Raw genomic sequence first — 288,358 nt, forward strand, 5'->3', positions numbered from 1 at the left:
AGACAGCAAAACACATGACTTATTACTATATACGAAGTATATAATTATGAGTATTGTTAACATTTTTACTAAAAATAGTTTCAAAGGAAGATGTGCATGAACAAGGAGAGTGGATGGGACGTTCGGGCTACAAATGGCTCTCACATGACATTCAGAACGAGATCATTGATATATTGGGGAGATCTGTTTTGCGCTCCGTGGTAGCAGATATTACAAGTCGGGAATATTTTGCTATTATGGTTGACGAAATTTGTGACATATCCATCCGTGAACAATTGACATTTTGCATTCGAACTGTAAATGAAAATTTTAATATTTTTTGAGGGATTCATGGGCTTTTACGAGATTCCGAACACTGAGGCCAAAACTTAAAAAAGAGAGGGAGTGAGTCAATCATTAATTTATTTCAGTGATCAGAGCTCCCCCAATAATTTTGACAAGTCGGCGCCCCTGTCTACAGCTGAAATGTGGAAGACGCTGTCTCTTTTGCAGCCGATTAAGAGCGAGAAAACACCTTTCCAATCTCTGAACTGAAGCAGCAAAGCTAAAAGGCACGCAACATCCGAGAAATGAAAGGTAGCTACACCAGAGACATCTACGATTGCCGTGCCGGCGTAGCAGACGACGAGAGTTCATTGCATAGGCCCTTGGGCGTTTGAATCACGAGGTCTACCTTGTACCGGTTTGCGTAAGTCCTCGTGACGTCAGGCTCTACTGGAACTCCACGTAAGCAGCAGTCCGCACCGTTTTTTATCGAGCATATCTCAGTGTCAGGATAGCTTGTGTTCTAAGTGGTCGTGTGTGATATCCAGTGCAACATGGAGGCCGGGATGACATTCGTCAAATACCTTCTCTTCTTCTTCAACTTTATATTCGCGGTAAGTGTAGCGATGCACGTAGCATATGTGTGGTCTTTTGAACAATCTGTGCGTTATTTTTAGCACACCCCTGTGAGAGTTGCACCTGCGCATTATCAAGGAGGCGTTTTTGTGTTTGTTTCGGACAAGCAGGGAAAAAATCCGGAAGACGAAGCGACAGTGACTGAGAAGAAAACGCATTAGTCATTTGGAAAGGTTTCTTTGGTCTAGATTTCACAACCTTATTGAGGGGAAAGTGACGTTTCTGCCTGTTCCGTTCATTGTCTTGTTGACATACTTCCAACAAAAAAAGCAGGCATCTGTTAATAAGTTCTATATCACGCACATATGGTACGATAGGGTAGGCACGTCCTGGTAGATGGCACCATGACGGGTGCGACGGGGTTAATCCCCGACAGTTGATGGAGGCACATTGCACAGTGGTTCGTGCAATGACTTAAACTTGGTCAAACTTTATTTTTGTCAATTTTGCCACCGAAGGTTACGGATTCGAGTTCCGGCTTGGTTACGGATGTGTCATTGCCGTGTGTCCCATCAGTTTACCACCAGACACCCTATTTGTCGCGATTAGCCAAGTGGAATAAAAGTGACGTAAGCCCCGCCAAACTTTCTTGGACAAGCCACTGCTAGTTGCTATAAGTTACGTAAACTTTCTACTCGGTATAGACCTCTACCCAAAACTCCGAAATAATAATCTAATTACGGGTATATTGAACGAAAGATTTGTGCACGGCACGAACCCCTCGCAGAAAAAGACCGCAATAAAGATTTGTATTGTAATTTTGAATGAATTCTAAGAATTCTAATTGTATATATAAAGACAAACATTACCACCAGCAATGTATTATAAATATTTAAATGACAATATTGGACCTCCAGATAACGGTAGGGGTGCGTGGGTTAAAATTATATTTCATACCTGTAATTTTATTTGCACATCTACAGAGTACGGAAAATTACAGCTAAATGCAGTTAAATTTGGTTCGTTTGCAGGAAGCCGCGATTTCAAATTCATCAAATATTTTTGGGGAGCCCCATTTTAGATAATAGAAGAAAATCCTTGCTGGCCCTTTCCTTGAGAACTTGGAGACTGCTTTATTACGATTGTTACTAGTGCTTTCTACGAAGTTTTAAAAACAGAAGGTTCAGACTGGCATAGACAAGCTGTGAAGTAAAATGGCCTCCCAAAAATCCCCAGCGAGAACGCTTTTTCTCGCTATATCCAGAAAGCAGTGAAATGGCATTGTTGAAAGCTGTAATTTGAGTGTAAAAATCAGAAATGTAAGCGTGAACAAAGACCTCACTTCCGTGTAATGCTTATTATGGTGTTAAAAGAAGCATTTCAACGTTTTTCCAACTTTCTAATACATTTCTTGCTGTTTTTGTTGCGAAATAAGAGACTGTTAGGTCTTCTTGACGCAATTAAAAACTTTTTAGTACAGAAACGTTGAAATTGAATTCATCAACAATCGACAAGGTAATGCAAATGCTACAATCGAATTTAAAACTTTTAAGTTTTCAGACCAATGCACGTTGAGGTTTAATTCGTAGATAAGCTGAAAGGTAAAGACTGGAAGGTTTCAAAATATTATTCTCAAATGTTAGCTTCAATGTTCGAATTATGGGTAAGGCATGAACATTTCGTTGCGTTTGTTCATTCCTGCAATTGATCCACTCTCAGTGGCGGAGATACTGACTTTTATAACCCCTGCAGCGATACATAAGATACCCTGAGTTTAATAACTTTTAACTATAGTTTCAAGTGTGCAAGAATTTGCACGCAAAAACTCTTAATCAGAATTTACCCAGAGCAAGAAAAACCGAATAAAAGAAGTGTTTACATGTGACGCACGGTCATGAATGTTATGTGAATAGTAAGATAGAATCTAAAATAGCCTGAATGGAGATCATTTTGCAAAACTTGGTTAGTATTGTTCAAAAATTGGCACTACAATCAAATAGGAACCCCCAGTTACAATATTAATGTTTTATATTGTTTTATTCTTAGTGAAAAGAAACAGTTTTCATGCAGGGAATTGCCGGCCCCCGTGGCGGAGTGGTTAGCACATCGCGCTACGACGCTAGGGATCCCGGGTTTGAATCCCGGCCTGGGCGTGGATGTTTGTGAGTGTCCATTCATCAGTTTCATCACTCATCTCAATCTTCGCAAATTAGCCAAAAGTTGCACAAAAAGCGAAGTAAAATAAGGCAAATCAAAATTTAAAAAAAAATAAAAATCATACAGGGAATTTTGAATGCTCAATTTAAACTTAATCATTTGAAAATCATTTGAAAAAATGCACATCTTTTAAATATTATAAATTTAATAACTGTTGGAACAGAATCCATGCTGTGTTATAAAACCAATTATTCATTGAGCCCCCTCCCCTCCTCACCACTGTACAGTCAACGAATTTCTTAGTACTGCGTGCAGTTTATTCAATGTAATCACTTTAACGTTGTTTTTTTTAAATTAATTAGAACATTTTTCACTTTCGTTGAGAAGAATTACTCACTACACAAACTAATAGATTATTGTAGTTTAAAATAATCGAATAATGTCGGTCAAACTGAGCCTTGGACAAAATTGCTGTATAAAGGCGAATCGCAAAACTCAATTCGTATCAGGATTTAGAAATTAATGTTGGAATTTCCGTGTGACACTTTCGTTACCTAACTTTCCTGTCGGGATCGAGGTACGAAATGAATTCGACATACGAAAGGAGGAAGTTCATAATTTTGTCACAACGCACACTCATAATCTTAACAGCTATGCGTGAAGATTGAAACTATTTTAGGTGACAACATAACAGGATATATACCGTATGTAGAGCTACGCGGCAACTGACGTGGGTTTCGAGCGAACAAACCGGTTGTTCAGATCTGATCCACCGCCTACGTACAATGGTCTGAAACTTCAAATCGTCTGGGCCACATTAAGGCATCTAGGCCCAATAGGGGCGGGGCCCAGGGCATTTTTCACCCTTTCTCAATGCAATTAAGTGGAGGAAGTCTGTTTTTAAGAACCTTTTAAAACTAAAACTAACCAGTACCAAAAAAATAGTTACTTTCTGTAGACGAGGCAGAAAATCCGTGATACGGAGTTGATGAAGGGGAAGACGCAATAAAATATTTATCCAGAATTTTCGACCTGAGACAATGGGGAGGGTGGCGGTAAGGCGCGTTTTCGGGGGCGGGGATGTTGTGTAACGGTAAATTTAGTGCCAAAATGACCATATTATTTGTGAAGAATTTTATGAAGGTGTTGCGGAGAATTTGTCGGGGCTGTATGGATGAATCACTGTTTGATTTTATGTACGTCGCTTTTATGTCACTATTGACATGACTATGAAAGGGCAGTAACACACACGAATAATACAGAACGCAAATCCCACATGTAATTATAATGGCTTCGAGTCTAGACGCCAGAGCCTCGTTAGTCCAGGGTGTACTATGTGGAAGTGTGGTTGACATTTGTGTGCCTACCGGAAGGGTCAACCATTATCAAATGAATCACTGCAATACAACATGTAGAAGCAGATGCCGTAAGTGGCTGCAATGAAAGTTCTCCTACTTAATTTCTAACAGCTGTGGAAATTACAGTGAAATATTTTGATGCCTGCAAAAGTAATCTGACATTAATTCTAGACAGGAGGTGGTTAATGAATTTCTCCTAGTAATATTCCATCTCAACAATTTGCAACACCTTAACAGAAAATGTGATGTGGGAGGAATTTATACACTGAGGGGAAGGAGGCGAAACTTTAAATCAGACTGTCATAATGTGATAGGTCTGCGAATTTCCGTCAATCAGCAAATCTTTGGTTAAATGTATCAAGTAAGGCATTATGTTACGTTGTTAGTTTCATCTATTCCGCAGATTGAAACATTAGCATCAGGGTGTCTACAATTTCGTAAAAACAAAATTCCCTGACTTTTCCAGGTTTTCCAGACTAAAAGCATTAGGAAATTAATTAATTTAAACATGTGTCCAAGAATTTCACTATAATTAGCTAGAAGCCCACTTAATCAAGTTTTGATATCCACTTCACATACAAAAGTGATAATAGCAGGATTGACTTGTGACTAACAAAGAATTGTTTTCTTTTAAAAAATCCTAACAATTATAGCATAAATAAAGAAATAAATCTGTATTAGTTCTGCTATCTACAAATTGCAACCAAAAAGTGGTAAATTCCAATAGTCGCTTACTATAATAGATTTCTACATGAAGATAATTCACAACATGACATTTTCCTGTTCCTCCATTATTTAATATGCAGTTTCTGCGGTAATACCAGTATAGTTTGTCCGCAACAAAAACATTGATTTGTCCAGAAAAACAGTAAATTTCTCTGACATTTCCATAACTTTCCCAGAAAAAGTAAATTCCCAACTTTCAAGGTTTCCAGACTGGTAGGCACCATAAACTCACTTGTAAAAATGTGCCCACTTTCTTCAACTCAGACTTTCCAAGATTAATTGAACAAATGTTTTGATTGTTATTATTCTTAGAGTCGAGGGACTCCGCACAACATCATATAATCCTGTTCTTTGAATATATCTGATGGACTCGACTGTATAAATCCACTTTGCACCTTGAGTATCTGGTGGTCATTATTATATCTATTACTTTCTAATTGCATAAGGTTGAAATCAGATCAGTATTTTACGATGGACATTTTTGCAGAGAAATCATGAATTCTTTCTTAAGTCATGCGAGACAATTTTACGATTGGTATAAGTCAATTGCATAATTCATTCAATAGTAACGTCTATTCTGCAATTCACGTTGTTCCATTTATTAAACATTGAATATGAAAAGCAAACTTGAATATCGAACATTCTTAGTGATGCAGGCAGACCTCACTTCTACCTAGTACACACCGGCTGCAATGTTGAGGTCAACGAGGCTCTGCCGTCTGGTCTTAGTCAGTAAATCCCCTGTAGGACTGTGTTGTCCTGTGTTTCAACCTTATGTGCCGAGTGTTCCTTTACAGCCTCGGCTTTTGACCAGTGTAAGGAGATTTTAGTCCTCAGACACACGTGTTGTACAGTCAACGGCAAATATAATGGTAGGCAAATTGTCCACTGCTATTTTAATTACTTTTTATTCTATGTACATCTTGTGTTGTTTTAAGGAATGAAACTATGTTGGTTCGAAGCAGGCATTGTTCTCTGCTAATTGACGTCATTATTTCAAGTCATTGTCATCACACTGTGTAATACAGACCGAATGAAAATGGTGGTGGACAATTCGCCTACTGTTTCTTTCGCCGTTGGGTGTACCTAGGTAGCTACGGTAAGGGGTTTTGACCCCCCATATGTCATAAGTGCAAGTAGCATAAGTGCTGACGCAACTAAAATTTTCATTTAATCAATGATGCAGGCCGCATAGTATTAAAACAAGGTGAAAAGTTACTTTACATTCCAAAGTTTCAAATAGTTTTTTTCTTTGACATAGGCAAAGTATTTGAGTCGGGGACGAAGTTGAAAGGATCATGGGGGCACAATCTCCCCAAATCCGTTGCGCTTGCTTCTGTGAAAATTGTAATATTTGTACATTACAGATTTATTTGCGTCTCAGGGAAGGAATGATTGATTAATATTAGAATATGAGAGATTACTTTTTTAAGAAGTCTCTGATAGGTTCGGGAAAGCTAGTTAGTGTAAGGCTTCCAGACGTACAGATTTCATAGGGACAACCTTTCTTTTGAACCTCTGCCCCGATTGTTTTCTCACTAGTCGGAAGGTGAAAATGTATATTTTTTGGTTGCAGCACATTCAAACACCTTTTTCGTGAAGATAATCACTGTTAAGTATCATTAATTAGTACTAATGCCTTCAATTAGTTTAGACGTGTCGGGGGGGGGGGGTGTAAATTTATAATTCTTTAAATAAAGTACATGTCCTCTTCAGAAGCGTTCATAAAACACAATTTAAACACACAACTCTGCCCTAATTTTTTCTTAACACTACCTAAATTTCTTCACAAAGACATAGTTTACGGTTATTTTCGACATTAACTTCGCTTTTACAACCTCCCCAGAAGAAAAATGCTGATAATGCCTTACTCCCTAGGATGTGTGTGTAGAAAATAAAATGTTATGTATATAGGCCTACATATGTGTACTTTGTGTAACGTTCCGAAACATCAAAATTCGACGTTCGGAAAATATGGTATCCGTATGATAATTGAAAGCACAGATAAACGTATTATAATATTAAACCACAGATAAGCCTATAATACTTTTATCTGTAGTGAAAGTGCCTGCTTGTGAAGTTACTATGATAAATTTGTCCTCTTTTGTCGTTGAAATTTGCCGTTGCTGTTGCATATTAAAAAGATATTTTGACAGTACACCATAATGTTGACTTGATAAGCCAAAGAATGCTTATGAATATAGTCATACAATATTAATGTTTAAAGTCTTAATAATAGCGATAACGTGCACGGTAACGATGTTGCTGTTCTTTTGTTATTGCTGGCATGCAAACTGTACCTTGAGATTGGTGCTCTATTGAATTCTACTTCCTGCAACCACATTGTTAAAATATACGTGCAAGGGCGAGGTGGTACGGAGATTTTATTTCCACATCCGCATAGTATGAAAAAACCTTTCACCTGAGCTACATTAGTACGCGCATGGATACCGTTCTGCAGTGTTGCCAGCACTGGGAACTCAAAGTTCCTAAATCCTTGCATGAAACCCACTAAGAGTTCGCTAGATCAAATCTGCACGCAAAAGTATAAAAACGTAGTTTTGCTATTATAACAATTAAAACGATTAAGTTAATAATAATTAACATTAGAAATAATTAAATCAAGAATATTTAGATGGGCAGGCCATGTGTTACGAGTGGAAGATGAAAGAAGAGTACAGGATTCTTGTTGGGAAACCTGATTGTAAGAGACCAGTAGCAAGGGCAAGACGAAGATGGAAGGATAACGTTGGGATGGACCTAAAGGAAATCGGTTAGGATGGAAAAGATTAGATTTATCTTGCCCAGGATAGGGACAGATGGAAGGCTTGTGTTGATGCTGTCATAAACATTCGGGTTTAAGAAGGCTAGAGAGTTAGCTATTATAACATCAAGGTAAAATTTAAATATAATTTCAGATTCTCCAGAAATCACAGTAATGGGTTCTATTTGGTTCCAACCAATGAATTAAATTTCAGTACAAGTGTGTTTAAATAGTTTTTTTTTTTTTAAAAAAAACTACTTACTGTAATTGAAACAATACATTTTCCTGCGTAGTTAATTTATTTTCAAAATTTGTTTACATTAAATTAACATAACTTGTCAATGTTTAAGGCTACTTTATGCACAGATAGGCTAATCCGGACTGGACCAACAGTTTAAAGTGGAATCCGAACCACTATGCCGGGTGTCTAACACAGGACCCCTTGATTACAAGGCTGCGACGTTACCTCTACACCATCGGGGAGGCTATCGAATCAATATAGAGAATAGAAAATATTAATCGATAAATATTAATGAATAATATTTCATACGAAGAAAGTTCACGGTAAAATAAATGTCAAATATGTAGGAGTTTTTATTTCAAATTTATCTGGTTGATAGATATCTTAGTTTCCGGTACATTCAAAAATGTTGCACGAATGAACATCCCTTTAGAAGAGTTTATGCTCTGTGATAGCATTAACTTGGGAAGACACACTGTAAAACTTCCCGTAACTTCGATGACGCTGTAAGTTTCTTCTACAGAATTTTCACCAACTTGAAAAACAAATTAGTTAAATTCTAAATTACAAATACCGTACATGACAAATATTGTAAAATGTATTGTAGGAATGCTGTAAAACGTTTTGTTATTTTGAGTGTGCAAAGTTATACTAAAATGTAAAAGAAATTTACGTAGAAGTACATAAGTTGATATGCAAGTAACAACGGTTTTACACTACCGCCACTAGAGGAGAGCGCTGTATGAAAATAAATGAAAGATCGCAGAGGATTTTTTTTACGGCTATACACACAGCCGTAATTTTACGATGACATCAATATAGCCTCAGGCGATTTCAATGTAAATTTATGGTCTATTCTTTAGTGTACTGTAAAAAATTCTGCAAATTAGATTGCAAATGAACGCCGAAAATAGCTGAAAAGCGGCAATTAATAAAAGTAATCTCCAACCGGCATAAAAAATCTGCTTGAGTTGGCAACTGTGCCGTTCTCGAACGAGGAAAACTTTTGCTCTTTAAACGTGCGTTGCGTGCGGAACTGCTACTTGTTTATCTCCATACCTGTCCCTGGTTACCGCAATTTGTGTACTGCTTTCAGACAGAACAAGCATCAGAACCGACCCTAGCGGGGTAGCAAAAGGGGCATTTGCCGTAGGCCACGGGGTCAGAGCAAGTATATAAGGGAAGGCAGGGCAAGACTAATGTTTGAACACCTGTTTGAATTACAAAATGAAATCAGATATGATTTTTATCGCCATAATTACTTTAATTGGTTCTTTGTTAATGTAAAAAAAATGAAAACTGAAAAGACACGCTTAATATTTAGAATATATTGTGATTTTTTTTTTTTTTTTAAAAAAAGCTTTTGCCCCGTCTTGCCCCACTGTTCCTCTACATATTACTTAATTGTAACATTATTAAGTTAGAAAAATAACATATAACATAGTGGTGGATTTAATTGTAGAATTGTGTATTAACATGGGCGTCGGGAAGGAGGGCCGCGGCCCCACCTGGAAAATGATTCAGATTTGAAGCAGTGTTTCTTGAGAGGGCATCACTATTTCGGGGATAATATGCCTCCTTTGCCCCCCTGTAAAAAATTACCTTGCTTGCCCCTCCCTGTAAAAAAAATCCTGCGGAGTTTCACACACACCACATACATGAACAGCGTCTTCGTCTTCGCTTGACACACCTGCATAGGAATTATGTGGGCAGGCCCGTAGCCAGGATTTCTTATCAGCAGCCACCATATAAAGGCGAAAAAGTGGGGGGGGGGGGGGGTTGTAGAGGCTGCAAGATGAATTTCTCAATATATTACAAATTATTGCACGAAATGTTTAATCCTGCTAAGGAAGTAAAATTAATTACCACTATACACTATTTAAATTAGATGTTTGTAAAATTTCCGGGGTGGGCTTCAGTCCCATTAGCCCTCTCCCTGGCTACGTGCCTGTATGTGGGCACGTGAGATGTCGAAGGTTGAGCATAAAGGGTTGAAACTGTTTCTGTTGTGTCAGCATCGGGAGGAAGCTGAATGCTGAAAGTCTGTTGAAGGCAAGAAGTCTGCTTTACTAAACACATTCCTGTCAACTGGGGTAGTACCCCGTTATGCCTCGCCCCATCATGCCCCAACGTCACATTATAATGTTACACGATCATAACACGAGATGCGTGATTAACTACATAACCTGTTTTAATATTCGACAAGCATGCTGGACAGATAATATAAGCATGCGTTCACAATAACCCCATTGTAACTTACAACAGCAAATAGTTTGCCGAATTATTGCAAGAGAGGGTGAAAACTGTACTTACATTCCGTTCTTCCTGGAACACCATCTCGAACTGAGACCAGCGGCTGCCGAGACAAAGAGTACTATATGCTGATGATGTTCCAAAAACATCAGATGAATAGCGCGACTTGTTTGGCAAAAATACCCCATACCCCGTCTTACCCCGCTCCCCGGTTTGCCCCGCCTTCCCCTACAGTCAAAATTTAGCGCATATATTTACTACCCAGCATCTCAACATGATCATTTTTGGAACAATTTAACAGAATTATACACAAACTGAAATTTTAGCTCAAGCAAACACTACACTAAAAACTCCAGATAATAGAAAAACGTAGGGGGAATCGAACCAGGAACCTTCGGCATGTGAAACCTATACGCTACCAGGGGTCTACCGGGACATTTGGAAGTAAGACAATATCTTCGCCTCATGAGACGCACTTGGACAACTTTGAAGCGCTCTTTCTTGGAAATAGCTGGTTAGTACGCGCTAGTAATTTGGCATGCCAATACCTGTAGGGTACCGTACCACTACACGAAGTACCATCCCAAACTCAAGTTTCTCAAGTCGTAAGACAGGCTACAAGGCGGTGTTTTCAGTTTCCTTCGCGTCCTTGAAAATAATTTCTAAAATACCTGGAACCCTAGGTGGGTAATTATGGTGTAGAAACATATCACCACAGATAAGGCAAATGTACCCTTATCTGTAATATTTGTCGGGTCGAGTCCCTTCCCAGGATTCCGGTAAGCGGCGTCCCGGATTTTTACTTATGAAAAATAGCAACCATAATAAAAGTATTTTAATATTCAATGGCCTGGGTGGGGGGACCTGTTTTACATTTTGGATAATTGTTTTCATCGATAAAACGTGTCCCTACTTATGACTGTTCATTATATTTGGTCATATAGGTGTGTTTCACCTACGTCACAAACTGTTGAATTGTGGCTTCGAGCAGCCATGACTTGAGGCCAGTTCTTGTAAGCATTCAAGCGGGCGGGCGGGCGATACAAACACAGACATTCGTGATTTAAAACAAACGTGCAGTTGGTGCAGATGTAACGAACGCAACGTGTTAGATATTTCCTTGCAAACGACAAATAAAATTGACCGCAAACATGGCGGCTGTGCGCACCCTGACGTCACGTAAAACCCACCTATAAGTTAGATATACAACAAAAAGTAGTCTGAAGCTGCACCAAGTGAAGAAGTGAAAATTTGCACATTCGTGGTTTTGGCATTGGTGTGACGATATGTGAAATACATAGAAAGAAAAAGCTGGTCAACGTTCGTGCATAAATTCGTTACATTTACAGGACTACACCTGATTTACTGTACTGCTTTTACGAGACCAGTCCAGCTATCCCTTCCCCTCATACCGTCGAACCAGTCCTCAGAATTTTTCTGCCATATAAAACTTGCACACTGGAGTAAAATCCTTTTTTAGCCTTCGTGTTCATGAAATGGCGTATTTAGTGTCTTATCTCTGGTTTTGTCGCAATGTAAACACAGGTTTAACGTGTGATAGTGTTTTATCATGTTGACCCTCTACACGAGATGTAGTAACATCTATACCATTTTTATCTCTGATTTGGTCCGAAGCATAACGAAGAGTTCATGTAACTGCAGAAAACCAGGGTCATTTAATTTGTTCTTTAGTTATTTATCACGCATCGGATATAATGCAATTAGTAGAAATGAACGTAGTTATAACGACTAATCCTTCACCCAAAGAAGAGTAAAACAACTAGTGACCATCTCAACAGATAGAAATTCAAAGCAAAGCACTACAAAAGATTGTGTTGTATGTACTTCACTAGTAATAAAATGGTGCATGTGTACTATTCATTGCTTTTATACAATGATATCCTGAAATAATTTAATAAAGAACTAGTACGTAGAGCAGGATGCATAAATATTAACAAGCAAATTGACCATCACGACATCACCATGCTTTTCTTTTTGTTTTACCCAACGAGAGCTTCAAGAATTGAAACAAGACTACGAACAAAGCTGCTGATAACTTCTGCACCAGCATAGGTAGAAATCCATTCCTTAAAACAAAGTGCCTTTTTTGGTACTCTATGAATAATTCATGAAAAAATTGACAATTTCTTTGGTAGGACGCTTGTTTGTACAGAAATTTTAGTGATCTGAACTGAGCATAAGCTAGACAATGAATACGATCTGTAATATATCTATCTTATGCCATCTTTTATCTGTGCATGTAATAATATTTTAACATATTGTAGGGCTGAGTCGATACCACTTTGAATTGATATCCTCACAGATTCCCACCGATACAGATACAGTAAAACGTCGTTGATCCGGACCCCGATAAGCCGGACTTCGCTTAATCCGGACAGGCAAAAGGAAAAAAAAGCAGAATGGAAGGTTTTAAATGTGGCTAGAAGTCAACAATCGCATTCGTCGTACATACTGCATTGTATGTACAGTATTGCTTTACATTTAGGCCTATGTCCTTTAAATACACCATAATATGCGTGTTTTGTTGCTATAAACGTAGTTTTAATGCACTTTCTACTGTTCTTTTAGGTTATTTCAGTTAATCCGGACTGTCGTTAAACCGGTCAACTTATTAGTCCGGATTAATGAGGTTTTACTGTACTTTAAAATTGTAATAATTAAAAGTTGTTCAAAACATTGATTAATGTTAGTGTGAAAGTATTCCACTGTAATTATGTACATCAACGTACCAAGACTTTTGTTTTAAAATGTTCAATAATTACATCTGAAATATTAAATTACATCTTATGTTGTTATAAAATTCATTTTTCTCACACAAAACTTGCGTAAAATAAAAATAACTTCGAATTTTGCATAATTCCCAGGATACGTATACTCCGCGAAAGTGTCGCGTGGTACAGTAAAACCTCGTTAATCCGGACTATTGGGGGGATAAGTTGACAGGTTTAACGAAAGTCCGAATTTACTGAAATAACCTTAAAGAACAGTAGAAAGTGCATTAAAACTCAGTTTGTAGCAACGAAACACGTTTATTATGGTGTATTTAAAGGGCATAGGCCTAAATACACTATACAGTACAGTACAAAGTCTGCGGAAAACAGAATTTCATCAGTGGTTTATTGCCGTTTCTTTGTGAAGTTCTCTTGTTGCCTTCTAGCCACATTTAAAACCTTGCATTCTGTTGTTTTTTTTGCCTGTCCAGATAAAGCGAAGTCCGGATTAACGATGTTTTACTGTATTTTTTTTGCAAGTCTGTGAAAGACCAAAATATCGGAAGAGTATTTGCCGGTATCGGTACATAAATTTCAACCGATACTTGCAGATACCGAGGTATCTGCTCAGTCGTAATATATTATTAAAATACACACTAATCTTATTCACCTATTAATTATAAACTTGATTACATTTGAGTCACTTGACTCTGGCCCCACTCGAAATGAGTTCTATATACGTGTCTACTTTCAGGAGACCTGTAGCCCTTACATATAAAACGATATACCAATCTAATTCGAGCATCAGATTAGTATTTATGAGAATATATATAGACTAGTTCTATCATTAGGCGTTTAGCTACCTGGCGATGCGGATATAATATTGCATAAGGATTGAATTGCGTTTCCCAAGTTACTCAACGCGAGAGAAAGTGGGGGGAATGTTGATAAGATTAAGTTCCATGCGACTTCCAAAGGAAAGCTACACCACCCGGTGCTACAGTTCCTTGGAATTGTTTCACGTGTTCACACCATATCGTACCTTTCGATTTTGTCAGTCGTTGAATGACGTTTGTGCTCTTAGTTCTAATCTGCGTCAGGAACTAAATAATGGCCGTCGCCAGAAATTTTCATAATTTATTGACATTATGCTCCCATCTTTTGCTCTGACGGCATGTTTATACATTATAGTTTTTTCTTTAAGCTTCGTCTCTATCTCCTTTGTCTTTACTAGGGATGGCCAAAACCGGATAAAATTTTATCCGGATATCGAATAATTTTCTATCCGGATTTCTATCAGAATTATCCTGATATTGGGATTATCCGGACAGTTTTATCGTTTATCAGTTTTGTGGGTTATCCATATATTCTGTTATTAATCATGTTTGAATTTCACTTTGCGATTTTTAATACAAATCCATCAAATGTGTACTATTCGGATAGTAATTTATATTATTTCTGAGATATTTGGTTCGGACCTCCTCCCCCTGAAATATATTTCTAGATACCGTGTTCTGCAGTTTTCTATGCCTTCGCCAGTATGAAAGTTCGGCTGAAAGAGTCCAATGGGATCATAACCTAATACAAAGTCCCTTATTATGGGATCCCAGATTTAATCTTTTGATCCAGTTTAATCTTTAGCTTTGTGCATTAAATTATTTTGAAGGAAGCTTTGCCAACTTCTTGAAATTCTTCAAATAGATTAATCCTGAATAATGTAACTATAATGTTCAGACATGTTCCCACTCTACCGGAGTTTCGGAAGGCGAAGAATCTCGTTCACCACAGAACAGGGGGATGCGGGCTTGAAATAATCACGATTAAAAATAGGTCAGCACGCCGAAGTGAACAAGTTCATGTAGCATGCAATATCTTCGAACCATCTGGCTTGACATTGATCTTCAGGAGTCGATGATATCGATAGCAGGAACAACTGCCAATCAGCATCGTAGAAGACATATGACGTAGGCTGTACGCAGTTATTCTCAAGGTGAGATTGAGTTCTCTAAACCAAGGTTAGAAGTTGGTCAAAATCTATATGCTGTAGCTATATTATCGTGGTAGAGTAGGGTGTCACTTTTCCTAGCATCCAGTGTCCAATTTGTTACCAAATGGTTTTTAAAATATTACCGAGAGATCCATGGTATTTGAAAGTAAAATGCAGAGTTGAAAAGATAAATTATAGAATTTCCGGAATTAAATAATTTTACAGTAAATTTAGGCTGTACACATGATACACTGTGTCTACCAGTCATGAGTCAGGAAAAAGTAAATAAATTCAACAAGTATAGGTCAAAAAGTATATAAAGAAAGGTAAAGAAATCAACAAGAAATTATACTTTTGGTCAAGAATTTTTGAAATCACAATTATTGATTTACTTCACTTTTCTGCCCCTTTGGCTAATCGCGAAGATGAGGATGAATGGTGATAAGATGGGTGAAGGGACAATCACAATTATATAGGGACGACAACACGAGCCACACATACGATTATACTGCCTGTGAATCCAGACGCCAGAGCCTCGCTAGTGTGACAAATTCAGTCCAGGATGCATTAATAGATAAAGCAAGTCTAATTATTTGTTAAATACAGCTTCATTTCTCATCTTAACTAGCCTTTTGGTGGGGGTTTTCCTTAAATATTTATTTTCTTCATTGCTTCTTTTCAATTTTACCTAAGTAGCGGTCGTATAAATAAAGGTTAAGAAAAACTAAAAACTTCCCAAGAATTTTGGATTAATTTTGGTAGGCATCCTGTGATATAATATTTTATTGCATACATTACTAGTACACTATAGAATAGGAATCTAAAGATAAAAATTGTTTTGTACAGTGGGTTCCATGAATATTACCGTGCAAGTGGTCCATGACTATTTTCATAATTTTTTTCTCTTATATCCTGCGTGTTTTAAGCGATCGATTTTTATGCATGCTGGTGTAGAAGTGGTCAACAGCTTGTTTTGGGTATTCTTTTAATTCTTGAAGCTATTATTGGGTCAAATGAAGTACACGAACATGGTGATGGACAAGTTGCAGGATAATACTCATGGATCCCACTGTACACTTTAATATAAAATTTCTTGCACTTAAAATTTCGTGCGTGCCTTCGTAACTGTAGACAATGTCATACCGGATACAACGTAGCTAATTTGAAGTAATTTCTTCAGCTTTCTACGCTCAAGTACACTTAGCAGCACAACTAAAGTGTAGGAGGAGGACTCAAGGCTTCATTAAACTATCAACTGCTCTACTTTCTCGAAACCAGTTATTAGCGCGTGCCTGAGAATACTTGTGCAAAATGTCACATGCCGCAGTGAAAGTGGAATCAACTTGTCCACCTGTAGAGTGCGCTGGCTTCACAGCATGACCATGGACAGATAAAAAATGCGCCTCATAAATAGTCATTTGTTATTCTTGCGCTACTCAATAAAGAAAGGAGGTTAATGCCATCAGTGAATAAATTGCAGATAGGTTTAAACTGGCTAGTTTCACCATGAAGTAAACCTTGTGGCCTAGGCCAAGGAACTTTTTTCAGTTATAAGCAATACTGGTTGATGAACTACTAGTAGGTACACCCAACGGCAAAGGAAACAGTAGGCGAATTGTCAATCACAATTTTCATTTGGTCTGTATTACACAGTGTGATTATAATGAATTGAAATAAAGACGTCAATAAGTAGAGGGCAATGCCTGTTTCGCACCAACATAATTTCATTCCTTAAAACAACACAGGGTGTAGAATAAAAAGTAATGAAGATAAAGATGGACAATTTGCCTACCATTATCTTTGCCGTTGGCTGTACCAAATTGCTGATACTGTTATAATTTTCTTACGTAACTTTTCAGCTGAAATGGTTTGGCGGTGTAGTTTTGAGTTCACTTATGCACAGATTCATCGAAAGCGTGATTCAATTTGAACGCGCATGACCGGATAAGGGAAGAGTTTTACAGGTCCAAACCCCTCCAATGATTTAATAACCAGTGTGCACTAATTGTATAAACAAATAAGAAAATCTGAAAATTGGTCATAACACCAAGTTAATATCACGCACAAATTAAATTACTAGTTAAAAAGCACAATGCATGTATAATTTTAGGTATATTTGGCAGAAAAATGTGTCAAGAATATAAAAACACGAATTGTGAGGGAAATAACACCGTAAAGTTAAAAAATGATATTGGCAAAAATAAATCGCTCAGAAAAATCGAGATGCCTCTCCATTTAAGTCTTTGTAGGAGTCAGCCTTCATTGCGCCGCGCAACTCTGAACCGCTTTTTGTTGGATAATGTTGAGTGGTTTACACGAGGACTTTGGGACCGCAAGAGTGCTCATTCGGAGGCGCCGCAAAGAAACCTCGAACTTCTGGCATGGAAATTCCCCAAGCCGCTTCCATCTGGCGGACTACAGTGAGCGTTGTGCCTTTCGATTTCATCAAAAACTTGACAACTAAAGCTTGACACCCACTGATACGCGGCAACATAATGCAACAGACCCACTTCCAGCGTCTCATTGGGCGATAAACTTTAAGATAACCTGCAGACTTCTGGCACGGAAATTCCCGCTTCGGTTCCACGTGTTACCCTGAAGGGAGCGTTACACCATTTGATTTCAATAGAAGCAGACAATAGAAGTTCTGTTGCCGTGTTTCTCCGCGTCTCAGTGGGCTTTAAGCTTGAAATCTCTTCTCAGCTGCACGGCGCGCTTTACTAAGCGATGATATAGTGTGTGTAACTGTTATTTTAGATATTGAAACTCGTTACAACAAATTCAAAAATGTTACTTACTTTGTACATACGTTATCAGCAATTCACAGCTAAAGTGGCTTCCTCCACGTTATCCATTGGGCGAAAGCAGCAACCACATCAATCCACATGCTCGGAGATGGATAAAGTATTTGAAACTCTCCTGGCATTCTAAGTGTTTTTAAGGAATGAATGCTTATGCATGCTGATGGACAATTTGCTTGAAAATACTTATGCATCTAACTCTATTAAACCACACACGGCATAAAAGAAACAAGTCTAAATGGGGATTGAACTTGGAATGCCGGTATAGGTAAATTTTCAACAACAATAATAAACTGTGTTTTGCAAGAGTATGCTGAAGAAAACCCTGTAAGGGTGTTGCAGTGTGTTAGGACAAATAACTAATTACATCATCCCAGATAACGCATAAGCGTACGTTAAGTTTACAATAGCTTGCGTATAGCATGTCAAAGTTAGCTTGATACGGCATGTTTGGTGCAACCTTGCACCTGTCATATTCTGCAAAGTGTGGCGCGTGGTAACTAGCAGAATTGTGCTGGTACCACAAAAGTCGCTGGTTCCGCCCACGCTGCGTTGCCAAGTTCGAGCGTCAGACCGACCTCTCTCCGGGGCACTTTCGAGTCCCATTCCATACAGAACTGGTAATTGAAAGTTCGTTACATGCCCCAGAAATGGAGTCCCATATCTACAACTTCGGACTGCTCTTGAACCTCCGAACACACGGGGTTATCCTCCTACGTAACAGCGCGAACTTCTGCCACGAGCCAATTTCATGGTCAATATTACTGGTATCTGCCATAATAATAATAATATTAGCTATTAATAATAGACATATTTATCTTATTAATTATAAACTTCTAATAGCAAATTTGTAATAGTATTGCAGAATAAGTAACTTTAACTCCTGAATTTCCTTTGCAGGTTACTGGCATTGCCATTCTGAGCGTTGGCGCTGTGATCAAGAGCGACTACAGCACCTATGAAGACCTTTTGGACGGAAAGTACTTCTCCACCCCAGGATTCTTAATAGCTGTTGGAGTAATTGTCTTCATCGTAGCCTTCTTTGGGTGCTGGGGAGCGTGGAAAGACAATTACTGCATGGTGGTTACTGTAAGTTATAAATTGATATATTTTGGGTGGTTGAAGACTAGGCCTGGGCAACTAGTCTTAATTGTGAAAGAGCGCTCTTCTATGCACGCGTGCATCAGAGAGCGAGGATAATTTGAGTCGCTCGTGAGTGATTGGCTAAATTACATTTCACATGGCTAAATTAAATTTCACATCAATATTTCGAGAATCAATAGTAAGAATAATCATCCAGAACAAAAGAATAATTCTCTCACATGCAAGTCACTGACGATTACTTACCAATAAAAATAACAAATTCAAATATTCTAATTTGAAAATAAATGTAGTACCCTTATTTATCGATAATGTTAAGTCTGTTTCAACTATGGGTTTCTCAGTAACCACCAGAGCTATAAAGATAAACTTTGGTGGACTGGTTGGTAGCTTTACCAAATGGTAGCTCAATACAACATAACTCAATCAACCTTCCCGACCGTGGTAAATAACAATCTGTGATCTATTAACATTTTTTCATTAAAAACTTTTATTCTCTATATCTTGCCATGCATTTACAAATCTGGGAAGGGAAGAAGACTATGGCTCTGGTAGTTTGGAGTGAATAGCGAAACAGACCACTTAATACGAAAGTTCAGTGCCTCCCCGATGGCTCAGTGGTAACGTCCTCGCCTTGTCATCAAGGGATCACAGGTTCCATACCCGGTGGAGGCACATAGCGGTTCTTAAACTGTAGGCCCAGTCCCGATTAGCGTAGCTGCGCATAAAGTGTACTACAGTCTTGTTAGTGTCCCTTCATTAATTTCATCATATCATCACTCATCCTCATCTTCGCGATTAGCCAGAAATGCGAAGTAAAATAAACTAAATCAATCAATCATTTGGTTTCTTGATTCAAAACGTGACTATTCTCTGTCCGCTATAAGAATGAAGTCAATGTAAACAAATAATTACATGCGACATCCGAGAAAGACCATTGGCTATTCAAATGGCAGCTGGGCGGGAATCTTGCGCGTAGGAATGTAGTTCAGGAGATAAAGCCATATACCACTCAACGTAGCTTCTGTATTTGAGTAGCGGCACCTCATATTCATGGGCAAAGTAACACCGGAACCAACGAACAGGAAAGGAACTCTTTCTCGGAAGTCACATGGTTGTTGGCATTAACTTCGATCTTGCAGTGCATGGAGAGTAGTTTCGGCCGTATTTTTCTTGTGTCCACCCTTTTCTCCAGAGACATTAAGCTGATACGCTTGACAAATTTGGAGCACTGTTACTTCCGCAAATGACAAGGCTTGGAGAGGCAGAAAAAAAGTTGTCTAGAGCAAGGTTAGCATTCAAGGTCGAAGAATACGACAGAATGCAGGTATCGGGAAGTTGACGAACTGCGTCATGTTTCAGAATCGTGACTTTTTCGTTAAAACTTCTCCGTGTAAAAGATAGATACTATGCACGCAATCAAGTTTCGATACCAGTTTGTCCGAACCATGACAAGCAGGAGTCTTAAATTTTCGCTACAAACACCAAAAAACATTACCAGAAGTGATTAAAAGGGTTCATGCAAAACACATTTATAGTTCATAGTAGTCGCAGTTATGTGAATTTCGCAAGCAGGGCTATAGGGGACACTTGGTGAAATTGCAGTGATATTTTATTACAAATAATATTGTTTTTCTGTGATTTACTGGCTGTAAGTTACAGCAATTAACTGCAGTGTTCAACAAAATAAAAATAAAACGCTTCAATGTTGACTGACGTAACTAGGAGTGTGCAGGATGGGAAACTTTTTGGCGAGAATTCTTACAATCCTACGTTCGAGACTGAAAAAAAATTCTCGACTTGGTGGAAATCTCACTGACACTATTTCCCTCTCAAGCAGTGGCGTGTCCAGGATTTGCTAAAGGGAGGGGTTATGTACACTTTTTCTGTTAGCCCTCATTTTGCCATAATTTCCTATCTTTGTGATGTTCTTTTTTTAGGAATACTGGGCCAAAGGGGGGATTATGACCCCCACCAACCCCCCTTGGGCATGCCACTGCTCTAGGAATAAAAACTGAAAATTTCAAGAAGTTTCAGACACTACCTAATAGTGTCTAAAATACCAAGAATTAACAACTTTTAAATTTTGAAATTTCTCAATTGATCAAGATCCAAGAAAGTTCGAAAATAATTTCTTCCCAATTTAAATTATGTTCTAAATACAAATTATAGAAAATTTCTCAGGGGCTGGGGAAATTTTCTTCCCTCAGTTGGAAAAGAATTTACAAAGGTAGAATGAGGAAAATGAACTCCAAATAGAGGGGAGGGGGGTTCCCTAAGAAAGTAATTTGCACTTGTCCTAAGAGTGATATTTTTATGACAAAGGAAAGACATTCTGAGAACATGTGAGAATTGCATGTAAACGACCAAGAACTAATCCGTCATGAAAGGAGCAAAAGGTTCACAAAAAGGAAAGGTTATTTGTGATAAATCCAGTAAATGCCATGACATACTTTCGAAAAGAGTTTTATAAACATTTCATTCTACATGGCCTAGGGTGAAGGTCGTTTGTCCGTTAACCTGTTTGCAGCAATAGCACAAGTTCCTGTGCAGAAGCCCATTATGCTAGTCAGAATTAATAATTGTGTTAACACCCAAATTATTTGTGTTTCTAAAGTTAATTTTTAACATTACTTGTACATGCATTTAAGCATTGCTTACAAATAAAAATTCTATCCCATGTAATCCTACAGGCTGAAATTTAATGTATTCAAATGTTAATCAGTGTTGCTAGCTTGTTGTGGTCCTAGTATTAAATAATGCTGTGGTGAGACCCATATGCAAACACACTTGCTGCTCTGCCCAGATACAAAGGCAGTCATTGTTCTCTGCTACCCAGTGCCACAGGACAGTATATGACTGTAACCTGCCATGTAAAGCAACTGTAAGGATGATTACACTGGAGCTTCTGGTGCTGTGATCAATATTTTGGTGATTTCTTTATCTGCAGGAATGTCATTATCACCTGAAAATGTCTGTAGCATGGGCATGCGCAGACCCTCTGATTAGGTGGAAAAAAGCCTTGATGAAAGTTCAGTCGGGAAAGAGAGAACTAATTTTTTCTCACTGTTTTAGTAACATTGCATTGATGGGTGTATGTATATACTATATATGATCTAATGCAGGAACATGGATGCACCATAATGAATATATAAATTGCATCTGACATGTGCTGCACTACTTTTTCCTCCAAACAATTGTGTTCATGCATTTATGACAAAACACTTTAGCAGCAAGAGTCTGAAGTACTTGCATGGACATCTGCAGGATTTTTTCCATGGAGGGGCAAGGAAGGTATCTTTTCCAGGGGGGACAAACAAGTCCTCCAAAAGAGTGTAGTTCCCTAAAAAAAAAAAACATTGCTTAAATTTGAATTTAAGGTGTTCATGCAATAATTAACACACATTATTGTGGCTAAAATGAAATTATATGTGTGAAATACATAATTTTTGGTTGACTTTCATGCTTAGTATTTATAACTTTTCTCTCTCTGGTAATTTACAATACATTACAGAAAACAATAAAATTGCAAGCGAAGCGAGCAAGAGCATTTTTAGATCCAAATTTTTCAAACTGAAAACAATATTGATTTAATATGGCAGAAAATAATTCATGGACCGCCATGGCATTCTTTTACAGTTTTTTTTCATTTCGGCGCCCAAGGCCAACTCCCGCAGCCCCCTAGCTAGGGCTCTAAACTTGACAAGACTGTAAGAAAAGCAGATATTGCGAGCAAGAAAATTTTACGAAATTTGTTTTTAATTGAACAACATTTGATATCGAGGTGGGCAATTGCCCCTATGTCCTCCCTGCAGGTACTCTTGGCCACCTGGAAGAAATAATGCAAGAAAGATGTGAAAACAAATCTCATCTTGGTATATTTTTTGTCCTGTTACTCTAAGATTCTACTAGTCTTACTCCTTTTACCTCAATGTTTGCCCCCTGGAGATTTCAAGAGATATCCGTCCAATGTTGGGGAGGGGCAGTAATAGTATAATATTGTTTAATAATGGCGATAAGATTCCTGTACACTAAATTTCTAGGTGAAAGTATAATACCATAGGGACATACACACCTGGATGGGGGGAGGCATGGATGGCCACGCCTACCCCTTAGAAATAAAATGTCAACCTAAAAGTATATATTTCACACGTATAATTTGATTTCAGTCATACTAATTTACATTAATGCGATAATTTCAAATTCAAGTGGTGTTTTTTGAGGGGGCAACACTATTATCGCGGTAATATGTCTTCCTTTAAAAAATACCTTGCTTGTCCCTGCATGGAAAAAAATCTGGGGAAGTCCATGATTAGGGGAGCAGCTGCCCCCCCCCCCTGTGTGCACGCCTATAGTCTGTAGTTTTATGATTGAAGGTTACACAAACTGAACATTTTTTTAAAGGGACTATTAGAATAATCAACTATAAATTCTTAATAAAGTTGTTATTTGTAAACAATTTCCCAGATATATTTATAGATATTGGACAACCACATTATGCTCCAATGTCCCAGACAGAAAAACAGGTTATACAGCTCTTACGTGACCTTGAGTTGGACATCTTGCTCACTTACATTTGGAACGGAAATTAAGTTGACACTTCATTTCATTCAAAAACAGCCCACGCTTTATCTTATTTCAGTTAGCATCAGTACACTTCTTATGAACAAAAGCATGTTTTCTGGTCACTCACCAATGATTAAGTCAAAAGGAAAGGGAGGTGCAAAACTCTTTAATCTGCTAATTAGCCACTCACCCTTCCTTTTGTTGCCACTCTTGGCTGATGGGGATGAATGATGATTTGATATGGAGGAAGGGACAGTTGTGTGGTTGAGGCAATTGGCATCATGCCAAATTACATCATTGGCCATTCATAATTTTCTTACTAAGGTCTTAATTGTATTTATGCTCGCTATACAGGGTGTACCAAAAGTCCCATTACCCTCCTTTGAATTGTAGACAAACCTGCAAAATGTTATTTTAACAGCATGTGTATGATGAGAGGATGGTATACGTACCATTAAATCAGAAAAATGACCACCATTTACTACAGAGGATCTGTGTGCACACCTCCAATTTCATGGCACAATATTTTTCGCCTTCAGGTGTGATGTGAAATCCTCCATAACATGGCTGGTGTGAGGGAAGCAAACGCACAGCGAACAGCTACTTGAAGTTCCTCAGTTGTCTGATAACTATTATGGGCGACTTTCTGTTTGATGTGCCACCATAGCGCATTATCACAAGATGTCAGATCTGGACTTCGGAGTGGCCATTTCAGAGGTGCTGGTAAATTTGGCGATCCTCGTCCAATCCATTTGTCTCTGAACACATCATTGAGGTACATTTCGGAATTGGTACGTTTGGGTCTTCTTGGTCGAATCTGATTCCAACAGGATGGGGCCAAAATGCACTTTGCAATACTTGTAACAGAATACATGTGCCATGAAAATGGTGGTGTGCACACAGATCCTCTGGAGTAAGTGGTGGTCATTTGTCTGATTTAATGGTATACCATCCTCTCATCATACACATGCTGTTAAAATAACATTTTGCAGGTTTGTCTAAAATTCGAAGGGGGGGTAATGGGACTTTTGGTACACCCTGTATACTCAGATAGGCTAATCTGTATTGGACCTACAGTTTAAACTGCAATCAAAGTCACTGTGCAGTGCTTGTCTACCAGGGGTTGAATCCTGGACCCCTTGATTATGAAGTGAGAGTAATATCACAGAGGCCTACTTGGTCATCAGGAGGCTCAATGAAAATATACTAAGAAGGTTTGTTTACTAAAATTCTTGCAAGTTGTCGTATCAATTCTTGCAAGTTGTCGTATAGAAATGTTAAAGCTTTAAAAAAGTTCTCAAAGTGGAGGGATATAATCTCACTCACATGTGGGATTGATTGATTGAGTTTATTTTACTTCACTTTTTCTGCCACTCACATCTAATACAATTTATGTAAAACATCCCACATCTGTTTCATTAGCCACTATCTTAAACCACAGGCACATCTTCCTTCCTAACAATTTCCACCTCAAGTGCTGCTTTAAATAATAGTTATAAAAATTATAATTATTGTTATTTGAATCCTGGAACCTGCTCTTGAGGGGCAACTATATAACTGTAATGTTATATATCTTTCTTTTTAGAAAAAAAGAAAACTCTGTATTTGAAAGTAATTCTCATGTTGTGCTAGTATTCCCCCCCCTAATTTGTCACCAACCAACTGAACTGATGCATTGACTTTATGGAGGAGCAACATAATACATTCATGGTCACATCTAAAGTATATATCACTAATTGTAATGTTATTAAAACTAAAAGTTTTACCAATGTTAGAATTTGCAACTGTTATTTGAGATGGGTTACACTCAACTCTTAGAGACTGTACAGAAAGTTACACTTATTTATTTATTTATTTTCAATTTGAATTATTTCCTCTCTAATATGACTAGGAAAATAAATATATTAAATAGATTGAACCTCAGGTCATTAGCAGATAGAAGTAATCTTGAAATAAACTTTTTAGATATTTTGAAAAGCAAAATATCTCGCCCCAATATTCTTATGAAATTTGACCTAAAAAGCCCTGTATATGGTGTTCGAAATTATAGAGCACTAACAGTTGGATAAAAATATGGGAAGTAATCATTTTTACATAAGCTAATAACTTAATATAATATTACAAAGAATAACTGAATATATACACGTTTTGGATTTTCTGTTTTTTTGACATGTCTTTGAGATTGGACCATTTTTTATATTACTATTCAGATTTTTATATTTTTCTTGTCCTTGTCAAACATTTTGTATTTTATTCTTATGTTTATTTTCTCTTTTACTTCGTTTACTTAGTTGTCAAGAAGCTACATTTCTATTGAAATTACCTGCTCCTTTAAACAAATTTGTCCAAACTTCTGGCGAAACTGTGTAACCAATATTATTCAACAGTTATATGCAAAAAAAATAATTTTTATATTGTTTTTGTTTTCAGTATGCTTCATTGTTAATAATCATCTTCATATTTGAACTTGCTGGAGGAATTGCAGGCTATGTGTTGAGAGATGATGTCAAAACATATTTGGAAAATAATTTGAATGCTACTTTAGGCAAAACCAATGAAAATCCAAATATGATGAAATTATGGAATGTTATTCAGTCAGATGTAAGTATTCAGTTTTCATTAATTCACTGTATTAAGTCTTGTTATAATTTTGTCTTTCACAATGAGCTTTTGTTAGTAACATAATTGTAATTGCATAACTCACTTAATTTAATTACAAAGATTAATTTATGTAGCACTGATAATAGCCACAACATTAAGAACAATTTGAATTGGTATATAATGCAAGGTTATTAGATGTGATGCACTTATACGTTGTTAGGGAAGATAGTGGAAGTGTGTGTTCCACAATAAAGCAAAGTATCCAATATAAAAATTAGCAATGTGCAATATCAGAATGGCTACTCTAGAACCACGATGATATTAAAGTATAATTCCCAGTTTTCAAGGTGAATTTTACAAAAATTCAAGAATACAAGCAGATGTTCTATTTCAACGTTACGTATTACCGCTTCTTACCACCCACACATGCATATATAAAGGGTTTATGTGATTCCAAAGTATCCAAAAATTCAAATTATTATGATTACGATTATGATGATGATGATGATTATTATTATTTGCAATGATCTTTCCATCTGTCAGATTGTTAATGTCCTTTGCAGCACAATCTAAGTAAACAAATCGAAAGAATTCTGTTTTGTTTTCCATGGAGCTTTCTCCTTCCTAGACAGAAATAAAAGCTAAACTAGGCAAAACTTGCCTCAGGACATTTTGAAATATACATAAATTCAATGCCCTTTGGATTAATAAAAGTTGCAACTTTCTAACATTGGAAGCGGCCCCGACGCCCACCCATCGTCGAATGACATGGGTACCTGGGGGAAACCCTGGGGGGTAAAGGCAGTTAGGGGTGTGATGCTGATCACATCACCCCCACTCAAGACCGGATCAAGAAAGTATTGGGTGTTACCCCCACACCCCTATATGCCTTCATGGCGTGGTGCTATGCACAGGGGAGCACTTTACCTTTTTTTTTTTTACTTTTCACGTCTGCAGAGAAAATTTCATGCAGAATTCACGTATAATTCCCAGAATTCAAGGAATTCCCGGTGAGTAGCCACCCTGAATATGCATATTTTGGGATGGATTAAAATTTGTGAATGCAAAGAAAAATATTTCTGCAAAACAAATGATTAACCCAAAGGAATTATTACAATGAAATGTTGCTTTAAGAAAAACCCTCGTGATGGAACATCAGACAACATTTTAAACATTTATCTTGAGCTGTATAGGGTGAGATATGTTGTTCTCAATAATGATATACTTCATATTTATTTCCACATTTTGGCCATTTTTTTAAAAAATATATCAAACTCCATGGGTTACATTTTTAAACTTTCATAACTATTGATTGATTTCTTAATTTAGTGTATTTTGTCACTTTTCTGCCATTTTTGGCTAATTGTGACGATGGGGATGAATGGTAACGAGATGAATGCATTCCTTCATGAAGGGACAATCACGAACACAACATGGATGACACAACACGAGCCCCACAGAGGATTATACTGGCTGAGAGTCCAGACGCCAGAGCCTCGCTAGTCTGCAAAATGCAATCCAGGGTGTATTAAGTGGATGTCTTGAAGGGTCACCACTTATAACCCAAACTTAGTAATGAAACTTGCAAGATGTTATGACATTTCTTGGTCTACAATATGACAATAAAATTTCTGAAATATATTGCATTGTTCAGGAGGGATAGAAGAGCAAAGGAGACAAATCGTCACTTTTGTGACCACAATAACTGTCATAAATTTAGAATAATGTGTGTGCAATATACAGTGCATACAGTGACTGCGCCAGCTTAAAATAAGTGGGGGGTTACAAATTTCAGTCAAATTTTCGGGGGGGGGGGGTTAACTAATATCGGCTAAAAGGTAATTACGTAATACTTTACTACGGTATAATTTTACCAGTGACATGCTTTACAGTCAGATCCGAAGATAAATCACCTGAGATGTTGTTGCATTTTGTTCCACAGGCACAAATCTTTTATATCCAATAAAATGTCATAATTGTATTGAATAGATTCTGTTGGGTTATCAACGAGGTGAATTGCGGAAAATATTCCAAGCTTTTGAGAGCTAATATCACTCTCATCTTCAGAGTTGAAGCTGGGGAGGATGCGAGAACTCAGTCCACTTACCAGGCGCCACTCTCAAGGAACAAACATATTTTTACTACAAATTCACCTCCACTAGGAGACAAATACATGGACACAAAAGCAATGAATATAGTTGCAACCAGTGAATATAGTTGCAACCCCTGGTACTGGGCATTTTTATTAGTGAAAATAACTGCTGCAGATTTAAATTAAATTTCAGAATGTATTATGCATAAATCCTGAACAGAATTGTATCAATAGTTTTAGAAGTGCTTCAAAGATTGATTCTTCTGCACAGAATCACGTTTGGCCACTATGGTGGTATTGCAGCAATAATTTCCTAACCTAACAAATTATAATTAATTAACATGTAGGACTAGGACTGCAAACAAGAAAATGGCCTAAGACTGCTGATACTCGCAACGTATTTCAATGATTACTTGATTGGATTTGTATTAAGGTCTATTATGTGCACAGAGGGTAATCGGGACGATAGCTACAGCTTCTAGTGGAATTGAATTTTTTTTTAAGTCCACTATATGCACAGATAGGTTAATCTGGACTAGACCTACAGTTTAAAGTGGGATCCGAATCATTGTGCAATATGCCTCCACTGGGTATCGAACTCGGGACCCCTTGATATCAATGCAGCAATTCCATCTCTAGACTATGGGGCTGGGAGGCCAATTTTAATATTTCCAATGTTAGCATTTATGAATTAGGTAGTTTTTGTACTATTTTATTCTTTAACTTCATATTTCTCCCTCTCGAAGATTTGCAGTGATGAGGATAGGAAGGCTTGTGTTGCTACAGCCATAAACAGAAAGGAAACATATCGCTTCTTTACATTTTGAACGTCGTCCTACTTTTAAAAATTCATTTGTCACACTTGTTAGACCTTTCAGAAATATAGTGATAAGCGTTACAAAGGCTGTCAACAACAATCAAAGAACAATCTCACAGCCACTGAATACGTCCATCTTTCAGGCAGGCAGCAGATTTCATAGCAATTTTGGCGACTCATGATTGGCAAATTACTTGTTAGTATTGAATGATCAGTGGCCCATTGATTTCAGAACAAGAACAGATTGTAATAAAGTAATTGCGATCTACCCCAATTAGAAAATGTACTTGAACATTGTACTTGACCCAATGGAAGTTTCATAATGGAAAACTGAAATTTTACTTGTTTTCGGTTGAAATGTGTCCACTGTACTACAAAAATCTAGGCGTCTACAGGGGGGGGGGGCTGAGGTGTGGTTTGGGGGGCTTCAGCCCCCCTGTAGCGCTGTCCCTGACTCCATCTAGGAGTAGGTATCTTGATCAACTAATACAGTATTGCAATTAAATTAAATTAAATTGAATTGAATTTTCCCTGTCATGGGAAATATGCTGTGCTCTAGAATTTTTAAAAACCTTTTTGAAACTATTTTGCAGTGTAAAGAATTAACAGTAATGTTAGGTTGCATACTACCATAATTTTGCAATAACATTTTGGAAACATAATTTGTAGTTTAGGTCAAGACTCAAATATTTTAACTAGGATTCAGCTGTAAATGAGATCTTTTGAGCTGAATTTTTTGTAAATGTTAGATACTTTGATGTATTAAGCTAATGCTGGATTTTAGCAGAACTAGTCAAAATGTGTGAAGGTGGGAATCAAAAATCAATGGATGATATTCAACTGATGTCATCATGCAGTGTACTCTGGGAAGAATTAGGGCAAACAGATTTCCCTGTGTTAAGGAAAGCATATGAGAAGCCTTCTTGGAGCAAGAGCGTTTGCATTTAACCACTTTTCATAGTTTCTTTGGGGCTTTGGAAAAGGTAAAAAGTACACATTCCTCACATGATCACAATAATCATACCTTGAATCACTTTCCCAGCATGTTCTGAATGCTGTATCTGATCTGTGACTAGCATCCAGTTTCTTAAGCTTGTTGGCATTCCAAATTTTGCTGATGTATTAAAAAGAGTCAAATGAAAACATACAAGTCCAATAAAACTTGTAAAGCAGGCACTGTATACAGCTCAAATTTACATGAGGTATCAACTGCTGTTTATAAAACGACCTTAAGGCTGCAACACTAATCAAGTGAGCTTAAAAACTCCATTTTTGTTACTTTAAAGATGGCGCCCCCTATACACACTTGATACTGGTGAAGAGGAGTGGTTTCTTGCCCTTTGTCAACCTTAAAATTACAGAAATTTCTCTGGAAATGAAAATTCGATATCTCTGTGCATGCTTACCACACCAGCAAGTTTATTAATGGAGGAAAAAGTTCGACAATAGCCTCAGTTTGCAGGCAGGTGGGTGGAAAGGCCTCGCTGTGGCTCATAAGTAGAGCCCGGAAGTTTGGCAAAATGCCTCTTTTTATCTACTGCATATATTGATAAAATTTTTCCGGATATACGTTTGTTGTTTCGAATGTTTTGGAAGCCTTTTCATTTTGCCTATTTTGCCTATTTGGGACCCCACTGCCTATTTTTAATTATAATGCCTTTTTTTGCCTTTTTCAATGAAATTTGACATTTTTTTTAAAGAAATGAAATGTGTATATAAATTATTTTTCTCCCAAAAAACGTTGTTGGCATTTATTTTTCTTCCGTTTATTATGTGAATAATTTTCGCCTTATTTAAGTAATATTGAACTCACGCATGTTTCAACATTGCTGAAGGAGAAAAGTGTGAGAAACAAGTATTTCATGCTGAGTCAGGATATTGCCTTTCGGTTAACATTTCTTGTGCATGATTGACTGCTGAAGTGGACAGGTTGATTTCGAACACAAAGAAAATATTTCTGAAATCTCCCTCTCGAACCCGAAAATTTCAGGAAGTTGCGATTGAGCTTAGTTTACCTCAGCAACCAGTCTTGATGAGGTAGGGAACCTGGATGCTAACAACCTTCAAAGAATCAGTGAGGTGATCGATGCTCTTCCAGAAAATGAAGCGGCTTCAATTCGTGAAGTGAAAAAACTCCTGTGCTATTCAAGTTTACTTTTGCACATTATGGTGCATTGCCAGAGACAATTACAATTATAGCATCCATGAAAATCTTCGAGGAATCTATGCAGCAGATGATGGAAGTGCCAGGAGAAAAGGGGTCAGCTGTTGCGGAAAAGTGCTAACGGGTAGTGAGTGCAAATGAGGACTTGAAACAATTGAAAACAATTTGTGATATTCTAAAAGGTGAAAATGCTGTTACCAAAATGAGTCCAGCTACATTAGCTTGTTATATGTATGTTCCAATAACTTCTGTCGAAGTAGAAAGATCATTTTCTATTATGAAAAACATTCTCTCTGACAGACGACTATCAATGAATGTTGAGAACTTAAAAAGCACCTTGTAGTTATGTGCAATCAAGACGGAGAAAATTGAAATGCTCTTCCCAATTTAGATTTTAACATTTTGCCAGAAATTATAGATAAAAGTAAGACTTCTAAATGTGCCTTTTTTCGGTTTATTTTGCCTTTTTTCATTTTTAGTGCCTATTTACCACATTATAAATGCCTTTTTGCCTGCCTATTTTAACGAAAATAAATGCCTGAACTTCTGGGCTCTACTCATAAGTGACTGATGCATATGGACCCCAAAGACTTATTCTTCTATGGTATACAGGCACTAACTCAAAGTTTTAACATATATGTAGATCAACAATAGGTCTGGGCTAAAATGCAGCAAAATTGTGCAACCCTACATACAGAAATCTACTAGATAAGAAACAAAAACAAATTAAGGTTTTCGTATGCTTCTCCTTGTATGTAAAATCTGGACAACATTTAGAGAGATTGCAAAGACCTCACAGGAATTTTAGCATACCATTCCTTTCACAAACAGTTTTACAATAAACACATTCAAATATTGTTTGTTTGAAGGGAGGCGAGTAACACGTGCCGTGCCCATCACTATGCAATAATGATGAATGATGTCTACCATTAATTCAGTTTTGAGCTGTTCTTATCGTATGCAGATCGGAGAACTGAATTTGTTACTCTACAAAACTTCAAAGCTTATACCGTGCGTCCATTTCGATCTTCAGCCGAGAGATCGGGAGAAGCGTGGCAGGCGGCGCTGACGGAGATGCCGACATTTGCGGCCTGTAATGCCCACTTATTTTTATGGACATATGCAGACATTTATATAAATATTGCAAAACGAGCACTAACCTGTGTTATAAGAGTTGTTCAAACTGATATCCACCAAGTGACAAGTATGTAGACTTTCGGGGAGAATACGTTGAATAGCCTGAAACTTTCGTGCCTGTAGCTAAAGTCCTTCTGGGTCGGGCCGAGAACTTATCAGCCCCCTCGTAACGTGAACCTTGCGGCTGGCATTTCAATCCTCTTACTGACACAACACACATACACACTGCAATAACACAAACAAGTAACGGCAAGTAACCAATAATAACACTCTTGCGCACAGTATGAAATTAACACGCTCTTGGTTTACATCTGCTCGCCATATATTGACAGCTCTGTCGCGAAGGAACAAAAAACTCGAGCTCGGAGATTTCGGATTGCAAGGAAGCTCACGAACACCATTGACTTTTAACAGTTTCGTCTACAGCGTAATCTTCATACAGTGTTGCACATTCGAAACCCTCCAAATAATCCCCATCGACACAAAACTCTTTGAAGGATATAAACTTAAGAAGACGTTACTGGTCAAAACTATGATTAAAATGTTTTATTATCTGTGGCTCTTTACATTGTTTTTTAAAGTGTATTTTTTTGTGTATATAAGGTCAGAACTTGGATGAATTACAGATGATAAATTATAACACAGGTTAGTGCTCGTGCTCGTTTTGCAATATTTATATAAATGTCTGCATATCTCCATAAAAATAAGCGGGCATTACAGGCCGCAAATGTCGGCATCTCCGCCAGCGCCACCCGCCATGCTTCTCCCGATCTCTCGGCTGAAGATCGAAATGGATGCACTGTATATGTGTTCCCATCCTAAAATTTAATTCATACTTATTTTAAAATTTCTTTCCGTAGCTCGAGTGTTGTGGTTTTGAATCTGCAGAGGATTGGTACTACCTTCGTAACGCTACAGCACCTGAAACATGCTGTGAAAACCATGCAATACATTGCAATACAACACTTCTTGTAGCACCTAACCCAGAGATTTACAATAGCTCCTGCCTCAATGCCTTGGAACACTTCTTGGAGGATAAGGCATCTACAATAGGTGGTGTTGGAATTGGAATTGCATTTGTTCAGGTAAGAATTTCCTTGATACTAGGACTTGATTGGTTGAAGTGGCAATGCTCGTACGTGCCTAAAATGAAGATTGCTTGGGGGGGGGGGGGGGGGCGAGTGTCTTCCTTTTGGACAATAAAAAATTCACACTGCCTCAATTTGCCAAAAGTGTTAAAAATATATATTTTTTTAGTTTAGTTTTCATTGTCTGTGCTTTACTTCTTCATTTCATTTTTAATTATATTCTTCTATTTCCTTCTTTCAAAATTTTACTTTACTAGTTTTTCCTACAATTTTTGTAATTTTAGTTTTTCTTAATCTGTTAGCTACTCTAATCCATAGTCATTATCTTAATCAAGGTTTATTTTGTTCTATTTACACCCTCACCTTTCTCTCTTGATTTCAGTCTTTTTTCTCACCTTCACTCTTTATTTCTCTTGCTATCTTCCCCTCCTCTCTCTTGCTCTCTTCCCCTCTTGCTAGTCTAGTAGCTAGCTCTACTTTTGTGTGCACTGAAATGTTTGACTTCACAGGGTTTTAATAGGTGGTCCTAGAAAAAATGGTCACATGACTTGATTTTTGATCACTTAGCCGCCATATTGTATGGTGGAATTTGAATTTTTAAATAGCTTGTTTCTCCGCTATTTCTCAACCAATTTCAATTTTTCGTTTGAGTCCTCTAAATAAGATCTTCAATTTGTGTCCTTATAATTTTTTCGATAAAATCAACAATAATACCAGTAATTTGAAAAACATAAATTACCTACAATATTTACAATAATACAGCTAAATTATGGTTTGACAGAAAATCACCCATACTGCAAAATTATCTAGCTTCTTAGATGAGGTAAATGCTTTCTGTCAAACTTTACGCCAGGGAAAGTTCATTTATGGTGCAGGTTGCCTCGAAAGTAACGTGTTCTCATTCCATACCTTGGGCATTTCGGTGGTAGTCGAATTACTTTCGGAACATCTCCAGTGAACTGCGCGAGTCTGTCTAGCGAGCCTAGTGGGCATGTTGAAACTGAGCAAGGGGCTTAGCAATACGCTCTGGGTTGAGATGATGTCAGCGGCTCGTTTGGTTAATTGGCTGCTTCGAGAGTTGACTCGTTCCGAAGCTTCAAATGCATAACTGCCAAAGATGTTACGGAAATAATCTCCCTCAAACAACGACTGAATCTGCTGCTTTCAGTTTTTACCAAAGGGATTTGTGGGCACAAATGAAAATGTGGGATTAGGACATGTACTGTATACCAGGACCACCCAAAGTAAGACTCGCAGGTCATATCGGGTTCACCATTACCTCTAATATGGCCATCCTTAATACTAAATTTATTTTGCAGCATTAAGTTTAGTGTAAATATATGTAATATTTGCTCAAGTAGCTATTGACCCTGTATGCAAAAAAAAGTTTGCTCATTCCTACTGTAAGGTGCAAGAGATTATGCAAAATTCATTCCCGTGCTTGGAGACCTCACATGTTCTCTTTGAGATGAAAACTGAGAGCTTCATGTAATTTCTGTTGACTTCAGTTTTGACAAGATAAACTACTCACAATGGGCTAGTTTGATTGTTCGCAATTGTTTAAAGCTGGCTGAAAACTACGCTGGGTTATAACAGGAGTTACTATCTGAAGAATTTTTTTGTGACCTCTTCAAGTGGAGCTAGCTCCATGACTTATGTTGTAAGACTATGGATACTTTTGAGACACAAATACCACAAAGCTGTTGGCTCTTGTCACATTAGAATTCATTGATCAAGTAAAAGTTTACTTGATAACAACTCGTTTGAACCAGTTTCCAAATTCAAATACTTAGGAGTAATATTAACAAATGAAAATTATATTAAAGAGGAAATAAAAAGTAGGCTTAATTCAGGAAATGCATGTTACTTCTCTCTTCATAAACTTTTGTCTTCTCGTTTAATATCTAAGAAACTAAAAGTTAAAATATACAAAACAGTAATTTTGCCTGTAGTATTATATGGATGTGAAACTTGGTCCCTTACATTGAAAGAGGAACATAAATTGAGAGTATTTGAAAATAAGATCCTTAGGAAAATCTTTGGACCTAAAAGGGATGAGGAGACAGGTGAGTGGAGAAGGTTACATAATTTAGAACTACATAATTTGTATTCATGTCCAAATATTATTAGAATAATTAAATCAAGAAGACTTAGGTGGGCAGGCCATGTGGCACGAATGGGAGAGGAAAGAGGAGTTTACAGGATTCTTGTTGGGAAACCTGATGGTAAGAGACCTGTAGGAAGACCAAGACTAAGTGTAGTTTTTAAATCAAATTTAGGATTATATTCACAATTTTAAAACCAAAATGTCTTTATATATACAACTTTTGATGTGATTATTCACCGCTATAGCACCGATATTTTATTTTATTTACCGCTTTTGAACCCAAAATTGACTCTGTTTTTATACCGAAATTTTGCTTTTTATTTACCAAAAATATGTGCCTCTAGTGATGACAAATGAAATTGATGAATGGACACTTCCAAAAAAATACCAATGCTGAGACTCGAACCTGGAACTTGGGTGGTAAAATTGAATGCAATCATCATATGTCCACTGATCTGGCCATCTGTGTTGCTGAATTTTTACTGATAATTTTAAAAAAGAAATATAGCCTGTAATTTTATTATTTTAGAATATGTGTATGCATGAAGTTGAAACACTGAAAAGCTTTGCTAATTTGATGAAGGCTTTTATTTGACTGCTAAAACTTCTTCAAAAAGTGAGATTGATTGATTGATTCCATCCTCCAAATCATACATAGTACAATGGTATAATGATATAGGATAGATCAAAATTTACAATTGCAAAAGTTTTGACATTGATTATGGTATACCCTTACATTAATTATACATAGTAGATACACATGAAGTTCCAAATATTACATTTATGGAATGTACAAACTAATTTATCTTAAATTTATCTTTGTGTACTTTTATATGTTAAGGTTGCTTACATCTTATGACAATAACAAAGAAAATAACAAATAAAGAAATGTGGATATATATGAAAAAAAAAAGTCAATACATAAACACAAGTTTCATTTCTAATTTAGCAAAAATTAAACATAATTTGACTCTTGGAGAGATCAGAAGAAAGGGTTGATTATATCATTGCTTATTAAATTCATGGTTCAAGAAGTCCTCAGTTTTGTAAAATAAATGATCCATTAGTATCTGATTTACTATTTTCCTGAAATTGATGATTGTTATTTTTTATTATCTCTGATCAAAGATCCTCGAGGATAAAGTATTAATATATTGAATGAATATTCAATTTTATGGTGCTTCAATTTACTATGTAGAAATTTCAATTAAAACTAAAGGCTTCACAAAGACTCGAACCTGGTTTCTGCCATACCGTACCATTGCTATATCAACTTAGCTACCGAGCCAGCCCTAGTTTCATCTTATTTTACCTTGATGAAATAACTATCTAGCCTTCTTAAACCCGAAGGTTCATGGCTGCAGCAACACAGGCTTTCCATCTGTAACTATCCTGAGCAAGATCTGTATACTCTTTTCCATCCCTACAGATTTCCTTTAGGTCCATCTCAACGTTGTCCCACCATCTTCGTCTTGGCCTTCCTACAGGTCTCTTACCATCAGGTTTCCCAACAAGAATCCTGTAAACTCCTCTTTCCTCTCCCATTCGTGCCACATGGCCTGCCCACCTAAGTCGTCTTGATTTAATTATTCTAATAATATCTGGACATGAATACAAATTATGTAGTTCTAAATTATGTAACCTTCTCCACTCACCTGTCTCCTCATCCCTTTTAGGTCCAAAGATTTTCCTAAGGATCTTATTTTCAAATACTCTCAATTTATGTTCCTCTTTCAATGTAAGGGACCAAGTTTCACATCCATATAATACTACAGGCAAAATTACTGTTTTGTATATTTTAACTTTTAGTTTCTTAGATATTAAACGAGAAGACAAAAGTTTATGAAGAGAGAAGTAACATGCATTTCCTGAATTAAGCCTACTTTTTATTTCCTCTTTAATATAATTTTCACTTGTTAATATTACTCCTAAGTATTTGAATTTGGAAACTGGTTCAAACGAATTGTTATCAATAATTAGATTTTGATTATTACCTAACACTTGGTTTCGGCCTGTAAGCATATATTTAGTTTTCTCTTTGTTAACTTCCAAACCTATCTCTTTAGCAGTTTTGAAAAATATTTTAGCATTATTCTTAATTGTATTCACATCATCCCCCAGTAAGTCTACATCATCTGCATATGCTAACTGAGTCACACCATTTAATTTTAGTCCTTCTTTAGTTTCTTTTACCTTCCTAACAGCATATTCTAAGGCAAAATTAAAGAGTAATGGAGATAATGCACCTCCTTGTTTTAACCCATCATGAATTGTAAATTTATCAGACACAATAATACCCACACGAATTTTACTTTGTTTCACTGGTGCATACTTTTATCATACTAACAAGCTTCTTAGGTATTCCAAACTCTACTACTATATTATATAATTTATCTCTCTTGATCGAATCATATGCTTTTTTGAAATCAATGAATAGCTGATGAACATTTTGATTATATTCCCACTTTTTTTCAAGTGTCTGTCTGATGTGAAAAATTTGATCTGTAGTTGATCTGTTACGTTTAAATCCACATTGATAATCCCCTATAATTTCATTAGCATATGGGGTTAGTCTTGTTAAAAGAATGTTAGATAATAATTTATATGTTGTTGAGAGTAGAGAAATTCCACGGTAATTATTGCAATTCATTTTATCACCTTTTTTCAAACACAGGTACAATTATGGATTGTTTCCACTGTTGAGGGATTTCTTCTTTATTCCATATTAAACAAATTAATTAATGAATTTGACATATTAAAGAATTTCCACCATATTTAATTAACTCAGCTGGTATTAAATCAATGCCAGGTGCTTTGTTATTCTTTAGCCTTTTAATAGCATCTTTAACTTCAGTCAAGTTAGGTTCTGGAACTAAAGGTTCTGCTGTGTGGACTTCATTTACTTCTGATTTATTTCCTACATGGACATTTAAAAGGTCATTAAAGTAGTTCTTCCATCTATTTAGAATATCGCTTGGGTCAGCTAGAAAATCAGTCTTTATATTTTATCAAGTTTACTTTAGGTTGCCACGCCTTTCTAAACTCATTTACACCGTTATATAAATCTGATATTTTTATTCTTGCTGTTTGTTTCAATTTCGTTAATTTTGCTTTTCAAGTAATCTCTTTTTTACTTCTAAACATGCGGTTAACTTCTCGCTTTATTCTATTATAATTGCTTAGATTTGTATCATCAGAGTTATTTAACCACCTAAGTCTGGCCTGATTTCTTATTTCTATTAGATTATGACATTCATTATTAAACCATGGCTTACTTTTTCTTTGTTTATGGTATCCTATACTTTCTTTAGCTGCTGATTCTATTGCATTACATATGTGCTCCCAATTCTTATTTACGTCTGTTTCATTTATATTTTCATCATTTATATCCTGCAAAACATCAGATCTATTGGACAGTTTAATTTGGTAATCTTTCTTAATTCTTTTATAATTCTTTCATCAGCAAATTTTCCTGTATTAAATTTTATAACTTTTAGATTTTGTTGCTTATGATTTATCACTGAGAGTCTTTCTCTTAATTTAGCAATTACTAAATAATGGTCACTGGCACAGTCAGCACCTCTGTGTACGAACGTCAATTATACTAGTATGCCTTCTCTTATCAATGAGAATATGATCCATCTGATTATGAGTTTTACCATCTGGAGAAGACCAGGTATATTTATGGATATCTTTGTTTAAAAATGGTACTTTTCACAATTAAATTCTTTGACGTTGCAAAAGTAATCAATCTTATACCATTATCATTACTTAATTCATGAAGACTTTCTTTACCAATCGTGGGTTTAAATGTCTCTTCTTTGCCAATCTGTGCATTACAGTCACCTAACAGAATTTTCATATCATACTGAGAAAATTTATCAAGGACCTGTTGTAACTGCATAAAAATAATCTTTAGTATTATCATCTTTATCTTCCTTTGGTGCATGTATGTTTATTAAAATAATTCATTAATAAATTCTACTGTTGTAAGAGCCGAAATAATTCTATTATTTATTAAAAAGCCTGTTCGAAAATTATGATTTTCAGTACCACCATAGAAAAAAGTATAATTTTTAATTTTAGAATTCCCTTCTCCTGGCCACCTAACTTCCTGGACAGCTACTACATCTAATTTATACTTAACTGAAATGCCCCAGGCCGGTAAATGCTCAGAACATTCCAGGTGCCTAATTTAATATCCTTATTCCCAATGTAGATCTTATCCTTAGTCCAGGGACCTCCCAAAGTAGTCCCCGCCCTGAGATCCGAATGGGATATTTTACCTTTGGAACATCCATGGCCTCATATTGCTGTTTCATGACATGTATTTTTACAGTGCAGAGTTGTCAGCTCTATGCCTAACCCCCAACATAAATGGAGGACCGCACCTGTCTTTGGTCAGCGGATCCCTCTGATCTAGCTGGGAGGATCACATTGTAGTCCACCAACCATACCCCACTTCTGCCGATTGTGGGACGCTCATAGAGCCATGACAGGACAGCTCTGTAAATCCAAGCAGAGCAAAATGTTGACCATTTCACTCTTTGGTTGACTAACTGCAGTGAACAAGTCACTGGGCAATGAGGTCGTCACATCCCTATGCCTATTATCTCCCAATAAATTTATAAATATATAATGGAAGCAAAATGCTGGAATATTGATATGTTGGCATATTAATAATAATAATACTAATAATAATGGTTATGATCATGATTATTATACAATAACAAATATTATAAACTGAAATGAAATTGTTTGCATAATAGATCACTGTGTCAAACAGTAATGCATTTTACTAACTATATTTTCTCTTTTTAGCTGGTTGGTGTAATATTTGCTGTGTGCCTAGCAAGAGATTTGAAGAGGAAGTTTGAGTATGTGTAACACGTATTTGCAAGAAATTGATGGAAAAAGACTTAGCAGTATTTACATCCCAAGTTTCAATTTTAGTAACATCCTGTTATATTTGCTTGTGTGTAATCTTCTTGCATGCATACCGAAAGAAGTTTTTCAACAACAAAAATTCAGAATTTTCAGTGATATAATTTCATTGTCAGTTTCATAAACTTGTAAACCAAATTATAAATTGTCAAATTATTATTACATTTTTGTAACATCACTGTTCAGTGATGTTACATTTCATACTCTTTAAATAAGTCTAATTTTATCTTATGTTAGTGTTTTGTATATTCTTCCTTTATTTTAAATGTTGTAATGCTTTTGCCAAAATGTTTATCACATGGTATTTGGCTAAAAATATATTGGGAGAAACAGCATTGTAAATCATCATAGCATTTTTCTAATTATGGTTTGTATTATATTATATATTTATATAATTATGTAATTATATTATATACAGGCAAATTTGGGATGTCATAATGAGAAATTAAGAATGAGGGTGGAGGAATAAAGGGATGAAGAAATTTTAAGTATGCTAATTGACACCTGAGCAGCTTAACATGATGAGATGAATTACTTACAAGTCCGCAACCTAAAGATACTTTTTGTATTTTTTTTTTTGGTGGAAATAATTTTAACACTATGTGCCTTACCAGTGTGCACAAATATTTTTGTAACCTATCCATTATGCAGCTCCATTTTTTACAATAAAGAGACAATTGTGAATATTCAGTGAAGTGTTATTTTTGTATATGTAAATAAGATTGGAATAGTCTTAAAATTACTACATGCAATAATTGAAATCTTAGAGATTACTTCTAGTTGTCCACACTTTTTTTTATTATAGTTTATATGCTGCAATTGTGTGAAACTGAATTAAAATGATTACAGTTAAAATTCAATATATATTTTGTGTGGATACATAATTTGACTTTAAATATATTTCAACATGACACCAGTGCATTGTTAGAAGTTAGCATTATTTCAGTTTCTGTAGAATTGCTTTCTTTATTCAATGTTTGTTTTGTGAGTAACATTTGTCAAATTAACATTCTCGAACTTACTGAGTTGTTGATTGTATATATCTATTTTGAATCCTTGAGAAATTATTTCTAAACATTCTGTAAGTGGTTAGTGAATACCAAATTTATGTGGAATTTCTCAAAACTTAAAACAATTGCAATATTTTCTAATTATTCCGGAACACACAATTATTACATATTTTTCACAAAGGAAACTAATCTTATAATTTGAGCATTATTAATATTTCAAATTTCATGTTGATTTGTAACACAACATGGTTTTGTATTACTATAGTCACTACCATGCAATTTTCAGATAAAACTAGATTAACTGTGTTTTTCTTCTATGAATTTCTGTTTCTCATTTACACACTTGAATCATATTGCAATAGTTTTTATATTAAAATTGTGTAAATGTTTACATATGATTGTTACCTATAGTTTTGCATGCATGCATATGGACATGTTTATTTTTAGATGTGTCGTGTGAAAAAGACTAATATGTAAATGAATAGTCACTTCTTGTGAAACAACACTGAAACTTCACAAATTTTCATTATAAAGGAAGTAGAGAAGTGTACGAAAGGGGAAGATGTGTTGTTCCATGCATGTATACTAGTCTAAAGTGTTGTCATTTCAGTATAGATCTTAATGCTATGTTTTTCAAAAACTGTCTCATTCAGAATCTAGACTGATGTTCAAAATGCTGAAAGTTTCAAACTGTTGTGAGTCTCAACTTTTATTTCTGTCAGTGTGCTCTGTAGAGATTATAAGAATTGGCTACACAATTAACATTCTAAATAAAACTTTGCATTCTGATAATACGATTTTTAAAAATTATCCCTTTCTGCTGACAAGATCTAATATATATGTATACGTGTGTGTTTGATCATATACACGAGGGTGAATCAAATATGAACGAGCCTTGTACGGAAAAACAACATTTATTGAAGGAAACCGAGACATTGCCAAATCTTTATTTTCTACATAAGTCTCCGCCCTTAGTGATACATTTTTCCCAACGTTGTGGTAGGTTCTTGATGCCGTTCTCATAGAATGAAGCTGGGCGGGTAGCCAACCAGTTGCACACAAAGGTTTCCACCTGATCGTTGGTCGCAAATTGCTCGCCCCAAGTGCTTCTTTGAGGGGTCCGAACCGGTGAAAATCACATGGTGAAAGGTCTGGGCTGTGGTCTACGGTGGATGCGGAAGTGGTTCCCAATGCATTTCCACCAGTTTCTGCCACTTAACACCTGCTGTATGGGGTCTGGCGTTGTCGTGGAGGAACAAGACCTGGCGGATGGGACAGCCTAGTAGTTTGCGTCGATACTGCACCTTAACTTGATCCAGGAGGCTGCAGTAGTAGGGTGCGTTGATGGTCCGACGTTTGTGTAAGAAATCCACCAGTAGGATCCCCCTCCAGTCCCAAAACACCGTGGCCAACACCTTCCCGCAGACAACCGAACTTTGGACTTCCTCCTCCACTCCATGCTGGCATGCTTGGATGCTGGGGTGTAATGAGGCACCCATATCTCGTCACAGGTAACGATGTGATGCAAAAATACTTCCCCTTCCAAGTCAAAAACGAGTGTGAAGCTGGCGAGCAATGCGAACTCGGTCATCTTTTTGAGCAACATTCAGCAGCTTGGGAACCCACCGACCTGTGATTTTGCGGAAGCCCAAGTGCTTTTTGATGATTGATTGGACACTTCCATAGCTCACACAAAGTTCTGCCGCAATTTGCTTCAGTGACTCGGCGATCCTGTTCAACAAGCTCACGAACAAGCCATGTTGTCATTCGTCCCACTGGTGCGAGGACGACGGGGGTGCACTTCATTTGCAACACATTCACGGCCTTGCTGGAATTCCTTACACCACACCTTCACTCTTGCCCACGAGAGGGTACCATTCCCAAACTGGGCCTGCAGTCTCCGGTAAGTGAGGAACTTGATTATGCATTGCGCAACAGACACTGGCACACTCTGCTCACTCATCGTGAGAGCTACTAAATGAAGCATGCTACACGCCGGCTGTTCTGGTTCCTGACTCACGACAGCCCCACCTACTGGCTGCACATGCCCAATCACGCCCTGATACCCATTCCGACGCTTAGCCAATCAAGGCTCGTTCACATTTGATTCACCCTCGTATATACAGGGTGTTTCCGTTACCTTTATTCAAATTGGCAAGGTGGATGGAGACTGGCCCACGTATCAATATGAGATAAGGAACCCCAGTTCAGAAACTAGTCATAAAAAAGTTCTTAGACAAAACTAGTTGGGGCTGCCTATGGCAGTGGAATAAGACCACTGAAAGAAAAATGCAGCTTGTAGATTTAATATGGAAATTACTGTGTCAGTTCGTTGAAGTAAGAGAATATATTTCTAATTTCTTCATCCAGTTATTTATCAGATTCAGACCACCATGATTTAGTTTCGACAAACTACTACACTGATATATAGCTTAACTCGATGACAAAAAATGAGAAGGCAGAGTAAAAGTTAATTCATTTTACAACTGGGGGGGTTGCTAACTTTTGTGCATTTGTCCCACTGGCATCATCTCTATATTTTTTTTTTACTCAGTGGGCCCCCAGAGAACTGCTCTCCGCCACTGCCTTCCACAAACATAAGTTTCAAGGTACTCGCATAGTTTGGTTTATTGTTTCATCCTGAGGCACATTTTCAACAGTATGGGTTGTTGGCGGCTGCCTGGAGCAAGGCTCATCCTCCAGACTCCCTGCCATTCACAGAACTCTTGTGCCAATCTCACCCTTGCTCTTTATAATGACTGCTCACCATCTGCCTGCTGGATAAAGTTCCAGGTTTCCGTGGCTGTCTTTCCTAACTTCACACAAAACTTTATGCTGCTCGATTTTCACATCCATGCTCTTATCACGAAGAACCCAATACTGCTGCCCAAAGACATCTGTTACTATGACCTGCCCTGCTACCTGGTGGAATCTTGCAGAAGCACTTTCAAGGTCACAGGAATAGCTTCAATCAACCATACCACCTGCTACGAAACTGATTTCTAAATAATTCTAATTCTACTTCCAATTATAGCAGTCTCTATACTTTCCGGATAAAGGTTGTATGTAATTCCTTTCAATAATGCCCTGCATAACAAGACTCATCAGTTCGCAGTTTAAAAATACCTTCAGTTCATTAGGAAACTACCCTTCCTATGAACTTAGTTTCCTTGGGAAATTCCATTCAGTCTCCACCTCCCCTTTTACTCTATTAAGCGAAGTGAAACCCCAGTTAAAGCCTTAACACATTTGTTAAGTACAAAATGTAACTTGCATGCATTCCATGTTTCACGAGTTGATTCTGAAAATCTATACTTTGTTGCAAGCAATTCATTCTCATGAAAAGTAGGTTTCAGAGAGTGTGGAAGTGGAATGGAATAAGACTTGGGTATTGCATTATAAGACTCGCTTGATTTGTTAATAGGAGGATTTACTTTACATAATGGCTGTTCATAAATGTGTACTATTTCATTGATAGTTGCCAAATTAACATTTTTCAATTTATGTTATTCATGGCAGCATAATTTAAACAAAGTTGGTTTTAAACATTCCTACATTGATATTATTATGAATTATAATGTAGCACAGGATTAGTTTTAATTTGAGTGCTTTATGCAAATTTTCTTAAATTGGGGGGGATGCCCCGCAGCATTTTCTCCTTTGAATACTGTTTTAAAGGAAGGTCCCTGCCTCCCTGCACACAAAACTTTGCATTTTCCCAACCTACGTTTTATTTAACTCTTTGTGGATCGCGTGAGAAATGTTACGTCGATGGTCACATAGTACTAGAAAGTGGGTTTTTAAAATATGCTAAAATGCCAAATTTTCAAATATTGCAATTTTTTTCAACTATATAAAACTATAAAAATTGAAATTTTTTGAAATTATAAAAAGGCACTCTTTGTTAGTCAGGCACGGAATGGCAGACCAGATTTTCAGTATAAACTAGATACGCCTATAGTCACGCATGAACTCAGACAGCAAGGGGCTTCATAACGAACCCTACCTAGTGGCTCAAAGATCTTACTGAACTGAAAACAAAATCGTGGTAAAAAAGAGGAACCTTAGAAAGTCAGAGGGTGGGTGTTGACAAAACAATCATTGATAAATAACCATATTAAACCACATACCCAGAACTAGAGACCGTGCACGACCAACATAGGGTTAAGTACGTACGTTGTTTGGAATGGGAGTTAGACCATGAAAGAATTTGAAAAAATGAAAACTGCAGCTTTTCATGTCACCTTAGTGTCGGACCATTAATAAAACTTGAATAGTAGAAATTCTAACATCAATTATTAAGATTGCTATTATACAGTAAAAACTTGCAAACTAATAGAAGTGAATGAATTTTATTACAAATTATTATTATATCCTTTATAAGACTTTTCTACTTGATCCACCAGATAAGTGAATCTAAACGTTTTTAAAATTATTTTTACATTTCACGCAGTTAGTGTACTGAAATGCATCATGTTGTATTTTGCTATTAACTTTTACCATGCACGTGCACTCTGATACAGCAAGGCACACAGCATAACTGTTACAAATTAATTCTTTAACTTTTGGTTTTTCATTATTTCTTCCGGGTTGCCTCAACATAATATCAACCTGCAAACCTTCAAAGTTCGTCCTTTTCCGATATGGGGCATCGACACCCTCTCGCGGCATGTTGACAAAACATCTGTGTAGTATCACCCTGGCCATACTGTAGCCTAATGCCACCAGGAGCTCGAGAAATCCCCCAGCGACCTTCAAGGATCCAATGTGAGGGTAGATTGTGTTGGGGCAAAAAAAAAAAAAGTGTGCCATCGGATCAGTCTACTGATGTCCTCAGTGTTGCAAACTGCATGATTAAGTGTCCAAGTGGACTGTATACTGTCAGCGATGTAGCATATCCACCAAGCTAGTTAAAATTTATATTCATAAATAAACTATAAAGTTTCAAAACACAAAAATATGATAGCTGACATGTGGATGACACGTTCTATGTGGAAATAAACGTTTCCGAGTGTTCGGCCTATTAAGACAGCCAACATGTCCATGGACACATCCGCCAAATAGAGTTGGTAAAACTAGCTGGCCGCGGTCACACTTTTTCCAAGTGCTTTGCAAGGTGAAAAGTTACGGTTTTTTAGGTGGGTGAATTTCTATTTGTTTGCTTCAAAAACTTTAGTGTTGGCATTGTTTATTATTTACTATGGAAAGAACTACATTGTGCCAAAGTGGATTTGTGAATATTGCAATGTGTGAAAATCTCGAAAATTGTTTCAATCATCTGCGATCGTCTGTTGCATTAACTACGTTTGACAACAGACCAACTGAAATTCGAAAAAATGAACAACTGCTCCAGGACATTCATCTTTCCCTTAGAAACCTTATGGAAACAGTACCAGGTAGAGTGCTAATTTTTTCAGTATAACTTACCATGTAGAAGCAATGAAATTTTGGTTTTCTTAATTTTTTGGGATCTGCTTCCCAACGGAAAATGTCACTGAATTTTACACACCTTGTTCAAGCAAGGGCTTTAAAAGTTAGAGGGAAATTTTAGTCACGACGTTTATCTTTGGTGCTCTCTCACATAAACTCTAATTTTCTGAATTTTGAAAACTTTGAACCATTTATTCATTGGATTAAATTGTAAAATATGAAAATATAATCCTCTTCCTGTATTTTACATTTAATTTTTTTGATGAAACCTAAATTTCACTTTGGTTACTTTGTTCAAATACTAACTAAATGAACTTTATTTCTTTTATTCATTTTGTAATTTAAACAATGCCAATTACCAAGAGGGGTTGATGGACCAGTTCAGCACCCCCCACTCCCCTGCATGCTAATCGTTTATTAATTATACGCATTAGAAATTGCAACAAACATTACTATTTAGAATTGATATAACACAACTGTTTATAAGGAGTGTCTCAGAAATATTTTCGTATGCAGTCTTAACGATTGGTAGGATCCTCACTAACAGACTGGCACACACGGTCAACGTTTCTGTTCGATCTTGATGACCTTGGACGTCCCGTGCTTTACTCGTCATAGTGCTTCCAGTGTTTTCAAAACTTTCTCACCCAATATTTAATTAAAGTTACGCTTGTAACATCTCTCATTCCTGCCAGGTTATAATATTGCCGGTACAAATGACGCACAACATAAGAATCATTATTTTTATAAAACGCATGAACACAAAAGCATGTTGCTGCCCCATAAAGTGCTCCATGGCAACTAAGTATTAACAAGGTTGCCAAGCGTTTGCGATCTATCTCATTTCTCCGTAATGTGCGAATTGCCCCAGAGGGCAGATTCAAAAACAAAAATATTTCCGAGACACCCTTTATTTAATATTATGTATTTATATGTGCATTTCTAAATCAAACGATTGGAAAATTGCATTTTAAAAATATTTTCATAGAGTACATCAGATTCATCAGTAATTGTTGGTGGTAGGTTTTTTCTTATTGATAATACAACACATCCACAATCAGCAAAAAGTTTCACAGATAATTGAAAGGGAGTTGCATCATTTTTATGTTGGCTTAGGAACAGTGGTACTTTAAATCTTGCCTTCACAGCAGGTATGGTTCATATGTGATCAACACAGTATGATTTCTTTGTCTCATGTTCAGACACTAATCAAATTTCATCTTTATATTATTCCAATTGTTCTGCACACTAAATATAGAGACAAGAGGACTTATTCCCTTGCTTTTAGGGTTTAAGTCTTTGAAGTCCATTTTTATGCACACATAGTGTAATTAGGACTGGACCTATAGCTTAAGAATGAGATCTGAACCACTATGTACCTCCTCTGGGTACTGAATCCAGGACCCCCTGATTACAAGGCAATCTTGTTTTTAGGTAAGCTTTTCTTGTCATTGGTTCTGATGATCATGTGCCTTGGTAGTCTTGGACCTTGAAGTTAAGAACCGGTTTATAGTTCTTTGTCAGTGTAGAATGACTTGAAGTATTAGTTATCTTCGTTAATTGGAATACTTAAATTGCCATAATTCTATGTATTCTCCAGGATTAAACTGTTCTTCAGAAATGTGGGGCAGTTTCACTTTTCAGAATCTGTAACTGTACATGAATATGTATCCACTTGGAAAGGATGTGTTAAAAGGTATTGTATCAAGTATGCATGTTAATTTGTTCAAACATACAGCATGTTACTGTATTTCATTTTCTTTATACTGTTTTTATGAATCGTCAGTTTGTATACCGTTAAAAACTTTAACAATACTGTCAATAACACTAAAAATTAAATACTTGGAAAAATATTTAGAAGACAGTACTACTTAAATAGAGCAATTTAGTCTTCTTCTGGAGTTGTTTCTACCTGTCTATTAGAGTCTTTAGAATTCTTGTTTAAGTTCAACTTATTCACAGAGGGCAAAGTGGGATTAGAACCATTGTGTGCCTCCACCAAGTATTGAACTCGGAACCCTTGAGTACAAAGCAACGATGTTAGCACTATGCTATCAGGGAGACTCCTGTCTACTCCCTTGATACGTCAACTGTTTTGAATTGTGCTCAATTTGTAAATTGAAATGAATTGTTCTATTGAAAAGTATTTTATTGTTTTCAGTATATTGCTGCATGAAAGCACTGACTAGTCAACAATGAAAATGCTTCGGAGATAAAAGTAACCAATTCTTACTAATTTGAGTGTGTTGATAACGAATATGATATTAGTTTTTGAAGATTGGTTTGAGTTTCGAAGAAATACATTATCGCCGGATGTGCTCCGGCGTGCAAAATAAGGGTTCGTGACAACAGCGGCTGTCTGCATATTTCAATAAACATCCATTGTTTGACGGTTAGCTTTATCACTATCCTTATTGCTAGCACATGATGGCTGACCAAGAATCATCAACCACATCACGCTTCAGTTTGTATTGAAGATTTTGCCAGGGGAAACGTGTTGTTATGTGTTCCTGCGTAGTTCCAATTTGAACTCCGGACATGGTCGTGGCATGTGTATGTTTGTGGTGTATTTTTTTTATTGTTTTATGACTGTATTGACCAGAAACTTGTCGCGTAAGTGTGGTGTTGTGGTGAGATATTGGATGAGTATGTGGTGTTATTTCTTTTTATCGTTATATGACTGTACTGACTAGAAATATGTCGCGTAAATGTATTAACAGTGCAGACAATTTTTGTTATGTTTGCAGCAAAATAACATTTGTTGATCAAAAAAGAAATTTCACGCCAATCATGAAGAAAGCCTACCACTTGTACTTTGGTTGTAAAGTGGGAGATATGGACAAGAATTGGGCACCACACATTTGTTGTAATACGTGTTCGACAAACTTGCAGGACTGGCTACATGGAAAAAGACCATGCATGTCGTTTGCAGTTCCAATGATATGAAGAGAACAGACAGATCATACTTCAAACTGTTATTTTTGCATGGTTCCTCCAATTAAAAGCCTATCGAAAAAAAAAGTGGACTATCACTTATTCCAATATTCCTTCAGCTATTTGTCCTGTGCCACATTCTGAAGAACTACCTGTTCCACAACCTCCTGTATCATACTCCAGTGATTCATCCGATGAAGAGCAAGAGGCGGCCAAACTCGACGCAGGAATGCCAAATCCTGTTGCAGATTCCTCGTCATCCATCGATCCTGACTTCACAGCCAACATATCATCATCTAATCGCCATCTGAGCACTCAACATGAATTAAATGACCTTTGTGAGGGACCTGGGGTTGTCAAAAAGTTGCACAGAACTACTGGCATCCAGACTCAAGCTGTGGGGAGCTCTTGCTGAAGATGTTAAAGTATCTGTGTTTCGGACACGTCAGAAACCCCTGGAAGAGTATTTTTCAGTGGAAGGTGACATAGTGTGTTGTAAAAATGTGACTGGTCTTATGAGTAAACTTAACATAGAACATAATCCCGATGAATGGCGACTGTTCATAGATGCATCAAAACTAAGTCTGAAAGCTGTGTTAGTGAACAATGGAAATGTGTTGCCATCAATCCCAATCGGTTATGCAGTGCACTTGAAGGAGACATATGCCAAAATGGAAAAAAATTGCTGAAAGCCATAAATTATAATGAATACAATTGGAATATTTGTGGCGACTTCAAAGTTCTAGCCATACTTCTTGGCCTGCAGCTCGGCTACACAAAATACTGCTGTTTTTTATGCGAGTGGGATAGCCGTGATAAGGCTTCCCACTATTTAAGGAAAGACTGGCCACTCCGTAAATCTTTGGAGCCAGGAACAAAGAACGTTTAACATGTTCCTTTGATAGCTCCCAGCAGGGTTTTACTTCCTCTTTTACATATTAAACTAGGTTTAATCAAGAACTTCATTAAAGGTATGAACCAAGCCAGTGATGCATTCAAGTATATTCTGCGTAAATTTCCACGAATTAGTGAAACTAAAATCAGGGAGGGAATATTTATTGGCCCTCAGACTCAAGAACTCTTCAATGATCCTGAATTTGACACACTGTTAGAAGATAAGGAGAAGATTGCATGGGACTCTTTCCGAAACATGGTGACAAATTTTTGGGAAACGTGTGGGCTCAGAATTATAAGGAACTAATGGAGAACCTAATATCTTCCTACCAAGGAATGAGATGTCATATGTCACTAAAAATACATACGTTACACTCCCACAAAAACTTCTTCCCAGGAAATTGTGGAGCAGTCAGCGATGAACATGGGGAACATTTCCACCAAGTTATATCTACAATGGAGAAACTATATCAGGGCCACGGAGCAAGTCTATGCTTGCCGATTATTGTTGGACAATCGCCAGAGATGTTCCAGAACCACAATACAAGCGACAGGCAAGGAGGCGCCGTTTGTTATATCCATGTAAGTAATGTTTTTATAACATCCATTTTGTACACGTGTTAATTTCCTATTAACACCACATCACACATATTTCTTTTGATTACACTTAAACTCGAACCAATTCAGCATTTTTATTATTATTTTCGTATTCAACACCCTCAATTCCATAAGGAAATGTACTTTTCATTTCCGAAGCATGAAAAAAGTTAAAATTTGTTGTCCAGCATAATTATCAGCATGGGCGTAACATGGGGCCTAACATTGGGGGGCAGAATGAAATTTTGGACTAAACTTTTTGGGGAGAGAATCAAACATGAGTCTTAACTTGGAGGACAGAATCAAACTTGGGACTCAACTTTGGGTGGGGGGGGGGGGCAAAATCAAACTTGGGACTTTACTTTGGATGGGGGTCTGGACCAAACTTAGGGCTTTACTTCGAAGGGAGAAGAATCAAACTTGGGACTTAATTTTTTGGGGGGTCAGAATCAAACTTGGGACTTAATTTTAGGGGACAGAATCCATAAGGTTCCCATCCCATAAATATGGCAGCAAGGAATATTTTGCTAAATAACTGTTACATTTGCTAAATCATAAGAAAATACTCTTCATTACTTTGCTCCATAGGCGCAGACTCCATGGGGCTTGGGGGTGCTCGAGCTCCCCAATGTTAACGATGTGGGGGCAGAGCCTTCAAATAATTTTGCTGAAGAGGATCTAATGTATTATTTTGCCTCTCTTGTAAAGTTTACTCTGAATTGTGCCATATGAACTTAACTTTAAAAACACATTTGAAATGTTCTAGACCATCAACTTTGGGGTGGGCTATGACCAGATACAGCAAAACACATGACTTATTACTATATATTAAGTATATAATTGTGAGTATTGTTAACATTTTTACTAAAAAGAGTTTCAAAAGAAGATGTGCATGAACTGGGAGAGTGGATGGACGTTCAGGCTATAGTGGAACCACAAGCAAAAAAACCTGCGCAGAAGCACATCGCGTTGGAGGGTGTGGGAAAGGGCAGGGGGAAGGGACATTCATCGCGGCTCACGTCAGCGTTGCCAGGCCTATTTATTTCCCGGGAGAATTCCTTAATAAACTATTGCTATGGAACCTCCAAGGGCCAGCTCAAAAACACGTTTCCTGCTCATCTTACTTGAACATGGAGGGGAGAGGTGGAGTGGAACTCCACTCAGCCGTGAAAAGTGCTGTTTGAACTGTGAAATTATGTCAAACGCTACTCAATTGTGCCAGGACATAATTATTTTATTACTTTTACTACATTACTATTTTAGATGGCTATATTTTATCCCACCTCAAAATCTATTTCTATTTTAGTTATTTTAAGTCACTTTTGTGCCTCTACGGGTAAGTACGACAACACGGATGAATGAAGAAGTGATGACATGGATGAAGTGACACAAACACAGTGAAACGTCCATGCCTTACTGGGTAGAACCTCTGACTTAGTAGCGTGGGCAAATTATTTTATATATATGTGTGTGTGTGTGTGTGTGTGTGTGTGTATTTCTAGTAGATGGGGAGGATAGGTGAACCCTAGCATAAGCGTTGTTATATTCAATTATTGAGGAAGACATGCTGTATAATTCACCAATATATTTCACATACGTAATTCATATACTCATTATGGTGCAGGATGCGTGCCAACCCGTAACGATACCTGTACACCGAACACCAGCAGAAGGCAAATTAATTTGTTATTGTTAGCATTCGACTTGAAAGATTGTGGAAAATCCCGGACAGCGAAGGGCAGCACGTTAGCTTCATTTGTGAACACAACTTTCTACGATTTACTGTCCGAAAATAGAGGCATGGCAGACCCCTTGTGTCGGTGCTGAGAAAGGGCAAACTTGAGGGTGTTTTTCATGCACCCTCTTAGATTTTACCACCGGGAGATGCGGAAGGGATGAAAGACATAGGTCGGGTCCCTCGGACGGTTTACTTTCTTTTGTTTGAAACACGCCCGCTCCTGAAATGGAGATGTTCGGTTTCTTTTCGCCAAACACAGGTTGCTGGGTTTAGCGCCATTGTTACAAAAGTATCTGTGACGTTTACACCTTAAACAACGTGCAACACTGCAGCAGGGGGTGTTTTTTGTATTTGTGTCCCTTTGCTTGGCGACTCTAGGTTATTCACAACCTATCTCGTTCCCTTCCCTTCTGAAAAATGAATGTTGACATAAAAGTAGCTATTATTTCAGTCGATTTCAGTCACAGTAATTTACATCCATTATTAATAATAGGAATGTGGTAATTTCAAACTCAAGTGGTGTTTTCTGATAGGGCAACGCTATTACGGGTTAATATGCTTAGTTTACCCGCCTGATAAAAAAAAATACATTGTTCCCCCTCGCTGGAAAACATCTGCGGAAGTTACCTTGCCCCCTAGTGCGCATGCCTATGCCACCCCCCCCCAAATGTATTTTAACGCTACTATTAGATCATTGGATTTTGTAGCAGATCTGGTGTCCCAAGGAACAATCTCCTGATTTTTTCAAGTCTGACCTGGCAACACTGCCCAGAGGACTGACAACGGCAGGGAAGATGCGCGAACGCTTTTGACGGAAGGTTTTTTTTCTTGTGGTCGAACTATACAAATGGCTCTTACATGACATTCAGAACGAGATCATTGATATATAAGGGAGATCTGTTTTGCGCTCCATGGTAGCAGATATTAAAAGTCGGGTTGACAAAACTTCTGACATATCAATCCGTGAACAATGACATTCTGATTCGAACTGTAAATGAAAATTTTAATATTTTTGAGGAATCCATGGGCTTTTACGAGATTCCGAACACTGAGGCCAAAACTTAAAAAAGGGAGGGAGTCATTCATTAATTTATTTCAGTGATCAGAGCCCCCTCCCAATAATTTTGACAAGTCGGCGCCCCTGCTTTGCTCCTCAGGTCGCAGGAGGTTAACAAACAACTTCTAAATTTATTAACCTGCAAATTTTTGGGGGAGAGTTCCCCCCTCCCCAAGTTATGCCTATGATTATCAGTAATGAAAAAATCTGATCTGTACAACTGAAAATGCAATGGAGAAATAAAAAATAATTAAAATAAATGCCTGTTAAAGCATGTTGAATTTGCTACTTAGGAATACTTTTACACAAGAGAAAATATCAAATATAATGAACACGTTTATAAGTGTGTAGCTTCACTGTGCTAACACATTGTAGAAAACTAAAAGACATACTGATTGTCAAAAATTAACATCATGTTCTTCCTATATTCATGTCAAAACCTCAAGAAATTGGTTAAACAAAGAACGTAATCACAATACTTGAAAAACTGAGAAACAAAACATTGTCTACCCTAGGTTGATAAAATATTTGCTCGTTCCTAAAATTGCATGAAGTAAGTTCATATATGATGTTTTTCAGATGCACTTCTAAATCACTGGAAATGTGATGTCAAGATGTAAACTATCTATGTTTGAATTTATAATAATTCTGATTCATTCCAGACCATCTATTGGTTCTAATTGAACACAATTCATTAATTGGTTCCAATTGAACAGAGATTTTAACAATTCACCAATTGGTTCAATTCACCAATTCACCAATGTGGGGCTTTACCCCCACACCCCCTATACGCCTTCATGGCGTGGTGCTAAGCACAGGGGAGTACTTTACTTTTACTTCACCAATTGGTTCCAATAGAGTGTATAAAAAATGATATTGTCTATTGGAACCAATAGGAAAGATTTCCAGCTGGGACATAATGTAGCAAACATTGTTTTTCCAGTAGACCTACAATTGGGTTTCAGAACATTTCAGTTCACGTAGTAGATAGTTGAAAACGATAGAATTTGTACACTGTAAACAGTAATGAAATTTCCAATTGATTTTACAATTTAAAACAAACGATTGCAATATATACAAAGATACAATTGGAAATTGTCCTGCATTTCCAATTGGTTTCAGTCATAGGCGCCGACTCCATGGGGCTTAGGGGGGCTCGAGCCCCCCCCAATGTTAATTATGTGGGGGCAGAGCCCCCCCCAAATAATTTTGATAAGAGGATCTAATGTATTATTTTTCTTCTCTTGTAAAGTTTATTCTGAATTGTGCCACATGAACTTAACTTTAAATACATATTTGAAATGTTCTAGACCATCAACTTTGGGGGGCTGAGACCGCTAAACCATCAACTTTGGGGGGGCTATGACCGGAGACAGCAATACACATGACTTAATTACTATATACTAAGTATATAATTATTATTTACTATTTTACATATATTAATCAGAGACATAATGAATTTAGCCAACGACTTGTTAAAGACTGTTTGGGAATCCCCTAAAAGAATGCAAATATTTAGGAATATTATTGATGTGAATGAGAAGGCTGGCCATACTGGACTGCGTCCACTTTGCCGTCATCGGTGGACGTTGAGAGCCTCCAGTATGCAACAGATCTTAAGAAACTATGAAAACCTTCTCAAATTTCTTGAGAAATTTTCTGAAGAAGATTCTACTGACGCAGCATCAAAATGTGCTGGATACCTGGAGACAATGCTTCACTTCAAGACATTTTTCTTTCTCTCCCTCTACTGCCATGTGATGGGTCCAATAGAAGAGGTAAACTGTAAGATTCAGTTTCCACGCATTGGTGCTACAGAAGTGGAATCAAAACTAAAATACTTTACTGACATCTTTCAAGAAAAGCGAATGTGTTTTGAGCAGTTCTGGCTGAAATGCACAGAGGGCAAATCAAGCCTCGTTGATGAGCCAGAATTGCCCCGGCAACGTCACGTCCCTAAGAGACTTGAAAATCCTGATGCTGCCAAACATCACAAGTTCTACACTCCAAAATAGCATTATAAATCAATATACACTGACGTGTGTGACACAGCAAAATCATGTGTTAAACAAGGACATGAATGTACAGGACTACAAAAAGTAACAGCCGTAGAGAAAGAATGCATCTCATCTGTGAACAGTTGCACAACAAACTTTCAGCAAACGCGAGAATTCTTTCGGCAAGATTTGGATGCCGATAGGCTCTCCTTACACATGTCCATGCTTGGTGATATCGCCAAACAGAAGAAAGTGGTTCTAACTACCATGCGTGACATATGGAAGTTTCTTTTGGAAGACAGCATCCTCCAGGAGCCAAATTCATGATGGTCCTCCGCACTGTGCCAGTGACGACAGCCACAGCCGAAAGGTCATTCAGTGCTATTAGCCGACTAAAGACATATTTGAGATCTACAATGACGCAGAAGAGACTAAGCAGCTTGGCGGTACTCCACATACATCAAACTGTGCTTGATAATTTGAACCTGAGACCGCTCGTTGATGAGTTCATAAAAAATAACCCACTGCGTAGAGCAACTTTTGCTTTATTTTTAAATCATGTTCATATGTTTTTGTTGTTTATGTCACTTTATATCTTAGTGTACATGCTATTTTTTTTATTATTGCAAAATTAAATTTAAAAAGTAAAATATTGTAGCAAGAACAAACAAGTAAAACTATTTTCCTGCGATTTGTGTTAGCATTTATGTAAATAATTAAATAAAACTGATAAATATTCATTATTTGCAACCCATCACATGTCTGTTGCGGACATTAAAACACACCCATGCCCTCGCCGGGACTCGAACCCGAGACCTCTGGATCAAAGCGAGTTGAGTCGACCACTCAACACGCTCAGCTACCGAGGCCAGCATAAAACTGTTAGGTTGGTCTCTTAATGTAAATACATACTTTTCAATAAAAATGTTAATTGTTATCTAAAAAACAAATGAGCAGACACAAAAGACATAAAGAGACTTTGAAACATTTTCTAAATGTTTTTCCTGTTACATTTCATTTGCATGAGGAATATAATAGCTGCTTAAAAACTGCTATACGAGGACGTAATTTTTATTTTTAAAAAAAGGGAGTGAGTGAGTCATTCATTCATTTATTTCAGTGATCAGAGCCCCCCCAATAATTTTGACAAGTCGGCGGCCCTGGTTTCAGTTGAGATTCTGATTGAACCGAATATAAATAATAATAAAAAAAATAGAAAAAAACAACATAATTTTGGAAGAGATGGATTTCTAGACCTTTATTATTGTCTCATTTGAAATATAATGGATTCAAAATTGCCAGTAATGGATTAACTTTCTTCCGCCCTCTGTGGTGGAATGATTTGCACACCACACTATAGCCACCTGGGCATAGGTGTTCTTTGTGTCCCTTCATCAATTTCATCGCTCATCCTCATCTTCGTTATTAGCCAAAAGTGGCAGAAATGCAAAGTAAGACACAATAATACTATGTATTTCAGTCTAATCCAATTGCAACTAACATATGGCATTATATTCTGGGGAAATGCAATGAACAGCACAAACATGTTTAGTCTTGAGAAAAAGTATTAAGAATTATGATGGGAATGGAATGGAATGAACCATGTAGGGAAATCTTGAGAGGCAAGATGTAATCTATACAAAAAGTTACCAGATCATATAAAACTATTGAACCAATAGCCAAATTAAAGAAGGAACTAACAAATCATCTATTGTACCATTGCTTTTACTCAATGAATGAATTTATGAGCTTCTAATCCATCAACCCACAACTGTCTTGATAAATTGGAGGTTCATGAGTCATCCACAAGAGTGCAATTGAAAATTAAAAATGTAATTAATAGTACCAACATAGACCCACAAGAGGCTGGATGCCATGCCGTCTCACGTCTCATATCTGTTGTGTCATTTGAGTGCAATTCTTACTATCATATTACGAGGGTCACTATTTATATTTTGAGCCTTGGCAACACTGATTGAAGTTAGGGGCGATTTGACGTTCGCACGGAATCGTCTGGCATTATTGACCATAACGTACTTCAAATGTTTTGTCAATAGCTTGATTTGTGTTGTTTATGTTGCCTTGGAGATTGCGCGACAACAATAAAATGGAATTAACTCGTGAACATTTTCGTGCGATGATTTTTTACGATTTTCGACGTGGATTATCAAGACAAGAGTGCATCGATCAACTTACTTCCACATTTGGCGATGAAGCCCCATCCTTTGCCACTGTGAAACGCTGGTATAACGAATTTAATCGTGGCCGCCATTCGCTCACCGACGAGATTCGCGAAGGTCGTCCAAAATCAGTTGTTGTTCAAGAAAACATTGATGCTGTGCAAAACCTAATACTGCAAGAACGTCATGTGACATACTGTGAGATTGAGGCAACCATAGGCATTAGTTCCAATATCATATGTATATAAAATATTACATGATCATTTAGCTGTGAGAAAGGTATGTTCTCGTTGGATCCCACACAATTTGACAAAAACTCAAAAAGACGCTCGCGTCAATTGGTGCAAACAAATGCTCTGCTACGTCCTGCTCGAGAAAAGTGCCTACTACACCTACACGAGCAACCTACAGCTGGATGCAAGTCTACTAACTTGGCCACGACCAATCAGTAGCACCATACGCTCTGCAAAGTTTTACCCATTATGCTAACCTTTTCTCCAGCGGTGGTATGAGACTCTATTTCACTCAGGGTTCGGGAATAAGTACACTTTCCAACGTTAGAGAAAGTTTAATGAATGTAGCTGGATACACTTATGCAACTATAAACGTTGTAAGTTTAGCACACGCCCGTGTAGGATATTATACTCACTTGGCCAATATATTGCCACACAATGGGGGGAGAATGGCTTCTGCAAACTACCGTAAACTGGGAACAGATACACTGCTGCTGCTGCTGCCCTCTGGGGTCGTATCCTTAGCTCCAACAAACTTCAGGAAGTGCAGTCCTTTACTAGCGCCGACTTCTATAGCTGCAGGCTTTTACAGGGAACTGTTGGCTTTCGGGGAACAAAGGGGCATCTATTAGGGTCACCCTCACGATAACCGTAGTATTTCACTGACCTGTAATTTACCTTCTGGGCGGTTGCCTAGAAACCCCACGCCACACTACCCTGGCGGGGTGCCGCAGGTTGATAGGGGGAGGAAGCCTCTCGCAACAAGCGGAGCGGGTCCTCTCACTCTAAAGTGGAGTTTTTCTCTCTCACTCGAAAGTGGAGTGGGTTCTCTTGCCAAAGGCAGAGGTCAACCTCTCTCGCTGGAAGGCGGAGTGCGGCTTTTCTCGGGTGCTTGGCCTCTCGCAAGAGCGGAGTGCTCCTTTCTTCCGGGTCAGTTGGTAAGAGAGATCTTATCGTGAGCCGACCTGAAAGCCAACTGAAGAAAATCTGCTCCGCGGCTGGTTATATAGCCTCGGTTCAGGTAGCGCCTCTAGCGCCGTTCACGCGAACTACGTGGAACCGTGCTAGAGCAGGCAAGGCCATCTCTACGGCAGACGATTGAACTACGTGCTCAAGGCACAAACGATAAATACAAATTATTATATCAAACGTGTGCTAAACGTTAATATACAATTATAAGAAATATTACATATTCTTTGCGACCACGCAGGGCCTTATTAAGAGAATAATAATAAATCACTACTGATAAACACAATTATCAAAGCAGGTATTAACACATGTAACATTGAACAAGTAAATAAAATAACTTTGAACCTAATAACAATGGTTACATATACACCGAGTAAATAAACATTAGCGTTACTAATGAGAATGATCTCTCAGGATCATTACAGCTCAATAAATACAATCGTGGTGCTTCAAAAGACGTATATAAGATTGTAACAGGTGATCATGGATATATGCATATGAGCGGGAACGTAAACAGCAGTCGACTGTATGGGTGTTTCAAAATGAACCCAATCCAACAAAAGTTGTTCGCACTCGAAGCACATCGAAACAAATGGTCGCCTGTTTTTTCGGGAAAACTGGTCATGTGGCAACTGTGCCATTAGAGGAACGTAGAACGGTCAACTCTGAATGGTACACAACAATTTGTTTGCCAGAGGTCTTCGGTCAAATACGGAAAACAAACAAACGCCGTCGGATCATTCTTCATCAAGACAATGCCAGCTGTCACACATCTCGTCTAACAACCGACTTTATGAACATTCAAAAAATCGAATTGATGGGTCATCCGCCGTACAGTCCTGATTTGGCACCCAATGACTTCTTCTTGTTCCCGAATGTCAAGAATAATTTGCGTGGACAACGATTTTCGTCGGCGGAAGACGCCGTTGATGCGTTCAAAAACCATATTATGGAGGTGTCTCAAGAAGATTGGAAAAACTGCTTTGACAAATGGTTCGAACGAATGCAAAAGTGTATTGTACAGTCCTGATTTGGCACCCAATGACTTCTTCTTGTTCCCGAATGTCAAGAATAAATTGCGTGGACAACGATTTTCGTCGGCGGAAGACGCCGTTGATGCGTTCAAAAACCATATTATGGAGCTGTCTCAAGAAGATTGGAAAAACTGCTTTGACAAATGGTATATGCATATCTTGTGTACAGTTTATAGTGGCATCATATTCCTTCACTCGAGAGACTTGCAAGACAGCTCATTACTAGATCTGGTTTGTCCATATGACAATGCTTGCTATCTGTAATGAAATTTTTATGCTGTTTAACATAACAGCTGAGGGGCCAGGGCATTCCACATTTACCTTTGCTAGTGCAATAAATGTCAATGTTTTAAGTTATGCAATAATTTTTGACATTATATTCATGTCCATTCCCCAAGACTAGATTTATATACACAACCAACTCGCTCTTGCAATATATTATCTGATGCGACATTGTGAAAAGTTCTCGCATGTTCGCGAAACAGGAAATACACGTCATAGCTCCCGTGAATCGAACGCAAGGTTACTGGAGGCACGCAAAATACCGTAAGAATTAAATATTCCAAATGCAGGCATCATCATCTATGCACAAAATAGAATAATCGGGCTGAATTTACAGTTCTGACAGCAAGTATCAAAAACCTGTGGTTATTTTATTATATGATAGGAGGTGAGTGAAATAGTTGTTGCAGGTTACCTTTTAAACCCAGTACATGTGTAGGAAAAAACTGCGTATAAGCTGTCTCACTCTCTCTCTCTCTCTCTGTCTGTGTGTCAGGTGGTCGTGTCGATCGCTAGTTGTATGTCACAGCTTAACCCGTACTAGGTAATATTTTTACATGAGGCAAGTTAGCATACTCTTCTAGGGGTATATGTTTTCAAGCCTCTAGCTGTAGAGCATTAGCTTTAGCCTATTTGCAAAGTGTAAGTTTGGTAGCACTACTCGTCGAAAGCAGCTCAAACAGTGTTGCTAGCTGTAGGTTAATTTTCCCCGTTATACAATTGCAAGAGGTGAGTTGCTTATACTCTATCTGGAAGGCGTGTCCATGGCTTGTGTCGTAGGTTAACTTAGTTTGCAATAGATCTTGTGTGTTGACCCTTACAAGTGAAATAGCAGCCTTACTCTGTAAGGCATAGTGTGTGTGTGTGTGTGTGTGTGTGTGTGTGTGTGAGCTGGTGAGGTTAGTTTAGTTCACCTGTCACGCTATGCATCACTTTCTGCCTTTGAGTCACCTCTAAGGCTATATGTGGGTGGGTGAGTGAGTGAGGTTAGTTTAGTTCACAATAGATCACACTTTGGGACAGTAAAATTAATCAAAAAGTAAAATTGTGTGTATCTCATGTCGAACTAGTCAAAAATCAAGCATGCATGCAGATTAATTAAGCCGTAAGTTCAAAATTTGGCTCCCTTCCCCACAAATCGCATTACATACATACATACATGTGGAGGACCCGTGGCCTGCCTCCCAAGAGGTTTGGTTAGCATGCAATAGATCAGTATGCTAGAAAAGACAGAGGGGAGAGCATTAACACTGCACCGCCAGTTAGCGTCATTAATTATTATTCTTCATCTTACTGCATACTTATCATCTTAGAAGGCTACGCTGTCAACTCCTATTTGTAGGTTAGCTTCGCCTCTGAAATATCATATAGCAAAATGTTTAAAAAACAAAAGGTTTGTGAAGCGACTAGTCAGTGTTGCCAACTCCTATTGGTAGGTTAGCTTCGCCTGTAAAATATCATATGGTGAAATTTTCTTGGGGTGGGTTGGCAACACTGAGACCCACTTAAAGGCTTAGAACCCCTTAATTATATCCACTGTCGGCCCTTTCTTGCTTAATAATTTACTTATGGTATTAGTCGCCACAGGTATTGTTTACTTGCTTGAAGTCAGCTGGGTTTTCAATAAAACATCATCCATGAATGTTTTAGCTAGAAAATTAGATGCCTCACTATGCCACAATTGTTTTGAACTCTGGTGTTTTATACCTTTTTTTATATCTTTCTGCATGACGCACGTAATTAAAAACCTACCTGAATCACAAGCGCCTCTGCACAACAGTAGACGTCATTGTTGTGGATGATCCAACTACTGATTGATTTGGTTTATTTTACTTCGCTTTTCTACCACTTTTGGTTAATTGCGAATATGAATATGAGTGATGATATTGATGAAGGGACACTGACTAAGAACACCCGTGCTCACGCCGGGATTCGAACCAGGGACTTCTGTCGTCTTGGCGCATTGTGCAAAGCACAGAGGATGATCCAAATATAATACACTCTACTGACGTAACAGTGCCGATTAGTAATTCAGACCACTGTTTTTACATCTTGAGAATGCTGATAAACATTTTAAAATAATTTTGTCCAGAGACCATTCGATGTTGAGAGTTTTCAAATGAATGCTAAACATTTCCATTGACACAATGTTAAGCAGTTAAATAATAACGAAAAATAATAATAACAATAAAAAAAAATAATAGTTTTGCGGGTTAAGTGGTAGAGCAGCCACAAGCTGAATTTCTACCACGAGGACAACTTATTTGACAAAAACTGTGTTGATCTTTTAGTTTTTAATGCACATCGCTGTTCGTGCGATAAATTATACAATACAGTGGCCGTATATTTGAGATTGGTAAAGTTACGTCAGTCAATATTGCGTATTGTAGCATCACATAGCACGAGTTGCATGAGCGCGAAGAACCGGGTAGGAATTCTGCCGCTGTCGTCTGCTTCAGAAGGCAGGAAGGGTCACATGAACCAATCACGGTAGACCTCTCTGCTCCGTACGCTGGCGTACGAGAGAGCATTTACGCGCGTGCTGTAGAAATCTAAGCTTTCCCTCCAGAAAGGCAGCAAGGAATATAGGGTCCTTTACGCCGAACCTGTTCGGCGTCCGGCCAGGAAAGGCATTGAAAAAGATGCTAGAACGAGTGTTGAGAGTGGAGCGTTGCAAGCGGATCGCGATAATAGCTATTATAATGCCATGAAGATCAAACATATATGAAATTAGTCACGTTTTTCTTTATATTCACAGCATTTAAGCATTTTTGAAATTTCAAATCTGGGAACGCCGGGCGTACGGGCGTACTATAACGCTACGCTACTGTTACTATCAGTGGTGACTCGTGGCTTTCTTGGGGTGTAGGAAGAAATTATGGTAAACCGACGAAGGTTTGAAAAATTGTGTATGATGTCTCAACAAACGAAATGGGTTCAGCAAAAAACTTGAAACGGTTTTAGATAATTCTTTTTTTACCACCAACCTTCTACCGATTTCCTACCTTAAAATTCCCTCACGAACAGAATCAGGCAGGATAAAGAAAAGATAGAGGATGGATCGTGGCATGGTTGTAAAAAGCTTGTCACTGTGTAAGCATACTCCCTTTTATTTGAAACATTTCCGCTGGTGAAGTAAAAATAAGATTTGGACCTAATTTTACTTTTCGTTCCTGAAAACATATTCCTTTGAATTAGATTTCCCTCTCCTAGAGACTCACGTTTGCAGATTATTGAAGATTTTACCATTATGCCAAAAGCAGGGTGCTAGGTGCCAACAAAGATCAAACTGTGCTAAATACCATTTTGCTGGGCTTTGCATCACTGATTGAGGAAACCCTCGATGCCTCCTCGCTGGATGCTTTAAAACAGCAACCTTCCCCCTGCCCCTTTTCCACTTCTCATCCATCTGTTTGTAGTTATTCCAGCGATGTTCCTCAGGCGGGGCAGCAAAGCCTGTGTGTCCAGTCTTTGGGCGTCACCTGGAGCAAGCGACAGCAGTCAACTCTTGACAGTAGATAGCTTAGTCATTTGGACGTACATTGAGCTCAAAATTTTATAACGCGCATTATTATTAAACTCCAAAAAAAGTAGAGAACTGGAAGCAAGTATAAATGAACTGTAGGAAGTTCCTCACTTCCTAATGGAAGAATCGCCCCTGGTTACTGTAATATAATAGACTGTATCACTAAACGAGTACACACCTTCCAGCATTGAACTCAATGAACTGTAATAGGCTAAGGCATCACTTCATTGTATCAACTCACTATATTATGTATATTATTGTATTTCATTGTGTTAGTATATTGTAATATGAACACAAATTGGCATGTCCGACATCACAGCATAGCATGTAAATGAAAACATGTGATTCATGGATGAAGTGTATCTAATCTATTAGGTACGTGCAAAAGTTCTACCCGTTTTTGACAGGTCACCGTTTAGCGGAGTACCGACCTCACAATTGGTGCTGCCAGTGCGTGGTCATGTAACAGGCAGTGAGTGTGGACGAGGGGCTCTTAGTGGTCAGAGTAACGTATGGATGAAATAGAGACGGATAAGGAACACATCAGACACTCTTTACTTTCGTCACGAGATAAACTGTATCCTTTTACATATAAAAGTATATACGTAACTGGTCAGTGTACAAAAGACAGATGTGAACTGTGACGTGTGCTTCCGCGGCCTGATATAATTATATGTAGGAATCGTCACTGGAGGGCAGTGTGATTGGCACCACGGACAGTAATGACAACCAGGTTCCCTAACGGCAGACAATGGAGACATCAATACACAGCGCCAGAACATCAGAGTAAGTGTGACCGGAATCAAAATTAAGGTGTGGACTTGTAATCCTCACATTAGACAGACGCATGTAGTGATTCTTAACAAAATACATATTTTACATATTGCAGTCAACAATCAAGTCCCTATAATTTCATATGCAGCCCCCTCCTTTCCCATCATTTCAACAGTATTTTTACCGTGCAGGTACGATCGGGTATCATACCCTGGACGGCTTGGTCCCCAACCTCCTATTGTTCGGCTTCAATCAAGCGGCCAGGGGGAAAGAGCTAGTCTGTACGGCCACAAGAAGCTGTTAATATCAACCACGGTCTGGACGTTCAGTATGTTTTCCGAAGAGGAACTTGACCAAGCCATAAGAAACAACCCAAAGCCAACCATAGCGGAATTAGCGGACACCTTCCAGGTACATAGGACAACAGTCGAAAGACAGCTCAAAGCGCTGGGTTTCACCACAAAGTTCGATCGTTGGGTTCCACATCAGCTGCGTGCAAATCAACGAGAGGGGCGAGTCACGACCTGTGTTTCCTTGCTTTTCCGGTACAATAAGGCCGGTCTTGTCGCGGGCGATGAGAAGTGGATTGTCGCAGAACTCTGTCTAGCGTTTCTGATCCGCAGCCATCGACGTCCAAACCAGAACTTCATTCTAAGAAGGTGTTGTTCAGTGTGTGGTAAGTTGTCAAGGGAGTATTTCACTGAGAGATCCTACAACCTGATGAAACCATTAAAGGAGTGACCATCCACCAATATAACGCCAGGTCACATGTGCTGTCTCATCACACGTCAAAAGTTAATGGACTTTGGTTGGAAAGTTTTACCACACTCGCACTATTTTCCTGACTTGGCCCCTATAGACTACCAGTTTCGCGCGTTGCAGAACTCCTTCGCTCGGGAAAATCTTTAATGACGTGGAGGCTATATATGTATGTGTGTGTGTGTGTGTGTGTGTGTGTGTAACTATATGCAGGCCCGTAGACAGATTCATTTATGGGGGGGTTCATCCCATCTCAGTAGTCTCCATCTGAAGGCATGGGCGTCCGGAAGGGGGACAAGGGGGGCCGTGCCCCTCCCATGGAAAATGAAAGTCAACCAAAAATGATGTATTTCACACATATAATTTCATTTTAGCCACAATAATATCCGTTAATTATTGCATGAACACCATAAATTCAAATTTAAGCAATGTTTTTTTTAGGGAACAACACTATTTTTGGGAAAAATGTCCATGGTTTTCCCCCCTGAAAAAATCCCGCGGACGTCAATGTCTGAAGGTGGAAAAATGGGGGCGGGGAATTGTTTGTGAATTGAATGTTTGGAACCAATATAAAAAAGAATAAATATGCCCTGCGTATGCTGAATTCCATTTCGGAGGGAGTTCAAAGTGACAGAGGAGGAAGGGAGAAAGTAATAGGGCCAGAAAGAAAGAAAGAAATAGAGAAACTGGCAGATATATGAGAAGGAAAAGATATAGTGAAGAAGAGATGAATTATACACGAACGAATAGGTACTAAAAGTGAGAAAAGGTCGGAAGTTGGAAAAAGATACAAGAATAGAAAAGGACAAAACAATTACAAATAGAAGGATGAGAGGAAGAGAGTCATCAATTTTTCCTTATTCCGAGGGGACGCCCATGAGTTCTTATAATGTCAAGTTGAAGAGGACTGGAACCTTTTTTTATATATATATATAAAACAGCAATGGCTATAAGTATAGCCCTTTGACAAAGTTATAGAAAAAATCAGTGAGAATATAGAGAAGCACTTAATGAAAATAGAGTAGGTTATGTAGAATAATAGAAAGATTTTCAAGAAATTGATCTCATAAAATTGTGACATTTTCAATACATTTAGATATGCACAAAATGAGGGAAGTATGTTGAATTTTGCTCATAATGATGAAATATGAAAAGTCATAATTTATACCTAGGTATAAATTTCATACATAGTAATAATCACACAATTACATATTTTTGTGAGAATTCCAACAAACGTTTAGGCAAGAGGGATCAGGGAAGTGAACTTTTATTTATTAGCAAGATTACAAAAATCTATGGTTTCTTGACCGCTTTTGTCAGTGATCTCAATCGTCTTTGAATAGAAAAGAGAAATCTCATTAGATTTTCTCTTTTCTTGGTAGGTGCTGAGTTTGGACAAAACATAACGACTTTGAGACGTCGGGAAATAATATTAAATGAACTGTAGGAATAGTCGTTTATTTTCCCATTTCACAATAATTGTACAGAAGAATATTCTGATAAACATATCCGTAAATTTGTCAAAATTAGGTAGATCTATGTAACGTTTTTCAGTTTTGAGAATGTTGAACGATTAGATAGATTGATTGATTGATTTAGTTTATTTTAGTTCGCGTTTTGTGCCTCTTGGCTAATTTGCGAAGATGGGGATGAGTGATGAAATGATGAAATTGATGAATGGACATTCACAAACAACCAAGCCCGAGCGGGATTCGAACCCGGGACCCTTGGCGTCGTAGCGCGATTGAACGATTAGACACCTTGATAATAGTTGTTTCCAATATTTTAAAATTTCCTTTGAGTTCCTACCCTTTTAATCGATTAAAAATGAACCTTCTTAATTCTCTAGCTTCGAAGTTAATTTCATTTCCAGAAATCTCTTGTATTTAGTATTTAGTTTCTGAAAAATTCAAAATTGAATGTCAGTCACATACTATTCTGAAACAGATTAATATATTTTAAGATATAAAGAATCAGTTACCTTTTTAGAAAGGTGTACCCACCCTGACATAAATTAACAATAGTTTACAGTCAAGAACGTATTTTGGGGGGAGGGTCCATGGGATCCGCCCCCCCAGAAAGAACTTAGCAAGTACTAAAATTAAATAATCAAAATATAATTGTTTAGCATTTGTTGTACAATCGATGGTTATATATTTCCGTTGAACTTAGGCAAGGAATTTGGCTGAAACGGTTTCCAAAGATTTATGCACACTACTACTTATGATAATATGAATGAAATATTAATCACCAAATTTACTTTTCGTCAATTCCAATAGGCAATTAAAAGCGATCACCGTACAATTATTTTTGTCTAACAAAAATATGTTCCAACTCCTTTTTTTGGTTATTCAATGAATATTCAATTATATGTCTATTTGACATTAATTTCCTTGCCAGGGCAGTTGCTTTTACACTAATTTTGGCGATCTTAACTACACGTTTAGTTAAATAATGAATACATGTTATTATAAATTCTTTTACCATTTTTTACATATTCATGTAATAATAACAATGAAATAATAATTAGTTTACATATTTAATTAATACTATTTTAATTCAATATAATTATTCTAATTATATTATTATTATTATTATTATTATTATTATTATTATTATTATTGAGAAACTTGGTCGGACCCCCGCCCCGAAATGTATTTCCAGATACGTACCTGTTTATAGTCTGAATTCCTTAAATGAAACTTTATCTTATTCCACAATTTTCATTTATTTTAAACAGGTTTCACCTCTTTAAAAAGTTCTCCATAAGGCAGCCATAGGCTCATCTGCTCTATCAGATAAATAAGAAAAATATGCATAAACCAATTTTAAAGTAATTTCTAGATTCTTAAAAACGTCATTGATTTTGTTTGTGATAAAGTTCTTATCATGGTCTACGTGAACAATCCTGGCATGTGATATGATAAAGAATAACTTAGCGAAACACTTGTGTATCACAATGACAGTGTGATTACCGAATACACAATCATGTGTTGCAGTAGACTGGCATCCTCGCTCTTAATACTCTTTGATGCCATTTTCGTGGTAAGTAAGAAATCTCCAAACTCACTTAAGTTTCAGTGTTCAGAAAGCTACTTTTTAAAAGAAACTAAGTAAACTATTTTTAAACAAGTAACTCAGTTACAGGTACTTGAAAGTCCTAGGCGGATCTATATATTTTTTTCTGGTAGGAACACATAATACGTTGTAAGAATAATATGATTAGATGTAACATTGGAAATGTGCAGATTTTTCTACAGCCTCAAATATACAGGGTGATTCAGAAAATGTTAACACTATATGGGAAATAGAAAATTTGCCTAAAGAAGGAAACCGAAACTTTGCTGCAATGACACGAATTTAGTGCGTTATACAGTATGTTCAGTGTGTGGCAATCTATGCAAACATGGGTGTTACAATAAATTGTTCAATATTATTCGTTAAAGAAGTAAACGTAGACGGTGAGTAGTACATTTTCTATTTCCCATTAATATTTTTTTAATCATCCTGTATGTACGTCTGTGTGTCAAATATTAACGTCAAGACAGTTACAAGGGATCGTTTTAGAACTAGTTTGTGGTCTCTTAATCGGGATTGGGCATTCAAATTGGAATCCGAACTACTGCACAATGTACCTCCACCAGTAAGCGAACCCAGGACCCTTTGATTATAAGGTGAAAGCATTAGTAGATATTTGTTAAAATGGAAGTTGTTCTAAATTGCTGTATTAACAATGATTACAGAAAGGGGTAAGCTTGAGAATTCATTTCCTCAGGCTAATAATACCTCCAAAAACATAGAAAATACTCTCGCTCTATGTCTATTAGTTAACGTTATTCCCTTGTAACTAGCAATTCCCGGATTTGGTTTTCATTGCCTATTGAAACGTCTAGAAAATCTAGTCCTATTTAATGTATATGTGCTGAACTGATTTATTATTTTACTGTCTGAAATAGGCTTTCTCGAACATTTCTTGTTCGTTGTAATATAATGTTGTGAATTCTTTTTATGAAACTTAGTCATCCCTTTTGAGAGGGGTACGTGCCCCCATTGTTGAAAGGTATGTTACTTTACAGTTATTTTCGGATGGAAATTTTCTTGCAAATACATTACACACAAACAGTGATCATTAATTGTAATATAATAAATAAATATGAAGACTTTGTTTCTGGTGCTATAATTTTACAACAAATAATGTTGGAACAAAGGGTTAGATTTGCTTGAATGAATTCGAAAAAAAACCAACAAAAAAAGTTTGTATGTGAGCCATGTTGCTTTGATGATTGTGGTTGACTGATTGATTGATTTGATGTATACGTAACCTCCTCAATGGCGCAGTGGTAACGTCGTCGTCTTGTAATAAAGGGGCCCCGGGTTCGATACACGGTGGGGGCACATAGTGGTTCGGATTCCACTTTAAACTGTAGGTCTAGTTCCGATTAGCCTTTCTGTGCATAAAGTAAACTTAAAACTGAAACTCAATGATATGGTGTGTTTTACTTCGCATTTGTTTTAATAATCGCCAACGTGAAGATAAGTGATGTTATGATGAAATTAATGAAGTGACACTCACAAAGGTTGGAATGCGAACCCGTAGCCCCTGGCATGGTAGCACGATGATTGTGGAGTCATAAGTTCTGATTGCGTCTGTTCTTTTATCTTTCATTCCAAGATAATCAAGAACCAGTCCCTCCACAATGACTTCTATCTCGCTTGACTCCAACATGTGAATGCAACAATCCACCACTGCAACAATCAAACGCTGAGGTATTCGCAGCACGCAATTAGAAACGACAATTTACAATAAAGCGTGAATATTCTAAAGCTAGTATGCAATGCAGCCTATCCTTGCTTTAAGTGATTTCATAAAAAAATCCATCCACTCAGCATCCAGAGAAGACATACACTTTAGGCTATTTTACCACAATCCTTTGACCTTGGCATCCAGAGAAGACACACAGAGTTGCCAAATTTAGCTCTTCCCCCAGGCTACACATTTTCAAGATGTCGTAAAGTAACTGTTTATAACGTTCTATTTTAGAAAGACTCTGTTTCAGTTACAGTTGCAAAAGTAACTGGTTACAGTTAGAAATCAACACAAAAAAAAGACACTTACTCACTAAAATTACTAAGATCTTGTTGTTTCTGGACGAATTTTATTTCAGTTGTGTGGCACGATCGTCTTTGTCATCGGGGTGGTTATACAGACAGTCTTCGTCTCCTACGATGTCCTCGTGGTGGACAAAATCTTCACTGCCCCAGCTCTGCTGATCACGGCAGGACTCTTCACGATTCTGGCTGGCACTCTCAGCTGCTACGGGGTTTGGAAGCAAAACCCGACCATTGTATCAGTGGTAAGTAGAGAACGGATTTTAAGGTGCAGCAACTTTCCAAAAAATATAGCTGTTTTCATATCAATCTTTTGATATATGTATTTTATAGCGTGGATGCTTCGGCACCTTTTTCCTTCCCTTTCTTTCATGTTTTGTTAAAACATTGGACAGAAAAATAAATTATTCTCACTCTTCTTGAGCAGCTAAATAAAATCTATAGTATAATGTTGTACAGAAGAACGAGCGCTATAAAATGGTACTGCAGCACCAATAGTTCTCAAGATAATGTAGGAAACCCCCGAGAGAAAACACAAACTTTAACAAAACCTATCCGGCAGAACCACAGTTCTCTCTGCGGTCCGCGCGTTTTATATGCAGAAGGCGCAAAAAAGAGAGCATTGAATAAAGGCATTTTATCAGCACCTTTCCATGCACCTTTTTGAAAACATTTTCAGAACTTTTCTTTCCTTTCCCGACCACAATTTTGCACCTTAAAATCCTTTTTGGACACCCCTGTGAAGTTGGCCCGACCCATTCACGTTGCCCACTTCAAAACTAGTCAGGACGTTAGTTCTTCGTTAGTTCTCGATAGTTCTCATAAAATTTTCGGTAGTTCCGAAAATACATAGAAACTATTAAGGAAATAAATGGGTCGGGCCAACTTCACACTTTTTCGACCCATATTCAAATTCGAACCGAAAACCATCCAGATTGATTGATTTTCGTTAGTTCCCGTTAGTTCTCATAAAATTTTCGTTAGTTCTCAAAATTTATCCAATTTATTCGCCGAACAAAAAATCAAGGTAATTTACAGTTTTCCAGTTTTCACACGGAAATTTTATAAAAAAATGGTCCGTATTGGTAGAATGTAGAGAGTATGAGTCAATTTTCTTGAAACTTTAGTCATTTCATCAAATTTATCCAATTTATTCACTGAATAAATGCTTAGACTAAATGTGTTGTCCTGAACGGCCAAATTTCGTTGCCCACCTCAAACCTAGTCAGGACGTTAGTTCTTCATTAGTTCTCGATAGTTCTCGTAAAATTTTCGTTAGTTCTCAAAATTTATCCAATTTATTCGCCGATTAGAAAGTGGAAGCAATTTGAAATTTCCCAATTTTGACACGGAATTTTTCTAAAAAAATGGTCCGTATTGGTAGAATGTAGAGAGTATGGGTCAATTTTGTTAAAACTTTAGTCATTTTATCAAATTTATCCAATTTATTCACTGAATAAATGCTTAGACGAATTGTGTTGTCCTGAACGGCCAAATTTCGTTGCCCACCTCAAACCTAGTCAGGACGTTAGTTCTTCGTTAGTTCTCGATAGTTCTCGTAAAATTTTCGTTAGTTCTCAAAATTTATCCAATTTATTCGCCGATTAGAAAATGGAAGCAATTTGAAATTTCCCAATTTTGACACGGAATGTTTCTCAAAAAATGGTCCGCATTGGTAGAATGTAGAGAGTATGGGTCAATTTTGTTAAAACTTTGTTCATTTTATCAAATTTATCCAATGTATTCACTGAATAAATGCTTAGACGAAATGTGTTGTCCAGAACGGCCAAATTTCGTTGCCCAACTCAAACCTAGTCAGGACGTTAGTTCTTCGTTAGTTCTCGATAGTTCTCGTAAAATTTTAGTTAGTTCTCAAAATTTATCCAATTTATTCGCCGATTAGAAAATGGAAGCAATTTGAAATTTCCCAATTTTAACACGGAATTTTTCTCAAAAAATGGTCCGTATTGGTAGAATGTAGAGAGTATGGGTCAATTTTGTTAAAACTTTAGTCATTTTATCAAATTTATCCAATTTATTCACTGAATAAATGCTTAGACGTAATGTGTTGTCCTGAACGGCCAAATTTCGTTGCCCACCTCAAACCTAGTCTGACGTTAGTTCTTCGTTAGTCCTCGATAGTTCTCGTAAAATTTTCGTTAGTTCTCAAAATTTATCCAATTTATTCGCCGATTAGAAAATGGAAGCAATTTGAAATTTCCCAATTCTGACACGGAATTTTTCTCAAAAAATGGTTCGTATTGATAGAATGTAGAGAGTATGGGTCAATTTTGTTGAAACTTTAGTCATTTTATCAAATTTATCCAATTTTTTCACTGAATAAATGCTTAGACAAAATGTGTTGTCCTGAACGGCCAAATTTCGTTGCCCACCTCAAACCTAGTCAGGACGTTAGTTCTTCGTTAGTTCTCGATAGTTCTCGTAAAATTTTCGTTAGTTCTCAAAATTTATCCAATTTATTCGCCGATTAGAAAGTAGAAGCAATTTCAAATTTTCCAATTTTGATACGGAATTTTTCTCAAAAAATGGTCCGTATTGATATAATGTAGAGAGCATGGGTCAATTTTGTTCAAACTTTAGTCATTTTATCAAATTTATCCAATTTATTCACTGAATAAATGCTTAGACAAAATGTGTTGGCCTGAACCTCCAAATTTCGTTGTCCACCTCAAACCTACTCAGGACGTTAGTTCTTCGTTAGTTCTCGATAGTTCTCGTAAAATTTTCGTTAGTTCTCAAAATTTATCCAATTTATTCATCGATTAGAAAATGGAAGCAATTTGAAATTTCCCAATTTTGACACGGAATTTTTCTCAAAAAATGGTCCGCATTGGTAGAATGTAGAGAGTATGGGTCAATTTTGTTGAAACTTTAGTCATTTTATCAAATTTATCCAATTTATTCACTGAATAAATGCTTAGACGAAATGTGTTGTCCAGAACGGCCAAATTTCGTTGCCCACCTCAAAACTAGTCAGGACGTTAGTTCTTCGTTAGTTCTCGATAGTTCTCGTAAAATTTTCGTTAGTTCTCAAAATTTATCCAATTTATTCGCCGATTAGAAAATGGAAGCAATTTGAAATTTCCCAATTTTGACACGGAATTTTTCTCAAAAAATGGTCCGTATTGGTAGAATGTAGAGAGTATGGGTCAATTTTGTTAAAACTTTAGTCATTTTATCAAATTTCTCCAATTTATTCACTGAATAAATGCTTAGACGAATTGTGTTGTCCTGAACGGCCAAATTTCGTTGCCCACCTCAAACCTAGTCAGGACGTTAGTTCTTCGTTAGTTCTCGATAGTTCTCGTAAAATTTTTGTTAGTTCTCAAAATTGATCCAATTTATTCGCCGATTAGAAAATTGAAGCAATTTGAAATTTCCCAATTTTGACACGGAATTTTTCTCAAAAAATGGTCCGTATTGGTAGAATGTAGAGAGTATGGGTCAATTTTGTTAAAACTTTAGTCATTTTATCAAATTTATCCAATTTATTCACTGAATAACTGCTTAGACGAAATGTGTTGTCCTGAACGGCCAAAATTCGTTGCCCACCTCAATCCTAGTCAGGACGTTAGTTCTTCGTTAGTTCTCGATAGTTCTCGTAAAATTTTCGTTAGTTCTCAAAATTTATCCAATTTATTCCCCGAACAAAAAATCGAGGTAATTTGCAGTTATCCAGTTTTCACACGGAAATTTTATCAAAAAATGGTCCGTCTTGGTAGAATGTAGAGAGTATGAGTCAGTTTTCTTGAAACTTTAGTCATTATATCAAATTTACACAATTTATTCACTGAATAAATGCTTAGACGAAATGTGTTGTCCTGAACGGCCAAATTTCGTTGCCCACCTCAAACCTAGTCAGGACGTTAGTTCTTCGTTAGTTCTCGATAGTTCTCGTAAAATTTTCGTTAGTTCTCAAAATTTATCCAATTTATTCGCCGATTAGAAAGTGGAAGCAATTTGAAATTTTCCAATTTTGATACGGAATTTTTCTCAAAAAATGGTCCGTATTGATTAAATGTAGAGAGTATGGGTCAATTTTGTTAAAACTTTAGTCATTTTATCAAACTTATCCAATTTATTCACTGAATAAATGCTTAGACAAAATGTGTTGGCCTGAACGGCCAAATTTCGTTGTCCACCTCAAACCTACTCAGGACGTTAGTTCTTCGTTAGTTCTCGATAGTTCTCGTAAAATTTTCGATAGTTCTCAAAATTTATCCAATTTATTCATCGATTAGAAAATGGAAGCAATTTGAAATTTTCCAATTTTGACACGGAATTTTTCTCAAAAAATGGTCCGCATTGGTAGAATGTAGAGAGTATGGGTCAATTTTGTTGAAACTTTAGTCATTTTATCAAATTTATCCAATTTATTCACTGAATAAATGCTTAGACGAAATGTGTTGTCCTGAACGGCCAAATTTCGTTGCCCACCTCCAACCTAGTCAGGACGTTAATTCTTCGTTAGTTCTCGATAGTTCTCGTAAAATTTTCGTTAGTTCTCAAAATTTATCCAATTTATTCGCCGATTACAAAATGGAAGCAATTTGAAATTTCCCAATTTTGACACGGAATTTTTCTCAAAAAATGGTCCCTATTGGTAGAATGTAGAGAGTATTGGTCAATTTTGTTGAAACTTTAGTCATTTTATTAAATTTATCCAATTTATTCACTGAATAAATACTTAGACATAATGTGTTGGCCTGAACGGCCAAATTTCGTTGCCCACCTCCAACCTAGACAGGACGTTAGTTCTTCGTTAGTTCTCGTAAAATTTTCGTTAGTTCTCAAAATTTATCAAATTTATTCGCCGATTAGAAAATGGAAGCAATTTGAAAATTGCCAATTTTGACACGGAATTTTTCTCAAAAAATGGTCCGTATGGGTAGAATGTAGAGAGTATGGGTCAATTTTGTTGAAACTTTAGTCATTTTATCAAATTTATCCAATTTATTCACTGAATAAATGCTTAGACGAAATGTGTTGGCCTGAACGGCCAAATTTCGTTGCCCACCTCAATCCTAGTCAGGACGTTAGTTCTTCGTTAGTTTTCGATAGTTCTCGTAAAATTTTCGTTAGTTCCGAAAATTTATCCAATTTATTCGCCGATTAGAAAATGGAAGCAATTTGAAATTTCCCAATTTTGACATGGAATTTTTATTATAAAATTGTCCGTATTTGTAGAATGTAATTAGTATGAATTAATTTTGTTGAAAGTTTAGTCAATTTATCAAATGTAACCCATTTATTACCTGAATAAAAGATTAGGCGAAATGTGTTGGCCTGAGCGGCCAAATTTCGTTGCCCACCTCAAAGCTATTCAGGATGTTAGTTCTTCGTTAGTTCTCGTAAAATTTTCGTTAGTTCTCAAACTTTATCCTATTTATTTGCCGAACAAATAATGAAAGCAATTTGCAGTCTACTCAATCAATGTAACACTTTCTGAGGACAGTAGAGTCTGTGCTGTAGTTGAGGCAACATTCTTATGAGTTCGCTTATTAAATGTATTTTTTAATAACCATAAATAGGAGGCGGTCCAACACCATAAAGTTTGTTGAACTCTACCATGAACATAAATGTCTGTGGAATTTATGTAGTGTATACACAGGAACAAACAGAAACATGGGACGTATGAGGCCATAGTGCAGGAGATGGAATTGTATGGATATGACGTTGGGATGAAAACTTGAAAATAAAAAAGTATACTCTCTACGTACAACCAACAACTAAAGAATATAGAAAAATCAAAGAAGTCAGGTTTCTTCCTTTACATGTCCTTGTTCATTATTGTACTCATTTCTCATTAAAAAAGAACCTGTGTAACCCGTTGCAGGACCTTTTTATTCGCCAACGACGGTATCCATGGATTACGAATGGATTCAGTCTGTCAGACAGCACAAAATAGCTGAAGCCACTATCGAACTTTTCTAGACTCGGGTAGAAAGTGTGTAAGCAGCGGCTCCATTACTTTGTAACCCCATATTTTTGTACCATCAAAACCTCATTTGTCAAATTTTGTACTATTTTTGTACTAGTCAAAAATGTTAAAAATAATTTTTGTATAATTCAACTTACCGTCGAAAAACAAAAATCAATTTTGGGGTTACAGGGTAACGTCTCAACCTCATCATCGGTTTCGGTGAGTCATCCACATCAAAATATTGTACTATTTATGTACCATTTTGTACCACTATTTAAGATTTTTGTACCCGTCAGGAACAGGCAGAAAAGAAGGCGGGAAAATTTGTACCTTGCAACCATATACTTTTGTACCGTCTCGAGTTGCTTCGTAGAATATTATGCTATTTTTGTACTAATTTTTAAAATTAAACCTTCTACATACCTACTTTGCAATAATTGGATATCCGATTAAATACCTTTCTTAAAAATCCCCCCCCCAAATTTTCAAATTTGTATTTATTACTTAGAGGCAGCAATTCACGGAAAATATTGGACAAAATTTTGTCGAAAGTGTGAGGCTTTTATCTGCTTAATGTTGAAATAAAATCTTCAGAATAAGTACTTTCTAATAAGCCCCTCTTTGATAACTGTACCGTTACTGAAAACCGAAAATAATTTTCAAATTTTGTTTTTTTTCACATTGATGTACTAATTATTATGAATACATGAACAATATATTATGATATTTGTGAGGTTTAGAGGTCTTCAAATCATCAATACAATTTAAAGAAATGTACTTTGTATCAAGTCCCTTTCTGGTTTTTGTACCGTCATGGAAAACCCGGGAAATATTTTAAAATTTCTCCTTCCTCGCAAAGACACACTCTTTAGAAGAAAATATGGACGAAATATTATCGAATGTGAGAGGTATATATCTGCTTAACGTTCAAATAAAATGTTTTAAATAAGTACTTTCTATTAAGCCCCTTTTTCATTTTTGCACAGTTACGGAAAACCCCTAAATAATTCTCAAATTTGTTTCTTCACTTCGATATACTACTTCGTATGAATACATGGACAAAATGTTATTATATTTATGAGATTTAGAGCTCATTAATCCTTCAATAATATTTCATTGACTATAACTTTGTAACAAGTCCTTTTTTATTTCTGTACCGTCACGGAAAGGCCTGGAAATATTTTATAATTCTTACTTCTTTGCAAAGACACGCAGTTCACAAGAAACTATGGACGAAATATTATCGAATGTGTGAGATCAGTATCTAAGTATTCTCTAAAAGAAATATTCTATATCTGACTTTCTACTAAGCCTCTTTTTGATTTTTGTACCGTCACGGAAAAACCGAAAAATATTATATAATTCTTCCTTCTTCGCTAACACACGAAGTTCACAAGAAACTATGGACGAAATATTATCGAATGTGTAAGGTGAGTATCTAGGTATTGTTTAATTAAAATCTTCTGTATTTGTACTTTCTACTAAGCCTGTTTTTGATTTTTGTACCGTCACGGAAAAACCGAAAAATATTTTATAATTCTTCCTTCTTCGCTAAGACACGAAGTTCACAAGAAACTATGGACGAAATATTATCGAATGTGTGAGGTTAGTCTCTAAGTATTCCTTAAATAAAATGTTCTATATTTGTACTTTCTATTAAGTCCCTTTTTTATTTTTGTACCGTCACGGAAAACCCCAAAATAATTTTGAAATTTTGTTTTTCTCACTTCGATGTACTAATTCTTATGAATACATGGATAAAATATTATTATATTGGTGAGGTGTAGAACTCTTTAATCCTTCAATTGTAATAGTCCATAAAATCATCGCATATGTTAAGTACAAAGAATTCCACATCCCAGCCATCACCCCTCCAGACAGGAAATAGCTAGAAACATCTGAGGAATGTCATGTCAGACATTGCCAGGCTTCCTTGATCGCAAGCATTGTAAACAGGCGTAGAACAATCGCAGTCAAGGAAGATATTACTGCATTTGTTTAGTAAAATAAATCAATCTGATTAAATATCTATAGTAATAGAGGTGTCAGTCGTTAGTTTTGAAGCTAGTAGTCAGTTACGAACATTGTGGAAAGAGGAAGAGAAGAACGACACCGGGCAAGACCGTACTGAGGCGAGTAGCAAGTCAGACTCTTTGTACCGTCGCGACCATAACCATTCTCCGCAAACTTCAGCTGTTGTACAGATACAGGTATACCTTTTCCTTTAGCCATGCTGATTAAGTCTGTAGGGATTTTAAATTCAAGTTTTGTGTTTTGCCATTAAGTGTGTAATTAGTACCTCTCGCAACTCACCTTAAAGCTAACCGTGAACAGCAAATATTCAGTATGAATGATGAAAGAGCTACATCACCCAAGTTAGATCCCACATACCGAAGGGTATGTTACGTGGTGGAGTGCTGGGATTTTCATCTATTTCACCCCGAAATATGATGAAAATAATAGAGCTTTGTAGCTTTTACTGAATGTTACCTGGTGACAGATGTGGCGCGTTATCTTCTCTTGTAACGCCTTTGCGAGAATGATACGTGGATGGGTTATGAAAGGAGTTGTTACGTAAGAAGTTAGACATCGTGCGTTAGACGCATCGAAATTTTCATGCATTTGACATGAAATCTGTAGAGTTGTGCGCGAATTTATATTTTCTTAAGTATAATTGGAGAAAAATATTGCAGGAACAATGATAGATGCCGAGATTCACTTCCGAGGATGGATTAGATTAAATTTTCGACCAATTACGTAAATCGGAAGAAAAAAATAATTACAAATGCTAAGAGTAACTACGTAAATGTGTTTTATACTAAAATCGCCTTTTCTCATATGGTAAATGTATACATTTGGTATAATTATCCCCTCCACATTAACCAAATATAAACCTCACAAATTCGATAATATTTGGTTCGTATATTCTTGGGAACTGCGTGCCTTAGCAAGGAATGAAGAATTTTTAAAAATATTTCCTGGGTTTTCCGTGACGTTACAAAATTCAAAACGGGTCTTCATACAAATACTAGACAATAAAATATTATTGAAGGATTAAAGAGCTCTAAGCCTCAAAAATAATATAACATTTTGTCCCTTTATACATACGAAGTGGTACATCGAAGTTAAAGAACTAAAATTTGAGGTTTTTTTTCGGATTTTCCGTGACGGTACTAAAATAAAAAAAGAAGCTTAACAGAAAGTACAAACATAGAAGATTTTATTTAAGGAATACTTAGATACCAACATCATACATTCGATAACATTTCGTCCACAGTTTCTTGTGAACTGCGTGTTTTAGCGAAGAAAATAAGAATTATAAATTATTTCTCGAAATTTCCGTGACGGTACAAAAATCAAAAAGGGGAATAGTAGAAAGTACAAATATAGAAGATTTTATTTAAAGAATACTTAGATACTCACCTCACTTATTCGATAACATCTTGTCCATAGTTTCTTGTGAACTTCGTGTCTTAGCAAAGAAGGAAGAATTATATAATATTTCCCAGGTTTTCCGTGACGGTACAAAAATAAAAAATGGGAATAGTAGAAAGTACAAATATAGAAGATTTTATTTAAAGAATACTCAGATACTCACCTCAATCAATCGATAACATCTCGTCCATAGTTTCTTGTGAACTTCGTGTCTTAGCAAAGAAGGAAGAATTATATAATATTTCCCGGTTTTCCGTGATGGTACAAAAATCAAAAAGGGGAATAGTAGAAAGTACAAATATAGAAGATTTTATTTAAAGAATACTTAGATACTCACCTCACTCATTCGATAACATCTCGTCCATAGTTTCTTGTGAAATTCGTGTCTTAGCAAAGAAGCAAGAATTATATAATATTTCCCAAGTTTTCCGTGACGGTACAAAAATCAAAAAAGGTCCTAAGTACGTAGAAAGTACAGATTTAGAAGATTCTATAAGAGAATACTTAAATACTAGTCTCACACATTCGATAATGTTTCGTCCATAGTTTCTTGTGAACTTCGTGTCTTAGCGAAGAAGGAAGAATTATATATTTCCCGGTTTTCCGTGACGGTACAAAAATCAAAAAGAGGCTTAGTAGAAAGTACAGATATAGAAGATTCTATTTAGAGAATACTTAGATACTGGCCTCACACATTCGATAATATTTCCTCCATAGTTTCTTGTGAACTGCGTGTCTTAGCGAAGAAGTAAGAATATAAAACAATATTTCCCGGGTTTTATGTGAAGGTACAAAAATCAGAAACGGTCTTAATATATAGTACTGATTCAGAAGATTTTATTTAAACTTTAAGCAAATATAAACCTCACAAATTCGATAAAATTTCGTTCAATTTTCTTCCGTGAATTGCTGCCTCTAAGTAATAAATACAAATTTGAAAATTTGGGGGGGATTTTTAAGAAGGATATCCACTTATTGCAAAGTAGGTGTGTAGAAGGTTTAATTTTAAAAATTAGTACAAAAATAGCATAATATTCTACGAAGCAACTCGAGACGGTACAAAAGTATATGTTTGCAAGGTACAAATTTTCCCGCCTTCTTTTCTGCCTGTTCCTGACGGGTACAAAAATCTTAAATAGTGGTACAAAATGGTACATAAATAGTACAATATTATGATGTGGATAACTCACCGAAACCGATGATGAGGTTGAGACGTTACCCTGTAACCCCAAAATTGATTTTTGTTTTTCGACGGTAAGTTGAATTATACAAAAATTATTTTTAACATTTTTGACTAGTACAAAAATAGTACAAAATTTGACAAATGAGGTTTTGATGGTACAAAAATATGGGGTTACAAAGTAATGGAGCCGCTGCTTACACACTTTCTACCCGAGTCTAGAAAAGTTCGATAGTGGCTTCAGCTATTTTGTGCTGTCTGACAGACTGAATCCATTCGTAATCCATGGATACCGTCGTTGGCGAATAAAAAGGTCCTGCAACGGGTTACACAGGTTCTTTTTTAATGAGAAATGAGTACAATAATGAACAAGGACATGTAAAGGAAGAAACCTGACTTCTTTGATTTTTCTATATTCTTTAGTTGTTGGTTGTACGTAGAGAGTATACTTTTTTATTTTCAAGTTTTCATCCCAACGTCATATCCATACAATTCCATCTCCTGCACTATGGCCTCATACGTCCCATGTTTCTGTTTGTTCCTGTGTATACACTACATAAATTCCACAGACATTTATGTTCATGGTAGAGTTCAACAAACTTTATGGTGTTGGACCGCCTCCTATTTATGGTTATTAAAAAATACATTTAATAAGCGAACTCATAAGAATGTTGCCTCAACTACAGCACAGACTCTACTGTCCTCAGAAAGTGTTACATTGATTGAGTAGACTGCAAATTGCTTTCATTTTTTGATCGGCGAATAAATTGGATAAATTTTGAGAACTAACGAAAATTTTACAAGCACTATCGAGAACTAACGAAGAACTAAGGTCCTGACTAGGTTTCAGGTGGGCAACGAAATTTGGCCGCTCAGGCCAACACATTTCTTTTAATCAATGGGATACATTTTTTAACTTTCAACAAAATTGATTCATACTCTTTACATTCTACAAATACAAACAATTTCTTGAGAAAGATTCCGTGTCAAAATTGGGTAACTTCAAATTGCTTCCATTTTTTGATCGGCGAATAAATTGGATACAGTATGAGAACTAAAGAAAATTTTGCGAGAACTATGGAGAACTGACGATGAACTAAAGTCCTGTCTAGGTTTGAGGTGGGCAACGAAATTTGGCCGCTCAGGCCAACACATTTCGCCTAATCATTTATTCAGTTAATAAATGGGATACATTTGATAAATTGACTAAAGTTTCCACAAAATTGAATCACATTCTTTACATTCTACAAATACGGACAATTTTATAATAAAAATTCCATGTCAAAATTGGGAAACTTCAAATTGCTTCCATTTCTTGATCTGCGAATAAATTGTATAAATTTTTAGAACTAACGAAAATTTTACGAGAACTATCGAAAACTAACGAAGAACTAACGTCCTGACTAGGTTTGAGGTGGGCAACGAAATTTGGCCGTTCAGGACAACACATTTCGTCTAAGCATTTATTCAGTGAATAAATTGGATGAATTTGATAAAATTACTTAAGTTTCAACAAAATTGACCCATACTCTCTACATTCTACCAATACGGACCATTTTTTAGAAAAATTCCCTGTCAAAAGTGGGAAATTTCAAATTGCTTCCATTTTCTAATCGGCGAATAAATTGGATACATTTTGGGAACTAACGAAAATTTTAAGAGAACTATCGAAAACTAACGAAGAACTAACGTCCTGACTAGGTTTGAGGTGGGCAACGAAATTTGGCCGTTCAGGCCAACACATTTCGTCTAAGCATTTATTCAGTGAATAAATTGGATAAATTTGATAAAATTACTAAAGTTCAAACAAAATTGACCCATACTTTCTACATTCTACCAAATCGGACCATTTTTTGAGAAAAATTCCGTGTCAAAATTGGGAAATTTCAATTTGCTTCCATTTTCTCATCGGCAAATAAATTGGATAAATTTTGAGAACTAACGAAAATTTTACGAGAACTATCGAAAACTAACGAAGAACTAACGTCCTGACTAGGTTTGAGGTGGGCAACGAAATTTGGCCGTTCAGGCCAACACATCTCTTCTAAGCATTTATTCAGTGAATAAATTGGATAAATTTGATAAAATGACTAAAGTTTCAACAAAGTTGACCCATACTCTCTACATTCTACCAATACGGACCATTTTTTTGAGAAAAATTCCGTGTCAAAATTGGGAAATTTCAAATTGCTTCCATTTTCTAATCCGCGAATTAATTGGATAAATTTTGGGAACTATCGAAAACTAGCGATGAACTAACGTCCTGACTAGGTTTGAGGTGGGCAACGAAATTTGGCCGTTCAGGCCAACACATTTCGTCTAAGCATTTATTCATTGAATAAATTTTATAAATTTGATAAAATTACTAAAGTTTCAATAAAATTGACCCATACTTTCTACATTCTATCAATACGGACCATTTTTTGAGAAAAATTCTGTGTCAAACTTGGGAAATTTCAATTTGCTTCCATTTTCTCATCGGCGAATAAATTGGATAAATTTTGAGAACTAACGAAAATTTTAAGAGAACTGTCAAAAACTAACGAAGAGCTAACGTCCTGACTAGGTTTGAGGTGGGCAACGAAATTTGGCCGTTCAGGACAACACATTTCGTCTAAGAATTTATTAAGTGAACAAATTGGATAAATTTGATAAAATGACTAAAATTTCAACAAAATTGACCCATACTCTCTACATTTAATCAATACGGACCATTTTTTGAGAAAAATTCCGTATCAAAATTGGAAAATTTCAAATTGCTTCCAATTTCTAATCGGCGAATAAATTGGATAAATTTTGGGAAGTAACGAAAATTTTACGAGAACTATCGAGGACTAACGAAGAACTAACGTCCTGACAAGGTTTGAGGTGGGCAACGAAATTTGGCCGCTCAGGACAACACATTTCGTCTAAGCATTTATTCAGTGAATAAATTGGATAAATTTGATAAAATGACTAAAGTTTTAACAAAATTGACCCATAATTTCTACATTATATCAATACGGACCATTTCTTGATAAAATTTCCGTGTGAAAACTGGAAAACTGCAAATTACCTCCATTTTTCGTTCGGCGAATAAATTGGATAAATCTTGAGAACTAACGAAAATTTTACGAGAACTATCGAGAACTAACGAAGAACTAACGTCCTGACTAGGTTTGAGGTGGGCAACGAAATTTGGCCGTTCAGGACAACACATTTCGTCTAAGCATTTATTCAGTGAATAAATTGGATAAATTTGATAAAATGACTAAAGTTTCAACAAAATTGACTCATACTCTCTACATTCTACCAATACGGACCATTTTTTAATAAAATTTCCGTGAGAAAACTGGAAAACTGCAAATTACCTCGTTTTTTGTTCGGAGAATAAATTGGATAAATTTTGAGAACTAACGAAAATTTTATGAGAACTAACGGGAACTAACGAAAATCAATCGATCTGGATGGTTTTCGGTTCGAATTTGAATATGAGTCGAAAAAGTGTGAAGTTGGCCCGACCCATTTATTTCCTTAATAGATTCTATGTATTTTCGGAACTAACGAAAATTTTATAAAAACTATCGAGAACTGCCGAGGAACTAACGTCCTGACTAGGTTTGAGATGGGCAACAAAATTTGGCCGTTCAGGACAACACATTTCGTCTAAGCATTTATTCAGTGAATAAATTGGATAAATTTGATAAAATGACTAAAGTTTCAACAAAATTGACCTATACTCTCTATATTATACCAATACGGACCATTTTTTGAGAAAAATTCCGTGTCAAAATAGGGAAATTTCAAATTGCTTCCATTTTCTAATCGGTGAATAAATTGGATAAATTTGAGAACTAACGAAAATTTTACGAGAACTATCGAGGACTAACGAAGAACTAACGTCCTGACTAGGTTTGAGGTGGGCAACGAAATTTGGCCGTTCAGGACAACACATTACGTCTAAGCATTTATTCAGTGAATAAATTGGATAAATTTGATAAAATGACTAAAGTTTCAACAAAATTGACCTATACACTCTATATTATACCAATACGGACCATTTTTTGAGAAAAATTCCGTGTCAAAATAGGGAAATTTCAAATTGTTTCCATTTTCTAATCGGTGAATAAATTGGATAAATTTGAGAACTAACGAAAATTTTACGAGAACTATCGACGACTAACGAAGAACTAACGTCCTGACTAGGTTTGAGGTGGGCAACGAAATTTGGCCGTTCAGGACAACACATTACGTCTAAGAATTTATTCAGTGAATAAATTGGATAAATTTGATAAAATGACTAAAGTTTGAACAAAATTGACCCATAATCTCTACATTACATCAATACGGAACATTTCATGATAAACTTTCCGTGTGAAAACTGGAAAACTGCAAATTACCTCCATTTTTTGTTCGGCGAATAAATTGGATAAATTTTGAGAACTAACGAAAATTTTATGAGAACTAACGGGAACTAACGAAAATCAATCGATCTGGATGGTTTTCGGTTCGAATTTGAATATGGGTCGAAAAAGTGTGAAGTTGGCCCGACCCATTTATTTCCTTAATAGATTCTATGTATTTTCGGAACTAACGAAAATTTTATAAAAACTATCGAGAACTGCCGAGGAACTAACGTCCTGACTAGGTTTGAGGTGGGCAACGAAATTTGGCCGTTCAGGACAACACATTTCGTCTAAGCATTTATTCAGTGAACAAATTGGATAAGGTTGATAAAATGACTAAAGTTTGAACAAAATTGACCCATAATCTCTACATTCTATCAATACTTACCATTTCTTGAGAAAAATTCCGTGTCAAAATATGGAAATTTCAAATTGCTTCCATTTTCTAATCGGTGAATAAATTCGATAAATTTTGAGAACTAACGAAAATTTTATGAGAACTAACGGGAACTAACGAAAATCAATCGATCTGGATGGTTTTCGGTTCGAATTTGAATATGGGTCGAAAAAGTGTGAAGTTGGCCCGACCATTTATTTCCTTAATAGATTCTATGTATTTTCGGAACTAACGAAAATTTTATAAAAACTATCGAGAACTGCCGAGGAACTAACGTCCTGACTAGGTTTGAGATGGGCAACGAAATTTGGCCGTTCAGGACAACACATTTCGTCTAAGCATTTATTCAGTGAATAAATTGGATAAATTTGATAAAATGACTAAAGTTTCAACAAATTTGAGCTATACTCTCTATATTCTACCAATACGGACCATTTTTTGAGAAACATTCCGTGTCAAAATAGGGAAATTTCAAATTGCTTCCATTTTCTAATCGGTGAATAAATTGGATAAATTTTGAGAACTAACGAAAATTTTACGAGAACTATCGAGGACTAACGAAGAACTAACGTCCTGACTAGGTTTGAGGTGGGCAACGAAATTTGGCCGTTCAGGACAACACATTACGTCTAAGCATTTATTCAGTGAATAAATTGGATAAATTTGATAAAATGACTAAAGTTTAAACAAAATTGACCCATAATCTCTACATTACATCAATACGGAACATTTCTTGATAAACTTTCCGTGTGAAAACTGGAAAGCTGCAAATTACCTCCATTTCTTGTTCGGCGAATAAATTGGATAAATCTTCAGAACTAACGAAAATTTTATGAGAACTAACGGGAACTAACGAAAATCAATCGATCTGGATGGTTTTTTGGTTCGTATCTGAATATGGGTCGAAAAAGTGTGAAGTTGGCCCGACCCATTTATTTCCTTAATAGATTCTATGTATTTTCGGAACTAACGAAAATTTTATAAAAAATATCGAGAACTGCCGAGGAACTAACGTCCTGACTAGGTTTGAGGTGGGCAACGAAATTTGGCCGTTCAGGACAACACATTTCGTCTAAGCATTTATTCAGTGAATAAATTGGATAAGGTTGATAAAATGACTAAAGTTTGAACAAAATTGACCCATACTCTCTACATTCTATCAATACGGACCATTTCTTGAGAGAAATTCCGTGTCAAAATATGGAAATTTCAAATTGCTTCCATTTTCTAATCGGCGAATAAATTGGATAAATTTTGAGAACTTACGAAAATTTTACGAGAACTAACGTCCTGACTAGGTTTGAGGTGGGCAACGAAATTTGGCCGTTCAGGACAACACAATTCGTCTAAGCATTTATTCAGTGAATAAATTGGATAAATTTGATAAAATGACTAAAGTTTTAACAAAATTGACCCATACTCTCTACATTCTACCAATACGGACCATTTTTTGAGATAAATTCCGTGTCAAAATTGGGAAATTTCAAATTGCTTCCATTTTCTAATCGGCGAATAAATTGGATAAATTTTGAGAACTAACGAAAATTTTACGAGAACTATCGAGAACTAACGAAGAACTAACGTCCTGACAAGGTTTGAGGTGGGCAACGAAATTTGGCCGTTCAGGCCAACACATTTTGTCTAAGCATTTATTCAGTGAATAAATTGGATAAATTTGATAAAATGACTAAAGTTTTAACAAAATTGACCCATACTCTCTACATTCTACCAATACGGACCATTTTTTGAGAAAAATTCCGTGTCAAAATTGGGAAATTTCAAATTGCTTCCATTTTTTAATCGGCGAATAAATTGGATAAATTTTGAGAACTAACGAAAATTTTACGAGAACTATCGAGAACTAACGAAGAACTAACGTCCTGACTAGGTTTGAGGTGGGCAACGAAATTTGGCCTTTCAGGACAACACAATTCGTCTAAGCATTTATTCAATGAATAAATTGGATAAATTTGATAAAATGACTAAAGTTGTAACAGAATTGACCCATACTCTCTACATTCTACCAATACGGACCATTGTTTGAGAAAAATTCCGTGTCAAAATTGGGAAATTTCAAATTGCTTCCATTTTCTAATCGGCGAATAAATTGGATAAATTTTGAGAACTAACGAAAATTTTACGAGAACTATCGAGAACTAACGTCCTGACTAGGATTGAGGTGGGCAACGAAATTTGGCCGTTCAGGACAACACATTTCGTCTAAGCATTTATTCAGTGAATAAATTGGATAAGTTTGATAAAATGACTAAAGTTTTATCAAAATTGAACCATACTCTCTACATTCTATCAATACGGACTATTGTTTGAGAAAAATTCCGTGTCAAAATTGGGAAATTTCAAATTGCTTCCATTTTCTATTCGGCGAACAAATTGGATAAATTTTGAGAACTAACGAAAATTTTACGAGAACTATCGAGAACTAACGTCCTGACTAGGTTTGAGGTGGGCAACGAAATTTGGCCGTTCAGGACAACACATTTCGTCTAAGCATTTATTCAGTGAATAAATTGGATAAATTTGATAAAATGACTAAAGTTTCAACAAAATTGACCCATACTCTCTACATTCTACCAATACGAACCATTTTTTGAAAAAGATTCCGTGTCAAAATTGGGAAATTTCAAATTGCTTCCATTTATTAATCGGCGAATAAATTGGATAAATTTTGAGAACTAACGAAAATTTTACGAGAACTATCGTGGACTAACGAAGAACTAACGTCCAGACTAGGTTTGAGGTGGGCAACGAAATTTGGCCGTTCAGGACAACACATTACGTCTAAGCATTTATTCAGTGAATAAATTGGATAAATTTGATAAAATGACTAAGTTTTCAACAAAATTGACCTATACTCTCTCTACATTCTACCAACACGGACCATTTTTTGAGAAAAATTCATTGTCAAAATAGGAAAAATTTAAATTGCTTCCATTTTCTAATCGGCGAATAAATTGAATAATTTTGAGAACTAACGAAAATTTTACGAGAACTATCGAGAACTAACGAAGAACTAACGTCCTGACTAGATTTGAGGTGGGCAACGAAATTTGGCCGTTCAGGACAACACATTATGTCAAAGCATTTATTCAGTGAATAAATTGGATAAGGTTGATAAAATGACTAAAGTTTGAACAAAATTGACCCATACTCTCTACATTCTATCAATACGGACCATTTTTTGAGAAAAATTCCGTGTCAAAATTGGGAAATTTCAAATTGCTTCCATTTTCTAATCTGCGAATAAATTGCATAAATTTTGAGAACTAACGAAAATTTTACGAGAACTATCGAGAACTAACGAAGAACTAACGTCCTGACTAGATTTGAGGTGGGCAACGAAATTTGGCCGTTCAGGACAACACATTATGTCAAAGCATTTATTCAGTGAATAAATTGGATAAGGTTGATAAAATGACTAAAGTTTGAACAAAATTGACCCATACTCTCTACATTCTATCAATACGGACCATTTTTTGAGAAAAATTCCGTGTCAAAATTGGGAAATTTCAAATTGCTTCCATTTTCTAATCTGCGAATAAATTGCATAAATTTTGAGAACTAACGAAAATTTTACGAGAACTATCGAGAACTAACGAAGAACTAACGTCCTGACTAGGTTTGAGGTGGGCAACGAAATTTGGCCGTTCAGGACAACACATTTTGTCTAAGCATTTATTCAGTGAATAAATTGGATGAATTTGATAAAATGACTAAAGTTTCAACAAAATTGACCCATACTCTCTACATTCTACCAATACGAACCATTTTTTGAAAAAGATTCCGTGTCAAAATTGGGAAATTTCAAATTGCTTCCATTTTGTAATCGGCGAATAAATTGAATAAATTTTGAGAACTAACGAAAATTTTACGAGAACTATCGAGAACTAACGAAGAACTAACGTCCTGACTAGGTTTGAGGTGGGCAACGAAATTTGGCCGTTCAGGACAACACATTACGTCTAAGCATTTATTCAGTGAATAAATTGGATAAATTTGATAAAATGACTAAGTTTTCAACAAAATTGACCTATACTCTCTCTACATTCTACCAACACGGACCATTTTTTGAGAAAAATTCATTGTCAAAATAGGAAAAATTTAAATTGCTTCCATTTTCTAATCGGCGAATAAATTGAATAATTTTGAGAACTAACGAAAATTTTACGAGAACTATCGAGAACTAACGAAGAACTAACGTCCTGACTAGATTTGAGGTGGGCAACGAAATTTGGCCGTTCAGGACAACACATTATGTCAAAGCATTTATTCAGTGAATAAATTGGATAAGGTTGATAAAATGACTAAAGTTTGAACAAAATTGACCCATACTCTCTACATTCTATCAATACGGACCATTTTTTGAGAAAAATTCCGTGTCAAAATTGGGAAATTTCAAATTGCTTCCATTTTCTAATCTGCGAATAAATTGGATAAATTTTGAGAACTAACGAAAATTTTACGAGAACTATCGAGAACTAACGAAGAACTAACGTCCTGACTAGGTTTGAGGTGGGCAACGAAATTTGGCCGTTCAGGACAACACATTTCGTCTAAGCATTTATTCAGTGAATAAATTGGATAAATTTCATAAAATGACTAAAGTTTTAACAAAATTGACCCATACTCTCTACATTCTACCAATACGGACCATTTCTTGAGAAAAATTCCGTGTCAAAATTGGGAAATTTCAAATTGCTTCCATTTTCTAATCGGCGAATAAATTGGATAAATTTTGAGAACTAACGAAAATTTTACGAGAACTATCGAGAACGAACGAAGAACTAACGTCCTGACTAGGTTTGAGGTGGGCAACGAAATTTGGCCGTTCAGGACAACACATTTCGTCTAAGCATTTATTCAGTGAATAAATTGGATAAATTTGATAAAATGACTAAAGTTTCAAGAAAATTGACTCATACTCTCTACATTCTACCAAGACGGACCATTTTTTGATAAAATTTCCGTGTGAAAACTGGAAACCTGCAAATTACCTCGATTTTTTGTTCGGCGAATAAATTGGATAAATTTTGAGAACTAACGAAAATTTTATGAGAACTAACGGGAACTAACGAAAATCAATCAATCTGGATGGTTTTCGGTTCGAATTTGAATATGGGTCGAAAAAGTGTGAAGTTGGCCCGACCCATTTATTTCCTTAATAGTTTCTATGTATTTTCGGAACTAACGAAAATTTTATGAGAACTATCGAGAACTAACGAAGAACTAACGTCCTGACTAGTTTTGAAGTGGGCAACGCGAATGGGTCGGGCCAACTTCACAGGGGTGGGGTGGACATCTGTTTCAGACAAGAACAATGATGTTATTCTGGAACCTTCACTATTTTATAAGTAAACCTCAGAATTTTAGGCTAGAAGAAATGAAGTTTTGGGCACATAAAATAGGGTCTAAAGTAACAAATTAGACCCTATTACCCTAGAATATATACGCTAAAATTTCGATTACAAACGTATACGTGGGGTCCAGGAAACCCCATATGTTATTTCGACATAAAATGTAAAGGGAATTAGTTAATATCTTTTAATAACAACAAATGAGTACAAAATGAAAACTTATCTGAATATTCAGCAATGTTCGTTATTGTTCAAACTTCGTCGCAGTCAATACACACCATGGCACGGTTGTCTGGACACATTGGTTTCTTACACATTTTACACTCTTGACAGTTTTTTTCTTTTTTGTCCTTACTTCTGGGACAGATGGCACATCTTTTCTTTGAAGTAGTTCCTTTAGGAGGAATGGCTACTTGAAGTTGCACAGGTCGAGCTCCAGATTCATCAGCATTTGCAATTCTCTGGATAGACACTGTTGCTCCTGTCGTTTCAGAATGTGTGGCTTTACAAGGGCGTGGCTCAGTTCCTTAAAAATGGATTTGCAATTTGCAGCAGCGAGCTTGTTCAGAGCAGTAAAGTTGACAATATTCCTTGCAGGAGTCCTACCAATCCTTGTCGGCTTCTCAGTGCTCCCCAGGTGTCCGTTGCTGCCTTTTACCTGCTTCTTCGACTGAGATGTGGCCGGCTGATCATCGACATTACTGTCCGAGGCATCACTATCACTTGATGTGTCTTGGTGTGTTTCTTCCAACATGAAACTCTCGTCTCGTCAATTTGGGTGTCGGTTTCTACAATATCCATGATTCCACTTTGTTTAAAAAAAACAAACAAAAAAACTACACTTTAACAGTATACGTGGGATTTCTGGTACCCCAAACGCCGTATATCACGTGACTGGACAGCAAGAGAAATGTGCGCGTATGTTCACAGACAGAGCTGGTACTAAAATGAAAAGTCATAGATCATGCGCCCCCTAGCAGCCAAACTACGCAAGCGCAGAGCGATGACGTCATCCTTGGGGTACAGTATAGCTGTACATTCTACGGTTAAACCAACGCCACCCGCAGGATTTTTTTCTCGGGGGGGGGGGGACCACTTAAAGTGAGGGAAACGTGGTGTAAATATGGTACATTTCATTTTTTAAGCCTAGAAAATCAGAAATGATGGGTTTCGAGGTTTATTTCATTTTTTAAGCACAAAATATGTTGAAATTTGCGAAAACTTCACAATTTGCATCTTGTATCAAATTCGCGTTATTTCGCGATTTCGAATTGATGACAAATATGTTCAATACATGTCACTAAACATACATGAACATTTCTTGCAGCAATCTTTCGGTGTTTGCGAAAAAATCAAGGTCCGTACCTACAACCTATCTGAGGAAAAAAGTGGGGGAGGGGCTTACAACAACCTCTGGCACAAATCTAAAAAAAAAGAAACTACAGGTGTGTTTCATGTGACGTCAAGATGCGCACAGTCGCCATGTTTAAGGCCAATTTTATTTGTCTCTTTCAAGGAAATATCCACCACGTAGTGTTCGTTATATCTTCACAAACTGGACATTTGTTTTAAATCACGAATGTTTGTGTTAGTATCTTCCTCTCGCCCGCTTGGATTCCGTATATGCTTACAAGAACTGCCGTCAACCATAGCTGCTCGAAGCCACAATCCAACAGTTTGTGACGCAGGTGTAAACACACCTATAAGAAAATATGAACTGCACAGTATCATCCCTATTTCTTTCTATGCTCGGGAATACTTGAGTTTATCCATTACTTCGCAGCCTTCTATGCACTCTTCACGATTGACTAAACTGGCCGCATTTCCAGCTGGCGGCTAACCTCTCGCGAAGCAACGTTGCCAAGCGTACTTCTGAATTTGCCAGTTGCATACCGACCTCTGGGTGGTCGTTCCGGAAACTTCATTGTACAGTACCACGTGTGCAGTTGCACCGTTAACCTCCGTTGATTTCTGGTGCTGAACATATCTCTAGATTTACAGTACGTTTGGCAACATGCGGTGTGCCCGACACTCATTTGTTTCTTCCCGGTAACAGCATTCGGTGCCTTGTGACTCGAAATCGCCCGATGTTAGTCGAAGAAAATTCAACTGATCGGTGATTGGCTGCCTCCCAGCCGCCAGCTCGAAATGCGACCAGTAAAATTAGCAATTTGCAACATACTGTGCAAACGAATTTCTTTATCTTTCAGCCGTCTGTTCTTCTTTGTCTTGCTGCCTTGGTGGAGTTTGGAATTGGAATAATGGAGATATACCTTCGCGATGGCATTCCGAATTCTATAGACGAGAGACTCCAAGAGTCATTTCAAAACTGGATGACAGATGGCAGCACTGATCTATTCTGGAATAATATGCAGACTGAGGTGAGGAATATGTGCAATTATAGAGTTAGTTGAATGTATTTTTGGGTGCATGCCACTAGCCATGGACGTCCGCAGGATTTTTTCCAGGGAGGGGCAAGGAAGGTATTTTTTTCCAAGGAGGGCAAACAAGTCACATTTTCCCCCAAAAGAGTGTAGTTCCCTAAAAAAAAAACATTGCTTAAATTTGAATTTATGGTGTTAATGCAATAATTAACACATATTATTGTGGCCAAAATGAAATGATATGTGTGAAATACATAATTTTTGGTTGACTTTCATTTTCCAGGGTGGGGCCACGGCCCCCCCTTGCCCCCTCTTCCGAACGCCCATGCCACTAGCATGATATGTGTAAGTGTCTTCAGTTTTATTAAGTTATAAATAATAATTATGTTTGCATTTACATGTACGCTTACAATAATTTTTATGGATAAATTACTTTTAAAAGAGCTCATAATAGAATTGTTGATCTATAAGAATTACAATTTTTTTCAAACATTGGGTTTCGCTGAACTTTGAGATTTGCTTGAAATTTTATATCATACTAAGTGTTATAAGTAAGCTGAGGATTTGCGCTAAAATGCCTGTTTTATTCCTTGGTCAGAAAATGTACGCCTTTACGTTTAAAAATCGTCTCAAGCCATTTCTGAGAGGAATACATTAATTTTATAGTGTTTTTGCCTATTTTACTTATAGCTAAGTGCCTATTTAAAGAAATTGCCTTCTCGAGTGCCTAAAAGGAGAAAATGATGAAAAATCGGTTTGATATCTATATATTCTGGTTGGATTTCTAGTATATTTTCTTTCCTTTAATCATCTCTGTCAATTATATCACCCTGTGCTATCCCATGGTGCATCTGTTCCAAATATCCGTGCAGTGTTGTTGACGGAAAATGAATCTGCAACAACTAATCATATTGTATCAGATCGGTCTACGTACATGTCCACTGAGGAAAGAGCAAATCTCTAACCCTCTCAGTTATTAGAGAGGCTGTGCGCGATGGATGGCGTCTCGTTTTTGCCTGCCTATTTTGTGCTTTTTAGTGCTTACGATCCCCATTCTAGTTAATAGTCATTATCCTTCCTTACTTTTCTAATAACGATGTGTAACTACAATGGACTCTCTTTAATTCGAACTCCAAGGGGGCACGAAAAAATTCGATTTATCCAAAATTCGAAATAACTAAAACATACGCCATTAAAGATGACTTCTGTTCGAATTACCAAATTATTCTAATTTTGTACAGAATTTGTTACACCTATTGATAGCTCCATAGCGTACTAATTTTTTTATATTTTTCCAACAGAAAATATATTTCAGTGGCAATCATGATTACAATGAAATGGGGCCTTCCCGATGGTGTGGTAGTAACGCCGTCGCCTTGTAATCAGGAGATCCCGGGTACGACATCCAGTGGGGGCACATTGCACAGTGGTTCGGATCACACTTTAAACTGTAGGCCCAGTCCGGATTAGCCTATCTGTGCATAAAGTAGACTTAAAACATCAATTCATTCAAACCCACTTTAATGTGTCGGACCAGTCCTTAATAAGCCGATCTGTGCATAAAGTAAACCTAATTCAACAATTAAATTCAGGTTACAATGAAATGTCCATGTCCTATTCACAATTCAAACTAACCTAGATTAATACTACGTATGCACAATCTGTACTTCAACTACCAATATTTTAAGTCAAGGATCCATTTGACAATTACGGCATAACTGGTAATTTAATCACGATTGCCACACAAACAAAATGACTTTCCGTAAACAAAACACAAACGTTTTTCTTTTCCACTTGCAGCTCAAATGTTGTGGCATCAATGGTCCATACGATTGGAACAGCACGTTCCAGGACATCGTCCCATATTCGTGCTGTACGGTAGATCTGCTGGATTGCAATATAACCTTATCAAGGGACAATCCCGACATTCACCAAAGAGGGTGTGAAAAACTTGTCACTTTCCTCATCCAAGACGAAGTTACCATTTTGGCTGCAGTCAGCATCACCTTGTCAGTGATACAGGTAAAAATAGCAATGCTAAAATAACATTACGCCCATGGCGTAACTTAGCGGGGGCAAAGAGGGCACTTGCTCCCACCAATTCGAAAGCTAAGGATGCTTTTGTTAACCTCCTGGGGCCTGAATAGCAAAATAACAAAGTAACAATTATTTAGTTTCAACAGAGATGGGTGTTATGTTACTGCTTTTTATAAAAGTGTGGGTGTAAATAATACACTATACTGTATAATGTCTATTTCGTCGTATGAGAACCAGAGTGACGTAATACTGTGTTCGGTTTAGTTCAAGGTATTTCATCTGAAGAGCTCTATTTGCAGCCGGGTGGATAAAAATCATGATTTTTATTTTAAAAAATACTTTTTGATGAGTTCTTACATAAATAGGCTATTTTGGATTTAAATCGATTTTTTAATTTATTTTAAAAAACACCCTTAAAATTGCTTGCATGTTTTTTTGCACTAAACATATGTTTTTTCTTTATAGAAATGCTGTTCCTAGTAAACAGCCCTGTCAAATATTTGAACAGTTTGATTACAGCAAATAAAAAAATATATGTAAATATATATTTTTCTGTTTCTGATACTGTACATACATATGAATGTACTATGGAAATCAGTAGCGTATATTCGAGGCTACCTATACTATGTGCGAAGCCTGAAATCTGGAGAGTATAATACAGAAGAAAAATCTATTATAAATTGTGAATAAAGTTACTAATTTCAATTAAATGATGGTCATTCTGAAGTTGGCAACCTGATTTCTTATGAGTTGGCAACCTAGTCACCGTTGGCATGGCAACGATATTTCCTTGAAGACGCCGAGAACGAACAAAATGTATGTGTGTGTGTGTGTATCCATTTATAAACGGTGTTCAGGTCCTCCTTCCATAGCCATGTGTCATAGTGAGATGGCCCATATTTTAAACTTAGCATACGCCACTGATGGAAATGTTTGTTGAGTGTGTTCATGAAACTACCTAGGTATAAAAATTCAGCAACTTTTATTCCAGTGAAAATAAAACATTCTGCATGTACTTAGGCTTACCATATTTCTTGGGGTCCAATCCAGGACATATTTGCGATCAACTCGTTACTGCTGAATTTTAGTTTTCTTTACAAAAATAAATCGAAATTACTTAAAAGCCTTAACATTTTATTGGGACATTAAACTATAAATTGTACAAGAAAAAATATTAACATTATTTTCTAAAATCAATCGATTAATTTTCAAATTTTTAATTGAATAATACATTGTCTGATGTTTAGGAAGCCTCTTTGTTCTCTGTTCTGTTAGTTGACTCAGTTGAACTTTTCACTAGACATGACTTTTTTCAGAATGGCTTGTTTGTTTTACTAACATCATGAAATTCACAACATGAAAGTTCTGAATTAATTTTAACATTCAGCAGATGTTTAACGGTGGATACTAGAAGTCTACCTCTTTCTGCTGACCAAATATTCCCCATAATTGAGAATACTCTCTCAACTGGAGCAGATGTTCCAGGCAAAGACAGCAAACTCAACCATTTTAGAAATGTTGGTACATGAAATATCAATCTTTGAAACACCTTAAAAATTGGTCGTGAATACTCAATACCGGTAGCTATTTTCATGTTCAGATTCTCAAAACCCCGGACATTTTGCAATCCCGGACAGCATTAAAAAACCAGGACTATCCGGGATAATCCCGGACGTATAGTAAGCCTAATTATAATTGCAACATTCAATATTTCTTATAGTCTCTGTAGCTGAATTTTGGCATTTTTTTAAATGCTACTTTGCAAAATATAGTCTGCCATGTTTATTTACAGTTTAATTATAAATGATAATGACACTCGATTTAACACGATTAGTATTTTCTATATTATTCTACACACAATGTTCTGTCCTTGCATATAAAAATGATTTAATTTTACATCAAGAGAAATTTAAGTGTATTTACAGTTTTCATATTATATTTCCTTTCGTATGAGCTGAACCCAACAGTACATATATTTTGATTTCTTTCTTAGAGCCTAATAAATGCTATTAAATGATTACGAGATTAATGTACTTTCACCAAATGTGATTCTGATATCTACAAAATCCTTATGTACATTATTCTATAAATTATATCTTTCAACTGGTTTACAATCAACTTGATTTGGAGTTAGATTGACAAATCTCCACTTCTAATCCTTAGCAGTAAGGTGGAGTCACGTATTTCTGACTTACTGATTTCAGACATGTTCCTAAGAATACATTCTATTATCTCTCCTGGCTTCCCCGATGGCCTTGTAATTAAGGGTTCCCGGGTTCGATACCCGGTGGAGGCACATTGTGGTTCGGATCCCATTTTAAACTGTATGTCCAGTCCCGATTGGCCTTACTGTGCATAAAGTGGACTTAAACACCAATTGAATCAATATTCTCTATCTCCTGTAACTTTGATAAATTATAGTTACGTCCCTCTGTTTGTCACACGACGATTTGATTTGAGTTAAACTCGTTACACACTAACAATGTTTCTTTTTCTTAACGTTTCAGCTAGTTCTCGTGATGTTTTACTGGTGCTCGATGTCAACCGTAAAGAAACAACTGACCTACAGGCCGGTGTAGTGGAGTACTTAGACCCTGGCTTTTATATAGCCAAAACCTGCGAAAATATATATATATAGGGTGATTCTAAAAGATGTTGATACTTTCACAAAAGAACTCCAAGTTTCATTTCATAGTCGAAGGCTATACAGGTGTAACCGACAATTCCTTTGGACCACGATGATGGAGTTTACCTTGAAGTGCTCTATCACAGAAAATGTATTCTCTGCCTGCACTGCCATTTTTACTGAAATGAAAAGACATTAGGTGGAAGGAAACTTTCAGAGTTTTCCTTTCTTTTTATGTACAGTACGATACTATACTGCAATTCAATAAAGTGCTATGGCGTTGTGAAAGTGAGATATTTTTTTAATCACCCTGTACATAAAGATGAAGCAAAAATGTGTAAGTGTATTAAAATATATAATAATACTTTTCGTAGTATTAGATCATATCCTACATCCCTCTGTTATTTTTTTAGGTTTAAGTCGATTTCTCGTAAATTCCGTTGTTGATCCTTTTCCTGTTGTTACTATATATATATATATATATATATATATATATATATATATATATATATATATATATATATATGTGTGTGTGTGTGTGTATATATAGCCTACACATGCGCGTGCACTCCGGTACAGCACGCAGCCACTCCGGTGGCACACAGCATAACTATACAAATTCATTCTTTAACTTTTGGTTTCTCATTATTTTTTACGGGTTTCCTCAACAGACTATCAACCTGCAAACCTCCAAGGTTGATCCTTTTCCGATATGGGGCCATCAACACCCTCTCGCGGCGTGTTGACAAAACATCTGCGTAGCATCACTCTGGCCATACCGTAACCTGCGAAAATTCCTAGGCGACCTTGAAGGATCCAATGGGAGGGTAGGTTGTGTGGAGGCAACTTTTGTTTTCTTTGCGAACTGCACGATTAAGTGTCCAAGTGTACTGTATAGTGTCAGCGATGTAGCATATCCAGCAAGCTAGTTAAAATTTATATTCATAAATAAACTATAAAGTTTCAAGACACAGTAGAAACTGGTGCTAACACACAAATGACATATTCTATGTGTACGTGAAGACGAAGAAGCTTTCGGTCTATTAAGATGCCCATGGACATATCCGCCAAATAGAGTTGGTAAAACTCGCTGGCCGCTGTCACATTTTTTTCAAGAGCTTTTCGAGGTGAAAAGTTACTGTTTCTTGGGCGGGTGAATTTATATTTGTTTGCTTCAAAAACTTTAGTGTTGGCATTGTTTGCTATTTACTACGGAAAGAACTACGTGGTGCCAAAGTGGATTTGTGATTATTGCAATGTGTGAAAATCTTGAAAATTGTTTCAATCATCCGCGATCGTCTGTTGCATTAAATACGTTTGACAACAGACCAATTGAAATTCGAAAAAATGAACAACTGCGCCAGGACAGTCATCTTTCCCTTAGAGACATTATCGAAACAGTATCAGGTAGAGTGCTAATTTTTTCAGTATAACGTGCCATGTAGAAACAATGAATTCTTGGCTTTCTTAATTTTTTGGGATCTGCTTCCCCAACGGAAAATGTCACCGCACGCCATTGTATATATAGCAGAACACAATAACCCAACCTAGAAAAGATAACCGCAACCTCACGTTATGAAATCTCCAAAGAAACTGAATTGGCAATATCTCATTTGCTCCACCTGGCAAGGCAACAAGCGTTTGTAGCGTATTTACCCCCGGAATCGCGGTAAACGCAAGAAACAAATACGTTTTGTAAGATGAACTGAATTGCAAGACAAAGGGTTGAAACTGATAATATTACAGTCCCCATACTTGGTGAACAATCATCACGAAGTACAGTAATATTTCTCTTCAAATTTTAACGACTTTCGTTTGTGGCGAAAACACCTTTATAAAAGCCCATAAGGTTCCAAACTCTTAAGTTAGAATCACCCATGGCCACCACCATGGCCGTATTTATAGGGAGGGTTTCTAGGGTTCAAACGCCCTCCCCCCGAATCTTCTAACATGTTGAATTAATGGAAGTTCAGAAACGAAAATCTGTAACTAATTTTCAATTTTTTTTCGAAGCATCACAAAATACAAGGAGACAATGTTGAAACGATCAAACTAGAATTTTCATAAATTTGGAATTCTGAAACTTGAGTGAAACAGGATTTATTCTCGGAATCGCAGCCCGCCCGCGCCCCCTCCATTTTTACTTCTGCTGTCCTGTTTCCAGTGTTGCTCCTGCGTCACAAGGAATATAGACTGAAAATTCACTTATGATTGTCCCAAAATTCCCTTTCCAACTTTTAAATTCCCTGTTCGATAAAGTCGAAAATCCCCCTTGATAGGAGTTCAAACCTAGGATCTCCAGTTTTGTAGCGCATTACGTTCGCGATTGAGGTTACAATCCATGCACCAGGCTAAGTTTTTAAAAAGAATAACTGGTTCCACACTTTTCAAAATTCTAAAATTTAAATTTTAAGGTCAAGCAACAAAAACGTTATGACTAAAATTTCCATCTAACTTTCAAAGCTTTTTGTTGAAGGTATCTAAAATTTAATAACAAAGTATAATAATTGTGCATTTCAGTACACACTTTACGAAACGAAAAAAACAAACAAAAAAAAACCTTGTGCTGTATATTCACTCATCTGCTGGATTGAGTAAGCCCCCTCAAGGATATAACAATAATGATAATTATTATTATTATTATTGTGAAATAAAATTGTTTATTATTATGAAATTTTAATTATTATTGTATAATTATTGTTATTATTACTATTATTCAAATTTCTGGCGACGCCTATGGGAACAATTATGAATGCACCCCCCAACCCCCACGAAAATTTTTCCTGCCTACTGCCATGCCGATCACCTATAGCCTACCTGAACTGTTGACCTGCAGTCATTATTCCCAGAATCAGGAAGGATTATTTGAGAACTATGGCAGCAGTGAACAGCAAAACACAAACGCAGCCTTGATTTTTGCCATGGTCATGGTTTACAACAACGATTAAGTGAAAGAAAGGCGATGTGCCGCAAGAATCTGATAAACGCTATCGATTTGCAATAGAAATATTTAATGGAAATCATAGTTTGAATATTTATCTCACCAATATATGTACATTAGTCAATGAAAACTATAGAAAATGGTGAAAAATACGGCATTTAATTTTTAAAATATGTACTCTAAATGGAAAATACGCAATATAGCTACCTGAAATTATGTAAAAATTGTCTAACACGATATTCATTGTATATCGTTGCCAACCGTATAATTCGCCAACATTTAATTATGCTTCGTTACAGTCAAAGGAAGAAATTATGTCATTACTCGTTTAATTGGCATGCCCAAAAGTGTATGTGGCCCGTCTTTGGTGCAGCCTAAACAAAAGAGAATTGCAGATGTTTCCAACGGTGCTAAAATTTACCACGGTTTATTAAAAAAGAGAGAGGCTACATATATCCTGCCCTTTACTATCATACCACTCCTTACGAAGTTTCTTGGCAACAAATAATAATAACCCATAGCTCTACAGCCCGTGAGGGCCTTGGCTTACCTACCGACTGCTGGTCTCCCTCCCACACTGTTCCTCCGTCACCTGTTGTAGCATGGAGATCTTAGACCAGTATTGGAGTGTCGGGGGATCAGCCCGACGAGCCCCCAGCCGTTGTAGGTCTTCTCGATCGGGTTACGCTCACTCACTCGGAGCTTCCCAATTTCCTCACGATGGTGGGTCGCCACCGGCCCTATACGTAGGCCGAATAAATTCCGACCAGAGCCGGATTCGAACTTACGCCGTCCCGCAGCGAACGATCTCAAGACGAGTGAACGCCTTAACCCGCTCGACTACGGAGGAGGACCTTGGGAACAAATACGTTCCCAATAATTAGGGAATATACTCAGTACATTGGACAAATAATGAACATTTACTTACACAAATTATTTTCAGAAAGTGTGTAGTATCTATTTTGTATCAGCTGATTTATATTACTGTTACCACAGTGAGAGACACCAATGAATCGAAAGTGACCTATCGTAATCGCAGTATCAAATATGATTATCTAAAAATGACATGAAGGATCATAAGGTGTAGTGGAAGTAGGACGCACAACTCGATCTCGTAGATTTTTCGTGGTGTTATCAACACGCTCCAGCCACCTTTACCCCTCTGGCACCCGTTCACATTCCCATCTGCAATCTTTGAACTGACTTTATTTTTTTAAGTCCACTTTATGCATATGGCCGCGGTGGCTCAGTCGGGCAAGCTAACCGCAAAACACTCTATGCAAATTTCTTGCAAGCCCTTTTCCTGTAAGTACACCTATTTATGTAGATCTAGATCTGATATATGTGTAATGTTATCATAGGATCATGTAAGTAGTCACTCCTGCATAAAATAAAGAATATTAAAAAATAAAAAAAAGTCGGTAACGCATCTGACTACCATGCTAAAGGTCCCGGGTTCGATCCCCGGCCGGTTCAAATCCGGGAACTTTTCTAACGGCGTCGAATGACATGGTACCTGGGGGGTAAAGGCGGTCAGGGGCGTGATGCTGATCACATCACCCCCACTCACGACCGGATCAAGAAAGTGTGGGGCGTTACCCCTACTCCCCTATACGCCTTCGTGGCGTAGTGCTAAGCACAGGGGAACCCTTTACTTTTTTTTTTACTTTATGCATAGAAAATACTAATCGGGACTGGACCTAGAGTTCAAAGTTGGATCCGAACCACTTTGTGCCTCCACAAACTCCGTTCCCATTGGTTACAAGGTGGCGACGTTACCGCTACGGCATCCAGGAGGACCCCACCTTAAATCATCGAACGTACCATCACGGCTTGCCTTCTACTTGAAGCCCTACTTTAACTCATAAAATAAAATGGTCCACATTTTTTTAAAACACCCTATTCTTCTTTGAAATAAGCGATATCTCTCTTTCACAATCTCGCAATATCGATTTGAGATTGAGCTTCTGGGGGAAAAAATATATTCATTTCATTGAACGCCACGTTTCTATATTTTAAAAATAATTCTGACGAAATATATTTTTTCATATTAATATATTTTACGATAAGATTACACGTCTTTGTGCAAGGGCTTATCAAGACTTTATCTGTATAACCGATCAGCAAATTAATACCAGTTATCTCGTCCTTCAATAGATAAAAACAGGGTGTCAGAATTCTTGGGGCATGAGCAATATCTTTTCTTCAGTAACTAGGTGTAGTGTTTTTCGTTTGGAGTGTGAAAATACAAGGCCCCCACCATGAAGACGTCAGGGATGAACTTTATCAAATATCTTCTTTTTGTTTTCAACTTAATGTTTGCGGTAAGTACACTTGTATTATACAATATTCTTCAATTTAAAATTTTGAAGTGAGTTATACTAATTACGGCACACGCAGGGAGGCAAAACCTAAAAGTTGTGTTTGTTTGATGTTTTATGCTCATAAAGGCTAATCGGGACTGTGCCTACAGTTTAAAGTGGGATCCGAACCCAGGACGTTACCACTACGCCATCGGGGAAGCTCCCAAAAGTTGTGGTCTTATGCTAGATATATTGACATCTTGTTTGTATGTTTTAAGGGGAAAAGACAAAAGAGAGATCGCAGAAGCGGCAGAGAATGAGAGAAAAGAAGAGAACTGAACTATCAGAGAAACAGTGAGAGAGAGAGAGAGAGAGAAGGAAAGAGAGAAGAGAAACATAAAAAAAGGGGTAAGAGGAAATAAGAAATGAAGAAGCAACACACACACACACTTGGGTACGTGTCTTTTTTTCCGAAAGGGGCTGGAATTGTAAAGGTGGACAGTACATATCTGCTTTCTAAGGGAACGGTATGTATAATAACATATTTCGTTTATTTAGATCTTACTGCTCTCAAAAATGACAATCGAGGATACTTTTAAGGCTATCTTTCCCATTTACCACTCTGTTTTCCCCAAGTTTGCAGCCTGTCACCACTCGTAACTCCAGGGTATGGAGATCCGAATTGGCAACACACCGCTCCTTGCTCCGGCTGGTCAGTTGGAAGCACCAGTTCTCACCCAGGGATCGGGATTAAGACGTTCCACGTTCCTCCAGGAAGGAAACCACCGAATGGCGACACGTGACGGAAAATGAAATTCAAATACTTTATAATTAAAATGCCCAAAATCTTTAATCAGAAATCGCGCGCGTACATACTGATTCGCACAAGTTAAAATTATAATTTGCTGGGTCATGCACGCTCGCAGGCAGTGATAAGCAACTTATTTAACACGAGAGTCCGCGCACCGCCTTCACAGTTAATAGCAAGACCTCAACTGCCTACCTCAAGCGCGAGGCGCACCATAACAGATTCTTCTATCTTACAATAATACAAAACTCATAACATAAAATAACACAAGAAAAACTGATAATTTATATAACACATCAATGTTAATTAGCGATAGTAAGCTAAAGTTCAGGTTGGCAACAATTAAAAATGCCAACGTGGAAGTTCTTACAGCGCCAAAAACACGTAGCGTGGTTCCCCACTCCTAACATAAACAGCCAATAGGAAAACGATATTTTATTGAAAGAAAGGGAGAAATGCTTTTCTATAATATTACAAAATTAAACTACATAAAAATAACTAAATTGATTTTATCAAATAATTCATATTTGCCCTTGCACATAAAAATGATTAAATAAAGATTTAGTTTATAACGAAGACAAATTACTTCAATCTTGTACATTGTTGAACAAAAATCGATATTAAGAAGAAATGTATTTAACTTGTGCTTAAACAACAAAATTTGCGAGAAAGATAGAAATAATCTTAGCCATTTTGGAATTGAAAAACAATGAAAACGTTGCATATATTATTTGGGATAATTATTAGCCTATAAATTCTGAATAAATGTTGCAAAAATACGCGAATAATATTATAACATAAGATAAAACGTAAATATATACATGAATTATGAAAACAATTAAGTATAAATAATTTAATCTAAGTTCTTAACTTGAAAGTATACGAATGAGATAAATGCCAATATACGACTGAAATCTGCCTAACATGGCGGTCGTTACATGTTCTTCACTGTTTTCATATGAACATATTGATTATCTCAACATTTCGGAGGGAGCTGTAGCCCCATTAGTCCTCCCTCTGCGTACGCCAATGCACACACATGCACAGAGAGGGAGAAGGGAAGTGAAATACAGAAAGGTGGCAAATATAGAGAGAGAGGGAGAGAGAGAGAGAGAAAGAGGGCGTGTGGGAACAAATAGAGAAGTGCGAGAGAGAAATAGAAAAGCGAAATGAAAGAGAGAGAGAGAGAGAAAGAAAGAGAATTATAGAAACAAGATAGACAGAAAGAGACAGAAAAGGATGAAGAATGACTGAACATTGATAGAGAGAAAGAATAAAGAAAAAACAAACAAAATAGGAGGGAAAACATAGAGAAAGAAATAATCAAGAAAAGAATAAGTAAATACGAACGTAATAAAAACAGAAAAAAGATCGAAAACTAGAAAGAAGATAGAACATAGAAAAATAATTACAAATATAAAAAGGGAAAAGCGAGAAGCAGGCATTTTTCTTTTTGCAAGGGAGTCAGTCAAGTATCAGTCCACGACAACTATATTTACACAGAAGCTAATGGAGACTAGATTACACTTTGGACTTGAGTATCGTTCCCGAGACTTACTTTCATTTGTATTCATTTTTTGTTGTTGTTGTTGTTGTTATCCCTATTGAGATGAAAATTGAAGATGCAGATCTGAATACAAGACAAGCTACAGTATATCTCTTTCACAATCTAAAATTCTTCTTCCCTAAAATTACTCTGCTAAAAATAAATCTTCCCTAAAATGGAACATCTCAAATATTGTTCTTCCCTGAAGTATTTCTTTTCCTAAAATTGTTCTTTATTTAAACGGATCTTCCCTAAAATAGAACTTACCAAATGTTGATCTTTTCTAAAATTGTTCTTAAGTAAAATTAATCTTTCCTAAAATATTGTTTCCCTAAAATTGTTCTTAACTATAATGAATCTTCCCTAATAAAACTCCCCAAATGTTATTGTTCCCTGAAATATTCTTTCCTAAAATTGTTCTTAACTAAAATGGATCTTCCCTGATATGAAACTCCAAATTATTTTCTTGTCTAAAATTGTTATTCTAACTTTAAATAAAATCCGATGGATTCCACAATAATGTTATTCATTTTTCATTCTTCGTTTCAGCTTACCGGCATTATTATCATTGCCATAGGAATGACGGTGCAGTCTTTGTATTATGACTACGAGCATTTCCTAGAAGACAAATTCTTTTCTCCCCCCGTGATGCTTATAGCTGTTGGAGTTCTTGTCTTCTTCGTCGCCTTTTTTGGATGCTTTGGCGCCATTAGAGAGAGCACGTGTATGGTCATGGTGGTAAGTGTTCATAAAATCTAGTTTTTTTTTCGAATAATGGTAACTTAACTAGTTCATTTCCGAAATGTGTAGTTGTAACTCAATTATTCTTGTCAGTTAACGAGTAACTAACTACCTCTCTAGCCTTCTTAAACCCGAAGGTTCATGGCTGCAGCAACACAGGCCTTCCATGTTTCCCTATTTTGAGCAAGTTCTATATACTCTTTTCCATCCTACCGATTTCCCTTAGGTCCATCTCAACGTTGTCCCTCCATCTTCGTCTTGGCCTTCCTACAGGTCTCTTACCATCAGGTTTCCCAACAAGAATCCTGTAAACTCCTCGTTCCTCTCCCATTCGTGCCACATGGCCTGCCCACCTAAGTCTTCTTGATTTAATTATTCTAATAATATCTGGACATGAATACAAATTATGTAGTTCTAAATTATGTAACCTTCTCCACTCACCTGTCTCCTCATCCCTTTTAGGTCCAAAGATTTTCCTAAGGATTTTATTTTCAAATACTCTCAATTTATGTTCCTCTTTCAATGTAAGGGACCAAGTTTCACATGCATATAATACTATAGGCAAAATTACTGTTTTGTATATTTTAACTTTCAGTTTCTTAGATATTAAACGAGAAGACAAAAGTTTATGAAGAGAGAAGTAACATGCATTTCCTGAATTAAGCCTACTTTTTATTTCCTCTTTAATATAATTTTCATTTGTTAATATTACTCCTAAGTATTTGAATTTGGAAACTGGTTCAAACGAGTTGTTATCAATAATTAGATTTTGATTATTACCTAACACTTGGTTTCGGCCTGTAAGCATATATTTAGTTTTCTCTTTGTTAACTTCCAAACCTATCTCTTTAGCAGTTTTGAAAAATATTTTAGCATTATTCTTAATTGTATTCACATCATCCCCCAGTAAGTCTACATCATCTGCATATGCTAACAACTGAGTCACACCATTTAATTTTAGTCCTTCTTTAGTTTCTTTTACCTTCCTAACAGCATATTCTAAGGCAAAATTAAAGAGCAATGGAGATAATGCATCTCCTTGTTTTAACCCATCATGAATTGTAAATTTGTCAGACATATTAATACCCACACGAATTTTACTTTCTGTTTCACTGGTGCATACTTTTATCATACTAACAAGCTTCTTAGGTATTCCAAACTCAACTAATATATTATATAGTTTATCTCTTTTGACTGAATCATATGCTTTTTTGAAATCAATGAATAGCTGATGGACATTTTGATTATATTCCCACTTTTTTTCAAGTGTCTGTCTGATGTGAAAAATTTGATCTGTAGTTGATCTGTTACGTTTAAATCCACATTGATAATCACCTATAATTTCATTAGCATATGGGGTTAGTCTTGTTAAAAGAATGTTAGATAATATTTTATATGTTGTTGAGAGTAGAGAAATTCCACGGTAATTATTGCAGTTCATTTTATCACCTTTTTTAAACACAGGAACAATTATGGATTCTTTCCACTGTTGAGGGATTTCTTCTTTATTCCATATTAAACAGATTAATTTATGAATTTGATACATTAATGAATTTCCACCATATTTAATTAACTCAGCTGGTATTAAATCAATGCCAGGTGCTTTGTTATTCTTTAGCCTTTTAATAGCATCTTTAACTTCAGTCAAGTTGGGTTCTGGAACTAAAGGTTCTGCTGTGTGTACTTCATTCACTTCTGATTTATCTCCTACATGGACATTTAAAAGGTCATTAAAGTAGTTCTTCCATCTATTTAGAATATCACTTGGGTCAGCTAGAAAATCACCGTCTTTATCTTTTATCAAGTTTACTTTAGGTTGCCACCCCTTTCTAAATTCATTTACACCTTTATATAAATCTCTGATATTTTTATTTTTGCTGTTTGTTTCAATTTCGTTAATTTTGGTTTTCAAGTAATCTCTTTTTTTACTTCTAAACGTGTGGTTAACTTCTCGCTTTATTCTATTATAATTGTTTAGATTTGTATCATCAGAGTTATTTAACCACCTAAGTCTAGCCTGATTTCTTATTTCTATTAGATTATGACATTCATTATCAAACCATGGCTTACTTTTTCTCGGTTTATGGTATCCTATACTTTCTTTAGCTGCTGATTCTATTGCATTACGTATGTGCTCCCAATTCTTATTTACGTCTGTTTCATTTATATTTTCATCATCATTTAAATCCTGCAAAACATCAAATCTATTTGACAGTTTAATTTGGTAATCTTTCTTAATTCTTTCATCAGTAAACTTTCCTGTATCAAATTTTAGAACTTTTAGATTTTGTTGCTTATGATTTATCACTGAGAGTCTTTCTCTTAATTTAGCAATTACTAAATAATGGTCACTAGCACAGTCAGCACCTCTATGTGTACGAACGTCAATTATACTAGTATGCCTTCTCTTATCAATGAGAATATGATCTATCTGATTATGAGTTTTACCATCTGGAGAAGACCAGGTATATTTATGGATATCTTTATGTTTAAAAGTGGTACTTTTCACAATTAAATTCTTTGAGGTTGCAAAAGTAATCAATCTTATACCATTATCATTACTTAATTCATGAAGACTTTCTTTACCAATCGTGGATTTAAATGTCTCTTCTTTGCCAATTTGTGCATTACAGTCACCTAACAGAATTTTCATATCATACTGAGAAAATTTATCAAAGACCTGTTCTAACTCTGCATAAAAATCATCTTTAGTATTATCATCTTTATCTTCCGTTGGTGCATGTATGTTTATTAAAATAATTTTACACCACCTACCCTGTAAAACTGCATATGATATCCTATCATTAATAAATTCTACTGTTTTAAGAGCCGATATAATTCTATTATTTATGAAAAAGCCTGTTCGAAAATTATGATTTTCAGTACCACCATAGAAAAAAGTATAATTTTTAGTTTTACAATTCCCTTCTCCTGGCCACCTAACTTCCTGGACAGCTACTACATCTAATTTATACTTAACTATCTCATTAACTGTACACTGAAATGCCCCAGGCCGGTAAAGGCTCAGAACATTCCAGGTGCCTAATTTAATATCCTTCTTCCTAACGTAGATCTTATCCTTAGTCCAGAGACCTCCCAAAGTAGTCCCCACCCGGAGATCCGAACGGGGGACTATTTTACCTCCGGAACATTTTACCTTGGGAACATCCATGGCCTTATATTGTGGTTTCTTGACATGTGTTTTTACAGTGCAGAGTTGTCAGCTCTACGCCTAACCCCCAATATGAATGGAGGAACTACTACACAAGACAAACACAAACAAATTAGACAGCAGAACTACTACGCAAGACAAAACAAACATACTAGACAGCACAACTACTACACAAACATACTAGACAGCACAACTACAACACAAGACACATACATACACACCACCGATACTACACAAGACAAACAGAAACACATTATACAGCATAACTACTACACAAAATAAACACAAACACACTAGTTTGTGTGTGTACCTACCAATATCTAATAATACCAATATTGAAGATTTGGAAGGTAGGTTATATTCGTAATAATTAATTGTTGACAATATAAACAGTGTTGCAAACTCTAGTATTTTATGAATGAAGTGAGAAGAGGTAATTTTTTTGGGTTAATTCATCATTGTCGAAATTACATATGTTAAAACTATATTATGATGTGTTGAAACCTTTTTATGGTAATAGTATAAAATTAATGTATATAGATACAGATAGTTTTATTCTTGATATTCAAACAGAAGATGTTTATAAAGATATATCACATCCTGAATTAATTAAATATTTTGATACCAGTGAATTGCCAGGCCATCTGAATATTCAACCCCACAACAAAAAGGTGCCTGGCAAGTTAAAAGATGAGACACTTGGCGATGTTATTGTAGGATTTGCTGGGTTAAGAGCTAAAATGTATAGTTTTAAAACATGTAGTGGTGCTGTTGCCAAAAAAGCTAAGGGCATTGGTAGAGACACTGTAGATAAAGAGCTTGAATTTGAAGATTATAAAAATTGTCTCATGTCACAGAGGTTAATCAAAACATCAGAAAATAGAATTCAGAGTGTGGATCACTTGTTAACTAGCAATATTGTAAGAAAAGTGGCTCTAGACCCACATGACGATAAGACATGTATTTTATCATGTGGGATACATACTCTACCTCCATGTAGCATTCATAATGTTCACATTGCTAAAAATTTTGATATTTTTTTATATTTATTTTTCTTTGTTTGTTTGTTCAACTGAAGAACTGATTTCATATACCAATCTACGTGTAATAATTTGTCAATTTTTTGTACAAGATGAAGCAACTGCTATTGTAACAAGTGAAAACCAAACTCAGTTAACGAGTAACAGTATAAAACCTAACAAACTGCTTAATTGAGTTAGTTGGTTGAGTTGGTGTTTTAAGTCCATTTCATGCACAGTATTCGGGACTGGACGTACAGTTTAAAGTGGGATCCGAACCACTATGTGCTCCACCGGGTATCGAACCCGGACCCCTAGAATACTGCTTAAACGAGGACAAGTGTGAGCTTAAATTAGGATAGGTCAGTTTAAATAAGGATAATCCTACAATCATAAATGTTATGGCTTAAATCAGGATAAGAATATACTTAAATGAGGATAAGCCAAAGCTTAAATGAAAGATCAATTTAAATACGAATATGCAAACCTAAATAAGAACAAGTCAGACCTTAAATGAGGACAAGTCAATACTTAATGAAGACAGACCAATTTAAATAAGTGTAGCATTCTTAATTGAAGACATGTTAGGGCATAAATGGTGATAGGCCAGTTTAAATAAGGATAAGCATGCTTAAAGGAGGACACAACAGTGATTAAATGAGAAGTCAGGGCTTAAATGTGAACATGTCAGGTCTGAAATGAGGACAAGTCAGGGTTAAATAAGGACAGGTCACTACTTAAACGAGGCCAGGCCAATTTAAATGAGGATAATCATACTTAAATGAGTTTACATTAGGAAAGTTAGGGTTTAAATTAGGACGGTTCACTACCTAAACGAGGCCAGGCCAGTTTTAACGAGGATAATCAAACTTTAATGAGTTTAAATGAGGACAAGTCCGTTTTTAAATGAGTGCAGTTCAGTACTTAAACGAGACCAGGCCAGTTTTAATGAGGATAATCAAACTTTAATGAGTTTAAATGAGGACAAGGCCGTTTTTAAATGAGTGCAGTTCAGTACTTAAACGAGACCAGGCCAGTTTTAATGAGGATAATCAAACTTTAATGAGTTTAAATGAGGACAAGGCAGGTTTTAAATGAGGACAGGTCACTACTTAAACCAGACCAGGCCAGTTTTAATGAGGATAATCAAACTTTAATGAGTTTAAATGAGGACAAGGCAGGTTTTAAATGAGGACAGGTCACTACTTAAACCAGACCAGGCCAGTTTTAATGAGGATAATCAAACTTTAATGAGTTTAAATGAGGACAAGGCAGGTTTTAAATGAGGACAGGTCACTACTTAAACCAGACCAGGCCAGTTTTAATGAGGATAATCAAACTTTAATGAGTTTAAATGAGGACAAGGCAGGTTTTGAACGAGGACAGGTCACTACTTAAACGAGACCAGGTCAGTTTTAATGAGGATAATCAGTCTTTAATGAGTTTAAATGAGGACAAGAAAGAGTTTATGAGGACAAGAGCTTACATAGAAGAAGCTGGAGAAGATAGTCAACACTGATAGAGAATCCTGGTTTTCCAAGTTGTGGTGGTGTCAGGAGGTTAGCAACACAATGCTGAATAAAAAGACCAAGGTTATGGAACTAATGCAGCCTGGGATGGATGAGCCTAACTTAACATGAAAACTGACTATTTGCAATTGTTTATTCCTTATTATTTCAGTTCTCGTTTTTCCTGTCTCTGATTTTCATCCTGGAGTTTTCGGCAGGGATTGCAGGGTTTGTTATGCAAAGCGATTTGCAATTGATTCTTCACCGCCGAATGGACCACGCCTTGCACAGATACGAAACGCGCAAGGATTATCACGACGCTTGGAACTTAATACAGAAAGAGGTAACGCGAATAATATATTTATTTCATTCTTTCAAAGGTCAAGCAGTTTCTTATTAATGGATCAACTGTTTTACAAAACTCAGGACTTCTTGAACCATGAATTTAATAAGCAATAAGAAATATATGATAAACCCTTTCTTCTAATCTGTGCACGAGTCAAATTTTGTGTAATATGCCTATCTAGAATTGGAACTTGTGCTTTTGTAGTATGACTTCTAGCTTTCATTCACATTTATTTTTTTTATTTTTGTATTAATCTCTATTTGTTATTCATTATTTTCATGAAATACAAGCAACTTGTAACACATCAAAGTCGACAAACAGATATTTAAAATAATACTAGTTTAGACATTCAATAATTGGATGTAATGGTTGCATTGTAATGTAATGTAATAATTGGAACTTCATGTGTTTCCACGATGATTTTTTTCAGTTTTCTTAATTTTTCGAATTTCGGAATGTTTCCGAATTCCAGAAATTTTAAATTTCAAGAATTTTTCCGAGTTAAAAGAATCTCTATCATTTGTATATTTTTGTTTTTACTTCTCTCAGGTTTCTCTCTCTCTCTCTTTTTATCTCTGTCCTTCTGTTTATCCACATTTTTTAGTTTTCTTTCTTTCTCTCTCTCTCTCTCTCTCTCTCTCTCCCTCCCTCCTGGTTTTCAAATTATTTTTCCTAGTTTTATTTCTTCACCTGACACCTTTCTCTCCTTCTTTCGTTCTATTTCTCCACCTCTTTTTTCAAGTTTTCTTTCTCTCTCTCCATTCTGTTATTCCAACTCTTTTTCCTAGTTTTCTTTCTTCATCTGACAACAATCACATAATAATAATAATAATGATAACACTAATAATAATAATATTTATTATTATTATCATTATTATTGACTCATGCTCGTAAAGATGAAAGCGTTAACCAAACGAAGGAATAAAATATACGTTTAATGGAGTGAGTAAATTAGGAGCCAATGTGAAAAAAATAAGGTTAGGCTATTGATATGAAATTGTCTACCTCGGAAAAACAATACAAACATTTTCTCGGTAATATTTAAGACTATGTTTTAACTAGCTATGTTCTTACAAATAATTTTAATAGTTACATTTTCTCGAGCGAAGCTGACATTTTAAAATATGGTTCATTTCACTTGTTTGTGAGTTGAAAGCTCTCAAAGAAATTGAACCTACAATGTGCTCATATAACTTCTTATTTATACATTATCCTAAAGTCTCTGCTTTGCAGATGGCGTAGCCAGCCTAGAATATACTGTCTTGATACATAATCCTTGTTAACTCTTCAGCTCCAGTGCTGCGGGGTGGATGGTCCAGCCGACTGGGACGACATTAACGTTAGTCTACCGAACAGTTGCTGCTTCAATTACAATCAGACAGACTGCATCCTCTACGTTGAAGGCTGCTTGCCGAAGTTGGAAAGCCTGGTTAGCAACAGTGGTGCCACCTTGGCCGGAATCGCGATTCTCTTTGGACTAGTGCAGGTATGTGCTTGTTCCATGTGGCTTTGTGACAGCAGGGCTGCCGTTAGGAAATGCGAGGTCCTCTGCGAACAACTTCCATTTCTCACTATTAGTGTCAAGATAATTATGTACTAATAAAGACAAGTAAAATATGTACATAAAAGTCAAAAATATGTACTGGAACCATTCAAGAAGTAAGAAATATGTAACAACATATTGCCAGCATCTCCGTCCAATTTTTTTTTTAAACAAATTGCTCAAGTCACACAAACCAACAGAAGCATACCTCAAATAAAGGGTGTTTCAAAAGTCCCTTAACAGCCTCTATAAAATGTAAAAGAGTTAGACTGGGTACAAATGGTCATGAGAAAAACAGGTTACGCCTAGGGGGAATCATATTGTTGTGACGTCCGCATTATTGAATTCAACTCAAACATTTTAAATGGGAAGGGGATGATGTGATATATCAAATCGGGTTAGAATTTCATGAAAAATGCAGTGCAGGAAGAAAGTTGAATTCAATATTGAGGCCACCAATATGGCGGACCCTTTACATTTCATAGGGGTGTTAGAGGACTTTTGAATCACCCTATACAATATTTAACACAATATTTTACACATTCCCGTTGGTTTCTACTACACGATCCCCGCAACAGTGTGGAACAAATTTGTTCCAAATTTTCAAACATGAAACTTCTGCTATTGCGTAGTAGACTTTGTATTTACTCAATGCTCCTTCCACTTTGCACGAAGTAATACTGCATATTTAAACTTGCAACAATCTTCTGGTGTTTGGAGTTATTGCCTCTACTTAGCACCATATTAATAGATAAAACGATATTGTGTCCTGGAGTTTTCTCCAAAAAGAAATACATCTTTATCTCACCACGTCCCAACTGATCCTCATACACTTTCCAGAAAAAACACCATTGAGTGAATCATTTGAAGACAATTTTGAACCACATATTCCTTGGTGTATATATGCATGTGGGGCATTCCAGCGTTACGTCTGTGACATTTTACACACACAATTTAAGGTTCTAGACAAGAGATTGGATTAAAATATAAATAATGGCAATGCCTGAATACATGAAAAGTTTTAACAAAAGAGAATTATGTGTGCTGCCTAACTTTATGGCGGTGGTAGAAGTTACCATTGAAAATTTACAGTTAAAATCCACTTATCGCCGTCGAGTTAGGCAACACACATAATGCATTGCAGGGAAGCTAGTATTTCAGGATATAGGTGTCGCATTTTTATTGCTGGTGACTGTACTTTAATAAAATCCATTAAAATAAACATAACTTCATAAAAATGACAAAACCAATACACAAAATATTTAGAAGTGATAATGCAGTAGCTGAGATCAATATTTGTACTTGTAGTAATTGCCACGTTGCGTGATGGCACTTCAATTGTTTTTCAAAACCAATTTTGTCTCATTTTTGTTCACAGTTTTTTGGCGTCTTCTTCTCTTGTTTCCTGGGACGTGCCATCAGGAGACAGAAGAGAGAAAATATTTTGCGACGAGAACAATTAAGAGAAACGCTCACGAATAGCTACAAGCTGCTTGGATCCACTGACCCCAAATATACCTATCCACTTTACATGGATACAAATCGCAAATTCTAATTATGTATTCAAAAGTGTATAATGTAGAAATATGCAAAGATGAAAGATTTTTTTTGTCTTCACAACTTTGACGAGTGTATATTTTTGCTTGAAATACCACTATGTAAAATGTGTACACGTTTATTGTTCATTAGGAAGTAATTACAAACACAGTTATTTTAACTAGAAATCTTGAAAGTAAGACTGTTAGTCTCACATTCTTATATTGTTGCTGGGAATGAGTTAAGTTAATATAGTGTACATATGTAAATATAAGATGCATATGGTTATTATATATAAACTCATATTTGTATATAAATATATATGTTGTTGAAAAATTTGTTGGCGGAATTTTATTCTAAAATTTAAATGACACAAATGTCAATAGCTACTAAGGACATTAAACTAAAATGGTTGAATAGAAAGCAGCTATATATTTGTTTTCCATTCATTTCATGGAAAAAATAATGTTATTAAACGACATAGATAGAGTTAGTTATTCTGTCTGTATTAAAAATAAAGGACAAATGTATATGGATATCAATCATTTCTTTTTTCAAGTGCAACCACCGTACCAAGATGTCGAGTTTTCTGTTTTAAGATAAAATGTAAGCCTACCCTCTCGTTCTTGAAAGTCTGATAAGTTACTCAAGAAAACGTAACGTGTTTCAGTTATTGTTATCTTGGTCCCAAAAAGTAACGTGTTACAGTCACCGTTAATTTGCCATGCACATATGACACTTGTATAAACAGTTAGGTAAATGTATTTGAAGAAATAACACTGAATATCTGCAGATTCCAGTTTGTATCCAGGAATCCTCGATGGCAATTCTCCCAACAAACCCAGTGCTACTCAGAATATTTTCTTCGATCAAAGAAGAGATTGAACCGCACAAAGATTACATGACAAAATTAACTATAACGTATCTTTTGGAAGCAGAGTAGCCTAACGTTAATTGTAACGCCCTACCTTTGAAAGAAAAGTAACAGTAACGCATTGCTTTTTGAAGCAATGTAACGTTTACTGTAATACGTTACTTTTGGAGGTGAGGAAATGTTAATTGTAAAGCTTTACTTTTGGGAGCAAAATAACGTTAACTGTAACGCGTTACTATTGGAAGGAAAGTAACGATAACGGTAACGCGGTACTTTTTAAAGCAAACTAATTGTAATTATAACGCTTTACTTTCTTGAGCAACTTACCCAACTCTGACACGAAGTAACGAAATAGAGTCACAATTGGTGGAGGAAAATTGGTGACGAGTTACTATCTCAAATACCGTAAAAATAACACGTTTCTAACTCAAGTACCGTAAAATAACATGTTACTAACTCAAGTACCGTACAAATAACACGTTACTAATTCAAGTACCGTAAAAATAACTCGTTACTAACTCAAGTACCGTAAAATAACATGTTACTAACTCAAGTACCGTAAAAATGACACGTTACTAATTCAAATTTCATAGAAATAACACGTTGCTAACTCAAGTACCGTACAAATAACACGTTACTAATTCAAGTACCGTAAAAATAACATATTACTAACGCAAGCACCGAAAACGTAATTCGTTACTAGTGTTACGTTACTCCACAACTCTGGTCACGGATTTGCCATGAAAATTACAATGTATTATGGTATGTTCTGGTTGAGAAGAAATCTACATGTTTTCGACTCTATCCGAAATTGAAGAGCGAGTGAAGATCGAGGTGAAAATACTGGACACAAAATCGCAATCGCAAGTAAAAAATACGGGACATAATTGCAAAATTGCAGTATATAGCCTTAATAAAAATTTAGACTCGAATTTTCATCTTCAGAACAGTTTATATTTTTTAAATAAGGGACAGTCCATTAAAATCCGGGACACATGTAAGTCTACAATGAATTATTACACTGCTCTACAATGATTTTACTATTTGGAAACTATGAACGTTTTCTTAATGAATTTGACACGGGAAATCCTAAAATGAAATTCTGCCACAGGAGCCACTGTATACAGACCCTTCATCTAGTTCTAAATAGCAGGAAAAGCAATGGCGTGGAGTGCGGAACAAAAGAGGGTACTGAACCCAAGCCTGTTTCACCAATGACATTTCGAATTTATTGCGAAAATTCACGTTCTTTTGGAATATAAATATAGCTGCTGCCGTACGTAAAATAGCACATGTAAAAAATATCGATAATCGGAATTTAATTTTACAATTTGTAAAAAAAAAATGTGACATGAAAATGGATTCCACATTTGTAAGGGTGGCCGCGGTGGCTCAGTCGGTAACGTGTCTGACTACCATGCTAAAGGTTCCGGGTTCGATCCACGGCCGGTTCAAATCCGGGAACTTTTCTAACGTTGAAAGCGGCCCCAGCGCCCACCCAGCGTCGAATAACATGGGTACCTGGGGGAAACCCTGGAGGGTAAAGGCGGCCAGGGGCGTGATGCTGATCACATCACCCCCACTCACGACGGGATCTAGAAAGTGTGGGGCGTTACCCACACCCCCTATACGCCTTCATGGCGTGGTGCTATGCACAGGGGAGCACTTTACCTTTTTTCCATATTCGTAATCAGCAACCTCGAATTATGTTAAATCACCTCTCATTGCCAAAACAGCTCTCAACAAGTTTCATTTTGTAGAGCAGTCTTATTGATTGTTTCCAATATATTTGCAAAAACATTTCCAGCAGGAAGTGGTGTCTTTTTAAGACAAGTACGTAACAGTTACTTTTAAAAAAGTAACTTTACAAACACTGGACGAATGTTTCAACGAAAAGTTTCGGTGTATTCGTCTCGACGCAGGAATCTAATCTACAGATGTGGCTCAAGATAAGATAAAACAAAGCTAGCTGCGTTGTTAGCTATTCAGTCACCTTGGCAGTAGATAACATAGAACTGTCAACCGTTGGAATCAAACGTCTACAATTCAAGTTGCAGTAAAAAGTTTACTTCTTACATATTTGGAAGCAATTACGAACGCAAAATGAGGAACATTGGGATGTCTTGCATCAAGTACCTGCTGTTCACGTTCAACTTGTTGCTATCGGTGAGTTTTTTTTCAAAACTCTTCTTTTCGAGACGAATATTAAAGGGATGGTGCTAGCATGATTGGTCAAATCAGTGAAAGTTGTCAGGAAAAAAAGTGAACAGCAAGGAGATATTTTTCACAGTTTGTATGCATCTATATACAATACAAAATTTGCATTTTTTTGTGCTAAAAGAGCTTTATCTTGTTTAGTTTTTGGGGGGTGTCGAATGGGACGCCGTTTCTCCACCCAACCCTCTCTGGCGAAGCCAATGGTTCAGATGAACCCAAGAGGTTTGAAAAATCTAGTTTCCCAGACTGAAACGTATTTTGTATAGTATAGTCATAATGAACAGTGTGAAATCAGCGCTTGAAGTGAAAAATGTTGACCAGAGGAATGTTTGGTCGAGGCTTGGGATTGATTGATTGATTTATTTATTAGCATCCATTCAACTTTACAAAAGTTTGGAATTGTGACATTGTACATGTACATTTAGAACACATATATAAAATTATAGGCATAATATAATATAATATAATAGATAGTATGAGATACAAGATTGCGGGGATGATCCTATGGATTAACATGGTGATAATAAGACAGCTGGGGGGATACCATTGCCCCGCATCCGCCCTCACTTCGAGCACTGAGAATGATAACAACAAATAGTTAATAATATTTCATGCATTATTGCCTTTTCTGCTTTTTTCGTTATTTTACGCCGCATTTCACTCCCCCAACGAGCTGCTTATTATCTTTTCTGAAAAGAAAGCAAAGAACGTCAACATTAAATGCTAGGAAAGATGGTAAAATATATAGTCCCGGTGGTCCAGTAGGTAGAGCGTCTGGTTTCCACTTGGGAGACCGGGTTCGGTTCTCGGAGATGAGTGATTTACAGGCGAGAATTTTTCCAGTAATGCGCCTTCAAGGAGCGTCCGTGGGATTGGCCCAGCCTCTAATAATAGTTTATTTCCGCCTGGTGCTGATCACATCACCTCCATGGCCTAGGTGGTGGGTTCTACATCCAAATAAAAGTGGAGGCTATTGAGGTAAAGAAGATACTGTGGCACTTCACATTTTAATGTACAATTTATCTTTATTAAATTATTATTATCACGTATATTAGTAATAAATGAAACGGATTTGTACATTGTAGTCTGTTGTAGACAGTAAAGCTTAGCGCCTACTGAGACGCGGCAACAGAACGCAACAAAACTTCTCTTGTCTGCTTCTATTGAAATCAAATGGTGTAACGCCCAGTACAGGGAAACGTGCAGAACGGAAGCGGGAATTTCCGTGCCAGAAGTCTGCAGGTTGTCTTAAAGGTTATCGCCCACTAAGACGCCCACTCTGTCGCTGCGTTTCTCCTCGTCTCAGTGGGCGTTAAGCTTCATACGGCGCGCGCCCTCGACAACTGCTTTTGCCGTCCCGATACATCCCGAAGTGCATAGCACTAGATGGGAAAGCGATATCCATGCACGCAAAGGTACAAAGGACGTCACTGCTTTGGCTTTGCCATTATGCAAGCGCAGAGCTACGGGCAGACAAAGCAACCTACTGCACTTGGTTGATTTGGTGTTTTATGTCCACTTCATGTACAGTAAGGCTAATCGTGACTGGACCTACAGTTTAAAGTGGGATCCGAACCACTATGTGCCTCTACCGGGTATCGAACCCGGATCCCCTTGATTACAAGGCGATGACGATACCACTACGCCATCCGGGAGGCCCCTACTGCACTTGCCTTCGAGGAGTTGAACTGAGTATTCTTACCCGTATTACCCTAACCCGTTTTACCCTTTCGTGAAATTTTAAGAGAAATATGAATCCTGTTTTGTTAGAAACCCCATTATCTCGTTGGAGAGACGAAGTTAAAAGGATAGTTTACATTACCCCAGTTTTCCTAAACTTTTCACTTCACCTCCCACTGTATGTATGTGTGTGTGTATATATATATATAGGCCTATACATATACTATATATATAATAAAATTACATATAAAGATCTGTTGGGTCTTATCATCCCTCTAAAACATAAATATCATATTGATTCTGGTTCTAAATAGCTAAAAATCGTACCAAATATCACTACAAAATAACATAAATTTTGAGAGTAAAATAAAATTAAAAATTCACGACCCTCGTCACAAATTACGGCGTTGTGTAAGAAAGAAATGAGGAATTAGTAAAGTCGTACCTAGAGGTACTGTTTCGAAGGATCCTGATCCATCTCTCCCAAGAATTCATAATGTCTAAAATGAAAGAAAAAGTATCTATAAGTAAATAAAATAACTGCATGCATATAATGGATTTCTGTCATGCTCGCATGATGATTATTCGGTTGGTTTAGTTGATGCTAAGCTATTAACGATATATTGTATTTATGTTGATGATCCGATTGCACGCAATAAAGCAGATACGTATACCAATTTTGTTGTTTTAGTCATGTTTGGAAACGCGCTTGAGTATAAACTGTTTTCAACATACATGTAGTCCATTTTAAAAGTATATTCCATTATTATATTAAGAAGAAAACAATTCAAATGTGGTCTTAGACGTTAACACATTTTTCTTTCCCTGCAAATCTTGTATTTTTGAATTTATTAGCTTCCATCGTACAACAGACTTGTTGTTATTGCATGTTATACAATAATTCTTTTTGAGAGCTACTGTGGTAGGTACGCCGTTCCATTGCCACGGGGAGATTTGGGTTCGATCCCGACGTGGGTGATCTTAAGCGAGAACATTTCCGACAATGTCCCAGCCTAAGCGGCTCTAAGGCCCATACAACCTACCATCAAAGGGTACCTGGGGTGGTTAAAGACTGCCGGGGCGTGGTGCTGATCACATCACCTTCATGCCGGCCACCGTGGCGGAGTGGTTAGCAGATCACGCTACGACGCCATGGGTCCCGGGTTCGAATCCCTGTATGTTTGGATGAGTATGCTCCTGCACACGTGTTATTCATTGGTTCATAGAATGATACCATAAAATCAAATTGTAACTCAATATTCAAAATGTGTAAATTCATAACAGTTCAAAGAGTGATCCTTTGTGATGACACCCAAATGTCAGCTTCTCTTCCTGCACCCTGCACTGCATTTGCAGACTAACGAGGCCCTGGCTCCTGGACTCGCAGCCAGTATAATCATCTGTTGGGTTTGTATCGTATTCTGTCCATGTGTGTTTGTGATTGTCCTCTCTTCAATTTCTTCTTATCACAATTCATCCTCATCTTTTTCTATTTATTTACTTATTATACAAACGATGCCACCGCAATTTGCCAAAAGTGGCAGAAAAGCGAAGTAGAATAAATGAAATCAATCAATAAGTTCATTGTCTTAAGTAAAAAATGAATTCAACGTAATTTTCATTATGAACCTCACGAATATTATATTTGCTGACTCTATATATGTGTGTGTGTGTTTCATAAGTGAAATATGTTACATGTTTAAAATCCTGAAGATACTTATCATCATTTTCCTGATAAGAAGGTGAATGATTAGATTAATTGATCTGCAATGAGCAATTCTACATGTGCGAAAATATTTGATAATATACAGGAATTGCTCTAGCCAACATCTTTTTACATAATAAGGGCTACTCAGAGACTATTTATACATGTAACGTCATCGGTATTAGGCCATAAATAGCAACACGACAGATCACCTGGCCTAAGTTGCGTTTAATGAATAGAGAGGAAATAGGTGTGACTGTGAATGTAATATTTTTCAATACTTGTATAACGCAAAAGTCTGTAACACTAAAGGAATGCGCTATCTTTATCATGCGATATTGAACCGAGAAGATAATAAATGCAAAGATGGTGTCAGTGGAGTGTCCTAAAGTGATAATAAAAATTAATAAATGAATAGGCAAAGCTTATAACTAGGGCTAGGATTCTTATGACTTGGCATATTTTTTTGGTAAGGGTGATGTGTTCCCCAAACATATAGAAATTCATATTATGAAGAAACTAATAGTATTAAGGTGCTTTTTAAGGGCATATTTTGGCATATTTGGCCATTTCTGCTTGATAGAGCATATTCTGATGAATTTTCTGTCATATTCAGCATATTTTTTGCATTTTCAAGAAATATACAGTCATTTTCCAAGTGGATCCTTTCTTACTCCCATGTTTAGTCGATTTTTTTTCTTTGGACTGTAGCAAAATCTTTTTAATTTTTTTTTGAAAATTTAGAAAAAGTATTCATTGTGCATTGCAACTCAAGGCCCGTAAACTAAACTAAATATGGTACGTATGTGAAAATATCTCAGCATTTAGATATTGATGTTTGAAACAGTCCAGTTATAAGGGCATATTTTTCAAATTATAGTGCATATTTTGTAAAATTTAAGGTCATAAGATAATATTTTATTTTGCATATTTTGGTGATTTTTAGGTCATAAAAATCCTAGCCCTAGTTATAACATTACATTTACTACAAAAGTGATCTGGTCCTCATGTCCAAAATGTAGATGGCGTCTCTTGCAATGCAACTATGGTTCTTTAACTACCATTCGAAAATAAATTATTTTTAAAGAAGTCACGATTATTCGCATGTATAAATTAGTTATGAAAATGCACATAGTTCTTTTTATTTTGTACTGGCTTTTGCATTATCCACATTTTACTTGTATAACATAGGCGAGTAATATTTGAAGGTCTCGAGTGTAAAACATGGTAAATGACATTTTGTTTATTTTTGAGTTACAAAGTAAAATGTGCCATCCTTTAATTTTAGACTGAAATTGCCATGTCATGCAATTTGCATTGGACTCAGTGAAGCCTTCTGAAATCGGTAAACACAACAAGAAAACAATTTATCTACAGTATAGTTTCTAACAATCTTTTTCCTTAATGAACTCAGCAATCAAGAAAATGTCACTTATCATGTTTTACACCCGAGCCTTTTTATAAAGGATTAATTTTATGTGTGTATGGTAAAACGCTGTTCCATATGTAGTTATAAAAACTGTAAAATCAATATGCAAGCCTAATAGAGCTTTTAGACCGATAAGTGATACGTTATACGCGTCATATGAAAGCGAACTCTCAGTAAACCTTCTGAACCGAAACGATACGACAAGCTGCACACAGTGGCGGCGATTAGGGGGCGAGGGGGGCAGTTATCCCCCCCCCAACTTTTTGTCACTTTTTCTCCCGCACTATGCTAAACCTTATGTACCAAGGAAAACTAAACTGTCCTTGCCCCCCCTTTTTGCACCTTGCCCCCCTTGTTTTGGAACCCAATCGCCGCCACTGGCTGCACATGTCGCGTATTTGTTATTCGCGCATGCATGGTGAATGCTTGCTTATAGACTGAAGGGTCTCTGTCGCGTGTCGCTTGTCACTTATGGTGAATGCTTGCTTGTAGACTGAAGGGCCTCTGTCGCTTGTCACTTCGGTATGAAACCCCGCTTTCGCTTGTCGTGTATCGCTTGGGTCTGAAATCTCCCTAAATATCGTGCATTGTGTCGCCTCGCTCTGTAGGAGATTTCAGACCAAAGCGACACAAGTCCCTTCAGTTTAACAGGAAGCACACACCGCTTATGCTCGAACAACAGGCCGAGCCGACACGGCCCACGCCATTATGAAAACCGTCCATCCCGAGCGACACGTGCAACTTCATCCTCTAAATATCTCTTGGAATACAGTTTCTACACGCAGAGGTACCTTTACATTTTATCGCTCCTTAAGCATAATAACTCACGTTTTCTTTGAGTGTTCTAGACTTTCTACAGAAATATATAAACTTAAAATAAGCTGATAAAAGTCTAATTTAATCACTCTTTAGATTTTCCTCAAATGATCGACATGAACATATTGGTGAATTATTAATTTCGAAAAGCGTTATGCGTTACCGACAAACCGAGGCGATATAGTGCAAGATATTGAGAAAACAGCAATGGTGGTTATATGACTAAAGTTATAATTATTTTTAATATACCTGGAAAAAAGCAATTGTTCGTCCTATTCTTGAATATACTAATGAATTATGCTGACAGCCAAGAATTACCTTAAAAATGTTGATTCAGTTCTGAAATTTAAAAATAATTTCTATGAACAGCATTATTCTGAATGGCTAACACTTAGATATGTCTACATTAGAAGAAATAAGAAAATTGAAAACGATCAATTTTATACAGAAGATTTTATCTTTCCAAGTACGAGGGCGGGCTGAAAAGTAATGCCTGCTATTTTTTTGTGACGGTGTAAAGACATTTTGGATTTTGGGCAACCATGCATTGTATTCTTCAGACTTACCCCCTTCTCCATTCCAAGTTTCAAACTTCTATCACTAGGGGTTGCTGAACTAGAGCGAGGAAAATGGCAGCATGTAACCATACTATGTCGGTGCACCTGAAACTGCGTGTGGTGACAGAGTTTCTAACTGCAGAAAATGTGTCCCCCAATTGACATTCATCAGAGAATGAAGGCTTTTTATGGCAATGAATGTGTAACGTCAGTACTGTATGATGTTGGGCTGTTCCTGCTCACAATGAAAACCCCTGCTAAGGAACTTTCAATGTGTGTGACAAAGAACTTCTTGAGAGTTTAGAGTTCCTCAGCAGGGGTTTTCATTGTGAGCAGGAACAGCCCAACATCATACAATTCTGACGTTACACATTCATTGCCATAAAAAGCCTTCATTATCTGATGAATGTCAATTGGGGGACACATTGTCTGCAGTTAGAAACTCGGTCACCACACGCAGTTTCAGGTGCACCGACATAGTATGGTTACATGCTGCCATTTTCCTCGCTCTAGTTCAGCAACCCCTAGTGATAGAAGTTTGAAACTTGGAATGGAGAAGGGGGTAAGTCTGAAGAGTACAATGCATGGTTACTCAAAATCCAAAATGTCTTTACACCGTCACAAAAAAAGCAGGCGTTACTTTTCAGCCCGCCATCGTATAGTGAATAATATATCTTATAAAATTCCCAGATGGAATACGAGGAATAGGCTACCTCAAATTCTAATATCTTTCAAAAAGGCCAAAGGTTTACGATTTTCACTCACCCTCAACGTGAAACCTCTTTTGGTACCTGAAATAATAAATTAAGTTTATTTTTATGAAATGTTCATTCTTGTGTATGGAAAAACATGTTGCATTACCTGTTCCTGTTTGTAATATTTTTTTTTTTAATCTTGTTAATATTGTTTATTTAAATTACACACAGTGGTCTATCTTGTTATATTAGTTTTTTTTCAATATATTGTTTGTGAATTTCAGTAACCTATGTACAAAAATTATAATAGTTTAGTATTGTTATTATTATTATTTTCAACACTACAAATAAAAGTGACGAGATTACCATAAATGGAAACCAATCTCCAAAATATTTTTTTTTTATGAAAACGAAAAGAGTGGACAATGTGGAGCTACAAACGTAAACACAGACTGCTTTGACGCTGTTCACGAGGAAATATAGCTGCCGCCTCGCTTGGCACTTCCATCGTTCACCAAATCAGCTCGCAGAGACGTTCACACTAGCGACCTCTTTACACGCCCTTTTGAACTACTTAGAGGCCTACCAACCACTTTTAACGTTTACCACATTATAAAGCATGGCACATTTGACAGTTTAACGTGGAAAACTGTGTTTGATTTTTTTTGGCACTTACATGGTTTACCAATTTTAGTCTTCAATTATATATTCAATTTTTAACTTTTGTATCTCCTATTTTTACATAGTGGTGTACCTGGCTGTTATATCGTGCCCATGACTTAAATAAATATTATTATTAGTAGTAGTAGTAATAAAAGCAGAAGTAATAATGTAATAATATTTCTTATTTGCAGCAACGTTGCATTTAGGAAGCTTTCAGACCGAAGCGACATGTCTCACGGGCAACTCCAAGCTGTGGAGGAACGGTTTCCTACAAAAACTTTGAAAGTTTGTCGTTCTATCGGCATCAGAATTACTACTACTATGTGTTGCATAATTTGTCTGTGGGTAATATCTAATATTTTACGGACTTAAAAATCACCCTATACATTTATATTTGAGAATCGTTGTCGAAAATTTATGTGCATCAACTAGACACTTCAGAGCCCAGTAACATGACCAGATCTCATAAGTAAAAATAAACTATTATTCTTCTTGTACAACCTGGTGATAACTAAGTTTTTATATTGATTTCGTTTTTATCTCTTTCTTGTAATTCTGAAATCGTTCCAGTTAACCAAAATTCTATTTTTGACCCTTCGTATTTATAGTAGTGCCCTACCCATCACTAGTTATTGCCCTTCAAAAACAGGCACACTTGTTTGAAAAATTAGTGCATGTGCCACATGAAATTATCTAGACAGCTCTATGATTTGACAGTTGAATACATTCTGTGGCTATTTTACTATTTATTCGTCACTGTAATAGGTTATAACAGTCTATACCAACAGAAAGCGCGAGAACTTCCGAAAAAATATTTTTTTTCTGAAATTTTAAAATATATTAATAAAAATGTTATCAATATATTTTACTGTATTATTGCAACTCACGTAGGTTGTCCCTTTGCAATATTATCTGCAGGTACTGCCATGGTACCGTACAGAAGAAAGCCATGCCATTTCTGAAAACTCCATTGATAGTGCCTTTATACAGAAGTTGGCATATCCTATTAGCATATATTATCCATGTTATCTTACTACCTAAATTATTACAACACCATTAAGCCTTGTTTCCATGATTATGAAAAACTAAATATGCTGACCAGGCAGTAATTTATTTTATTAAAAACATAAACTGAACGTAACGTTTCAACCTTCTAGAAAGAGGAAGAGCAAGAAAAAGAGAGAAGGTTTGGAATAAGGAGTATGGGGAAAACCACAGAAAAGATATGCAAAATGCTTAGGAAAGCGGGCATTAAAACTTACAGGAAGGGAGGGAGAAGCATCTTAGGAATAGCGAAGAATGCAAACAAGAAAAAGGAAAACAGAGAAGAGGAAGGGATTATCTACGAAGTAAAATGTAAAGAATGTCAGAGTGTGCACATAGGAGAAACGAAAAAGAGGCTGAAAGACAGGTTGAAACAACATAGGGATGATGTACGACTTAAGAGAGAGAGAAATGAGATATTTAAACACACGAGAGAAACAGGACATGACATAGAGTGGGATGAGGCTAAGCAGATAGGAAGGGAGAAGAGAGTACTAGTGAGAAAATGGAAGGAGGCCAAGGAAATAGAGAAGAAAGGTGAAGAAGACACAATGAACTGGAATGGGGAACTGGAGTTAAACAAAGAATGGAAGAAGGTGTTAGAAAGAGTGGAAAGGACAAGAGAGAAAGAGGAGAGGAGAAGGAAGAAAAATGAAGGAAAAAGAGCGTGAGATATAAAGCCTAACCACTTTCTATATGGAAGTAAATATGTTTAGCATTTTAGGTGAAAGTACAGCAGTTGACAAGGGAAAGCCACCTGCTAGAAAGTTCCAGAACAACTTTCTAATAGTCTGGAGGGAGTAATGTTTGTGTATATATAATGCCCTGTTTTTGTATCTTGTTACTTTTGTACTTGATACAGAGCCTGAAGAAAACCTTGCTAGAAGGTTGAAACGTTACGTTTAGTTTATGTTTTTAATAAAATAAATTACTGCCTTGGTCAGCATATTTAATTTTTCTAAATTATTATCCTTTCTTTCTCATGAATCTCGTATTGATAAGTGAAATGACACCAAAATATAAACATAAAAAAAGTACATATATTAAAGTACGTATATTCATTACTTGCATGTGTACCAACAGTAAATAAACACACGAGCAGATTTTGTGTTGGTCTCTCGTGGTCATACAGCATGTTTTAAAAGTCTTACAGGATTCTAGAAACCTATAACTTTTAAACTAATAGGTTTATTACACAGAGGAAACTTTAACATTAATGTTTGATGTGGTTTGATTCATCGCCAGATCTTCAGCTGGGCACCATTCAAGTTCAAACACTCTTGCAATCTTAGTTTGAATCCGAGAATTTTACTCTTCTATCATATCGTGCACAAATCTCCTTGCAGAGCCCGGCTTCTTTATTTCCGCTGAACTTATTGGAAGGCAAGGAATTTGGCTCATACGGCTTTGAAGGACAGTTCCAAAGATTTATGCACACTACTACTTATGATAATATGCATAAAATATTAATTATCAACTTTATTATTCGTCAATTGTAATAGCCAATTAAAAGTGATCACCGTACGATTATTTTTGCCTATTACAATTGGATCTAACTCCTTTTTTCTAATTCAATAAATATTCAATTCTTTATCTATTTGACATTAATTTCCTTGCCATGGCAGTTGTTTTTATACAAATTTTGGCGATCTTAAATAGATAATGAATACGTACTGTTATATGTCTATTCTTTTACCATTTTTTTTACCTATTCATGTAATTATAACAATACAATATTAATTAATTTACATAATTAATTCATATTAATTTAATATAACTATTCTGATTATTATTATTATTGATACACCTGGTCGGACCCCCCCCGAAATGTATTTCTAGGTACGTGCCTGACCACATCGTCACTCGTTCTTGGCCTCCCACTACGTGGCAAATCTGCTACGCTTCCCGTAGCTTTAAACTCTTATTACCATATCTGGATACTTGTCTCCGTTGGAGGTGCTTTTCCAGATATTGTTGGGAACATTCTCCGCACCAAAACACAAGATTTTAACTCGGCAAGCCATAACACGCACTGAGCATTTTCCTGCGTTGACCCCATCTTGGAATCACGTGATCGCGTGATCACCTGCACACACGTCGTTCAGCAGTGTGGGCAGAACAATTTTTTTTAAAAAAAATCGTTGTAATAAACCTATTACTTTAGAGTTATAGCTTTTTAGAATCCTGCAGGACTTTTAAAACACACTGTATGTATTTAGTTATATATATTATTGAGGAGAGGTGCATGCAGATTGTGGCAGCTGAGGGTAGCCACAACAGTAATATGTTTGAAATCTCCTGGTCTATATGTATTACACCTTGGTCATTGGATAGCTTGTCGAGGTTTCAATATGTGCTTATTAGACCAATAAAGTCAACCAGTAATATAGCTTGCCATTCCCATTTCCGATAAGATAAACATTATCCTTCCCTGTTATGTGGTTGTATCATCAAAGCTTACGGATATCGCAATGTATTTTAATGTACTATTTCCTTGAAAGTCTTGAGTTGTATCTGCACTGATAAAATAACAGTCTTCAATTCGTTCCTGTAGAATTAAGAGCCAATGTGCCATCACAGAGTATGAAAGTGTGTATTTCAAATATTAAGTACAAACCGTTGCAAACACAACTGGCTACAACAAAACGCGATCAAATTGTGGTAAGATATATTGCATATATATATTTGAGGATAGGATTAAATATATTAGTCGATTAACAGAAAGAATTGTGAATAATAATATGTAATTTTATAATACATATTATCTATGAATATTTTCCCTTAGAAATATATTGTAGAGTAATCTTATCGCCATTTTTAAACAATGTTCAAGTCGATGAAAGTTACAAGCAACTACTGGGGTGGGGATGAATTATTTCTTATGATATTGGATACAAATTTAGTGTTATTGACACTCCAGTATATACTTTATTCGTTTGCTGTGTTGCCTCTGTGTGGCTGCAGAATAAATTGCTCGAATACATTGGAAATGAATAAATTATGTATAGTTATTTTTGAATCATGTTTATGTAAATTAGTCTATGAACCACAGAGATTAACTTGAACAGACACATAATTTAAGTAGTGTTAAATTTGACTTTTTTTTGGAATAATCCAGTAGCTGAACTAGGCATGGTATCTTCGAAAGCATTTTAAAGAAACTGGACAGAATCTTCTTTGTATAAAGTCCCTGTCGTAACGAGATGGGCTTGCCATGCTGGCGACGTGAGCATCATAAAATCATTCCGTTAATATTTGATATCAACTGTTGAAGAAATACCCTCAACACAATAGTAGCTGAAGGGAAGACGAATGCAAAGGACTGCTTTCCCAGACGAGAACATTTCAATTCATGATAATGTTTAGAGATATTGCCTCACATTTAAGTCCGATTGTTATAGTTAGCATGTATTTACAGCCATCACAGATTGATCTGCTGTAGGTAATGGACAACGTGAGACATCTTAAAGCCACTTTACAAAACATACATGAAGGTGCATGGTTCGAAATCATATTCACTAACACTAGTGAAGTATGTAATTAGTGAAGTATTTAATGACTTGGATATAGAACTTCCTCCAGTCAAAAGTGTCTCGCCGACTAGATAGTGGCAAAATGAAGTCCAGTTCAGATCAAAAGAGGAAGAATTCGAAGTACATGCACTTTAACCCTTTCTAGACTCCCTTATTCGCAGCATCGATGTACGATTCAGTCAAGAAACTGTAAATCTGGTGAATGCAGTGAGCAGGGTTTTTACATTAAAACCTAATGAAGAAGATGCCATGCTAATTTCGGCTGAGTTCAGTGTGTCCGAGATTGAGCTACACGCGGAAGTCCAACTTCTCCTAAATAACTGGCATCAAGTGACGTAGCAACATATCGCGAGACCCTGGGCGATATTAGAATGTGGGCCCCCATCCATTCTTAAATCCACGCTTGGTAACATACATATGACACCTTTCGATGGTAACGGGGATTATTTTTCACCCCAGACGTTTCGTATACAATTCAAATATATACACGTCAGTTCTTTCCGTAAGTATTAATACGATGCCTTACTGTTATTATATTGCAATTTGCTTCATTTTTACAATTTTGAAAGTAAAATTGAATGAAATTGCTCATTTGTAAGCATTTAAATACCACACATTTGCTTCTTGGCAGTTGAAGGTACTTTATTGTTAAATTAAAATCGGGAATGCTCTTTATTCAAGAGAAGAATAAATTGGTGAAAGTGTACAAGCAAGTTATCATGAATTTTTACGTAAATATTTCACATGAGAACTACGACAATATTTCTTTCGGGCTCCTTAGTCTTAAGCACTGTGTGTTACGTCCCTGATTTGACGTATTCATTCAAATTATAATGTTTAACTAGAATTTAAAGCCAGATAAAAACAGAACGTTATATTTTTCTACCCAGAGAAATTAGTCAATTCCGTCTTTTTTCTGACTTCTATTTTTATTTTTATTTTGACATTTATCGTATCAACTCCATGACACGTGAGGCCCCTTCAGGCGCGAGGCCTCGGGAGGTCGCCCACTTCACCCACCCCTTGCTACGCCACTGTGCGCAGGTGTCATAGTGTAGATGTTTAAAACTCTTGTACCAATTGAAAAAAAGACTAACATTTCAGTATAGGACATTTTCGTACGACTGGACAGAAGAGTTCATTCTAATGTTGGACGAACAGTGTTTACGCTATTGAATTGTTGTAAATATTTAATTTGCAAGCATATGTATATACAGCAAAGTTTTAGTTTAAGAAGAGCGTGAATTTTGTTTAGATTTGGTTTTCATTTATTTATTAAGTAAATATGAGTTCCATTTATACATTAAGCTATGATATACCGGGTGTCCCAGAAGTCTTTCCCTGATTACAAACTTTATTCATATCCGCTATATGCAAGGTAGAGATGTGAAAGTGGTGCCAAAATGTTGGAAAACTAACCAAGTTTTTTTTGTTGCAGGTTTGAGTAACGTGGCTGTAGTGTAACAGTGTCGGTGCCCAGAAAACCGGAAATGTTCACAAATCAGGAAAAAGCTCAGGATGTCCTCTGGTTATACGAAACCCGGTCACCAATAACACTGCAGAGGAACTTTCAAATGTACAGAATTCTTTTGTCTAGAATATCTGCCATCAATAAAATGGAATTTATCTTCATTCCCAAATCCTGTCAAGTCCAAGAAACATTGTATGGAAAGATGCCACCCGATGTCAAGAGCATTAATTCCGGATTCCTTGGCACCGACACTGCTACACTACAGCCACATTACTGAAACCTGCAACAAATAAACTTGGTTAGTTTTCCAACATTTTGGCACCACTTTCACATCTCTACATTGCATATAGCGGATATGAATAATGTTTGTAATCAGGGAAAGACTTCTGGGACACCCGGTATAATTACGTCTAAAATTACACTATAGTGAAATCACCCTAACTCCCGGCGCGAGACCCGCCATTATGGCAGTCACCCTCTGTTGCCGCGTTTACCTACGAAGGAACTCGCAGTCAAACAGCCAATTAGACCCACCGCTTGGGCTAGAACCGACAACATTACAATCCCTCCTCCCCGAAGCAGCCAGCAGGAAATCAGTATGTTGTCAAAATAACCGTTCTGCGCTGTAATTGCACACCGGTTGGTACTCCGTCCCAACTGTAAACGCAGGGCCATGAAATTAGGCGGGTAGCAGAAGATCGCGCTGTTGCCACGTCGGAGCACAACCCCGTGTGTTCGGAAGTTTAAGAGGATGAAAGATCTCGTTGTAGAGTTGGTCTTTGTAATCCATGTGATACAAACTGACAGAATTTCCTCAAAAGGCCAGGGCTGACACAAAAGTGCCCCGGAGAGAGGTCGGTCTGTCGCTGGAACTAGGCAACGCAGCCCGGTTGACGTTGCACACAGCGCGGGGGAACCAGCGTCTTTTGTCCCGCCCTCGCTTTGCTTTTCCCATATGTGGCACCAGTGCAATTCTGCCCAGCCGCCTATTTCCATGCGTTTAGTGGGGTTTTCAGTGGGTCCGGACACACACTGTACACGACCCTGTTTCGTACCCATCCATACAATAAAACATAAAGATGAAATAAGATTTCTCTTTCCCAAGCTAAACTTTCATCCAGTCTTTTGCACACACCCCCCCTCCCCTAATCAGAGGGTCTGCGAACGCCTATGCATTTCATAAACTTGTACGTACAAATGCGAAAATAGTACTTTTGAATCTGTAAACTGTTACACAGAAAGAAATATTTGAATTTACAAAACAGTTTGGTTAATCGTTTTGGTATGCACTTTAAGTTATACTTTTTAGATCAAAATATACCAGATGGTTATATATATATATATTTTAACCTCATTTCAATTAACTCATTATACTTCAGCCGGCCTCCGTGGCGGAGTGGTTAGCACAGTGCGATACAACTCCAGGGGTCTCTGGTTCAAATCCCGGCCTGAGCAGCGATGTTCTTTGTGAGTGCCACTTCATCACATTACCACTCATCCTCATCTTCGCGACTAGCCAAAAAGGGGCAGAAAAGCCAACTAAAATAAACCAAATCAATCAATCCTTTTAATTTCATAATTTTTGTTTTATATTTACAATGTGCTTCTACTTCTGGCAAGTTGGTTGTTCGTGTCACTCAAATAAAACATTTTTCTTCATAAGTGATTAATTTGTGAACACGTCTCCCAAGCCCGGATTTGTGAATATGTGCGCGCACGTGTGTGTTTGTGTAGGTCAGGGGCCAAACAGCATGTTAAAGCTCCCTTATGCAGTTCCAGCTCCAGCTTTTATATCAGAATATGTCGGATGGTTAGATATTTCCATATTTCAAATATCTCATTTTTTCCCATTTTCAAGCCTAAGGGATGTAGCCCCCGGAACCGTCCGTGCTATATATTTATATATGCGTGCCTGACTACATCGATATAATGTTCAACATTTTGTAAACCATTTCCTAACATGCTACTCCACTTAAGATTTAGTTGTTTTTTTTAATAAATCCATAGACATTTGTCGTGCACGGCAGGAAAAGAACTATTCTCATATCTTATCCCAGAGCAGATAAATTTATCTCAAAAATATTTTCTGCATGATAGAGAGGAGATTGAAGAGGAACTCAAATGATTGACAAGTTTGGGGGCTGATTACGGACAGGTTCCGTGACGAAACTTAACAACAAATTGTGAAATCCAGGGAAAAATTGATTCCAGGACAAGAATTTTGTAAAAGTCTTGACTTCCTAACGAACTTCACTTTTACTCAACACTTTCATACTATTTTTGTATCCCGACAACCAACATCTTTTGCATTCGGCAATTCCCACATATGGAGAAAAAAAAATCTGGCTCAGTTACATCGCACAAGAAACGCGAACATAATAAATGTAAACGCCTTACCAGCATAGGCGCGCGCACGGAGGTGACAGGGGTACCTGAGCGCCCCCTTAAAGTGTCCTAAAAATTATAAAAATTACCATTAAAATAATGAAAATAATATCCATGTTTAAAGAAGTAAGTTATTGAGATGCCATTTGGGGGGGGCACTTTTGCCCCCGCACTATGCTAAATCTTATCTACCCAGGAAAAGTAAACTGTCCTTGCCTAGTTTTGGCACCCTGTCCCCAGATTTGAAACCCAATCTACGCCACTGTCCAAAACTATGTGATATTGTTTACTATAATAATGAGTAATTACGCAATAAAATATGTTTTTCACTATATAAATTGAGCAATGTATTAACTATTAAGTGACCAGGTACAATATTATACTTTATGAAGTAATGCGCATTAGTAAACCTGGAAAAACTGAACCTACAGATTTATGAGAAGGGTTCAGGTGACATTAATTGTAGAGATATAGTCTTGTGTTACATTTCTTAGAGTTGGTTATTCTGTATCAATATATTGGTTTTCGTTTGTTTACTCTCATTATTCTAATGATATAAATATTGTCACAATGCAAGGACAAACCTTTTCTAAAGTGTTTACGAATACTGAGAGACTATAATGGTAAAATTTTATATTCATATATCGAATAGTTTCTGTGAAAAAGGAACATTAAGTTACGACAATTAGGCTCACATTGTCCAGATAATAAATTGAAATTTCCCCAAATAAATTAGTCAACGAGCACCTAAGTATGTTGTCTTGGGGGCTTGTTTTTAACCCTCTGAAAAATAATCTGAAGCATCCCATCACTAATTCGTTGCCTTTTCTATTTCAGCTGACCGGTATAGTGATAATAACTCTAGGATGCACAATCCACGCGTTCTACTACCACTTCGAGGAGTTCCTCACGGAAAAATTCTACTCGCCACCCATCCTGCTCATCGCAGTCGGCATTATTCTGTTCCTCGTGGCTTTCTTCGGATGCTGCGCTGCGATGAAGGAAAGTACCTGTATGGTGATGACGGTGAGTATGCTAATCGCTCTTTTCTCTTCCTCTTCTCTCTCCTCCATTTATTTTTATCTTCCTTTAATCTTTCTGATTTCTTTTCTTATCTCTCTCTCTCTCTCTCTCTCTCTCTCTCTCTCTCTCTCTTTACCTTCCGCTCTTCCTTTCAGTCTCTGGCTCTATTCACAAAACACACACATACGTATATAATATATTCATATCTCTTCTACATTTCTTCCTTTCTTTTCCTTTCCTTATTTATGTCTTCATCTTCTGTACCTTTTTATTTCTCATCCTTTCTATCTGTCTTTGTCTTTCTCGTCCATCCTTTCTCTGCCTTTTTCCTTTTCATCCTTTCTCTCTGTCTCTCTTTCATTCTCATCCTTTCTATCCCTGACTCTCTTTCTTTCCCACCCTTTCTATCTCTGTCTTTATCTTTCTCATTCATCCTTTCTCTGCCTTTTTCCTTCTCATCCTTTCTCTCTTTCTTTTTCTGTCTCTCTTTCTTTCTCATTCTTTCTATCCCTGTCTCTCTTACTTTCCCACCCTTTCTATCTCTGTTTTTATCTTTCTCATCCATCCTTTCTCTGCCTTTTTCCTTTCTCATCCTTTCTCTCTGTCTCTCTTTCATTGTCATCCTTTCTATCTCTGTCTCTCTTTCTTTCCCATTCTTTGTATCTCTGTTTTTATCTTTCTCATACATCCTTTCTCTGCCTTTTTCTTTCTCATCCTTTCTATCTTTATTTTTCATCCTTTCTATCTCTGTCTCTCTTTCTTTCCCATCCTTTCTGTCTTTAACTTTCTCATCCATCCTTTCTCTGTCCTTTTTCTTTCTCATCCTCTCTCTCTCTGTCTCTCTTTCTCATCCTTTCTCTCTGTCCAGGCCCGTAGCCAGGCAGGGGCCAGGGGGGGCTGAGCCCCCTTGACCCCCCCACCAGGCATTGCGGTCAGCCCCCTTGACATTAAGTAAAACTATTTTGTACAATTTATTTGCAGTGAAGAGTGAAAATGTAGAGAGCAGATATTATTTGCTCTCAACTTTGGTGAAGGATAAATTCACAGAGCATGAACAGCAGCGGCAAGTATTTAGAAGATTCTCTTCTGTAGACTTTAGATAATGGTAGTGTCTGCGGCCACGTTCTTTTTCTGCTGGAACCTCAAAAGAGATTCGTGTGGCAGCAAACTCGGTCTTTGTTTTATCGTGATTTCATCATGCTATGTATGAAATTACGTCTATAACACATACTGTGAAGTTGTAGCGATTACTTTCACATAAATGTTTTAAGATTAGGTCCCTTAGCATTCTTCTAATAATAAACCTAAATGCTCTCGTAGTTAGGTTAGGTTCCATTAGCATTAAAATAATATCGCTAAATGCTTTCTAAATAAAAAGGTTCTAAATTACCTGTACATTCATTCCCACTAATCATGACCTTGCATTCTTCTCGTGGGCCTCCCTGATGGCGCAGTGGTAGCGTCGTTGCCTTGAAAGCAAGGGGTCCCGGGTTCGATACCCGGTGGAGGCGCAAGTGGTTTGGATCCCACTTTAAACTGTAGGTCCAGTCCCGATTAACCATACTGTGCATAAAGTGGACTTAAAACACCAAATCAACTCAACTCAACAACATTTTTCTCGTCTTCATCTGTTCTTAAGACTTGTAACATGCTTTTAGCAGACGAATTACGTGTCAGGAGCAAATTTGACGCTTATTGTTACTGCTGACACGTGCGTGGCAGCAGACTCGGCCTTAGATAATTCCTTCATAGCGAAACTTATTTATCTGTACCTTCGCTGCCTCTGTTGCGACCTCCTGTTTGTACAGACGTCATCATGAAAATTCCCTCCGAATCTACGTCAAAGGTTAACAGCTCCCAAGTTTTGGGAATGAAGGGCTGTTTCATTGCTTCAGCCGGAGGTGGAATGTACTGTAGGTACTATGATTGTATTGTCCATATTTTCATTGCATGATATAAATACGTGTCTGTATTATCAAAAGTAGTATGGAGTGTGTAGTAAGGGACGATTTCAGTAGCATTCAATAAACACTTCAAGTAATATTTTAAAAGATATTGAAAAATGTGGTATTTGTATATTTCTAAAATTTATGCAACTTAATGACCACCCCCAACACACACACAATTTGCCTTCATTTAATAATGTTAAACTTTGGAAAAATGGACTTGGTTTACAACCCCCCCCCCCTGATAACTTTTGAGCCCCTCCTGGAGATCAATTCTAGCTACGGGCCTGTCTCTGTCTCTCTTCTCATCCTTTCTATCTCTGTCTCTCTTTCTTTCTCATCCTTTCTCGTCTCCTTATTTATGAATTATGTTAATTACGGTATGTACACGTGTATCTACGTTCTCTTGTCACTGCTTCCTCCACATATTTTTCTCATTCTCTTTCTATTTCACTCTCTCCTTCCCCTCTCTCTCTATATATTTTGTCTTCCTTTCTCCTTCTTTATCTTCGCCTCTGCTCTCCTAATCCCCTCCCTCGTACAGCCCTGCACAAACCTTTACTAAACTCCTACAATCAGTCTAGAAACCAGCCAATTTTCAACTTTTTCCCGGTCTCTAATCACTACATGCAGTTACCTAGTGCACCAATAGATGTCACAGGTAGTATAAGCTTTATTTGACATCTTTCGGTGAAAGGAAGCACTACATCGTCCTTGTCGATCAGTGAAACATCACAGGCAAGTCAGTTTCTCACCAAAAAGGGCACCCTGTTATGACCAGGCACGCACCCACGTCAGGGCAATCGCCCCTCCCAACTGGCAGGCTTTTGGATAAATTATTATGCCTAATATTTTCTTTGAAGACTGAAATGTCATGTTAGGTCTTCTATCACCAAGTTTAACAGGTTCGATAATATTTTTAAAAAAGTTTACGTCCACTTCATGCTCAAGACAGTCTATTCGGAACCATGGACGTCCGGAAGAGGCAAGGTGGGCCACGGCCCTCCTGCAAAATTAAAATCAACCAAAAATTACATATTTCACACATACAATTCCATTTCAGCCAAACAAATATGTATTAAATTATTGCATGAATGTGATAACTTCAAATTGACTCAATGTTTTAGAGGGAATAACACCAGTATGGTGGTAAATGTACTTTGTTTGCCCCCCCTGGAAAAAATACCTTACTTCCCCTCCTTGGAAAAATCCTGAGGACGTCCATGTTCGGATCTAAACCTACAGTTTACATTTGGATCCGAACCACTGTGCAATATACGTCAAAAGTGGGATTGAACCCTGAGACTCCTTGAGAGAATAGATTTTTGTTATCTTTGTTCATTCATTTTGTTCTTCATGTCTGATCCATCCGTTTACCGTGGCAATGGGAGGAATTATGATAACAACATACAATAATAACTATTTTCTGTCCTGGCCTTATTTTCGCAAAACAATACTTTGATCTCCGGAATATGGGAATCAGCCTCGTTAGATTAGAGTTGATTCTTCTGAGACAAGGTACACTACTGAATTTCGACCCTTCCAACTGTAATTTCTGGATCCGACACTGGTTAGGACATATTGCATTTACCCCTTCCATCGTGCCTCTAATTTTTTGGAAAGATGAAAAGTACTCCTCTAAATATTTTGATCAGAATTGTACCCCTCAAGCAATTTGACAAACTCCTTCGTCGTATTCATTTTTATTAAAATTTTAGTGCACATTTTGTCAATTTTGATGTTATGTTAATGTTATTTTTTCTTTGCAGTATTCAGTTTTCTTGAGTGTAATCCTGATACTAGGAGTAGCTGCAGGAATTGCAGGCTACGCGCTGCAGGAAGAGCTACAGAGCATCCTGAGGGAGAACATGCTCGGAAGTATGGGCATGTATAAATACGACAAGAACATCCGGGAGGATTGGGATGCGATACAGTCAGAAGTGAGTTTCTTAGAGTTTCCAGTATAGCTTTGATTTATTGGTTTCATTTAACTTCACGGGGTGTAAGGGATGACCTGGTCAGGCACTCAAAAATCAACCTCACGGGGTGATGGAATAACTGCGAAAGAGATTAATCGCGAAACGGACTTTTGCACATAAATAATTTACTACTAAATATGCAGAATACAAAGATTTTGTTGTACTCTTATGCAGACGATACTAGCGCAATTATAAAGGAAAATGACGTGAACGAGTTCATTGAAAGAAACAATGGAAAAAATGAAATCTTGGTTTAACTGTAAAAAATTACTACTGAATGAACAAATTACTGCTCTTGCACACTAAACAAAACAGTAAAAATAAAGATGTAGTAAAGAATAGCGATCTTCCAATAATATTAGTTAACGAAACAAAATTTTTAAGAGTAACTATAAATGAAAATCTAAATTGGTCAAACCACGTAAAAATATTTGTTAAATACTTACTAGATTTCAAAATATTTGCACTGAGGATATAAAAACAAACTCTTAATACAAATTCACTAATTCAGGTATATTATGCAATGTTTCATTCACTAATGTATTATGTAATATAATTGGGGGGAACTCAGCTGGAAGTTTAGAAGCATTTAGAAAACAAAAGCAAGCCATTAGTATTATAGCAGGAATAAAGCCTAGGGAATCGTGCAAAACGTTGTTTAAGAAATACAAAATATTAACCCTCCCTCCCTTCACTGTACATGAAATGGCATTTTATGCGAGAAAAAATATTACGCCACGAAGCTCAACAGAACATGCATATAACACCCGAAATATACAGCTTCTAAAGCCATATTTCACCAGGCTAACATTAGTTCAAGAAGGACCCAAACAGATCTCAGTTGAAATATTCAACCATTTACCAAATTATATCAATATGACAAGTTTTAAAAACAAATTTAAAAAAACTATTAGTTAATAAGGAATATTATAGCGTTAGTGAATATCTAAATTGTAAATTATAGAAATCTTGTAATTTTATTTTATATTTGAACTGTACTAAACCATCCAAATACAATGTATATGGTTTATATGAAGTAATAAATAAATAAATAAACAATCGCGAAACATAACACAGGATTAAACGTGAGAGGAACAAGAGCTATGCGGAACAAGCGCGAAAGGTTTAAACGCGAAACGGATGGCATATTTCATGGCATTTCCCAAGGATAGAATCGGTCCTATTTCCGTAGCATTTTTCGTAGCATAACCAATCGGAAGCGACCTCTAGGTCACGAGTGCAGCTATAATGGCGGCCGAGTGAGATGTAAACAATCTATCACTTCAGACTTTTAAAAGCCGATAACTACTCAACGGTGAGGGATAACCTTTCCTATGAAACGGTACTAGGTAGAAATCAATGGCACTGCTTAAATACATACTTTATAACGTATACAGTACACGTACGAATTAATATCTTAGTTGTTTCAATTGTGAACACCGTGCACTCACCATACATGGTGTAACTAGACGTGCATGTCGTGCTGTATTATACATTATAATCGCAAAAGCTAGCCGAAAAGTTACATGAAATGCTTCCGTGTATAGTACTGTCTGCTATAAGATTTTTGGAAGCATTTACAAAGATTTATGCTAGCAAAAATGTTAAAGGAAATTCTTCCATCTAAAGCGGGCTTAAAAGAATCGGCTGGCTGGTAAATAGATTGCAACCGATACTTTCCGATACCGATACATTGGTAAAGGTTCAGCCCTATAATAATTCTCTTTCTTCATTACAGCTGCAGTGTTGTGGTGTGGACTCCGTTGAGGACTGGTACAAGCACGGATTCAGTCGTTCAGAGCTACCCACCAGTTGCTGCAGCGGGGATTACCAATTCTGTAATTCTCTCGATCGTTACAAGAACGGCTGCGTATATGCTTTCGAGGATGTGATAAGGCACAGCGCCGTAACGTTGGGAGGGATTGCATTGGCAGTAGCTCTTATACAGGTACGTCAGGATAGGCGCATCCAAGAAGGGTTATTGGGGGCAGCTTTCCCTCTTTGGACTTGGCCAACCTTAGTGGTTAGTACACTGGTCGCATTTCCAGCTGGCCGCTGGGAAACAACGAATCAGGATCTTCGGTTGACATCGGACATTTTCGTGTCACAAGGGACGAAACAAATGAGCATCAGTTGGATACAAAGCATGTTGCCAAACGTACTGTAAAAGAGGGAGAGTCGATCAGCACCGTTATTGGATAAAAAGTTGTACAGTACTACACAAAGAACGGAAAATTAATACAAAAAACCCTCGAGCACTGTGCAAACAAGATAATAAAAACATCTGACAAAATTAGACGTACGCTTGGCAACGTTTCAATGGGAGAGCAATGGTACCCCTACAGCTTTTACTTCGAAACTGAGGTTGTTGACACCCATCGAGCCACACATGCCAGAAGACCATTGGTGGACGAATGGAGCTATGTAGGTGAGCCACCAGTTGGACCTGCGATCAGTATACATCGCGCTACGACGCAAAGGGTTCCGGGTTCAAATCCAAACCCTGGTCATGGGTGCTCTTCATCAATTTCATCATATCATTTCTCATTTTTGCCATTGAAAATTGTACTGGAGAAAATAGGTTGATTGAATTCAGTTATTTTACGCCGATTTCTTCCACTTTTAGTTAATCGCTACGATGAGAATGAGAGATGATATGATGAAGGGACGCTCACAAAGAACACCCATGACTAGGACTAGAATCTAACCCGGGACTAATGCATGTGCTAACCACTCCGACACACAGTTCGGCATCTGAAGATAATACGCATAATCATTTCGCTCTTATTTCTATTCAAACTGTACAACAATTATATTTTATTCAGCACTGGAATCTTTCTCCCCTTAAAAATTTGTCAGTCAAAATATATCAATTTACACTTGCGGGGAGTTCTTGAAACTAAATATTTAAGAAAATAGTGGTATTTATTTTATTTTTCGTCGCATTTCTGCCACATTTTGGCTAATCGTGGCGATGAGGATGAGTGATGACTTGATAAAATTGATGAAGGGACATTCACGAAGAACACTCATGCCCACACCGGGATTAGAACACGGGAACTTCGGTGGTGAGATTGAAAGGAAGCAGAAGATGTAGAAAATGGTATACAGGGTGTACATACAGATTGTTACACTTTGTAATTTAATGTTAGGAATTTTAATATAATCCTTACTGTTATCAGACACTTCGACAGGTATTAAGTACAAATAACATAGAATTGGACTTGGGAATTTAAGTCATAGGTAATTGTGAGCATTTTTACTAACCAGGACCAGGAAGACATTTTGGTCTCAAACAGCTTTTTCAAGTTCTGATCAAATAATGACGAAGACTGACGTAACAATGACATGATAATCTTACATGGTATGATTAAACAACAAAATTAAGGCCTACATATAATGTAATAAATAATCAAAATAATATCAATGAACACTAACCTTCTTTGGTCCTACTCAAGTTTTCATTAGTTGACATAAATAGTTCTCGCTTGTTTCCTGGAATATAAACAAAAAACAAGTTTTCTTAATGATGTTATAATGTGTAAATCTATTCAATGAACATTCTGCAAAATTCATAATAAATCTCATTAAAAGTTGTTTATTTCTCCCCTGAAACAATAATATGTTTTGTCAACTAAGTAGATAATATAGGCTGTTGGCTTTTACAACTACTAAATACTAGATTGCTGCGATAGAAGATACGTTTTATTGGTCTCTGCACGCGCGCAATCTATTCACATCTCGCGAACTAAAGAAAAACAGAGACGAGGAAGTTGGTTGTTATGAAAGATCTGTTATCAGTATAAACTAGGAGCAAGTGTGATTTGAGGTCAATTTATGCAGAGATGGGCTAATCGAGACTTGTCACGTAACAATTTGAAGTGGGATTAGAACCAATATTTGCTTCCACTTCTTTATTTTTCTATGTGACGCATTTGTCTTTCACAAAGCTGAAAATGCAGAAGTCATGGGGTATAAGGCCTGTGATCTTTAAGACCCAGCCGCTTTTTCTGCACCTGTGAAAGTCCCCATTTTCTTTAACGCTATACCAGCGCCACAATGGCCGTGTTTACAGAAGTCTTGAGCATGAAAACAAAACTTGAAGATTTTCTCATTGTTGTACAGTGTCTCTCAAAAGTTTTAGGACAACGACATTTTAAACTAGGCAACCCAATTTACACAAGCCGTTGGTGGGTTGCGTGCAGAGTTAGGCTCAATTTCAGGGTTGCCACATGCACAATAGATATTTATAAAATACCCGAAAGAAATATAAACAAGTATTATTGTATAAAATTATTAAAAATATCACTATTATATCGCAAATGACAAAATTCTTTCTGAAAGAAAAAAATAGGTTTTCTAGTATTTCATCGCTGATGAGTCTACAGTAAGGAAAAGAGGTGAGAGGAAACGATAGGTTACAAAAGAGAGGAGAAAGAGAAAGCGAAAGGTGAAGAGGAAAAGTAGAGGAGAGAAGAATGATAGGATAGACGAGGAGAGGAGATGTAGTGAGGAGAATGGAAAAAGATTCGAGGAGAGATGAGGAAAAAAGAACAAAGAAGAGAAAAGAGGAGGAAAACGAGAGGAGAGGAGAGGAGAGGAGAAGATAGGAGAGGAGGAGACGAGAAGACGGAAGTGGAGGGTAGAGTAAAGGAGAGAAAAAGAGAAGAACGAAAAAAGAGAGAATAGTGCAGTGGAGTGGGAAATCTAAGACAGGAAAGGAGATAAGAGGAGTGGAGAAGAGTGGGATGGAGAAAAGTAGGGAAGGCGATATGAGATAAAAAGCAGAACGGAAAGAGGGGAGAGAAGAAGGAGAAGGAACTGGAGAGAAGAGGTAGTTGCAGAAAATATCGTCTGAGCGTCAAGAATGGATGCATTGGTCAAATTATCGACATGAAACATTCAATAACATTTTGAAATGTACTGGAGAATATATTAGATCGGTGCGAAATTACTTTTGGCTGAGTTCAGAGCAAATTAAAATCTTCCATGTAAGATCTTTGATTTTACCTGCGATTACACCACTAAAAAAATTAATGTAATTTTTAATATTACTTAAAAAAAATTGTTGTTTCATTCGAAGGTAAAGGCGTGGTGTAGTGGTTCTTCTACCTGGTTTAAGGAGCTAAAGGTTGTAGGGTAGTGGCTACCGTTCAGGATTGTCAATCTGATGGTCGTAGGTTCAAACCCTTCCGGTGGCAGAAAATTTTCGTAAGTTTTAGACATATCCCATTGTGTTCATTGTCCACGCCGTGTGAAACGGAATGATTCAGTTTGGAATTAACGATGGGGGGAGGGGAAATATTGAATTACAAAATCTCCATTTCAACAGACCGAGAAGTGGAGAAAAATTGAATAATTCTTATAAATATTAAAAATTACATTAATTTTTTTAGTGGTGTAATCGCAGGTAAAATCAAAGATCTTACATGGAAGATTTTAATTTGCTCTGAACTCAGCCAAAAGTAATTTCGCACCGATCTAATATATTCTCCAGTACATTTCAAAATGTTATTGAATGTTTCATGTCGATAATTTGACCAATGCATCCATTCTTGACGCTCAGACGTTATTTTCTGCAACTACCTCTTCTCTCCAGTTCCTTCTCCTTCTTCTCTCCCCTCTTTCCGTTCTGCTTTTACCTCATATCGCCTTCCCTACTTTTCTCCATCCCACTCTTCTCCACTCCTCTTATCTCCTATCCTGTCTTAGATTTCCCACTCCACTGCACTATTCTCTCTTTTTTCGTTCTTCTCTTTTTCTCTCCTTTACTCTACCCTCCACTTCCGTCTTCTCGTCTCCTCCTCTCCTATCCTCTCCTCTCCTCTCCTCTCCTCTCGTTTTCCTCCTCTTTTCTCTTCTTTGTTCTTTTTTCCTCATCTCTCCTCGAATCTTTTTCCATTCTCCTCACTACATCTCCTCTCCTCGTCTATCCTATCTTTCTTCTCTCCTCTACTTTTCCTCTTCTCCTTTCGCTTTCTCTTTCTCCTCTCTTTTGTAACCTTTCGTTTCCTCTCACCTCTTTTCCTTACTGTAGACTCATCAGCGATGAAATACTAGAAAACCTATTTTTTTCTTTCAGAAAGAATTTTGTCATTTGCGATATAATAGTGATATTTTTAATAATTTTATACAATAATACTTGTTTATATTTCTTTCGGGTATTTTATAAATATCTATTGTGCATGTGGCAACCCTGAAATTGAGCCTAACTCTGCACGCAACCCACCAACGGCTTGTGTAAATTGGGTTGCCTAGTTTAAAATGTCGTTGTCCTAAAACTTTTGAGAGACACTGTACAACAAACATCATTGTTGTGTTTCAGATACTTTTTTTATATACTAAACCTGATAAGTTGTTTACCCTATTATGATACACGCTGTATGACACATTGTAATGCGACGGAAAGAGCGTCAGCCCAACATAGCAACAGTGCCCTGGTTCCGCGTGACCTTGAAGCTCGCATTTTCATGTCCCGCAGTATAGTGCTTTATTTTTCTATTGCAGATAGTAGCCGTGTGCTTCGCCTGCACTCTAGGCCGCGCCATCAGATGCGAGAAGACCAGGCGACTCCTATTGGCCGCCGGTGCCTACTCCAGCTCCGCCTCACCAATCATAGATGGAGTTACAACCGACTCCACAGCTTAACTGTGAAGCTTACATCCCACAATAGTTTCACGTTTCGTTTTCATAACGAAGTAACGCAAGGGAGACACATGACATTATTTGATTAGATACTGGAAATAAATTTTAATAAATTTGCTAATCAATCATTGTTTCCTTAAAGGAATAAGAACAATTAATTTATTGTACTTTTTTTAAATGTGGAATATTATATGATTGTGAGTGTATGAAATTTAATACGTGTTGATGGTACTACGTCCTGGTGATGTATGCTTATATGTAATGTGTATGTAATGTCTAAGTCTATGCATTATACAATAAAAATACATAATATGGAAAATTGCGTCGTTGTTGTAAGGCGCTGATATTTGGGAACCGGGGTTAGCCACGTGATGAGCAAAGTTTTGTTATGTTTTTATTTTTTTTAACCATTTTCAAGTATCTTATTTTTTTAATTTTGTGGCTCCTTTTAAGGATTTTCCTCCCGGGACTTTAGCACCCAAGACCCCTAAAACAGAACCCGTTTTTAAGGCTGGCCTCAAAGTGATATGCTCATACGGACTTTATAGTCTGTCTAAACGCTGTTGGTGAATCATCATGACAACTTGAAGAGTAAGGTCAATATGGTGGATATGCAGTCGTGCCTACGCATTGCATTAACAACTTTATTGCTATATAAACTGTCTCCAACAGTGAGGTGTCTGACTGCCACGCGAGGGATCCAAGTTCGATCCCTAAGTTGGATGATCTTACCCTTACGCTACATCGAAATGGCATAGGACCCCCGGGTCTTCAGGATTTCAAAGGCGCACATGAAAAATAAATCGAATTCCTAATAAAACATATTCACCAAATCTTCCCTATCCAAGCTTGTCTCCATAGACAGGACAAACATTGATCCGCCTTAAAAACTTAATTTTAGCATTGAAACGTCAAATTATGTGAAGTGAAATGTTTAGTTCTCTGTGGTTCTATTTAAGATTGATAATGGTAAATCGTTCATATGTACTTACTTGTACACATAAAACGCAGGCATGAACAGCGTCTTTATCTTCAATACTTATAGGCTGCGCAACAGATATGCGCCTATCGTGCAAGATCACAAAATATTGTTCTAGCCTGACTAACATATCATTGATCATTAATACTGTACTCAATGGCAAAACCGGAACAGTATAAGCGTGTAAAGGCAATGCAGAGCAAAATGGGATATTTTGATGACCCACTCCGCATTGCCCCGAAGATACAATTTTTAGGTTATGTCATGCACACGAAATTTGTACACTGACGGATTGTATCCTAATTGCAAACAATGCCTAAATTGTCCTAAAGTTACAAGAGCACTCTCATATGTTTTGAAATTTGAATTTGAAAGTTAGGTATAATTTAATAATTATTAATTGGCGAAGACCTTTTCAGTTAAAAATTGTGCAGAATGTAGTCGCATCTAACATACACACATAGTATGGTTTGCGAGACTTTTAAAATCGAGGTACCTGACAAGGCAGCTTATTTAGGGGACCCTCTTATTTTGCGATATTAGTAAATTTTTGGGCCACTGATGAGTCTCAGTACGTCCGTTGGAATTGCATAATTATCTGGACTTACACATTTCTGACAGATTGTGCTGCCACCTGGAATGATTGATTGGAACTAATTCACACAAGAAAACTTTCCAATCTTTTGAGAATTTTCCAGAATTACCTCAAAATTACATCGGGACATAATTTCATAATTTTCTCCTGGATTCTTTTTTCAGAGAGTCAAAAGAAGTTCTCCAGAATCGATTTGGTTGCCCGGCACGAAGGTGTGTATTTTAACACAGTTCCTCGGAACAACCAATATGGCAGCGCGCACAGACACACATTTCTGATTCCATAAAATTTATTGGTGTTTGTAAGAAATAAAAAAAACAAAAACTTAGAGATCGTGGTTAATCCAGAGGCGCCAACTTAAGATAAATTGGGGGGGGGGGCAAGATCGGCATAAACAATACTTTATGTATGTAAATATACATAAAATGTGTCCTTCTACGTGCCTATGGGTTCATCAGTATATTAGCAATAAAGTCACCTAGATTCAAGAGTAGCCTTCGAACTTAAAAATTAAAGAAAGAACAGTAGGTAAGGAAGAATATGTAGATAGCATTAACATACATAATCTTAATCGGCCTTAATTCCACATGTTCGGCTGTACATTATGTTTGCACTCTTATCTCATTCCTCTTAATCCGGATTTTGCCAGTTATCATGGTTTACATTTTTATCGTGGTATGTCTACTGGCTATGCACAGAAATCTGGAAAAGAACAAATCGGGATTTGGTGTTCAGCAGCGTCATGAAAGGGGAAAATATATTTCAGCATTCTCAAATAGCATTTCTAGTTTCTAATATTACTATTGTGGTAAGTACATGATTCATTCTTTTTTATCTCCAGTCTGGGTGTAAAAAGTTGTATAGGTGCATAACGTATATGGAAAATGTATCCGAACATTCTACTATTTTTAAAGCATATTCCTCAAATCAGAGGCGTAGGAACATTTTTCTTATTTTGGGTGTACGGTTGGATGCACAACTACTTCTTGGCAAATTGTCCATCAATATTTTCATTACTTTTTCTCTTACATCCTGAGTGTTTTTAAGGACTGGCGTGTTCCGTGAAGAGAACAAGGACCGTTAATTGTTTTCACAAGTATCAAATATATTCTCTGTAGCATAGGCGTCGACACCATGGGGCTTGGGGGACTCGAGCCCCCCCCCCCCCCCAATGTTAACGATGTGAGTCAGAGCCCCCAAATAATTTTGCTTAAGAGGATGTAATGTAATATTTTGCTTCTCCTGTAATACTCTGAATTGTGCCACATGAACTTAACTTTAAATACACATTTGAAATGTTATACTGTGCATAAAGTGGACTTAAAACACCAACTCAAACCAAGAAAACATTTGAAATGTTATAGACCATCAACTTTGGGGGAGCTGAGACCGCTAAACCATCAAGTTGGGGGGGGGCCTATGACCAGAAACAGCAAAACACATGACTTATTACTACTATATACTAAGTATGTAATTATGAGTATTGTTAAACTTTTTACTAAAAAGAGTTTCAAAAGACGATGTGCATGAACTAGGGTAGTGGATGGGACGTTCGGGCTACAAATGGCTCTCACATGACATTCAGAACGAGATCGTTGATATATTGGGGAGATCTGTTTTGCGCTCCGTGGTAGCAGATATTAAAAGTCGGGAATATTTTGCTATTATGGTTGACGAAACTAGTGACATTAATATTCTGCATTCGAACTGTGAATAAAAAAATTGATATATTTGAGGAATTCATGGTCTTTTAATAGGGGTGTGCGGGAAAGAATTTTCTTTTTCGGGACGAGAAATGCTCGAAATTTCCCAAAGTTCTGAAAATCTCGAATTCTACAAGTCATTTTCACTTTAAGTGATTTCTGGATTAAAAACTAACAATTTACGATAAGTTCCAGAAATTTACAATGCAGAAAACGTCGAGAAATAACAACATTTTAAAATGAGCATTCGGTATTTCCCGACTGCTCGGGATCCCGAAAAGTCAGGAAATCAATTCCCGAAGTCGGGATCGGGACGGGAATTTTTTTTCCCGATCCCGGTCCCGACTTTTCGGTATCCCCCACAATCAATAATGGGGAAACCCCCGAATGTATCCTAACCTCCACCCGCATACATTCGAGGGTATGCGCATGTCCCAGTGCCTCTGATATAAACTGGGACGGCAGTTGCTCGTATTACGGTTCACCCATTATTGTTGCACACACTACCTTTATTTAAATTATCCTTTACTACAGTACACATATATATATAAAACAAATATAAGAAGAGAAAGAAAAAAAAACAGGAAAGAAAATATATAAGACACATACATATACATGATTCCCAATACAGTGATTTGATTATTATATGTAAATTACAAGTCACAAATTACACATTACAGTATTGTTAGTGGTCTTCACAGATATCAGCACATAGTTATATTTTAGTATAATTGGGTCATTTTTATTTAGTTATGTGTATTTTATTTCTTTTCACATTCTTTTTCTTGTTTTATGTATGCACTGTGATCCGGATTCCTGACTCCCGGAATCTATAGTATGCTTGATCCATGCCGCAAGACGAACCGCCAAGGACAGATCGCAATAGGTTAAGGACCTTTAGTTATTTGAATTTATTGTTTGGGAGATTGCTCACCCCAGAGGCTATGTGTTCTTATCCCTGTCGGTTCGTCCTACTCCTCCTACTTCAGTCCATGACTTATGTAGCTTGAGTTGCGTTTGAAATATTTTAAAGTTAATATTCATTGTACAAAAGAGTAAATAAGGTCTGACAACAATAAAATAAAATAAAAAATAAAAAATATATCCCGCACACCCCTAGCTTTTATGAGATTTCGAACACTGAGGCCAAAACTTAGAGAGAGAGTGAGTCATTCATTAATTTATTTCAGTGATCAGAGCCCCCCCAATAATTTTGACAAGTCGGCGCCCCTGCTCTGTAGTACATTTTCCCTAGTGTAATCCCCTCTACAGTGTGATCCATGAATATTACCGTGCAAATTGTCCATAACTATTTTCATTAATTTTTCTCTTACATGCTATGCGTTTTTAAGCGATGATTTTTTATGTATGATGGTGCAGAAGATATCAACAGCTTGTTTTGAGTTTTCTTTTAAATCTTTAAGTTTTTATTGGGTCATATAAAGTTCACGAACATGGTGATGAACAATTTGCACGGTAATACTCATGGATCCCACTGTACGTACAAGTAAAAGAACAGCACAACAAAGCATTTTCAGTACAGGTAAACAAATCATCCACTTTCCAATTTATTGAGCTAGTGCAAGTAAAGTAACAAAAATAATGCATCAATTGACACAGCTAAATGTGTAATTTTGTTATCTTCGAAATGATCTTGTCCGATCTTCCAAATTGATGCATTTTAGTGCATCACACGGGACTTCATCTCATAAAAATACCCTTTAATACATTCCTATGTGTATTTTGACACACTAAAAGGTGCATCATTTGCAGTTTATGAACGTTAACGTGTTATTGAGATCAAAGTATATGTCAATTGACACGTTTTGGGTTCTGTGTGTATTTTAGGATTTTTAGAGCCTATTTTAGGAACGTAAAACACACTTTTTAGAACCTAAGAATCCGAGTATAGTGATTACATAACAGGTATTTTCATATTGGGATGTAATTTATTAATATTTCAAAGCAAAATCTCGTAAAATGGTACTTATAGGGCTAATTAGTGTGGAATACGCAACCACTAATATGAATCATTATTTTGAACAATTTTTGTTATAATATCAATATATATCGATGGCAATCGGTAAGAGTATCGGTATCGTTTCAAAACGGTGTCGGCCCAGCCCTACTATAAAATAATATTTTCATCTAACCTTTCAGTTATTTGCCATAACAGTTATCGCCACAGGAGGCGTCTTCAGCAGCAGCAAAACGGCTACCTACTTCCTCAGTGATGGAATGTTGGCGATTCGCTACTCGACAATAGCTTCTGCTTGCGTAGCTCTTCTGTCGGCATTGGCAGGGATTTTGATTTGGGAGAAGAGGCCTAACCGAGTATTCCTGTTGGCGGTAAACAGCATTGTGTACTTTCATTTTAGTTTTAACGGTGTCTCTGTCAGTGTTTGGAAAGTTACATTTTAAACGTAACTGAGTTAAAGTTACTCATTCTTCCAAACAGATTACCCACAATCAGTAATCATTAATCGTAACCAGGTGGGAGCAAGGGACACCCAAATGTTTCAAATTTACTGAAATTTACAAATTAATTGTACTTGGTAACCTTCTGGAACTTGAGTAGCAATGTGGTAAGTTGCATTTTTATGATTTCGATAATTTAACAGTTATTTAGCAAAATTGTCTTGGACTCTATATTTATTGGATAGAAAAACGTTTGATTCTGTCCTCCTCCCAAATTAAGCTCCAAAGGTCGATTCTGCTTCTCCAAAATCAGGTTCCAAATTGCGCCAATGAATCGTAATGAAATAAAAATGAAATTTGCATGTGTTTTATTTATGTTTCTGGTACTACATAACATAAGTCTTCATATATTGTGGCATCAATTTCACCTGTTTCTGGGGTGTAAGGGGTGCTCCTTTGACGTAGTGCACCCAATAGTCAACCTCACTTCCACGTAGTACACTCTGGACTGCAGACTAACGAGGCTCTGGCGACTGGCCCCATGGCCAGTATAATTTTGTTTTGTGTTGTCCTGTGTTTTGTCCTTATTTGTACTGAGTGCTCCTTTACAGCCTCAGCTTTTAACGAAAGTCAGAAGATTTTAATATTTTATGGTTTTAGTTATGCAACGTTCGAGTTGTTATGTGTAACGATAAGGGGTTGGACCCCGTATAATGTGATTGGTGCAAAATAACCTTAGTGCTGACGCACCAAAATTTTAAATTCAAAATCAAAATCAAATCACCTGTTTCTTTCTCTTCCATTTCAAGCTCAACAATATTCTTTCCCTCAACAATAACTTCTTTTTAACTAGACTACCACGTTTCAAATCAATTAGCAATTCACCCAAAACAATGTTTGGCGCGTAATTAGAAATAATGAGTCGCAATGAAGCGTGGGTGTTCTAACTTTGTTATGCCTTATTCTTAGGCGATTCAAATGTCCTTTTACCTTATCATCCAGAAAATATTTCAGCTGCAAACCGAACTGTCAAATTGAGCTCTTTCCACGTTGCAAAATTTTCAAGCTAGCAATTTAAGTGAAAAAAATATATTTTTTGCCTCGGATTATACTAATATCTGATTCGAGACTCGACTGTTTGTGTGTGTGTGTGCGTCTATAGCTAGTATATAAAATAGGCAAAACCCATCCTGACTCTATTGGGCACATTGCTGCACATGGGCTGGTCCAAAGGTGTGTGTGGGGTGGGGGTAAAGGGGCACTTGCTTCCTCCTGGAAAATGAGGCATGAAAAATTTCGTTTGGATCATTCTGCTTTTTACTTTGGAAAGTAAAATAAATGTTGCCTTTTAAAATAATTTAAATAAAGCTTTGACACAATTTCTTGCACCTTACTACCTGAAAATGGGTGTAGATACGCCCACTCTCTTACACATAACTGTTACGTTTTCTCTGCATAGGCAACATCGGGCACAGCATCGGGGCAATATTGACAACTAATTAAATATCATCCTTACGAAACACAGCCACTTAATGAATCAAAACATTATGATACTTGAGACTTGCATATCGGCAGGAGACTAACTGAAATCATTCTATTCTTTCAGCGTTCAACAGTGCTATTTGTGTTCTTCCTCTTCAACGTGATCATAGGGACTATAGCCATTGCTGATCTGGATGAGAAATTTGAAATATATCTGAATGAAACCATTGTTGACATGTTTTTAAAGTATCCGGAAAACGGTACAGCCACAATTACGTTGGACAACGTCCAAAGAGAGGTAAGTACGTAGGTGTCGGTAATAATATCTAAAAAAGGACAGTGGGGAGGAACACTTCTAGACACATCATGGCAAAAAGCACACAGCTTGCTACTAAGTTGCTCATCTGAAACAATTCTGATCATGGGCACCCGCAACCCCCACCCACCCACCCCCCGGCCGAGATTTCTGGAAAGAGTTAATGTAATTTCAGTGGTGAAATTGTAGAGATATTTTATAACAAAATTTATTGTTTTCTGTGACTTACAGGCCGTAAATTATTATTATTATTATTATTATTATTATTATTATTATTTGAAGTAGGGATACATTTGAATCGGCAGGTTTAAGAAGGGAATGAAGACCACAAAATGGCAAAATGACCTTTTGTACTCGACATCATCGGAAAGCGTCGCTCTACACGCGAGTGTGAAGAAAGATATAAAAAGCAGTCCCTAGAGGAAGATATACCAGGGCAAATCAAAAAGTAAGTTACACCCCTGTATAAAACAAACAAAACACATTAGAAAGAAAATAATTATTGGACAAAAATGTATGAACATTTAACTTTTTTTCGGCATAGTCACCAAGGTATTCCATGGACGTTTCGAAGTGTGTGACCAGTTTTTCGATTTCACGTGTGTAAAAATTCCGTCCAATATCAATTGAGTTGACTTTTGGGCTCATCGGGTAACAATCGCGGCACCCAGTGAGAGCACAGTTTTCGATACACCCAACTGGTCATGAATCAGCATAGACACGCTATCGTTGAATATGTTCAGTTCACTTGCAATCTCTTTTAAGTTTCACGTGGCGGTTGGCAAGGATGATTGCATTCACACGCTCCGTTTTGTCGATAGTGTTCACAGTTGCAGACCGCCCGACACACTGTTCGTCTTTCACGTTCGTGCTTTCCTCTTCGAACATCTGGCACCATTCATTCCCTGATCACGGGGTGCGACATTGCTTTCTCACCTACACCTCGAGAATTTGGTGATGGATTTCACTCCGATTATGCCTTCGTGCCCACAAACATCGGACGACGGAGAGCACCTCAATGTTGAACGCCACCTCAATACGATGACTCACACGGTGGCTCACCCTTGACTACTCACATACTAAACCAGCTGCAGCATGGCTGCTTCGAGTATGGGGAGAATACATTCCGGACAGTGTTGCCACCAAGTGTGATTATTTTATCTCTCTTAGTACAGGAACACGGCTCGGGTGTAACTTACTTTTTGATTCGCCGTAGAACCATGAAATCAACGTAGGCCGTAAGAAGGAAATGAATCCAGGACCTATTACAATGCCCCATTACCAATCAACGAAAAAGAAAGTGAATGATGTTAGGAAAATCATCCCCTACATTCCAGACGACAAAATACCTTTCTAAGACGTCATGGTAACTTGGGCTACAACTTCTCACCACGATGAAGATCAGTATGTGGATGAATGACTGTTTGTTGTTTGATTTGCCTCCAAATTTCCAAAATTTGGACATTACTTTGCATTATTCATTCCATTGTGCATTCTCGTGTTGTAACCTACACGAGAATATATTTCATTTTCCATTGTACACTTGATTTCCCACAAATTTACTTTTTGGACTTATTCCCTTCTTAAACCTGCCGATTGATTTAAGCTTACACTGATTATCTAACTATAAAAAACAGCTTTTTGTTCTACATGGATTAATGTTAAGTATACAGTTATGCAAATTGTACATAGATATACAGAATATGGAAATTACAAATGTATGTCATTTAAAAACACATACGTTATAGTAGTAGTAGTAGGCTAATAGTAATGTAATAATAACAACAAAACAATAATAATAGCAGTAATAATAGCAATAATAATAATAATAATAATAATAATAGTAATAATAATGATGATAATGATAATAACAATGATAAAAGTTTCTGTGACTCTGCCCTTCTGAGAAAATATCCTGGCGGCGCCCTTGATTCTGATATTACAACGGTTGTCACTCTACATGTTACCTTAATGAATACGGTGTATTGTCCTTTTGTCCTTTTTACCTCTCTATAGGTTAATCGTGACGATGAAAATGAATGACGAATTGACGTTGAAGGAACAACCACTATATTCGATCTGATAATCTCAAGCTAACAGCTCCTACAGGTTGACTGGCTAAGTCTATACCCTGTCTCAGTTATCACTGGAGCAAGGCCTTCCCATAGCGCCAGAGAAGGGTAGGAAATCGAGTGTGCTGAGCGAAGCAGTACACGCTGCTGCGAAGTCTGGTAATTGCAGTCGCGTTCCCCCTCCACGCAATCCCGTTCAATCTCACGTGTTCATTGGTGGAACAGTCTCGCATCACTCCTTGCGCAGAGACTTATTTTCGTTCACCTGCTCCAGAAATAGATGGGACAGGATATATGAGAAAATATGAAGTAGATTACAAATGCACTATTCACATAATTACTAACTAACTAACTAACTAACTCTCTAGCCTTCTTAAACACGAAGGTTCATGGCTGCAGCAACACAGGCCTTCCATCTGTCCCTATCTTGAGCAAGATCTATATACTCTTTTCCATCCCTACCGATTTCCCTTAGGTCCATCTCGACGTTGTCCCTCCATCTTCGTCTTGGCCTTCCTACTGGTCTCTTACCATCAGGTTTCCCAACAAGAATCCTGTAAACTCCTCTTTCCTCTCCCATTCGTGCCACATGGCCTGCCCACCTAAGTCTTCTTGATTTAATTATTCTAATAATGTCTGGACATGAATACAAATTATGTAGTTCTAAATTATGTAACCTTCTCCACTCACCTGTCTCCTCATCCCTTTTAGGTCCAAAGATTTTCCTAAGGATCCTATTTTCAAATACTCTCAATTTATGTTCCTCTTTCAATGTAAGGGACCACGTTTCACACCCATATAATACTACATGCAAAATTACGGTTTTGTATATTTTAACTTTTAGTTTCTTAGATATTAAACGAGATGACAAAAGTTTATGAAGAGAGAAGTAACATGCATTTCCTGAATTAAGCCTACTTTTTATTTCCTCTTTAATATAATTTTCATTTGTTAATATTACTCCTAAGTATTTGAATTTGGAAACTGGTTCAAACGAGTTGTTATCAATAATTAGATTTTGATTATTACCTAACACATAATTACAAATAACAAATTAACATAACAGCGTTTTCCATTCTCACTGATTCTCATACCAGTCCACAGCTTCAATGGTGCATTCTGGGTTGAAAATTTAAGCATATTTGATTGAAAACCACATACTTTCAACAACATTCCCAATTTTCATTATGTGCACTAATAACGGAGTTGTCCTATGGTGCCGGACTTTTCAGTTACCCTGTATATACAATGCAACCCCGATTTTACGTTTCCGGATTTTACATTTTCCTGCATTATACATTCAATCATGAAGATCCAAATGGAACAAAATGTCATAAAACTTTTCCAGATTTTACATTTTACATTTTAAGTTTTTCAGTGGACCAATGTATAACCGACGAAAATTTTATAACGTTTTTCTATGTTCGGACTATTAAGATTAAATGCATAATGCATTCCACTGTGTGTGTGTGTGTGAGGGTGTGTATGTGAGGGTGTGTATGTGAGGGTGTGTGTGTGTGTGTGTGTGTGTGTGTGTGTGTGTGTGTGTGTGTGGGCACGCGCTTATATATGTATGCAATTTCAAGGTTAGGTCAGCGGATAGTAAATAGTTCCTTAATCGCCCAACAGATGGAATGCTGCGGAGTACACGATCCCTTGGACTGGCCCGAGTACCAAGACACAAGTCAGCCAATGTCTTGTTCCAGTTCCAGCGAGGAATGGGAGCACAACCAGTTCTTTCAGGAGGGCTGCTTCCAGGTGCTGCTGGACACCATCACAAAGCACGCGCACATAATCGGAGCTTTCATCATATGCACTGGGATTTGGCAAGTACGTACGGGGAGAAATTGGTTTATGTCTTTTGGTCTTATCAATAGTTCCAATCTCTTTCGTTATCTTTGTATTTTTCTGAACTCATATAGCTGTTAGACTTAATTACCTTACAATTACTGTATATCACCGCGCAGTCGTGAAAGAGTGGGGTGCGACCAGGCACGTTTCTAGGAATATATTTCGCGGTGTATAGAGGGGCCCAAAGGAAGATATACGTGTTTTTGTGTTTTAGCAAAAACACTTTTTAGGGGGCAACCCCCCCCCCCAAATGTCAAGATGAGGAGAAATTGAAGTGGGGATCTGACCCCTGTGTCCCCATCCGATTTCCATGAAACGTGGCAGGTGTATAGAGGGCCTAAAGGAAGAAATACGTGTTTTTGTGTTTCAGCTAAAAAACAGTTTTAGGTGGCAAAACCCCCCTCAAATGTCAAGATAAGGAGAAAAAGTGGGAATCTGACCCCGAAACCACGTAAATATGGCATAGGAAGAATACGCATATACAATTGGAACACACACACAGAACTGCAGGATTGTCGGTACCAAACGCAAGTGCTATCGTGAAGGACGATGGCGGTTGAGGTTCTGTGCTAATAGTACTGGCAGATACACAAGTAGGACACTTGAGATATGAAGTGCATATCACTGGCAAACACAGCTCTGTGCTGTGTGTGTTCCAATTATATATGCGTGTTCTTCCTATGCCATATTTACGGGGTTTCGGGGCCAGATCCCCATTTCAATTTCTCCTCATCTTGACATTTGAGGGGGGGTTTTGCCCCCAAAACAGTTTTTTAGCTGAAACTCAAAAACACGTATTTCTTCCTTTGGGCCATCTATACACCTGACAAGTTTCATGGAAATCCGAGGGTAACACTTAGATAACCTCCCTTGTTAGTAAATCTCTCGGGGGATCTGGACCCTTGGACCCCCTTAAATACATCCCTGGGTGCGACTATTATATGAAATTTTTCGGCACTTCAAAACCAGGTAAACTGTCTTTGCTGCAAGGTTAGTGTGATACGTTAACATTGAAAAGTACAAATTGACGCTCATCATTCCTTCGTGACAGTTAGCAAACATTGTTCCAGTCTGGAAAAAAATACATTAGTTGTTATTGATTTGTGCATTATAGACGAAATATTACACTTTAGAAAACATACTACAGTGTTGCGAAGTACAGACTTTCAAAATTGAATCTTCTGTGTCCGAAGATTCTGCGCCGCTATCATTGGTTTCGTTATCTGATTCGTTGATAAAGGCGATGAAGGTTATAAACCAATTATTGGACTGAAAATACAGGGTGCGACGATTATGAGGTAATATACGATACCACATGTATTTGTTTTGCCGATAATAAATGTTTATACGTTTGAGGCAGCCATGGCATATAAAAAATAAAACCAAAACTCATTATTTTCAGTATGTCCCTCGTATTTTTACGTGTCTGATTTAAAAATTTTAAAATTAATGCAGCCATGACATATTAGTAATTAACATACAGAAAGATTAAATATATATTCTTATACACAATTAATATAGTGTTAATACAGAGGTAAGATTCGCTCGTGTTCGTTACAACAAATAAATTTGACCAAAACAGAAAAATCTATGCTAATGCATTTTTCTTCTTTTTCAGTTAATCAACTTCCTCTGCTGTGTGGCACTTTCTCGCCAATTAAGAAAGATGAAAGGAAAGCAATGCTTAAATTCGTAACACACAAAACATGTGCTTTTATTCGATATCTGTTACTTCGTGTAGAGTACAAGAGATGACCTTACATCCATTGAAAGCTGCTGAAATGTCAATTTCTGTTTAAAGTTTATCAATTTCACTCATTTCTTCCGTAGAAAGTTTTGTTATACAGAGTTACAAATATTACATGTTCCGTGAGAATTTCTGTATTTTGAACTTAACTTATACATTATATCAGTTGTTTAATTCTTACTGCAAGTTGTATTCTCTTGGTTCTGTCCATATTTTTGCTTTCTTTTGTTTCAGACTTCTTTCATTTATTTTCTCGTTCAGGAAAGATAATGTTTTCGTGGAATATTGTAGAATCTTTATATTGTCAGTAATGTATTCTCAATTTCCACATCTCAGAGTAAAATTCGAATAAGGAGTGATGCCTCAAATTTTCAACCAGTTAGTTCAAGAATACCCAACAAAATCATAGCATTTCAACATAAGTGGAGTCATGTCTTCTTTCTCTAGTAGTCCATGGACGTCCGAAAGCGATGGAGGGCAAGGATGAGCCACGTCTCTCCCATGGAAAATGAATTACAACCTGAAAGTATGTTTTTCACACACATAATTTCATTTCAGTCACTGTAATTTATATTAATTACTAGATGACCCGGCGTTGCCCGGGTATTTTTTTATCCCAATCTTGTATTAGACAGGAAAATAATGAATTCTAACTATAGTGTAAAATGTAACTAATTTTAATTGTGATAGTGAATGTCACCAAGTAGCTTAGAGACTTCGAAAACTATGGATTCCACACTTATCTAGGTCGTTTGTGGCATTTTATTTTTCACCCCCTCTCACCCCCCCCCCCCCCCCCCCATGCCGATAGGTGATGAAATTGGAGTTGAACCGCATTGTGAGTGTCACGAAAACTATGGTTTCCATTCGCAACACAGCCGGAATGTTAGACAACCCGAGAAACACTATCGTTGTGCGGATTAGAGTCACGGATGTCTGTCTGTGCTGAATTTAATATCGGTGGTTCTCGATTGATTGATTGATTTAGTTTCTTTTATTGATTGATTGATTTAGTTTATTTTACTTCGCCTTTTGTGTCACTTGGCTAATTTTCGAAGATGGGGAAGAGTGATGAAATGATGAAATTGATGAATGAACATTCACAAACAACCAAGCCCGAGCGGGATTCGAACCCGGGACCCTTGGCGTCGTAGCGCGATGTGCTAATCACTCGACCACAGGGTTCGGCCTAGTTTATTTTATTTCGCGTTTTGTGCCTCTTGGCTAATTTACGAAGATTGGGATGAGTGATGAAATTGATGAATGAACATTCACAAACTACCAAGCCCGAGCGGGATTCGAACCCGGGACCCTTGGCGTCGTGACCACGTGTAAGACTAAAATATCGGAAAAGTATCGGCTGGTACTGGTAAATAGATTCCAACCTTAATCTTTCGATACCGATACATCGGTATCGATATCGGCTCAACCTTTGTATTCTGACAGGTATCGGAAACGTAATGAAAAAATAGAAAACTGCAAGCTCCTAGAGAAGGGAAGATCCTAAGATAAACCATGCAAGCTTGTAAACCTCGGCTGAGTCATGTATTAATAGACCTAACTAGATTTAAGTTATAACTAGACCTCGGATTTGGGGTTTTTAACGTATTTCTTTCCTTTGCATGTAAATAAGAAATAAGTTACGTCAGTATTTAATTAAAAAACGAAACAACTGATGAAGTTTTATAGTGCCTAAAATAGCCTATTTTGGTTGTTAGAAACTATTTTAGGTTTATGCGCCTAAATCAAACATTTTTTTGGGTTTATATATATATATATATATATACTATATTAAGGTTTTTCAGTGTTTTATGTCACACCAAGAAAAACAATGACGAATGTGTTTGAAGCCTATTTTCTGTCAATTTCCCTACCTTTGTTTTCCAGGCAGCTTTCTTTTCCTTTTCTTCTTCGATAAAAATAAAATCTAAACTGTGAAAAGCGTCAGGGCATTTATAAATATGTATAAATTCAATGAAATTTGGATTAATAAAAGTTGGAATTTTCCAAGTTTATGCAGAAAAATTCACGCAGAATTCCCGGAGCCATTAATTCACGGACAATTTCAGGAATTCAAGGAATTCCCAGTGACTGGCCACCCTGGTATTGTGCAGCAAATCATAGATACTTAATTCATTCTTCAGATCAACAAGTAACTTTTGCTAACAACACAAATAGAGGATTACAATAATTTATGGATAATTTTGAAAATGATGTATGTAAATGAAAATTTGGTTAGAAAATTAATATTTGGTTGTTACATATAGGTATTAAAGTTTCTTGCGGTTCTTTAAATTTTGATTTTGAATATGTACCAAATCAGTATTTTTCAGGAATTTTGAAGCATTTTAAGTTTCTTTTGGAACGTCGTTCAGGATTTTTCGCGCCTAATTAAAGACTTTTAGTACCTATTTTAGGATTTTTATAACCTATTTTAGGACTTTTATAACCTATTTTGGGATTTTAGAGCCTATTTTAGGAACCTAAAAGCACACTGTTTAGAACCTAAAAATCCGAGGGCTAGTTATAACTTATCGCCCCCACGCATCATCGTCCAACGGGTCGTGAGGTGTCTGGCCTTGGCTAGTGTTGATGGCTTCCCCAAGAATTAATCCTTCTCAAATTAAATCGAAATTGTGGTACTTAAAAAAAGTACCACAATTTGAAATTCGAAATCTTCAAACGACTAATCGCTCAGTGACATATATACCTTTATCTGTGGTGACTCTAAACAAACACAGCAATTAACACACAGATACTATTAGTTATGCTGAAATGCATAACCTACTTTATTTTTATTTTAATAATTCGTTTGTAATTACAATGTCTGCCAATTTTAAAGTAATGGCGTTTGAAATTTCGGTATAGGCGTTTCTCTCTAGCAGTCTGCGCACTGGGCGAGTATTTACAAAACCCATGTGGAAATCGCAACCGTGGCTGCGACCAATGACAATAGCATGATGCAACTGTGCTTTAGTGTTTCTTAAGTCCTTGTTTAGGTTAAGAAAGCAGGTTAGAACTCTGAAAATCCACATGTTTATTGAAAAATGATTGCGTTTAATTTCAACACAACGAATGAGTGGACATCTAACACATATCGATCAATAATAATTCAAGAAATGGGCCTCCCCGATGGCGAAGTGGTAGCGTCTTCACCTTGTAATCAAGGGGTCCCGGGGAGGCACATAGTGGTTCGGATTCCACTTTAAACTGTAGGTCCAGTCCCGATTAGCCTTACTGTGCATAAAGTGGACTAAAACACCAACTCAATCAATCAATCAATTCAAGAAATAATTAACGGTAGTACATTCAGCACAAGAAAATTTTATTTTTTTTCAGCATAGACCATAACCTCTATCAACAACATTGATCGCAAAGAAACTTACAGGTTAGTAAATAACCATTAGGTAAGATTACAGAACTGCGTCATAACAGAATTTATGTCCTAATGTGAAAAGATTATTCTGTTTTTAAATGTAAGATTTTAAATATCGAATTACTGAATTGGGCGGGAGGTGGGGTTCGAGTGAAGCCATTTGACGACTTGGTTTGACAGTCTTCACAGTTTAAGACTAATAAAGACTCTGTTCTTGTGTTTGTTGCATCACGGGAAAATTATGTACACTCACGATCTCTACACTGTGTTGACCTTCTGGGCGTGACTACGTTTAAAGCCCCGTTGCTGTGCTGTTATCTAGAACCTTCATGTTTTACACCTTTGATAAGAACCTTAAAATACGACCTAGAAATTGCCGTCGGCTCTTTGAGCCATTGCCCATCCTGGTAGACATTACAAGTGCATTGTTAAGTGGCATGTAAGAAGAATGACGTCTGGAGGCTCTTCATTGTTGAAGTATTTGTTGTTTGGCTTCAACTTCCTTTTCGTTGTAAGTACAGTTGAGATAGCTTTATGCGTAACTCAGTTCTGCGTATATCTGTTTCATAAGTAAATCAGTGTAGCTCCCGGCAAAATATAATTTTGAAACGTGTTAATTAAACCTTATTTGCACGTAATGCATTTATACGTAACTCGTTCTTATACGTACTAATTTCCATAAAATACAGTTGATTTGTACGTAACCAAGCTACAACAATGTCACAGTTGTGACAGTTTTCAGTTACTACTGGTCGGCCATGGACAACAGAAAGAGACAAAGTTACACACTTCACCAGAAAGTAAAATTTATACAGGATGTGGATGCTAATTCACTTAAAACTAAAACTGAAATATCTGTAGAATTAGGCATAGCTTATACCACACTGCACAAAATAAATGTTATTTTAGACGATTTTTTAAAACTGGGTAGAAAAACTATAGTTTCTACTGTAGTATTTCAATGTTCACTAATAAAGTGGCAACTGTAATAATCAAACTTTCAGATTCGTTAATTTACCACTTTATGACAGAAACAACCTGTATTATGTATACATTGTACCTCAAAATAGATACAATTACAGTATTTTAATAATGATATGACATGACATCTAAATCTGATTTGTAAGTAATTCTCAGTTATACGTATCAGGTTTAACTGTAGTTACAACAAAAAAAAAACACCTGCAGTTTGGCTGGTGAGTTAAGTATTTGTTTAAAGTGAACTTTTATGCACAGATAGGCTAAGCATAAAAATCTAATAAATAAAATAATTAATATAAATAACACTCTTAACATAAGTTTTTATAGTTTAATAATAGTGACTGGATCTACAGTTTAAAGTTGGATCCGAACCACTATGTGCTTCCAGGGGGTATCGAACCTGGGACCACTTGGTTACAAGGCGACGACAATTGAGACGCCCATACTGACTGAGAAATTAAGCACCATTTGGAAGTAACGAAAGAAATTGAAAGTAACAGCTACTATTTTCGAGTAATTGTATTCACTGTGCGAATTTAGCTTTTTGTTATGGGAGCAAATTTGTATTAAATTAAACTAATGCCTTGTACCTTAGGGTCTAACCTAAGTCATTTAATCTTAACATTGACACGCAATTTAGAAACACTTATAGGGTGACCAGATATTTGTTGACCAAAAAGAATATAGTCTATAGGTTGAAGGTGCGCATGCATTTTGTTCTTTCACGGGGGTCCGCAAGAATCCCGCGCGACTTCTTGACAGTCTAATTATCCTGGAAATTATGCAAAATTAAAACTTCCTTTTTATTTTACACTAATTTTGCACAAAAAAACTATACTTTGTGACTACATAATATCTATTTTAATATTCTGATGCAATTCTTGAATATTCTAAAGCAAATTTCTTGATATGTTGATGCCTATAATTGGAGGAGAATATTTACACACCAATATTGTTCAATATTTTGAACAAATTTTAATTATTGCAATTTTCAAGTATCGGCATAGGTATCGGTATCGGTTCAAAGTGGTATCTGCTCAGCCCTAATCATTATCATTAAATTCCAATGAATTTGAAATATGTTTTGCTTGTTGATGGAATACGAAAATGACACTTGAAATTGTTCATAGGAAATTCTTGAGTCAAGGAGTAAATACTTCAGTTTGTTGACATCTTGACGTTTTCCGTTCTGTGGATTTTAAGGCATTTTTAAGCGTAAAGGTAAAGGTAAAGTGCTCCCCTGTGCATAGCACCACGCCATGAAGGCGTATAGGGGGTGTGGGAGTAACGCCCCACACTTTCTTGATCCGGTCGTGAGTGGGGGTGATGTGATCAGCATCACGCCCCTGGCCGCCTTTACCCCCCAGGTACCCATGTTATTCGACTTTTAAGCGTAAAGTAACGAATGAAATTAAATAGCAAGGAAAAGAGTATATTTGGGGATTTTTGCAAATTGAAAAGAGTATAGAGTATATGAACCTCTAAAAGAGTATAATACTCTTAAAAAGAGTATGTCTGGTCACCCTAAACACTTAGTATAGCTATTTTCATTCTAAAAAACCCAAGCTCGTACACGAAAAAGCTATCGAACTAGTTCAAAACCAATGCAAACATATGCTAAGGCACAATTTGTTTTAACAATGGTGCTATCATCAACAAAAATACTGAAAACATTTCCTCATTGTAAAATCTCTGCACCCAACGACAATGAAAATAAGTAAACCAGGGGTAATTAAAAATTGAACTTCAGACATGTAGGATGCAATTGGTTTAAATGTTAATTAACTGTTTCCCGAATGTTTTTCAACTGTATTTATTCCATAATTAAGAAATTATATACTGTGGGTCTATGCTTTAAAATTTCTTTGAGGGGGATAAAAACATTCGTGGCAGAGATAAAAATTGTTGTTTTTTTTGCCGGGGATAAAATTGTTTGTGAGGGGAAATCTCCGGTATCTCCCCCGTTAATTCGCGCAAAGACTGTATTATGAAGTAACTTTTTAAAATGAGTAACTGTAACAGTAACTGGATAACTATTAATGAAATTTTCCTCAGGCACTCTTACAGTTATTTTTCTGTACTTTTCAACTTTAATGAACAAAAAATTGTGTTTGCTAAAAAAAAAAATGAAACACAGCTTTTGCTATGTGTGTGTTCGTCCCACGTACGTATGGGTGTGTTTTACGCCTAGCCACCGAAGTTCCCGGGTCTAGCTCCCTGTCTGGGTATCGGTGTTACTCATGAGTGTCCATCAATTTCATCTTATTATCAATCATCGTCGCGATTGATCAGAAGGTGCAGAAATGCGACTCTAAATAATAAAAATTGGTGAGGCGTTTTTGATATGTTGGTGGCGTGTGTCTGCAATACAGCAAAATGGCATTAGGGCTGTATGTGGAAAGATGGTTAAAAAAAACCGTATGTTTATTCTTTAACTGGGTGTTCCCACTTATACAATCTTCATGGTTAGTTAGAAAAATAAAAATATGAAACACATGTATGCTAAAAAGAATATACAAAAATTTAATATTTTCATATATTTTTCCCAGAGCTGTTGCAGTTTTTATTGTAAATTCTAAGAGTTTCTAGTGAGAAGGATGTGCCAGCATAGCCTGACACAGCTCCTTGGCGTGTGGTTTTGCACATGAAACTTTCAAGCGGAGATTTGGCTCCAAATTTGGTCTATTTCGGTACTTGTTTTTTAGGTACACCATAGATGAAAAATTGCTCTCGTATAAGTATATAGTAGCGTAGGCATTCTCGACATTTCTCTTCCGAGCTGATCGCGTACCCCCTTCAAGTCGTTCATGTACCCCTGAGGGTACGCGTATCAGAATTTGAGAACCATTGGTCTAAATAATACAGTGTTCCGTATAACCCGAGGCAAAAAAGCTAAATAAAACCAAAAAACTTGGCTGCGTTCGAAGCGGCAATGTGCTGCGTAGAGTAACTGCCAGAGGCAACACCTACCAATAATCTCTCATTCCAACAATGACGTGACATTGCTCCTCGGAAACGATACAACGTCCTGAAGCAGAAGACACTTGATCATTTCTTTAAAGTGTAAGTTCCGTATTGTCTAACTATAGTTTCCAACCATCAGCACTGGGCAATGTAAGTACATTATTCATAACACCACGTCTTATTTTTGCACATACCGTACTATTTTGTGATATTGTGTTTTATTTCGCTTTTTCCGATCTTCCCTAGGTGTTCCATAGACTTCGAGTTGTTTGTAATTGGATGTACTCTCAATCCCGTTCACCTGGAATTATCGAGACATACGTATATAGACATATGTACATAGAAGTACACGGAAAGTTAAGTCTGGGAAAGAAAAAAACTACATTGCATCTAACTTCTTTACAAAGTACAAAACTAGGATGGATTCGGGCCCCCAAAATTCCATTCCTGTGAACATTTAGTGTAATTTTAGGCATAATTATGTACATGTCATACCTCTTATGCGGAAATTGAATTCTAAATAGCCCCCAAGTAAACGAAAACCGAACCTAAACAAAATTCACGGCTTCTCTTAAACTAAGTTGAGCTACACATACGCTTGCGATTGAATGCACATATACTTATAAATTATTGGATGACCCAACGCTATTTGTCCAATACAAAATTTTTACAACGGCCCAATTTTTAGTCATATTGGGGCTCGATTGACATGTGTACCCTCTTAAAAATAATTTTATATACCCAAGATGGAACATTTTGCATAAACCCCTGTATAGCCATCAATTCTAATAAAGGGTATGTGCGTATATTCTACAATTGATACGGGATTCTGGTATACCTTATCCAATAAACCTTATCTATTAATCTTATTTCAGACTTACGCTCACTCTCTTCGTCTTCTTCTATCTCAGTTTTCTCATTTTCTCTAATGTATTTCTGTTGTTTTTTTTTAAAAAAATACCTACTTTTTACTACAGAAATCATTACACTGCAATTGCATAACAACTTCCTCGCGATGAGAGTTGGGTGAGGCTCGGAGCTTTATTAAGGCCTAGCCCGTTGAGTCAACCGCCAAGGAACAACTCTTTAACACCACGCAATGAAAACAGTTCAAGTTACAACACATCCAAGGCTTCTGATTAGATAAAAAGGTTCTTTCAAATGCTTTCTCCTACAAGTAAAACTTCCGTTACAATGACCCTTTCCTGTTTTCGACAGACATTGTTGCGTAATGAAAATTTCCAGATGGAATTTCAATTTGTCACTAGAGGAAGAGTAGAAAGTAAATTACTGGTATCTTTATGATCCTTAAAACAGCTCAGAAATTTCGTAAAATAGCTTGCAGTCCCAATGGCATGGCTCTCCTAGGTAACGTCGTCGCCTTGTAATCAAGGGGTCCCGTGCTTGATACTCCAGGTCAAGTATAAATTAGCCTATAAATGCATAAAATTGGGCTTAAACTCAAACTCTCGTAAAATAAGTTACTTTCAACAAAAGTGCCTCCTTTTCACCAGTGTTACCACAATTTTAGAGTTTTTGATTGATATGCCTTAATATCGCTTTTCTGCTACTTTTGTCTAATCGCAAAGATGATGCTGAATGGTGAAAAGATGAAAAGAATGAAAGGACGATCACAAGCATACATGGGCACACAACACAAGTCCCACAGAGGAATATACTGGCTTTGAGTCCAGATGCCAGACCCTCGTTGACCTGCAAGACTTTAGTTACCGGGTGGATGCCTTCTCAAAAGATCACCATTTACACAGAGGGGAATTTGCCACTAGGCTATCCTAGGCTATAGCCTAGAGGCCGAAAGTCCAGGGAGTGGTGCACAAAAATTAGACTGAAAATAGCAAAATACAAAACATGTCAAGTCCTCTTACTTGCCTATTTCATGGAAGTTTAATGAATATTTTTTTTATCGGATATGTCTATATTTTAAAGTTTACAAGTGTTATTAATACAGAGCATGCAATTAGTGGAAGTGCAGTACCATGATAACTAGGGCTACGATTTTTATGACCTAAAAATCACCAAAATATGCAAAATAAAATATGTTCTTATGACCTAACATTGTGCAAAATATGCACTATAATTTTAAACATAATCCCTTATAAATGGACTGTTTCAAACATCAATATCTAACTGCTGAGATATTTTCACATTCGTACTATTTTTAGTTCACTTTATGGGCCGCAATCCACAATGAAAACTTTCTGTAAATTTTCAAATGAAAATGAAAAAGCTTTTGCTTCAGTAAAAAAATACAAAAAAAAAGCTCGAGTCAACCTGGGAGTAAGAATGAATCAACTTCGAAAATGACTATATTTCTTGAAAAAGCCAAAAATATGCTGAATATGACCGAGAATCCATCAAAATATGCTCTATCACGCAGAAATGGCTAAATATACCAAAATATGCCCTTAAGAAGTACCTTAATTTAATTAGTTTCTTCATAATATAAGTCATAAAAATCGTAGCCCTAATCATACCAAAATGTTCCTTAATTAATAATTATTAATAATAGAAACAATAGTAGCAGCAGTAAACAGCAATAATAATAATTATAATAATAATAGTAATAATATCGGCTGGGTCCAAAACAAATGATAGCCTAGGGGCCCAAATTTTATAAATCCCCCTGTTCTTACACCCTACACAATCTGAGGACATAATTTACCTTTAGAAGGGACAAATTTTATCTTTTTCGCCCAAATTTTCCTTCATCTAAAGAACCCACACATTAATAATACACCACTAAGCCCCGCGACAGGTTACGTTTGCAGCAGGTTTTATGTATTAATCCGCGTAAAAACGGAGCACAGCATTTCTCGTGCCAGTTTTGCCTCAATCGCCGAGCTGTTCATGTCACAGACAGTGAGAAAATCGACAGTATTGCAGCGGAACTATATTCTGCGCGCACGTTTGGGTCTATACATGCGAAAAGTTGCTGCAAACTTAACCTGTCGCGGGGCGTAGGTGGCTCAGTGTCATGGGAGTCTAAGAAATAATAAGTTCCAGCAACCAATCACAGAACCTGAATAGAGAATGTTCTGTAAATATATGTGGCCGCGGTGGCTCAGTCGGTAACGCGTCTGACTACCATGCTCAAGGTCCCGGGTTCGATCCCCGGCCGGTTCAAATCCGGGAACTTTTCTAACGGTGGAAGCGGCCCCAGCGCCCACCCAGCGTCGAATAACATGGGTACCTGGGGGAAACCCTGGGGGGTAAAGGCGGTCAGGGGCGTGATGCTGATCACATCACCCCCACTCACGACCGGATCAAGAAAGTGTGGGGCGTTACCCCCACACCCCCTATACGCCTTCATGGCGTGCACAGGGGAACACTTTACCTTTACCTGTAAATAATATAAACAATGACTAGGTCAATGCTCTTAAAATGTTGACACGATAGATAGAGCACTTTTGCTTCTTGAAAAAATGCGTTTTATGTTACGTACCGCTTGGATGATTTTTTTTCCGTCCCAAGCAGGAAATGACGATTCAGAATATCACGCAAGCTGCTGCTATTTCCTCATTATTTGGAATTCCCTTTAAGAATTCACAATGTATATACGAGAGACAAATCACAACGTTCGAGACATTTGTGTAAACATTTCAGAAGAAGAGGCATTGACATAAGGTCAATACATTGTGAAGCAAGGCATGTGATATTATTAGACATTTTTCACGATAGATAGAACCACTGTAATCTTTATTAAAAACTGTGAAAATTGCACAAAATCATGTGAAAGAACTTAAACGGATTTACTTGGAATAATTCATGCATATTATTTTTTAAAGCGTACAGACGCAAGGATAACTAAGCGACTTTTACAAAATGGTAGTGAAATAATAATTTCAGAAAATACGAGAGAACACTGCTGATACAAAATTGTATGCGAGATGAGAAGAAATATTTGCTGTTCGAAAGAAGTTACTGGGGTCTGCAGAGCTCTAAGCGAGCTTTTGAGATATGGTCAACGGAGGCCTCCCCGATGGCGCAGTGGTAGCGTCGTTGCCTTGTAATCAAGGGGTCCCGGGTTCGATACCCGGTGGAGGCACATAGTGGTTCGTATCCCACTTTAAACTGTAGGTCCAGTCCCGATTAGCCTTACTGTGCATAAAGTGGACTTAAAACACCAAATCAAACCAAAGATATGGTCAACGAAATGGATACTAGACCTAGAATTTGTCTCTGGATAATGGTTTTTGCGATTAATCTGTGGGCGACATAAAACTCATAAAGTTATTAACTAAATTACATCAAACTACATTGTACAGTCACCGGTAATAAAAATGGGACACCTACGTGTGTTGCCTAACTATACGTCGTTATGTTGATTTTAATAGAACATTTTCAATGGAAACTTCTGCCACTGTCGTAGAGTTAGGCAACACACATAACGACCTGCACAGGATAAGAGTATTTCATTATCTAGGTGTCCTATTTTCTTTTACCAGTAACTGTCCTAACTAGGTAAGGCCAGATCCGGAATTTTCGAATCCGGGTCCAAACGGATCCGGATTTCTCGGATCCGGATCCGTTTGACCATCCCACATGAGCTCTTCTTTGGAAAGTAAGAATGTGTTTATAACATATTGTTACCTGATAATACACACACACACACACACACACACACACACACACACACACACACACACACACACACACACACACACACACACACACACACACACACACACACAATATATATATACACAGGGTGTTGCAAAATACCTGTTACAACGCTTGGGAGGTGATTCTACAAGTAAAAACAAGGAAAAAATGTCATGTGAAAAAATGTCGAAATCGGCACCGTTTTCGAGTGACAGGCGTGCGAAAATCGCCTCACACCATGTGTAAAGTACAATAACTCAAGAAGGAAGAAATACAGCAATGTCGGAATAAAATAATACAAACAAAATCGTACCTGGTGAATACAATGGTGCATCAATTGAGGCCCAGTGTAAATTGCGCAAGGGGACTCTCAAAGAAAGTGGGGAATCCCCTGATGGAAAATACAAGAAATTTACTACTATCTTCTACATAATGTTGAAATCGGAATGTAGCCAGTAAAAAATGGCGACGTATGTCCACATGTCCCACTACTGCTGGGACACCGTCCCACACCCGGGAAATAGGAAAATAACTGCAAATCTCCTGTTGTACACGGTTCACATTGCGGTTCGAAGAAAAGAAACCAATTTGTCGCATGTCTCACTACTGCTGGGACACCATCCCAAATGGAAAAAAATACTGGAAAATCATAAAAAAAAGTTTTCAATCGCTTAATGTTGACACACTACTTTGCAGTACGAAAAACAAAAGTTAAACAATGGCCACATGTCGTTAGGCTGTACATATACTACAAGAGAGCTCCCCAAAGAAAGTGGGTAATCCTCGAAGGAATGAAGACGGAGAATGGCGAGAAAACGCACACAATGGCATGTAACATTTCCAGGCACAGCACATCTGGAAGGGATTCCACTGAGAAGCGCACAACCTCCGCACATGCAGATCGACGGTATGAAGTACAGCGATATCCAGCATCTTCACTCGTACCTTTCACTAAAGGACACTATGTGGTGCTGATAGGGGCTCACACAAACACCGGTATACTCAGAGATGTTGTTGAAAATGTCCGCCATTGACTTCAAGACAAAGATGGCATCGGCGAAGCACTGATTGTCTGGTACGTGCAAATACCTCTGGCATGTCACCAATTGTCCCAGCAGCGGCACTAACACGAGCAACGAGATCCTCAGCACTTTCCACAGGGGTTTCATACACGAGCCTTTTCATTTCTCCCCACACAAAGAAATCCAGTGGTGTGAGGTCGGGGGAACGAGGTGGCCACGGTAAAGGTCCACCCCTGCCAATCCAACGATCGCCGAAAATATCGTTGAGTAAGGCTCTGGCTCCCCGGTCGAAATGTGCGGGGGCGCCGTCGTGTTGAAACCAGATACGTTGTCTACCTGCCAGTGGCACGTTTTCCAAAAGTTCAGGTAATACGTCATGTAGAAACACCCGATAATTCCCACCACACAAAGTAGATGGCAAAATGTACGGGCCTATCAAGTGGTCACCTACTACGCCACACCACACATTCACTGCGAACCTATGTTGATGATGGCGCACAATGATTGCATGCGGATTGTCCATATCCCAGACGTGGCTGTTGTGGCTATTGAACATGCCGTCCCTGGTGAACATTGCCTCATCGGTCCACAAAACTATTGTTGGGAACTCTGGAATGGAAAGAGTTTGTTGCACGTACCATTGGCAGAAATCCATGCGTAGGGGAAAGTCCGTGGGCAGTATGTGGTGCACCTTATGCAATTTGTATGGGTGCAATCCCTCCTCTCGAAGAACGCGGAACACATTGCTATGGTGGGTTTGTTGAGTACGAGCAATGACACGTGTGCTGGTGTCAGGACGGTCTCGTATCGCGTCCAACACGTCCTCTTCAAATTGCACAGTGCGCACAGTGCGGGGTCTTCCACAATCCCACCTACGGGGTAGTAGAGATCCAGTTTCACGCAGTCGAGCATCAAGTCTTTGAAAGAGTGCATGTGCTGGTAATCGCCTATTGGGAAAACGTTCGTGATACAAACGACGTGCTTCACGGCTGTTTCGGTTTGCCTCTCCATAAACGAGATGCATATCAGCAAGCTCGTGGGTAGAGTACTCCACCATTGTCTTGTTCGAGAACTGCCCAGAAACAGGGGCACTTTCCCTCCGAGTGACGGATCACAACTACCGTGATTAGCACCCACGTAATGTCACACAGGTGTCCACGCAGTTGTTGCAAACCGAGAAAGAACACGGGAATACGTACTCTACGTACAGTATTCCTTAGCGCAATTCAACCATACACACACGCCAGACTAAACTCCACGCTGCGAGACGCAGAACAAGACAGGAAAAACAACGGTCGACTACAGTCTCTACGTAGTATCCACCAACACTAATACGTAACAGGTGACCTACACTCACAGCGCCTCTAGTGGAGCTTTCTGTACCAATTAGCTGAAATCAATCTGAGCGTAATTTGACGGCATAGCGTCATTTTCGAGTGAATTTCCTATTTCCCGAGTGTGGGACGGTGTCCCAGCAGTAGTGGGACATGTGGACATACGTCGTCATTTTTTACTGCCTACATTCCGATCTCAACATTATGTAGAAAATAGTAGTAAATTTCCTATATTTTCCATCGGGATTCCCCACTTTCTTTGAGAGTCACTTTGCGCAATTTACACTGGGCCTCAATTGCTGCACCATTGTATTCGTCAGGCACGATTTTGTTTGTATTCTTTTATTCCGACATTGATATCTTTCTTCCTTCTTGAGTTATTGTACTTTACGCATGGTGTGAGGCGATTTTCGCACGCCTGTCACTCGCAAACGGTGCCGATTTCGACATTTTTTCACATGACATTTTTTCCTCGTTTTTACTTGTCGAACCACCTCCCAAGCGTTGTAACAGGTATTTTGCAACACCCTGTATATATATATAGTGTGTGCGCGCGCGTGCGCGATTTGTAATTAACACACTTACAAGGAAGGTTATCTAAGTGTCCCCTTCCGATTTCCATGAAACTTGGCAGGTGTATAGAAGGGCCCTAAGGAAGAATTGTATAATTTTTGTATAACATTTCTATCTTGTTAAATGTGTTAAAGGTTTCATCCTGGAATGGAATGTCTCAGATTTATGTGTGTTTCCATTTCTAATACATTCGAATGAATACATATTCGTTTCAATGGCATTTACAAAATCACCTCTGACATTTTATGTTAAACAAGTAAGATTATTTTTGTACACGAGTGTGTTAGCGGATGCGGAGCAAAGTATTTTAGGAACAACACTTGAAAAAAAATCTTGTAGGACTAACTAATGAAAAGTTTCTTTTTAATCGAAGATCATAATACCTTTTAAGGTGTGGTAATATTATAATGGGATTGAGATACGAAACTCTCGGATCCAGAACTTTCGGATCCGGATCCAGATCCGGAATTTTCGGATCCGTTTGGCCATCCCTAGTCCATACAGTGTATTATTTGTATGACATTTCGTATTCATATTGTAAATTTGAACAAAAATGTTCACATTGCTCATTTTAAACATCGAGCAATGTTATGCATTGTAAGTAACCTACTCATTAGTATTTTCTGAAGGCAGAAACTATCAATGGGAGTAGTATGTTTGATACTACGGACAGTGCCGGAAAGGAAGAGTTTCTCTCCAGCAGCTTTGCTACACTTAAAACTTGCTTAACATGAGCATATGAGTTTTTTGCTCAAGTGTGGAGCTCTTCCTAATTTAAGATTTTTGTAAAAATGCCCTCGGGAATTTTTCAGAAAGGAAGAGTTTTTCAGATTGATTTGTGCATACTTAAAACTTGCTCAACATGTCCATTTGTTCAAGTGTAGTACCTGCCTAACCCAAGAGTTTTGTTTCGGAAAGTATCAACCCCCATCAAGCAGATTTTTGTCTATAAACTTGTATCCATACCCACCTATACATATTTACTTCAGGTTTAAGTTCAATTGGATACCATTCAATTTGCTTATCCAATATTAAAACAATACAATATGCAGAGCCTACCTCTAGAATTGCTTCGTGTTTGCATGTTTCTCCTCTGTGTCAGTGTGTGGAATTCCCGAGACGGTAGTATTGATTTTTGCTTTACCCTCAGCGCCAGTATTTACAGAAATTCCCGAGTATTGCATCATTCAGTATTGTGAGACTGACTGAGGAGAATAGATGTGTTGATACAGTACTTCTCATACTTACAGGTTTAAATTCATATTGAACAATATAAAATCTGTTATTTGTTGTAATCCACTCATATTTAGAGTCAAGCTTATATTTGTCCCAGCCTGTTATACATAACAAGGTCATTGCTATTCAAGATATGCATGTTTGTGCAGGCATTTGCGCTGGGTCAATGTGAATGATTTTCCACTTGTGGGCTATTGGCTTTACAACCTGTCATAAGATTAATATTAATAATATTAATCCATAGAGATTAGATTTAAAACCCAGGAAATTTTATATAAATACCAAAGCCAAAATATTAAGTGTATACACACCTACACACATACACACACACACAAAGCACACAGCTGAACCCAACTGATATTTTTTATTCAGTATAAAGTTTTGAATTGAATCCCAGGAAATTGTATATAATAAACAACAGCAAAAATGCCGAATCAAAAATATTGCAATCAGTGCAATAAAAATATATTTAGCTCTAATTGGGCCAGACACCAAAAAATTTGTAACCCAGATAAATACAGAACTCCCACAAAAATTTGCCCCAAATGCAATAGAAAATACAGCATGCAATACTTCACATATACACATAAAGATACTTGCTCTGCTTTGCCCTCTCAACCATCCACATCTGCTCTGAAAAGAAGGCACGAAGTACGTCTTAATGCCAGAGCAGCAAAACAGCCACGCCATGAACCCATCCGTAGCAGTTTTAACGGCCAATTAAGGGATCACCGTTTTGTATCAGAGCCAAGATGCGGCATTGAGAATTTCTTGAACAGTGTAAATCCTAATGTGCAGGCAATTCTAAATGCACAAAATGGCTCTTATAAGCTCTCCCTCAAATTGTTTGTACAATATAAGAAACCAAATGACACAAAATTTACACACCCCCACGTAACAGAAACTGTACCGGTATATTCAAACGCAAATTTAGACACAATAATAAGCAGGTTGATAGATCAATTGAACATCAAACACTCTGAATTTGCGGCAAAAGAGTCAGGATGGAGCCTATGCGGTTCATCACACAAGTTATATGTTAATATTTCTGAATTCAGCCCATTGCAAGGATCTACATATGTGCCATTACCTGCCAATATCAAAAACAAAAGAGCCGTGGTCAATATAAAAAATAATGACGCGAAATGCTTTTTGTGGTGTATATTAGCTGCTTTGTATCCAGTTTCAAGGAATCCTGAGAGAATAACTTATTACAAACAGCATGAGCACGATTTTGACGATGCAATGGAGGGTTTGGAATATCCAATGTCTGTTCAGAATATTGACAAATTTGAAAAAAAGGCCAGACACATCAATGGCAAACAATTATCTATTAATGTATTTATTTGTTCCACTGGCAATTGCCCGATAGCACCTCTCAGAATCAGTACAATTGATGATGAATCTGCTATTCCGATTGATCTGCTCTTAATTGAAGGGGATGATACATACCATTATACTCTGATACATAATCTTGAAGCTATGGTGAGAACACAACTAGACAAATCCAATACAATATTCAAGTTGTGCAGAAGATGCTTAACTATATTTGATGGTCAAAAAATGGTAAATGGGGTTCGTGAAAAAATGCAGAAATTGCCAAAAACAAGTTAATTGAGCATCTGAAATACTGTGCGAACCATAAACCTGTTCATATGGTGATGCCCAATCCAAGTGAAAATTGCAAATTCAAAAAGTCTGAAGCCTTGTTGGAACACCCAGCATATATTGTCTGGGATTCCGAATCAAATCTCAAATCTCTTGCATTCTGTAGCCCAGATCCCGAAGAATCTTCAAGTACACCATACCAGCAACATGAACCTTCCAGCTTTTGTTTTATGGTTATACGGGATGGTGTTGTTATTAAAGAATATTCATACAAGGGACCAAATGCCATCAAAATATTTGCACATAGAATAGAAAATGTGTGCCGTGACATAGCATCTAACATCTTATTAATATCAAAGCCTATGTTGCCTTTAACAGAGGAACAGATTGAAGATTTCAACAATACAGAAAAATGTCCGGTATGTGATTCTGAATTTTCAGATACAAATATCAAGGTACATCACCATTCTCATACAGATGGTCGATATAAACAGGCCCTGTGTAATAGCTGCAATATTAAGATCAAGAGACCAAAATTTATCCCCGTATTTTGCCACGGAGCATCCAATTATGATTTCCATCATCTGATCAGGTACGAGGGGTTTGAGAAGCAGAATTTAAATATTTTAGCTGAAAATGATGAGAAATATATATCTATTAGCAAGATAATTAAAGTTGATGGTGTTCTTATTCACATAAGATTTCTTGATTCTTACAGATTTTTATCTGCTAGCCTGGATACACTGGCCACTCAATTACCTGATGATAAATTAAAAATCACACGTGCATTGTTTCCAAATCAGGACCTGAAATTAATTAGGCGGAAGGGTGTATATCCATATGACTATGTTACAGATTTTTCTAAATTTGATGAGTGTTCCCTGCCACCACAAGAAGAGTTCTACAGCAAAATCAGAGGATCTGGAATCACTGATGATGATTATCACCATGCTCAGTTGATGTGGAACAATTTAAAATGCAAGACATTTGGTGATTATCACATGGCATATTTAAAACTTGATGTCACCCTCTTAGCTGATATATTGCAGGCATTCAGAAAATCTTCCATGCAAAATTATGGACTGGACCCAGTGTATTTTTACAGTGCCCCGGGCCTAGCATGGTCTGCAATGTTTTTCAACACCAAAAAGCAATTGGATCTGATCCACGATCAAGATATGTATCTGTTTATGGAGAAATGTATAAGAGGTGGGATGGTGCAATGTTCCCAGAGATATGCCAGAGCAAATAACAAGTATATGCCTGATTATGATCCAGCACGGCCATCAAATTATATACTGTATGTAGATGCAAACAACCTCTATGGTCATGCCATGATGAAAAAACTGCCATATGCAGGGCTTGAATGGGTTGAAGATTTCAATATTGAGGATCTTCAGGATTTTGATGACAGTGAATATGGCCTCTTCTTAGAGGTTGATCTGACAATTCCTGATGATTTGCACAATAAATTTTCTGATCTGCCCCCAATTCCTGAGGTTCAGTGCTCACCTGGCTCTAAACAGAAGAAGCTCATGATGACCCTGGAGCCAAAACAGGATTATGTCATATATTACAAAAACCTCCAGTTCCTGATGAAACATGGTGTTCAAGTGATCAAAGTTGGAAAAGTTTTGAGGTTCAGGCACTCAAGATGGTTGAAGCCATACATTGATACAAACACAGAGCTTCGAACATCTGCAAAGAGCCAATTTGATAAGGGCTTGTTTAAATTGATGGTGAATTCAGTGTATGGCAAAACTATTGAAAATGTCAGAAAACATACCGATGTTAAAATAATTACTGACCCCAGCCGGAGCAAAAAATTGGTTGCAAAGCCTAATTTCAATTACAGAAGAATTTATGATGAGCACATGGCACTTTTCAACATGATGAAAACAAAGATCAAATTTGATAAACCTATTTATGTAGGGGCTGTGATATTGGAATTGTCCAAATTACATATGTTAACATTGTATTATGATATGCTGAAACCTTTTTATGGTGATCGTGTAAAATTATTGTACATGGACACGGATAGTTTTATTCTTGATATTCAAACAGAAGATGTTTATCAAGATATGTCACAACCTGAATTGTTTCAATACTTTGATACCAGTGAACATACAAAGATTCAACCCTACAACAAAAAGGTGCCTGGCAAGTTAAAAGATGAGACGCTTGGTGATGTTATTGTGGAATTTGCTGGGTTAAGAGCCAAGATGTACACTTTTGAGACATGTAGTGGTGCTGTTGCCAATGCCCTTGGCCTTTTTGGCAACAGCACCACTACATGTCTCAAAAGTGTACATCTTGGCTCTTAACCCAGCAAATTCCACAATAACATCACCAAGCGTCTCATCTTTTAACTTGCCAGGCACCTTTTTGTTGTAGGGTTGAATCTTTGTATGTTCACTGGTATCAAAGTATTGAAACAATTCAGGTTGTGACATATCTTGATAAACATCTTCTGTTTGAATATCAAGAATAAAACTATCCGTGTCCATGTACAATAATTTTACACGATCACCATAAAAAGGTTTCAGCATATCATAATACAATGTTAACATATGTAATTTGGACAATTCCAATATCACAGCCCCTACATAAATAGGTTTATCAAATTTGATCTTTGTTTTCATCATGTTGAAAAGTGCCATGTGCTCATCATAAATTCTTCTGTAATTGAAATTAGGCTTTGCAACCAATTTTTTGCTCCGGCTGGGGTCAGTAATTATTTTAACATCGGTATGTTTTCTGACATTTTCAATAGTTTTGCCATACACTGAATTCACCATCAATTTAAACAAGCCCTTATCAAATTGGCTCTTTGCAGATGTTCGAAGCTCTGTGTTTGTATCAATGTATGGCTTCAACCATCTTGAGTGCCTGAACCTCAAAACTTTTCCAACTTTGATCACTTGAACACCATGTTTCATCAGGAACTGGAGGTTTTTGTAATATATGACATAATCCTGTTTTGGCTCCAGGGTCATCATGAGCTTCTTCTGTTTAGAGCCAGGTGAGCACTGAACCTCAGGAATTGGGGGCAGATCAGAAAATTTATTGTGCAAATCATCAGGAATTGTCAGATCAACCTCTAAGAAGAGGCCATATTCACTGTCATCAAAATCCTGAAGATCCTCAATATTGAAATCTTCAACCCATTCAAGCCCTGCATATGGCAGTTTTTTCATCATGGCATGACCATAGAGGTTGTTTGCATCTACATACAGTATATAATTTGATGGCCGTGCTGGATCATAATCAGGCATATACTTGTTATTTGCTCTGGCATATCTCTGGGAACATTGCACCATCCCACCTCTTATACATTTCTCCATAAACAGATACATATCTTGATCGTGGATCAGATCCAATTGCTTTTTGGTGTTGAAAAACATTGCAGACCATGCTAGGCCCGGGGCACTGTAAAAATACACTGGGTCCAGTCCATAATTTTGCATGGAAGATTTTCTGAATGCCTGCAATATATCAGCTAAGAGGGTGACATCAAGTTTTAAATATGCCATGTGATAATCACCAAATGTCTTGCATTTTAAATTGTTCCACATCAACTGAGCATGGTGATAATCATCATCAGTGATTCCAGATCCTCTGATTTTGCTGTAGAACTCTTCTTGTGGTGGCAGGGAACACTCATCAAATTTAGAAAAATCTGTAACATAGTCATATGGATATACACCCTTCCGCCTAATTAATTTCAGGTCCTGATTTGGAAACAATGCACGTGTGATTTTTAATTTATCATCAGGTAATTGAGTGGCCAGTGTATCCAGGCTAGCAGATAAAAATCTGTAAGAATCAAGAAATCTTATGTGAATAAGAACACCATCAACTTTAATTATCTTGCTAATAGATATATATTTCTCATCATTTTCAGCTAAAATATTTAAATTCTGCTTCTCAAACCCCTCGTACCTGATCAGATGATGGAAATCATAATTGGATGCTCCGTGGCAAAATACGGGGATAAATTTTGGTCTCTTGATCTTAATATTGCAGCTATTACACAGGGCCTGTTTATATCGACCATCTGTATGAGAATGGTGATGTACCTTGATATTTGTATCTGAAAATTCAGAATCACATACCGGACATTTTTCTGTATTGTTGAAATCTTCAATCTGTTCCTCTGTTAAAGGCAACATAGGCTTTGATATTAATAAGATGTTAGATGCTATGTCACGGCACACATTTTCTATTCTATGTGCAAATATTTTGATGGCATTTGGTCCCTTGTATGAATATTCTTTAATAACAACACCATCCCGTATAACCATAAAACAAAAGCTGGAAGGTTCATGTTGCTGGTATGGTGTACTTGAAGATTCTTCGGGATCTGGGCTACAGAATGCAAGAGATTTGAGATTTGATTCGGAATCCCAGACAATATATGCTGGGTGTTCCAACAAGGCTTCAGACTTTTTGAATTTGCAATTTTCACTTGGATTGGGCATCACCATATGAACAGGTTTATGGTTCGCACAGTATTTCAGATGCTCAATTAACTTGTTTTTGGCAATTTCTGCATTTTTTCACGAACCCCATTTACCATTTTTTGACCATCAAATATAGTTAAGCATCTTCTGCACAACTTGAATATTGTATTGGATTTGTCTAGTTGTGTTCTCACCATAGCTTCAAGATTATGTATCAGAGTATAATGGTATGTATCATCCCCTTCAATTAAGAGCAGATCAATCGGAATAGCAGATTCATCATCAATTGTACTGATTCTGAGAGGTGCTATCGGGCAATTGCCAGTGGAACAAATAAATACATTAATAGATAATTGTTTGCCATTGATGTGCCTGGCCTTTTTTTCAAATTTGTCAATATTCTGAACAGACATTGGATATTCCAAACCCTCCATTGCATCGTCAAAATCGTGCTCATGCTGTTTGTAATAAGTTATTCTCTCAGGATTCCTTGAAACTGGATACAAAGCAGCTAATATACACCACAAAAAGCATTTCGCGTCATTATTTTTTATATTGACCACGGCTCTTTTGTTTTTGATATTGGCAGGTAATGGCACATATGTAGATCCTTGCAATGGGCTGAATTCAGAAATATTAACATATAACTTGTGTGATGAACCGCATAGGCTCCATCCTGACTCTTTTGCCGCAAATTCAGAGTGTTTGATGTTCAATTGATCCATCAACCTGCTTATTATTGTGTCTAAATTTGCGTTTGAATATACCGGTACAGTTTCTGTTACGTGGGGGTGTGTAAATTTTGTGTCATTTGGTTTCTTATATTGTACAAACAATTTGAGGGAGAGCTTATAAGAGCCATTTTGTGCATTTAGAATTGCCTGCACATTAGGATTTACACTGTTCAAGAAATTCTCAATGCCGCATCTTGGCTCTGATACAAAACGGTGATCCCTTAATTGGCCGTTAAAACTGCTACGGATAGGTTCATGGCGTGGCTGTTTTGCTGCTCTGGCATTAAGACGTACTTCGTGCCTTCTTTTCAGAGCAGATGTGGATGGTTGAGAGGGCAAAGCAGAGCAAGTATCTTTATGTGTATATGTGAAGTATTGCATGCTGTATTTTCTATTGCATTTGGGGCAAATTTTTGTGGGAGTTCTGTATTTATCTGGGTTACAAATTTTTTGGTGTCTGGCCCAATTAGAGCTAAATATATTTTTATTGCACTGATTGCAATATTTTTGATTCGGCATTTTTGCTGTTGTTTATTATATACAATTTCCTGGGATTCAATTCAAAACTTTATACTGAATAAAAAATATCAGTTGGGTTCAGCTGTGTGCTTTGTGTGTGTGTGTATGTGTGTAGGTGTGTATACACTTAATATTTTGGCTTTGGTATTTATATAAAATTTCCTGGGTTTTAAATCTAATCTCTATGGATTAATATTATTAATATTAATCTTATGACAGGTTGTAAAGCCAATAGCCCACAAGTGGAAAATCATTCACATTGACCCAGCGCAAATGCCTGCACAAACATGCATATCTTGAATAGCAATGACCTTGTTATGTATAACAGGCTGGGACAAATATAAGCTTGACTCTAAATATGAGTGGATTACAACAAATAACAGATTTTATATTGTTCAATATGAATTTAAACCTGTAAGTATGAGAAGTACTGTATCAACACATCTATTCTCCTCAGTCAGTCTCACAATACTGAATGATGCAATACTCGGGAATTTCTGTAAATACTGGCGCTGAGGGTAAAGCAAAAATCAATACTACCGTCTCGGGAATTCCACACACTGACACAGAGGAGAAACATGCAAACACGAAGCAATTCTAGAGGTAGGCTCTGCATATTGTATTGTTTTAATATTGGATAAGCAAATTGAATGGTATCCAATTGAACTTAAACCTGAAGTAAATATGTATAGGTGGGTATGGATACAAGTTTATAGACAAAAATCTGCTTGATGGGGGTTGATACTTTCCGATTACAAAACTCTTGGGTTAGGCAGGTACTACACTTGAACAAATGGACATGTTGAGCAAGTTTTAAGTATGCACAAATCAATCTGAAAAACTCTTCCTTTCTGAAAAATTCCCGAGGGCATTTTTACAAAAATCTTAAATTAGGAAGAGCTCCACACTTGAGCAAAAAACTCATATGCTCATGTTAAGCAAGTTTTAAGTGTAGCAAAGCTGCTGGAGAGAAACTCTTCCTTTCCGGCACTGTCCGTAGTATCAAACATACTACTAATGGGTTTATTGCTTGTGAAGAAGATAGCACCTGACATCACACATCAGGAAATGTGCCTTTGTAAGATTCCTTGTCTTCAGTTATCTGACTTATTTTTTCTTTCTACATAGTGCAACACTTCACACAGATTTCGTATTCTATTTCATGGATAAATACACCTTCAACCTTCGGTACGGCTTCACAATAAATCCAATCCTTGTCTAAAATAGTGATTAGCAACTGGTGAATACTTGTACTGCAAATGCATATTAACCTATAGTGACTCAATACACACTGATGTCCACTTTTAGGTTTCAGGCATTGCTTTGGTGGTCATTGGAAGCCTCATCTATAGCGATGTCGGCGGATATGGCCATCTTCTGGAAGACAAGGTCACCGCACCCCCCATCATCCTCATCGTGGTGGGAATCATCATCTTCATCGTCGCTTTTCTTGGCTGCTGTGGGGCCATCCAGGAAAACAAAGTGATGCTGATCGTGGTAAGTGACCAATGAGCATTCATCTCATCTTTAAAATTTAGAAAGTATTTTCCGTTAGATGCTTACATAAAGTCTCGTTCATTTCCCTTCATTTGAATTTTAATTTCCATTTATGCACACATGGCCTAATTTGGAATGAATCTGCAGTTTGAAATGGATCCGAAAGCACCGTACCATGTGCGCCCGCAGAAAATTCACCTAGGGTGTTTTAAATTGAAAAGTTATGTCCGTAAGTTACATGATGTATTGGTATCATGTTTGCATGCCATCACACTAAAGAAGTGCTTAGGGGAGACAGAAAGACTGAGATGAAGGAATCTGTAGAGAATGAGAAGGACATAAATACACACATGACTAGAAAGAGGGTGGAAGAGAGATACAAATGCGGCAAATAGACAGAGGAAGAAATAGGAAAGCGAGAGAGAGAAATAAAGAAATAGGGAAGCGAGAGAGGAAGAAAGAAATAGCGAAGCGAGAAAGAACAATATAGAGAAAAAGAAATAGAGGAGATTTTAGAGGGAGAAGTAGAACTAGGGGAAGGAGAGAGAGAAAGAAAGAAAAATGAAATAGGGAATCGAGAGAGGGGGAAAGGAAAAAACACGAAAGCGAGAGACAGGGAGAAAGAAATAGTGAAGCGAGAAAGAAAGCCCTGGAGAAGCGACAGAGTGGGCAAAGAGAAGTTGGGAAGAGAGAGAGAGAGAGGGGGGAAGGAAATAAGGAAAGAAACAGGGAATTGAGAGATGGGAAAAGAAAGAAATAGGGAATCGAGAGATGGGTAAAGAAAGAAATAGGGAATCGAGAGATTGGAAAAGAAAGAAAGAAATAAACAAATAGGGAATCCAGCGGGAGGAAGAGAAAGAGAGAGAGAAATATATTCAAGTGTGAGAGAAAGAAAGAAACAGGTAAGTGAGAAAAGGGGACACAGAGAAAGAAATAAGAAACACAATTGAAAAATGCAACTTTCTTTCAAATAGGTTGATTCTTTTTGAGTAGTTTACACTGTCTAAGTATAGTATGTAAGCTATAAACCATGGTAATCTACCTATAGATTACGCGTAGGCAACACATGTAGACCTAAACTTACAGTCTACGATCATAACTGGATACAACCACCTTAGACGCTCGTTTGCACAAAAGTGCACGTCAAATGCCAGAACCATATTAAGAGTAGCTTGAGCACGTCCCTGATAGGAAACTGATGATATACGTATGTAAGAACCTTATGTATTTTCATGTTCTTGCAGTTTGCTGCGATACTTGTGATTATCCTGATCCTGGAAATAGTCGCAGGCGCCATGGCTCTGTCTTCAGAGGACGACTTCTACTACAACCTTAAGCGGTCTCTCATACAAAGCTTCAACCAGTACAACGTTGACTCCAGGAACCAAGAAGCTTGGAACAATCTGCAGATTACAGTGAGTATCAATAGGACTATCTCTGTTACAGAAGTTTCTTGCGAATACACACAGAAAGCATAAATACATTTTACATTTCAATTTGTTCATGGAGTTGTAGGATTCCTCACAATTGTGAAAGGTTTTCTTTCGCTTTCTCAGTGAAGTTCAGTTCACTTAATCCCAGCTGCTTCTTCAGTGAAACTTTTCAATGTGTAAACTAGTTAAACTCATTCCATGTTTTATATTTTTCACCTGTTTGAGATGTCCTCTTCTTCTACTGCTTTCTCTTCCAGGTTTTCTTGTGATATCCTCTTCTTATGCTGTTCTCTTCGAAGTTGTGACACCTTATTCTTCTCCTGCTCTCGTCTAGGTTTTTTGTGATATCCTCTTCTTCTACTGTCCTCTTCCAGGTTATTTGTAACATCCTCTTCTTATGCTGTTCTCTTCTAAATGTCCTTCTGACATCCTCTTCATCTACAGTCCCCTTCCAAGTTTTCTTGTGATGTGATCTTCTTCTGCTGTTCTCTTCTAGATTTTCTTGTGACGTCATCTACCAAGTTATCTTGTGGCATGCTCTTCTGATTTTCTCTTCCATGTTTTCTTGTGACACCCTCTTCTCCTACTGTCCTGTTTCGAGTTCTCTTGTCATGCCCTCTTCTTCTACTGTCTTCCTCCAAGTTTTTATATCACACCTTCTTCTTCTACTGCTTGCTATCTCTTCCAAGTTTTTTTTGTGACATCCTCTCCTTATGCCGTTCTCTTCGAAGTTCTCTTGTGACACCTTCTTCTTCTGCTGATTCTGCCTAGGTTTTTGTGACATCCTCTTCTTCTACTGTCCTCTTGCACGTGTTTTGTAACATCCTCTTCATATGCTGTTCTCTTCTAGATTTCCTCGTGATATCCTCTTCATCTAGAGTTCTCTTCCAAGTTTTCTTGTGATGTGATCCTCTTCTGCTTTTTTCTTATAGATTTTCTTGTGACGTCAAGTTCCAAGTTATCCTGTGACATGATCTTCTACTGATTTTTTCTTCCATGTCTTCTTGTGACATCCTCTTCTTCTACTGTCATGTTCCGAGTTCTCTTGTCACGTCCTCTTCTTCTCCTGTTTTACTCCATGTTTTCATATCACACCTTCTCCTTCTACTGCCCTCTTCCAAGTTTTCTTCTACTGTCCTCTACCAGGTTTTCTTCTGACACCCTCTTCTTCTACTGTTCTCTTCCAGATCTTCTTCTGACATCCTCTTTTTCTGCTGTTCTCTTCCAGGTTTTCTTGTGATATCCTCTTCTTCTATTATCATCTTCCAAGCTTTCTTGCAACGTCCTTTTCTTGTACTGTCCTCTTCCAAGATTTCTTCTGACATCCTCTTCCTCTACTGTTCTCTTCCGTCAGTCCACTTAGCGAAATGGTTAGAACATCGCGCTAAGATGCCAAGGGTCTCGAAACCTGGATTGGGGATGGGTGTTTGTGAGTGTCCATTCATCTGTTATTCATAATATCATCACTCATTCCCATCTTCGCAAATTAGCCAAAAGTGGCACAAGATGAGAGGTAAAAATAAAGCAAATCAATCAATCAATCAATGCTGTTCTCTTCCATGTTTTCTTGTGACGTCCTTTTCTTTACAAGTTTTCTTGTGACACCTTCTTCCTTTACTGTCCTCTTGAAAGTTTTCTTGTCACGCCCTCTTCTTCTACTGTCCTCTTCCAAGTTTTCTTATCACACACTCTTCTTCTGCTGTCCTATTCCAGGTCATCTTCTGACAACACTCTTCTTCCATTGTCCTCTTCCAGGTTTTATTCTGACATCCTCTTCATCTGCTGTTCTGTTACAAGTTTTCTCGTGATATCTTCTACTTCTACTGTCCTGTTCCAGGTTTTCTTGTCATATCCTCTTCTTCTACTGTACTGTTCCAAGTTTTCTTCTGATATAGTCTTCTTCTGCTGTTCTCTTCCAGGTTTTCTTGGGATATCCTCTCCATCTACTTTTCTCTTCCAAGTTTTCTTCTGACATCCTCTCCTTTTACTGTCCTCTTACAAGTTCTCTTGCGACATCCTTTTCCACTACTGTTCTTTTACACGTTTTCTTCTGACATTCTCTTCTTCTATTGTCCTCTTCCAAGTTATCTTGCGACGTCCTTTTTCACTAATGTCCTCTTCCAAGTTTTCTTCTGACATAGTCTTCTTCTACTCTTCTCTTCCAGGTTTCCTTGTGATATCCTCTTCTTCTACTGTCCACTAGCAGGTTTTCTTGCGACGTCCTTTTCTTTTACTGTCCTCTTACAAGTTTTGTTGTGACATCCTCTTCTTCGACTGTCCTCTTCCAAGTTTTCATCGGACATCCCCTACTTCTGCTCTTCTCTTCCGGGATTTCTTGTGACTACTTCTTCTGTCCTCTATCAAGTTTCCTTGTCAAACCCAATTTTTATACTGTCCTCTTACAAGTTTTCTTGCGACGTCCTTTTCTTTTACTGTCCTCTTGAAAGTTTCCTTGTCACGTCCTCCTCTTCTACTCTCCTCTTCCAAGTTTTTTCATCACACCCTATCTTCTACTGTCCTTTTCCAGGTTTTTCTAACATCCTCTTCTTGTCCTCTTCTCTTCCAGGTTTCCTTGTGATATCCTCTTCTTCTACTGTCCACTTCCAGGTTTTTTTGCAACGTCCTATTCTATTACTGTCCTCTTACAAGTTTTCTTGTGACATCCTCTTCTTCTATTGTCTTCTTCCAAGTTCTCTTGCGACGTCCTTTTTCACTAATGTCCTCTTCCAAGTTTCCTTCTGACATCCTATTCTTCTACTGTCCTCTTCCAAGTTTTCTTGTTACACCCTCCTCTTCTACTTTCCTCTTCCAAGCTTTTTTATCACCCCTTCATCTTCTACTGTCCCCTTCCAGGTTTTCTTCTGACACCCTCTTCTTCTACTGTCCTTTTCCAGGTTTTTCTAACATCCTCCTCTTCTACTCTTCTCTTCCAGGTTTCCTTGTGATATCCTCTTCTTCTATTGTCCTCTTCCAAGCTTTCTTGCGACATCCGCTTTTTTAACTGTCCTCTTCCAAGTTATTTGTGACGCCATTTTCTTCTACTTTCTTCTTACAAGTTCTCTTGTGACGTCCTCTTCTTCTGCTGTTCTCTTCCAGGTTTTCTTGTGACCTTATTTTCATCTACTGTCCGTTTCCAGGTTTGCTTGTGACATCCTCTTGTTCAACTGTCCTCTTCCAAATTTTTATAACATAATTTTCTTCTACTATTCTCTTCCAAGTTTTCTTTTGGCATCATGTATTATACTGGGTGAGTCTTTTAAAAGAGGCCCTGTGGAAAATGCGCTCCTTGCATGTAGGCAACCTTGGTACACCGAAGAGAAGAGCGGGGCAGAGAACAGTCCAGGATATGTCATGCCATGTCATGTTGTCGAATATGCTTGGCACCGATATCCTGGACTGTTCTCTAACCCGCTCTTCTCTTAGGTGTACCAAGGTTGCCTACATGCAAGGAGCGCATTTTCCACGGAGCCTCTTTTAAAAGACTCACCGAGTATATTGTCCGCTTCCAGGATTTTTTGGCACGTATCTTCTAATGTTGCTTCCTCTGTGTTGAGCGCGCTACTACACTAGGTTAGAATCCATGCATTGGTCTTTTTTGTGAGTGTCCCTTCATCAATTTGATCATATCATCACTCATCCTTATCTTTGCGATTAGCCAAAAGTGGCAGAAAATCGAAGTAAAATATACCAAATCGATCAAACTCTTCTTATGTTGTTCTCTTCAAGGTTTTATTGTGACGTTCTCTTCTTATCCTGCTCTCTTCCAAGTTTTCTTGATTGATTGATTTGTTGTTTTAAGTCAACTTTATGCACAGTAAGGTTAATCGGGACTGGACCTACAGTTTAAAGTGTACCGAACCACTTGTGCCTCCACCGGTTATCGTACCCGAGACCCCTTGATTACAAGGCGACGACGTTACCACTGCGCCATCGGGGAGGCCCCAAATTTTCTTGCCATGCCTATTCTTCTACTGACTTCTTTTGACGTCCTATTGTGTTGTCATCAGCGTCCAGATCCTTCCTTTCTCTTGCTCCAGTGGGCATCTCTTGAACTATTGTCAGTCCAGTTCTATCTCGTTCTTTTTATATAGATTGCAATTTGTTGTTTTCGTTTCTTCTATAGCTTTTTCCGGTGTTGTTTCTGACCATTTTATATCAGAGAATACGCTGTAGGAAACCCTTTCTATACATGTTCAAGTAACCATATAATTCTCGTTGGTGTTGTCTTACTCGTATCTTAATCGTACGTACATGAGGTTGGGGACTGAATTTGTCTTAGAAATGAGTATTCGTCGTCTTTGTAGAAATATTGTTGCAGTTGCTTTTTCGTAAGCTAGTCGCTAATATAGTGGACATTATGTTGACTGCTTACTGCTTGTTGACTGCTTACTGCTTACAGATTTGCAACTCAAGTGACCACGAGATTTGGTTATGAACCAAGGCTTGTAGGCACATTTACTTTTCCGTTGTGTATTTATTAATTGCACCCTTATTAACACATTCTTCTACCTCATTATAACTTATAGTTTATGGTTCTTGTAGCTTTTGGTGCCATCTTCAATTCTTTGAATTGCAAGCAATTTAACAACGCCATCTTTATATCTTTCAATTACAAGCCATTTAACGAAAACATGAAAAATTACAGAAATATACGGATTTGTAAGAATTGAAATATGTAACACACCATGAATTAGGCAACTTTCAGACCGAATTGACAAAACTGGGGGTTTCACAACGGGAGGCACGGGCATCTTAAGAAAACGTTTAGTGCGCATGCGCGAACCGAGCTGATACGATGAGAAAACGACCAAGTCCGAATGAGACTTAAGGCAGCTTTTTGGGTCACTTCGATGTGAAAGGTTGCATTTAATTCTGAAGGTTCGTTTCCAAATGACGCGTGTCGCTTGTCACTTCGGTGTGAAAGCTCGCTTAGAAACTAAACTGCTTTTCTTATATCTAGATGAAGTGCTGCGGCATCATGACAGCTGGTGACTGGGGACGCCTGGGTAGAGATATTCCACAGTCTTGTTGCGGGCAGGGAGCATCGCCATGCACCCTGTCCAATCCGCTCTCCTACTATCACATCGGATGCTACCCCCAGTTAAAGAGGTTCTTTGCCGACAATAGGATCATCATAGGAGCAGTCGGGATAAGTTTCATAGTGATTGAGGTAAGTTTCAAGTTGTCACTCTCTAAATGCTCAAGTCTGCACTTTTTATTTTCCATATACACACAGAATTCCAAAGGCATCCATTCATGCCGATCCCCGTGACGGAGTGGTTAGCACGTTGCGCTACGACGCCAGGGGTCGCGGGTTCGAATCCTGGTCTGGGCATGGATGTGTGCGAGTGTCCCTTCATCAATTTCATCATATCATCACTGATTCCCATCTTCGCAAATTAGCCAAAAGTGGCACAAGAAGCGAAGTAAAATAAAGCAATTCAATCAATCAAACCATTCAAGGTTGATGGACTTTTGATGCATTCATTGACACAGTTAAGCGTGTAATTTTGTCTCTCTGAAACGACAGTGTCTTATTTTCTCAAATGATGCATTGTAATGCATCAAACGGAACAGCAGCTGATAAAAGTAGCCTTTTCAGTGTTCGGGTACTGCACCCTGGCGGTGCGGTCTCTAAGACGTCAGGCTTTGGGCACGGGCTAAAGAATGCGCGCTGGTTTGAGTTTCTTTGGAGAAACCGTCACAACTTTACTCCCGAGATTTCGGCCACTGTATGGGACCAGTGGCCACCCACCATCGTGAGGAAATTGGAAACCTACGAATGGGTAGCGCAACCAGGTCATCAACTACTGGCGGTTCGTCGTGCTAACCACACGTTATTCCTTAACTGGTTAGTATATTGCCCACCTTTGCTGAGGCATGTGGGAGTGAAGCAAGCAGTCGGTAGGTAGGCCCTGACTCTCAAGGGCCGTTGCACAACGAGTTGTTATATTAATTTTATTATTTCACTGTTCGGAAAGTAACTTTTTAAAAGTACAGTAAAACCTCGTTAATCCGGACTAATGGGGAGGGATAAGTTGACCGGTTTATCGAAAGTCCGGATTGACTTAAATAACCTCAAAGAACAGTGGAAAGTGCATTAAAACTCCGTTTATAGCAACAAAACACGTTTATTATGTGTAGTTTAAAGTGCATAGGCCTAAATACACTATACAGTACAGTACAAAGTCTGCGGGAAACAGAATTTAATCAGTGGTTGACTGCGTTTTCTTTGGGAAGTTCTCTTGTTGACTTCTAGCCACATTTAAAACCTTGCACTCTGCTTTTTTTCTTTTTGGCCTTTTGCCTGTACGGATTAAGCGAAGTCCGGCTTATCAGGTTCCGGATTAATGAGGTTTTACTGTAATTGAATTACAGTTACAGCTACTTGGTCCAAAAAGTAACCGAGCTACAGTTATTCATTTAAAAAAGTAACTAAGTTACATTTAGAGTTACTTTTATAGTTACTTTGAGCTTGGAATTTTCTTCCAAACAGACACAATAAATTATCATTAATTGTAATAAAAATGAAGCATATGTACCCTTGCATTCGTTTCTAGTACATAATATGTTTTCATATATTTATATTATTACAACAAATAAAAACATGATGGAACAGGGAACATTCAAGCTTTGCTTGAATGAGCATTCATTTAATTTTACTTTCTCAACATATGCATGTGTCTTAAAACACAATCTCATATTAAACAATGACTTCTTTCTAGCTACATTACCATTGAAGCACTCCATCAAAAGTATTCGCATGTGAATGAATACCTAGAAATGACAAATTGCAATAAAGTGTATTTGGGTTGTCCTTAATTTAGCCCGTGGTGGACAGGTTAAGCAATCGCGATACGACGCAAAGTTCGAATCCCGGCTTTGGCATGGGTCTTTGCAAGCGTCCCTTCGTCAATTTCATCATATCATCACTCTTCCTTAACGTCCCGATTATCCAAAAGTAGCAGAAAAGCAAAGTAAAAAAAAACAAAAACGAAATCAATCAATTGATTTTCTGTTATCCTTGTTCATTCAATCAATCCTATTATTTCTGTAGGTTAATGCTTTATGGATTCGTTAACAATAATAATAAACTTTTGTGTCCGCAAATCTAACTTTTTCTAATACTAAGGGGAACATTTAATGAGAAAGGAAAATTTTTTACCCCGGACAGGGAAATTTTGCTCTCAGATTTGGCAACACTGGTACTGATTGTTTAAAATAAATATAGGAGGATCTGAATTGCGGATTCCTGTCTTTAAACTTAATCTAGACAAAGTTCTGAGAGGAGCCGCGTGCCAGTTTTGTAAAGGATCTTGATAGTCCTTCCTCAAATGCTCCCTTCTGAATTAGTATTTTTCTCTTCTAGATTCTGGGGATTATCTGTGCTTTCCTCCTGGTGGCGGCTATTAAAAAAGAAGTACCAACTCAAAGGGGAACTTTAGTTGAGAAATAACCTCCAGCTTATGCAAAACGGGATGACAGGCAAGTCTAGATTTGATGTAACTTCACAGGGTGTCTACCAAAATAACATAAATTCTTGACTTTTTCATGACTTTTTCTTGACCTTCCTTTCCTTTTTCTTGACATTTATTTAATCGCCCCCTACTTACGTGTAGTTGGAAATTAAGAAAATATATATTTTAATTCAATGAAAACCTCCTACCACAAGGCGGATTAAGATGAAACTGAAGCTGTACTTTAACAAGAGATTTAGACTTGCTTTAATGCATGTGATAATTAATGGTTCAGACTTCATCCTGGACGGGGAATGGTCACATTACTTTATTTAATATTTTTACAAAACATCACGCACACAAGAGTAGAATGTATTTCTTAAGAAAAAAAGTGAACAAATCTTAGTCACAACACAATTTTAGATTTCCAAATATTCAACTTTATCAAATCCCAGTACAGGTACATAACAATGTAAATTCACTATACTGTAGAAAATAGCAAACATTCTTGACAAGCATAATTTCTTGACTTTTCTTGGCTTTCTTGACTGAACTGTTGATTTCCTGACTTTCTTGACATTCTGGTAGACACCCTGCTTCAATATTTCACTAGGAAATATGCTATTTAATGTGCGAAAATGCGATATTTATGACGTAGGTACGTTACTAATTTATAAAAATAAATTATTGTGAATACTAATTAAAAGCAGATTAACGAAACGTTAAAAATGCTTGGTTTTCGGTTCGTGAACGTGAATGAGTATTTTCTAAATTTTTTGGATTGAATTGATGTTCTAGTTATTTCTAGAATCCCTTTACTATGTTTTCATCTGCATTCGTTTTCGGAAAGTTCTATTATATTCATGGTCTCTAGATGGAACTGCTTTTGCAGTTGCCTTTAGAATCATGTTTATATGTTTCCAAGTACATTTCAGGGTTTCTATTGCTTTCAAAAAAATGAAAGTGAATATTCTTTGAAAATTTTCCTAACTTTTGATACACTGGAGACATTTTCTTTGGGGGTGATCGAGAAAGTGTGGGGCCCTAAATCCACACTCCCTATACGCCTTAATGGCGTGGTGCAAAGCACAGAGGAGCACTTTTATACTCTACTAAGTGTCAAACAGAATGTATGGAATATTCTCGTGATTAATTGAAAAATAATTGCCTCACAATTGCAATGTGCTTATTGTCTGCATTTTACTTTCTCCCACAGATGGTGTTTGGAAGAGAATGCTAGAGACTTTCATTGTAAATAGGATTATTTCCAGCTAGTGCCAGATAATATCATGAATTAATTTATGTGTGCTTTACATTGTCTATATAGACTATATAAACTACACAGATTACGCATAGGCAAGATATGTAGATGTAGACTTATAGTAGACATTGAGATCTTTCCCTTATTCATGCCATGTTTTTACAATTGAAATTGGTTATTCCTTTAATTTGTTCCTCTCTCTTGTTCCTCAGATCCTGGGAATCGTGTTCGCTGCCATTCTTATCACCAGGATACAGAAGGATAATAATTATGGAACGAAAAAGGGAGCTAATCTAACCAATGAAGTTTGGGGAAGCCCGAACAAAGACTGATTTTTTCTCAGGTCACAGGCTTGTTGTATCTGAAAATCTCATCGAAATTGAAATTTGTGTACTTTCTAAGTGTAATGAACCTTTTTTTTTTCAATAAAGATTAATCAGTTCATTGTATTGAACAAACGTTTGCACATTCACACTGTTATCATTTGAAGTTTTGGCTTAAAATTAGTTGTGTTCCATATCCAGTAAGTGTTGCCTTTCAAGATTAAGAGGTCACAATCCATTTCTGAAAGGAATTCAGGATGAATGAATGAATTAAAACTTTTGAGTGTGTCGGAACATATGGGCATTTTGTAGTCTTCAAATTATGCGAGGAAAATCCTTATAACTGAAACCATTACCTTAAACTTACAAAGAGCTCCTTGAGAAAAGTTTAAAGTGCAAGGACATACATAACAAATTAAAAGGAAGTTTTTACTTCCTCAGAAACAGTGTAAGAGGCTTCTCAAGAAGCTAAGGAGATTAGTTAAAACACTCTGTCATCATCTCCCAACATGTATGATAAATAGTTGAGAAGGTTGTGACTGTTCTCTACAGCACAAATTTATTTTACTTCTTATGTTCATTTGTAAATGTACAATTATTATCTATTTTTAACTTCAAATGTCAATGTTCAAGTTGCTGTTTATGTTAAATTGTACAACTTTTATGTGCTTAGCAACATTGTCGTTGCTATGGTAACAGAGATATCAGTTGAAAAAGTGGGTGATAAAAGTTTCAATGAAAAAGTGATTTGCTGTGTTTCCATTCATGCTAATATTCAGGTAATTTAGATATGTAATCAGCCCACAGAAGTTTGGCTTCGCCTTCGCGAATTGTGAAAGACATTACTCATTTAATAACAATACACGTATAATTAATCATCGACGGCAACAGCACAAGATTAAAGGTTTGTCTGAGTAAAGTCAAGTCGTCACATTCGATAAGAATATGCCTAGCACTTAAAATAACATTACACACACGGCACATTGGAGGGCCAACCCTTGAAACAAATGACGATGGGTGAGATTGACTATTATAGTACTAAATTTTGTCAATTTCAGTCTGGGGTGCTTAAAAGGGTAAAATGATATCAAATTTATATACAGTAGAGTCCCGAACATTCGAGGTGAACGAGACGCTGGCTACCTCGAATTACATAAAAACTCGGGATATACGGAAATCTGGAGGGAAAATCTGAAGAGATGAAACACAAAAAACTACAATATGTGAAAAATGTTGATTTACAATATTGTCATGAATATTGTACTTACATCTCTCAGTACAGATGTTAGAAAGAAGTAGTTAAACACTAATAAATTTATACTTTAAAGAAATGTTCAAGTGTCTTTTCTGCTTCAGAACGTTGCATTGTTTCCGAGCAGCAATATTACAACATTGTTGGAACGAGAGATCGTTGATAGGTGTTATATCTGGCTACTGTTCTATGCAGTACATTGTCGCCTCCAGTGCACGAAGTTCTTTTGTTTTTCAAAGTTTTTTCTTCTTTCTTTTTTGCTTCAGACTATACATCGGATACTTAAGTCTCGAATTATCGAGACACTACTGTATTATTAGGGCCTCCCCCATGGCACAGTGGTATAGTCATCATCGACCTGCAACCAAGGGATCCCGGGTTCGATACTCGGTTGAGGCACATAGTGGTTCGGATCCCACTTTAAACCGTACGTCCAGTCCCGATTAGCCTTTCTGTGCATAAACTGAACTTAAAACAACAATTCATTCATTCATTCTAATGTATTCTTTCTTATTCGATTCTGATATCACATGTTTTAAGTGAATCCACGTCAGTATTTAACTTTGTAAAACTGGTAGATAAAATTCCTTTCGACAAGTTTTTGTAAGCGTACTTATGACCGAGATACAAAAACCTGCACATTGTACTTGTTGAAGTAAACTGATAGTTAACCAATTTGACACATAGTATATGTGGAAAAATACTGTAGGCTAATTCATAGGCGTGCGCACGGGAGGACGTCCATAGATTCTTTCTCTACGGAGGGACAAGCAAAGTCTTTTTCAATGGGGCATATTACCCCGATAATAGTGTTGCCGCCTCAAAAATCACCACTTGAATTTGAAATTATCGCATTAATTTAAATTAGTATGACTGAAATCATATTATACGTGTGAAATATATACTTTTAGGTTGACATTCGATTTCTAAGGGGGAGGTGTGGCCATTCTTGCCTCCCCCCCCTTTCCAGACGTCTATGTACCTACATTATTATACTTTCACCTAGAAATTTAGTGTAGAGGAATCTTTTCGCCGTTATTAAACGATATTATACTCTTATTGCCCCTCCCAAACCTTGGACGGAAATCAATTCTAGGGGGCAAGGGGGCAAACACCGAGGTAAAAGAAAGCAAGGCTAGTAGAATCTAAGAGTAGCAGGACAAAAGGATACTTAAGATGAAGGTTTGCCCCGCTAATTAGAGGGTCTGTGCACGTCTATGGGCTAATTATGAGTTCATGCATGTCGTTTTCCAGAGATTTACCACTTCCATAAAAGGCATTAAGATCAAGAAATTATAACTCTGATAGTGCTGTGGATGGAGAAAAATTGAAAGTAACGGGGAAATATACGTTCACATTAAACTATTGGAGAGAATAATAAATACCATGAGTATACGACACTTAATATACTTATTTCTTGGAGATTATTTGGGGAGTTTCTCCGATTCCGACACCCGCGGTTGCATTACATAATCTTACAATATTAGTGTAGATTGTAAATGTTTGTATTATCAAACTTCGGCAGCTGGGAACGGCCCAAATGTCACGAAGATTCTTGTTGTTGTTGTTACGTTTTAATATATCAATTCTTAGCTTGGAAACTTATGACATGATTCATTGTCTAAATGATTTACGAAACATATTTTTATTATCGATTTATACGAGAAACTCTTCACATCGGTGAAAATAACATTTGAACAGCATACTGCAATATAAAATTTAGGGCAACCAAACTACGAACGGAATTCTCTAAAAAGAAACACCTAGGGTAGCGCCGCCACAGGAAAAGTTTGGCAGCGAACAGGCCAATAGCGTTGAGATCGGAAATTGAGTTAGACGGTTTTCAAACTTTTAGTTGTCGCGCCTCCCCTCAATAAAATAGATAAATACATGTGATGCGATCATGAAATGTCAACACAAAATCTCGTCATGTGTTTGTTTTCTTTTGGTGCGTACATCTACGTACAAGTCATAAAGATATCACTGTGTGTGATTAATACTGGTGGTTTACAGTTTTTTAGTGTTTATACAGGGTGTCTACCAAAGTAACAAATCCAATATTCCTGACTTTTTCATGGCTATTTCTTGACCTTTCTTTTCTTCTTCTTGCCCTTTTTTTCCTGTTAACATTTATCGCCCCCTACTTGCGCATAGTTGGAAATTAAGAATATATATATATATATATATATATATATATATATATATATATATATATATATATATATATATATTATTTAATGAAAAACAACTAAACAAGACCGGTTAAGATAAAACTGAAGCTGTACAGCAGAGGCGTCTCGTGAACGCATGCGTTGCATGCTGCGCATGCGTCAATTGTGAGAAAAAGGAACATTTCTACATTCTAATTTCTTCATATAGGAGAAGTATTTATTTTACACGAGAGCGCTGAACTAAGCTTATATTACGTTTTTTGGATCTGAAGTAACGCATGCGTCAATTGCGGGAAAACAATTATTACTTTCTTTCACTTCAGATCCAAGAAATGTAATATAAGCTTAGTTGAGCGCTCTCGTGTAAAATAAATACTAATCCTATATGAAGAAATTAGAATGTAGAAATGTTCATGAATGTCATCGCAAAGCAAGCTATCCTTTTTCCCACAATTGACGCATGCGCAGCATGCGTTCACGAGACGCCTCTGGCTGTTCTTTAACAAGAGATTTAAATTGCTTTAATTATAATGTATGTAAAAAACAATGCTTCACACTTCATCCTGGCTGGGGAATGGTCCCATTACTTTATTTAATATTATTACACAACCTCACACCTACAAGAATGTAATTTTTAAGACACAAAGTAAATAAATCTTATCCACAACTCAATACAAATTTCCAAATATGCAATTTTATCAAATCCCAGTGCAGGTATATAACAATGTAAACTCACTATACTGCAAACAATAGCAAACATTCTTGACTACAAGTATAATTTCTTGGCTTTTTAGACTTTCCTGACCTACCTATTGATTTCTTGACGGTCTTGACTGGTAGACACCATGTTATAAGCTGATGACATTTCGTTCAGCCATACGATATTCATGAGATAAAAAGGTAAGAAAAGTTGGATTGCACATGTTAAAAACAGGCATACAGCAATGTTTAAATTGCGTCATTTAATTGTAGTCCTGTTTATTCTAACAATGCGCTCAATATACGAAAGCAATCACAAATGATTTGATCTTTAATATTTCTCTTACAAACCAGTAACTTCCCTTTGAAGACTGACAACTTGTTTGAAAGGTGCAGGATTCTCTTGTACTTCACCTTATTGAGTCACCTTCACAACATTCAGTTAGTGGAAAATATCAGAATGGGCGATACAAAGCCACTATCGAAGTTCTCAGCATTGGATTGAAATGATACAGATGAAAAAAATGATGTAAGATTTCCTGGCGACGTATGATGAAAGATTGATATTTTTTATAAACACATTTTGAATTTTCAGAAAAAAAATACATTTTTTCGAAACTTCAGCTCCTTCTCTCACTGTTTGAATACCACTGTTAGATTAACGTATTGTTACAGTTCTTATCAGCACAGTTTAGTGATTTCGCTCGCATAACAACATTGTCACCGTTCATAAAGCATATACCAACTTCTGTCTCATCGTTCAATGAATTAGATCACCAGTGACTCGCCGGAATTTACAGAAATTTAAGGGATTCTTCTTGCCTCCAGACTTTTGTCGCTAGTTTGACGCATAATCGGCAACGACAGGGGGAGGAAGGTGGGGAACATGGTGCAAAAGGATGTGCCACTTCCTTGATTGCTGCGTCAGCCTGGTGCCTGGGCGAAGTGAGCGTTTCTTTCTTCCTCCTAGTGGAAGGTTTTCAAGAAACTACAAGATGGTCTCATCGGGAATGAAAATGAACAAGTGCCTACTACTAGTCTTCAATCTAATATTTACGGTAAGTATTTAGTATTTAGATTTTAGAACCTAACAATATCACCTTGTGATGAGCATTTTAGAGATCATGCACGATTTGCAAGAGCAGGTTATTAGTTCAGGAAGTTCAACGCAGTTGCTACTTATGGCGGGAGCCTCTGTCGTATTTATAACGAAATAATTGTAGGGATTGAACTTTCAGTACACTGGGTGTAGTAAAATTTATATACTTGTAATAGCCGCCCCCCGTGGAAGAGTGGTTAGCACATCGCGCTAGGACCCCAGGGGTCCTGGGTTCGAATCCTGGCCTGGGCATGGATGTTTGTGAGTGTCCATTCATCAATTTCATCATATCATCACTCATCCTCATCTTTGCAAATTAGCCAAAAGTGGCACAAAAGAGCGAAGTAAAACAAAGCAATTCAATCAATCAATCAATACTTGTAATAATCAGGCACGTAGCCAGAGGAGGGCTTGGCCCCTCCAGAAATTTTACAAATATCTAATTTATATAGTGTACAGTGGCAATCAATTTTACTTCTATTTAACTAAATAACTAACTCTGTGGCCTTCTTAAACTCGAAGGTTTATGGCTGCAGCAACACAAACCCTCCATCTGTCCCTATCCTGTGCAAGTTCAACCAATCTTTTCCAGCCTTACCGATTTCCTTTAGGACCATCTCAACGTTATCCCTCCATCTTCATCTTGGACTTCGATCAGGTTCCCAACGAGAATCCTGTAAACTCTTATATCCTCTCAGATTCGTGCCACATGGCCTGCCCACCTAAGTCTTCTTGATTTAATCCTTCTAATAATATCTGGAGATGAACACAAATTATGTAGTTCTAAATTATGTAACCTTCTCCACTCACCTGTCTGCTCATCCCTTTTAGGTCCAAATATTTTATTAAGGAAATTAGTTTTACTTCCTTATCAGAATTAAATATATTTTATGATAAGTTGTAATATGCTACTGAGAAAACCATCTTCAAGGCTTCTGCACCCCCCCCCAAAACCTGTTCGCCTTTAGATGGCCGCTGCTGATAAGGGATGAGTCCACCGAAATAATATTCTCCAACGGGTCTGGGAATAATAATAATAATAACTATTGATTATGAATATTGGCAAGCATTACTGTCTTTAAATTACTGTAATGACACATGTGTGCGTCCGTTTTCTTATTTCCCGTGCATTTGTCATATTCGGCTGATCGCAAAAATGAAGGGAACAAACTTGTCAAGACTGAAACCTGGAACCTGTACATACGTACATACATACTTATGATCCTCCGGCCACCAATCAGAGAGAAAGAGAGAGAAAGAGAGAGGGTATCTCTTTCTCTCTCATTCTCACTTTATCTCTATCATTCTCTCTCCCCCTGGTCTCCGTGGTGGAGTGGTTGGTTAGTGTTACGAAGCCGAAAGTCCTCGGTTCGAACCTGCCCAGACATCGGTGTATAATCGGGTTTGTCTCATCAATTTTTTTCAAATCCACTTTATGCACAGATAGGCTAATTCAGACTGGGCCGGCAGTTTTAAGTGGGATCCGCAACGGAACCACTGTGGAATGTGCCTCCACCGGGTATTGAATCTGGGATCCCTTGATTAGGTGAGGTAAGGTAAAGTTCCGCGTGCATATAGCACCATGCCATGGAGGCACATTGGGATAGGGCTCCACACATTCTCGATCTAGATCATGTTGGAGGTGATGAGTTGTATCTGTGTTGCAGTGGCGTATACTGATTCCAAGGTCTGGGATATCTCACTATGCCACATGATCCTAGGCTATGAATAGAAATAAATTTACCAACTCATAAGATATCAGATTGCCAACTCATAATAAATCAGGTTGCCAACTCATAATAAATCAGGTTGCCAACTTATAATAAATCAGGTTGCCAACTCATAAGAAATCAGGTTGCCAACTTACAAGAAATCAGGTTGCCAACTCATAAGAAATCAGGTTGCCAACTCCAGAATCACCATCATCATCTCACAGATATGAATAATTTTATTTACAATTTCTGATCGATTTTTCTCCTGTATTTTATTCTCTAGACTTCAGGCTTCGCAGATACCTAGCTAGCCTAGAATATACGCTACTGGTGTGGTGGTCCGTTTCCATTTCACTGGACCTTATAAATATATATTACATGTATATTGTGAATTATGATATAATATTATAGTTGAGTATAAGAAAAAGGCACGAGCCTTAATCTCTGCCATATATAATAAGAGCTAAATAATTCAGTAAACAACCTCTGACGTTTTTCAGCTCGGTGGATGCGGACTGGTAGGAGCAGGTGTGTACATTCAGGTGCAGCAATTACATGGCCATGAAACCACAGACGTGGGGATTGTCTCAATGGCACCAATCATCAGCATCATTGTGGGAAGCAGTGTTGCCATCATCGGCTTCTTTGGTTGCTGCGGAGCGTTGGCAGAGAACAAATGCATGTTGCTGTCTGTAAGTATTGCAAGTTGCATATCTTCTAGGATAACTGTTGTATATTTTAAGACCCGTTACACAGACTTCAAATAATTTCGTTGGAGGGGGAAGGAGTTAAATTCGGAGTACTAAATAAAAATATTACAGTGCTAGATTAACCCTAACATTTCATGTGCAATGTACAGCTACCATAAAAAAATGGGACACCTCGTAGATCCTGAAATTCTCGTTTCCCAGAACGGCGTTATGTGTGTTGCTTAACTCTACAGCGATGGAAGAAGTTGCCATTGGAAACTTTGTATTATATCGCCGTAAAATTAGGCAACACACATAACGCCTTGCAGGGAAGCTAAAATTTCAGGGTCTAGGTGTTCCTTTTTTTTGCTGGTGACTGTACACGGTCGATTGATTGATTGAGTTGGTGTTTTAAGTCCACTTTATGCACAGTAAGGGTAATCGGGACTGGACCTACAGTTTAAAGTGAAATCCGAACCACCATGTGCCTCCACCGGGTATTGAACTCGGCGAATACAAGGCGACGACGCTACCACTGAGCCATCCGGGAAGCCCTGCATAACTGTGGTCGATAATGATGCATAACATACATAACATTTGATGTATGAAAGTACAGCTCGACATAGAAAAAAAACATTCACTTGAATCATGTGATGCCCTTGGACGTCACCTTTACAAACGATATACAAAAATGCACCACACTCTAAACCTGATTCTTCGCAAGAAAAACACACTATCTTGTATCCATTGGATTGTCTCTTGTCCATCAAATACACTTGATGCATTTAGCTTTTTGTGTATAGTTTCCTAAGGGGCGTAGGGGGAGGCCTTGATCGACCCTTATATTTTTATTTGTACAATGTTCATTAACATTCCACAAGGGCATGGGGCGTCGCTAAGGGGGTCGAACGGGTCGGTGGATTCCCCTTGTAAATTGACATTGTTCATTTAAGGATACAAGAAAGTCGAAAATTTGTTAGTTAGGAGCAGAAATAAAGTTCATTTAGTTAGTAGTATTCGAACAGAATAATTAAAGTAAAAATGAATTGGATCGAAAACATTGAGTGAAAAATACAGGAACGAGGTTATATTCTCCCATTTGATCCAAAGAACAAATAGTTCCACAGTTTTCAAAATTCTAATAATTACAGTTGTATGTGGGATTTCACACATCAAAGTTTATGAAAAAGAAATCCCCCTAACGTTTAAGCCTTTTCCTGAACGAGACGAGCGAAAGTTCATATCAAAATGCATTTCAGATACTAACTGCATAAAATACAAAAGAAATAATGGAAAATAGTTGTGCATGTATTCATTCGTTTAGTCTATCTAGTCACCCCATTTATATATTAATAATTATTATTTCGAATAAAATTTATTTTGTTAGTATATAATATTTATTATTGTATAATAACATTTATAACCGTGGTAAAAATTCTTATTATCTTTCTACTCTTCAACTTTTATCATTTGTCCAACCCCCCTGCAAAAATTTCTGGCGACGCTCATGCACAAGGGATCCTTTTTTTAAAAGGTACTGTAGCCTTCTATTATCTACGTACATGTATGGCTTAGATATTTGTATCAAAATTGTGCTTTAATATTAGATTATTTAAGCATAGTGTTGATTGGTGTTCGAAACTGAATTATTCTGATTTTTTTAAAATTTCAAGAATTTAAAGGCAGGCATTGAAAGTAATGCAAAAACCTAATATCCAATAATATGATTAATACTTTACATAGTAATGTTTCCATAACATTCTGTTCTATTTACGTTATCACTACACTCAGAGAAGTAAATGCATGTCGTGTATATAATTACGCCTAAAATTACATTAAATATATACAAGAATGGAATAGGCCCCTGCTTCGTGCGCATCAATCCAGAGTTGATGGTACGTAGATTTTCTCTCGTCTACCGAACTTGCATGTGCTAATCAGAGCCGGCCTCCGTGGCGGAGTGGTTATGACAGCGCGCTACGGTCCCTGGTTCGAATCACGGGCTGAGCATGGGTGCTCCTTGTGAGCAGGGTTGTTCAAGGTCCAAGAATTTTAAATAAATTCAATTCCGGTCCAGGAGAGAAAATCAGCAAATGGGTTCTGGACCGTAAAGAACCTTTTTATGTGTAAAGTATTTCAATTCGGTCGAGAAACCTTTTTTTTTTAGGATGAATTTAAATTCGGTCCAGGAACCTTTTCTCCAGGATCAATTTCAATTCGGTCCAGGAACCTTTTTCCGGAAGAATTTAAATTCGGTTCAGGCACCTTTTTCCCACATTAATTTAAATACAGTCTAGGAATCTTTTTTCCGGATCAATTTAAATACGGTCCAGGAACCTTCTTTCAATGAAACAATAAGCAACTTGGACCGAATTTAAATTGTGCGAGGAAAAAGGTTCCGGTCCTACAGCGGAAACCAATAGAACCCATTAAAATTTATGGGTTTGTGGACCTCTACAAACCCTGTCTGTGAGAGTCTCTTCATCAATTTCATTATATCATCCACCATCCTTATCTTCGCGATTAGTAAAAAAACGGAAGAAAAGCTAAGTAAAATAAACGGAATCAATCAATAAATGAATATGCTACTCAGAGGGTGTGTGGGACATCCCCGATGGCGCAAGGGTAGCGTCGTCGCCTTGTAATCAAGGGGTCCCGGGCAGTGTTGCCACATGAAGGGAAATTTCCCTTTTTCAGGGAATTTCGGACCAAAATTTTAGCCAAAAGGGAAAAGGGAATTTCGATGAAAATTATCACAATTTCAGGGAACTTTTATGACTTCTGACTCTGCATTATTACAGTTTATGTTACGTTCCAGTTTCATATTCACATTTTTATTATTTTCTGATCCTTGTTATTTCTGCTCCCTTGAATATAAGCCTGTATCTATTTATATTTCTCTTAACATTATTGTACGTCGCTTTTCTGTATCTTCGGATAATTGTAACGATTATAATTAACGATTTAATAGATTTCTGACCATGATATAAACCTGGGACATCTTACCAGAAACCGATGAAGCTGACATGTATGTGAATAAATTGTGTAACATTTTTTATTCTTACGATCATGGACCAACGGAAATTTTACTACTACTACTGCTGCTGCTGCTACTACTACTACTACCACTGCTAATAATAATAATAATTATTATTATTATTATTATTATTATATTTGTTTAGGTGAAGGGAAAAAATTGTCCAAAAAGGGAAATTTTGCCCCTTGGAAAGGGAAATTGTGCCCTCAGATTGTGGCAACACTGGTCCCGGGTTCGATACCCGGTGGAGGCACATAGTGGCTCGGATCCAACTTCAAATTGTACATAAAGTGTACTCAAAACACAAAATTAACCAGAGGGTATGCGCGCCTGTGGAACTACATGTTGCTTTTGAGTGTAATGCTGGTAACACAATTAGGCATACATTCTTACATTAGTATCCGGAAGCGTGGTTTCCTTTTAACGGACTACTGCTGGAGACTTTTTATCTTCGTTGACAGAGGGGAAATACTTCCGTCTTTCTCGCTCAGTTTATTCATATTCACGATAACGCTGAAGTATATGTAGGAAGAGGGTGCAGCTTTACATTTTAGCCTCGAAACCGATCTCATTTTACGTTCCTATTCTGAGGATTATTCATTGCTTGAGTCTGTTGTTGCATCATGAACGCCCACATGTAGAGTCAAGGGTGTCAGTTCATCCTTAAATTGGAAAAGATATATGTTTTTAGTACTTCTTTACTCTCTTTCCTTGTGTCTTTCTCTTCAATTTTTATTTAATGCATCTTTCGCTAGATTTTTATCTTCCTTTCTGTCTTGGAATCTATTACTTTTTGTTTATTCCTTCTTGTGTGGATTGTTTCTTTTACTGCCTTTTCCTTCCTCTTTCATTTCCTCCGTTGCTCTGTCTTTCTTTCCTTTCTCTCTCTCTCTCTCTCTCCTTCTCTCTCTGTCCCTCTCAGCCTTCTCTTATTTCCTTCCATTTTCTCTCGCTGTTTTAGATTTAATCTTTCTCCCTATGTCTTCTTTTTCTCTGTCTCTTTTTCTCGGCTATCTTTCATTTTCCTTTCCTTTTCTTCCATGTTTCCGATGTTCTCTGTCTCCACAAGTCTTTTTTTAATTTCCGTTACTCTTCCCGTTTCTCTCTCGGCCTGCTTTTATTTCTTTTCCTTTTTCTTGCTGTTTTTATTTTTCTTCTATCTAAGCGTTTTGTTTTTGTTGTCACTCTTTCTCTCTCTCTTGGCCTTCATTTATTTATTTTCCTATTTCTCGCTGTTTTCGATGTTCTCTTTCTCCATAAGTCTTCTTTATTTCAGTTACTCTCTATCTCTCTATCCCTCTCTATCTATAACCGATACCGATGTACCAGTATCGGTATCGGAAAGTATAGGTTGGATTTTATTGACCGATACCGGCCGATACTTTCCCTTTTTGATCGTTCCATCAGATCTGCAAAAATACCGCATAATACATTCGAGGAGTCTAACTATCCAGGAAGTTATGAAAAATTCGAAGTATCATTCATTTTGTATCAATATTATGCGAAAAAAAACTGATACTCATATTTTGTTTCCTTTTTTAGAGCCTATTAAATAATTACGTGATTGATGTACTTTAACGAAAAGTGATTCTGATATCTACAAAATCCTTATGTACATTATTCTACAAATTATTTATTTAAAGTGATTTAAATGACCATACCTAACGGATACTAAATGTTGTATTTCAGTTTTCAATACTCCTGGCGTTTGCTTTCATGGGCATCCTAGCAGCAGGAATTTTCGTATACATCAATAAGGACAAGCTGGAAGAAGTCCTGAAGCCACCAATGGAGGAGTCTTTCTACAAGTACAACAGAACCAAACCAGCAAAAGAATTCTGGGATTTCATTCAGACTGAGGTAAGTCCATTGCTATTCTGTTCTTTTCAGGCTGTCCCCCGATTCTCTAGTTCCACACATTGAATCATAATATTGGTTATCTTCCTTGTTCTTCTTCTTTCCACAGTAAGGCTAATCGGGACTGGACCTACAGATTAAAGTGAGATCCGAACCACTATGTGCCTCCACCAGGTATCGAACCCGGGACCCCTTGATTACAAGGCGACGACGCTACCACTGCGCCAAAGGGGAGGTCCGTCCGCTCAGTATTGTATGAAACGTTGAGAAAATATTCCAAATTAAGTACTATGACCATGCTAAATGTCAGGAACTGTCAAATGCCACAATCGCTCCGATGACAGGAAAACTGCAACAAACGTCTTGGAATTCCGGATACATAGAGAAAAAGTAAAGATGAAATAAAAGCTGCATCAGTTCGGAAAGTAAGTTCCCCGTCCACATTGCACTGTGCTATAAATCCACATATAGGGGGGAATGTGAGGGTAAGGCCCCGGACATCTCCATCTTGATCATTTCCGGAGGTGATGTGATCAACACCACTCTCCGACCGTCTTTGCCGTCCCCCAGGGTTGATCCTAGCCAGGCACACATTTATTTAAGGCTGGGTGAAAACCACATATCCGCATTATGCAGAGAGAAGGCCGGAAAATTCCGATCTTACATCACCAAACCAGGAAATCTCACTCGGGTCTCCCCCGTGCATGTCAGACGCCTTACAGACTTTTTCCAACCCCATAAGTGGTAGTTTTTCCCCGCCATCCTCTTTCAATGCTTTCATATATGCCAGTTTTACTAAATTGTCTATTTTCTCACTGCGGACAAACACAAATATCCGTGTTTTACCCGCGATTCGAACCCGGGACACTTGGCGTCGTAGCGTGCTGTGGTAACCACGCCGCAACGGAGGTCGACATGCATACTGCAGCTCCCATAAAGTATGTGGGTGAGACTAAACGTTTAAATGCATCATGGAGAAAGATGCAGGAAAGTGCATAAAAAACGCATCAATTTATGCATACAAGTAGACATAGAAAGAAAGACTCTTTTGCATCATATGATGGATGCACTTTGGGGTTACCTTCACAAACAAACTACAAGAATGCATCAAACTGTAAACCAGATTCTTAACAATGGCCAAAAATTGATTTGATACTTGTTTTCTGTGAAGATATGCAAACCGCAAGATTGATTGATTTGGTTTATTTTAGTTCGCTTTACTGCACATTATCCCATTAGATGTATCATGTTCACTGGCCTATGCAGAGGGTTGCTGAAATGGGCTATAGCCATCTTTGAAATGTTGACAAAATCGATATTTTCAAATAAAAGCAGCGAAGAACTCGGCAAAAACCAAAGTGGTAAATGCAAACTTGCCTTAAAATGAGCCCTCATTGCCATTTTTTATAGTGAAAAGTTCTAAAAGTATGAAATATCATATCGTATAACGCCGCCGACCTTCAAATGATGAGGAATCAGCAGGCACCGAAGTTATAAGGAAATAGTAGGAAATAAAACAAAAGTCAGCAATAACTCGGAGCAGGGTGCAGGATAGAACATGCACAGCCGGGTAACGTTCGGAAATTTGAATTTCGCTTAAATAGATCGCGTGAAAAGATCTCGGGCTGAGATAAAGTACGATTGTGTTAGAGTTCGCAGTCATAGTCCGATTATCGATTGATACGCAAAAGAGTTACCGCGATGAGCGTGGTGCGCCAAAGAAGCTTAATTCAAACTTCATATGCTCAACAAGGCAGAATTTATATTATTTAAAGAATATATAAACTAAACGTTACATTTCAACCTTGGAGTAAGGTCTTCTTCAGTCTCTGTACCAAGTACAAATGAAAAAAGGTACATAACAGGAAGATATATATATATATATATACACAAAAATAACTCGCCTCCAGACACAACACAATTAAAAAGTTGAAAGTTGCTTATCTAGAACATTCCTATCCAGGTGTTCCAACAGGTGGCCTTCTCCTGTAGTTTCATCTGACAGGCGATTCTGATAAACATTTCCATTAAGCTGGAACGTGGTTGGACTTATTATCTCATGCTCTTTTCTTCCTTATTCTTTCTCTCTTCCTTTATTCTCCTCCTTCACTTTTGTCCTTTCCACTCTTTCTAACACCTTCTTCCATTCTTTGTTTATCTTCAGTCCCCCATTCCAGTTTATTGTGTCCTCTTCCCTTTTCTTCTCTATTTCCTTGGCCTCCTTCCATTTACTCACTAGTACTCTCTTCTCCCTTCCTATCTGCTTAGCCTCATCCCACTCTGTCATGTCCTGTTTCTCTCTTGTGCTTAAATATCGCATTTCTCTCTTTCTCTTAAGTCGTACATCATCCCTATGTTCTTTCAACCTGTCTTTCAGCCTATTTTTCATTTCTCCTATGTACACACTCTAGCATTCTTTACACTTTACTTCGTAGATAATCCCTTCCTCTTCTCCGTTTTCCTTTTTCTTCTTTGCATTCTTCACTATTCTTCAGATGCCTCGTCCTCCCTTCCTGTAAGTTTTAATGCCCGCTTTCCTAAGCAGTTTACATACCATGTATGTGGTCTTCCCCATACTCCTTATGCCAAACCACCTCTCTTTTCCTTTCTCTTCCTCTTCTCCCCTGTCATTTTTCTTCCTTCTTTTGTTTATGTCCAGTCTATCATCCTTGTCGTAGCCATTCCTTTCCATCTGTTTCCATAAGTTATTTATTTTGCCTTCTTTTTCACATTCTTTCGTGCATATTTCTTGATTCTGTCCTCCATATTCTATATAAAATTTCTCTTGTCACCTCACTTACATCACTTCTTTTGTGACAGAATACCCCTGCTGCACACTTCTTCTGATGCCAAGTGGTTTCAATTTGTTGTCCTGTCATCCTTTTCATCGATATTGATAGACATCATCCACCGTTAGAATTACATGTCAACACTTCTAATGCAAAAAGTAATATTAAAAACAGAACTACTAACATTCTTAATTTTCGGAAGGCGGACTTTTATAATATGTATAAAGACATTAAGGAAGTGAACTGGGATGCATTAGGTAACTTTGATGATCCAGATAAAGCTGTATCGTATTTTTACAAAATATTAAATGAAGTCATCACGAGACGAGTACCTAAAAAGAAACATAAGAAACGGTCTTATCCTGCTGGTTCACTCAAGAAATTATAAATGTGTTAAAGTCAAAGGAAAATTATAGGAAGAAAAAAAAACATTCAGCTATTAATCTATTAAGATTTAAGGAGCTTCGTAAAGAATCAAAGAAGCTGATTAATGCTGCATATAGAGCATATATTAGTAACTCCGAAGAAGCTATTAAAACTAATCCAAAGTGCTTTTGGGATTTTATTAACAATAAGAAGAAAGGGAATACTCGAGTGAATACAATGACATATAAAGGTACGGTTCTTGATTCTAATCAGTCTATCGCAGACTCGTTTGCTGAATATTTTAGTAGTGTCTATGAAAAAGAGGATACAGAGCTGTTGGATATTGGTAATTTAACCATGGATGTGAGTCACTGTTTAGTTGTAATGGAGATCAAGGAGGATGAATGTAAACAGTCTATTCGGAAATTAAAATCAAGTAAATCTTGTGGGCCAGAGGGAATACCCTCGTATGTATTTAAAGGGTGTGGTGAGTGGTTATGTTATCCTTTATGTAAAATTTATAATCTGATTTTAAATTCTGGTAAGTTTCCTACTTTATGGAAGATAAGTAAAGTTTGTCCCATATTAAAATCTTGTAACCCTAGTGACATCACAAATTATAGACCGATTTCATTAATATCTGTACCTGCTAAAATATTCGAACAAATACTCTACAATAAAATATTTTTCCATGTTAAACCCTATTTATCTTCTTGTCAACATGGATTTATACCGAGAAGATCTACTGTAACTAATCTCGTTACCTTTACTCAATATATCGCTGAGGCAGTTAATCAAAATCAAGCAGTAGATGTAATTTACACTGACTTTGCAAAAGCGTTTGATAAGCTAAATCACCGCATCCTTTTACAAAAATTGGTACAGTTCGGTTTCTCGGATGATTTAGTTGCTTTATTTCAGTCTTACATATTGAATAGAGAGCAGTATGTTCTTTATAATGCTTGTTCATCGAGTACATATATTAGTCATTCCGGTGTTCCACAGGGATCCAATCTTGGTCCCTTATTGTTCTTATTATATATTAATGACTTACCTTCTGTTGTTAATTACTCAAAGTGTCTCTTATACGCAGATGATTTAAAACTCTACAAGAATATTGTAAAATTTAAGGATCTTACAGAATTACAGTCCGATTTGAGTGAATGCCATCAATGGTGTATAAGAAATAGGCTCTATTTTAATGTTGCTAAATGCTTTTCCATAACATTTACAAGAATTTTATCTCCATTTTTATTTAATTATACTATTGGTAATGTGGGTCTTCAGAGAGTCAATATAATTAAAGATCTAGGAATAATTCTGGATTCTAAACTCACTTACAAGAACCATGTTGATAAACTAGTAGTTAATGGTTTCAAAACTCTGGGATTTATATTTAGAAACACAAAGGAAATGCAGTGTAGTAAAGCCTTAGCAGTTGTGTATAATGCTCTGGTGAGGAGTAAATTGGAATACGCTAATGTAATCTGGAGTCCTTACTTCCAATTATATATTGATAAACTCGAACGAATCCAGAATAAATTTTTAAGATATCTGTTCTTTAAAAAATACAAAAAATCGTCTTATGTGTTAAGAATACCTTATAATATGCTACTAACTGAGTTTGAATTTTCCTCTTTGAAAACTAGATCTGATATTGCAAAGCATATTTTATTATATAAAGTTGTTAATGGTCTAACCGAAACAGAAGAAGTTTTGCAAAGATTAAACTTCTGTACTAAACCTCAATCATTAAGATTGCGTCAACCGTTTATATGCACTTTTTCCAAAAATTTGGTCCATCAGAATCCTGTGGTCATTAGTATGTGTAAACTACATAATAATATTGTTAAGGATAAAATTGATGTAGATTTTGCATTCCCTTACGCAAAGTACATATCAGTAATAAAGGGCTACTATTCAAGACAAAGTTAAGATGTAACGATAAATGGTATTTAATTTTCTTATTTTTATGTTGTGTATTGTATGTATTGAATTGCACTTAACGTTATGGATTTGTATATTATCTTTTATGTTTATGTTTATATGTTCGATAATCTGAAAAATATCAAAATGAGAGTTGGGTGTTTATCTCTTTTGCTTAGTGCGGGTTTTAATATGGAGTTTCGTTATACTGTTTGAAGTCTGAAGCTTCAGCTTCATGTATATTGGTACTATAGTATTATTCTAATTTTATAATTTTTATTTTGTTGTATTAGTTGTATTATGTTTGTTGGTGGGTATATTGTATTGTATTTGTATTGTATTTTTTATCTTTTTATTTTCTTTTTTCTTTTTTTGTGTTGCATAATGTGAGTATTGTTGTAATATCCCATTGTAATTGGAGCATTGCTCTGTTATGGGATTGCTTATAAATAAATAAATAAATAAAATAAATAAATAAATATATCTAGGTAGCTTATCTTAGGGATACGATATTGTTTATACTGCCCTCCTATAAAAAACTATGCACTATCCACCTTTACAATTCCAACCCCTCCCGAAACAAAATCCTGAGAACGCCAGTGATCGGCTATGATTACCATCGGGCTCCTTCTACTCAAGCCGCTCCCATATTTATCTTTATGATCCATCTATCTTTTTTCATATCCGGATCCATTGTCGGAAGGCAATACCTATCTTCAAGGGATGTTTACCATTTTGCAATCTCTTTACCTCTCGCGAACATGTACGCTGCGAAACGTAATACTTTGGGAGTTAAGGTGATCAGATTTTTGAAACAACAGAACGGGACATTTTTCATATTTTCCTGGAGGAAAAACGGGACGGCAAAATGTAATATAAAAATTATTTCGCCATAAATACTCATGTTTGGAAACTTATTATTGAAATAAATACTGTAAATAACTTACATAATATGGTGATGAGCACTGCAGCCCTTTAGAAGTAGAAACCATTCAATGATATTTTGCCGATGAATGGATCTTCTTCAGTAGATCCTTCTTTCCAAATAACATTTTGTAAAAGTTCACCTTATTAATCAACATAGCTTTCAAAGTGTGTACTGAAAGAACGTTCTTGTCACTTTTCCACAAACTATTCATGAACACTCGATCAATGGGGACATTAGTTCCAGATAAAGAGAGAAGAAACTCCAATTGGAATATGGCACATTCTTGACACTGAAATGTGAAATTATTTCTAGCCAACAATACCATACTTCATAGTAATAGTAGAGAAGATATATTGTTGCCGATAAGTCATTGTCACAAAAAAGGAACATTTTGGCGTTCCGTTTTACTTTTAAAAACGGGACAGAAACAAAAAAAAAAGGGACTGTCCCTAACTTTGTATCGTGCCAATGGTATGTCACAGGTTTGGTTAGTTTTTAATGGAAGAACTGGAACGTCTTCCTTGTTAGTTGACTAATGTTGCATTCCTTAGGTCTTCACACATAATTATGTCTTTATATTAACATTTTTCTGCCATTATTGCTCTAAAACTATAGATTTAAATGTTCATGTTAATTTCTCTAAAATTTATAATCTTTCCAAGCTTCTTGTGCAGTTCTTTAATATAATAATGTACTCATTGAAACTGAAATAGGTAATGGCGTCAAAGGTTAAATTGTTACATGTGTGTACTAAAAGTGTATTTATCTCTCATATTTGCACATTTAATAAATGTGCGGAATATCTGCTTGTAACTCTCTACTTATTTAAGTGATTCTAAATTTGACATTAATGTGCTGAGTTTTAAGATTTCTAAATCCCAGTCTAAATAATATAAAGGTTTTGTACTTATCTTCATGTGCCAGATTGCACAATTTAACTTTGCAACTGTAAGAATTTATCTTTCTAATATTGCCATTGATTCGATAATTACATCTTAGGCCACGAGATGTCAGAATTTTGAAGGAGTTAAACTGTAGTAAAAATTTTTGCAAATATTTGTTCGAGTGCTGCAGAGGTTTTTATACAGTAACATGCGTGTAATTTTGTTAATTTAATTAATTTTTAAAAATTTTATATCAAACACACTTTCAGTGCACAAAAAATTAAAATTTTCAGATTCCTTCAAACGGTTTGCAACATTAACTCTAATTAAGAAGCTGATGAAATACGTATCATAATTGTTATATCTGTTTTCGATCTCACTAGCAAGCAGCCTTGGATACTTATGATTGAATGTATTCGCATTCAAAAACTTCGCAGTCCTTCTTGTGCCTCATAAAAACTCCAGTTTCTGAAAAAGTTCAGAGGCACAAAACTTTCAGGATTTGTGTGGTTAGATGAAACAAATATGTTGAAGTAAACAATATGTGACTGGAGCTACAGATATTTTCTCTTTATGACTGCCATGTGGCAACGTTGTTCCAATATAGCTAGTGTTCTCAGCTATCAGCTGTAGGCCATGACAAACGTAGTCATCGGTGGCGTATGAACATTTTTGATTTGGGGACTACAAAGTTTAACCCCCCCCCCCCCACACACACACACATACATGAAGAAAAATTCCTTTTACAGGGGAATTCGAACCAAATTTTAAGCGAAAATGGAAAATCGATGAAAAATATCACAATCTCAGGAAAATGTTAAGACATCAGACTCAATATTAGTAAAGATAATAGATTGCAGTTTCATATTCAGCATTTTTTGTTGTTACTTATCACTTCAACTCCTTTGAGTATGAGCCAGTATATATTTATATTTCTGTTTTGTTTATTTTACGTGTCTTTTCTGTGTCTTCGGATGATAGCACCGATGAGGATGAACGATGAAAGGAACAAACGCAATTGTACATTTATGCCTGACACAGGGTTCAAACCTGGGACATTTGCCCCGGAAGCGATGAGTCTGATATAAATGTGATTAATTTCTTTCACATTTTTCATACATACGAACATGGACCAACGGAAATACTACTTACTATTATTATATGAATTCTTTAGGTGGAGGGAAAATTTGTTCAAAAAGGGACATTTTGCCCCTTGGAAATGGAAACTTTGTCAGATTGCGGCAAATCTGCTCAGAACGCTTTGTGCCTTGTTCCAGCTCGGCTGCTGTGGCTTGGATGGACCCTTGGACTGGATGGATCGCCTGAACTGGACGAGAACGCCAGATTCCTGCTGCAGTGTGCAAAATGAAGCCTGTCTTCCCTACGAAAAGGGCTGCATCGAAGCTGAGAAGGAATTCATCAGGACTGAATTCACGCTCATTGGTGGGGTCGCTATTGGAGTGGCCATTATTACGGTAAAGTATACAAGCATTGTTGTTTCCCAATAATTATGGCGATCCTGCGCATCTTTCGACAAAATTCTGAAATTTTAGTGTTGCCAACTTAGGTTTTATGCCACTAAAATGAAACTTTTCATAAAAACGCTATTTCAAAACTCCCCATGACCCTTGTTGATTGCAAAGGACAGACTAACATGATACCATTCTCATGTTCAAGTATGACCTGCGATTACTTCTTACCTGGTATTCAATCCAGATATTAGAATTCTAGAGGAATCACTCTGAAATGAGCAGCTTATTATTTTCTAGAATGTTCTGTATGGAATAAACTAGAAATCAAAGACATTGAAAAATATTGTTATGGATGAGGCTTCGTAATACTTCCTAGTGTACATCTTATATGTTGGATGACTTTTGAAACATTCTGTACTTAAAATAAACAGTACCTTCCCGATTGACCTTGTGATCAATAGGATCCATAGAAACTCTTAGTGCTTCTTAGCCGTGGCGGCGATTAGGAGGGCCGTGGGGCAGTTGCCCACCTACTTTCTGTCACTTTTTACCCCCTCACTATGGCCTGTTAATTCTAAGCCTTGTCTACCAAGAGAAAGTAAACTGCCCTAGCTCTCCCAGTTTTAGCACTCAGTCGCCACTAACGTTTCATAGAAACTCCCTTTCTCCTCCAGCTCTATTCAGTATAACCAGTGGCGGCGATTAGGGGGCGAGGGGGGCGACTGCCCCCCCTCCCCCCAGTTTTGCCACTTTTGTTCCTACACTACGTTAAACCTTATCTACCAAGGGAAAGTAAACTGTCCTTGCCTCTCCCAGTTTTGGCACCTTGCCCCCCAGTTTTGGAACCCAATCGCCGCCACTTAGTATAACAATAAGCGAAGTGGATTCAAGCAAAAATCTGGTGATCGTGTTCGATGAACACTTACATCGAGAGGCAAAAGTCGAATTCTCTGTGAAGAATTGTACGGGGAAACTCAAATCTCTGTACTCTGGACAATACCCATTTCAGACTATTGCGCTCTAGCATACAGTAATAATTCGAATGGTCTAAATTACAATCTTAAAAAATCCACAACTGTTGTATACAATTCCAACACGAAAGGAAGAAAAGAAACACTCTCTTGGCTAAATGTTAACAACCGAAGAAAATACACAATCACCATGCTACACAAAATTCTTAAGAATGGCTATCCAAAATACCGTGCGTTCATTTCTATCTGCAGCCGAGAGATCGGGAGAAGCGTGGCGGGCGGCGCTGACGGAGATGCCGACATTTGCGGCCTGTAATGCCCGCTTATTTTTATAGACATATGCAGACATTTATATAAATATTGCAAAACGATCACTAACCTGTGTTATAACAAGCAAAAGTTCTTCTGTAATTCATCCAAGTTCTGCTCTTATATGCACAAATAAATACGCTTTAGAAACGATGTTAAGAGCCACAGATAATAAAACATTTTAATCATAGTTTTGACCAGTAACGTCCTGCTTAAGTTTATATCCTTGAAAGAGTTTTGTGCCGATGGGGATCGTTTGGAGGTTTTGAATGTGCAACACTGTATCAAGATTACGCTGTAGAAGAAACCGTTAAGAGTCAATAGTGTTCGTGAGCTTCCTTGCAATCCGAAATCTCCGAGCTCGAGTTTTTTTGTTCCTTTGCGACTAGATGAAGACAGAGTTGTAAATATAGTGGCGAGCAATGTAAACCAAGAGCGTGTTAATTTCGTACTGTGCGCAAGAGTGTTATTCTTGGTTACTTGCAGTTACTTGTTTGTGTTATTGTAGTGTGTATGTGTGACGTGTCAGTGAGACGATTGGAATGCCAGCCGCAAGATTCACGTTAGAACAAAGATTTTTTTTATGTATGACACGTACCTACGTGAAAACAAACTCGTGTCGAGACGTGTGTAGGTAATTTGTACAGAAATTCCCATGCGTTTCAACTCCACACAGAGATACGGTTAGACATCTTGTCCTTAAATTACGAGAAACTGTATCGTTAAATTTTAAAACACCTAAGCAAAAACGACGGATTCTAACCGAAGCAAAACTCGATGATATTGGTTCAGCGTTAGAACGTTCTCCAAAGAAACCTCTACGCCGTGTTTCACAAGAGGTGGGCGTGTCAAAATCATCGGCACATACAGTCACTAAGCTACTAAAATTAAAACCATACTCTTATAACACAGGTTAGTGCTCGTTTTGCAATATTTATATAAATGTCTGCATATGTCCATAAAAATAAGCGGGCATTTCAGGCCGCAAATGTCGGCATCTTCGTCAGTGCCGCCCGCCACGCTTCTCCCGATCTCTCGGCTGCAGATCGAAATGGACGCACGGTACTTATCCATTAAGATTTGTCCTGGTAGAACTTCGGTCGAACATGAAATACCAATACATAAGACCTCCACCTACAACAATATTTTTATTGTTACAAGGATTAAATGACTAACATTGCCATCATAGTTTTAAGAAAAAAAAAATGAACATACTATTTTCCCACCAACTACAGTAACTTACATTGATCTTAAGAATTGCACCTGCTCTTCTACATAATGTAGCGCATACTTAATACCCCTACAATATATGTACTACAAAAAAAATAATTCACAGTTTAAATGCTGCTCAATCAATGTATTATGTTATCATTGCACAAAGGTTCTTTTTTGTATTATATTTACATAATTATGACCATTGTTCCCATACAGCACTAATCCCCAAGGAATATCCATTGGACATCCACTATATATCCAGTTATGGATATCCAATTCTGGATATCCATTGGACTTCCATGGGTATCCAGAAACGGATATCTAAAACTCATCCAATTCTGGACATCCAATACAGAGCTAGATCTTGTCCAAAACTGGATATCTAAAACTCATCCAATTCTGGATATCCAACACGTAGCTAGAACTTGCCCAAAATTGGATATTCAATAATGGATACAGGCTGGATGAGTTTCGGATATTAGAAAATGAACATATATTTTTCATACTTTATCGTGCAATTGAAACAATAATTGTACTCGTTCATTAGCGTTTATAAACTAATTTACTTGTTGTTTACTATTATTAGCGATTGGAACTTTTTACCTTAGAGACAGGAACGCTACAATACAATGGAGACTAAAATCGAGTCAATAATCGCTTATAGCGTCAAAAATCTCGAAGGAATATGAGTGGGATATAAGATCCATGTATATTAGGGTCGGATATCCATTATATGTCCATAGGAGCTCCCGGTCTGGATATTCAGAGGATCACTAGTGTGGCCATTGTCCCAGCGAGCCATGCATGCGGGCAAGTCCAGGTGAAAGTTGCTTTCCGAGGGTTTGTGTATAGCTCGTTGTCACCAGTTTGAATTCAGGAAGTTGCGCTACATGCACGTGGCAGTGAAGAACAAGCTCACTACTCTGCTTATTATGGATATGCGTGTGAAGATAAGACATTTTTCGGATTTGTGGACGTGTGAGTGTGTGTTTTTATGCGTGTGTTTGTGGGTGTTCGTGAGTGGTTTGTGTGTGTGTGTGTGTGTGTGTGTGTGTGTGTGTGTGTGTGTGTGTGTGTGTGAGAGAGAGAGAGAGAGGGCGGGGGCTGTTATATCCATATAATGCTAGGAAAATATCCAGAATATGTTCCAATCTAGTCAATAAAACAAGCTGGAAGCATCCTTTTTACAACCCAATAACATCCAGAAAATGTTAAGAACTAATCCAAAAAAAATTCCTTTCATATCTAAATAATGTACCGATATGATCCAAATGTAGTCTAAAATATATATTTTTCGTATCTTTACAATATCCAAAATACGTTCCAAATATTTCTAAATCAAAGCATAATGTCCAGATAACGTCTCACTTGATATCCAAAACATGTCTAAAAGTGATCGGGAAATGTCCATAACATATCCATTCCATATCGTATGCGGACAAATGGATATCCAGGGGACATCCAATGGATATCTATTGGATATTCCTGGATATCTAATGAATATCCAGAACTTCCGACACGAATATCCAAGGAGACCTTGCAGTGGTAGCGTTGTCGCCTTGTAATCAAGGAGTGCCGTGTTCGATTCCCGGTGAAGGAACATAATGGTTCGGATCCAACTATAAACTGTAGGTCCAGTCCCGATTAGCCTTACTGTGCATAAAGTGGGCTTAAAACAACAAATCAATCCAATCAATCCAAACGAATATCCAAGGGATACCCAATGGATGTCTTTTGGCCATTTGTGTGCTGTATGGTTTTTCTTTCCTTCTGATTGATTCATTTAATCTGTGGCAACGGTTGATTGGCTCATGAGGCCGAATCACGCCTCATTAAATGATGACTTATTCTATTCTATTCTATTCTATATTTACAGATCGTAGGGATCGTCATGGCCTGCTGCTTGGTTTCAGCAATCAACAACGAGAAGGCAAAGCAATATATAGAGGGTGTGTAAATATACGTGTCTTATTTTCTGTGTTGCAAATATATAACAATTATGAATACAACCTGTATGTGTGTGTCCTTTTAAAAAATATTTTTTTCATGAAACAAAGAAACCGTGAGAAGGAATATGAATATTCTTTATGGAATCGGTGCAGTAGCATGCTCAGGAACTCCGTTGGCTAAAGGGGTATGACCGTAAAGGGGTATGTCCACAAGGAGGTATGCCTTCTTTTCTGTTGCAATAAATTCTATATTCTGCCATATTTTCCCGTGTTCTTGTTTTTAAAAAGACATCTCTTGGTTTATTTTTACTATCCTCCATAGGCACGCCACTGGATTGGTACGTTCCTAACTTCGCAGAACCTAACATTAAAAGCTACATTTGCCGAAAAATGACTCCCTTTATTTATTCTGAATATCAGTTAAAATCTGTGTAAACACTTTTAGTGGAAACATTTAATCCTATTTAATTTATATAATATACAATTTGCAATAGCTATCTCATTGTATTCTTGCAAAATGACACAAATTTTATTTAAATTATTTTATTCTTTCAGTGTAAATACCGGTACTGGGCAACAATTCTTACATGCCTACAGTATTTGAAGAAAATGCTCAATACCCTTCTACGTATACGACGAAAAACACAATGAGAAGATGGAAAACAAATTAACTTATAATATGTACGAAATATATAAAAAAATAAGATTATATCGTATGTATTAAAATGGAAAAATCTAGTGACGACTAATATAAATGAAATTGCACATTGATAGAACGTTTTTGGCTAACTTCTTGTAGAAAACTACACTAATACTAACTATATTTACAATAAAAACTTCTATTTTGTTTAAAATAAAGAGTGTTATATAAACTAAAGAATAATAAAATATTAGTAAAGAATTATCAGTGTTCATTTTTCTATTTTTGAATAAACTCTTTGTTTAGTGGAGAAATAAATACAGTTCCCTCTATAGCTCTTTTCAGTTCTTACGGCGGGCGCTCTAGAAGCTGCCAGGGGAAGTGGGGAGCGGGGATTACGCAACAGACCAACCAGACAACAGCAGTGGCGCCAAAAGACACGACGTGGCCGGAAAAAGTACTACGTGAAACTCGTTCTACTGGCTGCTACGTTTCTTATCGTACTGGGTTGGTCGCTTCCCCGCTCCCCACTTCCGCTGCCAGCTTCTAGAGCGCCCGCCGTAAGAACTGAAAAGAGCTATAGTGTTGTATAAGTTAGAGAGAGGGAAAATAAATAGAGAGGTAGTATAGAAGACAATGAGTGGGACATCGATAATGAAAACACCCCTATCTCTTTATAGAACTGATAATTGAGGACATGGAGGTGAGATTTTAGGAAAATACGTACTGAACTAACGTCTCCCCACATGCCGTTTGACCAGTAGCGTCCACATCTAACATGCATACTTCTAATATGTATAAAAAACCTTTTTGATGGTTCTTCGGTCAATTCATGTCATGATGGATGGGGTATTTCGTTCCTTACTGAAAAACATTTCGAAATAGCGAAAACGTTTTTATTTACATAGAAAACACCGATGACTTTGGGCATGAGGCACTTTCGTTCCCACCCTCTCCTTCACAGCATCCGTTCAGTTAACAATTTATAGCTTAAATGGACTATATATGGATAAGTGTTGAACCGCCATAACATCGCACTCCTCAAAATAACACCTGATCTTACTGAGCTAAGGGTTCTTCTTATAATTTTCTTATACTCCTCAATTTTTTAATCCGCTCATGAAAATATGCCTTCCATGTTCTCAAAGAAGGCTGCAGCAGCCAAATTTCTACTATGTTCTAAATAAACAATTAATATTCCTTCCTTTTTATTGAACCTTACATAGATAAAATAATTGGATGTTGGTAATTAAGGCTCACAGAACAAATATTTTTTAACATTAACAAAAATAATTAAATTGGATGTAATAAAAGAAAATATGCGATATGCGTGTCGGTCTGACAGACAGGGTGGTTTGAATTACGCACAAAAAAACATGGTTCGGGTTAAGGGTTAAATTTGAGTATCGTTGCAGGAGGAACAAAGTAACAAAAACTTGAATGATAAAATTAAAAGTCTCACTGTAAAAAAGTTAGTTATTGCTTCTTTTTTTCTGGGAAGAATGGTTCCGGCACTATTCAAGTTGATTTGTTATTTTATTGTGTTGGTTATTATTAATATGTGTACATCATAACAACTACTCAAAATTGCGTTATGTTCATAAACGATGATGCATCCAAGTACACAGACACACACACACACACACACACACACACACACGTGCATTTCTCTCGTTTGATTGACTGATTTGTTTTAATTTACTTCTCTTTTCTGCCACATTTGGCTAATCGCGAAGATGAGAGAATGAGTGATGATATGATGAAATTGATGAATAGACTTACAAAGAATACTCATGTCCACGCCGGGATTCGAACCCAGGACTTCTGACATCGTACGCATATCTCGTTAAAATATAATGTTATTATTCCTCACCTATAATAAGGTACTGTACCAGCATGGAGTAACTTGTTTACTGCCAGAAAAAAAAAGCACTGGTTATAACATATTTTGTACTCCCCCCCGGTAGTGTGATTGTTGGATAAACCAAAGTATGTACCTCATCAGGGAATGCAACCCGGAAAACTGTTAACAGCATTACCTATTACACCCTCCAGGAAGAGTAGAATCAAACTGTTGGACAAATATTTTATAACAGAAATGTTAAATAGTTTTTCATTCAGTCAACTATACCCTGTTGTTTCTGGGACAAGGCTGCGCATAGCGTCAGAGATGGGGAGGAAATCGAGTGTGCAGAGCAAAGCAGTACATTCTGACGAGAAGGCTGGTAACCGCAGTCGGTTTCCCCCTCCACGCAATCCCGTTCCTCTCACGTGTTCATTGGTGGAGCCGTCTCGCGTCACTACTTGCGCAGAGACTTGGTTTCGTTCGCCTGCTCCAGAGATAACTGGGACAGAGTATAAGGCAATACAAATTGAATGTTACGGTACATTACTATACCAGGGGGGAAATGTATTTCATTTTTGAAATACATAATTTTTAGACATAACCTGAAAAGAAACCCAATAAAACCCATTTTTGCACGGATCTTTTCGGGTTTTATTATTTTTTTTAAAAAGCGAAAAACTGGTAAAATGCCAACCCTGCTCTCACGTAGTACACCCTTGGACTGCATTGTTGCAGACTAACGAGGCTCTGGCGTTTGAACTACAGCCATTTTGAAGTTTAGCACATGTTCTATTTATGTTTCTTTCGCGTTTAGATTCGCACCCTCTTTAGCAGTCGAACAGTATTGTTGCGTTATCTCGGAGCTTTGTTGGCAACGCTATTGTTGTGTCACTAGGAAACTAGAACCAAACGTTTTGACGGCCGAGAGAGAAATCATGGACGGTGCAAAAAGCCAAGCTGTTGGAGACTTGAGCCCTGCCCAGGGCAAAAGCATTGAAGAGAAGCCCCGCTATACGCAACCCTTCGTCATCTTCCGTGAGGAAGTGAGGAAGCAAATGGCCGGGCAGGACATCGACCCCATAGCGGGGATCTCGAGGGTGGCCAGCGAGCGGTGGAAGGCCATGACCGATGACCAGAAGAAGCCCTACCTCGACTTGGCCACCGAAGTCAGGACCGCAAAGAAAGAAGCCAGGAAAGCTGCCACCCCTACCCACAGCTACAATCTTCGCAGCAGAGGCCCTCCACCTGAGTATGGAGATGGTTCAGGCGACCAGTGACTCATAAACAGTTTCTAGGTCTCAAGTCATAAAATCTAAAGTGCGAGTCTTCCAAAACTGTTGTGGACTTAGTGAAAAATACAGTACAAAATGCCGTTAGTGGTAAAATGGATTTTGTGTTTAGTCAGCAATTTGTGCAAATGTTCAACTAAAACACATGTTGGCCATCCTTCTCATTTCAACTTCCTGGAGGTGAACATTTGTGTGTGAACTTCTGGAGACTTCTTGGAAATCCACGAACCACTTTTACGATCAATTCATGCTACGAAAAACATGTAGTAATGTGTTTGATGGAAAATCTACTTGTAAATAGCGAATGTTGAAATTTTATTCTTGTCCAAATAAATTAAGTAATTTCCTTCAATGTAACAAAATTCTTTATTGTTTAAAGTCCTTAGATTCCTTCAGAAAATATAATTCTTCATTATTCCTCTTTCCAATGCAAATTACAAATATCTAAATATCAAAATTACATAATTATGTCTGCCATCAAAATTTCAATCTTTATCTTATGGAAAAAAGTTTGTTGTATCCCGCACTTTATATACTCATATAAGCTTATTGGGACTATCCAACACTTTAACCATAGTGCACTATGGACACTGATAATCACACAACCACTATGGAGAGGTCAGTGAGACCTCTGTTTTGATTTTGAGCTGTGAACTCGCTGTTTTGCTATTTTCAATTTCTGATACGTTTAACGTTACTTGACAATTCTTTTTGTACATATGACATGTATAACTTTCATGAACAACATATGTTTTACACATATTCAACATGGAACGACGTAAAATAAGAAAATACGTATGCAACATGTATTGGCACTAAATTGTGTACGTATTCAAAGTTTCTTTAACACACACACACGTATTTAAATACTACATACATACATACATATATATATATATATATATATATATATATATATATATATGTATGTTCCATACTGGCTATATGCTATATGAGTATCAAACATATATTAATACCATGTTGTTATACAACTTAAAACAAATGGGTTATTTTACATTACTTCTTAGCGTTCAAATAGGTTTATTCAGTTTACTAATAAGATGAAACAAATGCACAAAGAAAAGAAAAGCAACACTGGATAAAAAGTACTGAAACAGCGGTATTGCATCATTACCTCAGTTTGAGTCAAAGCTTCATGGGGAGCAAACGTAGGGGACCGATTGTGATGAAGAAGATATTTAGAAGGTCCTCTAGAAGTAATTATTTTAATGAACTTCATCTACCATTCAATTAGTTGTATCAAGTTTGTGTGTTCATTTCTTGTACAAGTGAGGTGGGGGGAGAGGGGCGGGGGCTGGAGTTCATTTCCACTGAGCTTGACAAGAGAGGTCAGGTAGATCTCATATACACAGATTTCTGCAAAGCTTTCGACACTGTAAACCATGATATTCTCTTGAAAAAATAGCATTTTTTAACTTCTCCTCCCTCATAGACCTAATGTGCTCGTATCTCAAAAACAGAAAACAATACGTAAATTATCAAGGTTGCTGCTCTCATGAATTTGTAGCTGGATCAGGGGTACCACAAGGTTCTAATCCTGGCCCCTTGTTGTATTTAATATTAATTAACGATTTACCAAAATAGCTTACAAATTCCGATAAACTCTTATTCGCTGACGATTTAAAATTCTATAGGAGCATTCACAGTGAAGATGATTCCATTAAATTACAAGAGGATATCGAGAATCTCAACGCGTGGTGTAAAGCAAATAAAGTTATCTAAACCAGGGGTTTCCAACTGGCGGCCCGCGATGCCTTTTTTGAGGCCCGCGAAGCCAGTTTGCAAAATACATTAATTTTATGTATTTTTATTAAAATACGTTATATTTTTACTGAAGGAACAGATTCAGAGTATGGACTTCCTTAAACAAGTGGCGTTTATAACAGATATCACACGTCAACTGAACGAAGTGAACTTGAAACTGCAGAGAAGAAACCAGCTGGTGTCAGATTTAATGGGAAATATAAATGGGTTTCGTAATAAACTGAAGATTTTCAACGTTACTTTAGAGAGGAATACCCTGGTCCATTTTCCAAGCTGTTGGCAGCTAGCAGATGAAGATGAAACACTGGATGACTGGACTTTTCTGAATTCAGTGCAAATATTAAAGAAATAACGGATGTGTTTGACTCCAGATTTAAAGATTTTGAAGAACTCAAAAGCAGCATCCAGCTATTTAGCAATCCTCTTGGCGTTAACATCGAACAAGAAGCTTCTCTAACTAACTAAACTAACTAACTCTCTAGCCTTCTTAAACCCGAAGGTTCATGGCTGCAGCAACACAGGCCTTCCATCTGTCCCTATCTTGAGCAAGATCTATATACTCTTTTCCATCCCTACCGATTTCCCTTAGGTCCATCTCGACGTTGTCCCTCCATCTTCGTCTTGGCCTTCCTACTGGTCTCTTACCATCAGGTTTCCCAACAAGAATTCTGAAAACTCCTCTTTCCTCTCCCATTCGTACCACATGGCCTGCCCACCTAAGTCTTCTTGATTTAATTATTCTAATAATGTCTGGACATGAATACAAATTATGTAGTTCTAAATTATGTAACCTTCTCCACTCACCTGTCTCCTCATCCCTTTTAGGTCCAAATATTTTCCTAAGGATCCTATTTTCAAATACTCTCAATTTATGTTCCTCTTTCAATGTAAGGGACCAAGTTTCACACCCATATAATACTACAGGCAAAATTACGGTTTTGTATATTTTAACTTTTAGATTCTTAGATATTAAACGAGAAGACAAAAGTTTATGAAGAGAGAAGTAACATGCATTTCCTGAATTAAGCCTACTTTTTATTTCCTCTTTAATATAATTTTCATTTGTTAATATTACTCCTAAGTATTTGAATTTGGAAACTGTTTCAAACGAGTTGTTATCAATAATTAGATTTTGATTATTACCTAACATTTGGTTTCGGCCTGTAAGCATATATTTAGTTTTCTCTTTGTTAACTTCCAAACCTATCTCTTTAGCAGTTTTGAAAAATATTTTAGCATTATTCTTAATTGTATTCACATCATCCCCCAATAAGTCTACATCATCTGCATATGCTAACAACTGAGTCACACCATTTAATTTTAGTCCTTCTTTAGTTTCGTTTACCTTCCTAACAGCATATTCTAAGGCAAAATTAAAGAGCAATGGAGATAATGCATCTCCTTGTTTTAACCCATCATGAATTGTAAATTTGTCAGACATATTAATACCCACACGAATTTTACTTTCTGTTTCACTGGTGCATATTTTTATCATACTAACAAGCTTCTTAGGTATTCCAAACTCTACTAATATATTATATAATTTATCTCTTTTGACCGAATCATATGCTTTTTTGAAATCAATGAATAGCTGATGGACATTTTGATTATATTCCCACTTTTTTTCAAGTGTCTGTCTGATGTGAAAAATTTGATCTGTAGTTGATCTGTTGCGTTTAAATCCACATTGATAATCACCTATAATTTCATTAGCATATGGGGTTAGTCTTGTTAAAAGAATGTTAGATAATATTTTATATGTTGTTGAGAGTAGAGAAATTCCACGGTAATTATTGCAGTTCATTTTATCACCTTTTTTAAACACAGGAACAATTATGGATTCTTTCCACTGTTGAGGGATTTCTTCTTTATTCCATATGAAACAAATTAATTTATGAATTTGACAAATTAATGAATTTCCACCATATTTAATTAACTCAGCTGGTATTAAATCAATGCCAGGTGCTTTGTTATTCTTTAGCCTTTTAATAGCATCTTTAACTTCAGTCAAGTTAGGTTCTGGGACTAAAGGTTCTGCTGTGTGTACTTCATTCACTTCTGATTTATCTCATACATGGACATTTAAAAGGTCATTAAAGTAGTTCTTCCATCTATTTAGAATATCGCTTGGGTCAGCTAGAAAATCACCGTCTTTATCTTTTATCAAGTTTACTTTAGGTTGCCACCCCTTTCTAAACTCATTTACACCTTTATATAAATCTCTGATATTTTTATTTTTGCTGTTTGTTTCAATTTCGTTAATTTTGCTTTTCAAGTAATCTCTTTTTTTACTTCTAAACGTGCGGTTAACTTCTCGCTTTATTCTATTATAATTGTTTAGATTTTTATCATCAGAGTTATTTAACCACCTAATTCTAGCCTGATTTCTTATTTCTATTAGATTATGGCATTCATTATCAAACCATGGCTTACTTTTTCTCGGTTTATGGTATCCTATACTTTCTTTAGCTGCTGATTCTATTGCATTACGTATGTGCTCCCAATTCTTATTTACGTCTGTTTCATTTATATTTTCATCATCATTTAAATCCTGCAAAACATCAAATCTATTTGACAGTTTAATTTGGTAATCTTTCTTAATTCTTTCATCAGTAAACTTTCCTGTATCAAATTTTAGAACTTTTAGATTCTGTTGCTTATGATTTATCACTGAGAGTCTTTCTCTTAATTTAGCAATTACTAAATAATGGTCACTGGCACAGTCTGCACCTCTATGTGTACGAACGTCAATTATACTAGTATGCCTTCTCTTATCAATGAGAATATGATCTATCTGATTATGAGTTTTACCATCTGGAGAAGACCAGGTATATTTATGGATATCTTTATGTTTAAAAGTGGTACTTTTCACAATTAAATTCTTTGAGGTTGCAAAAGTAATCAATCTTATACCATTATCATTACTTAATTCATGAAGACTTTCTTTACCAATCGTGGGTTTAAATGTCTCTTCTTTGCCAATCTGTGCATTACAGTCACCTAACAGAATTTTCATATCATACTGAGAAAATTTATCAAAGACCTGTTGTAACTCTGTATAAAAATCATCTTTAGTATTATCATCTTTATCTTCCATTGGTGCATGTATGTTTATTAAAATAATTTTACACCACCTACCCTGTAAAACTGCATATGATATCCTATCATTAATAAATTCTATTGTTTTAAGAGCCGAGATAATTCTATTATTTATGAAAAAGCCTGTTCCAAAATTATGATTTTCAGTACCACCATAGAAAAAAGTATAATTTTTAGTTTTACAATTCCCTTCTCCTGGCCACCTAACTTCCTGGACAGCTACTACATCTAATTTATACTTGACTATCTCATTAACTGTACACTGAAATGCCCCAGGCCGGTAAAGGCTCAGAACATTCCAGGTGCCTAATTTAATATTTTTCTTATTCCTAACGTAGATCTTATCCTTAGTCCAGGGACCTCCGAAAGTAGTCCCCACCCGGAGATCCGAACGGGGGACTATTTTACCTCCGGAATATTTTACCTTGGGAACATCCATGGCCTTATATTGCTGATTCTTGACATGGCTTTTTACAGTGCAGAGTTGTCAGCTCTACGCCTAACCCCCAATATGAATGGAGGAACTACTACACAAGACAAACACAAACACATTAGACAGCACAACTACTACACAAGACACACACAAACACTTCACAACTATAACACAATATAAACACAAACACACCACAACTACTACACAAGACAAACACAACCAAATTAGACAGCACAACTACTACGCAAAACAAACCTACTAGACAGCACAACTACTACACAAACATACTAGACAGCACAACTACAACACAAGACACATACATACACACCACCGATACTACACAAGACAAATACAGGGTGGGAAATAACCCCTTGCCCAAGGAATATAGAGATTAGGTAAAGCCATCCGAAGATTGCCGATCTTGCACGAACGCGTGACGTCACCGGAGAAGCAGTGAGCTCGGCTGAAGCAGACGGCCCCTAGCATTTATATGGAAGATTCAGAGAGCGAAAGTATATTATTACTTTTAGGAGGGGGAAAATAATAATTGTCATCCTCCAAGATGGTATCGAGGCATCCTTTTAATGATTAGTAACATAATTGAAAACGCGCTACTTTTAAAGGGGGGCAAAGTACATGTGAAAAAATGTATTTTGAAAATCCATATTCCTGAAACTTTCAGACCGATGCGCTACAAAGAAAGTTGCGCGTTCTCCTTTAGAATTTCGTCATTTTACAAATCGTAATATAATTTTAACAAAAACGTGATATGCTAAAGAAGAATTAAAGAGTTTAAAAAAATAATTGATTAATAGACTTAGTTTATGTTACTTCGCTTATCTGTCACATATGGCTTATCGCTAAGATGAGGATGCGTAATGATATGATGAAATTGAAGAAAGGAAAGTAGACCCATGCCCGGGCGGGGATTCGAACCTGGGAGCCCTTGGCATCTTAAAGGGTTGTGCTAACCAATTCCCCACGGAGGTCAGCATTACAAGGAAATCAACAGAAAATGACAATCATATGGCATCTATGTTTTAATATGCGAGAAACATTTGCGAGGAGGTTATTGAAGTAACAAATAATTATTACAAGACGTTGTGATGAAAATTATTAATATATCTTAAATATCGAGAGTTGACCTAGCAGTCTCTAAATGTACTTTTAGGGTTACGCAAAACCTTTACTCAAAATTGATAGTGTAAATTTATAAGCTATTAAAATTTAAAACTTATTCCTGTTCGAAAAGAGAAACTGCCAAGTCAAATTAATATTTCGTAGAAATACATATATTTGTCTTTCATGAGGCCAAGAGAGTATTTGGAGGGGACGGTGGCTTGGGAAGGCTATAGCCCCGGATCTCGATCTGCAAAGGGGCTTCCAGTGGGAAAACATTCCTATGACATAGTCCAGAAGAAGGGGCGAAATGTTTGTTTTTTAAATGGCTCAAGAATACAAAGATATAAGTGAACATTTGACAAGCTTAGCCTAAAACTTACAACTGAAGTCGTACGTGAGTGTGGGGGGGGGGGAGGTGGCTACGTGAGATAACACAGTAGAATATGATTCACAATACTAAAATTAAAATAAATATGTGGGAACAATAGAAATCAAAATATGTTGTAGCTAGTGACAGCGCAATAGTGAAGATGGAGGGGTAAATCATATTTTCCCGGGGCAATCATTTTTATTATTCCGTTACATACGACACAAAAATGCATATTTTGGCTAAAAGAGCATTCATTCATTTATTTATTTTTGTCGTTTTACTGGGGGCAGATAAGAGAGAGAGAGAGAAATTGTCGAGAATAAGGGGGCGTTCCTGCCTCCCCCCCCCCCCCGTAGTGTGGACACTGCCTATAGCTATGCTGGAGAAGAAAGCACCAATTAATACACTATTAAATAAAACAGATACTTTAAAAACTTTTCATCAAATTATTTGTGAACTATGGTTTAAATTTAGAGAGAGCACATTTAATTTGGATGAGTTAACTTCTGAAGCCTGCCATTTCCGAGCCTTCTTCCGGTGTAACTACACTGCCCTTTGAGCCGTAGCTGCTGCGTTCAGGTGGCGGAACGAGCAGAATACTAACTAAAACAAATATGTGACAAATATATATATAAAAAAAACAACGTGTTGAAGCTATTGACGGCGCCAAAGAAAATACAAAAGAGAAACGTGGAGAGTGCAGTAATATTTTACGGGAAGCAGCAGGCACGTATCCAGAAATTCCTTTCTGAGCGGCGGCTGAACACCATTTTTTAAAGGGGTATCACAATTGTATGTTTAAGGCCAGTGGTGGCAATTGGGTTCCAAAATATGTGTGTGTGTGCGGGAGGGGGGGGGGTGGACAAGGAGACAAGCATTAAGAGGCCATAGTGTGATAGTGTGGAGGCAAAAGAATGGGGAGCAACTATCTCCTAAATCGTCGCCACTGTTTAAGGCTGTCATTTTAATCAGAACGTGAAATCGGGACATTTTCTACCACTCAACTCCTCTGTTTCCATGCACTAATATTGTGTGCCGGAACCATCTCAGTATGTATGTTTGTCCATTTCTTCTCATCAGGCATCAAAATATCTATGTACCAGAAGTGTTTTTACGAAGGTGTTACACATACACGGAATGCACAATCCACTCGACAACGCAAGATTCAAACTGTGTGCAGGGAACTGGAATCAGACAGTTCACGAATATTTCTCTCTCATTCGAGCCTGAACACCACTAATGTGTCTTGTCCTCCACGTTTGCAGCTCTTATAAAAGCCGAAACCCACCAAATTGTTCATATTCATGCCTAAGCACTCGCAAGTGTCCAAAATTGTCTGTTGAGTGTGTGTCGAACCCAGTAGCCTTAAACAAAGGTATTTTTTTATGCCATGAAATTCTCGGACTGCATACACAAAATTTGGTCCTGGCACAACCAAATAATCACTCAAAACTTTGATTTTCAGTTGATCTGTGCAGCTTAATTCTTTTTTAATAAATCGCTCCAATGCCCAGCCCGATACTGCCGAAATATTCACTTTAGAGAGAGAGAGACCTTCGATCTCTTCGTCTTTCGACCCGAACTACTCGTAGCACTACTCGAAGTTTCGCTGTCTTCAATGTTTTTAGCTTTGGGACCGAACTGGCACAAGTAGGAGACTTCGTTACTTTACGGTATTTAGTCCATTTCATTTTCGAATCACTAGATCTTATAAAGCAACCAATGGACACTGACTGATCACTAATCGACTGTATGAATTGTCACACTTACCTCTGAAGTCTCCACCTATTCTGTTGTACAGATCAACCGGGAAATTGAAGTCGCGTATTAATATCCTCATTATATTCTAGAACGTTTCGCAGATATCACGATTCGTAAATATTGCCAGTAGTTCGACTCTTTCTCTTTTTCAAGAACGTTCCCTCTCGCGCTTTCCAGAGATTAAAAAATTACAATGAATCCGAATCGCCCTACCTGCGGCGCTACCTTTGTTGTGCAGCTTCCAAATGCTGACAAGTCTCTTCTACATAGTGTTCAAGTTCGCTACGACAACACCGAAGCGTAAGAAAAGTTTACGTGCAATATTATCAACAACAGGGTTATAGAACATTCTTCGTCTTGCCTTGATAAGTATTTCTCTCCTAAAATTATCGTGACATTGTTCCAGAAGACAAAAACCTAATTTTATCTAGTGTAAAATGAAAACTTTCCTGGTGGGGGAGTCCACGAGTTACGATCCTCACCTTGGATACGCGCTATAAACAATAACAGGGTCCGTAGAACATTCTCCGTCTTGCCTCGATAATTATTTATCTCCTTAAATTATCGTCACATTATTGAAGAAGACAAAAACCTAATTTTATCAGTGTAAACTGAAAAATTTCCTTGGGGAGCGGGGGGGGGGGGGGGCTCGAACCACCTGATCCCTACCTTGGATACGCGCTACTAACAATAACAGGCTTATAGAACATTCTCCGTCTTGCCTAGATAATTATCTCTCTCAAATTATCACCATATTATTCAAGAAGCCAAACACCTAATTTTATATAGCGTAAACTGAAAATTTTCTGAAGGGGGACTTGAGCCCTCTGATTCCCACCTTGGATACGAGCTGTTACCAATAACAGGGTTATAGAATATTCTCCGTCTTGCCTCGATAATTATTTCTCTCCTTCAATTAACGTCACATTATTTTATTTGACACCACAAGAAACAAAAAATCTTATTTTATCTAGTATAAACCGAAAACTTTCGGGGGGGCTTGAGCCCCCTAAGCCCCCACTTGGATACGTGCCTGGGAAGCAGTCACGTTTATTACACCCTTACATTTACGTACAATATTATAAAGTTCTGCTTTTAGATCTCGCACAATGCCTTTTTCACAAAAATGGGCAATCTCGCATTTTTTTATATCAATCAAGCTGTGATATTTTAGTTTTCTTCCGTTAGTTTTCTGATAATAGTTTTCACAGCTTTCCATAGCATTTAGGCATGATTTCAGTTGACAAGAACAAAATAATCTTATTTCAAAACATAGAGCAAAAAGAAATCCAACGCGCTTAAGTTAAAACTCCCTTACATTGGAAGCCTGGAGAAAACAAAACAGGGGTTCTTTCGTAACACGATTTCTTGAAAACCATTTTATACATTTGAATCAACTTTGTGATAAATTGATTAGAAAGGATGAATCTTAACAGTAAAAGTTGTAACTTTTCCCTTGCTACTATATTTTAGAAGATATTCGTTGTCAAATTTCTCAATATTTGCATAAGGAACCAGCCTTTTCCGTGCCGAGTGTTTCTATGGTGACGTCATGCATCCACGGACAACTGCGCATACGATCTGCGCCGCCGAACGAGCACCCCCTGCCCCTTGCCAGGGGTCCACAGTAAAAAGCAACAACAATCAAAAAATCACGGAAACACCAAATGCTCCCCACGACAACTGCGGCCACAAAAACAAAATTAAAAGTTAGTATGTCTGCCATTTGCTTCTTTCACAGCACGAAGATGATCAGGGTGTGTTGTTAAATATATTTCCTCAGCAAATCATTCATTTTTTTTCTTTTTTTGCGACACTTTTGTCTTGAAGATTTTTTCACATTGTTAACTGAAATTGAATGTATTTAAACTGTGCTTGATTGTTTGTTGCCTATTTGAAATCAACAATGGAAAGACCGCTACTGATATGCACCAGATCGCTGTTATTTTTTTTTTTAAGATAGAAGGAAGAAGGAAACGCAGTTTGGTATTGGAAGCAGTGAAGCAACAATGTGTTTCTGAAGTGGTGGGTTTCACGTTTCATGTGTGCGCAGTGGACAGATATTGTTTGTGGATGTAAGTTCCTTACCTGCTTTTTCACTCTGTTAACAAGAAGCTTCTCTCCAACTTGAATTGTGAGATTTGCAAGGCGATGTGTTCCTTCAAACTAGGCAAGAAAAGGGGCCAGAGTTTCTCGAATACCTTTCAAAGGAACGCTATCCAAACCTTCGTATGAGGGATGATCGAAAAAAAAGGTATGTGTTAGACATAGCTGGAAGATCAACACACCTGATGATGGAGGGCACTCAACACTAGTGCTCGATGTAATCACCTTTTTTGTTCAGGCACTTGTCACAACGGTAGATGAGGTTTCCCATACCGGTTGCACAGAAAGCCGCGTCAAGTTCTCGTAGCCACCGTGAGGCAGCTCTTTTGACATCATCACATGTCAGATAATGGTGGCCAGCCAACCAAATGGTAGTCCCAGCTCAGCTGATATTGAGAGTAATGTTCTTCTTCTGTCCTCACGAATACACTCATCCACAAGAGCACAGTTCACGTCAGTGGTTGAGGTACTGGGCTTACCGCTGTGTCCAGGGTTGTCATTAACAATACTGGTCCGTCCTACTTTGAAGGCACGACACCACTTCGCTACATGTTGCCTTGAAATTGTCCCCTCCCCATACACCTCCACAATCTGCCTATGAATGTCAGCAGGTGTAGTGTTTTTGGCCTACATGAACCGCACCACTGCCCTCACTTCTACTCTTGACCAATTTTCTAGACGAGTCACCATTTTAAATGTCCGCTTCTCGGGTATACATGGTCAGAATCCGAAGTCCTCAAACTCGCAACAAGACAAATATGTTATTAATTTACACATACATTTTCGTTACGTTACAGTGAATAAAACAAAAGTTATATGCTTTGTAACCTTTTTTTTCGATCATCCCTCGTAGTTTTGAGCAAAGAATGACATCGATGTTCGGCAGCACATACACGTGAGAAAGTGTTTTTTCTTCAATGAAGTTCATCAAGAACCGCTACAGGAGTGGACTGGTAGATTATTCACTGCTTCACCTTCTGAGACTTTCAAATACAAAAATTGAAGTGGACATTCCAACTTTAATAAAATAAGCAGATCGGCTTCAATTTTCACATTGAACACTTACTATGAAGGATTCTTATTTGTATGGTGTGTTTTTCATTTCTTTCAATTCATCCATAAGTATTGGGTTTTTGTGAAATAAATTGTAATTATACAATTTTGATTTGTGATTCCATTGTTTTTAATGCCTCATTTTAGAAATTTTGTAATTTTTAATCCCCCCCCCCCAAAAAAAATGCGGCCCGCCAATCAACTGCTGGATATAATTTTGCCCCTCGGACCTTTTGAAGTTGGAAAGCACTGATCTAAAACCATAAGAAATTCCGGGCCGTAACATTTACCCGTTTGAAATCCCCAATACATTATACGTAATTACGTAATAGCAGACGCACAAATAGATAGGGCAGATTCAATTACAGATCTTGGTGTAGCGTTCGATGATAAATTATCGTTTCAGTCACACATCATCAAGACTGTTAATGAGGCGCATATAAACCTGGGTTCATCATGATAAGTGCAAAAGAATTTAATGAAAAAGAAACGTTGTTATCACTATTTAACTTATATGTTAGACCCAAATTAAAGTACGCATCCATAGTGTGGAGTCCACAAACCAATAAACAAGTTGATATTATTGAAAAGGTTCAAAATAAATTCAACCGTTACGTAATTTTTAGGATTGATGGCGGATACCCAAAGATTACACCTTATAACGAATTACTTATTAGATTTGACATTGTTTCCCTTGCAAAGAGAAGATCGATACATGAGCTCCTTTTTCTTTTCAAACTTCTTAACGACAAGCTGGATTCTTCCTCTCTGCTTTCAAAAATAGTTTTTTATGTCCCTCATCCAAAATTGCGATCAAGAAAACAACTCTTTGCAATTTCCCGCACCCGTACAAAATCCCCAGAAATGGCTCCCCTGCGAAGAATACACCTGGACCTATTTTCTAAATTTCCTGACTTCAAACGCAATTTAATGAACAACATTCTTACTTAATATCTTTTTATTTTTTTCTTCTTTACTGTCTTTACATTTATGTATGCATATACATCTACATACGTTTATGAATGTAATTGTGTAAAATTTTATATAAGATAATGTATAAGGATGATATGTGTAACTTTTATATGTACTTTTTGTACTTTTTACGTTTGAATTTTTTTATGCATATATTAAACACCAAATGCAAGAAATTTACTGTACACTGTAAAGGGCAGTTGCCTGTTGTGCGCAACATAATAAATAAATAAATAAATAAAGTTTTCCTTTGAATTCCTTCCAATCTTAGAGATTATACCTATATAAACCTTTCGGACAGAAAGATCAGATACGCACAGCAGCTATTAGTGCACAGCTAATGACCACCATCTTGACAGCCGAACACTATAAGGTTCCACAGTGAGCACAAGCGAGCTGCCCATTCAGAAATCATTGATAAAAAGTGTGCGTGAGGAAGTTTGTAACACTTAAAAACTTCCCTTAATCTTGCACAAGGGATTGTATGTTGATGAAAGATAGAACAAATCATTCGAGTCTGAAAGCAATTGTGGATAGACTTCCAGTATGTACCTGTTACAAGTTATGAAGTTGAGAAAATACTAGGTGTTGCAAAGGTACCATCTGGAACAGGAGAGGTACGTACAAGGAGATACCATTTAGGAGCTAGCTGCTCTTTTTGGAGGTGCTTCATGACCTCGTGTCATACCCTTAGGTATGGGAGCTCTTAATAGGAATGTAGCTCACTCAATCATTCATCCTAGACGGTAGAGCAACTAGCTGCTCATGAGCTAGAGGTACTAAAGTAATAAGATACACTAACCAAAAACTAGAAATGGCAAACAGTTAACACTTGGGTTTTAAAACCTCCGAACCTGAATCATACATGGTAAGGGTAGGCTAATTACCTGTCTAACGTGAAGCCTGATGATGATGTATAAGATGACGTTATAGAACGAAATGTAACCCTGTCCTGCAGGCTTGCTTCTCCAGCTAAGTTAGCAAGATTGACTTTGTTTGAAGACCAAAGCGACGAGCGCTATTCACTATCCCATACCAATCCCAAGAGTCATCCTTCTACCTCTTTCCTATATTGCTCTACCAGTGGAGACTTCCTCCACGCCGATTCGTCAAGATTCGACTTCCTATATCTTAGCAGAATTACAACCTGTTTACCTGTGCGCCGTTTGCTACATCAGAACTCCAGGAAGTCTCTTTACACTTCTTCATATTTGACATGCCTAAGAGGAGCAACTGGCTGGTAGAATAAGTGAACGACCCTTGGTCAGATTGTAGCTCGGAAGCTTCTACATGTACAGGCTTACGCTTTGTTACGACATTGTGTGCATGAGTTTCGATGCAGCAGCTTCTAAGACAGGAACGATGAGAGGTGTCTGCATTATGTTGGAAAAATGTGTTGCAAGAAGTTTGCTGTACTGTATTTAGCTTGCAGGCACTATATCTAGAAACTGCAAGGAACAAGTTGGAGGCGCATTTGCATTATCTTGGAGCTGAGCTGGTTAGAGAGAAGATATATGATAACTTGTCTTAAGGCTTGTGATGAAAACTGGAGTTCAAGATGCATGAAACTGGCAGACTCCCAAAGCTTAGAAATAAAGGGTCTGTTTGATTTGATTAATTGAACCTCCCTTTGCATCTTATGTTTACTTCCAGCTAATGTTTATTTCGGGTTCCAATATGCACCGAAGAGCTGGAGTGACTCGCACAAACTCTTAAGAAGTCAAAGCAATCGTTGTCACTGAAGATTGTCAACGATACTATTGAAGGTTTAGTGGCTCTTATATCCAACTTTAATGAGTCGATAACAAGGAAAAAAAGTGAAATGGAGAGCCTAATTCAGGTCGTCGGGCACCATGGAAGTCATGTTTCAGACACTTGGATTTGTATTTTATAGAAGTTGATTTTGAAATGAAAAATCGACTGAATGTTTAAATTTATCTAATTTATTTTTGTAATAAATTGCAATTCTGAAATAAATAATACACTGCTGGACAAAATATACCGGACACTTGCATTTTTTGTGATAACGCAATGGGTCGATAAAAGCTCTGATTCGAAGGCTAACTAAATGTTGCAGAAACTGAATTAAGTACGAATTCATAAACAAAGTCCAAGCTTATGAATGGTGCATATGGTACTACATGATCTGCCAAACATTCTGTAATATACCTGCGAGCTGTCATTGCAATTCAGATGTCAAATATTAAGGTGTCCGGTTTTCTTTGTCCAGCAGTATAGTATTTTTGTGATAAAAATTCATTTCATAGTGCAAATAGTACAATTTCTTTATTAACTATTGAATGCTGTAAACATTCCTACACCCTTATGGCGAAACTTCATGTCGCTTGAGCGACCTCTAAATTTTTTCCAATTTCACTGAAATACATATACAACTATTTTTCGTCGTCTTCTTCTTCAAAGAGAACCAAACCTAACAAGCCTAACCTAAACACCGATGGTGTTTAAGTTGTGTCCAATAAGTGAGACCCCACAAAGCTACCAGCCTATGGCAAGGCAATGCTTAAAATAGTTTTAGCAGCAATCACTACCTATTTTTTCCATATTGATTAGCAGGAAAATTTTATTGGTTATGATTGAAAATTGTTTATTAATAATCAATAGTAACAAATTATAAGCATTGATAGGCAATTGGTTGAACACCTTCTATTATTACAGTATACATACGTCTATGGCGTTTCATAAGAAAATGGAATAGTTATTTCAATTCTGAAACACTGTTTAGTAAGGAATGAAATAAGCACTTCGAGACGTAAGAACAGTAGACCAAGAAAATGGATTCAAATGGCTTCTAAAACGCCTCAAATCACTACAAACAAATTAAAGTGGCCTACTTGCGATTGAGTAAAGTGCTCACCACCTGTGCTTCAAATCGACTTTAGTTTAAATCCATTAGATGCTTTCAAAGTACGGAATTCATAATTCAGATTTCACAAGCGCGCAAGGGATCTTCACCATAAGTTAGAGTGACACCACTCCGAACAGCAGAGAACCATGACGAAACTTGGTTCGGAATTCAATGTCTTCATCAAAAAGATAAATCGCATCATCGCAGGAATTCTTACGGTAAGTTTCACTCTAACGTTAAATTGATGACATTGAAGTTTAAAAAGAAGAGGGGGGCATCGAAAGATTATGGTTCCTCCGTTTTTATGTTCTCTATTTGTTTTAATTCATTTTAAATTGCAATAATTAGTTACTTTACAATATACTTTACAAACATCAGGGAAACCTGATGGTAAGAGACCTGTAGGAAGGCTAGGACGAAGATGGAGGGATAACGTTGAGATGGACCTTAAGTAAATCGGTAGGGATGAAAAAGAGTATGGGTGGTCCAAAAGTGCGGAACGGGCCGAATAATACCGAAATGCATGCGGTTATTGAAATTTTATATGTGGACATGTAGTTTGGGGATCGCGGAAAACCTACCGAACTGCTTTTGAAATATGGTCGCCATCTTGAAAGCGCCATCTTGGATCGAGATAACTTTTTTTAAAATGGGAACCTAGACATGTGACACATGAAATTACATTGGAATTGCTTTGCATTTTTGCAAAAAGCATTAAAACATCACAAGTAAATAATGTATACGTCAGTGAACTATTACTGTTGACGATACGATATTTCCTTTGTATGTTAATATCTGCTATATTTCCGTCTTGTGTGCTATCAAGTCATCGTATCTCCGATGCACATGGCTGTCTGGAGAAAATTTTACAAGGAAGAATCAAGCTAAAAAAGATGCGTCCTTAACCTGTTATCAAGATTGAAACGTTTTATAAAATAAATAAAAGACGATATGAAAAAGACATTAGAGAAAAGAAAGGATTTTAATTACCTAGACACAGGGAAAAGGGAGAAAGAGAGAGAGAAATAGAATAGAAAGAAACGAGGATGAAAGGACGTTAAACAGGGAAAGACAAATAAAGCAGCGAAAGAGATAGAGCGAGGGAGAAAGAGAATAACTAATCACACACACACATAGAGAGAGAAAGAGAGAACAGAAAGTCACGGTGAATAAAGAAGCGTAAGATAGAGAAAAAGATCACAGAAAGACGGGATGAAAGAAAGAAAAGAAATAAAGAAACGACTCAGAGAAAGAGACAAAATAATGGAAAGTGACAGAGACAAGGAATAAAGAATCGATACATAGAGGAAGAAGGAAAAATTAAGCAGCGAAAGAAGGTAAGATAGAGAAATAAGGACAAGAGAGGAAAGAAAAGAGGAATAAAGAACCAATAGAGAGAAAGATAAATAAACCAGTGGGAGTAGAGAGAGAGAGAAAGAAAGGTGAAGATATAGATAAACCGGTCAGAGGTTAGTCACAATGAGGATTTGATTTATGTTTTTTAGCGTCGCTTTTTCTGCCACTTTAAGTTAATCTCGACGATGAAGATGAGTGATTATGGGATGAAACTGATGAAGGTACACCAAAAAAAAACACTTAGGTACACACACACAAAAAAACACTTCAAGGCCACGATTAGAACCCGGGACCCCAGGTGTCATAGCGCTCTGTGCTAAACCCTCGGCCACAGAGGTCGGGCTGACAAGGGTACCGTACAAGGATAGGATTAAGAATGAGGGAAGCGCCAGTGACTTTAGGTGCCTACGTGTTACTTGTTGAATTGTATGCAAATACCGATGTTACGGTTACTGTGTGACGGTAATTGCACACTCGATCTTCGCCAAAACTGCGCCACTTCGCTCGGTAACGCAAAACGTTTCTAGCGCAACAAACAAAAAAAATAATTTCCATAAGCACCCGTTATGACATTTTGCACAAAAGTTGTCATTTGATGGTTTTTAAAACATATTTTTTACAAAGAAATATAAAAAGAACTACATTTTCGAGATTTTGAATTTGTTCTTTTTTTTTAGTTTTTGAAAAATTACAAAATTAAAATACCACAGTCATGTTGCACTTCAAATTACAGCTCATTAAAACAGAACAGAAAAATCTAATTGAGCTCTCTAGGTCAAATAGTTTTTGTTCTACAGCTGATTAAAAATGTTAAAAGAGCCTAAAAAAATTTGAAATTTTGTCCTCTTGACAGTTACAACAAATAATAAAAAAATCTTAAAAATCTGAATCCTAAAGGTATATATATATATATATATATATATATATATATATATATATATATATTGGTTGATTTGGCATTGATGACCCTGATTTATACATACACGTGCACACACGTACACACACGCACATACACATATGTAGCAAGAAGGGACAACCTTAGAATTTAAATATTGCTAGTTTTTCATGCTTTTATTAGCAACATTACGTCTAGGGCATCTAAATCCTGAATCCTGAATCCCTTGCATGTGAAATTCCAATTCCCAAATATGAATGCATTATCGTAGATTCGATAACCAAGTCCTTAACTCTGGATCTAATAATGTTGGTCCTGGATTCAGTTATCCTGATCTTACGACCATAAATAAATAATTTATTTATTATATAATAAATAATTCGAACCCCCTACCTCCCACTCCTCGCCACGCCCTTGAAATCAATGCCACCGAATGAAATAAATCTAATTTTTCAATTTTGGATTTCCTTTTGGAGTTTCTGGTGATCTTCAACCTGCTGACAGCGATGTGTATGACGATCGTACAACGTCACTCTGGGGACTACTTGGACGCAGCGTTCACGCAGAGCCCAGTGGCGATCCTGGTGGCCTGTTTGTTCACCATCATCGCATTTGCTTTCCTCTACTGCGGGAATGAGCATAACATGTCCTGTTCGCTGAATGTGGTACGTATAACATTGATTTCTAAAACATATTATTAATTTGGTCTGCATGTTAAGTGAACTTTTGTTGTTATTCTCAGCAGTGGTACATGCACACATTCTCATTCCTCAAAAGCTTTCCTGTTCCTTGAAGTTGCTCTTAATGTAGTACGTACAAGAAGAAGTGTGAATTCGCCCACTAATAAATATATGAACGTTGAGAAAATAATTCAGATAAAGTAGCCAATCAGAAATGAGCTCCATGTCACAGGTGCGGGTGTAATGGCGGACAAGTTCGATGTAAAAAGATATATCACTTCACATTTCCAAAAACCGGCAACCAGAATCATTTACTTAGCTTACTTTCCCACCAAATTTTTCTATCACCTGTCTTTTTTTTCACAAGTCTCCTTGTTTCGGAAGAAAGAATTTACAAGATTTCCTGGAACTAATGTGTTGTTTTGAAACTTTCATACTGGAAATAAACAAGTGGGTTTGCTTTGCAAGAAATTAATAATAAATACTAAGAAATGTCCCTTCTCTCGCGAAAACAGGAAAAAGCAAGATGATTTTTAAAAATAATTAAAATGCACTAAATGGCATGAAAACCCCCTAAAAATGCAAAACCGTGCAAAATCGACAAAAATGCAAAAAAACGCCCCATTGTTGTTTTGAAACCCATGAACATCTGAGCAATGTATTGCGTTTTCCAAAAAACAAAAAAATTATGCATCAAAATCCCAACCTTACTCATTACTATGTGCAGAGTTGATAAGGTGTTTTCAAATATGTCTCTTTTTTATCAGTAGGGAGCGGAAGTTGATGACCTAAAAAATATAGGTATATGACCTATAGAATATCCTAAAAAATGGGAAAAAATAACGTAAAAAATAAAAAAAATGGCCATTAAATTTGTTAGTTTCAGGTTAAAAGTTGAAATGAAAAGGAAATTAAACAAAATTCAATCTTGCTTTTTTAAAAAAAGGCACGAAATACCACATGCACATTCAATTAAAATATGCAACGAATATTTCCAATGGAAACAACCGAATAATTTTAAAACAATTTTATGAAAAAGTTGTATACACTGAATGAATTGGTGTAATGTTCATTAATTACCCGCATCTTTGCCTGGTGATGTAGTGTGGTGTGTTTCTGTGGCACTGTAAAAAAAGAAATCTTGCGAGATATACGTATATAGGCCTATTCACCTTGGTGAAAAGACTCAAGAATATTACCAAAATGAAAGAAGTGACAAAATATGACGAAACAATGCACCGAATATTGCTAAAAATGACGGGAAAATGCCGAAAATCGGGGAAAATGACCTAAAACCTGGCAAAAAAATGCACTTTAAAATTACCGTTTTCGGGTTCTAGACGAAGTGTAATATTGTGTATATCTAATGGGCATCGTGTCCGAGATGTCAGAAAAAAGATGACATTTCATCAACTTCCGATCCCTATTTATCAGGGTTCCTTCATACTTGGCGTCCTTCTAGTGGTGGAGGGGGCTGCCGCCATCAAGTTATACAGCTCTCTCGGGGAAATGAAGCAACATCTTGCGTGGAGGATGGGAAACGGGACCAAGAAGTACCTGGACTTGGGAACCGATACTTATGTATGGGATGGCATTCAACGTCAGGTGAGAGACTGTTCGACTTTCGTTCCTTCTTCCTTATGCTTTTTCTCAAGAAAGTGTTTCTATCCTTTCCCTTCGGAACAAAACAAGATTCAACCTGAAGTCCAATGTATGCTCAGATGGGCTAATCAAGACTGGGCCTGCAGTTTTAAGTTGGATTCGAATTATTGTTCAGGGTCCCTCGACCAAAGATCGGCTCCAAGAGCGCCGGGAGGGAGTCCGTCTGCCCCTTTCAAAATTGATATCGTTCTTGGGGAATTCCACAAAAGAGGGCTTCTTAAAGTGCTTGATGTTAGCAAAAATATGATTATAGACTGGGTGCACACCCCTACAGGTAATTCTGGCGACAGTCATGCTTATGGGTCCCATGAACTGTGACATGTTCTTTAGTCAAATGAACATGATTTAACTAAAAGAGCAAATAATAAGTTCACATGAAAGACTCGAAAGCATTCACGTGATGCCTCTCAGGGTATGAGGTAATATCCCTCTGTTAGTTCGTCAAATAAAAATCAAAGTTAAGTTTGCACTAAGAAAAAGGAAGTCTATTTTACTTCTTTGCAAACTAAATACTTATATGCCTAACATATAATCCATTTCACTCAAAGAAATTAAACTTCTTATAATTCAACTTGATCACTCTATTCAAAAACCGAGCCCGAACTTCAAAGTCAAGACAAAACACCATCGTAATTGCCATGGTAACAGCCCTTACAAGATGAGTATATACAGGTTAGTCACTATCCTGACATTATCAGTTAGGTAAATTACAGAAATTAAGATTAAAGAACAATAAACATTTGTACAAGAGAAAAGATAATTAATAACATTAAACATTAGTGCAAAGGGAAAGGACGTGTCAACTGTAATGTCCTTCAAGGTGGGTCTCGAACTGAATAAGATTGAGAGTCACTGTTAGAGAGTGGTTGACTAGTTTGGCTGAGAGCCTGGGAAAGGCGTCTCCAATTTTTGTTCCGGGCATATCTGTGTTGTGTCGCCTTCTACAATATGGGTTCATATTTTTATTATTTGTTCATATTTTATAATGTTGTCATATATGTAGCTTCATGTTTAGTGTTTCATAAATGAAACGTTCCTGCTTTTCAATAAGTTTGCCTCCTATTGCTCAAATTTCTGGCGGCGCTTATGCGAGGAGCCGCGTGATGTGCTGAAGTGCATAGTTAATCTAGTTTGCCAATCTCTCCCCACAAGTTGGCACCACTGCGTCCTCTTGAAATGTCCCCTTTTCTTCTCAAATTGCTTTTCAATTTCTCTACGGGCGAAGGAAATTTCCTTACAATTATCATCACGGATCCGGACCGAACGTTCTTATGGAACATGAAATTGCCATACGGTTGGCAACACTGTGTCACTTATCCTGAGTTCGATTCTCTTTCAGTTCTCATGCTGCGGTATCCATGGACTCGAGGACTGGAAGAGTATATATCTGGCCACGTCGTGCTGTGGATACAAGGACCCTCCGTGCATGTACCCACGTGATAAGGACGTGGTGTTCTCAGATGGGTGTCTCGAAGTGGTCAACAGCGCCAGCTACAGTGGGGCAGTGGTGCTGATCACTTCCTCGTTGTTCTGCGCCATGTTTCAAGTATGCCTATATCATTACTGCTACTATTACTATTACCACTATTATAAGAGTAGGTCTACGGTTACTAAACTGTTACACTCTGTCCCGGGAATCTGTGGCTCAAGGTCGCGCATAACGGTAGAGAAGAGGAGAAAGCGAAGCAGTACGCGCTGTTGTTAACAGCCGATAGCCGAAGTCATGCACGCACTTCTCCTCTCTCGAATCACCACTTGCGCAGACACTTGTTTTCATCGCTTGCTCCAGATTCCCGGGATAGATTATTGGGATGTAAGGGGTGACCTTCTGGTAAGTTACCCAAATATCAATCTCACTTCCCCCGTAGTACACGACGATTACTGATTCTGCATGCCAACGAGGCTCTGGCGCCTGAACTCATGGCCAGCATAATTCTCTGTGGGGTCGTCCTTGTGTGCTAACTTGTGCCCCTTTACAGCCTCAGCTTTTAACTAGAGTTTAGAGATCTTGTCCTCGGAGATAGTAGGAGTTTTAGTTCTTGCTAAGTAATAATTGAATAAATTAGTTTTAAAAAAGGAAGACATTTTTAAAACACACATTTTATTTTCTTGTTAGGGGCCTATCCTATTTTTTTTTTAGTTAAGTGTATTATCCCCGTATTACGTCAGGGGCAAGAATGGACTAAGTGCTGATGCTCCCGCCCTATTTTAAAAAATAAAAAAATCAACTATGATTCTATAAAATCTGCTCTCATTTGAAAATTCGCAAACAAACATTATATCATTATAATGTGACGTTCCTTTCTGGTGTTCGCCAGCTACGGTAGCTACCCAATCTCCCTGTGCGGCGGAGTTATGAGACTTTCCTTAATGGTATGCTACACTGAGCATTCTAAGGACGTAACAATTTGAAAAAGAAATAGCTTCTTGCCATTTTACAAATTTAATAACACATTTTACCTTTAAACAATCACTGCAAAATAACAACAATATTCACAAACACAATCACATTTCAATTAAGCTGCGGCTTTTCCTTCATAACAGTGTTTTTCACAAAATCAACATCATCTCACGCAACTCAACTTACTTTCTCCTTTTCACGCACTGTTGTCCTGGCAACGGAATCAATCATAGATCGGGCAGTTCTACAAATGTTTATAAACCGGAAATGACTTCCGCTTCCGATATTGCGTGTAACAAATATACAGCAAAAATTACAAATTTCAATTAACGCAAACAACAGTATTGAAACTAACAAATAAATCAAACAGATTTCTGTGAAATTAACAGAAAACAAATAAAATATTACATATGGCCAAAATAAACAAGGCGTATTAATTTTTATAGACTTAGCAAAACTCAGTGAACCATAAAGTATTATTGCATAGGCTGGTTATTCTTGAAATAGCACCCAGATTTTCTAAATGGTTCGTGAGTTATTTACTGAATTTATTGTCAAATGGGACAAATTAACCTACTCTGAGAATACAAACATAGCTTGCAGAGTGCCACAGGGATCTCCTCTATAACAAATTTTATTCGCATTTCTTTATAATTTGTATAATTCCTATCTTTATAGTCTCAGGGTGTGTTCTTTCTTTCCTCGTCGGTTTTCTGCCTCTTTAGGATAATCGCGACAATGATGATGAATCTAAATATAGGGATCGACTCCTATTTCTTTTACTATCCTTTTCCTCTCACTTTCTCTATTAATTCAAAATCACCGAGCGAGCACGGAAAACAAGCAAGTAATCTACTGATCTGACTTGCTTAATATGCGTTTAAAGATGATATGGTAACTAAATCATATTCTCTGTTGTTTACAGGCCCTTCTTATATTAACCAGCTGCTCCCTCAGAGAAAGAATTGACGAGGCCAGGCGAAAGCAAAGGGGTCCATTAAAAGTTATCATGTAAATGATGGACGAAAAAAAGCAGAGTGGGATTTATAGGGGAGATGAATGGGGAATGTATCCTGTCTTGCACTGCATTGGAGCACAAAAAAGCCAATAACATTCGTCCAGTCTGCTAGAAACTTACTGTAATTTGTACGTACATCATAGCTAATATAGGCATTTGTTGTAAAATTATAATATGGAAGTAGGCCACTTTGTGTATATTCGGGAATTTTTGTGTGATGTAGCTTGGAGCCTTTCGAAAAAGTTGAACAAAACAGAATTCTGCAATGCATTTTTTCCAGTGAAGATTTTCCAAGATAATTCAAGAAGAATGTTAAAATTATTCTTCATTCTCCATGTTCATTGAATATCTCGGACGAGCAAACCACTGCATAAATGTTGCATTTCTCCAAAATTAACCAATTCTTAAAAATAAACCAAAATACAAGGCGTTAAAGAAAGTTGAGGCCCCCTACTTTTTTCTGAATTGCTCTCTTACTGTAGAGTGCTAAATGTTAAGTGAATCCAAATATTGGATTTTTTTTTCTAAAAAGAGAACATGTAGTATATTGCTATAAGAATTATGGGCAATAAGTAATAATTTGTATTTTTTCAACTCAGGCCAATATCTATAACTACAAATCCCATATGATGTAAGTTGTTTGCTGAATATAGCGCTGTTTTCATTGTATTCTTAAATAATTGTGTGTGTATATATTTTGAATGTGTTTTACTGTATGCTCTTTGACAATGCAACAAACTTTGATTTTGCCTTTAAAACAACAAATATACCACAGTCATGATGTTTTGCAAAAACTCATAATGATGTTAAACTTTGAAATAAAAAATGATCTAAAATAATGCAGTTTGTGGTGTATCTATCACTAATACCTTGTTATCCTGTGTGCATAATTAAATAAATAATTATAAATAGTTTTTGTACCTTTTTCATTATATAATATAACCAGCATTCAAATCCTATACAACCTGCATTTTGTTATAAATACTACATAAAAATGAGAATTCCTTCTTCGTCTCTAACATCTATCCTGTTATCTCATGATATTATATTATTGCCCTCTTGCAAGAGAATGGTGATTAACTCAAATTAAATGCCCATTTTTCTTTATTGATTTACGTGTGGACTACAGCTCAATTATTCTTCGTTCTGTTTGTATCACGCACTTGAAATTTAATTGAGCTCAATTATTATCAACACGGAAAATGATATAAATAATTCATATTGTTTGCATTACATATTATAATAATTCGTTTAGAATGTCTATGCTAAGGTAGTTGAATAATATCTATCAGCTGGTATACTTTTTACATTGGGCAAATATGCGGTGCTATAACTTGTTCTTGCAAAACCAGAGCTCGAAAGATAGCACCATCGTCGATATGAAACAACCGAATAACGAAACGATATACAGGCCTTTTATGTTCTCCAGGGTCAATGGTTCCTGTGAACCAATCGCCTGTTGTGAATCTTGTGCTGATATGTATCCTTCAGATTTTAGGCTATGCAAGGTTTCCTTGAACAACTTCTTAACTACACCAATCTCTATCAACGTTAGCAAATGTCTGCTGAAGAAGTCATGAAGAGTCGAGTTCTTCTGGAAGGCTATGGCTATAGGAACGTCAATGATAGTCTCCCTTAGCACGTGAATTCTTTTCTTGGCACTCTCGCTCAGGTATTGCGCGTCAAGGACAAACTGAGAGTATAGAATTTCAATCGGTAGAGCCAACTGACCACTCAGAAAGTTTGTGTTCACGTCGAAATCTTGCTGAAGATTCCGGTAGTTAGTGGCTAGGCTTGATATTGTGGAATCCTCAGAGTTGGACACGATATCGTACGTCCAATAGCCAGTAGCAGTTGGAGATCCCCAGGACATACCACTGGAGTATAACTCGGCGATTGTATCGATGTTGGTTGGTTTACCTGGCACTGTCATGGAGGAGATTAGATTACTGCAATAGTACTCCCCAATGAAGAAGGAAAACAGGCTTAAGAATGTGAAAAAAATTCGCATTGATGTGAATGAAGGATCGTCGACGTTTTGCCGGAAGAGGAAGCTGATGACGTGAAATACACATGCTTGAACTGAGAACCCAGAGATTGCTTTTCGTCTACTCGCTGCGATTATTTTAGGAGAAACGTACCAAAGTCCTCCACCAACAAACAGCAAAGCAATGACGCCGAACCATGTTAAACCTTGAAATGGATTAACAACAGTAAAGAGTCCAATAGAACCTACTTCACTATCTTTCGTGATGAAAGTCACTCCGATTGATGCGTATGCGATCGAGTAGGACATGATTTCCCAACCAGACAAGTCCAAGAAAAATCCACAAACGCCAACGTCAGCCGCTGATGACGTCAAATCACCAACAACGCCGCTATTGGTGGAGCCCCACATTTCTTCACTCCTCACAGCCACCACGTCCAGAGAATAGTTAAGAATCCCCGACAGTTCTTGAAGAATCTTGATCTCAATCCCTCCATACTCGAATTCACCGTTAGAAAGGTTTGATACAGTAGAAAAAGGAGGAAAGTGGAAAGTGCTTACTCTTAAATTTCCACCGTTTATCAACCTGTTCTTCACTTGTACACTAGCACCACAACTTACAGAGATTCCAACAGGAATACACGTTATCGTAATAGTTGGTACATCCATCACAGATGCATCAACTTCACTCGTGTGTAACACATGAGTATCTTTCAAGAACTTGCGAAGATTTTCGAATTCACAGCTTCCGAAATCACATAGAACGATTACATTCTTCGGGATATTCTGCTTCCGAGCTATCGAAGCGAGCATATTCTCAGCACATAGATGGTCTGACATGGAGAACACAGCCACTTCACAATGTTGTCCCTGGATGGGCCTGTCCAGCAACGAGATTTTCAGAGAACAGTCAACTTTAATTTGGACAATCGGAATTAAACGAACGGAATATAGTGTAGGATACATTTTTATTCCTGCTATGCGTATCCATGAATTGTCGTCTGTAAAGAAAACAACGCACTGGATCCCATATTGAAATGCAGTCAAGGTACTGAAGATCGACTCAATGAGGCTTGATTGTTCGATGGCTTCATCCAACATCTCATTGCATATGGAAAACTGGATGAAATATGGAAGAACGATGAAGTAAAATGATAGAATACGGTCATACATTGGATTTCGTAGAGAACACCTGAAAAATACGATTTATGTAAACATATATATATTTTAAAATTTAATTGTTGCAGGGTGTCGTTGCCTTTGAATTAGTGATTGGAAACATGGCGTGTAATATGACAATGGAATGCACTATCCTTGCCTGCATTTCTAAACTTATTCTGAGTCTTTGATTGTTTACGGAGCAATTTAAGTGTACTGTTCAACCAGGGAAGAAAATTAGTTCAGTAAGTATTGTCCTCACCATGTACATTTTACTCAATGAGAACTTCAAAATTTGAAACAAAACAAGCTGTTGGGGATCTTTTCACCAGCATACGTAACATCTCTAAATTCACGTAAAATACAAGAGGAAAATTAATGAAAAATAGTCATGGACACTGAACGAAGAATTATTTAAGTTTACGTTTACTATCATTTAAACGTTACCGTTACTTTCCTTCCAAAAGTAATGTCTTAAAGTTACGGTCCCTCCAAATGTAACATGTTACCGTTACTTTGCTTCCAAAGTAACACGCTACGGTTACTTTGCTTCCAAAAGTAATGTCTTGTCGTTACTTTCCCTCCAAAAGTAACATGTTACCGTTACTTTGCTTCCAAAAGTAAAGTCTTATCGTTACTTTGTTTCCAAAGCTTTGTTTTGTTTCCAAAACTTTACCTTGTCACACAATAAGGTCATTTAACTGTCTTCACAAATATCGCACCTGTTCTCTATAGACTATATTTTCCCAGCGTTACTTTACACGAACAAGCTTAAAAGAACACAACAAAGCATGTTTCATTTGGCACATGAATCCTTCAGTTCTGAATTTACCAAGTTAAATAATGAATTTTATTGTTACAATTGGTCTTGTCATTTCGGCAACGTCTTACTAATGAAAGTATCGAAAAAGTAACGTGAGTTACGTTACTTCTCAAATTCGCAAGAGTAACTTATTGAAGACAGTTTCTTACCTATCACTTCGACTGGTGACCTAAACGAGATGTCCGCTAACATCGAGACACAAAGCTGAAGTGATAACTTGCAGTTATCATCATCAAGCAATCACATAATGTTATGTCGTTGCGCATAGTAGGGAACATTGAAATCGAACCGATCATGACTATTCCACGTGTGCATTGATGTAGTAATGTATGCACAAACGGTAATGTATTGATATATAATAAGCAACTTGACACTATCGATTATACCCCAGGGAACGTAACATATGACCATGTGTTAGAGGTTAAATACGCTGACACTAGAATGTTATTTGGTGATACATAACTATTTAATTTGCGCAAGGTCTTTATTAATGGTTTAAACTAACTTGTCATGTGACAGCAAATATTTGAAGAGCTGTGAACCGGCTGTTATAAATACCTTGCAGTTAAATCTATTATAAAAATCGTGAAATATAACTTTACGAACGCCTGTGATAAATTGAATACAAGTTTCCTTGACTAGTTCAAGACGTCTTTTCTGTGCGTCCACTGTTTATTTTTTTAGTCGCCACTTTAAATATTTCCCATTTTTCACACATATGACATTCCTTTGGGGAAATTTTGAACAAAGGAAGGTTATAGTAGTGGCGACTCTTGGAATTTTTGGGGTGTAGGAAGTTATGGTAAAGAGGCCGAGGAAAGTTTTCGAAAATGCGTTCAATTACACAGTGACATGTATCTCCTGTGCCTTGGATTAGACATTGGATTTGTAATGTTAGCTACAGGCCCTCCCTGCCTGTCATGTGTGGATTAAGAACAGCTTTGCCAATAGCAACCTCCTAATTAAAAAAAAAGGTGCTGTTTCAACTCATAAATTATGCTGGGGTTTATTATTATTATTATACAATTATTATTAATTTATTATCATCATTTTCTGATGACTGTAGTAGTTTTAAGTTCAATTTTATTTTGCTATTTTGGAGTTGTGAACTGCGTTATTGATTATTTAATGTACTTAAGCAACATTAGGAATTTCGACCATTCAATAAAATGGGTTAAGCATAGGGTAGAGCGGGTCTACTCCGCCCACAGGGCTTTTTTCGCCAGAAATAAGAGGACAGTGTTACTGCGCAAACGCTATGCGCAGCGGAGACCTCGCCCCGCTTTCAGTCGGAAGCTTGGTGCATGTGCGACAACCAGGGTTGACAAAATTTATGTTTTTTTAAAAAAAGAACAAAACAAATTGTTTTTTTTTTTGTTGTTTGAAACATGTTTTTTTTGTTTTAAACATAGTTTTAAACATGAGTTTAAAAAACATGTTTTAAATATGTTTTAAACAAAAGAAAGTCAATCTTTTCCCAGAAAATTATAGTTAAAGTCGTTATAGAAAAAATTCTCTTTTTTATGAGTACAGTGACGGCAAGGACAGTTTATTTACCTTTGGAAATAAGGTTTACCATACTGCAGGGTAGGGGTGTGCGGGACAGAATTTTTTGGGTCGGGGCGGGAAATTCTAAATCCCGACATTCGGGACGGGGAAAATTCTTAATTTTGCGAAAAAGTTTAGAAATTTTCGGGACGGGATATGTTCAAAATTTTCCAAAGCTCTTGAAATCTCGAATTCTACACGTAATTTCCATCTTAAGTGCTTGTTTTTGCACTTCTGGTACAAAAACTAACAATTTTCGATAAGTTCCAGACATTTACAATGCAGAAAACGTCGAAAATTGATGATTTTTTAAAATGACCATTTGGTATTTCCCGACTGCTTGGGAAGTCATTTTCCGAAGTCGGGATCGGGACGAGAATTACCCCCCCCCCCCCCGATCCCGGCTCCGACTTTTTGGGATCCCGCACACCTCTACTGCAGGGACAAAAGTTGGGGTAATAGCCCCCTTTTTTCCCCCACTGCTGAAGTAGGTTAGGATTCATATTCATCTAAATTTCAAGAAACTAAATATTATAGAATTACTATCTTCGTCCTGGAAAAATCAGGGTGAAATAGTTCCTGCTGCCTGAACAGTTTAGAAGAAGGAAGTGGCCGATTCTGGAACATTTATTTTTTATTTATTTATTTTACCCTGTTTTTATGCTAATATCCAAAAAAAAAATTTTTACCATTTTTATAGTGTGAAAAATATTTTTTTTTAATAAAGGCCAAAACACCTGAATTTTACCAATTTTTTTTATAGTGTGAATTTCACAATTTCTATAGTCTATAGGGCAAAATCACCATATTTCAAGCAAGCATTTACAAATATCATATTTTTAAAAAAGAAAATAGATGTGTACAGTACTTACTGTACAGTACAGTGCAGTGAATGTGTGTATATATATTTAAATATATATATATTATTCAAAATTGTATCTACAATTGAAAATGTAGATACTGATACAAAGTTATTACTAGTGGCAGTATATAAATAATTATTTCTTCCAAATATATATATTCTGAAATCATGTACGTCTGAAAAAATGTACATGTCTGTATTTTTTTAAAGAAAAGCAAAATGCTATATTTATAAAAATATATAGGCAGCTGGGGATGTGAAGCATCCAAAATTGAGCATAGTAAATGAAGTTAATTTTTTTTAAATATATATATATATATATATATATATATATATATATATATATATATATATATGTGTGTGTGTGTGTGTGTGTGTGTGTGTATTGAATAATAGCCAAATTGTAAAAGCAATCAAAAGTGTCAGTGCCAGTAATGTATATCAAAGTTATCTTGAAGAGGTTTCTTTTAAAAAAATAAAAGAAAATCTTGAAATTATTTTATATGTTAAAAGCTGCTGCCACAAAAATACAGTATTAAAAGAGAAAAAAAAATCACAAGTCAAGCATTGATTATGCAAACTTATTTTGCTTCTGACGGAAGCTAAAGTTGTCCCTCTGATGGAGGGACCAGGTCCTGGCAGCCTCGGACACTATGCTATGTATATAATATTGCAAGATATTTTTTTTAGATTTAGCATGCTTATTTGCTTACAGGCTCAAATGCAAATGGTCTAACCAAGGAATCATATGTTTTTGCTTATATACGTACGGTCCCATGAAATGACGGAATGTTACAGCATTTCTATTGGCTGCTGTTGCCCGCACTAAAGAAAGGGACTTTCCCAGTACAGTAGTGACGAACGTTTCTGACGCAATGCGGTTGGATTACTGTGAATCATTTAACAGTTGTAGCTATAAACTTAGTGAAATGTCATTCACCACAGTTGAATAGACAGAAATGAAGTCCCAGAATGTCTGGGTCAAAATAATGCTGTCTAAAATATCAATACTTATTACATGCAAAGCCACTATTCTATATATTGCATACAAAGCTAACATTAAAACATTAAAACATTAATTATTCTTTTTATGTTTGGGAGGAGGAAATATATCTGCATTATTTTATAGCATATGAAGATCAGATAAGATAATTCAACATATATTCTTTGTTCTGTAATGTATGCAGAGATAATGATATCTCGAAATACAGAATTGTTGTCGGATCAGATAAGAGAATTTCCAAACATGTAAAGGGTTATTATTTATTCATCTATCCGACATGAAACGGAGAAATATATGTTGTATTCTCTTACTGATCTTCACATTCTATAGAATGAGCTTGATACTTCGATTTTTGCTTTTCCCATCCGAAATTTAACTGCGAACTATTTAAATACGAAAATTTCGAGAACGAATTATCATAGAAAGATAGGGTTTTTTGCATTCATTTCATCTTGTAATTCTCTTTCATTGGATAACTGACTCGACATAGGTCATCGTAAAAGAAGATAAAACTTTTATTTTATATCTCAAGAATTAATATTGCGTCGTTGCCTTGTAATCAAGGGGTGCCGGGTTTGATACCTGGTGGGGTACAAGTGGTTTGGATCTCATTTTAAACTGTAGGTCCAGTCGCTGACAACATCCATTGTTTGGTTCTGGCTATCCGATTCCTGTTTCAAGAAAACCAGCAAAATATATTGGTGAGGTACGTGATGTTCATTGTGTTGCTACCCTTCATAAAAACATGCTGCTTATAACTTAGAAGATACCATCTGCAAATATTGATATATATTCCCGTGAAAATTATTCTCTTGGTAAAATTTACGTTAGTGTATATCCATGCACAAGAAATGGCGCGTTTCTTTATCCACAGTCCTCACACGGCGCGCGATTACAAATTTTTGTATTTGGGGCTATTCTGCCCGCGAAAAGAGGGGCTATTTCCGCCCATATGCAAAGTCAAAGTTTTTTGATATTAATGATTTTATTACTTCATATAACTAAACATAGTGTTTCGTTCTTTCATTTCAGATGGTACGGACCAGTACGGACGTACAAACGTAAAGGTCCGGGCAAAAAATGGACGGAGGAAGATACGAATCGAGCCATTTCCAGTGTACTAGTGTACTAAATGGTCATGTAAGTGTGAGAGGAGCAGCAGGTCTTCTGAGAGTACCTTATTCAACACTGAAGGATCGTGTTCATTTACATAAACGTCAGGAAGCATTGGAAGAAAAAGTAGTGTCTACATCAGTTGGCCACCTCACAGTTTTCAGTTTGGAGGAAGAGAAGGATTTTGTTTCAAGGTTAAAGAACTTGGCTGCAAGAGGTTTTGGGTGCACATCGGACCAGATTCGAAGGGCGGCATATGTATATGCCACTATGAAGAATATACACCATCCTTGGAGTAGTGAATCAAAATCTGCTGGCAAGGATTGGTTTACAGGTTTTATGAAGAGAAATAGTGACATCTCGCCTATTAGGCCTACTAAACAGCGTCGAGGGAATAATGAGTCAAGTGACGAGGTACTGCCAATCCAACTCGAAGACGTTGACGAAGAAGATGCACCATGCTGATTATGTGGAGTGATGTATTATTCTACGAAATCAACATCAAAGGGTGACTGGATAAAGTGTGAAAAATGTGGAACATGGTTTCACGAGGTGTGTGTTGGTGCTGTTGGCAGGAACAACTTCATTTGTGGCAAATGTTTGTAATACAAATCATGAAACATTGTGAGCGAAATAGCCCCATGTACCGGTCGTAATAGCCCTGCTCATTTTGAGATTTCCAATTCTTGCATCACTTCATGTTTTGTTTAAACAAAGCCGTACTTTGTAATATATTTTTTAAAATTAGTATTTGTATGCTTGAAGGGAATAATAAGGTGTGTTTTGCTCTTTGATCTTTACAATAACTCAATTTTTTTAAATTTCTTTTATAATGCCTTAAATTTGAAATAGGCGGAGTAGCCCGCTCTACCCTAGTGCTTGAAAAAAGTTAAAGAAAATTCCATGACTTGTAACGGCGTCCTTTTGTTTTATTTGTGACCTCCAACTTTCTACCGATTTCCTTTTATGAAATGTTCCTTCCTTGTTAAATCAGGGAGGATAATGAAAAAAGATGAAAACAAGAAGATGGATCACGGTCTGTAAAAGCTCGTCCCTTGGTCGGCATACTTCCTTTTGTTTGAAACAAGTCCGCTAGAGAAGTACAAACAAGATCTGGAGATTTTCTTAAAAATAAATATTTCCTCAAAATATCTTCATTACAATTCAATTTCTCTCTTTCCCAGGGACTCCCGTTTTTGAGATGATGCTGGATTTTCCATTATGCCAAACACAGAGTGCTAGGTGCCAACGAAGTTCAAATTTTGCTAGGTTGAGAACCATTATGCTAGAGTTGTCATCACTGTTGAGGAACCCACGGGACCTTCCTCGCGGACCGTATAACTGGGCAACCCTCCGCGTACCCCCGCCCGTCACCCATCTGCTTGTAGAATGACGAGAAAGGTTCCTCAGCGGCAGGCAAAGACGGTCGTCTTTGGGCAACAGATCTGGAACGAGGGGTGATAGCTAGCACATTGACTCTTGACAGTCGAGTAGCGAACCTTGATAGCGCTTAAAATTTTATCACGCTCATTAAACTCCTAAAAAGTAGAAAACTAGAAATAAGTACAAATGAAACTGTAGGAAGTTCCTCACTTCCTACATGGAGGAATCGCCACTGGGTTATAGCCCCCAACAACATTCCTATGGGTATGCCACTATCAAGGGCGCCCGCAGAGGAGGGCAGGGGCCACTTGCTCCCTTCAGATATCAGGAAAAACTTCAAATCGAATGGTGAAATGGTAACGTGAAAACTTAGATGAAGGGATGCCATGAAATACAATAGCTTAAGTTGTCCATGTTTGGTATAAAAGGTCCGCTCATAAAGAAACCGAACTGTCAAAAAAAAGAACCAAACCAAATCAAAAGGTACCGTATTCTGGCAACACTGCAAAGAGCGATATCTAAACTTCCCGTCAGTGCATGTTTCAACCTGTTACAGACAGTCGGTATCGGGACAAGCGTGCGTCAGATGCAGGTCGTGTGCAGGCGGCGTACAAAATACTCGCAAAAAGATGGAACAACATTACAGCATAACGTTTTGTTACAAATTGGGTAAATCGTTTACCGAAATGTTACAGATAATACGGGCAGTGTATGGTGATGCAGCATTATCAAGAACCCAGGTATATGACTGGTACAATCGTTTCAAATGTGGACGTGAAAGTGTCGAGGAAGAGCCAAGATCAGGACGCCCTTCAACGTCAAGGAATGACGACAATGTGGAGAAAGTTTTTTTGATTTCCAAGGACTGATCCAACATGAATTCGTCCCTGAAAACCAAACAATCAATCAGTGGTATTACAAGGAAGTACTTGGTCGACTCAGAAACAGGATGAGCGGGTTAAGAAGGACCTCTGTGATTCTGGCCAATGGTTTCTGTTAATGCTCGGCCTCATACCACTGTTAGAAGTTACCGTAAAATTTACAATATTTTACCGTTAAAAATTTAACGCCCTGCCTGTTAATTTATAAAAACGGTACACAACAGTTTTTTTCATTTAAATTTGAATATTTTTATCACGCATAAAGATAAATAATCATTAGGGAACGGAACTTTATGTGTTAAAAAACTCAGAAATATTTATTCTTTTATGTGTCATAAATGTTGAAGATATGTGATAAAAACAGGGAAATATGTGACAAGAATAAAAAACATTTGGTAACAAAAACAAAATATTACATGTATTTTTAACACCAGTTTCTAAATGCTTACCTCTTAGTGAGATATTTTTTTAGAAAAGTTGCAGTGAATGACCATAGTTTTTTCCAAATTCTCGATTGTAAATCTGTGACGATTATCTCTAAAAATCATCTTATATTGTGAGAAAGATCGCTCCACGTCACAAGAAACAATTCTTGCATATTTGAAGCACGAAATGTCACTAACGCTGAAGTTTTCCAAAGCTTCCTCTTCCTCTACTTCACCTTCCAAAACACGTTCAATTTGGTACAAAGTTTGAAAACCTTCGTTTTTCACAAAAATTTCTGTACATTTAGACATTAGCACTTGTGCGTTAGATCCAGTGGGGGTAATATTTTCCCCCAATAGGATCGTAGGCGAGGCGCCAGAAGTCTGCCAGCGAGCGTGTTCAAAGACAAAACAAACCCAACACTCTCGATATGAAAGAGATGCGAAGAATGAACATTTTTCCTTCGAGGATTTCGAGGAAGCTGAAGTCAATGAGCGATTTTATGTATTTAAAATGAAAATTCGCAAAATATGTACTTACATACGGAAAACTGGAAAAATATGTGTTTTTATGTAAAATAAAATTTGCTGTGTTGACATATAAAGCTATGATCAGAATTTTGGCAAAAACGAGGGTCTCTATCTTATCGCAGAAAAAACATTTATTTACCTAAACTTCCGTTCCCTAATAATCATTATAAATTACACTTCCTTATGCCATAAATATATTGTTTAAAGCTGAATCACTCAAATTACAATAATTATTGCAGCTATATTATGGCCGTTATTACTTTAAAAACGGTCAGGACCATTTTTTTAACGGTAGTTGGATGGTAGCGAAACGTGATGTCTCACACCGTCATTTCTTCAGTCAACTTTTTACAGTGTGTCTTTACAACAATACCTTGCTAAGCATTCAGTGACAGTGATCAATCACCCTCCATATTCTCCGGACTTATCGCCTGCTGATTTTTTCCTTTTTCTCAAGCTTAAGATGGCTATGAAAGGGCGAAGATTTGACGATGTCGAGGACATTAAATTAAATGTTACGCGTAATTTCCGAACACTTACTGTCAATGACTATGAATAGAATTTCTAAGACCTGTACAAACGCTGGTCAAAGTGTGTTGCCTCCTCTGGTGATTATTTTGAAGGTGATAAAGTCATTTGAAGGTAATTATTTGTTTTCTTTCCTAAAAAAAAGTTCGTTTCTTTTATGGGCGAACCTTGTATGTGCATAAAGTACAAAAAGGCAAAATATGTTTATGGAAAGGAATCAAGTCGAATTCAGTTTCTATTTAAATAATGGACTCAAGTCTGAACTTGACAAAGACTCCAAGGTAATTTCAATTAAATTTTGATTTTACGATTTGAAAAAAATGTTAATGAAAGATAAAATATCAGTTTTCATGACTGAAGGGCAAGATGTGAAATCTTACTCTGCCCCTAAGTGCTCGAAGTGGAAATCCCTATCTGTGGTATGCTTTACCTAGTTTGGGGAAAAGCATAAGGATGCTTCCATGCATCAACATGAAGAAAATGCAGTGGGGAGATGCTTTATGGAATTTGCTTAACTGCGGAGATAGCATCTCTACGTTCTCCCCTGTTCTTTGTGAGTGTCCCTTCATCAATTTCATCATATCATCACTCATCCTAATCTTCGCGATTAGCCAAAAGTGGTAGAAAAACGAAGCAAAATAAACCAAATCAACCATTCAATCAATCCACCTTCAGGAATGTTTACCCCCACCCCTGAGAATTCCGCCACTCTTGTGACACTCTGAACTGACAACAACGACGCCATCGGCTATTCATAGAAGCTAACTTCGTACAAACTTTAGAACTGCGTCATTTCACTTATTATGTGGCGGTCAATATATCAATATTACGTTCCAGCGTTGTATGCAACACCTAAGTATGGAAAATGGGTGTGAGAAGGTACACACATAAACATATTTTCTCCGTATATTGATCCCAATGTCCTTCCACCAGTGTTGCCAACCTCGGGGTGTTTTTCTGCATTTATCGATTATGTAAATAGTAGTACAACAATGACCCTTGGTATTTAGTGATGTTACGAGGATGCAATGAACTCCAAACCTTTCAGCGCAGGAACGCCAAACGGCTCCACAATCGCCTTGTATAACTGAAACTAGTTGGAGCTGTGGTTACAGCACCGAGCGAGCAAGTGTAGTGCCTCACAAAGGTTACTAATGAACATGGCCGTGCGCATGCTCTCTGATTAGGGTGGCAAAAGCCTTGAAGAAATCCTTGAATCGGTAAAATAACATTCTATCTCACTGTTTTACACACTCTGTATTGATGTGTACAAATCAGAGGCGTATCTAGGGATGTTCCAGACCCACAAAATATAATTCCTGTGTACATGTAGTGTAACTTTAGGCGTAATTTTATACCTGTCATACGAAGTAAAGAAGGGCCTTCCCGCAGTAATGTTGTCGCCTGGTAATGAAGGTGTCCTACGTTCGATACCCGCTGGACGCACGTTGCATAGTTGTTCGGATTCCACTTAAAGACTGTAGATCCAGCCACGATTAACCTATCTGTGCATAAAGTGAACTTAAAACAGAAATTCATAATTCCAAGTAAGGAAAGGACGAAACTGAAAATTAACGAGTCTTCTACTAAAAATTTCACTACACACAAGCTTGTGAATTGAAAGCATATAATTTACAAATTTTGAATAGCATATGAAACGCGGTGGCTCAGTTGTCGACCTCCGTGGCGAAGTGGTTAGCAGAGCGCGCTACAACGCCAGGGGTTCCGGGTTTGAGTCCCGGGTAAGGCATGGGTATTTGTGATTGTCTGTCCTGAAAAGTCCTGAAATAGAAATGTATATGATATGAGTGAATGAAGTGTGATGGGGAAAGCTTCCGCCTAGGGGCTTTCCTTTAAAAAAAAAAAAAAAAGTCGGTAACGCGTCTGACTACCATGCTCAAGGTCCCGGGTTCGATCCCTGGCCGGTTCAAATCCGGGAACTTTTCTAACGGTGGAAGCGGCCCCGGCGCCCACCCAGCGTCGAATAACATGGGTACCTGGGGGAAACCCTGGGGGGTAAAGGCGGTCAGGGGCGTGATGCTGATCACATCACCCCCACTCACGACCGGATCAAGAAAGTGTGGAGCGTTACCCCCACACCCCCTATACGCCTTCATGGCGTGGTGCTATGCACAGGGGAACACTTTACCTTTTTACCTTTTATATGAAACGGTAATGGTCCAACATTCAAACGAACTTCCGAAGTCTACCTTTATTTGTTTTTGAAAACAGGTTTTTTAGTTCCATGTGTTCGCAATTAGGACATGGAATTATTTCTCACTTTTATTTGCTCTCCATTACGACGATTTAGGCATTGTTCGCAATTAGGACTGTTCCCAATTAGGACACAACTTCAATACGGTCCGCTCGATCTTACGTCTACCCTTAATGGAGTCCCCGTTCCGTGCTGTTCCGCCCGTATCGTGCCGTTTGTATTTCAGTTTTAAACACGGAGAGAACGAAAACAAAGGAGAATTGTTGCTTTTACATATTGCTCAATCAATATACGTAGTACGATATTCAAAATATTTTCTTCCAAGTTTTCATTTTTAGTGTTATTAGCAGTATTATTAAAGTTATTAACAAAAGCAATATCAACAATAAAATAAAATACAATAACGTGCTGAACTGTTCCATTATGTTTAAATGTTTTCATAAAAATATAAGTTTCATATTTTTTAATTTAAAAATGCTTTCTCTATTGTAATATGCATATTTTGTGCCATTTAAGGGCGTGTCGTCGTCATTATCCTACCTACTGACCTTTTTGTATAAGTTAAATTACTCCATCCGTATGGAAACAGTCCAAACTTAATAATAAAACATGGCTTCAACATTTCACGACACTTAGTGTACCGGTATACATACCCTGTGAATAATTTGGTACTACAGCCAATGTCATGAGTGGAGAGTGTTTCGTGAACGAGGTTCCGTGGGCTCTCTGCAGGGTTGTCGTGTCGAGAAAAGTGAAAAAATACGATATTTCAAGAGTAAAATGAATGAATTAATTTTCGGAACGTTGATGCAGCAAATGAAAATATCAAACAGTGGTTCTCTAGAAACATCCTTTCTCAGTGTTCAGTTAAAATCTGAAAATTTTCTGTCCACTGGTTCTTGAGATAATCGTGACCAAAATTACCCCATAAGCTTACATGAAAAATGCTTAAATCTTCGACGGGGTAGGAGATGACCTTAATTAATTTCATCATATCATCAGTGATCCTCATCGACGCGTTTTACCAAAGTTGGCAGAAAAGTGAAATCAACAAAGCAAACTTTCATACTTGTTCCAGTCTCTTAAACTGCTTTTGGATTAAATCACGGAAATCAAAGAGAATACCATCCTCCGTCTAACATCAGTGATAATTTTCTAGTAACAGTTGGCAACACTGTAGCTCGTTCCGGCCAACTCGTTCCAGCGGCTTATTACAACACAGCTCGTAGTCCCAACCTCGCGGACAGATGTTCGTGTCCCGCGAAATTCGACGTTCTCGGCAGAACAGGCGGTTTACCTGCACGCTGAAAGTGCAAAACGTGAACATCGCAGGGGGAATCGATATTTGAGCAAAAAACAACGAACCCCTTCGCTGGCGGAAGCCGTACATCAGCTGAATCTTTCCACGAAGGATTTCCTTTGAGCAAGTTGATGATATCGTTTCTCTACATGCAGAAATGGAGGGTTGCAGCGTTCCCTATGCCAAGTACATACTCATGTTCTTCAACGCCATTTTTCTGGTAAGTGTTCTTTTTCTTTTCACTAGAGCCCGGAAGTTTGGCAAACTGCATTTTATTCCCACTGAATTTATTGTTGGTACACTTTTTTTTGGTAATATTTTAGATTTTTTTTTCTTTTTGCCTATTTGTACCCCACTGCGTGTTTTTAATTTTAATGCTTTTTTCTTGGCATTTTCAATGAAATTTCAGAATTTTTAATGTGTGTGTATATATATATATATATATATATATATATATATATATATATTTTCTTTCAAAAACATTTATTACCACATTATGGTGTTGCCAGCTTCAATTACAAGGCTGAAAAAAAATGGGCGAACCACTTATAGCATCAATGAAAGTCTTGGAGGAATCGGTGCATCATCTGGTTGAAGCACCAGGGGGAAAAGTTACCCGTTGCAGAATGTAATGAGTGCAAATGTGGAATAGGAATAATTGAAAACATTTTGTGATATTCTTAAAGGTGGAAATTCTTCTCTTGGTATAAATTCGGTTACAAAAGCCTGTTTCATGCATGCTCCCATGGGCGTCCGGAAGCGGGGAAAAGAAGGGCGTGCCCCCCCCCCCTAAAAAATATAAGTCAACCAAAATATAATTTCATTTTAGCCAAAATAATATGTGTTAATTATTGCATGATCACCATAAATTCAAATTTAAGCAATGTTTTTTTTTTAGGGAACAGCACTATTTTTGGAGAAAATGCGCCTTGTTTGCCCCCCTGAAAAACAATACCTTCCTTGCCCCTCCCTGGAAAAAATCCTGCGGACGTCCATGCATGCTCCAGTTACTTTTCTCGAATTAGAGAGATCATTTTCTTTTACAAAAGGTCATTCTTTCTGACGGACGGATATCTCTGAATGTATTTTTAAAAACTACTGGTTATGCGTATTCAAGACGAAAAAGGATAGTTAGTAACTCATATGTAGATTTTAACTCTTTGAATGACTTGGAATTTGCCATTTTTTAAACTTTATTATGCCTATTTTCTTATTTTTTGTGGTGTCTGTTTTCCACATTATAAATGAGTTTTTGCCTGTTTATTTTAACCAAAATAAATGCCTCAACTTCCGGGCTCTAGTTTTATCACACTGGTTTCTCCACCACTTCTACCATTACCCTAATAGAAATAGACTGATAGTTATAGCTAGTATGTAAGGACGTATGGGGTCCGGACCCCCCCCCCCCCTCGAAAGACTTACCAAGTACTAACACAAAATAATGAAATGTACTTTTCAGCATAATACTGTACTCTATTGCACTATAATGGATGGTAATTTATTTCGTATGAATTTGGAAGGCAAGGGTTATTATTATATTTATTCATTTATTATTATTGTTATTATTTGGATTATACTGCTTTGAAGAACAGTACCAAAGAAGATTTATGCACACTACTACTTATGATAACATACATAAAATATTAATCAGGAAGTTTACTTCTGGTCAACTGGATTATTCGATAAATATTGAATTCTATATCTATTTGACATTAATTTACCTAGTTTTTTATACAACGTTTGGCGATCTTAAGTACATGCAAGCTCGATAATAAATATATGATGTTATATCTATATTCTCATACCATCTTTTTACGTATTCATGTGATAATAAAAATGCAGTATTAATAAATTTACATATTTTAATTAATATTTAATAAAATTATAAGCTAATTTTAATTTAAACATCTATATTATTATTGACACACTTTGTTCGCCCACTCCCCAGAAATAAATTTCTAGATACGTGCCTGCCAGTAAGGTACCTGAAAAGTTTGAAGGGGGAGGGTTCAGTAACTTCTATTGAAACGGATTTTAAACAATCAGGATCCAAGGGTTAATAAGTATCAACTAGCGAGGGAATTCCTCATCATCCCCATTACAAATAACGTGCCCTGGTTACAGCTAGTGCAAGTGATGTATCTACACTCCTACACACCCTAAATGGCCTCAACACCCACCTAAATTTTTCAAAAAAAGGCTCAATTAAGGGTCATTTTTGCTGAAAATTTACCTTCCCTGGCCCCGGGGCGCTGCATTCCGGGACGATAAACCTGGGCTTCAGGTGTAGAGAAATACAGTGCGCCCAGTCTCAATAGCGCCTGGATTTTCAAATCCAGTTCTAAAGATTTTTCAAAAAATAATTCAAGTTCACTTGTGGAAATTTCCATTGCCTTTACCATAACCAGTACAGCATGTCTCTTTTCTAATGTTTGTGTGTTTTATGTATCACGTGTATCATTAAATTATAATAATGAACATGCCATTATATATATAAAGGTTTGCACTGTCGCTACTCGAATTTTAAAATCTGCAGCCATATGGTAAAGTCAGACCCATACTGGAAATGTATTGCATAGTTATTCATGCTGTTGCCTGTTAAGCCTTCTTTGGAAAACCACTCCTGCTTTCAATCCAATCTTGTTTTAATAAATTAAATTAAAGATTCTAAGATCACACTTCGTACTTGGATTCAGGGCTTTCTACTGTCTTCTTGGATACTGTGAGAAGAGAACGGGTTACGTTTAGTTCTTAGGTTAGTCTGGTCAAGTCTAAGGCTCTTATCATTAAAATAACGTCCTTAGATACTTCCAACGTCTGACTGAAGTGACGTCACCTAGTGCAGTTCGAAAGCGCCTAGTACGCGAGCAATCGAGACCACAGTTCGGAGCACGGATCGTTGCAGGCTTGATCACGTTGTTCATTTGTTTTGAAATCACTGAGGTAGAAAGCCAGCAACACAGGTTAAATATACGTAATAGGCCAGCAAGTTGTTGTTTGAAGTACTTCGAATGTGTGGAAATGTATGTATAAGAACATTTGGAAATGTAACTGATTTCTAAGGTGAAAAACAAGTGTTTAAAACGCGGGGAAAACAATGTGTCGTCAGTTCTATCTACTGATCGTATTTGGCGCTGCAGTCGAAGTGCAATTCGAAAGACTTTCACTTCCGGTCCACGACTTCAAGACCGTACTGCAAGACCATTCTCGGATGGGCATGGTAGCTAATTGCTGTAACTTACAGGCTCTAAATCACAGAAAATAATATTATTTTATTAATATCGGTAGAATTTCACCATTCGAATTACATGAACTTTCCCCAGATATCTCATGGGGGGGCAAGTACCCCCTATGACCCCTCCATGTCGGTGCTCATGAATATCATGGCAAATACATACAACATTACGTATTCCCCACACCTTTGAGTTTGTTTCTCAACCTCACTTTATGCACAGTAAGGCTAACACTGGACGTACAGTTTAAAGATGAATCCGAACCACTACGTGCCTCCATCGGTTATCGAACCCGAGTCCCCTTGATCGATTACGTATTCCTCATACCTGAGCTTAACCCACTTCTGTTCACGATTGTACAAGAGTTGCCCAAGCACAACACACACACACACGTGCTTCAAGAAAGGCTATTAATATTATTATTTCATGTGTGTTCCCTAGATTCTTTGGGATCATCAACTTTACCGTGATACCCATTGATTGGACGCTATATTTAAAAACACGATATCCGGAAATGGAGAGTTTCATTCGATTCCTCGTACACGACACGGAAACGTCCACAACAATACACAACTATTGATCCGAGCGTTATGGCACAAAGTTGCGTTTTAGAGCAGCACTGTCAACAAGCCCAATTGTTTCGTAGCGTGACGTATGCTAAGATCAATACACAGCGTTCCTACACCATTACGCTCTGGTCTCTATATCGAGCGGGAGGAATAATGAACTAATGTCATTACAAAATGTCACGTGGGCGAATTGGTATGTGACGCAAGAGCAACTAAAAACAAGGAAATGAACCCACATCAGCTTGCATTGTTGATACTGAGGACTTTTACAGCGCCTTACTGACCTACATGCAGAGCGGTGTGATGGGAAATTGATAACACACGCAATGCTGTTATATTTTCAGAGAAGAGCAATTCTATGGAGGGAAAGGGGAGAATGAATGCACCCGTTGGGGGTGCAAGGCACTTTCTGCCCCCTCCCCCTCATCCGAAATGTACGTAGAGGGACAGATATTACATATATTTAGTAAAATATTGTTTGTGCCAACCTTGCTCCCCCGCCCCAAGAAAAAAAATATTTGGTTCGTTTCTTACGGCCCCCAGCGAAACGCGCCATATTAACTTACCTACATTTTACGATAGATGGTGCATATTCAAAGCTGTCACCTTTAAAAAATTGCTTGGTGCGCTAGACATTTACCTTCTTCGCAAACAGAAGAATGATACATCAGTTAATTTTCCTTTCCAAAATTCTAAACAAAAAATTCGATTTTTCCTCTCCTCTCCAAAAGTTGTTATGTCCCCCATCCAAAATTGCGATCAAGAAACAAACTCATTTCCATTCCCCGCACCCTTACAAAATCCTCAGAAATGGCTCCCCTGCAAAGAATGGGTAGCATGTATAAATTATACAAGGCCATACACCGGGACTATTTACCAAACATCCTCAATTAAAACTAAATTTAAAAGACAACATTCTTACTTACAATAGGCTATAGATCTACTTAATTTTTCTATTTAAATAATTTTTAAACACACACGATATCTCTCTCTCTCTCTCTCTCTCTCTCTCTCTCTGTATGTATATATCAGGGTGACTTGTTTTTAGATATATTCCCTGAAAGGGGTTAAAGTAGAGACAATTTGCAATATATTTGACCATATGATACCCCGTCCGAAAATTAGTAGTTTTCGAGATAATCGAATTTCTATTGTTTATTCAAAAAATGACAATTTTCCATATAAAAAGATGAATTGAGAAAAACAGCTCATTGTACGGCACATATTTCAGCGTTTTCTGATAGCTAAATATGTGCCATACAATGAGCTGTTTTTTCTCAATTCGTATTTTTATGTGGAAAAATGTATTTTTTTTAAAAAAAAAAAAACAATAGAAATTCGATTATCTCGAAAATTACTAATTTTCGGACGGGGCATCGTATGGTTAAATTTATTGCAAATTGCCTCTTCTTTAACCACCTTCAGGGAATACATCTAATTACAGGTCACCCTGTATATATCATTATATACATATAAACACACAAATAAAATTTTATTTGGGATGTAAAGGGTGATCATTTTTGAAGACAGCGAAATATCAGCCTCTCTTCAACGTGGAGGGCATTTTATAGACTAACGACGCTCTGGCGTTTGGACTCACAGGGAATGTGACTTGTGTTGTGTTCTATCCATGTGTGTATGTATGTGAGTGTCCTTTCCTACATTTCATGTGGAGTAAGAGTGAACATGGAAAGAGAGAGTAGAGAAATAGGAAAAAAATTAATGAAAGGAAGAAATTGTGAAAATGAGATATAATTAAAGAGCAAGGGATAAATCGAAACAAACGAGAAAAGAAAATATAGAATGGAGAAGAGAAACAGGGGACGGACAGGGGAGGGAAATCTCTGCTGACGTTACTAGTTCGTACGCCATGCTTTCAATCCAACAAATGCAAAAAAAAATAAACCGCACAACTTTCTGAGGTGTCGGCTCAGATGGGGTGGAAAATAGTTCTGGCTGGCTTCCAGATAGATATCGTAGTCACGGAAACATCGAAAGCAGGACTTCGGAAGTCGTTAAACCAGAAGGATCTCCTTTCGCCAGCGAGCACTTGGTAATATGAAGCACGCGAACGTTTTCCGTTTGACCTTTCGGGAATAAGGCAATGACGGTGAACAAATGGTGCGGCTGACATTTCGTGGATGCGGCAGGAACTTGGAGGATGTCACCTACTGTGCCCTTTTAGCAGGGCCGGTCCTAATTGGGTACGGAGCCCTGGGGTATACAATATACGCGGGGCCTACAACAAAAGATTTTCAGGACTGACAAAATTCAGACTTTTTATTCCTTAGACTAAAGTGTAAATGTACTTCATTCATTTCTTGTTTTAACTCCACTTTGTGCACAGAAAGGTTAATCGGGACTGGACCTACAGTTTAAAGTGGGATCCGAACCATTATGTGCCTCCACCGGGTATCGAGTCCAAGATCCGTTGATTACAAGGCGACGGATTTAGGTAAAAGTAAATCTCCCCGTGCCCATACCACCGTGCCATGGAGGCACATTTTAGGGAATGGCTGGCCCCACACACTCTCGATCTCGGCCATTTTGGAGGGGGAGCCAAGGCCGGAAAAATTCCGACCTTTGATCACCCATCCCGGGAATCGAACCCTGGTCTCCCGCGTGGTAGTCAGACGGCATACCGACTATATATATATTTTTTTTTAATGGAAGGCTCATAAGTTGAAGACTTTCCCATACATGATACTCATATCAATCAATCTGTAATCACTTTTTCATTCTGAACAGACGAACACAAACATCCATGTCATAACCGGGATTAGAATCCGGGACCCCTGGTGCTAACCATTACGCCACGGAGGCCGGCTGACTAGACCACCGCGGCTTGCAATATAAACATAACTACCATTAATTTACATATTAAACATTATCATCTAATAGCAATAAGTAGAGCGTTGAAGGTTAAAACGAAGAATTAAGAGAGGATAATAAATGTTTCTAAATTATTGTTTCTTTTTATTTCCGATGTGCGACGTTCAGAGGCGCAACAACGAATTTTTGTCTGGGGAGCCAAGTACCAGGATAAACGTACCAGTAATAAAAATAATAACAACAACATTAATAATGGCATTATTATTATTATTACTAGTGGTAGTAGTAGTAGTATTACAGACGTGATTATCCTCATAAATTACGCAAAGGGGGGAGGGGGTAGAAGTCGGTGCTAAAGCATTTGTTTAGAACAAACTATTTGAAATATTTTTCCAACACCGTCAATTTCACATTAGCTAATAATGGAAAACAAGTACACAAACCCTATTTTTGAATGGCAGAAAATTAATGATAAATGCATTCCGAAGAAGCGAGCAAGAAAATTTTACGAAATGTATTTTTATTGGGATAAAATATGAAATCGAGGAAGGTAAATGCTCCTCTGTGCCCCCCATGCAGGTGCCCTTGGCTGTCGTTGTCCCCCCCCCACCCCCGCCTAGAATTGACTTCCGTCGAAGTTTGGAGGGGCAATGCTCCCTGCCTCCCTGTGGTTGCGCCACTGGCGACGTTCAATATCAAACTATTATCTTACATATCAAAATGGCAATTTTTGATCATATCCAGTAACATTCTTTGCCATAAATTGCATTTCTTTACTTTTCACTGAATCTTAAAGCAGAAGTTCAATACAAATTGTAGGGCAGACTGTATACAGCTCCCTTTATATTTATTAGTACAAAATTATCTGAAACTTGATATATATTATAGATATTTCCCGTAGTCACTTAAAATGTATAGGCTACATCTTCGAATTTGATGATAAGTGAACTTTCCAATTAAATATTGAGAATGACTAAGCGAATGGAATTTCGTGGAGGCATCATGATGAATTGTTAGAAATTACCGTAACATAAACAATATTCTACCCTTAAAATTTAGCAGTTAATTTTAAAAAACGAGAGGCACCCGTTTTTTCTTTACATCTTAATATTTTATCATGCAAAAAGATAGATATTCATTATAAATTATAGTTGCGTGTACCATAAATATACTTTTAAATGCTGCATCTTTTTGCTGCCATTAATTAAGGTAACTCTGTAATGGAAGTTAATACTTTAGGAACGGTCCTGTAATTTATTTTACGATAGTTAGATGGAAGCAAAAATTGACGGTCTTAGACTGTCATTTCTCCATCTATTTTAGTTTGGGAAATTTTTTTCGCCACGAATTCGTGGGGCCCTAGACTTGGACCAACTGGGCCTTGTCCTAAGTTTCATCTTCGCATCATCGATACATTTCAGTGCCTTAAACATGAAATAATTTCACTTAATTTTGCCCTCAATCTAATATATTATAGACTCAGGCCTTGCATCTAAGTACGACTAGTTTTGTCGTTCATACACTTCTAAGTACTAAAAATCTTAGGTTCTCTCAGTAATTATTGTATTTTTGTGATTTTTTTTAGATCATTGCAATAGGCCTCATTGCTGCCGGATCATGTGTCATAGATGAGCTAAAGGACTACCACTTCTTTCTGGAGAATGAGATCAAAGCGCCTCCCATACTCATGATATTCGTCGGGCTCATGTCGCTCGCAGTCGTGGGATATGGAGTTTACAGCACCCTGTCAGAAGACTACAGCAAGTTGCTAATTGTAAGTATTTAATGCTAACTTTCTCAGTCCTCTGCATTTAGCTTATTGAGACATTTTGTCCTCATATATTATAAGTCACGGTGGTCCAGACGGGGTGGGTGATTTTTCCAGCAATATCCTTGCATGGATGGTCCCTGGGGTTCACCCACCCTCTAATAAATAACTGCCTGAAAGATACATGTGCCCGAAGCGTGTTGCTGATCACACCGCCATAATGCCGAGAGTGTGAATGTGTTGTACTATGGGTGCGAAATCATTTAAAATTACACACACACACACACACTCACATAATATGTAGGAAATATTATGATATACATATTTACTATATTCTTATTACATATGTGCGTCCACCAGTGCGTAGCTATTTGTTTTAGAAAGAGTTGGATTTATTGTTGACAAGAATTAATTTAAGTTACTGCTCCGTGACTAGGCTTACCATACGTCCGGGATTATCCCGGACAGTCCTGGCTTTTTTAGTGCTGTCCGGGGTGATGTCCGGGATTGCAAAATGTCCGGGGTTTTGAGAATCTGAACATGAAAATACGAGCTACCGGTATTGAATATTCACCACCAGGATTTATGAGAAGGTAATTCAAAACCAACAGGTTCAAGTTATGAAGAAGTACCAGATACTATTGAAGAGAAGTGGCAAGCAATTTTTAATGTGTTTCAAAAGACTGATGTTTCATGTACCAACATTTCTAAAATAGTTGAGTTTGCTATGTCTTTGCCTGGAACATCTGCTCCAGTTGAGACAGTATTTTCAATTATGGGGAATATTTGGCCTGCAGAAAGAGGTAGACTTCTAGTATCCACTGTTAAACATCTGCTGAATGTTAAAATTAATTCAGAACTTTCATGTTGTGAATGTTATGATGTTATTAAAACAAACAAGCCATTTCTGAAGAACGTCTTGTCTTGTGAAAAGTACAATTGAGTCAACTAACAGATAATGCTACCTAGAACAGAGAGGTTTCCTAAATATCAGAAAATGTATTATTCAATTAAACATTTGAAAATTAATCGATTGATTTTAGAAAATAATGTTAATATTTTTTCTTTTTCAATTTATGGTTTAATGTTGCAATAAAATGTTAAGACTTTTAAGTCATTTCAATTTATTTTTGTAAAAAAAAACTGAAATTCAGAAGTAACGAGTTGATCGCGAATATGTCCTGGGTTGGGCCCAAAAAAAATATGGTAAGCTTCTCCATGACATAATAAGTATATTGCAAAATCATGTAGCAGTTTAAACTAAGTTTACTGTTATTTTAATGTAATTATGTAGGTATTAAACAACTGCATACCTACAATCCCCTCCCCCTATATGTGCTTTCGTGTAATGGTGCAAAGTGCACGAGGAACTTTACCCTACAATAAACGTGGTCTTTAACAGTAACACTTAAAGTATTTTAAAAATTCGGCTCTGATTCTTCGTCATTAAAACGTTAAATGTATATCATGATCATGTTTTCAATAGAGGAAAGGTGTAAGTAGGAGAAGCAGGGTAGTAAAATGAATTAATTTGAAAATTATTAGTGTTTTTAATTGCATTAAGGTGTAAATGTCTGTGAATGCGTATAATTTGCACACTTCACCAACAAAAATTACTAGCATCTATAGCCTACGAATATGCTTCAGAGACAAGTAAAGTCCAAATTTGCTAAATTTTTGAAGCGTCACACACGTAACATACTTTTGTTTATGCTTTTCATGCATTCAGCCTATGTCATCATACTCAAGTTTTTTTTTTTCATTTGTTAGCAGACACCAGGAAGTAGTTAATAATTTTATAAAATCAGTTCATTACGGATATTTTAATCCAATCTCACGTCTATAATCTTAAATTTTGTGTGTAAAATGTCACGCAAATAAAAATGTTGGAATGCCCAAAATAGCCAATTTTCGAACTGAATTTAAATCTATAATATCGGAACACGGGTGAGAGTATTGTTTTCCCTCGGTCGCTTGATTATAAATTAATCGGTAATAAATAACACTATGAAAACCACATTCACATTACACCTATGTTCACGCAAACTCAAACAGATTACTTCCTCATGAGCTCTGTTTGGTAAACCCCCCTCCCCCCTCACCCAAGAACATCTACGCTTGTTCATCGTTGTCACCGCGCCACGAGCCAGATCAAATGGCCGGAAGTCTGACTTCTCGAAAACGACGAACACAACACACCTGACTAGCGGTAGGAGAGACGAATAAAGTGCACACCCAACAGCAAAATCACTTATTTACTGATTTCAATAAGCATTCCACGAATCACGATAATAAATAAATAAATAAATAATAATACAAATTACCGCGTGGACTTGGGCCCCACAGGCCCATATAAGTTGGTGCCACATCGCAACAGATGTACATTTCGCGAGAAGAGTTCCGATTAACAATAAAAATATGTTTTCTTCTTTAAAGAATTATCAACATTTCACTTTGCACCTACAAATACGAGTATCCCTTGTCCAATCCGAAAAATTCGTGTACAACGTAAGCAACTCAATATCGCTAAACATGATCGTTTTAAGGCAATCTTTTCTTCTCTTTATCATACTAACACCTTTTATCACATTTTGTTCCCATGGACGAGTTTAAAAGTAGGTCATGTACAGTACAAAAATGCGAAGATGCACTGGTAAATGTATCACGAGAATATCTACCGTGGCTGGTGACCTTGTATACTTTTACATTGTATTACTGACTAATTCCGTTGAAAATAAAGTGTTAAGTCACAGACAAATCCTAAATACTTCTTAAAAAGAAATAAAGTACTTCTGGTAGTGTGAACTTAATAAACGTACTTCAGTAGCGCCAATTCCTGCAGGAACAATTTCACTTTCAAAACAAACGTTAATAATGCAAGCATATTTATATACAACTTGTAAGCAACGTGAAACATTCGAAGTGATGTTACTCACCAATTTTCCAGGCTGATTTTTCTCCCGCAACTGGCAAGTCAGAAAGAGTAGACTGTTCATTTTTACCGTGGTTGAAATCGTGCGTTCGGCTGCTACAACTGAAATGCTAATCTGTCGTATATTTTTCGTGTAACTTTACATAAAACAAACCGAATTAACCCGTCTCATTGTGTCTCACTATTGCTCGCTTTTTCTAAAATTGTACATAAAAAGTATCATATCATTTTATGCTTTACAATGTTACTACTGTCGACGTGATTTATTTTAGCAGTGAGGGTGGAAATTGTTTTTGTACGCACAGTTCATTCACCCTTCCAATATATCTGCTAAGGTCAGTTTCACTGACATGATTTTAACTGATGTTCTCTTCACATTTTCTTGAATTTAAGACAAACTTCTTCGGTGAATAAAATACACGATACAAAACATGACTTCACAACTAACTGAACATAAACACTCAAAAATTGTACAAAATCGGTGTATTATGCACAACAAATTGCAGGACTCGATCGCAACGTTGTTCGAATTCACACCAGCGCCCCTCGGCGGATAAAGGTGCAACTTATCAACTTGCACAAATGACCACAAGGGTGCGTCTGATTTGACTGTGATAAAAATTGATTCTTTGCGATCTTTCTTTTTGTGTTTCATTTATGTTTATCAACTAAACAGTTACTGAAAAATAGATCTACAAATAGTAACATACTTTCCTATGTTTTCTGGTTAATTGCAACGTCGAGAATGAATGATAATTGTATGGAATCAATAACAGAACGATCCCAAAGAAACACTCTTGCCTTACCCGAGATCAGGGCCGGATTAAGGTGGGTTCTATTGATGCTGCAGCATTAGGCCCAATAGACCTGAAATAGACCGAGATGAAAGCAGACGAGAATTTTCCGAAAGCTGAACAGTTTTCTTTTGCTATATTAACCTGAAAATAAATCTTAGAATGAAATTTGGAGCCCCAATTTCGGACGCCTAGACACAGCGTTACTTATTATACAGTTACTATTATTCTTTGCGCTGTGACGTAATTATAACGTCGTTGTGTTTATTGTTCACCGAAGATTTCAAGCATCAGGCCCAATTTCGTCTTAATCCGGCCCTGCCCGAGATTAGAACCCAAGGTCCCTGACTTCTCAGTACGACATACTAACCACTATACTATGATGTTATTATCAGATGTTATAGACATGTAATCAGAAAACCTAGAAATATAAACATTTTGTTGCGGTATCTAAAAAGTATACCTTATGAACAGGCTTTTCTTTAGGAATAATATAACTGTAATAACGTGATAAGCAATAATTAATTAATATGCAATTGTGCATAATATATGGAACGAATTAATTCTTTACATTAACTGAAACTTTGTAATAATTTGATTGATGTAGTTTAATTCCAATATAACAGAGTGTCTAACTGTAACTAAATAACTGTGATTTAGATAAACTGACCAAATTTGCAATAGTTATTTTCTGGTAGCTATAACCATAACCAGTGTCGTATTTGAAGGGGAGCTGAGGGGGAACTTCACCCTTCTGGTTGTTAATTATTTACTCTTGAGAGGAAATACTATGTACAATTTAAATAATATTCAGATGCTTCAAAAGTAGTTACCGAAATTTTTTCAGCACTGAATTTTTTTGCAATATCACACTGATTGTTACTACTGAACAAAAATATATTTTTCATACTTAAGTTAAGAACTCTTATTACTCTTATTTTATAAGCTGTATAAATAATAATAATTATAATAATATTTCCTACTGAAAAGCATCGTATTTATAATTGAATCAACCACGAATGAGAACATTTTACAGTATTGTTCACAGTGTGTTCGCAACCATAACCTAACTGTAGACTGTTCTTGCTGCATGATATTTACATGTGACAGGAAACGATGACATCACAAGACTTCTGCATTTCCTGTTTTCACTTTCCTGGTAGTATTGTGATGGTAATCTCTACGAAAATGGAATTTTAAGAATTACACAGCTCAAATCTTAAGTCTCAGATAAAACGATATTGATTTAAATGAACAATTAAATTGTACTTTTATAACGGGTAAGGTGACTCATGCCGAAAGAGATTTCTTAGAAACTACTGAACTTTGACAATGAAACTGTCACCATTACGTTTATACAAATTAGGATAGTTGTGATAAGACACACCACTTTTAGTTATAGAAAAGCAATCATAAATAACAAAAATAAAATAAAATCAAGTCAAATACAAGAGGTACGAATCGTTATGTGCAAGGGTAGGGAAACATATGGGGGTACACTATATTCCTGTAACTCCCCACCCCGTTCTTGCGCCACTGTTTGATGGCCATACGCTTCTTCACGCCTTAATCGAAATTGTGAAAATGATAAGATCAGAATTTCTGTAAGTTTGTCCTCAGTTTCATTTATGCTACTATACTCATTGGTACCATTAATGTTTGTCTTCGAATGTATTTTAAATGTTTTGTATTTCCATAACTAAACTTGTTGTTTTCTGCAAATAAATAGACCTTGTGCACTTTTTTATAATTGACGTCGTGGTATAATTGGGGCGAGAATTATTACTAATAATACTACTAATTCAGCCATCATTAAATTGTTATTATTATTATCGTACATTCTTACCCCATGCACAATAAACAATTTTTAGTTTTAAGTAATGAAAAAACTATAAAGTATTGCTTGTAATATCTTATATTTTTATATTTGTACACAGAAAATCTAATTGATCTAGAAAAGAAGGTTGGTTCAATTTTTGGTAAAATATAGATAACAATGTGGATATATATATATATTTACTAAATTTGGTAGACCTAATTTTGACTCAATTATTTGGGTAACCTGATTTGGAAATAATATGTTTCTAAATTTTAGTTGGGGTGAACAATGTTTATTTAAAGAAATATTTGCATACCAACACCTATTCATCTCTTGCTCCAAACAAAAAAAAAAAAAATTTCTTGTAGCTTATGATGCAATCTGTATATATTTTGGTGGATCTGTATTGAAAATCTTAAGGAGAGTACGAACAAGGAAATGAATTTATTAAACTGCATCACTTTGATTGGTGTTTTGCAGTGTTTGATTTTCGTTCCTTTGTTACTATTTTCAGTTCGCTGTTCTCCTACTGGTTGTGTTCGTGTTCGAGCTGGTGGTCGGTAGCCTGGCTGTGGCGGCTAAGAAGAACTTTTCGGAGCCCTTAAGGGCTGCCATGAAGGACGCCATTACGAACTACAGGAATTTTGGCGACGAGGACATGACATGGGAGAGAGTGCAGTTGTCGGTGAGTTCAATGCACCACTATTGGCCTACTCGTTTCCCTGATGTAAACTCTACGAATAACGCAGAAAATAAACATAAAATTCTGTACACTTGTCTTCGAATGTATTTTAAATGGCGTACGTAGGGGGGAGGTGATGCAGCTACAGCCCCTCCGATTTTTTTGTGAAAATCGAAATCCAAAATGGATACCCGATTGTCTTTGAACAACTTTAAATTTTTATTTGGAAATATTTTATTGTCAATTTCGCCCCTTCCAGAACGCAGCTGTGTAATAGGCTACCTACCATTACGATTCTAACAACATAAGTAGGCATTCACCTTAGGTACAAAATTTGACGTGTGTGAAACTCAGTGTGGTATTTAAGAAATTTCCAGTGGGGGGGGGGATTCTACTGACTGTCTACGGACAGGATAAGATAATGACTTGATGCCATATAACATTTCCCCCATGGATAAAATGTATCAAGCAGAGGGGGGGACACAAGTACCCAGAGGGGGGGAATCCTCCCATCTCCCCTACAAATACCACTCTGGTGAAACTAGGCTACTGGGGCTGTAAGGAAAAGAAGCACAGGTGAGAACTATAGGAAGGTGACAAGGCATTTTTCTGTCCCTCCCAAATATCTCAAAATGAGGCGGAATCATTAGAGTACGCAGGGTTCTTCTCGGGGGGATAGGGCTGGAATGTAAAGGTGGATATTATATAGCTGCGTTCTTGGGCGTCACACACTATAAAATATTTCGTAATTATCCTCTTTAACATTTGTTTCCAAAGTTGTTGTATGACAAAAATGATAATCGAGGTCATATAAAGGTGGGTTTTCATTTATCACTTTGGTTCTTACCTAATTCCTTTGCTACTTTCATTTCAAAATTTTTATTTTCTCAACATTTCTCGAAGGGTATGTAGCCCCATCAGCTCTCTCTTTCGTACGTCAGTGGGCAAAATAGCTTTCTTTATCCCCCAAAATATTCACTCTCTGTCAGCAAAGTATATTTGAAGTGAAAACATCTATTCAGTTAGCGGATGATTTCCGTGAGCCTACACTTCAAATCAGTGTTCCAAATTTTATGTTGACACTTAGACGCTAATTGACACATAATGCCTGAAGTATAGTCGCTAAATTGAAACCTTTGTCGCCAAACCGAAAACTTAGTCGCCAAATTATACCTGTATTAAAAAGAAAAATGTCCATGTATGGAAGAAGGAAATATTATTTTTCAATTTGGTTGCTATAAATAATTATTTTTTTAAAAAAAATGAACAGCATTTGAAATTTATTTCAAACAAGCTGTTTCAAACTTTCATGTTTATAAAAATGAACAAATTGTGTTTCATCATATTGCAAGAAATAGTCCATGCGGCCGACCACCTTGGCAGAGTTGTTATCACAACGCCAGGGGTTTTGGTTTTGAATCCCCGCCTGGACAAGTGTGTTCTTCTTAAGTGTCCATTTCTCAATTTCATCATATGATCACTCAATCAATCAATAGTTAGTCAATGCTGTGTTATTTCCTGTTCCAGCTGGAGTGTTGTGGCATCGACGGTCCGGCGGACTGGAACTCGACCTATCTGCCTCTCTCCTGTTGCCTGGACGACACCACGAGGGTCTGCCTCCATGCCCTGGAGAACTCCACAGACATCTACCAGAAAGGGTGCTTCAATGGGCTGCAGGACCTTGTCTCCTCAAAGGCTGGGACCATCGGTGGCTTTGGGATTGGAATATCTTTCATTCAGGTACAAACAACACTCCATGTTTCCCATACATTGATCATCAAAAATTTCTATATATCATTATGCGCCAGTGTCAGGTGAGTTTTATGTAACTCACGCTATGCTCTGTCCCAGCTAACTGTGGAGCAGGCAATCGAAAACAAGTCTCTGCGCAAGTAGTGATGCGAAACGGCTCCACCAATGAACACGTAAGAGGAACGGAATTGTGTGGAGTGGGGGAAAGCGACTGCAACCTTCCCAGCAGCGTGTACTGCTTCGCTCTGCCCACTCGATTTCCTTCGCTTCTCTGACGCTATGCGCGGCTGTTAGCTGGGACAGAGTATAGTTTTACGCCCGGGGCCTCGTGAAGCGTATTTAACTCACACATCTCTTTATCTTGGAAACCTCGTGGTGCACAGGGAACTCATGTTACCATGCTATAACATACATGTTACGTGAAGAGTGACCTAGTGGACAAAATTTTCCGCATGGTTCGTGAAAATTTTATTTAGTGATGCTGTTATTGTAACAATTAATACGAACAAATTAAAAAGAGTGAATGAAGTGAATAGATGTACGTTAACTACTTTTCTATATATATTTGCCTTTAAATGTCACTTAACCCATTGCCTGCCACTACCTGAGGAATGCTAATTTTTGTGTTGAAACTCTTTTATTTAACTCATTTCTGACTGGAAAAGAAATATTTATTACAAAAATCGAATTTGATATTATAGTAATTATTTTATTGCTTGTTCCCATTATGGAAGCATTGGCGTGATATAGGACTAACACTAGACCATTACATTTCTAATAGGTTTACAGAGTTACTGAGATGTCTACAGAGGAATGATACTATATATAATGTACATACATGATATATGTAAAATGGTACTACACAGTTCACAAAATTGTACATAAGTCAATTGTAATCTATTTATGAGAATGGAAACGCCAAGAGCACATTTTATGTAACATCACGTTACACTTGATACATTTTGTTCTTGTGTTCTTTTTACACAATTTGCATCTGGATTGTTTATTTGCTTGTTCTATGTAATGGTTAACACCATCAAATCGAACATTTTCATTTGTGGGTGCAGACGGACCTGGACGAACTGATGGAATCCATCCTATTTCCTCACTTCTCATAAGCGCTATCGTCACATCTCTAAGGAATACGAGCTGAGGCATTGTGCCTTTGAGGGCTCGGTGAAGTCTCCAAGCTGCAACAACAGCCATATTTAAAGTGTTGCTAAAGAAAGGCCACCACCACTTCTTTCCATTGATACGTGGTCGATATTGACTCAGATAACGATCCAAGAAATCCACTCCTCCCATATGTTTGTTATAGGAATCTACCAAATGTGGCTGCTGAACATAATTTTTTTTATGCTGAGACTTGCAGTATCGTTTAGCAAACCCTACTGGATTTGTCGAATCATAATTTGATGCAAGGCATACTACATGGTTATCATGCCACTTTATGACACAAATGTCTCCAGTAGAACACACACCAGAGGTTCCTCTTTCCTTTTTCTTAATTTCTTTAGTGCCAAGTAAAGGACACTCTCCCAAACGATTTTCTCTGACTGTACCCGAAGCTCTGAAACATTTTGATTTCAGTTCCAATAATAGTTCAGGGGATGTGAAAAAGTTACCGAAGAACAGTTGGTGGCACTCCGGTTTCTCAATGCACTCAATCAATTTCAACACAACCCTTGTGCCCAATGGAACATCGCTTCTGTCTTCCTTTCCAACGTATGGATGGAAATTGAAAGGATAACCATCTGATGAAGCCAAAACCGACAGTTTATATCCAAAACGGACACGCTTCCCACGCATAAACATTTTTGCTGAATGTCGTCCAGTGTAAGGTATCATTTCTTCATCTACACAAATATATTCTGAGAATGTACCAAACTGTTAAAGTTTCTTGCGAAACAAATCCAAAAACATTCTCACTTTTGATAATTTGTCACTTTTATCAATACAATCATTGTTTGAAAGATGAAGATATTTTTTTACATCACGAAATCTACCTCTTGACATACTATTGTGCACTAATGGAATGCTGCAGTCATCAGCTTTGCTCCAGTATAAATCTTCTTGTGGTAGCGAGTGGTATCCAATGAAAAGAATGATCCCCAAAAACTTCTTCAGATCACGAGCATCGATCTGAAAGTTGACATTGTTCTTTTGTTGTGCATATTAAAATTGTATTACCTTCTCAAGTCCCTGTGGTTATCATCTAGAAGATATCGCATAATTTCATCATCAAAATATCTCTTGAATAATTGATACGGTGTTTCGCAGCTTAGTTCCGGATGATTATCATTCAAATTTGGGAGACTTGCACCAGGAATGTGTAACACTTCACTTGCTTTTGTCCAATTTAGGTTCCGTTTCTTTCGCCTTGGTACGTAGTCTTCATTTTCGAAACTTGTAATTTCATCTTCGGTGGTATGAACTAGAACTTCACCGGCAATGTCTTCAGGAACAGTGTCCAAAAGTTCATTATCATCAATGTTCTCTTCATCCGAAACAACTGCAGGCTCGGGAGGCAAACACACAATGTCTACATTAGATCCAACTTTATCACTGTCTAAAGAGTCTAAGTAGTCCAAGGCCTCTTGCGTAGTAAGAAACTTTCGAGGCATTGTCGAATTTAATCAACGCACAACAAACAAAAGCGCACTCGTCAAGAGCGGACAACAGAACAAAACATGTCAGTCTCACATGAGAGAGCAACTTCTAGTGCCACAGGTTGGTGGTTCCAGTAAATTCACAATTCAAGCCAACGTAAGCAAAATGTGACGATATTATGGTTTAGTGGAATATTTTTTAAAAAAATCAATGTGTAGAACAACTTTCCCCCCAAAATTGAAAAAAATATTATTTTTTAACCACAGGGACTTGAGAAGGTAATACAATTTTAATATTTTATTTACTTCATATACAGTTGATATAAAATGAAAAAAATACATATTTCAATGCGGGTGAGAGAGAAAAAAATATGTTCCCATAATGGGAACATTGGCACCTAATGGGTTAAATCTGACAAGTATACAAAAAACATTTTCACTCATGAACTGTTTTCAAGTTTTTCCGACTGTGCGTTTGGCCTTGAATTATTGCTGGCCAGCTCCTCGAACGATATCGATACAACACGGCAGAGTCACGTTACAAATAACAAAACACTCAATGTTCAGTAAAAAAAATAAATATCATGTGAGTCAAATATAACTGACGTGGCGTGCATGCGTAATAATTGATTCTAGCGCCGCGTGAGTTGCATATGACTCACGCACATTACATAATTAAAAATATTTTTTCTCATATAATCATAGAGAAACATATTGCTTTCAACTTTTTTATTATATTCTCGTAATAAAACATCGTGGCCCCAGATACTTTTTTTTCTACTGTGGCAGTCAACTTGTTAACCCTACCTTACCCAAGGGGGTTTCTAGGCTCACCACCTCCTATTTTTCGATTTTTCAACTGTGAATATTTGCAAGAAATTGAAAACAAATTACATTGTATCCTAAGTGTGTTCTCACTGTTTCTGTATTACACTTGTTCATAAAATCATAACGATAACGTATACAGTCAGCGGCAATAAAAATAGGACACCTACATCCTAAAATTCTCGCATCCCTGCATTATGTGTGTTGCCTAATTCTACGGCGATGAGTGAATTTTAATAGCAAATTTCCAATGACAACAAATCCACTCATCGCCGTAGAGTTAGGCAACACACACAACGCCTTGCAGGGAAGCGAGGATTCCAGGATCTAGGTGCCCCTTTTTTATTGCCGGTGACTGTACGTACATAGGAGGCAAAATTTACTTAGTGCACCTGTCAGCCCCTTTATGTCTCGGAACCTGTGTTTCGACACGACTCTCTTTCCTGTAACAGTGTACAATTGGTTGCTAATGATGGTAATTTTTGTAATTATTATAATTACTATACAACTGCACGTATATAAACAAAAAAGCATTTATATTCATTAAACATACACTTGCAATATCGTGCTGCAAGTTTACTGAATGATAAAGTAGTGGTTTGATTGTACAGGTTCCGTATGTTGAGTTGTTTTTTTGCAGAGAAGTTAGTTGGTACTTTTTGTTAATTCATAGCACTTGTGTGTTTCTGATTTAAGTCAGTTCCTCAGCCAAAATTGTCTATTAAAAATGGGTGTTAAGTGTAAACAAAGGGATAATACTTTAGATTAAATAAAACAAACCGGAAGTCCTTGAGAGCTTGAATTAGGAGAAAAGAAGTTTCATTATATAAAGAGCTAATTGGTTTCTATGTATTTTCATTTATGGAATAACTCAGTTACTGATTGACAGTTGAGGTTCATATTTTTGTTGTCTAAAGCCTGTCAGGCAAAAATTCTAATTAAACCTCATATTAATATAGCTCTTACGTATGTTTTTCGGCTTAAATCTTACATTACTAGTCTTCCACTGCCTTAATTGAGTTAAAATTCCATGCTTGGTTATTGGACCGACTTTACTTGTATTCCTTGTTCCCTCATTTAAAGAGGAATATTTCTAAAATTAAATAACACTAAATTTCATACAATAAGAAGCTGGGCATAGTAATTAGTGCAAAATGTTTACTAAAGCAATAGGAGGGGTTTAGAGCCGTTAAACCCACTCCTAATATATATATATATATATGTGAATATTGGGTATATAATCCCTAGTATTGCAGACAAATTATGTATTTTCACAATTGTTTTTTCAGGTGATAGGTATAGCATTGGCGCTATACATGGCATCAGCTAAGAAGAGAGAGCCGCCGATTGAAAGTTAGTAAAAACGTTAACAAGATCAACATTATGACGCCAGCAGTGCTGTTGTACAGTATTTTCTATCTTACTTGTATATAAATATAAAGAGAATCAGTGGCGGCGCCAGAGAGGGAGAAGAATAAGAAATACTAGAAAAAGAAGAGCTTTTTTAGCCCAAATATGCATATTTTGTATTTCCTGCCTCCCCACTATTATTCTGGATTCGTCAATGAATAATGGATATTTTTGACAGAAAAGGCAATATTCCTATGTTTTTGTTCACGGAAAGATTTGCAATTCTCTGTTATTGTGACATTCACAAATTCTGCAAATTTTGCTTGAAAATGTTGCACCACACTTAGTGGGAGAAATGTGTGAAGAGAGGCCATATTGTTGTCACACTATGTTCGTTCAATATTTACATCTCCTTCTTTGTCGTGTGAACATGTGAAATCCGAAGAATAGAAAAGTTATCCCATCCAATTAGTGCCTGATTTACATCAACTGTCGAAGAATGAACACAGATAATTGTTATGAAGTGACTGTTAAGGAGTAAACAATTTAAAATTATTTACGATCGTTGCAGTATTGAAAGTTTAAGTAAAGAGTAAAGAGAAACGTTTCATTACATAAATGTATATCTGTTGTAATAATAAAGATTTATTGGTTCGTGTTCAGTTTTTATTTCGAATGTTTCTTGCAGCTTGGAAAACGCTATTTTGGTATTATATCTCCAACTCTATCAGCTGAAATGGATATAAAGTAAAAGTACAAACGATGTAATTACTTGCTTAATGTTTCAAATATTTATATTGTCTCAAAAATCACTATATTGTTACATAAAAAATTTAAACAATTCTAAGGTTTGAAGCAAACACATATTTAGTTCTTTTTCAGAACAAGTTTCATTAAATTAAACATTTAAAATGGAAACCTTGATGTATAATTTTAGAATGTTTTATGGTTGTTTCGAAATATATAAGAATATTAAGCGTTAATTGTTATATATTGTACATTTTTTTAGAATCCAATAAATATTCGTCATTGGTTTGAAAATAAACAGTAGAAGGACATTTTCTTTCATGTTTGTGGATATTGATTTGGTAAATAAAGCCTTGACCAAAAAACTAACAACCACTGAATGTTTCTTATTTCCACTGGAAATTTTAGGACACTGCAGTGCACTGCTAGAAAGAATGGGCAGTGTTGCTGGTTTTGGTCGAGCATAAATAGCTTCAATTCAAAACAACATATAAGCAGATTGCCACATACGTTCAATACACCTGCAGTTACTTGCGTTTATGTCTTGTTCAAAAGTGTCGCAATCAGTTCTGAAACGATAAAGTCTAGCTTTGGTTGCGAAATTTAGTTTGCAAGTGACGCTTCTGTACCCTCCATATTGGAACGAATTACGACCAGGACGACATCTGTTTTCAGTTGAATATTTACAGTAGCTACTCGTAAATTTGCTGACGTCCAAATATAACTCGCTCACAAAATACATAAATGCATTATGCAAGAATGCCTTTTCGTGGACGATGGACGTTAAATTATGCATTCCGATTTGCGCGAGCGGAAACATTCGTAGACAGTGTTGCTAACTTTAACACTTTATCATCAGTTGCTAGCTTTTGTCTTTCTACCATCAATCCGCCACCACATGATATTCATGACCTAAGACATGTGGGCGGGGATGATATAACCATCATATCTTAACCTACTGTAGTAATTAACTATGAACTTCACTCTGGGTACTGGCGTAAGTACGATTCTTTTTTAGGATAGGGCTAGAATTATAAGGTAGATATTAGAGTCACTCGGGGGAATATGCCCATCGGGGTTAAATGCCCACCCCCTCGTATCTCGCGCTACGTTAATGTTATGGCAACTCTCCGACTCTTGTTTGAAAGCTCCCTCCGTGATGAGACAAGGCAGCAAGTAGTGTAAAAGTATATAGGACTGGGACGAGAAAGTATGAGCCCCCCTCAGGCAGATTTGGCTACACTTAAAACTAGCTCAACATGCCCATATGAGCTTTTTGCTCAAGTGTGGCACCCTGTCTAATCCAAGATTTTTGTAAAAATGCGTTCGGGAATTTCCCGTCAAAGAATGACCCCCCTCAGATTGATTTGGCTACACTTACAAAAGCTGCATCTGCCAGATTTTTGTTCATAAGCTTGTCAAAAATATGCCCCTCTTGATATTGTATGATATCTTATGATATCTTAAGTATAGTGACTGCTATAGTGCCCTAGCATGTATAGATTTCAAAATATTAACAATTCTGTTAATATTGCACTTTTCAAAAAATTCTATTTATAAAAATTAGGCATTTACAGCTTAAATATTGCATATATCAGGAAAATTATAGAGACAAAAAATGTAGAGAACCATGCCTAGAATATGCCTACAAAATTTTAAGTCTCCAGCACTGATAGTTTTTGAAAAAATCACAAATTCAAAAAAATATCGATTTTTTTAACAAAACTTCTAAACAGCCTCTAGATTTCAAATATGCAACCCCCATGCTCCTATCTTGAAAAATAGGCAAGTTATTCAAGATCTAGAGAACGGCAAGATATTTTGAAAAATTATAGAGATCAAAAAGTTGCATCTTGAAATGCCCATGAGAAATCACCAAGCCCCATGTCTCTAGCATTCATGGTTCCAGAGATAATCAAAATTCAAAAAATTATCGATTTTTTCAAAATTTGAGTATGTTGCTCTGGGGGGCATGCAGACTCACCCCCAGAAATATAACTGGCCTAGGATCAAAACTAGTGAAAAATTCAGAAATAAAATTATCGATTTTTTTAAAATTTCAGTATGTTGCTCTGGGGGCCATGCAGAGTCACCCCCATAAATATAACTGTCCTAGGATCAAAACTAGTGACAGAATGTAGAAACAAAAATTATAATAGGGCTTGGATACAACAAGAAGGGCATTCTGCTGGTTTGTATATAGCTACCAGCCACTATATTTTTATTTTGAACACAGCACTTAAAACTAAGCCAAGATGCTCACCCACCCACACCCACCCACATCCATACATATTTACTTCCGGTCCACTTCTATTGCATCATGTTGTGCAATATTATGCAATAAATTATTAGGCATGTGTTGTTTTCTGATTAGTTGGTTATGACATAATGTGATGATGTGGTGTTTTCTGATTGGTTTAAGTAAGCAAGATTTCTATTGGCTCTATAAATCTATATAAGCCAGAGCACAGTACTGTTAGTCTTCAGGCATTCAGAAAATCTTCCATGGAAAATTATAAGCTGGATCCAATGTATTTTTACAGTGCACCAGGCCTAGCA

The 288,358-nt window shown here is 37.1% G+C and overlaps 10 protein-coding genes and 1 non-coding gene across 14 annotated transcripts; 10 read left to right on the forward strand and 1 right to left on the reverse strand.

Annotated features, from left to right (window-relative positions):
• The first annotated feature begins 642 nt into the window (after positions 1-642).
• On the forward strand, positions 643-42,278 carry LOC145993971 (CD63 antigen-like). The gene is made up of 5 exons (XM_083129993.1): positions 643-878; positions 18,760-18,948; positions 25,957-26,127; positions 33,198-33,422; positions 40,354-42,278. Exons 1-5 carry the CDS (start codon positions 819-821, stop codon positions 40,417-40,419), a joined length of 711 nt encoding a protein of 236 aa, XP_082986119.1. The 5' UTR covers positions 643-818; the 3' UTR covers positions 40,420-42,278.
• A 26,585-nt stretch (positions 42,279-68,863) lies between these two features.
• On the forward strand, positions 68,864-99,064 carry LOC145987784 (CD63 antigen-like). The gene is made up of 5 exons (XM_083122519.1): positions 68,864-68,935; positions 71,056-71,244; positions 93,923-94,093; positions 95,897-96,118; positions 98,641-99,064. Exons 1-5 carry the CDS (start codon positions 68,879-68,881, stop codon positions 98,710-98,712), a joined length of 711 nt encoding a protein of 236 aa, XP_082978645.1. The 5' UTR covers positions 68,864-68,878; the 3' UTR covers positions 98,713-99,064.
• A 4,795-nt stretch (positions 99,065-103,859) lies between these two features.
• Positions 103,860-116,720, forward strand: LOC145987856 (CD63 antigen-like). The gene is made up of 5 exons (XM_083122648.1): positions 103,860-104,024; positions 106,907-107,095; positions 112,970-113,140; positions 114,435-114,629; positions 116,065-116,720. Exons 1-5 carry the CDS (start codon positions 103,962-103,964, stop codon positions 116,239-116,241), a joined length of 795 nt encoding a protein of 264 aa, XP_082978774.1. The 5' UTR covers positions 103,860-103,961; the 3' UTR covers positions 116,242-116,720.
• Positions 116,721-119,114: 2,394 nt separating this feature from the next.
• LOC145993978 (CD63 antigen-like) lies at positions 119,115-147,203 on the forward strand. 2 transcript variants are annotated; one of them, XM_083130014.1, is made up of 5 exons: positions 119,115-119,262; positions 136,129-136,317; positions 140,030-140,200; positions 141,978-142,187; positions 146,747-147,203. In XM_083130014.1, exons 1-5 carry the CDS (start codon positions 119,200-119,202, stop codon positions 146,885-146,887), a joined length of 774 nt encoding a protein of 257 aa, XP_082986140.1. In that variant the 5' UTR covers positions 119,115-119,199; the 3' UTR covers positions 146,888-147,203. The 2 variants fall into 2 exon arrangements, with proteins under 2 accessions (XP_082986140.1, XP_082986131.1); XM_083130005.1 differs by lacking the exon at positions 119,115-119,262 and adding an exon at positions 130,431-130,563.
• TRNAS-UGA (transfer RNA serine (anticodon UGA)) lies at positions 137,751-137,825 on the forward strand. Its single transcript has one exon. It is a non-coding gene; the product is annotated as a tRNA-Ser (tRNA).
• A 1,943-nt stretch (positions 147,204-149,146) lies between the features above and the next one.
• On the forward strand, positions 149,147-160,227 carry LOC145994000 (tetraspanin-3-like). Its single transcript, XM_083130047.1, has 5 exons — positions 149,147-149,266; positions 152,322-152,510; positions 154,186-154,359; positions 158,079-158,279; positions 159,919-160,227. Exons 1-5 carry the CDS (start codon positions 149,201-149,203, stop codon positions 159,994-159,996), a joined length of 708 nt encoding a protein of 235 aa, XP_082986173.1. The 5' UTR covers positions 149,147-149,200; the 3' UTR covers positions 159,997-160,227.
• Positions 160,228-163,662: 3,435 nt separating this feature from the next.
• On the forward strand, positions 163,663-195,990 carry LOC145993988 (tetraspanin-4-like). Of its 2 annotated transcripts, XM_083130034.1 has the most exons (6): positions 163,663-163,934; positions 184,789-184,977; positions 186,222-186,392; positions 191,371-191,580; positions 193,780-193,895; positions 195,341-195,990. In XM_083130034.1, exons 1-5 carry the CDS (start codon positions 163,872-163,874, stop codon positions 193,864-193,866), a joined length of 720 nt encoding a protein of 239 aa, XP_082986160.1. In that variant the 5' UTR covers positions 163,663-163,871; the 3' UTR covers positions 193,867-193,895; positions 195,341-195,990. The 2 variants fall into 2 exon arrangements, with proteins under 2 accessions (XP_082986160.1, XP_082986153.1); XM_083130027.1 differs by lacking the exon at positions 193,780-193,895 and having other exon boundaries at positions 163,664-163,934; positions 195,341-195,988.
• A 4,514-nt stretch (positions 195,991-200,504) lies between these two features.
• Positions 200,505-221,664, forward strand: LOC145994003 (leukocyte surface antigen CD53-like). Of its 2 annotated transcripts, XM_083130073.1 has the most exons (6): positions 200,505-200,631; positions 202,885-203,076; positions 207,800-207,970; positions 216,138-216,335; positions 220,704-220,776; positions 221,332-221,664. In XM_083130073.1, the coding sequence occupies exons 1-6, from the start codon at positions 200,569-200,571 to the stop codon at positions 221,334-221,336; spliced, it is 702 nt and encodes a 233-aa protein (XP_082986199.1). In that variant the 5' UTR covers positions 200,505-200,568; the 3' UTR covers positions 221,337-221,664. The 2 variants fall into 2 exon arrangements, with proteins under 2 accessions (XP_082986199.1, XP_082986189.1); XM_083130063.1 differs by lacking the exon at positions 221,332-221,664 and having other exon boundaries at positions 220,704-220,840.
• A 21,211-nt stretch (positions 221,665-242,875) lies between these two features.
• LOC146000630 (23 kDa integral membrane protein-like) lies at positions 242,876-248,966 on the forward strand. The gene is made up of 4 exons (XM_083138388.1): positions 242,876-243,034; positions 244,484-244,654; positions 246,051-246,257; positions 248,038-248,966. Exons 1-4 carry the CDS (start codon positions 242,876-242,878, stop codon positions 248,125-248,127), a joined length of 627 nt encoding a protein of 208 aa, XP_082994514.1. The 3' UTR covers positions 248,128-248,966.
• A 491-nt stretch (positions 248,967-249,457) lies between these two features.
• On the reverse strand, positions 249,458-250,528 carry LOC146000785 (ionotropic receptor 21a-like). Its single transcript, XM_083138402.1, has one exon. The coding sequence runs from the start codon at positions 250,526-250,528 to the stop codon at positions 249,458-249,460; it is 1,071 nt and encodes a 356-aa protein (XP_082994528.1).
• Positions 250,529-263,796: 13,268 nt separating this feature from the next.
• Positions 263,797-286,091, forward strand: LOC145987918 (tetraspanin-7-like). The gene is made up of 5 exons (XM_083122776.1): positions 263,797-264,107; positions 272,107-272,295; positions 278,349-278,519; positions 280,044-280,256; positions 284,992-286,091. The coding sequence occupies exons 1-5, from the start codon at positions 264,045-264,047 to the stop codon at positions 285,058-285,060; spliced, it is 705 nt and encodes a 234-aa protein (XP_082978902.1). The 5' UTR covers positions 263,797-264,044; the 3' UTR covers positions 285,061-286,091.
• Positions 286,092-288,358: the final 2,267 nt, after the last annotated feature.

The sequence above is a fragment of the Lepisma saccharinum genome, chromosome 1 (assembly GCF_977018435.1).
Source record: "Lepisma saccharinum chromosome 1, izLepSacc3.1, whole genome shotgun sequence".
NCBI classification, from domain to species: Eukaryota; Metazoa; Arthropoda; class Insecta; order Zygentoma; family Lepismatidae; genus Lepisma; species Lepisma saccharinum.

Bases quoted from the DNA above. Each gene is read 5' to 3' on its own strand.
- LOC145993971 (XM_083129993.1), top strand. From the start codon at position 819: ATGGAGGCCGGGATGACATTCGTCAAATACCTTCTCTTCTTCTTCAAC. The intron at 18,949-25,956 runs GTAAGTTATAAA...TTTTGTTTTCAG, and splicing joins ATTACTGCATGGTGGTTACT to TATGCTTCATTGTTAATAAT. The intron at 33,423-40,353 runs GTAAGAATTTCC...TTCTCTTTTTAG, and splicing joins TTGGAATTGCATTTGTTCAG to CTGGTTGGTGTAATATTTGC.
- LOC145987784 (XM_083122519.1), top strand. From the start codon at position 68,879: ATGTGTTGCAGTAGACTGGCATCCTCGCTCTTAATACTCTTTGATGCC. The intron at 71,245-93,922 runs GTAAGTAGAGAA...TTTATCTTTCAG, and splicing joins ACCCGACCATTGTATCAGTG to CCGTCTGTTCTTCTTTGTCT. The intron at 94,094-95,896 runs GTGAGGAATATG...TTCCACTTGCAG, and splicing joins GGAATAATATGCAGACTGAG to CTCAAATGTTGTGGCATCAA.
- LOC145987856 (XM_083122648.1), top strand. From the start codon at position 103,962: ATGAAGACGTCAGGGATGAACTTTATCAAATATCTTCTTTTTGTTTTC. The intron at 107,096-112,969 runs GTAAGTGTTCAT...TTATTATTTCAG, and splicing joins GCACGTGTATGGTCATGGTG to TTCTCGTTTTTCCTGTCTCT. The intron at 114,630-116,064 runs GTATGTGCTTGT...TTTTGTTCACAG, and splicing joins TTCTCTTTGGACTAGTGCAG to TTTTTTGGCGTCTTCTTCTC.
- LOC145993978 (XM_083130005.1), top strand. From the start codon at position 130,486: ATGAAAGTGTGTATTTCAAATATTAAGTACAAACCGTTGCAAACACAA. The intron at 140,201-141,977 runs GTGAGTTTCTTA...TCTTCATTACAG, and splicing joins GGGATGCGATACAGTCAGAA to CTGCAGTGTTGTGGTGTGGA. The intron at 142,188-146,746 runs GTACGTCAGGAT...TTTCTATTGCAG, and splicing joins TGGCAGTAGCTCTTATACAG to ATAGTAGCCGTGTGCTTCGC.
- LOC145994000 (XM_083130047.1), top strand. From the start codon at position 149,201: ATGAAAGGGGAAAATATATTTCAGCATTCTCAAATAGCATTTCTAGTT. The intron at 154,360-158,078 runs GTAAGTACGTAG...ATCGCCCAACAG, and splicing joins TGGACAACGTCCAAAGAGAG to ATGGAATGCTGCGGAGTACA. The intron at 158,280-159,918 runs GTACGTACGGGG...CTTCTTTTTCAG, and splicing joins TATGCACTGGGATTTGGCAA to TTAATCAACTTCCTCTGCTG.
- LOC145993988 (XM_083130027.1), top strand. From the start codon at position 163,872: ATGACGTCTGGAGGCTCTTCATTGTTGAAGTATTTGTTGTTTGGCTTC. The intron at 163,935-184,788 runs GTAAGTACAGTT...GTCCACTTTTAG, and splicing joins GCTTCAACTTCCTTTTCGTT to GTTTCAGGCATTGCTTTGGT. The intron at 191,581-195,340 runs GTAAGTTTCAAG...CTTGTTCCTCAG, and splicing joins TAAGTTTCATAGTGATTGAG to ATCCTGGGAATCGTGTTCGC.
- LOC145994003 (XM_083130063.1), top strand. From the start codon at position 200,569: ATGGTCTCATCGGGAATGAAAATGAACAAGTGCCTACTACTAGTCTTC. The intron at 200,632-202,884 runs GTAAGTATTTAG...GACGTTTTTCAG, and splicing joins TCTTCAATCTAATATTTACG to CTCGGTGGATGCGGACTGGT. The intron at 207,971-216,137 runs GTAAGTCCATTG...GCCTTGTTCCAG, and splicing joins GGGATTTCATTCAGACTGAG to CTCGGCTGCTGTGGCTTGGA.
- LOC146000630 (XM_083138388.1), top strand. From the start codon at position 242,876: ATGTGTATGACGATCGTACAACGTCACTCTGGGGACTACTTGGACGCA. The intron at 244,655-246,050 runs GTGAGAGACTGT...ATTCTCTTTCAG, and splicing joins GGGATGGCATTCAACGTCAG to TTCTCATGCTGCGGTATCCA. The intron at 246,258-248,037 runs GTATGCCTATAT...TGTTGTTTACAG, and splicing joins TGTTCTGCGCCATGTTTCAA to GCCCTTCTTATATTAACCAG.
- LOC146000785 (XM_083138402.1), bottom strand. From the start codon at position 250,528: ATGTGGGGCTCCACCAATAGCGGCGTTGTTGGTGATTTGACGTCATCA.
- LOC145987918 (XM_083122776.1), top strand. From the start codon at position 264,045: ATGGAGGGTTGCAGCGTTCCCTATGCCAAGTACATACTCATGTTCTTC. The intron at 264,108-272,106 runs GTAAGTGTTCTT...GATTTTTTTTAG, and splicing joins TCTTCAACGCCATTTTTCTG to ATCATTGCAATAGGCCTCAT. The intron at 278,520-280,043 runs GTGAGTTCAATG...TTCCTGTTCCAG, and splicing joins GGGAGAGAGTGCAGTTGTCG to CTGGAGTGTTGTGGCATCGA.